Source organism: Lepidochelys olivacea, assembly GCF_965140295.1.
Source record: "Lepidochelys olivacea isolate rLepOli2 genome assembly, chromosome: 2".
Taxonomy (NCBI): Eukaryota; Metazoa; Chordata; order Testudines; family Cheloniidae; genus Lepidochelys; species Lepidochelys olivacea.
The window spans coordinates 238836354-239124711 of NC_140412.1; the positions used below are offsets into that span (position 1 = coordinate 238836354).

Here is a 288358-nt window from a genome sequence, read left to right on the forward strand (position 1 = left end):
CTTCCCAGCCGTAAGCATCTCATTAAGTATTTAAGGATTGCTAACTTGCAAGTGCTGGATGTTAGCCTCTGGTGGGGTTATTATTCCCTTAAGCTTTTTTGTGGGTGTTGAGCTATAAAAACAGATAACTTTCCCATGAGAGAGGCCTTGAAAGTAACCATATAAAAAGTAATTCAGTCCTATATGAAATGTTTTTTATTCAAAAGTCACAGAGCATGACATTGTTTAATTGCCCATTTTTGTTTTGGGAATAGTGTGTTGTAGTTTCTTCTTCAAACACACATGTATATTCTCTTATTTTGCATTCTTGATTTTTCTAGGCCAGTTTTCAATAATTAAGGAAAACCTCTATGCATGAGTCAAAGAGTTATGCATACTGAAGTAGATGCTCCATTGCATCCATCTATAAGAACTAGGCATTTCAGGGTCCAAGAGCTCAGGATCCAGCCCAAGCCCAGAAGTCTAAACACCACTGAAACACCCCTGCAGCCTGAGCCCAAGTTGGCTGGCACAGGCCAGCCATGGGTGTCTAGTTGCTGTGTAGATACACCCATAAAAGCACTTAAATAAAAACTTGATATTCAAGGTATTGTTGAGCATCCACAGCTCCACGTTGGGATGCACAGAGTGTAAATCGGTACAGAATGTGGCCCAAGGTGGCTTTTTCTCCAATGTCTCCCTTGTATTTCACATTCAAACTCTGTCATGTTTTTCTGCAGGGCCAGCTCTAGACAGATAAAGTATGTGCTTCCCAAAAGTAAAGGGCCCTTTGTCAGCACCCTTCCCATCACATACCTTTTCCATATGTTGTAATCTCTCATATACCTAAACTTTAAAAGGTGAATTTGGGGCCTAACTCTCCAGAGGTTGAAAATGATCTTGGTCTACATTCCTTACTCACTGCCCAAACCCTCCAGGGAGGCCACAGCTGGTGAGCTAAGAGAATGAACCTGTGAAAATATGACTGGCTCCCTGTAGGGTGTTTAAATTTTACTATGCAGCAATATAAACTACCTCACATCTTATCTTCCAGAATGCATCTTACTCATTAAATTCCTCTAATATAGGCAAACCCTTCTGACCATTTCTCCCAAACTCCCTTTCTGCCTGTTCAATGCCAACCTGTCCCTGTCCCAGTCCTGTCTCTTCCTCACCCTTGAGTCCTTGTTTCAGTCCCAACCTTATCACTTAACCAGTCCCCAGTCTCCACTACTTAAGCATCTCATACCAGTCCTCCCTCTGGACTCCCAGTTTCCCCACCACCATTCCCAGTCTGAGTCTTCCCTCCCAGTCTCCTTGGCCAGCCATTCCCACTCCCCCTAACCCCTGGCTCCTTGCTCCTACATTCCTTGTGCAGCAAGTCCCAGTTCCCCTAACACAGTTTCCACTCTCTCACCCTGCCAGCCTCCAGTCACTCCTATAACCACATTCCTCATCCCTATTGACTCCCAGTCTCACTCCCTGGGCTCCTCATCTGTCTGTGTCTTGTTGTCTCAGTCTCCTTGTCCAGCCATTCCCATTCTCCCCATGCCTCCTAGGCCCTGCCAGTCTTCCGCTCCCAGCCCACCCGGTTCCTCTACCTGATCCACTTCCTCCCCTGGTCCAGCTCTTGTCCCTTCTACATTTGATTCAAGTGGCTTCCTCCAACACTCTGCCTGGGCCCAGCAAGTCATTGAGAGCCCAGCAGAAACAGTCTCCTTGCTTTTATTTCCAGTGCCCGGATATGGACCTTGCATAGCCCACAGCAGCCAGGAACTGCAATTGGAAGGGAAGTCCTGCTCAGCCCTGGACTGGATTCCTCCTGCAGACAGTATCTTTGAGAAATAAAGCTGTGAAACTCTAGTGAGTTTCTACTCAGCGTGGGCAACCTGCAACTTTTCAAAGGATTATAACTTAGTCAACATTGAGCAGATTTTCACAGGGACAGCAAAACAATCCCTGACACGCAGGCCGTCCACCTGGCAAATGTCAAGTCCTTGCTTCAAAGCATGGAGGTTCTAAAGCTTTTCAAAAAAAGGTCATCAGAACAGTGTGTTTTTCCCTAACTTCATTCCCAGAAAGATCTGAGCCATTTTGTCTGAAAATTTCCAGAAATATTTAGTCTGAAGAAGACACACAGCATGTAACATTTCAGCCTAAAGGTTAGAGTTTAACAAAGTTATAAGCAACTGAAACAGGGTCTTGTAATGGAAAGGGTCGGGCAACCTTAATAGGCAGGCTACTAGCCCTGCCTATAGTACTACATGAATTAAGAGGCTTTTATTTTCAAAGATTTAACAAATATATTTGCTCTTTGTCTCAATTTTCCATTCAAAAATCTTTTGCCAAATAAATATATAGTAAAAAAAAAATCATTTGCTTTTCCAGAAACAGAGGAAGTCAAATTCCCACCCATCCTTTACTGGTTTATTTATTTTCCGTATGAGATTTAATGAGCTTCCTGCAATGTCCACCTGCAAGTTGTTCAGATAAGTTAATATTAATTTCCTTTTCAGAGGGCAAAGAGACACCTTCATGGTCCATGTTATTTCAAAGCAGCTAAAAGTGTACCATATAACTTCAGAATCTAAGCATTCCAAATTGCATAATTTTGTGAATTCCATTGCATTGTCTAGTGCTTTTGAGCAAACTAAGTTCTACCATATAGCTGATTGAATGCTGATTTCATGATTGAATGCCATTTCATTTCAGTTAAGTGATTTCTTTCAACTGTAAAATTCTGTGTAGTATATGTGTAACCCCTTGGGGTTTAGAGAGCATGGCCCCTTTAAATCTTTTTCCTAGTGGGGAGGGGGAGCAGTGAGAGAAAGGAGGGAAACTTGGGGGTGAGGCTGTGGAGCCCCAGGAGAGAAGGGCTGCAGCAGGGAGGCCCTGGACAAAGTGAAGGAGAGAGAACCTGCCTGAAGCCTGGGAAGGACAGGGCGGCCGATCTGGGACACCCCAGGACAGGAGCCAGGAGGAGCACTGTGCCGGGGGGAATCGCCCGAGAAGGACAGGCCGGAGCTGGACCCAGTATCACTGCTGCCCAGAGCTGCATGGGGCTGTGAGTACTGGGGCTTGTGACTCTGGGAATAAGGAGGGAGGCTGCTAGTTAGTTAAGTGGGGAGGTTATCACTCTATGTGGCTTTGCAGAGAGCAGCAGAAAAGGGCACTGGAGGGGTTTGTTGGGGAAAGTTCACTGGCGCCAAAGACGACCACGAGCACCCAAGACTCACCATTGAACTGGAACTTTGCTCAGGACTCCTGAACTCTGTGTGCAGACACATTGCTCAGCGTCTGCCCTTTCAGACTGTGCTACCACTGGGCCTGTCGGGCCTTGGTTTGGATGCAACCCTGTTCTACGGCTCCCCCTACATTTCTCCTTGTTGTTTTTCTCCTCTCATCCCTCTAAATAAATATCTCCCTTTGTTATACCCATTGTACTTTTCCTGTGGGTGTGTGTGTTCACTCTGGGGGTGTTGGAACAGGTGCCCTGGGGTGGAAGGAAATTTTACCTGCTGCATTCCTGCGCGCGCCGTCTCTTGGCCAGAGCTGCCTGCAGAGCAGACTCCATCTTGGCCATGAGGGTGCTAAAGTTACATATGTAAATACCACCCTAAGAGATTTGCTTTGATTTACAGTTTGTCTCATGAGACGGGCTCAATCTCCAGGTCTGTGACTGAACTGTTAATGAGGAAACTTTATAATACAAAAAGACGCTAATCCTAGGACACTATGCAGAATAATTTTATTTGGGAACTTTTGCTTGTGACTTGTTTCAGAGGCCAAAATAGATGGGGATTTACACTGTCATTCAGGCAGTAGCAACCAATCAATCATTCTCCCAAATTCACTTTCAGCACATCAGTTACAGCCTCTGTCCTTTCTATCCTTCTCCAGGCAAGTTTTTTAGCATCGTGTAGGAGAAAACAGAACTCTTTTCCTCCCCTACATTTATTTTAGTTTTTCTCTTTTAAAGAAAAGTTGCAAATATTTTTAAAATATAATTTTTAATAGTTTAAAATCTTAAATTTGTGCTTAGGGTCCATGGACGGTGGGTGAACCAGCCATTGGGGAAGGCTAACCTCCAGCCCCTCCCCTTCTGCCTGAGGCCCCGCTTCCTCCTCCCTCCCCCGCTGGAGCCCAGCGCACCCTCACCTCAGCTGCTGCCCCACCGCTTGCCTGAGCCCCACCAGTCCTTGAGTCCTGGTGAAGCCGCAGCGCCCCAAACCCCAGCCCTGGAGCACTGGACGAGTGGCGTGGCCAAAGCGCCCCTAGCCCCGGGCTTTGCGAGCACTGGCCCCAGCCACCCCAAGTCCTAGTGGCAGGCCAGCCCATCCCAGCCTGGGCCAAGGAAAACAGTGAACTGGAAGCAGGCAGGAGGGGACCTAGGGGATGGAGCGTGGGCAGGGCCACACCATGCTGCTTCGGGAGGCTCAGCCTCCCCCAGCCTGTGATACCTGCCACCCATGTTAGGGTTCCAATTCATCACTCACACTCATGTGAATGAGGAGTTAACTCCCAGTTAAGTCAATGGAGTTATGCCACTGTAAACGAGAGGAGAATCAGCTCCACTATGTGTGCAGATTCAATTAGAAGGTCACATTTTAAAACCTAGTATTTGGAAATTATTTCCCCATTCACTTACTTACCAAGACCCAAGTTCACAATTCCTCACTTTTCATGAAATAATGACAAACATATAAAAAAAGGAGGGAAAACTCTGGTTAGGTGTTTGATGTCAGCTCTTGCAGAATAAGCATTGAATCCAGCACTTAGTAGCTGCTAACTAAGTGCAACATGAACCAGTTGTCAAATGTCTTAATTAAAATGCAGATATAGTTTTAACTTTTTTAATTCAGAAAAAATACACTGGCACCTGCCTATTATTTATGGAGCTGACATAGTAGGAGCATATACAAAGCAACCTATCACAGAGAAAGAACAAGTGAGACACTGACTTTCAGCTGTAAAGTGATCCATCAACTATTCAGCTACAAAATGTTTTCATGAGATACTTGCTAGCTGCAATTGCGAATGTCAGAACTAATTAATACATTATGTAAATGTTACTAATTATTGTATCTGTATGCTGTGATTTACCCAGATACTCCCATGGGAATTCTGCACTACTGCACATGTGCATAATTAATGAATCACTCATGTTTTTAATTTTTTGCACAGAAAAACCTTCTGCCAAAATGTTGCTGCACTTCTGCCTTTTGTCCACCAGAGGGTGCTGTGGTGGTAGAAAACAGCAGTAGCTCCTGGCCAGCAAGGGAAGAGAAAGAGCCTGCCTTCTTCGCAAGTGCCTGTCAGGCCAGGTCAGGAGACAAGGGCTATGGGGAAACAGACAACATGGGGTACTGGGGAGACAGGGGCTCATAAAGGCTAGTGGGGGAGGACAGATTGGGGCAGGGCCTAAATAGGAGTGGAGGCACAGGACCACGGGGAGGTGATGGGGGAGGGTGTGCAGAGCTACGTAGGGACAGGGGAGTGGCTGGGTGGGGGCACAGAGACACATGGCTGCAGGGGGAGGGGGTACAGGAACACATGGGGACAGGGGAGTGGCTGGGCGGGGGCACAGAGCCACATGGGGCAAGGGGTACAGAGCCATGGGGAGGGGTGCAGGGCCATCTGAGTGGGGGCGGAGGGACACCTGGACAGGAGTGCAAGGACACATGGAGGTGCAGGAACACATGGGACAGGGGCAGATGTGCCTGAGTGAATGAGAGAGGCTAGGAGTCAGCCAGGGTCTACATGGGTGAAGCTCCCCAAGAATCCCTCCCCACCCCCTCAAAAACACCTGTTCCATACTTTCCCCAACCATACCCAACAATCCTCCACGTTCACACCCAGGCTCCTTCCCAGCAATTTACTTCCCTCTCCCTCAGCTCCTCCGTTACCTCTGACTCTTCCAAGTCTTTGCACTGCTTCTGAGGGGTATAGGAAATAGGGTTCTGTATTGTGGTTTAAATGAATTATTACTCAGAGTTCTGTATTAATATGACCAGTAAGAATCTATTTGTCAAAAACATTTCCTGAATCTTTTTTGTTGTCTGTATTATTACAGCCATACCTTCCGACAGGTATTTTGAAATAAATGACCAAAAATAATTGAAACTAGTGTGATTATATTGTGTTATTTTAACAAATAAACTAGGCAGAATTTTAAAATATTGTGCGCAGAATTCTTATTTTTGGTGCAGAATTCTTCCAGGAATAACCAGGAGCCTTGTGTTTTGAAGGTAGGCTCCTTGTTTTTAATTGTATGGCCAGTGAATGGTGTATTATGTAGCATACATTTTTTAGGACTCTGACAGGGCTGTGTCAATGGCCATCTTCACCTACAGATACAAGGAGTTGCCTGGGCTTGCTTCCTTCATTCCCCTCCCATTAAAATTGGTGGGAATCATGGAGCCAACTCTCTGCAAGCTATGTGAAAACATACCTCCTTGTCTCTCAGAAACACAAAGCAGAAGAAAGTTACAAGAGAGGGCAGCTAATTCCTCACTTGCTATTTTTAAGGAAAATAAAGTATAGATGAATTGAAGAGTTCAAAGGGAGGAGTGTAAAGTCTTTCAGAAGTGCCCTCCGGCTCCCAGGAGGGGTCAGATTTGAGAGTTGATAGCCTTATGAAGTCTGAAAGTAAGTGAAGGATGAAAGCCCATTGTGCTTTCCTTTCCCTTCTACCTATGCCATCAATAGTGCTCTCAAGAATTAATAAAGGAACTCAAGAATGCTGTTTATAACAAATGTACAGGTTGTGAAGGACTTTCGAGTAGAGACAAAATAGGTTTGCAGAAGGGAGTAAATGGTCCAAATTGGGGGCACAATAGTAACGCATATATAAGGTTTTAGCTATCTTCCCATTACAATCCTCAGTTTGACTCCCCCGCTACATGCATTATAGTGGCTTTTCTGAAATAAATTTTCATGCATGTTACTGAAAAGATTTTATTTTCATTATTGGAGCATCTAATTTCCAAACCAGTTTGGTCTAGAAACTTCCTATTTGTTTTATGTGCTTGTCCTCAGCCAGAGCTAATGCCTTTGAGTAATTCTGAAGTTTTTAATTAGTTTTGAGATGGTGAGAGTTTTGTGAGCTCTGTGGATTTTACAGGCTATTAAACACTCCAGTGATGGACTTTAAGAACCTGTTTGAAATGGGTACATGTCCCATAGACTGATTAAAAAAACAAAAAGAAAACAACTGCTTGAATCAGGAGTTTATGAACTCCACAGGAGAGAGCCCATAGCATTTATAAGCTCTGTGCACTGCTTTCTGAAGAGCTCACAACCACCTCATGCAATGCCAGGCACAGCAGCACTTTGAGCAGAGATATGATCCTGTTTCAGGGAATGGAGGTTAATTAAGGTTATACTGCACTGAGCATTAGAATCTGTGACAGGGTGTACCTGGCCTTTGCAGCTCCCTACAGGAGGCCCTGCACTCCTACTACACCCTGCCTCAGAAAGCAGCAAAGTGAAAGGAAAGGAGCAGAGAAGTTGTCCTCCAGGCCTACTGAGAGAGGCCTTCTGGAAACCACCAAACAGAGTCCAGCAGCCTCAGATAAAAGGAGCTGCAGGGCCTAACAGGTCAATTCCTGCCTGGGACCAGAGATGTGAGGAAGGGTGCTCTGCTCTGGCCAGGAACTGGTCTGGCTGTGTTTTGCATAGCTGGATTTGAAGAAAGAGGACCTCAGAACCTTAACCCTGAGGTAAGGGTGAAGCTAAAAGGGGCCCAGGTAAGAAGCAGCAATGAATTGAAATCAAGCAGTTCATAGCTGCTGTTTATAGGGTTCCTGGGTTGGAACCTGAAGTAGTGGGCTGACCTGGGTTCCCCTACCAGCCACAATGGCATAAACCCCAAGAAGGGGACAGGGCTTATTGGATAGCCTGAAAAAAGGGCTGAATTTAAAGGTCCCAGAGCTGGGGCTGAAGACCCTTGTGAGGGGAATGGGACTGTTCATTTACTGGACTCTAATACCCCAAAAGGGGTTCATTTGGACTTTGTGACATGGCTGGAGGGCCAAGCCACTGAAGACCTACCAAGATCAGGTGCCAGGAGCAAGAAAATGACTGTGGTACTGCACCCAGCCATTAGGAGGTACTCAAGAGATGAGTGCCCCCATTACAATCTCATACTCCCCTCTGCTTCACAGACAGAGTTGCGAAGCCTAGTTGTCCTGGCCTAGGGGAGAGTGGAACACACATGTTCTGGCTCTGCAACATGCTGCCCCATTCCCCGCAAACATACAGAAGCCTCTGTTTGGGTATCCACAGGGTGTGGCCTCCTCTGTTTGCAAATGGTGTGTAAAGGCTGGAGCCAGTGGGACAGCAGGCCTCCAACATTTTCTGCCACCAAACTTATGGGGCCAATCCTGTGCAAATTAATGCTGAACAAGTCAATATTAATTTGACTAGGTTCAGTCTTTGATCCTACACGAAGTTCTGAGGGCACTGGCCAGGAGCGGTCTCCCTGGAAGGGTGATGTCAGAACTGTGCTGTCGAGGGAGCCTGACAGTAGGTGCAAAGACAAAGGTCTTACACTTTTCCTTGCCTCCAATAGCGCCTATGAGCTCCCTGGGTTTTGAAGGCAAGATTCTTTACCTCATTCTTCTCACATGAGAGCAAAGAGGAATTGCCAGATGAGAACTTGTGAAGTTTTCCCTCCCCCCATATACCTGTGTTAGGGGATTATCAGGTCCAGTGAAGAGAAGAAGTGGAAGTCACACATTTATTTAAATATGGGCATCTGCAGACAAAGGTGTTAATGACAATAGAATCAATTATTAAGATACCACAATTAGAGTGCTATAGTTACAGAACACTTGGAATGGAGAATTTGGGACTAAAGAAACACCTTCAATGGGAAATCTAGTCACACGGTTTCAGTCACTACTCATGCCCATGAGTTTCCCTGCCAATTGCTGTGGATTTTCAATCACATTTAAAGGGTATTGAAGAAGAGTTTGGGAGAATCAAGGGTCATTTTGGTCCAATAAACAGTGTTGCTTTCCATCCTGGCGGAAAGAGTTACAGCAGTGGCAGTGAAGATGGTTACGTTTGCATCCATTACTTCGACCCACAGTACTTCAAGTTCGAATTTGAAGTTTGAAGCAGCACCTGTTTCTTCCCCCAGGCTCTTTATTTTACTGTGTGAAAGAGCCCCAGAAACAGGGGAAACTGATTGTACAGAAGAAATGGTGACTAGACAAGATGCTGTTAAATGCACAAAAGAAGGAAATGGAAAAAGGGGGTAGGAGAGAGAAAAAACATATCCTCTGTCTTTCTCTTGTAGTTATTTTACGGTTGAAGCCTATAACAATAGCAGGTTAACCGTTTTCAGACAGATGTGGGATTTTTAAGTTGTCAGTATCCCTTTAATGTTGTTTCACTTGACAGTTAAGAAATTAGAATGTTCATGTTGAAGAAACCCAAGCATCTGTTTGGAAGAACTCCAAAACAGTTCTAGCACAGACACAGAGCTATCATGAAGTTTCAGGCCTGGGTCAAAGAAATAGAAATTGACAACTGGATCCTTAAAGTAAATGCATGGAAAGATTTCCAGACTGTACGTTACTGAAGTATGTAGACTGTCTTACACTGCCACCTGCCGTGGGTTTTTTTAAAACAATATTGCTGGAACAAAACAAGAGTTGATGATTCTGATCCCAATCCTACCTTCCCCTCTTCATTTCCCAAAAGAGAAAATAGTTACCTTCATTATTAAACTGTTCTCCTCAGAAAGCAGTCCTGTTCTCAGAACCCCACCCCAAATCGATAACCTGATATAAAGATGATTTAATGGACAAAGCCAGTAACTGGTGTAGTTGAAACAGCAGTAATTCAGTGAGACTCACACGTATGTGGGGAACCTGCACGAGGCCTATCCAACCTTAAACCCTCAAAACAGGACTTAAATGGGACTTAACAGATGCACAGGTCTCAAGGGGTCTCTCTGTAAAGGAGTGAATTTTATCCTTTGTGCATAGTACTACAACAGGCCCAAATACACCACTGGCACAACTCCTTTGACTACAATGGCATCAACCTGCTTATGCCAGTGGTGAATTTGGCCAACACTATTTAGAGAACAGAAAAACGTCTGCTATCTCAGGCAGTTGTATTTTAGTTTCTTGGTGCAGGTGACTAGGTGGAAGATGAGCTATGAATGGTCTGAGGTGAACGGATATTGACCACTTCATCCTTGTACTGAACACTCTTGCTTTCATTTTATCAGAAAGATGTCTTTTCTTATGGTCTGTTTCTAGCTCTGCATGTCTCTGTGTTACCTCAATATGATCAGAAAGACAAAGGAGTTTACATTGTTAACAACTCTTTCCATTTTATCTCCCACAAGATTTAAATATACCAGGAAAGGCACAAGAATGTATTATTAATTGCTATCTACACTGTGAAGAAAATAGGTGAATTCATCTTTTGCAATTGAGGGTGAAAAAGATCGAGGGGATGTTCTGTGAAAAGTGGATATCCAAAATTGGCCTGATTGTTCACTGCGTTGCATCTTGTGTTGTCACTTGCAAATGACAAGTCAGTGCAGAATGCTACCATACCAGAGCAGCATTTACACCCAGTTTGCACAAGTGTAAGTGACTACAAGGGGCAAGACATTGAAGAATCAAGCACCATGAATAGGGTTGCCAACCCTCCCGGTTTCACTGGGAGTCTCCCGGAATCAGGCTCTGTCTCCTGGAGGCTACTGAAGCCAAATTACAAGATTTTAGGTTATTAAAAGTCCAGTAGGGCTAAGGCAGGCTCCCTGCCTGCCCTGGCCCTGCGCCACTCCTGGAAGCAGCCGGCATGTCCCTGTGGCCCCTGTGGGCAGGGGGGCATAGGCTAGGGGGTCTCTGTGTGCGGCCCGAGCACTAACTCTGCAGCTCCCATTGGCCGGGAACTGCGACCAATGGGAGCTACGTGGGCGGTGCCTGCAGGCAGGGGCAGTGTGCAGAGCCCCGTAGCCGCCCCCAAGGACCGCCAGGATGTGCCAGCCGGTTCTGGGAATGACTTGGGGGCCAGGGCAGGCAGGGAGCTTGCCTTAGCCCTGCTGCGCCACTGCCTCTGAGCCGCCCAAGGTAAGTGCTTCCAAGCCGGAACTTGCACCCCAAACCCACTCCCACATCCCTGCCTCCTGCCCCAGCCCTGAGCCTCCTCCCACACCCAAACCCTCTCCCAGAGCCTGCACCCCTCACCCCCTCCCGCACCCCAACCCCATTCCCCAGCTCTGAGCCCAGGGTTGTCCCTACCCTTATGCAAAGTACACACCTGCATATGGCACCAGGCTATTTGGGGCACCACATTTCCTGGTGCCCTCCACAGCTGCATGCTGCTCCAGCCCCTGCCCCGCCTCTTCCCCATGGCCCCCTCCCCTGCTCTGCCCCAGCCCTGCCCCCACTCCACCCCTTCCCCAAATCCCCCACCCCTGCTCTGCCCCTTTCCGCTCCTGCTCCACCCCATCCCCAACCCCACTCTCCTGAGGACTGCAGCAGGGGTCGGGCCTTCACTCACCGTCTGCAGCCGCGCCACCAATGAGTGCTCGGGAGCAGCTCCCCCCTGCCCCGGGGCAGTTCCCCCCTGCCTCCCAAGCCTGCTCCTGCCCCCCCACTGAGGCCTGGGGCCAGCCCACGGAGGCCTGGGGCCTGCCCCCCCCCGTGGAGGCCTGACCCCCCACCCCACCGTGGGGAAGCTGTGTAGGGCCCCAGAATGGCTAGGGACAGCCCTGCCTGACCCCGTCCTGCACCCAAACTCCCTCTCAGAGCTTGCACCCCACCCCCCACACACACACACCATCCCCTCTGCCTCAGGCTCAGCCCAGAGCCCCTCCCACATTCTGAACCCCTCCTTCCCAGCCTAGAGCCCACACCCCAACCCCCTGCCCCAGCCCGGTCAAAGTGAGTGACGGTAGGGGAGAGCTAGTGACAGAGGGAGGGTGGATAGAGTGAGCAGGGTGGGGCTTCAGCGTAGGGGCAGGGGCAGGGCCAGGGTATTTGGGTTTGTGTGATTAGACAGTTGGCAACCCTAACCATGAATTCTCAGAAATGTATCCCCACAGCAGAGTTTCATGGCAAATGCACCTTAATCCAGCATCGAGAGAAAGGCCAGTGTTGAAAGGACTCAATAGATCTTGATGGAGAATGTTTAGAAGAGTCAGAAATCCTTCCAGACCCTATTACTGATTCTTAACTGTACAAAAATATAAGTTCTTGATCTATTCTTCTCTGGGAGCTGCTCGTGCTCTATGGTGCCAGGTGCCAAGCCTTTATGGCCAGATAGATTGTGACAGAGCTTTGGGGAGCAGTGAAGGCTCCAGTTCAGCATGCCCTTGAGAGGTGTGAGACTGAAAAGATACCTGGCTCCAGGCATGTGGGCGACTGGTCAAACTACGATTTCATGGGAAACGAAGGTGAGATAATATCTTTTATTGGACCAACTTCTGTTGGTGAGAGACAAGCTTTTGAGCTTACACAGAGCCCTTCTTCAGGTCACTGTGACATGAAGAGCTCTGTATAAGCTCAAAAGCTTGTCACTCTCACCAACAGAAGTTGGTCCAATAAAATATTACCTCACCCCCATAATGTCTCATAGTTCCCCTAGTTTGTTTATGAGAATGTCATGTGAGACTTTGTCAAAGAGTTTATTAAACATCAAGATATCATGTCTACTGCTTCCCCCTTATTCACTAGGCCAGTGATGCTCATTCAGAGGCAATTTCCCATGTATATCCTGCTTCATACACTTCCTCAGCCCAGTGGTGGATGATTTCCTAATAAAATCATAGACCTATAGAGTCAGGAGGGACCACAAGTGTCATCTAGTCTAACCCCCTTCCAAGGTGTAGGACTTGAATCAAAACCATCCAAGACAGATGGCTATCCAGCCTCATTTTGAAAGCCTTTGAAAAAAATGAAGGACCTTTCATGACCTCACTAGCAGTCTCTTCCATTGTCCTACTGTTGTTAGTTAAGAAGTTTTTCCTGAGATATAATCTGAATCTGTTATGGTGTAGTTTGAACCCATTGCTTCTTATCCTCGCCTCTGTGGCAAGAGAGAACAACTTTTCTCCATCTTTATGGCAGCCTTTCAAGTATTTGAAGACTGCTATCACATCCCCTTTAATCTCCTCTTTTCCAAACTAAACATACTCAGTTCCTTCAGCCTTTGCTCATATGTCTTGCATTCCATCCTTTTGATCATTGTTGTCATAGGCCTATGGATTCTTTCAAGTTTCTCCACATCCTTTCTATACATTGGTGACCAAAACTGGACACGGTACTCCAGCTGAGGCCTAACCAGCAGCAAATAGGGCAGTACTGTCACCTCCCATGACTTGAATGCTCAGCATTTGTTAAAGCAACCTAAAACTGCATTTGCTTTTTTTTTTTTGCTACAGCATCACATTCTTGACTCATATTGAGGTTGTGATCCATCACAACTCCCAGATCCTTCTCAACAGTGCTGCTGGCAAGCTAGTTATTTCCCATTCTGTATTTGTGCATTTGGTTTTTTTCCCCCCTAAGTGTAGCATCTTACATTTGTCTTTATTGAATTTCATTTTGTTGTCTGTAGTCCAGTTCTCCAGTTTATCAAGATTCCTTGAATTTTAGCTCTATCCTCCAAAGTGTCTGCAAGCCCACCTCCTTAGCTTTGTGTCATCTGCAAATTTGATCAGTATGCTCTGTATTCTTACATCCAGGTCATTCATAAAGACGTTAAATAACACCAGATCCAGAACAGATCCCTGTGGAACCCCACTCAAGACCTCCTTTCAATGAGACATCATTCCATTAATAGTTTAACCAATTTATACCCACTTAATGGTAGTTCTGCCAAGCCCAAAATTCTCCAGCTTACTTATCAGAATGTCATGTGGGACTGTGTCAAAAGCCTTGCTAAAATCTAGGTATATTATGTCTAGTGCATTGCCCCTATCCACCAAATCAGTTACCCTGTCAAAGAAGGAAATCAAGCTGGTTTGGCATGATTTGTTCTTAGTAAATCCACACTGGCTGCTAGTGATTACCCCTGTATCCTCTAGGTATTCGCAAATTTCATATTTTATACATTGCTCTAGTAGCTTCCCAGGTATCAAAGTCAGGCTGATGGGTCTGTAGTTCCCTGGCTCCTCCTTTTTCCCCTTTTAAAGATGGGCACTACATTAGCCCTTCTCCAGTCTTCCAGGACCTCTCCTGTCATTCATGAGTTTGCAAATATTATTGCCAGTGGTTCCAAGATTTCTTCAGCTAATTCCTTCAGCATCCTGGGATGAATAGCATCAGGCTCCACCAGCATTCCATCTAATTTTTCCCACCCATATGCAGAATGAATTTTGTTATGTGCACCAATATGGAGGTGATATGTGACACATCACATTCATATTGGTGCACATAACAAAATTCATGTGGGTAGGGATGGGCCTGAGGGGTTCAGAGTGTGGGAGAGGGCTCAGGGCTCGGGCAGAGGGTTGGGATGCAGGGGTGTGAGGTCTCCGGCTGGGGTTGCAAGCTCTGGGGTGTGGCCATGGATGAGGGGCTCAGGGCTGAGGCAGAGGGTTGGGTGCAGAAGGTGAGGGCTCCGCAAGGGGTGTGGGCTCTGAGTTGGGGCCAGAGATGAGGGGTGCAGGAGGATGCTCTGGAGCTATGGCAGGGAGAGAGGACTGCCCCCAGTTCTCTCTCTCTCCCCACAGCAGCACCTGGGCTCGGGGGGAGAGGCCCTTCTCCCCGCCACGGCAGCTCCAGGGCTGGGGCTGCAGGATAGGCGCCCTTCCCCCAGCAGATCCGGGGTTCGGGCTGCGGGAGAAGCTTTCCTAATTGTCCCTACATACTATCACTATTCCCATGTATTATAACAACATGGTCATTTTCCAAAGGCACCTGCATTAGCTGGTCTTACACGGTGTACTGAATTCTTCAAGAGCTTCTGTTAAAGCTTGAATGTCCCTGCCAACAGATGAAGCAGGAGGTGGTGATATAGGGGAATTCCACACTCAATTTGTTGGACCAGTTCTACAGGTAGAGTGCTCCTGTTCCTGGGTTCTGCCAGCACAACTCCTCTCAGACCAAGAAAGACAGCAGATTGCATTCGCACCTGTCCAGCCATCCAGGTTATCCTCTGTTAAGGACTCTGACATCCTCAGGTGCTCTGAGGATGCCACAGGCTAGTCTGTGGGAATGATGCTGGAATTAGAAAGGTTATTCCATTTAAGTAGCACAAGCATAGTTTGCCCAGCATTTTTAATGGGTACCTACCCTTTCAGCAATACATGCACAAGGGTGTTCTATGAATGTGGACCCCAGACTTTACACCATGGGGTCCTACCTCTTGACTGAACCAGACATAGTCATCAGCAACTGGAAACAAAGAACAGTTCGCATAATGACCAAAGGCCAGATTTTTAAAGGTGTTCAAGTGCTTAATTCCCTTGGAGATAGGCATGTAAGTGCTTTTGAAAATCCCATTAGGCATTTGTCTGCAGGAGCAGCCCTAGTTGTTTTGTCAGTCAGGACAGAAAGTATTTTGCCCCATCCCGCTCCCAAGCGGCCAGTACAACCCCCCTCCAAAATGGATGGCTGATCAGAACAGAGCAAAAACAAGCAGTCAAGCAGCACAGCAATATGGCACCTCCCTGCAAGCTGGTACCCAGGGCAACTGCTCTGCTTGCCTCCTCTAGAACCAGCCCTGCCTATTTACATCTTTAGGTGCCTAAATACCTTTTAAAAATCCAACTCCAAGTGCATATGGCAGGGCTTTTATTCAAATGCCATGCAGCATCACAAAAAACCCTCAGATCTGTAAAGGATTTGACAGATATTGACAGTATCTGTGAGATCTAAACTCAGAAAAAGCGAGAAAGATATTAGATACAAAAACAAAGACTATTCACAGATGGAGCTAGAGGATCAGGGGAATATTAGAAGAGGGCTGTGCATATCTTGATTCTGTTCTCATCTATTCTGTCTACATATAGCAGCTTATTTAGGGTTGAGTTCTGCCCTCACATTTATACACAAAGCTACCAGGTACTAAAGTGGATGTTGTTAAATACAACATATGGTACATGAGACCAGACTCTGGCCCATTGTAATTAAGACTTTCACACTCTAGTTTCACCTGGTGAAGTGAACAAACAGATTGACAGAGCCAGAAGGGTACCCAGAAGTCACTTACTACAGGACTGGCCCAACAAAAAAAGTAACAGTATGCCACTAGCCATCACCTACAGCCCCCAACTAAAACCTCTTCAGTGCATCAAGGATCTAACCTATCCTGAAGGACGATCCCTCACTCACAGACCTTGGGAGACAGGCCACTCCTCGCTTACACACAGCCCCCCAACCTGAAGCAAATACTCACCAGCAACTACACACCACACAACAAAAACACTAACCCAGGAACCAATCCCTGCAACAAACCCCGTTGCCAACTCTGCCTGCATATCTATTCAAGGGACACCATCATAGGACCCAGGGGTGAAAGTAAGTCTTGGGACTTTCCGGTATGGGGCTGGGGGAGGTTAGAGCCAGCCCCGGCCCACCCTGTACCGGCAAGTGCCTCCTTCCCCCTCCCCGGGGTAACAGCAGCAGCCAGGGCGTCTGGCAGCAGTTTAAAGGGCCCTGGGCAGTAGCGGCAGCTGGAGCCCTGGGCCCTTTAAATCATCCCTGGAGCACCATCGCTGCTTCCCCAGGGCTTCGGCAGCAGGGCTCCAGGGACGGGGCTCCGGTTGCCACTACCACCTCGGGCCCTTTAAATTGTCCCTGGAGCCTGCCGGAGCCCTGGGGAAGTGGCGGCGGGGCTCCGGGGATGATTTAAAGGGCCCAGGACTTGGCTGCTGCTACCACCCCAGGCCTTTAAATCGCCGCCCCACCCCTGCCGCTGCTACCCCAGGGCCTCTGGCAATGGGGCTCTGGCAACAATTTAAAGGGCCAGAGGGGCTCCAGCTGCTGCTGGGAGCCGCAGGCCCTTTAAATTGCGCCTGGGGAAGCCGATCCACCCTGGTACGGCGCACCTGCTCTTGCCAGTATGCCGTACCGGGGCGTACCAGCTTACTTTCACCTCTGGTAGTACCTAACTACATCAGCCACACTATCAGAGGCTCGTTCACCTGCACATCTACCAATGTGATATATGCCATCATGTGCCAGCAGTGCCCCTCTGCCATGTATATTGGCCAAACTGGACAGTCTCTACGTAAAAGAATAAATAGACACAAATCAGACATCAAGAATTATAACATTCAGAAACCAGTAGGAGACCACTTCAGTCTCCCTGGACACTCAATAACACACTTAAAAGTGGCAATTCTTCAACAAAAAAACTTCAGAAACAGACTTCAGCTAGAAACTGCAGAACTAGAATTAATTTGCAAACTGGACACCATCAAATTAGACCTGAATAAAGACTGGGAGTGGATGGGTCACTACAAAAAGTAATTTTCCCTCTTGATATTCACCCCTTCTTGTCAACTGTTGAGAATAGGCCACTTCCACCTTAATTGAATTGGCCTCGTTAGCACTGACCCCCCACTTGGTAAGGCAACTCCCATCTTTTAATGTTCTGTAATATATATACTGCTTACTGTATTTTTCACTCCATGCATCTGATGAAGTGGGTTTTAGCCCATGAAAGCTTATGCCCAAATAAATTAGTTAGTCTTTAAGATGTCACAAGGACTCCTTGTTGTTTACAGTCTAGTTTGAAGCCTTTCTGGAAATAGACTATTTTTAATTCTAGATTCTTTGGTTGTATGAGTTTACTCCGATCCTTAACATTCTTTTTGTATTAATCTATGATTTGCAGGAGCCGGTTCCAGAAGAAGAATGTTTGTCTTGCTGCTTAAAATGTGGCTTCTGCCACATTCTTGCTAGACATCTATTTTTGTATGTTTACATTACACTCATGTAATAATAGATCAGTGATTTTTACCATACAGACTCCAGTTGGCAGCAGTGATGCATCAGTTTCAAATACACAAAAAAGTTACAAATTGTATCATCATTAATCCTGGTGGCAAATTCAATTGACAAGTTCTTGATCACATCCTGAAAATCAAAATTTATAACGGAATAGTCCATTAAGTATGGTGAACTTTGTGTGGTATAAATTTCGATTTGCAGTTTAATTATTCTACCATGCCACTATGGAAGTTCTTAGATGTGATATTGTCTAGTAATCATAGCATGGGCCTGGAAGAAGGAGCTCCTCAGATCTTAACCTGCCTCTACCACTGACTTACTGTGTAGCCTTGGACAAGTCACTTTATAATCTCTCTGCTTCCGTTTCCTCACCTGTACTGGGAAGAAAATAATATTCCTGGACAGTGGGAGAGAGTCCCTCAAACCCACTCCAGATTCCAACAACCAATCACTTATACTGCCCTTCCCCCAGTTCAGAGCACATAAGAGGTTCTCTGAGTAAAACAAACACAAAAGAGAAAAGTGTTCTCTCCCCTCTCTTATGAGAGAGGAAACTGTGAGCTAGAACAAATAAAGGCAAATGTAGCCTGTGTCTTAGACAGTCTTTCTAGATTCAACTATTTGAGGTTGGTCTAGCAGGGTCTATTATCCCTTAGTGGGGTCTATCTCTAGCCCCTCCTCTTGGGGTATACTGATTTGCAGCTGGTCCCTGTCCTTTCAGGAGCAGTGATGCCCATGACTCTCCTTCTCAGCTGACCAGCCTCTGAAGTGGTGGAACAGCCCCACTGTGGCAGGTTGTCCCTTGTTAAGTTCCTCCCCCCTCCAGGCAGAACAAGCCTTGCAGGTGTTCCTCATTATTACTGAGCAGGCCCAGAGAAGCTCATTCGTTTCTTCCATACCAGAGTTAGGGCATGTTCCTTCACAACTCCCTTCACTAGAGTGTTGTGAAAATCTCATGTTTCTGCAGCACTATGAGGATAAAGGATGAAATTTTGAAAAGCAACTAAGGTACTTAGGAGTGCAAGTCCCATTGAAAGTTACTATGTAAGTGTTAAGTGCAGTTACTCACCAACATTACATTGGACAAAATTTTTTGTTCAATTTCTCTTCTTACATCTACGTGACAAACACAGAACTTGTAACCTGCCATCATTTCCAGTGTTGCTCTAACTACTTTGGAAACAAATTCAGTCTCCTTTCTTCTAGTCTGTTCCTCACCACTGTAGGAATTTTTCTGAAACCACTAAAACTGAATGTAGAGATATAGGATGTTATAAACAACAGCCCCAATAATGCACATTTGGAAGTATAGGTGCACACAGTGCTCCAGTACTTTCAGACTAACTAGTCATTTTAAATGTTTCAATTTTTGAGTGCCCAAATTAAAGATACCTTAGAGAGGTGCGATTTTCAGAGGATGGGTTCTCATCACTTTCTGAAAATCAGACCTCTCTATGGTGGTTGATGTTGGGCACCCAAAATCGTTAGTTACTTCTGGAATTCTTGGGCTAAGTGCCTGATTTTCAGCAGGCAGGAAGGCACGTATTCATACTCATGAAAATGAGCCTGCATGATATGCGCACTACTGGAGTATATATGGGTGCAAATTCTTGATTTGTATCTACACACAACTTGGTAGGTACCTATTTAGTTATGCGTAAACAAACAGAGGATTTGCATCAGTGCATCCAATAGTGCATGCACAAAGTACATGTGCATTTGCGCACCTATCTGCCTGCTGACAGGCCCTAAATCTGCTCAATTTGGGGTTAGAGTTAGCTCCCAAACCTTGCACCTCTTTATAGAAAGTGAATTCTTATTGTTAGTGTTCCACAACATGCCTTAAGAAGCTCCTCAATAAAACTGGCTTCCCATAATGATGTCTATTGGGCCCAAATATACAGTCATTATTTTTTCCACTTGCTACAGCAGCATGTAGTATTCACGCTTGCTGTTTTAGTGGATAATTTAATGTTAACTGTATAGCATAAGAGGCAGTAGCATGCAAAGCAGAAGTAGCAGCATGCCACCTACAGGATACAAAGTGCCATCTGTACCAAGACAAGGTACAGTGGAAGACCATTCCACAGCAACATCCATTTAACTTGCATTACATTTTAGTCTTTTATTGCTCTTCCAAACTGTGATGGGTCTGGCACCGCAGCACCCCTTTGTGGCAAGGGTGGATGGGGTGTCGGGGCCTTGCCACTCTTATGTTCCCACACCCATCCTTTAAGGGCGTTCCGATGTGGCCCAGCGGCCGGAGCCCACGCAACTCGCCCCTTGGTCGGGGCAGCGTGGCCCAGCGGCCGGAGCCCACGCAACTCGCCCTCTCAGGCAGGGAAGTGTATCCCAATGGTTAGAATGGTAGGGGGACCTGGGCGCACCCTCTCCACCAGGTCCGGACCCAGGGCTCTCCTGTTGGCGGGGTTTCCCCTCGCGCTTAGCTCAGCAGGGATCCTCCTGTAACACGCCAAGCATCAGTGCAGCTTTAACGCTGCTTGTCTCTAAAGTTCCCCCAGGTCACTTCCTACCTTCACCGTCGTGTTCTCCACTCCGGGGCTGGGGGGTCCCACCAGTTCATCCCCTCCTGTCAGGACCTCCATCTGGGGCACCAGGTGCATCCTGGCTTGGCTGGCCCCTGGATCCTGGAGTGTTAGCTGTCCATCCTCAGGAGCTGGTGGTGTTCCTCCTTCTCCAGTGGTCAGCCCAGACTGAGTACCTTTCCAGGCTCTTATACCTATTCTTCAGTCGGAGCATGCCCCGCAGGGCTTCTGGGGCAGGGCTTCCTCTGCCAGGAAGGAAAGGTTAACCCCTGCGGTACCAGTGTGGGGCCACTCTGCCCCGTCACACAAATGTATCCTAAGATTTACTTCTGGTGACATTTAACTCACAAAGTTTAAAATAAAAGGAGTACTTGTGGCACCTTAGAGACTAACCAATTTATTTGAGCATAAGCTTTCGTGAGCTACAGCTCACTTCATCGGATGCATACTGTGGAAAGTGTAGAAGATCTTTTTATATACACACAAAGCATGAAAAGATACCTCCTCCCACCCCACTCTCCTGCTGCTAATAGCTTATCTAAAGTGATCACTCTCCTTACAATGTGTATGATAATCAAGGTGGGCCATTTCCAGCACAAATCCAGGGTTTAACAAGAACGTCGGGGGGGGGAGGGAGGGTAGGAAAAAACAAGGAGAAATAGGTTACCTTGCATAATGACTTAGCCACTCCATTGTAAGGAGAGTGATCACTTTAGATAAACTATTAGCAGCAGGAGAGTGGGGTGGAAGGAGGTATTTTTTCATGCTTTGTGTGTATATAAAAAGATCTTTTACACTTTCCACAGTATGCATCTGATGAAGTGAGCTGTAGCTCACGAAAGCTTATGCTCAAATAAATTGGTTAGTCTCTAAGGTGCCACAAGTACTCCTTTTCTTTTTGCGAATACAGACTAACATGGCTGTTACTCTGAAAGTTTAAAATAAAGGAAGAAGGTTGCTATTAGATACATGACCACAAGACTGGAATCTGCTATTTCCAAAAGGCAAAATAATAGGGTTTGAATCTGCTCTCCTTTAACCTTAATTTTGGGAGTAGGTTTGCATGAGAAAAGAGGTCAGGATAGAAGATTAGGGCCAAATCCTAGCTTCCTTAACATCAGTGGAGTTGGCCATTGTGTCTTATCACAAATCCTTTCTTGTTCTTACTACTTTTATTTACTGAACGTTAAGGCTTGCTTTTCAGAATGCACAATGCCCATGACTTTTGTTGAAAAGGTAATTTTTTTAAATTAAATGTTGGAGGCAGCAGAAATGTATTGCAAGTGACAAAATAATGTGTTTAGTCTCTTTGCTTGATTGCAGATGAACTGTAAAGCTGATTGTATCTTTTCTTAGTGAATTAGAAAAGGCAGGAATGAGGAGCTCCTACAAATAACATGGCAGCCAAAATCTCTGATCTCATTACAGAAAATGTAGCCTTTTGGAAAAACACAAACAATCGCATGTGTGTTTCTAAAACTCAGAATTTAATTTATTGCAGACATCCCTGTATTTACTGTAAGTAGACATATTTTGCTGCAGCAAAACAGCTTATTACCGTGATGAGAAATAATATCAAATTAACTCTGAGATTTGCTGCCTGCAAATGATCTGTTTGAAAAATGAGTTATCTTTAGTGTCATACATCAAATATGATTATCTGTTTTTTTAGAATTAGCTCTATTATATATATTGACAGCCTTCTACACCAGTGGCTCTCAACCTTTCCAGACTACTGTACCCCTTTCAGGAATCTGATTAATCTTGCATACCCCAAGTTCCACCTCACTTAAAAGCTACTTGCTTACAAAATCAGACATAAAAATACAAAAGTGGTTCATCAACTCATCTAGATATTTAACAGGTTTACAACCTATAATGAAGGACAATCCCACACTCTCACAGACCTTGGGAGACAGGCCAGTCCTCGCTTATAGACAGCCCCCCAACCTGAAACAAATACTCACCAGCAACCACACACCACACAACAAAAACACTAACCCAGGAACCAATCCCTGCAACAAACCCCGTTGCCAACTCTGTCCACATATCTATTCAAGGGACACCATCATAGGACATAACTACATCAGCCACACCATCAGGGACTCTTTCACGTGCACATTTACCAATGTGATATATGCCATCATGTGCCAGCAGTGCCCCTCTGCCATGTACATTGGCCAAACCGGACAAACTCTATGCAAAGAATAAATGGACACAAATCAGACATCAAGAATTGTAACATTCAAAAACCAGTAGGAGAGCACTTCAACCTCCCTGGACACTCAATAACAGACTTAAAAGTGGCAATTCTTCAACAAAAAAACTTCAGAAACAGACTTCAGCTAGAAACTGCAGAACTGGAATTAATTTGCAAACTGGACACCATCAAATTAGACCTGAATAAAGACTGGGAGTGGATGGGTCACTACAAAAAAGTAATTTTCCCTCTCTTGATATTCACCCCTTCTTGTCAACTGTTGGGAATGAGTGATGTCCACCTTGATTGCATTGGCCTCGTTAGCACTGACTCCCCACTTAGTAAGGCAACTCCCATCTTTTCCTGTGTTATAATATATATACTGCTTACTGTATTTTTCACTCCATGCATCTGATGAAGTGGGTTTTAGCCCATGAAAGGTTATGCCCAAATAAATATTAGTCTCTAAGATGCCACAAGGACTCCTCGTTGTTTTTGCTAGATATTTGACTAGTTTTACAACGGGCTACATAAAAAGCACTAGTGAAGCCATTACAAACTAAAATTTTATACAGACAATGACTCTCTCATTTTTACTATATAATTGTACAATAATTCATTTGGAATATAAATATTATACTTACATTTCAGTGTATAGCATATAAAGAAATATAAACAAGTCATTGTCTGAATGAAATTTTAGTTTGTTCTGACTTCTCTAGTGCTTTTTATGTAGCCTGTTGTAAAACTGGGCAAATATCTAGATGAGTTGATGTTCCCCTAGAAGACCCCTGCATACTCCTAGGGGTATATGTACGTCTGATTGAGAACCATTGCTCTACACCGTATGGTGAAAGGGGAAGGCAATGAAGCAGTTTGACTTTTATACCTACAACATATTTATCTGATTCTCAGGGCACAAGCTGCAAATCCTACGAATAGCTCCAATATCAATGAAAGGTTTTTCTGTTATGAATGATTGTGTATCAGTACTTTATGTAGATTTTTTTGTTGGACATATGCTGTGAGAAAATATTTCAACCAGTGTGATACATTAAGATTTATGTTGAGCATAAAGCAGAAAACTGAAAAACAAATATTTAAATCCAAGTGTTTAACTGGAATTAAGGAAAGTTTTTGGAATGAGATTCTGAGATAAGAATCAGTGTTTGATTTAGCATAGGATATTAGATAGGGAGCTGGGGTATTCAATACTTTAGCTCAGGAGACTATAGTTTATGGCAGTTTAAGCAACTCTAATAATAATTAGTGCTGAAATTGAGCTATAAAATTTGGATATGGATTTCCTCAAAGTTCAGGTTGGATTCATATTCCAATTTGGGCCCCTTACAAAGATACATTTCAGTCTAGATTTGAATCTAAACCAAAGTTCAGATGGTTTCAGAACAAGATTTCAGGATCAGGCCTAGTTTCCTCTTATAGAGACACTTTATAAAATTAAAAAAGGGAGGTAGCACATGCAGGATTGATACCCTGTAGTACCATTGTTTTACATTTGATTGCAAAGATGCAATATGCTTCTTTTCTCTTGTAATACTCGACCTTTTAATTTAATGACAGAGTGCTTACAGTTACATGGATATCAGATGTTATTGTGAGAGCAAAAATCCGCTCAGACTCCTCTTGCTTCCAAATCCAGGCTGCACTTGGCTCATGAGAATGCAAAAATGTGGAGTCATTTAGCCAAATAAAGATTCAAAAACAAAGAACTGAGCCATATAAGACAGAGCTGCCCTTGGTTTGTAGAATGCGGAATTGAAAGGCAGAACACAGCACAGCTCTGTTACTGTTGAAAGAGTCCAGTACAGAAAAATGTTTCTGGCATGCATATGTGATTAATCATTGTGTCCATTGTTCAGTAGCTTAGATCAATAATGCTGCAAAGATTCCTAATGAACTGAAACAAAACAAAACATGCATTCACAGGAGCATTACAATTCAAGAGCACATATTTTCCAGGCAAGAGTGAAGGCCAATCTTAAATTACAGCTCTGTGTTCCTTCCTTGCTCGCTCGCTCGCTCTCTCTCATACTTTTGCACTTAGGGACCTTTTGATATTTGAGCATGGCCTTTCCCGTAGCACATCTGATCCTGATCAAGGTTTATGACAAAGGTGACTTTTCTCCTCCCTGAGGCGGCAACTTTGACTCTCTGTGTATGTGTGTGTATCCTCATTTATCACACTAGCACAGAGCAGCTACACTCTCCTGGTGAGCTTTCCCTACAGCTAGTAATGCCAGGTGTCCTTCAAGACTAAATCAGTTATAGCTGTCAAGAGTGCTGGAGTATAGTGCAGGCTTTGTTAACCTTTTTTCTGTGACTGAAAATAATTCTTCTGTGATGCTGCCAGCCTGTGCTGGCTTGAGTCAGTCCCAAATTAACTCCCAAACAAGGTTCCCCTCATTTAAACAACCTGTTGCAGTACCCACCAGGTAACATCTGTCAGTAACTAATCTGACAAGTATTCTGTCCTCAATCTACTCTGGTCTTTTACAGACTTTATTCCCTAGGGGGTGGGAATAGCAGATGTTCTTATTAGAGATATTATTATTTTTGCAGAACAAGACTAAAAGCACACCCATGATTATTAGGAATTACATTTCCTCAATTTGTTGTTTTTTTTTAACCAAATTGTGCATACCTTCCTTGTGCGACACATTGGGGCAGATTTCCCTTTGCCTCGCACCTGGTGCCCTCATTAACACCTCTGCAGAATGAGTTTAAAAAAACCTTCTCCTGGTGTACAGAATTCTGATTTGACAGCATTTTATGTTGGCTTTGCACAGGTATAAGTAAATGATTACACAAAGTATGAAGCAGCAGAGAATCAGGCTAATTGAGCATGGGAGTACCAAGAAATAAATGCTGTTCGCTATTTTTTGGATAATGTTATGGCAATTAATATTATTTGTAAGGTAAAAATAAAGTAATGGTGGAGGTAATCAAATCACAGAATTCCTAGAGGGCCAGGAAGAAATTTTCTGCCTGACTGTATTTTCCACTATGCATCTGATGAAGTGGGCTGTAGCTCACGAAAGCTTATGCTCAAATAAATGTGTTAGTCTCTAAAGTACCACAAGTACTCCTTTTCTTTCAGCACTGTTGACTATGGCCAATATTTTCAAACTTGGCTGCCTGAAGAGAGGAACTAAAGTGCACTTTTAGGTGCCAAAATAAGTGATCTGATTTTCGGGGGAGCTTGGATTGATGTGATGAACACCTCTGGGGGGAAAAAATCAAATAATTTATTTATCATCAAATCATTTGTCCTGCCATGCCTGTCCAGTCCTATGATTTAGATGACTAAACGTGTGATTTTAAGCCAAGCAAGTTTGGTAATTTGGCCTGCGTGGATTGTAGATGAATTTACCTTTTTTGTGATGGAAAAGGCAATGAGAACTGCTAACGTTTTCTTTTTAGCCAAGATTAGGTGTATCTCATGAGTCACCAAGGATTGTGATTATGTATTGGGGGGGCAGAGGGGTATGACCACGCTGCCTTTCTCATATTCCTAATAGCAGGAAGTTGTTTGTTGAGTTTGCTGTGATCCAGCCATGTTAGAGCAAAAGAACTTTCCAAAATAATGGACTACGTGACAATCCGATGTGCCAGTCTGTTAATACAAGAAAATTAGGTTACCAGTAAAGTTTTGTGTGAGGATGTGAGATGAAGTTGGGGTACGTATTGCTTTTCCATATGCTTTAGTGGCAGAAGTGAATGCCTTATGGAGAGTGACAGAGCATATAATGACAGGTTTCAGAGTGATAGCCGTGTTAGTCTGTATCAGCAAAAAGAATGAGGAGTACCTGTGGCACCTTAGAGACTAACAAATTTATTTGAGCATAAGCTTTCGTGGGCTAAAACCCACTTCATAAGATGCATGCAGTGGAAAATACACTAGGAAGATATAGATATAGATATATATATATACACACACACACAGAGAACATGAAAAAATGGGTGTTGCCATACCTACTATGTGCCGGTGAACGAGCCTCTGATAGTGTGGCTGATGTGATTAGGTTCACATATCCACATATCTATTTAGGGGACACCATCATAGGACCTAATCACATCAGCCACACTATCAGAGGCTCGTTCACCTGCACATCTACCAGTGTGATATATGCCATCATGTGCCAGCAATGCCCCTCTGCCATGTACATTGGCCAAACCGGACAGTCTCTACGTAAAAGAATAAATGGACACAAATCAGATGTGAAGAATTATAACATTCAAAAACCAGTCGGAGAACACTCCAATCTCCCTGGTCACTCGATTACAGACCTAAAAGTCACAATATTACAACAAAAAAAACTTCAAAAACAGACTCCAATGAGAAAGTGCTGAATTGGAATTAATTTGCAAACTGGACACCATTAAATTAGGCTTGAATAAAGACTGGGAGTGGATGGGTCATTACACAAAGTAAAACTATTTTCCCATGTTTATTCCTCCCCCTACTGTTACTCATACCTTCTTGTCAACTGTTGGAAATGGGCCATCCTGATTATCACTACAAAAGGTTTTTTTTCTCCTGCTGATAATAGCTCACCTTTAACTGATCACTCTCGTTATAGTGGGTATGGCAACACCCATTTTTTCACATTCTCTGTGTATCTATATATCTATCTTCCTATTGTATTTTCCACTGTGTGCATCCGATGAAGTGGGTTTTAGCCCATGAAAGCTTATGCTCAAATAAATTTGTTAGTCTCTAAGGTGCCACAAGTACTCATTCTTAGAGCATATAATGGATAGCATGCCTAACATGGATAGGCCATGTGAAGGTGGTAAGTAACATTGGAGACTTTTTTCCTTAACTTCAGATGCCATGCTTTTAAGGTTTATGTGGGGCAGCGTGTGTCCTGATGCAACCTTAACTATCAGTGAATACAATGTATATTAATATACAAACTACATATTTTTTAAACTGCACACCCATCCCCCACCCTTCATGTGTTGTTTGTCTTTTTAGATTATAATTTTTTTGGGTTGGGACCCTGCCATTCAATGCATGTGCAGTGCCTACTGCAAAATGGGGACTACCAAAATACAAGTAACAACTCAAACCCTGTAATTGTCACTCCCTGAGTTCACAGACTGCTCTGCATACATTTGGGGCCAAATTTACAGAGCAGCTCAGCTCCCATTTAAGCACCAAAAGAGATGTCAAATGTTTCAAAAGCATGTTGGGTGCTGATTCTTTTGAAAATCGGCCCATAAGCATTGTCACAGTTTCAGGGCAATTGCATCAGTATTGCCCCCTCTGTGGGTCACCAAGGCCACCACCTTCAGGGTTTTTGGCTCCCAGCTGTATCCGCTCTTGGGCAGAGACCCTCCTGACCAGGGTTTTAAGGAGGCAGGGCTCCCTGACAAACACTGTGATATCCCCAGCAAGCCACACTGCCTAAAAGGCCAAGACTTGCACTTTGTTTTCTCTCTGATATCTATGACTAGTGTATTGACCACAATTATAAATGACCACACAACTCATTATACATAAGTGTGACCAAATGCACCCCTGCATTCACACCCTATGCACTAGTATAATAATCTTTGTACAAAATATGTCTTGTAAGGTGTCATTTGAAAACTAATAACTCACTGGTCAATAATATTATGGTGAAATGTATGTTGCAACATTATATGTAAAGTTTTGAATTCCTCCTATATTATGTTCGTAGCATATATTCAAACCCACACAGCCCTGACTAGGCAGGAGTGGTTAAACAGGTCTATCCTAAACAAAGGGCTTGGCTACACTTTCAAGTTGGAGAGCATTAAATCAGCCCCGGGCATCCTAACTCCTGAGGTGTCCACACTGGCAAGGCACTTAGAGTGCCTGGACTCTGCAGGTGGAGCGCTCCTGGTAATCCACCTCCATGAGAAGCATAGAGCTTGCTGCGCCCCGGCTGAAATGCCTGGGTGTCAATGTGGACGACGGGTTGCATTACTGTGCTGTGATTGGCCTCCGGAAACGTCCCATAATCCCCTGCAATCAAGTGGCCACTCTGGTCATTGTTTTGAACTTGGCTGCAGGCATGTGGATATCCCCTTTCAAAGTTCCGTTTCTGACAGCCAGCATGCTTATCTGCTCTGGGACAAAGCAAACCATTACTGTGGAATGCTGTGGCTCTGAGTGTGTGTGTGAGAGAGAGGTGTGTGTGTGGGGGGGGTCTGCTGCTGTCTGAACTTACAAGACACCATGCTGACACACTCTCTGTCCCCCAAAACACACTGTCTCTCCCCCCACATACACACAACACACTCCCTGTCACACTCCACTTCCCCCATTTGAAAAGCACGTTGCAGCAACTTGCACACTGGGATAGCTACCACAATGCACCGCTCTTTGTGACACTGCAAGAGCTGCTAATGTGGCCACAGCAGTGCGCTTGCAGCTGACACTGTAAACACACTGCAGCGTTTTCCCTGCTGCGGTCTCCGAAGGCTGGTTTAACTCCTAGTGCTCTACATCTGCAAGTGTAGCCAAGCCCAAAGGAATGTGTTTACCACAATTTACATATAAGTAGTAAACAGGATCCTTGAGAAGGCAAGAAGGAGACAAGGAAAATCTGCATCTCAGCATACATGGCAGAAGAAAGAGCATGTGGCCATCTTGATCCCCAGTGTCCATGTCACTTTCTGTATGGTTTGAATAAACTTAGCCTTGAAGGGTAATCTTCAGAAGAATCCACTACAAAGGGGAACTGGACTATAAAAATGAGGAGCAAAAAACACCCCATGGAACCTCTCTACCTCTCTCTCTTTCATCTAAGAAGACAAAGGAACCAGCCTTTTGACTTTGTGATGGATCCTGACATGAAAATTTGGTTAGCAACAATGGTGGGCACCTATGGTAAGGATTTTACTTTGAACCAAGCCTCATTGGCTAAATTTGCTACGAGAAAGCATTTTATCTTTATTTCTTTCATAACCATTTCTGACTTTAATAGATTATACTTAGATTAAGTGAGTACATCTCTTTGTGGTTAAATAAACTTGTTTTATTCTTGAATCAGAACTAATGCAGTGATGTGGTTAAACTGAACTGTTTGGGTAACTTCAGTTAAAGTAGCAAACTCTTGGATATTGACTTCTTACAGGGGCAACAGATCTATAAGATCTGAATTGTCCGGGAGAGGGCTGGACAGTGCAGAGCTCACATTTTGGGGAAAATTCAGGATTCCGAGTGTGTTGGGGTCACCTTGCAAGTAGTAACACAGGGTGCTGGAAACCAGAGTGTGACTGGTGTGTTGCTGATAGGCTGCTGGGATCAGAGTTGTTGGACCGGCACTGCAGCTATACACAGATACTCGGGATGTGACCTGCATGCTCTTTGGCTGTTTGTGAGTAGCCCAGATTGGGAGCTACAACAGCAAAGCATTGTGAGTTGGGCTGTCAAGCGATTAAAAAAATTAATCGCGATTAATCGTGCGATTGAACAATAATAGAATACCATTTATTTAAATACTTTTGGATAATACTTTTCTACATTTTCAAATATATTGATTTCAATTACAACACAGAACACAAAGTGTACAGTGCTCACTATATTTATTTTTTATTACAAATATTTGTGCTACAAAAACAAAAGACAATATTTTTCAATTAACCTCATACAAGTACTGTAATACAATCTCTTTATCATGAAAGGTGAACTTACAAATGTAGAATTATGTACAAAAATAATTGCATTCAAAAATCAAACACTGTAAAACTTTAGAGCCTACAAGTCCACCCAATCCTACTTCTTGTTCAGTCAGTCACTCAGACAAACATGTTTGTTTACATTTGCAGGAGATAATGCTTCTTGTTTACAATGTCACCTGAAAGTGAGAACAGTGATTGGCTGAACAAGGAGAAGGACTCAGTGGACTTGTAGGCTGTAAAGATTAACATTGTTTTGTTTTTGAGTGTAGTTATGTAACATTTGTAAGTTGCACTTTCACGATGAAGAGATTGCATTATGATATTGTATGAGGTGAATTGAAAAATACTGTTTATTTTGTTTATCATTTTTACAGTGCAAATATTAAAAATAATAAAATAAATTGAGCACCGTACACTTTGTATTCTATGTTATAAGTGAAATCAATATATTTGAAAATGTAGAAAAACATCCAAAAATATTTAATAAATTTCAATGAGTATTCTATTGTTTAACAGTGCAATTAAAACTGTGATTAATTTTTTTTAGTTAATCACGTGAGTTAACTGCGATTAATTGACAGCCCTATTTGTGAGGCAACCCAGGTTTCAGGGCAGATAGTGACACAACCCCTCACTGGTCTGGATTGCACCCCAGAATGTAACAGCAAGCATGTTTATTCTTAATGTAAAAGCATTACAGAAAGAACCTATGAAGACAATAAGAGAATCTACATGCATGCTAAAAAGCTTAACAGAGGTCACCTGCAACTCCAGCCTAGGGCTCTGGTAGGTTTCAGTCCTTCAAAACCCACAACTGGGTTTTCCCCATGGTTACAAGTTCATCCATCTTAAATCCAGAACCCAGCCTGGACAGATCAGCCATTTCTTTGTACAATTTGGGGCTTTGATCTTGGCGTTCTGTACCAGGAAATCAGCAGACAGAGATTCTTTCCTTAGGATGTAGTTTTCAAAAGGCTGGGTTTTTGCATAACCAGAGTTGGGGAATTTGCAGGGATTCCCCAGGAAATCCACTTAACATTTAGGTTCCCAGAAGTCCATACTTATTTGACATAATTTCAGTGAAGTCTTTTGAGCTCCCAGGCCTCACATCTGTCTCATCTCTCCCCTGGAGAGGTTACATACAGTTCCAGCCCACAATAATATGTAAGCTTAATATGATAAGGTATATCAAGGATATTGCAGGAAATTGCTATCTCTGTCACAAGCATCACTGTGAGAAGTGTTGGGTGCTGAGCACCTTTGAAAATCTGGTTCTTGATGCTTATGTATTGCAGAAGCCCATGAGACAGAATTGCTAATATTCCCTTATTTAAAAGGCTGATTGTATATAAACTACATTTTAAAATGTAATTTCCAATATTCATTGTATCTTATCTGGAACACATTGTATTTTGCCATAAAGATATGAAGGACAAGCATGATAAAGGATATCTGATAATATTTTTATTTAACTATGAAATTTTCAGTAATCTCTTATTTAAACCTTTCCTAAAAGTAATAAAAAAAACCCAATACAACAGGAAAGGAACTAAGCAAAAGAAGCTGTTAAACGGGTACCAACAGCAGCTTTTACACCTCGAAAAAAATTAGTTTCAGGCAGACCGACCAAACCATTCAGTACCACAGTGCACCTGCTAAAGGGACATTTTATAAATCTATAAATTTATAAAATTATGAGGCATTTATTTGGTTTTTACTTGTTCAAAACTCCTCTTAAACTTTTGAGTAAAAGTTGAGTAAGGACCCCAGGGTTTTGTTCCATAGGACTTTATTAATGCTACTTTAAAGTCTAGAACTTAAATGTTAACTACCTGGAAATTACTACAATCTGTGGGAAATGCCATCTGAATTCAGAATATACATTCGTACTTTTATCGAGAATTAATAAACAATATTCAGTGTTTACAGAATGTAGCACACAGAATATCCAGCCTGTTATATTCTGCTGCTGCAGAACCAGTAGAGGGAGCACGTGTGAATTAAGAAGCCCCATTCCCAGCTCTATGCTGACGTTTATGGTGTCGATGCATGGGCTCCAATGGTAAACATTTCCAAAGTGGAACCCTATTTCATATTTGTATTTTTATTATTTTAATGAGGAAAACTGTTCCTCTCATTGCTGCTTCAGTTCAAGTCCTGCTGGCTCACAAAGAAGTGAATAAAATAGAACAATGTTGGCTTCTACTCTGCAAGAGACAGGAGGTAAGAAGCAGGTGACTGCTCTGCACTCAGTTACACCAGCAGGAGTGACTCATCTGAAGTCAGTGAAATTATTCCAAAATTTAACTGTCAGAACAGAGATCAGAATCTGATCCTGTCAGTGTTTTCAGAATTTTAAAGGAACATGAAATATAGGTAAGGGCATTTCATTTTAAAGCTTCTAAGAAGACATTACAAACAATTGGGGATGGAGTGGGAAGGACTTGGTGATGTTCCTTTAAATTAGATAAAAATTTTAGAAGAAGTGTTTTAAATACAGCCTACTGACCTAAGCCAGGACAACTGTCTCTAGTTCTTGTTTTGTGGGGTGGGAAGTATAAATATTTTGGAGTCAAACACCGAACTCTCAAACAAATACCCAAAATGAGAGGGACACACACAGAGAAAGATTGAAATGATGTAAGATTAATTTCCTTAAGTTACAAAAACATTCCTCATTTCTGGCTCCACCCTAGAGCCCGCACCCCCAACCAGAGCTCTCACCCCCTCCTGCACCCCAACCCCACTTTTGTGAGCATTCATGGCCCACTATGCAATTTTTATTTCCAAATGTGGCCTTCAGGCCAAAAAATTTGCCCACCCCTGTGCTAGAGGCTGTGTGTGAACAGGCCAGGATGATTGTTCTCACAGTAAAGCAGTGTGACAGGCACCCCAGGTCGGAGGGTTGAGAGGACAGAGCTATTCAACTGTTCAGGTTGCACCCTGAGAAACGTCACAATGGTATGATCATTTTTTGGTGTTGCTGATTCTAAAGAAAGCTCCCCAAATATTAGATAATGTTCTCACTCAACTACCTTCCCATTTAGTAGTAGTCTTGAGCTTTCATATTTGCATTTCAGTTGGTTAAATAAGTCATGAAGTTTGGCAAAAATTATGTGCTAACCTCTCTTATAGCAGGGAAACTCCTGGTTTCTCACTTTTTATGGGTCCTTTCCCACCCTCCCTTCTTACAAGGGTCATGTCACAGTGACAGTTATTCTAGGAGGAGGGCTGGGTACAACTCCCTCAGGAGCTCATGAACACCACAAAGGCAGTGGTAGACTTATGTGAGGGCCCTCCCTCTTTCTGAGTTCTTTATTGCCATGATGCTTCAAATGCGTGCCAGCTGAAGACCCCAATCTTATACCCACATGTTGCTCTGTGAGAATGCCAAATCAATCTAATGCTTTATAGTGAAGAAATTCCATATCCCTGCCCTACAGCCACATGTCTTGAACCAATTTGTAATTCAGTAACTAGGAATCTCTACAGGGGCCAGGGTGGAGGTTTTACACCTGGAGAAAAGGAGATTCAGGTCATTCATATAAAATGTCTAAACCATAACATTTCTAGCTCTAACATTCAAGTGCACTTTGGTAAAGAGATACTTAGACATACAGGGCTAGAGTGTACCCTTGGGTGGGATTTTTGCATGAACTCTGAATTGCCAACCTCAAGTATCCAAAAATCATGAGATTGGCTCAAAAAACCTTTTTAAATAATGCATTTGGGGTTCTTTTTATTTGCCTTCTGTTTTCTGAGCATTTAGGGTTCACTTGCTTCATGTCTGCAATCTTTTCTCTGCAACCATGATGTCTAGAAACTTACCTTAAAGAATAATAATAAAAAAGAATGAAAGCTGTGATTCTTTTGATTCCAGGAGTTGGGGCTATCAGAAATACACCAAAAACTACAAGACTTGTGCTAAAATCATGCAAGTAGACAACAGGAGCACAAGGTCCATTTGCAGTCAGACTTGTCCTCTATAACCACTTTAGGCACTTTTGAAAAGCCCACTCCTCGGACACAGCTCTGTGTTAGGGTGGGATGTTAGCGGCACTGCCCTCTGAGTAGGAATTCTTATTCAGTGGCACAATTCCCCCCTTGCTCCTCAGGGAGTGAGATTAAGGGAAGTGGTTTACTGCAACTCTTGAAGAGGTGCAGTGTAGTTCCTCCTGCATGCCCAGTCAGCTTCAGCCACAACCCTCTGTGTTCCTTGTTCTTGTCCTTAGGGCAAGCAGAAGCCTCTGTGCTATATGCGGGTTGAAGACTCAAGGGATAGGTAGCCCTAACACAGCCACAAAGTAGGGGGTCAGAGAGGGGCTTACTCCCCTGTACAATTATATAGGGCTAGTGACAATAGACCCCAGAGATAGCAGTTACAACCATCTTTGCCCCCTGATTAGCTATCCATTTCTCCTTCTCTTGCCAACAATACAATTGCCTTCTTCAAGGGAATAGCATTCCAAACCAGTAGTCTTCCTACACTTTAAATTCCCAACAAAACTGCCAAAGTAAGGATGGTGACATGAAAAGATACACGTTTGAGAAGGAAGAGCTTAGCTAGAACATACAAGTGTCATCAGGTTTCTTTATAGTGGTGTTAAAGCAGCTGTTGATCATTTAGGTTTCCATTATAATCACAATACTCAACAACTGCTATATTCACATGTATTGAATCTAACGATCTCATTTAACTTGATAGTTAATTTATCTCAAAATATTTTAATGACTTGTTTTTTTCCAAGGGAGCAAAAGGATACATGTGGACTGTGTAAGCCAGAAGTTCTCAAACTGGGGGTCGGGACCCCTCAAGGGGTCATGAGGCGATTATATGGGGGGGGGGTTTGCAAGCTGTCAGCCTCAACCCCAAATCCAGCTTTGCCTCCAGCATTTATAATGCTGTTAAATATATCAAAATGTTTTTAATTTATAAGGGGGGGGCTGCACTCAGGCTTGCTATGTGAAAGGGGACACCAATACAAAAGTTTGAGAACCACTGGTGTAAGCAAAGTTTATTTAGTATATATACACACAATATATGCTGTATATCCAGAAGGTACTCATAGTATTAATGAGTTTGGGGCACAGTTAGAAGGTCGTTGTCTTTTATTTTAAATAATCACTTGGATTATCACATTATTATTAAAAGGTGACAATATTATTTAAATCAGTACATACAAAATACAGTAGAATAGCAGTTACAAACTGACTGGTCAACCACACGCCTCATTTGGAACTGGAAGTATGCAACCAGGCAGCAGCAGAGACAGAAAAAAAACCCCAAAAACAACCCTAATACAGTACCAATAAATGTAAACTACTAAAAATATAAAGGAAAAGTTTAAAAAAAAACTGACAAGGTAAAGAAACTATTTCTGTGCGTATTTCATTTAATTAAGATGGTTAAAAGCAGTATTTTTCTTCTGCATAGTAAAGTTTCAAATCTGTATTAAGTCAATGTTCAGTTGTAAACTTTTGAAATAACAACCATAATGTTTTACCACCACCATACTTCATATAAAGTTAGAAGCAAATGACATTTAAATTGCAATCCAACACTTTTCTTACCACTTTGACTTGATTTATGCAGTTTATAAAAAAATGCTTTAAGCCACTTTTAAGATACAATTTATGAAGTTAAACTCTGCTTTAGCTTTCTTCTCTACAAGGAAAATGATCACTTTCAACTTTGTGCTCTAGAACAGTGGTTCTCAAAGCCGGTCCACCGCTTGTTCAGGGAAAGCCCCTGGCCGGTTTGTTTACTTGCTGCGTCTGCAGGTTCGGTTGATCGCGGCTCCCACTGGCCACGGTTCACCGCTCCAGGCCAGTGGGGCTGTCATCAGCCGAATCTGCGGACATGGCAGGTAAACAAACCAGCCCGGTGCGCCAGGGGCTTTTCCTGAACAAGCGGAGGACCGGCTTTGAGAACCACCGCTCTAGAATAGCTTTGACAGTGTATTGATAATCTGTTTCCTTCTATTTACATTTCCACAGAACATAAACAGAGAGATTTTCAGGGTTACCAACATTAGGCCACTATTGTGTTGTATTTGTTGTCTTGGTTTATTTAGTCATCTGCTCTCTACCAGCATCTGCAAGATGACACCTCCCTGATGAACTCTGGGGAAGACAGTGTTTGGGAAAGTGGCTGAAGCATCGATTGAATGTTAATAACTGATCCTGTACAATACTTAGAGTCTCTCCTGGCTGGTAAAGGCAGGAAATAGTCTTACCCAGAAAAGGAAAGATGCCTTTTATGCCTACATATGTGGCAGTCCATTGACTAAGAACTTCTTAGTTAGCTCAACCTACCTTCTGGGGGAAAGAGGGGAACAACATTATTGAGTGGGTAGTTACTGGTTTATTGGCTTTTCTTATACCTTTCATTCAGACTTTAACCCAATTCCTGGGATGCCTACAGCCCTTGTTAAGTCTGGAGGAGTATGGAGTGTGTGATGTTTCACTTCATATTATTTATAGAAATATGCTTATGATATGAATATGACATAACAGATATAAGTTATGCAAGATGGCTCATATGAGATATCATTGGAAAGGTTATGATTTACTGAATGTGATTATCCAATTTGTATGCCTGTATCATTTCTGTATCTGAAGGTAGGACTATTAACTATGTATCTGTATTTCAAATGTGTTACTTTGGGTATCACCCCCAACCAGCGCTTCAGGTACAACAGTGCAAAAGCCAGACAGGCCTAATGGGTCATTAGTAGAGACAATGGACTGTGAAAAAGCTTGGTCTTCCTTTGGACTCTGGAGACAGCCTGTGAGACTTGGGTCCAAGTCACCTAGTACTGGATACCCCTCTTACCCTTTTGGAATACCAATGGTTTTCCGCTAGAAGACAAAGGGTTCCCGCCTTACACAAGAGCTATATAAGAGGGGAGTGACATCATCATGGTTCTCCTCTGCCTCCCCACCCTAAGAGACACTGAAAAAAGACCTGGAAGCAAGAGAACTGTGGGGAGAAGGGTTGAGCCCGAGCTGGAAAGGCGTCTAGCTTGTGATTACTGTAATAATACCTGAGGTCTCAAGAGGGAGACCAGTGCAACTGACTTTCAAGACTTTCTTTCTCTTTCCGGCTCCATCCTGTATGGTGGCAGTGTTTCCTGCGTAGCTGGAACCATGCAGCTGTTCATCTGTACTCAGAACCTGCACACCCTTGAGGTGTCTGGACAGGAAACAGTCACTCACATTAAGGCTCGCATTGAGTCCCTGGAGGGCATTGCACCTGAGGATCAGATGGTTCTCTTGGGTGGAACTCCCTTGGAGGATGGATCTCTCATTAGGCAATGTGGCATCAGCGAGCTTACCACCTTGGAGGTGGCTGCTCGCGTGCTGGGTGGTAAGGTCCATGGCTCGCTGGCTTGTGCTGGGAAGGTGGGAGACCAGACTCCCAAGGTTGCCAAGCAAGAGAAGAAGAAGAAGAAAACTGGCCATGCCAAGAGACGCATGCAGTACAACAGGCACTTTGTCAATATTGTGCTGGGCTTTGGCAAGAAGAAGGGCCCCTATGCTAACTCCTAAATGGCACACCTCACCCAATAAAGCAGATGTCACCTGGGGGAAAAAAAATTCTGTAACCTGCCTGCAACAACAGCAAGGGTGAGAAATACTATTTATAACCAATTTCTTTAATGAAACTAGCTTAGTTTGCATGTTCGCTTTCATTTGCTTAGTAATCTGCTTTGTTCTGTCTGTTATCTCTTATATTCACTTAAAATCCACCTTTGGTAGTTAATAAACTTATTTCTTGTTTATAAGAAGAATGCATTCCAGTTTATGCAATTTCTAACTGGGAGGGGGCAAGAAGCGTGCCCATCTCTCTTCACATTGAGGAAGAGGGTGGATTTTTTATGAGCTTACGCTACACAGATTTTTCTGTACAGTGCAAGACAGTATTATTTTGGGTTTATCTCCCAAAAAGAGGAGTGCTGGGGGAGTCCTCTCACACAAAGCTGACTTCAGTCTGTCTGCAGTGGGCTGTGGCCCTGTGTGTGCACTGCAAGAGGCCAGAGAGCCTAATTCAGCAAAGCAGGCAGAGGCAACCCAGGCTGATTGAGCAGGGGTGGCTCAGTGAAACCCAGTACATCAGGTGACATCCCAGAAGGGGGGTCCAACCTGTCACAGAGCGAATGAAGTTTTTGGGAAGTGTTGGAAAGAGTGTTTTACCCAGGAAACGTGCCCTATATCGCTAACCCAGGTAGAAAATTTGAGGGACCCATTGTTAAAATGCTTGGCAGCACATCCCTGCCAAACAGCCAGATGCAAAGGTTATTTAAAACAAATCTACATATCAAAGTAACAATGAAGGATCTAATTTAAACCTCATGGAAGCAAGTTAATGCCTTAACTCCATCCTTATTACACCTCATTGTGTCTGGACATTACTGACTTCACTAACATCTGAAACTATAAACCATACATGCTGCAATAAATAGATAAAAAAGGCCACATTAAAGTCAAGCTTCATTCCATATTTACTAGTGTAGTAAATTGCTGTTCTACTAATCGAGTGAAAACTAGTTTTTGTTGACAAATGTATACAGCTGAGTCTCACGGGTATAAAAGCACCATTAAATGCACTTTCTTTTCACGCCCATCCAAAATAAAAACAGAGCTTTAAATGAAACATTTCTGAGAACAGAATTCAGGTTTCAAATTTACAATATGTTTTACCTTGTGCCCTGAAATAATTCCACACAACAGTGCTTGTGTACAATGATAGGAGAATAATTGCATTGTAATCAGCAGCAAACAGCACATTTATCTCTCCCTTCCCTTTAGTGGCTACTTTATTTCAGAATTTGCATGATGGAGTTGGCCGCGTAAAGACAAAAAGCAATGCTCACATGGAGCAGCTTTTGTTTCTTCCTGTCTGGAACGGACACTTCTTAAGAGGTTTGATCCCATTTCCTCTGACACGCACCTTTCAGGAGGATGAGTACAGTCTCCCCTACCCAACAATGTAAAGGTTGAGGGGAGGGCATTCACATGTTGCCCTATTTGAATCAGGTCAAAGCATGTAATTAATATTTTTACTCCTGTTAAACTGAGCCCAGGAGCCAACCCACCGCCTCAGACACAGCTTGACATTATATTATCAGAAGCCTGTCTCTCCTTTACAATGTCTCACTGAGGCACGCCTGTAAAGGTGGACAGAACTTTCACCAGCCTGTGAGATGCAATTTGTTGCCAGGACCTTGATCTCAGTTCAGGAGACAGAAGCCCATACGAAAAGCAGCAGGCTTTTAGCATGTTTGAGAATGACTAAGATGTAGCCCTCCTTCAAAAAGACAAGTAGCCTTGCATTCATCACCCCAGACAGGGAAAAACCAATTGTTCTTTAAAATGTTATAAAGTTCTATGCAGAAACTGTTGGTGCCTAGAGATTTCACAGCATGCAAACTTTTAATTGCTTCCCCTTCCTCTTTGCAGATGAGGGCACGTGGAATGTTTTATGTCTTGTGCACTTCATTTGGGAATATCTGAGCATGTAAAACAGAGTGGGATTGCAAAGAAAAACACTGAATATATACGATGCTCTAATGTAACTTTTAGAAACAGGTTTATTGTGAACATACTCTGAGCATCTCTTAGTATGCTTTAGGGACACTGTGCTGCATAGGCAATGTACAACAAGACTAAAAGGATGGGTAGATGATCTATTTTTCAGTGACACTTCAGTCTACCTGTGCTCCAGTGGCATGACTGGGATTTTTTATTTGGGTTATGTTATTTTCCTATACAAGATGTGAATTAAAATATGGAATAAATATGAATGTTCCTGAATACAGTGATGATATTTGAAAATTTTAGTACAGTGTCACATAGAGGCCACACTCAAGGGATGTTACCCCCATTGTGTTAGGCACTGTACAAGTGAGGAGACACTCCTTGCCCCAACAAACTCATCCATACTTTTATATTGACAAACACACAATACATTTCTTCTCTTTAATCTTAGCCAAGTACGGGGCAGAGAAAGTTACTTTCCTACAATTTTTTTTTGTAAGTGGATGATCTGTATCTATCATTCATATTTGCTGGTCTGCTTTACTACCCTCTATAGCCTATCTTCTTGCTATAACCTAGAAATGATTCTCTACAGCAGTGGTTCTCAACCAGGGGTATGTGTACCTCTGGGGGTACTCAGAGGTCTTTCATGGGGTACATCAACTCATCTAGATATTTGCCTCATTTTACAACAGGCTACATAAAAAGCACTAGCAAAGTCCGTACAAACTAAAATTTCATACAATGACTTGTTTATACTGCTCTATCTACTATACACTGAAATGTAAGAACAATATTTATATTCCCATTGATTTATTTTATAGTTATATGGCAAATATGAGAACAGAAGCAATTTTTTAGTGATAGTGACCTGTGACACTTTTGTATTTTTATGTCTGATGTTGTAAGCAAGTAGTTTTTAAGTAAAGTGAAACTTGGGGTACGCAAGACAGATCAGACTCCTGAAAGGGGTACAGTCGTCTGGAAAGGTTGAAAGTCCTGCTCTGTAGCATGTTTTTCTGTAAGATGCAACTCTGGTTAGAGCTGATACCTATTCTTTTTCCCAAGATAGATTAAAAAAAAAAATCCAGTGTAAAAATCCAATTTTTTTTTATTTAAAGTAGATACATAGTTTTGAAAAGAATAATCCTGTTTAAATTTGAATTTATGACCAGCTATGTGAAGGCCTAAACTCACTAAAATTGATCATTCATTTAAATAAATTTTAAAAGGTTACATCAATGAGCCCATCTCAGAGTTTAATGCAGTGGTCCCCAAACATTTTAGGGTCAAACCCCCACTTAGCCCTGTCCGCACCTCATCCTGCCATGAGCCAGGGCCAGGAGTGGGGCTGCGGCTGGGGCTAGAGCACAGCTTGGAACAGAACAAGGCTGCGTGATGCTCCCTCCCTCTTGCCCATGGGGGCCGTCCCAGGCCCTGCTATGCTACGTCCCCCCAAACATTCCTGCACAACCGCATAGGGTGGCGTGCCCCACAGTTTGGGGACCTCTGGTTTAATGAGTTAAAGTGTGCTGCTTTTTTTTTTTAATTTTTAAATATGTACAAAACCAGTGGGTAACATCTAACTTTTGAGGTCAATTCAAGCTTAATACAGTAGTTACATTACAATGTCTTGTACTGCATTTGAGTCTTGATATTATTTTCAGTCTTTACAATGGAGCAAATGGCGGTAATTACATTTTTTCCAAATGTAAGTTATTTCAGTTTGTTTTGCAGAGAAGTTTTTGCCTTTAATGCCTTTCTTACTTTTCATTTTAGTTTAGCTAGCAGATGCAGAGAGAATATTTTCCTCATTTGAACTAGTTCATGCAAAGTTGAGAAACGGACTGGAGGGCTGAAAAAGTAGGAAAGCTTGTTTTCCTCTTCTAATCACTAAAAAAACGGGTAGGAGAACATTAAAAACTGATGAAAACCTGGAGATAATGGACCTAATTTTCAAGGGTATTTTGGTGACTAAAGATCCAAATGGGTGCCTCATCCGATTTTCAGAAGTACCTATCCCCTATGGGTATTTCTGAAAATCTCATCAGACACCCTTGAAAATCTGATCCATAATGACCAGAAACAATTTGTCAATTCACCAACGGCAGTTAATATTTCCATTGTTTAATAAATCAGTTTTAAATTAAAAAAAATGTTTTGAGAGGAAAAAGTGGGAGTTTGTTTCCAGCACCTTTGAGGTAGTTTTATTTAACTAATATAAAAAAAAATGTAAACTGGTATTAAATTAAAAATGCATTAAAACGGTAATTTCCAACCAAATGCAGCGTGACAAATCCCTAATAAAAAAAATCACCATTCAGTAAATAAGGAATGAGTCATTCACCATATTCCCACGTAAAAATGGAAAAAATTAAGAATCTGAATAAGTATGTTAAGCTTAAATAAATGCATATAGATAAAAGTGTTTCCTTCTTGTTGGCAAAGAGAAGTATTGAATTTTGTGTAAAGGTGATATTTGATTGCAAATCAACATGTTTTAGAAGTTATACCAATCAATAAGAACAAACCTCTCTTTAGGAAAATAGCTAAAAAGTACAAATGCAAATCAAGATTAAAAAGACTTTAATTGAGATTTCCTGCTTGCTTATTTAAATTGTGATTTAAAGTTAATCCACCCAGTTGTTTTCTATGATTTCTATAACATTCTTCCACTTTACCACCATTGAACTGAGTGAAACTGATTTACCTTTGCAAATGGAGTTTTGTTTTTTATTTATACAGTGCCCACAATGTGCTAGACACTACACAGACATAACAGGTCTGTGCCTAGAACAGTTTAGAATCTGAATGTATTTTGATTAAAAATATATATGATGAGTACCTCTATCAAATGCCTCATGTCGTGGATATCAAATTTATTTTAATGCAATTGTTTAAAGTCAGTATCTTCTCCTTGTTCCAAACCTACCTTCTGTCTACTCCAGCCCTCTTGATCCACCCTGATCTTTCATTCCCATTAGCTCAATTATCAGATGTGGGGGGACGCAGATTGTCTTGAAGTTTCTGGCCATAAAGTAATTGGTCAGGTGGAGACCAGGTGCCTGCTGCTGATGAGCTGGGTGGTTAGTGAGGAGTCCTGTGACATGTGGTCTTGATCTCTCCAGAATTCACAGTAAAAGGAAAAAAACTGCTTAGAGTGTTTTTTAAAAAGAGGCCTGATAGAAACCAGATACAACCAGCTTGATCTGTGAAAGGTGGTATCTGACTTAGGTCATTAAGCTGTTGAAAGTCAACTGGATATTATCATCATTAAAAGATCTTTCTGTCCTCAGTGGTCCACCCCATAGAGAATGTAGCCAGACCCCCAAACCCCTTTTGTGCAGATGGTACTGGAGAAAGCAGGTTTCGAAAGAGGGGAGCTGCTCAGGTTCAGGGTGGCTTTATGATGAAGCAAGGATGTGGTGCTGAGAGGCTCACTTGAGGGGATTGCTTTCAAGAAGTAGATAGCTATTCACTTTTATTCCCCCCAGCTCCCATGCTGAGATTGTTTTAGCTAGGTTCAATTATGGAAAGTGACGAATTACGTATGTAATCTAGGGGAGGAAGTGTGGAGACAGCACTAGCCTGTAACACAGGAAACTTGGATTCTATTCCTGGGTCTGCCACTGGCCTTCTGGGTGACCTTGGCCAAGTCACTTCATCTCCTTCTCCCTGTTTATGCATATGTAAAATGGAGATAATAATGCTGATCTTTGTAAAGAATTTAGAGATCTGCTGCCGAAAAGTGCTAGAAGAGTTAGAAATTATTATTAGACACAAACAGGTTCCTTTGTTTTAATGCCATTCTCTGTTTTAAATCACAGTACTGACATGGGAGTAACTTCCCTTTGACGTCAGCAAACAGAAGAGACCACCATAACCTCCATGAGGTGCTGAAATGGAGAGAGTTTCTGGAACCTTTCCCCTCTCAGCGTCAAGGCAGAGTATGGGAAAAGTGGTTGGCTGCCAGCATGTTTGTTCTGGCTGCAGCAGGTGAATGCAAGCAGAGAAGCTGAGAGGCCAAGGCAGAGATGACAGCTGGAGGAGGTGGGGGGTCACAGATGCCCTTTGGGTTTTGTGTTGGTAGGTCTCTGCTGACTGCTAGAAGTCGCTGCCATCAGGTATGTGGTGAGAGGTAGAAAGTGAGGTTTCCCCAAGCCACTAATAGCTGGTCAGAAAGGAGCAGGAGCATGTGGCCTACCTGGTCAGTCCTCCCCCATACACTACTTTTAATGAAGCTGGTGGAAACACAGCAGGGGGCTTCTCTTGTAGTAGCTGCCTTGACTGGTAATGCAAGCACCTATACAGGACAGCAGCTGTCTGGGTGAGCAACATTATGCCCAGATCCAGCCACAAGGGGGTTGAAAGGACTTTCTACCAAGGAAGAGCCAGACTTCACTCCTTATACTGAATCCCACTTCAAGTTCTCTCTGTAGCTTTGTACTTGCTGAAAAGGATTGCGGGTTAGTCCACCTCAGCTTGATGCTAGGGGACTGGAGCCATTGCAGTCTACTGTGCAATTACAGTTCAGACTGGTTCAGTTCCTGTGTATTGCCATGGTTTTAGTTACACTGTCAGGGACCACTGCAAAAAATGTTTAATGTTTATCTGAGTTGGTGACATTACAATCTATTACATGCAAGTCAAAAAGGAGAGAGATAGAGGGTATGTCTACACTACGGAATAAGGTCGAATTTATAGAAGTCGTTTTTTTAGAAATCGGTTTTATATATTTGAGTGTGTGTGTTCCCACAGAAAATGCTCTAAGTGCATTAAGTGCATTAACTCGGCGGAGTGCTTCCACAGTAGCGAGACTAGAGTCGACTTCCGGAGCGTTGCACTGTGGGTAGCTATCCCACAGCTCCCGCAGTCTCCGCTGCCCATTGGAATTCTGGGTTGAGATCCCAATGTCTGATGGGGCTAAAACATTGTCGTGGGTGGTTCTGGGTACATATCGTCAGGCCCCCGTTCCCTCCCTCCCTCCCTCCCTGAAAGCAAGGGCAGACAATCGTTTCGCGCCTTTTTTCCTGAGTTACCTGTGCAGACGTCATACCACGGCAAGCATGGAGCCCGCTCAGGTAACCATCACCGTATGTCTCCTGGGTGCTGGCAGACGCGGTACGGCATTGCTACACAGTAGCAGCAACCCATTGCCTTCTGGCAGCAGACGGTACAATACGATTGGTAGCCGTCATCGTCATGTCCGAGGTGCGCCTGGCCACGTTGGCTGGGAGCGCCTGGGCAGACATGGGCGCAGGGACTAAATTTGGAGTGACTTGACCAGGTCATTCTCTTTAGTCCTGCAGTCAGTCCTATTGAACCGTCTTATGGTGAGCAGGCAGGCAATACGGATTGCTAGCAGTCGTACTGTACCATCTTCTGCCGGGCAGGCAAGAGATGACGATGGCTAGCAGTCGTATTGTACCATCTTCTGCCGAGCAGCCATGAGATGTGGATGGCATGCAGTCCTTAAGCACCGTCTGCTGCCAGCCAAAGATGTAAAAGATAGATGGAGTGGATCAAAACAAGAAATAAACCAGATTTGTTTTGTACTCATTTGCCTCCTCCCCCGTCTAGGGGACTCATTCCTCTAGGTCACACTGTAGTCACTCACAGAGAAGGTGCAGTGAGGTAAATCTAGCCATGTATCAATCAGAGGCCAGGCTAACCTCCTTGTTCCAATAAGAACAATAACTTAGGTGCACCATTTCTTATTGGAACCCTCCATGAAGTCCTGCCTGAAATACTCCTTGATGTAAATCCACCCCCTTTGTTGATTGTAACTCCCTGAAGCCAACCCTGTAAGTCGTGTCGTCAGTCGCCCCTCCCTCCGTCAGAGCAACGGCAGACAATAGTTCCGCGCCTTTTTTCTGTGCGGACGCCATACCAAGGCAAGCATGGAGGCCACTCAGCTCACTTTGGCAATTAGGAGCACATTAAACACTACACGCATTATCCAGCAGTATATGCAGCACCAGAATCTGGCAAAGCGATACCGGGCGAGGAGGCGACGTCAGCGCGGTCACGTGAGTGATCAGGACATGGACACAGATTTCTCTGAGAGCATGGGCCCTGCCAATGCACGCGTCATGGTGCTAATGGGGCAGGTTCATGCTGTGGAACGCCGATTCTGGGCTCGGGAAACAAGCACAGACTGCTGGGACCGCATAGTGTTGCAGGTCTGGGACGATTCCCAGTGGCTGCAAAACTTTTGCATGCGTAAGGGCACTTTCATGGAACTTTGTGACTTGCTTTCCCCTGCCCAGAAGCACATGAATACCAAGATGAAAGCAGCCCTCACAGTTGAGAAGCGAGTGGCGATAGCCCTGTGGAAGCTTGTAACGCCAGACAGCTACCGGTCAGTTGGAAATCAATTTGGAGTGGGCAAATCTACTGTTGGGGCTGCTGTGATGCAAGTAGCCCACGCAATCAAAGATCTGCTGATATCAAGGGTAGTGACCCTGGGAAATGTGCAGGTCATAGTGGATGGCTTTGCTGCAATGGGATTCCCTAACTGTGGTGGGGCCATAGACAGAACCCATATCCCTATCTTGGCACCGGAGCACCAAGCCGCCGAGTACATAAACCGCAAGCGGTACTTTTCAATAGTGCTGCAAGCTCTGGTGGATCACAAGGGACGTTTCACCAACATCAACGTGGGATGGCCGGGAAAGGTACATGATGCTCGCATATTCAGGAACTCTGGTCTGTTTCAAAAGCTGCAGGAAGGGACTTTATTCCCAGACCAGAAAGTAACTGTTGGGGATGTTGAAATGCCTATATGTATCCTTGGGGACCCAGCCTACCCCTTAATGCCATGGCTCATGAAGCCGTACACAGGCAGCCTGGACTGTAGTCAGGAGCTGTTCAACTACAGGCTGAGCAAGTGCAGAATGGTGGTAGAATGTGCATTTGGACGTTTAAAGGCGCGCTGGCGCAGTTTACTGACTCGCTTAGACCTCAGCGAAACCAATATTCCCACTGTTATTACTGCTTGCTGTGTGCTCCACAATATCTGTGAGAGTAAGGGGGAGACGTTTATGGCGGGGTGGGAGGTTGAGGCAAATCGCCTGGCTGCTGGTTACGCGCAGCCAGACACTAGGGCGGTTAGAAGAGCACAGGAGGGCGCGGTACGCATCAGAGAAGCTTTGAAAACCAGTTTCATGACTGGCCAGGCTACGGTGTGAAAGTTCTGTTTGTTTCTTCTTGATGAAACCCCCCACCCCTTGGTTCACTCTACTTCCCTGTAAGCTAACCACCCTCCCCTCCTCCCTTCGATCACCGCTTGCAGAGGCAATAAAGTCATTGTTGCTTCACATTCATGCATTCCTTATTCATTCGTCACACAAATAGGGGGATGACTACCAAGGTAGCCCAGGAGGGGTGGTGGAGGAGGGAAGGAAAATGCCACACAGCACTTTAAGCACAGCACTTTAAAAGTTGACAACTTTAAAATTTATTGAATGCCAGCCTTCTTTTTTTTGGGCAATCCTCTGTGGCGGAGTGGCTGGTTGGCCGGTGGCCCCCCCACCGCGTTCTTGGGCGACTGGGTGTGGAGGCTACGGAACTTGGGGAGGAGGGCGGTTGGTTACACAGGGGCTGTAGTGGCAGTCTGTGCTCCAGCTGCATTTGCTGCAGCTCAACCATACACTGGAGCATACTGGTTTGATCCTCCAGCAGCCTCCGCATTGAATCCTGCCTCCTCTCATCACACTGCCGCCACATTTGAGCTTCAGCCCTGTCTTCAGCCCGCCACCTCTCCTCCCGGTCATTTTGTGCTTTCCTGCACTCTGACATTATTTGCCTCCACGCATTCGTCTGTGCTCTGTCAGTGTGGGAGGACAGCATGAGCTCAGAGAACATTTCATCGCAAGTGCGTTTTTTTTTTCTAATCTTCACTAGCCTCTGGGAAGGAGAAGATCCTGTGATCATTGAAACACATGCAGCTGGTGGAGAAAAAAAAAGGGACAGCGCTATTTAAAAAGACACATTTTATAAAACAGTGGCTACACTCTTTCAGGGTAAACCTTGCTGTTAACATTACATACATAGCACATGTGCTTTCGTTACAAGGTCGCATTTTGCCTCCCCCCACCGCGTGGCTACCCCTTCAACCCTCCCCGTGGCTAACAGCAGGGAATATTTCTGTTTAGCCACAGGCAAAGAGCACAGCAGGAATGGGCTCCTCTGAGTGTCCCCTGAAGAAAAGCACTCTATTTCAACCAGGTGACCATGAATTATATCTCACTCTCCTGAGGATTACACAGAGAGAGAAAGAACGGATGTTGTTTGAACGCCAGCAAACATACACTGCAATGCTTTGTTGTACAATGATTCTCGAGTACATGTTACTGGCCTGGAGTGGCCCTCCCCAGAAACCTTTTGCAAAGGCTTTGGGAGTATATCCAGGAGAGCCGCGAATGCCAGGGTAAAGTAATCCTTTCACATGCTTGCTTTTAAACCATGTATAGTATTTTAAAAGGTACACTCACCGGAGGTCCCTTCTCCGCCTGCTGGGTCCAGGAGGCAGCCTTGGGTGGGTTCGGGGGGTACTGGCTCCAGGTCCAGGGTAAGAAACAGTTCCTGGCTGTCAGGAAAACCGGTTTCTCCGCTTGCTTGCTGTGAGCTGTCTACAACCTCATCATCAATCTTCATCATCATCATCTTCGTCCCCAAAACCTGCTTCCGTATTGCCTCCATCTCCATTGAAGGAGTCAAACAACACGGCTGGGGTAGTGGTGGCTGAACCCCCTAAAATGGCATGCAGCTCATCATAGAAGTGGCATGTTTGGGGCTCTGACCCGGAGCGGCCGTTCGCCTCTCTGGTTTTCCGGTAGGCTTGCCTCAGCTCCTTCAGTTTCACGCGGCACTGCTTCGGGTCCCTGTTATGGCCTCTGTCCTTCATGCCCTGGGAGATTTTGACAAAGGTTTTGGCATTTCGAAAACTGGAACGGAGTTCTGATAGCACGGATTCCTCTCCCCATACAGCGATCAGATCTTGTACCTCCCGTTCGGTCCATGCTGGAGCTCTTTTGAGATTCTGGGACTCCATCATGGTCACCTCTGCTGATGAGCTCTGCATGTTCACCTGCAGCTTGCCACGCTGGCCAAAGAGGAAATGAGATTCAAAAGTTCGCGGTTCTTTTCCTATCTACCTGGCCAATGCATCTGAGTTGAGAGTGCTGTCCAGAGCAGTCAAAATGGAGCACTCTGGGATAGCTCCCGGAGGCCAATACCGTCGAATTGTGTCCACAGTACCCCAAATTCGAGCCGGCAAGGCCGATTTAAGCGCTAATCCACTTGTCAGGGGTGGAGTAAGGAAATCAATTTTAAGAGCCCTTTAAGTCGAAATAAAGGGCTTCATCGTGTGGACGGGTGCAGGTTTACATCGATTTAATGCTGCTAAATTCGACCTAAAGTCCTAGTGTAGACCAGGGCAGAGGAAAAGCAGAACTAAAGCATAAGGGAAAAGGACCTGAGCCCAGAACATTTTTTCTCACTTAAAAGATTATATGACTCATTAAAGGTTAATTCAAATATAAGACAACATCTTTGTAAATTTTGATATATTTAGGGAAGACAGGAAATTCCATTGTCCATCATTTTTTTATTTATCATGTGTCGTATCATATCATGAATTTGTGGCTTTGCTACAAGCCCTGAGCAAGGGGGCAGCACATAAATCCGATTTTGACTCGATTATAATTAGCTTCCCAGTCCCTCTGCTGTACAGGGAGGGTGAGGGGGTGAATGTAAGGCTTATACATATCATAGAAAGAAAAGGAGTACTTGTGGCACCCCAGAGACTAACCAATTTATTTGAGCATAAGCTTTCGTGAGCTACAGCTCACTTAATCGGATGCATACATATTTTTGCGAATACAGACTAACACGGCTGTTACTCTGAAACCTGATATACCATAGACTAATTCCTCCACAGTACCAGCCAGTGTGCCCTGGCTCTGAAAAGATTGCTTTTCTCCATGTTGCTACCTACTCTGTACCCATCACTGCCCTTGAACATTTGGCCCCAAACTGTCCCTATTCTTCTACAGCTAATATTAGTGTCATTCCAACAATTTAGGCAACACAGAACAATTCTATCCCATTAGCAAAGATATTTTCAACAGCTTTCTAGAAAAAGCTACATTTGCACCAGAATGAGACAATTACTAGGAAATAATCCCATGTCGTTGGATTCACAGGCTAAGACAGAACCCAGCATCTCTTCCTCCTCTTTGATGAGTCACCTCATGGGCGCTGACTCCATGGTGCTCCAGGGCTGAGAGCGCCGCGTCCCCGCTCCTCCGCCTACCTCCCAGCGTTTCTCTCCCGGCTTCTGCCAAACAGCTGTTTGTATGCTTGGGTGGGTGGGTGAGTAGCGGGAATGTGGCGCACTCAGGGGAGGAGGCGGGGCCGGGATTTGGTGAAGGAGTTAGAATAGGGGCAGGGAGGGGGTGGTGTTGGTGCGGGGACTTTGGGGAAGGGGTTGGAATGAGGGCAGGGCCTCATGGAAGGGGTGGAGTGGGGGCAGGGTGAGCACCCATGGAAAAGAGGGGAAGTCAGCGCCTATGTCTCACCTCTCTAGCTTGTGCATTGCTGAAATAAAATATTTATTTCCACAGCCTCAGAAGAGATGAACCATAGTCCTCACTCAGTAGTGACTTGTAGTGTTATCTTCTAGCGAGGAAACTTTTTGCACTTTAGAAAGCTTAGAGGGGGGAAAAGTACACTCTTAGGAGCCTTTGCTGTGACCAATGGACTCTTATTAGGCTTGTCCTTTAACTGAAGCGGTGGGCTACCAAATAACCTACAATCCTTAAAGACTTTTCTTGGTTAACAAATGGGTCTCAAAACATTTACTAAATAAGGTTCAGCCCTTACAATACCCCTCATCTCCTCCCCTCCTGAACCAAGGGAACAGATTATCTTAACAGGCAGTATAGCAATTTTTAAATCACTCCTTAGTTTTAAATAGGAGCACAAGAACTGCCATGTCACATCAGACAATAGTCCATTTTAGTCCACTGTCTTCTCTAACAGCGGCTAGTACCAAATGCTCGAGGAAAAGGTGGGGGGAAATTCCATAACAGACTCTTCTATAACAAACTACCATCAGGGAAGTCTCCTCCTTACCAATAGGCTGTAGGAGGTTGGATTATATCCTGATAAAACAAATATTTTGAAGCACACGGTCACACTTATGAGGCTTGCTGCACCCATTTCCCCCTTCTCGTCTCTGAGGGTACATCTGCCCTGCAAAATTAAGTAATTGTGGTGTGGTTAAGCATGTCTGCTCTAGCTTTAATCTAGCCAACATGGGTAACAATAGCAATGAAGATGCAATGGTACAGACCCTGCTAGCAAACTGAGTGCATAGACAGCATCCCTGGGGGGCTTGTACAGCAGACGAATTGGGTGGCTAGACCGCACTGAAGCCTATGCTGCCATATCTTCACCATTATTGTTACCAGTGCTAGCTATGATGACCCACAGATCCCTTCCTGCCAACTGGCAGAGGGCACAGGGCATATGTAGGGTTTTACAGGGATCCCCAGGGATGGCTATATGCAAAATATCAGAGGGGTAGCCGTGTTAGTCTGTATCCACAAAAACAACAAGCAGTCTGGTGGCACCTAAAGAATAACAGATTTATTTGGGCATAACTTTTCATGGGTAAAAAAAACCACTTCTTCAGATGCATGGAGTGAAAATTACAGATACAGGCATAAATTTATATATTTATGTCTGTATCTATAATTTTCACTCCATGCATCTGAAGAAGTGGGTTTTTTACCCACGAAAGCTTATGCTCAAATAAATGTTAGTCTTTAAGGTGCCACCAGACTCCTCGTTATTTATATGCAAAATCATTCACCAAAGTGTGGCATCTGAGGGGTCTACCGAGAGCCAGTAGCCCATTAGTCATTATAATCAGTGCAAAATGTATGCACAGATAATATTTAAGGAGTCATGCAGCTGTCATGGGGGTGCCCCCTGGAGAGTCCTTTTAGACCCTAACCACAGGCCACAACCATTCCATGTCTCCTTCAGCACCACTGTGCTTTATTATGTAACCCTTCTGCCAGGCCGAGTTGATAGCAGCGAGGGCTGGGTTCAGTACACAGGGGTTTCCTCTCATCAAAGCAAATGCAAAATTGTCTCGAGCCCCCACCCAGTGACCTGGAAAAATCTTACACACACCCCTGGGCGCCTCAAAGAAGCAATACTTCCCCTCTCGCAAGCACAGAGTCTTGGTGTAGCAGAGAATCTTTAAATAACATGAGGTAAATGACATCAGCATTAAATTGGGAGACCACCACAACCAGGGTTCATCAACCAAACCATGAGCAAAGACCCACCCCAGCAAATTGGGCCATGTCCTTTCCCTCGGGTTCTTGAGTCCAACAAACCCAAACATCTCGAGTCCAGCAACCCCAAAATCACCCAAAGTCCAACAACCCAGAAGTCCAGCCCCAGAGTTCAAGAGTTCATCTGCAGAGTGTTACTCCCCAGTCTGGGTGAAAATGTGTGTGTGGGGGGGGGGAAGAGAGAAGAGGTAAGGGGCACCTTACATGATCTGAAGCTGACTGCCCCGCAGCTCCATAGGGCTTCACTCCACTCCACCAGCCGTCCCACAAACTGCTCCGCAAGCAGCTTCCGCCATCCCACAAACTGTTCCACCAGGCGGTCCGTGAGCCTCTCCAGCATCCCATGAACTGCTTTGCTCTGCAATAGATCTTCAGGCTCCCCACTACTTAACACAGTGCTCAGTGATTTCAGCTCTTAGTAATTTTAGCCCTTTAGTAATTTCAGCTTGTAGTCGTGGAAGCCTCAGTGCTGGTGCATCATAAGGCCAAAGTGAATTCAGCTCAGGACCTGTAGCTAAACTCCTAATAGACCCCAAATTAGCTCTGATATCCCACAGTGGAGAGAGATGGAGGTACAACTGATGTTTCAGGCCCTCACAAAGGGGCCCACACCACCAGGTACTAATACCTGTCTCCAGCCTCTCGCAATTCACAGTTTTGGAACCCATGTCCCTTGCCTAGCGAGTGCTACTTAGTAGATGGCAAGTCCCTCCATCATAACAAAAGGCCAAGTATAGTTTCACTGTCCTTGATTCCCATAATCAGGATAATAACAATTTATTCTTCCTCCCCAATAACAGAGACACTGGGGATCCCACAGCAGCCAAAGTGACCATTTGGGCAGCTATGGGCTCATTCTAGGCTGGGTGGGTGTGTCTATGCAAATGAGATCAGCCCCTGAAGTTCTTTTCTACAACTTGCCACACCGCACCACCAGATGTCGGGGTGGAGCTCATCCTGACTCTGCTTACAATTATATTCTTTCAGCAGGCCACAGCTTGTAGTATTATTCACAGTCCATAGCCAGCTTCCCCACTTGCTTCTAGGAAAGGGAACAGAACAGCAGTTAGCCCTCTGCCTTCCTTTGGACTTCCCCTGTCCAGAGCTTATTTCCTATCATTCATATCATCCCACCTGTTGGGGTTGCTTCTCCTTCAATTAGCCCTTCAGGTAAACTTCTGCTCAGTTAACTGACACATTCTGTCAACTACCTGTCTTCCAGTTAGGTCTCAATTTATTACAGTATCTATGTTAAAAATTATGTTCTTAAGGTCTTGGAGTTAAGGCACGTCACCAGGACGTGACACACCTCACAAATGTTCCTTTCAGGATGGAGGTAACAGACACCTGTGTCCCTGTCCAGTCATTTGCATATTGTATGCCTCACAGTGTATGCCTATTTGCGCAATGAGTCACAGGCAAAGTAAGAGACTGCAAAATCTGCAAGCTGAAACAAACAGCAGGGGAGTGGGATCCTGTTTATGAATAAAGATGACGGATTATTCTGGTGTATCTTGGGGAGCAAAGATCCATACTGGGTCTTTCACCAAGGAGGCAAGCTGACAGTGGACTTGTCTCATGACCTTGCTGTGGAGCATTGCAATGATTTTGGGAGAGAATACAAGACATGAAAGCATCTGGTTAATTAATCCTGAACTCTAGAACGTGTTATGATTTTCTAGATAACCTTTTATTTACAATACTTTGTGCTATTACTTGAATCTCTATGTTTTGTTAACTAAGCATTAGGGCTGTCGATTAATTGCAGTTAACTCACGTGATTAACCCCAAAAAATTAATCACGATTAATTGCACTGTTAAACAATAGAATACCAATTGAAATATATTAAATATTTTTGGATGTCAAATATATTGATTTCTATTACAACACAGAATACAAAGTGTACACTGCTCATGTTATATTATTTTTTGACCATCATTTTTACAGTGACAATATTTGTAAACAAAAGAAATAGTATTTTTCAATTCACCTCATACAAGTACTGTAGTGCAATCTCTTTGTCATGAAAGTGTAACTAACAAATGTGGATTTTTTTTGACATAACTGCACTCAAAAACAAAACAATGTAAAACTTTAGCGCCTACAAGTCCACTCAGTCCTACTTCTTGTTCAGCCAATTGCTCAGACAAACAAATTTGTTTACATTTACGGGAGATACTGCCTCCTGCTTCTTACTTAAGTCACCTGAAAGTGAGAACAGGCGTTCACATGGCACTTTTGTAGCCGGAGTTGCAAGGTATTTATGAGCCAGATTTGCTAAACATTCGTATGCCCCTTCATGCTTCAGCCACCATTCCAGAGCACATGCTCCCATGCTGACAATGCCCGTTAAAAAAATAATGTGTTAATTAAATTTGTGACTGAACTCCTTGGGGGAGAATTGTAAGTCTCCTGTTTTTCCCACATTCTGCCATATATTTCATGTTCTAATAGTCTCGGATGATGACCCAGCACATGTTGTTCGTTTTAAGAACACTTTCACAGCAGTTTTCACAAAACGCAAAGAAGGTACCACTGTGAGATTTCTAAAAATAGCTACAGCACTTGACCCAAGGGTTAAGAATCTGAAGTGCCGTCCAAAATCTGAGAGGGACGAGATGTAGAGCATGCTTTCAGAAGTCTTAAAAGAGCAACACTCCAAAGCAGAAACCACAGAACCCAAACCATTAAAATAGAAAATCAACCTTCTGCTGGTAGCATCTGACACAGATGATGAAAATGAACGTGCATTGGTCCACAGTGCTTTGGATCATTATCAAGCAGAACCCATTGTGATGGGTTGGGTCACAGAGACCCCTTAGGATTGTCACCTGAAGTGCTGAGACTATCTTTGAGCCTGTCTTCCCTGCCAGCTTGGGACTTCAGAACCCTGCCTTGTTGAGCCAGATATACTAATCTGCTGCAACACAGACCCAGAGTCTGACCCATGCCCCCAAAGCTGCAGACTTAACTGAGAACAGCTTAGCAAGTGCTTCTGTCTCTAGCACCCAGACATCAAAACCCCATATGAACCTGTTTTACTCTGTATAAAGCTTATACAGGGTAAACTCATAAATTGTTTGCCCTCTACAACAAGAGATATGCACAGCTATTTGCTCCCCTAGGTATTAATTACTTAAGCTGGGTTAATTAATAGGCAAAAAGTGATTTTATTAAGTATAAAAAGTAGGATTTAAGTGGTTCCAAGTAATAACAGACAGAAAAAAGTAAATTACCAAGCAAAATAAAATATGCAAGTTTAAGCCTAATACATTAAGAAACTGATTACAGATGAAATCTTACCCCCAGAGATGTTCCAATAAGCTTTTTTCACAGAGTGGACTCCTTCCTAGTCTGGGTCCAGCAATCACTCACACCCCAGTAGTTACTGTCCTTTGTTCCAGTTTCTTTCAGGCATCTCTTTGGGGTGGAGAGGCCATCTCTTAAGCCTGCTGACAACGAAATGAATATAAAAGGCCCTGCAAGCCTCTCCAATCTCTTGTGGGCGGAAACCCCTCTGTTCTTCTGTGCAAAGTCACAGCAACAAGATGGAGTTTGTAGCCACCTGGGCAAGTCACATGTCCTTGAATGATTCAGCTTTTTGCAGGCCAACACCATTGTTTACATGTTAGTTTTAACATTTCCAGGAAAGCTCAGATGTGGATTGGTGTCTCTCAAAGTCCATTGTTAGTTAACTATTTCTTGATTGGACACTTACTCAGATGAGTCCTTTCTCAAGAAACTGACCAAATGCTTCACTAAGGCTACTTAGTATCAAACACATTGAGATACAAGTACATAGCCAATATTCATAACTTCAAATACAAAAATGATACACATATACAGACAGCATAATCATAATCAGAAAATTACAACCTTTCCGTAGACACCTTACGTGACCTCCTTTGTACAAGAGTTGGTGAAACTCTAGGACCTTGGTTGCAACAACGATCTATACAGTCACAGTTCATGTCAATAACATCACACCTGTCATCAGCATGGACGCATGTCCTATGCAATGGTGGTTGAAGCATGAAGGGACATACGATATAGCGCATCTGGCATGTAAATATCTTGCGACGCTGGCTACAACAATGCCATGGGAATGCCTGTTTTCACTTTCAGGTGACATTGTAAACAGGTGGGCAGCATTATCTCCTGCAAATGTGAACAAACTTGTATGGCTGAAATAGTACTGAGTGGACTTGTAGGCTCTAAAGATTTACCTTGTTTTATTTTTGAATGCAGTTTTTTTGTGAGTTTGTAAATTACACTTTCATGATAAAGAGATTGCACTACACTATTTGTATTAGGTGAATTGAAAAATACTGTTTCTTTTGTTTTTTACAGTGCAAATATTTGTAATAAAAATAAATATAAAGTGAGCACTGTACACTTTATATTCTGTGTTGTAATTTAAATCAATATATTTGAAAATGTAGAAAACATCCAAAAATATTTAAATAAATGGTATTCTATTATTAACAGTGCGATTAACCAAGATTTTTTTAATATCTTGACAGCCCCACACGTTATATTAATAGCCAAGGTGTTAGTAGGTTGTGTTCCCTGTGCCCATTTACCTCTCATCAAAACTACTCAATGGAGAAAAATGGATGATTTTTCAATTTAAATAAAGACAGGTCAGAGGTGATTCAAATCTGTGATACACCCACATTTCAGCAAGGGTTACATGCTTTTATCTTATTCCTAGTGTAAGAAAGGAAAAGTTGCTCGTCAGATGTCAATGACAGCACATAATGACAGGACTCATTCCTAGTTACAGTCAGGGAAAAAGGGCTTAAGCCTCAGCGGGAGCCTGAACAGTGAATCGGAGGGAAGAATCTGCCATAAATATTGACAAGACCGTGCTGAGCTTTCTGACCTTTGGGACATCTGAATAGTGAACATTTATTAATAATGTAAGAATAGCCATACTGGGTCAGACCAAGGATCATCTAGCCCAGTATTCTGTCCTCCAACAGTGGTCAATGCCAGGTGCCTCAGAGGGAATGAGCAGAATAGGTAATCATCAAGTGATCCATCCCCTGTCGCCCATTCCCAGCTTCTGGCAAACAGAAGCTAGGGAGACCATCCCTGCCCATCCTGGCTAATAGCCATTGATGGACCTATCTTCTATGAACTTCTCTAGTTCTTTTTTGAACCCTGTTATAGTCTTGGCCTTCACAACATCCTCTGGCAAAGAGTTCCATAGGTTGATTGTGCGTTGTGTGAAAAAATACTTTTTTGTTTTTTAAAACCTGCTGCCTATTAATTTCATTTGGCGACCCCCTAGTTCTTGTGTTTATGAGTAAATAACTCTTCCTTATTTACTTTCTCCACACCAGTCATGATTTTGTAGACCCCTATCATATTCCCTCTTAGTCATCTCTTTTCCAAACTGAAAAGTCCCAGTCTTATTAACCTCTCCTCATATGGAAGCTGTTCCATATCCCTAATAATTTTTGGGGCCATTTTCTGAACATTTTTCCCATTCTAATATATCTTTTTTGAGATGGGGCGACCACATCTGCATGCAGTATTCAAGATGAACCTCATCTTTCTACATTCAGCACCTTTATAATTCCCCACTTCCTCTCTCCCACTTTGATCAGCCTGTTTTAACATCCCCAGTGTGCCTCTGATAGCAGGACTTTAAAAAGCCTGTCAATATATAGATGATATGCAGTGAACAGTTAAGACTACACACTGACTTTTTAAACACACACAGGGATAACAGATAAACCCATCTAAGGAATACTGGACACCTAAAATAGCAGAATCCACTGCGTAGAATGCAATTGTTTTAACATCTGAATTTGTTAGGATGTAGCCTGTTTCCTGAACGTTCCACACTCCTATTGTAATCAGACTGCAGCCACTTAAGAAGAGTCAAGCATGTTAGGATTCTAGTGTATCTCAAAGCCTTGAAAATTCACACAAAGTTATACAGAAAAGTTATACATAAAAAGGTTTTGACATCTCACCAAAAGGCACTGATATGCACTATTAAGAGGCAAAAACACTCCAACAGAGCAGACAGAAAGTCACACGCTGCCCTCCATTTGTGCATTGGAACTTTCCACTAATTTCAGTGGAGTTTCAGTTAACAGCATGTGACAACTTAAAGTTAAGTTGGAGTCCCATTGTGTTGAGATATTGGAGAACAGGGGTATTTGCACAACAATGTATCAGCACAAATACTTCATCTGTGTCTGTAGTAGCCAAAGTTGTACATAAGCTGTAAAGGTAGACTAAAGTTTTAATTGCTTAAACATAGTAATCGGAGACACTGCTTATGGCATATGATATAGTTATCTTATTGACAAATTGCCCCTCGACCACTCCGTCCAAATGACATGGAGAACACAAGAGGTATGAAACTGCCATTTGAGTTCGCTGTAACCAGAACTTTCATGATACAGGTTCTTTTTCACTATAAATTCTCTAAGTCCCACTCCAACTAAATAATGTCTACTAATATGAAGAAGAACAAATACATGCAACTCTGGGGCAGAAGTCTTTGCTGTACTGATCTGGAGTCTCAGAAAAATCTAACATTGTGATGTAAATAACAAGCATGACATGGCAATCAAGTAATGAGCAAGATCAGATATGGTAAGCAGACCAAACATCGAGATGGACAGACAGAAGCTCAAACTCCGTCAAAAATATTTGCAGTCATTTGTGAAGTAAATTAAAGTAAAAACAAGGAAGCAGGATTTTTACCTCATTAGTGTTATAGTACTACAACAATAGCTGTGCCCCTGATATTGACTAGTTTTGCCAACTCCTGTGTTATTCAAGTGAGGCTAGCGGAAACAGTATATGAACAAATTGTTGATTAGCTTAGTCATTCTTTCCCAACAAGATTTTTTTTTTAAATGCAGCATTGCACACAGGGGAATCAGGAGGATATAAACTTTGTTTTATAAACCGGAATATAGACTAATCTAACCAGAGACAGTTTGCACCAACACACCCTTTGCTCTTGCACCTGAGGGATTCATGATTCGTATTTTGCTGCCTGACACGTCAGAGTACAACTGCAGTCCTTTAAATGTATCGAATCAGTAGGAAACAAAAAACAAGTTGTTACTGAAAAAACAACAAGGAGTCCGGTGGCACCTTAAAGACTAAAGGATTTATTTGGGCATAAGCTTTTATGGTTAAAACCCCCTACTTCTGCATCGTTGTTTTTGTGGATACAGACTAACAGGGCTACCCCTCTGATACTTGGCACCATGCAAGATTTTACTGCCATGCACATCTAAGAGCAAAGCTAGTGCTACAGTATGTTAGTTTGCAGGCAATATTAAAAAAAAAAAAAAAAAAGTTTAGCACATACTAGGAATATAAAACAGGATTAGAATGGAGATTTCTGCCATGTTCTCTTCCCTCCCCCTGCAAACTAGGTTGTTTTTAATCACTTGCAAAAGTAAGCCTCACAGCTAGAAAGCCATCTCTAATATTATTTTCTTCTTCTAGTGTGTATATAAAACTCCCCCACCATATTCTTCAATATTCTTCACAAGTCTTTTGAGTCTATAACACATGAGTAATAGAAGTTTTACATAAGGGAATACAAAATAAAGTCTTCAGGCAGTTCTGTCTTTTGCCCTCAGCTAAGATGACCCCAGTAGGCAAACAACTTTGACAAAGTTATGCAAAAAATGGTCAGTGAAACAATTTGTATAAAGATACTACAGCGATAAGGGCTGCAGAAATCCTTATACATAAAAATTGTGTAATCTATGGTCGTGAGTTAGAATACCACACATAGCCATCTAGTATAAAAACGAAGGGATCTATTTTTTCCCAGTATGCAAGTTTATAGTTGCCATGCACTTTAAAAGGACATGGTCAACTTGAATTTTGGACATTCAATTTTCGGAGAGAGCACTATTTAAATGGTATGTCTTTTTTTCATTTAATTCTTTTAACATATTTTGATGTAAGCCTTCCTGTTCCATTTATTATAAATGGGGTTTAGGTGGGCCTGAAAGCAACACGAAACTACTCAGTCTCTGGATGCCATCTTTATAAAAATAAATAATATTGAGATTGAGTTATGGGAACATTTCAGATAGAGAACAGGCCCCTCAAAGAGGAAACCATTAGCAGATTTCTATTTGGCCAGTAACAGCTAAAACAATTCATCATCATCATCTTGACTCAGCCAAAAGGAGTCAGAAGTATTTTGTCCATGTTCAGAATCTACCACCTGCCCACTCGTTTTACACCATTCCTTCTTCCAAGGCCGCAGTGGCAATGTTCCCTAAGTAAGAGGGAACTGGATTGGATTAACTGGATAGGATTTCTCACAGAAGTCATAAATGTGTATTCTTGTCATTGCTACAGGAATGACTTAAAAGTGCTCTTTCCTCTCAGATTTAAGGAGTACTAATAAAGCAGATTGAAACATTCAGTAAACATTCAGGGCTTGAGTGGTAAATCAAGAGAATCCTTTCCTTGCTGACCTTCCTTTACAGTTATTAAAAGAGGCATCATGTCAAAGTTGGTTGGTCCAAAATTTGACCTCTATTTTCCTCGAATCTATTTGCAAAGTCTATGTAATTCTTCACATGTGATGGTTTGTTTAGCTAATTATATAGACATTTTTAGCAAAACAGCACCTTTATTTATCTGTATTGTACATTATTTTCCATTATTTTAAATGTGCTAAAAACATATACAAAAGTTAAGGTAGAACTCTTTCTCAGATATATGCTCATCACAGGGTTCTGTGGCTAACCTCATTTCTGAACAAGAGGAATTGTAATTGTGTTAGAGTCCGAGCATTTGGCTGTTTCAGGTCACGTGGCTTTTCAGCTCCGCAGCTTTGTTTAAATTCCCCACTTCCTTCTTCAGGACATTTAGCAGCATTCTAGAACTATCCAAAATCTTCATATAAGCAGTTTCAGTTTCAGCAAGGATTTTATCAAGCTCGTTCCGTGAGGCTGTCTTCTGGGCCAAGTTTTCACAGACACTCTCCAGTTGCTTAGACAGGATTCGAATTTCATGCTGGAGTTTATTCTTTTCCACTTCCGCTTGCTGGATCTGCTTGTTCAGTTCTTCCCTTTGCATGCATAAGTCTTCAACGCATTTCACCAGCTCATTATTGTAACCCTGCAGAACAGCTCCCTGCTGAGTCATCATCCAGGCTCCACCCTCTTAATGGACTCTGCCACCACTTTCAGTGTCCTCTCTCAGCGACACCCTTCAGCACTTTCATTTAAAAAGGAAAAACAAAACAAAAAAGGCTGCAGCTGGGCTTTTGTGAACAACCCTCCACTAACAAACCAGCAGGGGTACAGCCATGGTAGAACAACATTCTGCTTTTAAAAAAACCCAAACCCAAACCTCCCCAGACTTAAATTTAACATACCCAAGGATACAACTTCTGTGGAGTTCCCACCCTCTTTCTGTCTAGGGATCAGGGCCAAAATTCAAGGTTCCAGAATTTCCATTTATTTACTGAGTGCTGATAGTTACTGAATTTTTACATATAATGAAGTCCAACCCTTCATTACAGCAAAATTGTCTCAAAACAATTTTCACTGTAGCTTCCTACTATTAGACGTTCATGACTTTCTTGGAAAAAACCCCAACTCCTTTTGGATTCAAAATATCAGTGCTTGGTCACAAATATAACACTGTAATATACAAATATGGTCTTTTCTATGGATGACAGAAATTTAGTGAAAAGAAAAGGAGTACTTGTGGCACCTTAGAGACTAACCAATTTATTTGAGCATAAGCTTTCGTGAGCTACAGCTCACTTCATTGTCACTAGGAATATTCACTCAAAATCAAGAATAAAAAAAAAAGATATTTTCTCTGATACTGTACTGAACCACAAGTACCACCTCCACTCAGTACTTCCCAGGTCTGCCTATAGTGACTCAATTCAAAGCTCTATTTTCAAACGCACGTGGACATGGGTGAGAAGGAGACTTAGCTTTTCAGATTCAATGAGTATATTTTGTAACGTGCAAGCTAGCTGCCTGCCTCTGCTCTCGAGAGCTACAGGGAGCAGTCTGGATGAGAGCACTCTCACAGTGCCTATTGTCTCTATAGAAGAGCCATATCATGAACATAACATGCTTGCTATGGGCACTGATTGCAGGTGCGAGGGGGCCAGGGATGTACCCCAGCCCTCGCTGCTCTCCATCTTTTTACTACTAAGTGTAGACAAAGAGAGTGTGCTCGGGGGCTTCAAGCAGTGGCTGCTGTGGCACGCTACAAACAGCACTGCCACCAAAAGCCTGCCACAGGGACGGCTCTTATTATTGCCACCTAACTCCCACAGCAACTATGGCGGTGACAACTCAGGCACTTTCCTAAGAGAGACAGGAACAAAGCCCCAGCCTTCGAGTCTTAAGACTTAAACATCCCCTGGGGCCGCTGTGAGACAAAAAAGCGCCGCCAAGGGCGGCCCATGGGACACACTCACACATCCACGGAGCCAGCAGCAAGCCTCCCACAGGGCAGTTTTAACCTTCTCCTTCCCGAGTTTCCTCCCAGGAGACAGGACGTACACAAGATGGTTCCCTTTCTACCTCCCTCTCCGCCGCGCCTCCCTTTCACAGTCGGGCTTGGGGTGGACCCTCTCCCTTGCTATTGCCCCTGTTGTACCCAACCTGGCCGAAGAGCCTCCCCCACCAGCCGGAAAGCGGGCTGCGCTAACTAGTACCCAGCGCTCTCACCCCAGGCTGTCTGCAGCAGAGCGAAGCACGCCTCTCAGGAGCTCGCCGTCCCACCCAAGAGGCGAGGGGCTCTTGGCCAATCAGCCAGCCTAGCTCTCCGAACAGCTGCTTTCTCCGAGCGTTCCAACCGGCAGCGGCAGCAGGGCGAGGGGTGAAGGGTCACGGAAATAGCCGGGAACTTCCGAATGCGGAGCAGCTTCCTGCGGCGATAGCCGATGTTTTCCGAAGGCTGGTGGGGCTCGTTACGGGGAAGCGGAAGGCTGGTGGCGGAAATAGCCGATGTTGTCCGAAGGGGAAGATTGAGGGCGTTGGGCTCGGCGGAAACAGCCGATGCTTCCCGAAGGCACAGCCGCCCCAGAGCAGAGGGGGCCGAGTGGGAGGAGCGTGCCGAAAACAGCCGAAAACACCCGACGTTAACCGAACAAGGCGTCGCCCGAGTTTCCCGGATGTAGCTGGAGGAGCGGCGGCGGCGGTGGGAGCAGCGGGGGGAGGAGGCAGCGGAGTCTGTGCTTCTCAGTGTCTCAGAGTGTGCGGGGCCGAGCTGCGGCGTCTCCCCTTTCGCTGTGCGGAGAGGAGATGGGCCCGTGAGCGCTGCTCCCAGCCGAGCTGCCTGAGCTGCCCCCTCCCTCCCCCTCCCTTCCCTGTCCCGGTCGGTGGTGAGGCGGAGCGCTGCCTCCGCCTCCTCCCCCCTCGGCGCCTGTGGCCCGGCCGTGGCCGTCCCCTCCTGGTCCCCTCACACTCACACACACAGGCCGGGCATTGATGGTAATGTATGCGAGGAAACAGCAGAGACTCAGTGATGGGTAAATCCCCTCCTCCCTTCCCCCACCCCGCGGGGGGCTCCCCCAGCCCCTCCGCCATGTTTGTGGTACCCCCTCCCCCCTTGGCGGCCGGTAACGGTTGTTCGCTAACGTCGCTTTCTCTCTCTCTCTTCTAGCTGTCACGACCGCAGGGGGGACTCACAGCCCTACCAGGTACCTGCAGCGCTGGCCGCTAGGCCCAGGAGGAGGAGCGGGGGAGAGAGCGGACGGGGGGGCGGGAGCTACTCCAGCACAGGCTTCGGCCGCCGACGCAGGCCGCGGTGCTGCCACTTCCCCGCCCCCTGCCCTCCCAAGCCCCTTAGTGCCGGGGAGGGGGGCGGCAATGTGTGAGGCGTGCGGGGTCCCGGTTCCCTCTGGGGCCCGGCGGGGCAGAGGTGCGGCGGCTAGGCGCGGCCTAGCGAAGTCCTGTGTAGGGTTCGGCCCTCAGTGCCGGGAGAACGCAGGGGGCGGAAGAATGAGTCAGTATCGCATTTGGTGAAAAACAGATAGTAAAACGTGTTCTCCAAAGGCTAGAGAAAGCCCCTCTCCCGCTCCCCAAATCCCTGCCGGGAGCTGTGACCTGAGCAAGGCGGGCTGTAGCCACCGGATGAATCACTGGGGCTGCAGCTTGCACTCAGAAACCTGCATCAAATCTTTGTCACTGAGAAACTACTTGTATTTCTGAGCGGCATAACATACTCCCTCCCTAGCCTTGTGCACCTGAAAACCCGGTTTTTGGGGAGTGCTAGCTGTGGTTTTTTGAGGACACCTATTCCCATGGGTTAGGGGACTGGGGTATTGTGCTTTTCCTGACACATTTGAGGGGCTGTTTTATGGAATTTCTGGGCATTTGGCTGACTAGTCATGAAACAAAATGTGACAATTGAAAGCAGCTGTTAGTGACAGTTCATCTAAATGTAAACATTCCCCCTACAGAGGTTTGCATTTGAAAGCAAGCAGGTGAAAGATGCTGATCAATGCTGCTTCCAATGTGTAAATATTTCAGAATGAACACAAATTAAGCCCCCCCCACACCACCTCACACTACTTCTTCCCCCCCACCCCCATTCCACATCCTTTTTAATACTATCTTAGTTGTTCTTGTGCCCAAATAAAGTTTGTTTTGGAAATTCAAGGTGGTGGGTGAGCTTAAGTGACTTTGAATTAAACTTGCAGTGCATACACTGGTTCATGCAAAATTTGTAAATGATAACTTCTGTTTTTATTACATTACTTATTGAGTAACTGAACACTGCTCCTCCTAAAAAAGAAGAAAGTCAGCAGTCTATGTAGTGCTGAATGTGTATATAACACAAGATGAATAAGAATTCAAGGAATTGCAGTTTAATTTTAATACCCTATTATAGCAGATAGTCACCTCTGAGACCACAGTGGGGAAGGTGGTATAAGAGCTAAATAAGAACAGAATTTCTTACTGTAGATGGATAATTAAAATTGGGAAGCCTTATGCTACTTGTCTTCCTAAATTGCTGCTCTGTCACTGATATACCTTAGAAATAATTTTATCACTAAAATTTACACTAGAAAGTGGAAAAGTTTTAAATATCTTGTAAATTTAGAATTTGTATTAGTTGGAAGTAATATTAACTGTTACAAAAATGAAATCCAATTAAAAACATATTCTCATCTCTTCCAGACTCTTAAATACTCATCAAAGAGTCACCCCAGTGGTGGTGATCACCGTCATGACAAGATGCGAGACACCACAGATCCTTCACCACCAAATAAAATGTTGCGGCGGTCTGATAGTCCTGAAAACAAATATGGTGACAGCACAGGGCACAGTAAAGCAAAAAGTGTGCATGCTCACAGAGTTAGAGAGAGGGATGGAGGTGAGTTGTTTTTAATTGACTTTTATTTAAGCAGTAGTAATCTAAGTTACATTTTATTGAAGTAACAAGTGAAACAGTTACAAGTGTCATGACCACAACTTTACATTAAATGACATGCCTTACACCATGGTGAGAAGACTGCACTAAGACCAAAATATAGTGATCAGTTCCACTGGAGGTAGTTGCCCTGGGTCTTTTAAACTGAACTAATTCTTTCATGCTTCCAAAAAGTAGTTGATTTCAATAAAGCCACCAAGAGATTAAATAAATTTAATTTTTTTTGTATTGTTGCATTTTCGAGCTCACTTCTAAAGGCCTTGGAAAGAGCAGTATATGGTAATATCTTAATTAGATTACATTTTAGACTTTTTTCATAAAATATGTTTTTACTTATTCTTCTAAAGACTTTGAAGCATCAGAGTTCCAGTTACTATTAGTCTGTCTTCTGTTGTTCAGTTGTTTAAATTACTCATAATGTGTTTGGAGCATAAGAAAATGCTCACAGGTTAACTTGGATTAATCTTTTTCTTTTTTGATGTGCTGTTTTTTTAAAAGTTGCACTTCCATACATGGTATATGGAGTTCTTTGCCAGCCTGATAAGCTTCTGTTCTACACTGCCATTCAAGAGACTGGATTTAGTTTCTGGTTCTACTTAATTGCTCCCTAAGGCACTGATCCTTCAAATACTTTTTTCTTAACTTTTTACTACCCTGAGTAGTTCCGTTGATTTCCATGGGACTTACCACAGTGAAGGTAAGCACATGTGTAAATGTTTGGAGGATCAGGGTCCAATATAGGAGCACTTCAGGGGGTGGGGATGGTATTTGAGTATTGAACACATTCTCTCTGTGTGTAAAAGTAGGAGAAATAAGTTCAAGTCCCCCTGGACTGAATGGTGGTTGATGCAGGGCCTCATGGATGTATACAGTGGTGTTGAGGGATAATGTAGTATACATACTGGAATATCTAAAGGGAACAGATGGCTACTTCTCCGTCTCTTCTCTCCTTCCCCCCTTCCTTCATGGAGTGAAAAATTCAGTGTATTATGATTAATAAAGGTTTTTTTATATATATATATATATATAGTGTATTTTTAGTATGTGTAATAAGTAGTCCTAAATGTTTGCGTAAGTGAATGTGAGCCCTTCAGAATAAACAGTGTTTATTAAATGACACAAAATGTAATAGACTGAAGTGATTTTGTTATAAAAAAAACCTAACAATTATTTATGTATTCAGAAATCATGTCTAGCTTACAGTCCATAAAAATAGCGTAATTGAGTGACACAATGTTAAATTGTGACCAGTAAAGCAAAGTACATAGAATGAACTGGCAGAGCCTACTTATGCAGATAAATCTGTGCTCTGAAATAGTTTATACAAAGATTTAAACTGCATTTATTTTACTTTGACACCATTAAGATGTATGGGATACTCGTATAATTTTTATTAATTGGAATTAGGTGTTGGAACACAACTGGAACTTCTTGACTGGGTGTTGCTGTTACATCCATGTCCATAATGCCCAATAAATGTAACGGGCTACCTGATTTTAAATACAGGTTAGTGTGTACTATAATTGCATTAAAATATAGTGCTGATTGTTCCAGTATGTCACTAATTATACCAGTACAGAAGTAAAGTTATCTCAGTACTTCCTATATATCTCCCAATTTCAGGGTTACAGAAAACTTACTGAGAACATACTGTATTTTATTTAAATGGGTAGTTATTGTCAAGTTAGACAGCATGTTTTTAAAAAAAGAACAAAAAAAAACTTTACTAAATGCTAATAGGACCTAGGACTATTAACTGAAGAAAAATTAATAATGTCATTTTCCTCTCCATTATTTTGAATGTGTTTATTCTTTGCATTTCTTAGTTTAGACAGTGAAAATAGACTGGTTTCACTTTTGTATTTATTCATTTTCTAGTCAGTTTCATTATTGTGGTGTTGGAGTGTTTTGATTGGAACTACTGCAAGGGAATGACTACATCTTAATGATTTAGTTGTATGGAAATACTCCCATGATTTTTTCTCATTAACTTTTAAGTTTTGTTTAAAAAACAAACAAAAAACCCAGCAACATGCACCACGCAACACTGGAGTTTTAAACGTTAAACTAGAAGCCTAAACTCACCCATTCCTCTGCTTTTAAAGTTAGTTTTAAAAATCACTTCAATTTTCACTCTCCTAGTTTCCAGTTCTTCTTTGAGCAAAACAGATGACTAAGTGGTACAGTGTGCTGATGTTTTTGAATTTATTCAGTCCTGAATCTGGTCCAGTATTTTGTGGTAAAGCAAAAATTGACCCAACTTTATTAAGGGCTTATCTATACACAGGGTTTTTTTGTTTTTTGTTTTTTTTTTTGTGCCGGTATTATTGTATTGGTTTAGAGACCAATATAGACAAAATGGTACAACCATCTAGTAGGGATACAGTTATACACATATCAATAAAGCTTATTCCTGAAATAAGATGTACGGATATAAGCACCTTTGTACTGGTATATAACCGCATCTGCGGTAGAAGGTAACTATATTGTTACTGTAACTATATTGGTTTCTAATTTATGTGATTATAGTGATACCAAAAAAACCCCAAACGTATAATATGATATAATACGACTAAAGCATGTTTTTATATTAGGTTGAGTATTCAGGCTTTCTGGCAATAGAATAAACTTTAGGAGGGTTATTGCAGGCTTTTGACGTACTCTCTCCTCTTATCGCCCAAGGAAAGTCACACACAGGCTACACTAAAATATATCCACCTTTAAACATGCAGCATAAAAATTTGGCTACATTACCAATGGTAGTGGAAGTGATGTGACTGTGCATCCATTAGTTAAAAAAAATAAAATAAAATTGTTGGAGGGTGACAGAATAAAAGCAGATATTCACCGTGAAGTGGCTAAATTATTATCTTGTGTTTGTATTCAGGTCCCCACGCGTGGAGACATAGTCCCTGTCCTGAAGAACTTAAAATCTATGGTGACAAGCAGTGCACAAAATAACTATAGCATACAGCCCATAATCTATTATTTGTTGAACAGTTTCTTTAGAAGTAACAGATGTGGGGTTATCTATCAGTTCCAGGAGGGGATTCCATGCTTAGGAACAGCCAGCCTGAGGGAGGTGAGCAGTTAAAGCTAGCATTGTTGGCAGGGAAGAGATAGCCATGAAGAGTCTTGAAGGCAAGGGGAAGAAACTTGAATTTGACCTAGTGGAAAAGGGGGGAAATCAACGGAAGGATTCAAAATGTGTGTGTCGGGGCAAGCCAGGCTAACGGGCCAGGAAAATGATCCTAGCAGTTGTATTTTCAGAGTCCTGGAGGGGGAGATAATGAAGCCTGGTGGGTACTTTAGAAGCGGGAATGGGAAGAAAAGATTGCAAGATTTTAAAACTCCTCCCTTGATCTAGGGGTGTTGTGAAAAATCACTTCCAGGTCATACCTGAGTGATCAGGAGCATGGTGGTATTGTCATCAATGATGGAAAATGTAAGGAGGCAGAATTTGAGTTTAGATAAGGAGTTCAGTTTTGCCCATGTGTACTCCAAATCTATCTCAATGCAGGTATTAGTTGATAGGAAATGATCTCCGGCATTCTGCTATGCCTAGCTTTATGAGGATCTGTGAAAATCTGTTTGCTTTTTGTCATGTTCTTAGTGTACAGGTGAATAGATGACAGTTCAAATATTGTATATACAATATTAGTATATACAACATGAAACCTTTTAGATCATGTAGTACATTTTTTCCCTTCACAGTACTACATTTTTTCCCTTCACAGACTGATTCAATAGATATTGTCTAGATACTAAAACTTCACTGAAGTTGGATGGGAATAGTTAATGTTGATTATGTTTAGTGACTTGTGAACTTAAACAGACTGGAAGAATTTTAGATATAAGAAATTATTGTTCTAAACAGCAGAATGAGATATATTCAATAATATAAAATGCCAAACAAACTAAATCATGACTGAACAGAGGGGACCGACAATAACCATCAAAGCTAAAATGGAATATTTTACAAGAGTTTCTAGATGGGTTTGTGGAGCTTTTGTCAAGAGCTGATATGACGCAGGCTGCTGGCTTCCCTTGTCTACCAAGAGTCTAGGAGATGCATTGCAAAAAGACACTATATATCTATTGAAACAGCTGGAAACTAGGAGCCAGCTTACCTTCTTGGGGTCCATTGCTATGGAGGAAAGGAAGTGAGCAGCTGGTGACGTGGGCATTCACCATCTTGGGAGAGAAGAGTAGGTGCTGGGCTGTAAATGCAGATGAGAAGAAAACCAAGGTGTAGGCAGACTGATAGAAACCTGATAGCAGCAATGCATGTGTGCAAGGGAATAAGGAAATGGGGGAAAAAGTAGACAGCGTTCAATAAACTCAACACATTAAAAGCAGAAAATGTTAGAGAAGTATTTTTTTAATCTACAGTGGAAGCAGTGTCTTTAGGATGCTGCCCAGTCACAGATGGGAAGGGAAGAGAAGTCTATGTGATTATCAGCGAGAGGGTGGGTGGTCTAGGAAACGCTTCAAAGGCTGTAAATTCTCTCAGCCTTCAAATAGTATAAAGATTTAATTTCTGACTCCAGCAATTCTTGAGATATCAGTTGTTAAGAGTATGTGGAAGTTGGTTGCAAAAATGATTATTTGGTAGATTGAATACAAAAGGCTTCCAAGACCAGTCAACTTTTACAAACATCTGTTCTGGGCCAATCAAATTCAGTTCCCTGAATTTTTAGTCCTGTGGGAAAACTTTCTATTGTATATCATAACATTTATTTTCTGATACTACTAAGGGACATTTTCAGCTTGAAAAAACACATTTTTTTTAACCTATTCTTATTATAATTAACACTCATGGTACTGTGTGTGTGTGGGGGGGAAACCCATCCTTATTTTTTTCACTTTTACTCTGTTTTTGATTGCACTTCATAGAATCATAGAAATATAGGTCTGGAAGGGACCTCAAGAGATCATCTAGTCCAGCCCCTCATGCAGAGGCAGGACGAAGTATACCTACACCATTCCTGACAGTTTGTCTAACCTGTTCTTAAAAATCTCCAGTGACTGGGATTCCACAATCTCACTTGAAAGCCTGTTCTAGAACTTAACTTTCTAACTATAAGGATAGTTTTTTCTGTCTAACCTCAGTCTCCCTTTTTGCAAATTAAGCGGATTGCTTCTTGTCCTACCTTCGGTCAACATGGAGAACAATCGATAACTGTCCTCTTTTATAACTGCCCTTAACATATTTGACAATTGCTACCAGGTTCTCTCCGGAGTCGTCTTTTCTGAAGACTAAACATACTTATTTTCTACGCCTTTTATCACTTTTGTTGCTCTCTGGACCATCTCTAATTTGTCCATATCTTTATTTTTTTTAAAGCTATGGAGCCCGAAACTGGACACCATACTGCAGCTGAGTACTCACTAGCACTGAGTAGATTGGGACAACAGTTGCTTCCTGTGTCTTACATACCATATCACTGTTAATACAACCCAGAATATTAGCCTTTTTTTGCAGTTGCATCACATTTTTGTCTCATTCAATTTGAAATCCACTATTAACTCCCATGTTTTCTGTTTGTACGTGCCTTTACTGAATTTTATCATGTTGATTTCAGACCAGTTCTCTGACTTGAATTCCATTTTGAATTCCAGTCCTGTTCTCCGAAGTTATTGCAGCTCCTCTGAACTTGGTGTCATATGCAAATTGTATAAACTCTCCTCACCACTTTCCTAGTAATTAATGAAAACGAATAGTAGCAGACCCAGGACTGGCTCTTGTGGAACCCCATTAGACATTACCTCCCAGATGGACAGTGAACCATTGGTAACTACTCTGAGTATGGCCTTTCAGCCAGTTTTTCACCCACCTGCTTGTACTTTACCTCCCTAGTTTGCTTATGAGAATGTCATATATGACTGGTTTCAGAGTAGCAGCCGTGTTAGTCTGTATTCGTAAAAAGAAAAGGAGTACTTGTGGCACCTTACAGACTAACAAATTTATTTGAGCATAAGCTTTCGTGAGCTACAGCTCACTTCATCGGATGAAGTGAGCTGTAGCTCACGAAAGCTTATGCTCAGATAAATTTGTTAGTCTGTAAGGTTCCACAAATACTCCTTTTCATATATGACTGTTTTAAAAGCTTTACTAAAATCAAGGTTTCCCCCTTATCCACTTCCCCAGTAACCCTGTCAGAAAAAGAAATTAGTTAGTTTGGCATGATTTGTTCTTGGCAAACATGTTGGCTATTAGTTACTATCATTTTATCCTCTGGTGCTTACAAATTGATATTTTGTACCAGTATCTTTTCAGGTATTGAAGTTAGGCTGACTGGTCCTCTTTGGTCCCCTTTTTAAAGATAAGTAGTGTTTGTGCCTTTCTCCAGCCCTCTGGACCTCTACTGTCCTCCATGAGTTCTCAAAAATAATCATTAATGTTTCCAAGATTGCTTCAGCTAGTTCCTTATGTACCCTAGGGTGAATTTCATCAGGGCCTGCCAACTTGACTAAATCTAACTTCTCTAAATATTTTTAACCTCTTCTTTCCCTATTTTGGCTTGTTTCCTCCCTACCATCCCCAAATAAGTTTAAATGGATATCTTGTATGGTCAATTAGTTTTCCCTTTTGTGTGGGTCTTTCACATAACAAGGGAGAGACCTTTTTTAAAACTAGAAAAATGTGATTGTAAAACCATAGTCAGGTGACAGTCCTGAAACTACATTTAAAAAAAAAAAAAATTACTGGTTTTGAAGTTCACTGTCTTTGAAAAGCAGTTGTTAAGCTATGATGTAACAAATGGTTAGATGAAGATGAAAATGTGTCTAGAACTGTTCACTTTTGAAATTCATGCAGGTTATCCAAAGTAGTCAGTATTTTTAATACTTTTAATAAATTGATTATAGTTTTTTTTTCTTGAAATTCAGTAAAATTTGAATTTCTCTGAGTTTTATTGTAATGCATTATTTAGGTAATTCTAGCAGTTAGCTATAATATGCTGAGTGTGTAAGTCCCTTTTACCCTTTGAAAAAGGGAAGTAATCTCTTAATATTGGTTATAAACAGGTCTTGCTAAATTTTCTTGCCAGAGGTATTTAAAAAGCATTCCCTGGTGATTGGTGGCTCCTTCATTTCTGCAGAATTCAAGCTTTCTCAGTTTGTTTCTAGCCTGTGTGCTTGCAAAGGAGAGAAGCATGGACATATGGGCTACTGCTTGAGACTGCAGCCCTGTACCTGTGAGCTGTTCTTGTAGCAGTCTGAAATAGAGCCCTGCAAATCCGTGGGTATCTGCTTTATAGCCATGGGCCATTTCTGTGCATGTCTCTTATGGTAAGAGCTGAGCAGGCAACTGTGAGGAACTGCAGGCACAGATCCTCCACCTGCTCTGGGCGGGAGGCCTGCGGGGCAAGGACACTGGTGGGGGGGCTGCTTGGGCCCCATGCCCAGGGCAAGGGGAGGATTCACCACAGCTCCTCACAGCTGCCCACCCTGCTCCTTACCATGGCTGCGCTGTGGCTCCAAGCCCTCTCCCCTCTGGATCTCCGACCAGAGCTGAGTCAGGGAGATCCACGGTGGCAACTTCGGGGAGCCTGGGTCCCTCCACCTGCCCTGGGTGGAGGAGCTGGGGGGTAGGGACACTGGGTGGGTGCTGTTCAGACTCCCTGCCCGGGGCAGGTGAGAGTCCGCCGCGGCTCTGCACAGTTGCCCGCCCGATTCTTACCATGGCCGGGCTGTGGCTCCAAGCAGCCCCCCCCCCCCCAACACCCCTTGGTCAGAGATGGGTCTGGGAGAGCCATGCTGACAGCTGTGGGGAGCCTGGGTCTTTCTACCTGCCCGGGGCAGGGACACTGGGTGGGGGGCTGCTTGGGTTCCCCACCCAGGGCAAGTGGAGGGTCTGCCGTGGCTCCCCACAGCTGCCAGTGCAGCTCTCCCCAACCCAGCTCTGGCCATGAAGGGGGTGGCTTAAAGCCACAGCCTTTCCAGATTAAGAGCCCGGTGGGGAGCTGCGGCAGAATCTCCAGCTGCTCATGGGGAGGGGAGGGAGAGCGTGTTTGACATCAGCCCCAGGCCATGTCTCTGCACCCCAGGCTCACCGTCCGGCTGAGGGCAGGTGGAGGGTCCGCGATTCTGTGTGGGCTCCCCACAGCTGCACACGCAGCTCTCCCTGGACCAGATATCTGCAAATAATCTTTGCAGATTGCGGATTGGATGCAGATACACATTTGGCTCTAGTCTGAAGAAACAGGGAGAGAAGCAGGTGGTTTCCAGGGAGTTGCCCACTGCTAGATCTATAGCTGCAGGAGCAAATATGCAACATTCTCTACTACCAGTGTTCTCCTTTTCCTCATGCCTCTGGTACTAAACTGTCTCCCCTGACCTCAGACTTGAAAACTGCCTCATAGTATTCTCAGTTTTTTTTTCCCTAAGAAGAAAAACTCGTTAACTGTTTGGTGCCAGTTTACATTTGGGTTCTCTCCTTTTATTGTTTTGTTTCCTATTTCCTCTCCTGTTCTCTCTGCTCTCATCATTTAGCTGTCTTAACTTTAAATTGCTGAATAAATCTTCAGGTATGATTCCTGTGGTTAAAACTATGCAAAGCCAGCAGGGAGTATATTGTGTGTTTCTGTCTCTTTACTGGTGGCTGTTTTGGACAAGAGAAGCTAATTTTACTGAAGTGTGATGTTAACCTCTGCGAGGCATCTTGTGGCTCCACGTGCTGTAGGTTCACTCTTGATGGAAGTAGTAATCCAACGAAATACACTGTTGTGTATTTTTTTTTAATAGAGTCAAACTTTTATACAAGTTTCACAAGCATCTCTTGGGGAAAAGTTCCAGTATCAGAGTACAGAGGATTGCTCTGTGTGTGTGCGCGCGTGCACATGCGTGGTGTTTTCTTATTCTGCTAAAATAGCATTTTGGTGGGGAAGGCTGAACTGGTACTGAATGTCAGGACTCAGCACTCTGATACTTTGGAACTTACATTTTGGCAGTAGTAGTAGTAGTAAATTTTTAAAAAATGTTGGTGTACACAAATATCGCTCTTTAAAAGAGCACATACTCAAGGGACAGCTGCATTTTATTTTTACGTTGAGTAGGATTGATTATCTTCATTTTCTTTTTTATGGTGTCATTGGGAGAGATGATACGCTACAGTTTCAGTATTTTTGCTCATGTTGCACATGAAGTGGATATTATACTGGGAGAATATCATAGAAGTATGTTCTTGTTCTGGTGAAATGTCTTCAGTCTGTTTTAAAAACCAAAGTATATATATTAAAAAATTAGTATTTTTATAAAATAGGAAAGTTTTCAGCTCTTAGAACTTCAGCTTCCAAATCACATAACTTATTTTTGTAAGGTAAACTCCCCCCCATTTGTTGTTGGGAAAAACAAGTGTTTTGATGATTTACTTTGGAAGTTGTATAATGTAGTAGTTTTGGTTACGGTTAGTTGAGCTCTTGTGTAATGACACATTTTGCAAACCTTCTGTAGTTTAAAAACAGTAGTTCAAATTCCTGAAATCTACAAAAAGAAATCCACTTGTCTATGGGAAGAGGTCCAGGAATGATCAAACAGCAGAAAAAATGTGGCATTTTTTGCTCTAAAATACATATCTGTTCATTCTTGCTACAAAAACCCACCATGACTGGTTCCCAGCTGAATAGGGCTATTTCTCACTGAGGAGAGAACTGTCTCCAGGGCTTTCCGTGTACCAACTCTGACCTGCTATTCTGCCTTTTTGCTCTGCAGAACCTCTGTGTTCCTCACCTAGTTAATGGCCAGATATGTGAAGAGAACTTCAGTAAGCATGTCGTCAGTCCCTTCATGTTAGTAGTATTGGAATAGTTCTCATGTTTGAAATGCTGATTTGTCAAAAGCTTTTTAAAAATCTGAACTTAAAAACAGTTCAAAAAAATCTAAGGTATATTGATCTTGAACAAAGGGATCTTGACTCAAGTTTTTACAAGTGTATTTTTATTTTTGCTGCATATATAAATTTGCTGTAGAAAGTTGTACATAGTGCCAGCATACCAAAATAGTCATGGAAATATTGATTAAATACCTTCGTTGCCGTACAGTTTTACAGGCATTTTGTGGTGAAGCTTTGAACTACATTGTCTTATTTCATTAATGTAAAGTTTTAGAAAATAGGCAAGATCTAATTGAGTTGGCAAAAGCCAGCAAATTGCGTTGATTTTGCTTTTTTCCTATGGGTCACAAAATGCTTCTGAAACAGAAGAACTTAATTTGCATGTTTTTGCCTGTTTTGAAATGGGAACCATAGTCAGTAGACTAAATGAATTGAAAGGTGGTGAAATTTCACTATACCTAACTACTTTGAGGTGTCCTGTACTATAACACTAACTTTAAGACTTGCTGTGTCTTTTGCTCGGTGAATTGTAACAGATTCCTTAACTTTTCACAATAAAATTACAGTGGGAAGAGAAATGTTTCCTTTCTCTAGTGTAAGAAGCACAGTGTAGAAGCCTCTTTATTCATACTCTTGGTCTACACTACAGGGAGGTTGACGTAAGGCAGCTTATGTCAACCTAGTTATGTCATTGTGCACACTACAGCCTTGCTCCCGCCGATGTAAGTACCCTACTACACTGACATAATATCTCCACCTCCACGAGAGGCATAGGGCTTATGTCGGTGTAGTTAGAGCGATGCAGTGTCCATGTGGACACTTATTTACTTCTGCTGTTGACTGTCATACTTGCCAATTTCATGGCTCCTAGCAGAGCTGCACCTGCCCCCTTCGGAGGCCACCTGCCTCTTGGCTCCCAGTCCAGCTGCTGCCTGGGCTCCCCCTCTGCCAGCTGGATTGCTGTCTGAAGGCTTCCTGCTTCCAGCAGGGAGCCCTGGTACTGCATTGAGGCTTATGGCTGCTCCTTCTCTCTCTCCCCCTGGATCACTGTCTCTGGAAGCCCAGTTGCCTCTCTGGGCTCTCTGCTCCCCACCACAGCAGGGCTCCAGGAGTGGAGTTCTGTGCCTGAAGTCAGGGTGGCTCCTGCTCATCACAGGGGCTGGGAGACTCCAGACAGTACCTGGGCTCCCAGCGGGGAGCCGGATGGGTGCAGCTGGGCTCCTGGGAGGGAGCTGCCTGTGGTGCTGAATGCCCAGGCTCTCGGCCCCTCACATTGCTTCACTTAAGTTGGTGGAAGCACTCCCGGCGAGGATGTGCTCCACTGACAGAAAGAGGGGTAGTGTGGACATAAACCGCCACAGTAATTACTGTGGTGGTTGTAAATCGAGCTCCCATAGGTTGACTTAACATTTCTAGTGTAGATATGCTGATAGTACCAACCTAAAAATGCCATTAGTCTAGTGCTTAGGTCACTTTACACACTTTATTTGGTGTTAATGAAAGTTTTCATCAACACCAAAGAGAGTACCTTTTTTTTAAAAAAGCATCTGTTTTTATGGTGCATTAAAGTGTTGTTGTGTGTTTTCCCATGGTCCTGTATTCATCGTAATACACATTTTAATATTTTTTTAAAATAGGAAAACAGAGCAATTGTCTCTAGCCACTTCTGTTAAATATTATCAAGTCCCCAATGAAATTGGAACTCTCCTGTCCGTAGTTGTTGGTACTAGTACAGAAAATAATGGTAGAACTAAAATTATACTAACTTTCTGTTTATCTGACAAGAAATCATTTTAGTCTGATGTGCATGCACCCTGGTTGAAATATTGTTTGTTCACAGAATGACTTGGCTTGAAATTCACCCCAGGCAAGTGAGAGGCTTTTTTCCTGATGAGTGTGTTGGAGGGTGAGATCCAATCAGTATTGGCAGAACTTAAGCCTTCATTGAAAACCAAAAATTTAGGATTGCAAAGAATCTCCCAAATGTGGAATGATTCCACATTGTCGTTCTGAAGCTAAAGTTGGTTCCAGTTTGTCTGTTACTGCTCATAGATTTTCTCAAAACATCTGCACAGTGAAATTCACAAGACAGGTCATTTTAACTTCTGCTATTCTGAAAACTATGCATAACTGGAGGGTGTCAAGAATTATGTTTTAAAGCTGTGAACAGCATCAGAGGTTCACATTAATATTATTAATGAGGGAGGACCACCTAAAACAGGCTGACTGAGGGAAAGTTGCAGAAACTCTCCTCCTTGCTGTAGTCTAGTGGCTTTGGGAGAGGACAGAGTGAAGGAAAAGTGTTTAGTCCTGTTCACACAGACCTCTACCCCTTGCTTGGTAGCTGGGAACATCTGGACGGAGAAGGTAACAGAAATCTTTTTCCTTTCTAGCAGCTTGAAGAGGTTAAGGGTTCAAATTTATCAGGCACCTGTTAACCAGAGGCTGATACAAAAAATAGGACCCTACAGCAGGGTGTACTCCAGTAGAAACTCCAGTATTCCAGTAGAAACTTTCAGCTTTACTGGTAATAGTAGAGAGGTCTGGGCTTCTCACCAGGTCACTGACATTAGACTTCTCTTCCAGCCTTGTCTGTATCTACCTCTGGCTAATAGATGTTTGGTAAACTTTTCAAGGGTGGTTTTTTGATTGAGTGCATATAGGAACTATAATTTGGGTCTAACTAAATAGCATTTTACATGAAATCTAGGTTACTTTGGAGTTACCTGTTCTTTGCTGTACCTCTGTGAGAGGGGGAAAAAAGACCCAAAGAGATGCTGACAACACTGTTGCAGATTTACCAGTAGCAGAATTCAGTATCTATAACTGCTGATAATTGTGCTGTCTGTGTTGGCCCACGTTTTCTCTATTTATGTTCAGTCTTTAAGAGCAACCACCCTAAAAGCTATCCTAAAAGTTGGAAGTCTAGTCCGTTGTTCTTTAGTGCTTCTTACCTGAAAAGTCATTCTGAATTAAACTACAGATTGATAGCTCTGTAATTCTAATGTATCTTACTTCCAGGCATAGTACAGGCATTTTTCTTCAAAGAAAGGTATTTGTTTTTGGCAGTTAATTGGCTTCAGTGAATGGTGCTGTCACTAGGCGTATTTTTTGTTCCTGTTGGGCATTATTGCTGTGCAGATTTTTCTGTTGTCCAGTCGCTGGGTGACACACACTTGTCACCTTACCAAAATGACTGTACAGCTTTTGCTTTGTTGTGTCATCTGTAGGGATTAAATAATTTAAAAATATCCACTATTACTTCTGTCATCCAAGATGTTGGTTGTTAATTTTGCCTTTGCCATAGTGCTTCCTACCCAAGGATTTTTTTCCTGTTGAATAGGTCCTCTTCAAAACCCTTTGGGTGAAGAGCTTGTGTAATCCAATTCTTCTGCATTTTTTCCTCCCAACTGTTGGAGTTACTGACTTCAGAGTTGTGGTTTTGATACGGTTTTCATTGTAAATGTGAGTTTTATGTGAACAGTGTGTTCCCTGTGCACGAACTCATCCCTTCCCAGAAAGATTTTTTTAATACAAAAAACTGCTCACATGTGTAGATTGAGGCACACTCCTGCTACAGTGGGCTCTGTGTGGATTCAAAATTGTCTGACATGGGTTGATTGTTTGATCAGAGCATAAACTTTTTGTTTGGAAAGTGAGGTTAATTGAGCAGTTTTAGTTTTTCAGAGTCTGATCATTTTTTCCCCACAGTTCCAGATTTGTTTGACTGTCTCGTTCATTAAAAGAAACTGGATACAAAAAATCTAACTTGTGTCTGCTAATTCTCAAGAGTTATTGCAGCAAATTATTTTCACTGAGTTGGAGTATAAAAGTTTTGTCAATTGAGATAATCTTTGTCTACTAAATAACGTATTTTAGAGGTGTGATCGGATGAACATTACAAGTTCTTCTGTTCCTAAACAAAGCTTTCATTTAAGGGTTTAGACCTCTCTTAGCTAGATAGCTTTGAAAACGTATAAACTGATAACAAGTCATTAGTTTCCCATCAATCTCTTTGGTAAGACCATTGTCTGGCTCTCTTTCTGTTCCAAGTTGAGGTCTGCTAGATTACCTACTTAGAGTTCTTGCTGTTAGCAGTAGTCATCTTCCCCCCCTCCAAGCAAAATGCTAAAGGTGCACTCCCCTCTGCTCCCTGTTGTCTGCTTTAGCAGTAAATCTGTGAGAAACAGGTAGCATCCACCCCAGTCCCTGAGCCCAGATCCTTGGGAAAATGGGATACCTGTAGGTGAGATGAGGAGCAAGATGTTTCCTGCAGATATCCTTGGGAGCTTCTTGGAGGTACTCTTGCAGCTTGTCTACATGAGAAAGCTGCACTGGTTCACCATAAGGTGTGATTTTTAAGTTGATTTTGTGATACTGATGCAGAAGACAGATGCTCTTATTTTTGTTTTAACCAGGTTTTACTTTGGTTTAAACCAGGTTTGTTTGTCTGTTTAGTTTAAAATTTAACTCAAATCAGTTTAATCTAAATTGAAACTAAATTCTGGTTGAAATGGAAATAAGTGTCCATAAAGCCTTTTACCCTAGCTTATCTATAAATCTGTTTTTAAAACTAATTTAAATTAAACTGGTGCAACTGATGCATTTAGATAAGGCATTAAAGGAGTTCTTAGAGGGGAATAGTTCTTGACATTTTTTGATACTTTTCCGCACAGTTTTACAAGTATCTGTGTAAAATGTTGGATATAGTGTGTGCATAAACAGGGGAGTCTCAAGTAGTAGTGGAGAGGTTATTTGGTGCAATATTTGGTGCAACCGCTGCTGGAATACTGTGTCGAGTTCTGGGCCCACAATTCGAGGTGGATGTTGATAAATTGGAATGATTAAAGGATTAGAAAACCTGCCTCATATACCTCTACCCCGATATAACATGGTCCTCGGGAACCAAAAAAATCTTAGTCTTACAGGTGAGACCACGTTATATCGGGGTAGGGAGAGGAACCGCTCCCCGCCCCAGCTCACCTCCTCTCTGCCTCCGCCTCCTCCCCTGAGTGTGCTGCCGCCGCTTTGCTTCTCCCCTCCCATCAGCTGTTTGGCGCGGGAAGCCTGGAAGGAAGCGGGGGGGGGGGCGCGGAGAAGCGGAGCTGTGGCAGCGTGCACAGGGGAGGAGGCGGAGCGGAGGTGAGCTGGGGTGGGGAGGCCGCGGCAAGTAAAGGGGGCGCTCAGAGGAACCACTTGCAGTAACGTGAATTTGGATATAATGAGGTAAAGCAGCCCCGCTCCCTGGAGCTCTGCTTTACCGCATTATATCTGAATTCGCGTTATATCGGACTGCATCATATCTGGGTAGAGGTGTAGTTATAGACTCAATGAGCTCAGTCTGTTTATCTTAACAAAGAGGAGGTTAAGGGATGACTTGATTAGTCTATACGTATCTGTGGGGAATAAATATTTAATAATGAGCTCTTCACCCTAGCAGAGAAAACTATAACAAGATACAATGGCTGGAAGTTGAAGCTAGAGAAATTCAGACTGGAAATAAGGCATACATTTTTAATTGTGAGAGTAATTAATGATTGGAACAATTTACCAAGGGTTGTGGTGGATTAGCCATCACTGACAATTTTAGACCAAGATTGAATGTTTTTCTAATAGGTATGCCACAGAACTTCCCCAAAATAATTCCTAGAGTCTGTGTTATACAGGAGGTCCGACTAGATGAACCCAGTGGTCCTTTCTGTCCTTTGAATCTATAGTGTTTCAAGATTCTACGATTTTGTAGTTAGAGATGAATTACAATCTGTATTTGATCAGCTCATCTCCCAAAGATCCACAGTTTTAGGACACAAAGTAGTATGGTAGAAGATTGAATAACTTAGTCAGTTTATTTTCCTCACAGTTTAATCTAATTACTACTTTAAAATCCTTCTTACGATGTCATTTGTTTTAGAGACTGAAAGCGAATATTTAAAGTGAAATTCCACTTTGAAAAGTGATCCTGTAGAAATGGGATCAGGTGTTACTCTCTATATGACTGTATCAAATTTGCCCAGTTTATAGGTAAAATTTGGCTGCTGGTAACACCTGTGTTTTTTTGTTGGCGATTAGTAGGCTTGCACAGAAGTCTTTTCAAGCACTTGTATTGCCCTCATCATAGTAATATGTGAGCACCTCACAATCATTCATAGACTTTAATGGACAACACACCTCTGAAAAAGGAATAATACCTTACCTCCCATTTTGTAGATAAGGAAGTAAGGCACACACTAGATAAATGACTTACCCACAGGGTCACATAAGAAGTCTATGGCAGAGTCCATGGCCATGTGACAGAATTTATCCCAAATCTACAGAGTCACAGTCCAGTGACTTAACAGCTAGACTCTCTTCACTCCCTCCCACTGGTGTAATTGAAGGTACATTTATACCTGCCAAATTGTCTTACCTGTGAAGTATGACATGGAAAAAATCTAGCTTAGTTGTGAGATCTCTGGGCGAGTGCTTTTTTCTAGTAATCCAATCTTTTACTTGTAAAAGGAACAAATCTTTTATGGAGTTACTGACACAATGGTATTGGAACACTGTTTGCTTTTTAAAATTACTGTGCTTTAAGAGTAGAAGTGCACTTTAAGACCAGAATCACCCTGGTATATCATCTGCCCATATCTCAGAAGCAGCATACCAAAAAGAGGTAGAAAAGAAGGTGTGAACATGATTATATGAAAATAATAGATATTGATAGATGTCTTTACATGAAACGGATTTAATTAGTACTTACAATCTGTTATTTTTAATTTGCTTCGGTAGCTTTAAACTGAAATTCTTCCTTGTCAAAATTTTGCTGGTCAGAAAGTGTTCATCCAAATTTTATTAAAATGATACTTTTTAAATTAGCTTCATGAAGAAAACCTCATATATTTTGATAATCTCTGGTCAAAATATTCTTGATGCTGCTCCTTCAATGGCACTACTACAGAAATTTTTTTTTTTTCATAAAAGTAATGGGAAATTTGTTAAAATGAGTATCTACAAGGGTATGGATTGTAAATTTTGATTTGAATCTGGCAAAATCTAGTTTCAGTACAGTTAATCTCTAACATCTGAGCTCTATGACTAGAGTTCAGTGTTGGTTCCCCCCCCAATAAAACAAGCTCTTTGGATTTGTCACTAGCCAAAATTGATGCTTTTGGTGACAGTTGTAATAACTCCTGATCTAGAACAGTGGTTCTCAACCTTTCAGGACTACTGTATCCCTTATAATGAGAGACTGCTGAATTGGAATTAATTTGTAAACTGGATACAATTAACTTAGGCTTGAATAAAGACTGGGAGTGGATGTGTCATTACACAAAGTAAAATTATTTCCCCATGTTTATTCCCCCCCCCTCCCCCACCCCCAACTGTTCCTCACATATTCTTGTCAACTGCTGGAAATGGCCCACCTTATCTCCCCCCCCTCCACCTGCTCTCCTGCTGGTAATAGCTCACCTTACCTGATCACTCTTGTTACAGTGTGTATGGTAAAACCCATTGTTTCATGTTCTCTGTGTGTATAAATCTCCCCACTGTATTTTCCACTGAATGCATCCAATGAAGTGAGCTGTAGCTCACGAAAGCTTATGCTCAAATAAATGTGTTAGTCTCTAAGGTGCCACAAGTCCTCCTTTTCTTTTTGCAGATACAGACTAACACAACTGCTACTCTGTTTCCTCTAACAGTTGATGTATACAATACTCTGCAGCTAATCTAGGTTCTGGCACTCTTACATTTTACATTACAACATAATAGTCTGCTCCAGTCAACGGACAGCTGGCATGACCAGAAACTGTCAAACTGTTCATGTGATTTATAGCTTTTATAGGTTTTTTTTGTTGTTGTTGTTGAAGAATTGCCACTTTTAGGCATCCGATGAAGTGAGCTGTAGCTCACCAAAGCTTGTGCTCAAATAAATTTGTTAGTCTCTAAGGTGCCACAAGTCCTCCTTTTCTTTTTGCGGATACAGACTAACACGGCTGCCACTCTGAAACCTGATTTTTCTTGCGTACCGCAAGTTTCACCTCACTTAAAAGCTACTTGCTTACAAAATCAGACATGAAAATACAAGAGTCACAGCACACTAACTGAAAAATTGCTTACTTTCTCATTTTTACCATATAATTATAAAATAAATGGATTGGAATATAAATATTATACTTGAGCCTGTTTTTCATTTGTGAGCCTTGTCTGAAGTCTAAGCCCCACCACCAGGGTTGAAGCATGTAACTTAACTTCATGTGGCCCCCTGTGGCATGGGGCCCTGAGCCATTGCCCTACTTGCCACCACCTACTGCTGGCCCTGCACTTGCAGCCTCCCTAGATCTCAGCCAAAACCACCCTGGGGGTGCAACCTCCAGGTTGAGAAACGCTGATATAGATGAGTTGAGTACTCCCTTGAAGACCTTTGAGTACCCCTAGGCGTACATATACTCCTGGTCGAGAACCACTGTTCTAGAAGACTTTTAAGGAGCAATAGTTACAGTTCAGTCCTTTCTCTCCAGCTTGGTTTGTAACCTTACATCCTTAAATACCATATAATTTCACATCTTTCGAAGAATCAGCTTTTTTATGCATCAAGGTCTCATCCTTATAGAAAGATAGGTATGCCTCTGATGTCACTAATGTTACTGAATCATAGTAGTGATTAACATCTATAGAAAAAAGAGGAAAACTTGATGGGATTCTGCCCTGCTGATGCAAACATGAGCATTTACTCTTACATTCTGTACAGACCTATTCACTCTCAAACAAAGAAAAATCATTTGAAAAAGTGCTCACTTTTGAAGAAATACATAATCAAAATGTAGGACTTTTTCTTTTTCTTTTCTTTTTTTTTTAAAGCAAAACAGTAAGTTAGCTGTTTTGTGTTCATGAAGACTTGGACATAAGGTAAGAATTCACTTTGGAATCTGTTGTGCTGTTCAATTTTTTTGTTTCTTGTGACTGTATTCTTCTTGTAATCATATATCATGACTTGCTCCAGAAGCCACATATCACCTTTGAATTCCTATGGATGTTAATTCAAGTCTGTTTAGCCGAGTGGATGAAGTTTCCCTAGTTAAGTATAGCATTACACTAGCAATTATGTAGATAGTTTATAAGGGGTTTACATTAAAATCCTTTCACTCCTTTTAGAATTCAACCTCTCCTGCTTTACTTACTTTGGAAAAAAAATATATTTTTCAGGCATTTTTGAATTAGAACAATACAAACAAAGCAATGTTTTAATGGCCAACTAACATTTGTTTTAATGATCAACAGCTATTTTGCGTGGTCTTTAGAGGGCCATTTACTCTGTCTAGAAAGTAATTGACACTTAAAATGTCCAGTGAATGTTCCACCACAGCATCCATTTTGAAACTGAAACATTTCACAATATCTTTAATCACTAATTTAATTGAATAAGAAATGGTGATGAAACATGGTTTCTTCATTATTAAACATCATTATAGATTTCATCTTGTGAGAACTGTTTTCTGCTATTCATACAGAAATTCCAAGACCTCTGTCTAATATGGAGAGAAGGAAAATACTACTTGATGTATTTAGCATACTTCATATATTACGGAGCTTGGAAACTTTATTAGTGATCAATTCCCTCTTCAGTTTTCATATTTCTTTGAGACTGTAAAGCTACAGTAAATATACAAACCAGTACATATACAAATGAGTTTTTGGATCAATAAATTGCGAGCAAGGGATATTGTACTTGAGAATTGAGGAAGAATGTCTTATTATGCTGGAATCTTGAAAGAAGATGCCAGTGTTACTACTACCAACAGCCAGTGGCTCATCTTTAAGTGCAACAGGTTGATGTCTCCTGGCATGGGATTTCTTACAAATTGAGAAATTGGTTTGACTGTAGTGTTGAATTTGACTTGGTTCTTTCTAAATCATTAATTTTCCTTAAGTGTCTTTTCATCATTCCTTATTATATATGGGTACTTTAAAGTTTTCATAAAAGTGAAGAGCTATATAATTGTGTTATGGGTTTAAATTATAGAAATGATTGGGAAGCCCATCTAGTTCATAAAATCTGGCAAAATATTCCTCTTGTGGCTTTGTGTTTTTAGATTTGGACAGGCAATCCTCATAGCTCTCAATACCTTTCAGTTCAAAATGTAATCTGTTGCTACATGTGGCCCAGATTCAGGGCTTCATTGAATATTTACTGATAGACACTAACAAATCAGTTTGCAAATAATTATTTCTTTATTGCAGTCCTCTCTGGACTCCAATGTTTCAGTGAAATTCAGTTTGATTTCTCCGTTTTAAGACTGTTTGTTTGCTGTTGGACAAAACCTGATAAGCCTGTAGCTGTACCACTGCAAGCTGTGATATTGTCTGATCTCATAAGCTAAGCAGAGTTGGTTCTTGTCAGTACTTGAGTAAAAATTCCAAAGAAAAATATAACTGTTTTGCTGCTGTTAATGAAGCAATAACCAGCATAGTTTCGGGGTGCACTCAGTGGTGGCAGCTGACATCTTTTTAATGGATGTAGAATGGAGGGCCTGACCACTTGACGTGCTTGTGGCTCATTTTATAGGACTAAAGATGTAAAATGTCCTGATTTTATTCTGATTTTACTTATTGCATGTTACCATCCTAGACCTTCATCCTGCAAGCACTTATGCATGTGCTTAAGTTTATTAGCAGGGGTAGTCCCAGTGACGTCAATGGTAGTAAAGTTACAAATGTGTAAATATCTGGAAGATTGGGGCCCTAGCTTGTAATCTGAGTGCTAACTTTTTTTTAGTCTCTCTGTACAAATGTTGAACAACCACCTAAATTTCCCCGATTCAGTAAACTAGGGCCCGTGATCCTGAGTGAAGCATCTGTATACTATTTCACATGCAGTTAAGGTTACTTACCATGGAGTTAAGGCAGCAGGCCCTCAACAATCTGCTGTGCTCCCCATGCTGTTCCCAAATATGAGTTTAATTCCTCCAGCTCAGTTGAAAAACTAGGGTGTATGGAGCTAAGGTCCCCCTTGCACGTACATTAGAATCCTACTAAACACCAAAACAAATGCTAAAAAAAATCAGGAAATGCAGACTAAGGGCATGTCTACACTTGTGTCTAGATTGGCTGAGCTGCAATTGATGCAGTGGTGTCGATTTAGTGGATCTGGTGAAGAACTGCTAAGTTGGTGGTAGAGTGCTTTCCCATCAACTTCTGTACTTCAGCTCCCCGAGAAGGGTAAGATAAGTCGATGGGGAGCATCTCCTGTCAACACACTGCAGAGTAGTTGACCTAAGTTATGTCAACTTCAGTTACATACACTACTTCAGTTACGTAAATTAACTTAGGTTGACTTACAGCTGTAGTGTAGACCAGTCTTTAGGGTGTTGCTTTCCACACTGTGCTACATCATGTTACACTCTTAGGACATGTAGTTACTCATCCATCAGCCTGTCTGTCCAAGGTGACCTCTTCCAACAAGCAGCAAGTATCCTCCAATCAGTAGTGCTGCAGAGAGTACAGTGAAGGTCTGTTGGAGTGCATGAATAGGAGTGCTGATTGGTATGGAGAATATGGCTGGTTTTCTTGTGTAGGAATAGGGTACTCTCAGTGTGACAGCACTCCGCTGTTCCTCCCTGTGTAGCTTGCCACGCTGTAACAATGGGTTACTTTTGGGGCTGTATCTTGGGAACCTCTTGACCAGATAGACCCAAATTTGCATCACAAACTCTACTGTCTACCCCCAGCTGGCACACCAGTTTTCAGACTTGTCTTATGATGAAAGTGAATTTCAGAGCATTTTTAAAATTCAGCATCAAACAGTTTTTAACCTTAATTATGAGTAAAGCTACGATTTAGTCATGGGTATTTATAGTTCAAGTTATGGACAGGTCACAGGCAATAAACAAAAATTCACGACCTGTGACCTGTCCATGACTTGAACTATAAATACCCATGACTAAATTGCAGCTGGAGGGCCACTGCTCTGGGGGACCTGGGCCCAGATGCTGCTGGGGAGGGGGTGGGGTCAGCAGCACCAGCTGCTGGGGGCCACCCAAGTGGCTGGCTGTGAAGCCACTACAGCAGTGGCCGGTGTGGCTGTCCCCAGGGCCGCCTGAGCAGCTGCCCCTGGGATCAGCCACACTGGCTGCTGCAGAAGTCACAGAATCTGTGACTTCCATGATCTCCGTGACACAGACTGAGCCCTAATTATGAGGCATCACTCAAGTAAATAAGTGGGATAGTAGCATACAAGCTATTATATAACAACTATACTCTACTCCTAGTATAATCTCCCGTTATAGATCAGTTTGGGAACCTCTGAGATGTAAGGTAAAAATACTGGTTGAAATTTTCAAATGGACTAGTCAATTTTTTGGGTGGCCACCTTTAAGGGATCTGACTTTCAGAAAGTGGGCACCCACCCTCTGAAAAGCAGACTCCTTAATGGTGTCTCAAATTAGATACTGTAAATTGCTAGTCACTTTGAAAATTTAAGCCACTAACTACAGTTTTAAGCTTATTTTTCAGCATTTTCTTACATTTATTCCCTGATTCACTTGGGTTTATTGAAGAAGCCATTTTCTTTACAATATGGAAATTGAAGTACTAGTGCACTACCAGTTGAGGAAACAGAAATTTGTGTCAGATTTAACAAAAGCTGCTTTCATTGACTGTCTGCTGATTTTTTTTTTTTTTTAATTAATGTAGATACCCTTCTGTTTGTCTGAACTTCTCGGTTTATCTGTTCAAGCTTTCATTCATAAAATGCCTTCCTACTTAAAATGATATATGAAGTCTTGCTCTTGGGGCATGTTTTGATCACATTATTTTTAGAAAACTGGTTCTCATCTTTGATATAAGATTATAAAGCAAATTCATTTCATATACTCTTCGGCACTACTAGAACTTGAAGCCCTGCTTTCTAAATGCTTTTTTTTGGGTTAGGTCTGGTCTATATTAGGAAATTAGGAGTGTGGATTTTTCAGACCCCTAAGTGACATAAATACACCCAACTAAGTGATGAAGTTAAATTGACTCAACGTCTGGTGTAAACAGCTCTCGGTTGACGGGAGAATTCTCCTTTCGACCAGTTACTGCTTTGGAGAGGTGGAGTACTGCGCCAATGGAAGAAGCCTTCCCATCAGCATAGGTAGCATCTTCACTGAAGCACTACAGCGATGCAGCATCACGTTTTAAGTGTAGACAAGTTCTTATTCATGTTTTGTAATAGTAGTTTGGGTGCTGTGTTGGAGGCAGAATTAGAGTAGCTAAAAAAATTGGAAAGTTTGTAGAGAAAGATGTTTTAAACATGCAAAAACAAATATTAGCGAAGAAATACATGTGGAAGCCTCAGCTGTTCAACTTCTGTAGCTTGCTGTGCTGTAGTTAAGGTAAACTGTTGAATCAGTTTTTATTTTTTCTACCCATCCAGTTTGGTTCTCTTATCCCACCAAGAACTATGGAATCTGAGTCTCCTAAATGAGCAGCTTTATTAGACATTTTTCATTTTTTCTCTCATCTCAGAATGGTATGTTTCCATGAGGAGAGCTTTGTTTGTTGAATTATAGAGCACAGATTTCCATTGCATTTTTACCTGGTAGGAGTGAAGTTTAATTAAACTGGACTCTTACTAGGGTGTTGTGCCTTACCTAGCTCCTGTCCACACACACAACCTCTGACCCAAGTTTGCTGCTTTTAAACTGGGCTAGCTAGCCTATCCTGGGGTATAGGCTAAAGCCTGCATGCTCCTTACACTTGAACTGATGGATAAACTGCCCATTTTGCAGTAAGCAAAAAGGCTAAACCATTTGAGTGCTGATAGTCCTTCAGTGCCTTCTCCCAATTCCCCCTTGTGCCCAGAAGGACAAAGTTCTGCCACAGTTCACTAAGAGAAGACAGCCTGCTGCAAACATGGGGTCTGTGATGAGAACTTGGCAGGCATGTGTGTCTGTGTTTGTGAGAAGATAGGACTTAGATCACTTTGCTTTCTGTCCTACAAAATGGCACTTGCTAGAGGCTGGGTAAGATTTAGCTCTTTTATGTTAACTTCAGTCGTAAAATAAGCAAATATTTTGAATCTTGTCAATTAATTGCGTTTGTCCAAGCCCCTTTTGGGATGGGTTGACACATTGCCCCTTTTATTGACTCCAGGTTCCTTGTATTATATCCTTCCATTATAGCTGTAGCCGCTCAGATTTTTTGTCGGTTTTTCTTTTCTTTTTTTTTCTGTTGTCACTTTAAAAATATTTTTTCCTCTGTTCTTTCACATGACTTGCTTTCACTCCATTGTCTTGTAGCTCTGATCTCCCCCTGCCCTATTGTTCCATTCACCAGAATTCTTTTGGTATGGTGGGACTAAACTGAGGGCCACAAAAGTAGATAAAAGAAGCTCATGCTGGTGGGCTGCTGCCTGAACTTGCAGCCCTATATAACCTTGTTTACATTGGTAAACTATATCAGAGTGAAAATGTTAACATGAAGGGGACAAAGTACGACAGTGGTCATTGCAGAGGGAAAGCTCTGAACTTTGATTTCATACTATACAAAATAAGAACTTCTGCATGTACAAGCAGTCAATTTGAGAGAATTACTTTGCAGACCTTGCCATTGTAATTCATGTCTGTCACGTTATGCAATAATTTAGCTTTAAATTTACAAGTAGAAGGCGGTTTGGGGAGCTATGCTTGAAAACCACCTGTAAAGTTTGGCTGAAATAATGCACAACTAATGTCAAGTACAGTTTCCAGCTGTGAACACAAACATGAGTGCCTCATGCTCTGCATTAGCTACACATTTTGCTTTCAAGTGCTAGTCTGCATGTTAATTACAGCATATAAAGTTCTTAATTGCATTGGGCTGCAGCTAATAGACTGATTGCTGATGTCCCATCAGAATGCTGGTGATGATCTAAGGTTTTTCTGGCAAATAGACTTTTGTAATCTGGTCACTTTGGTTGTCTATCAGAACAGTAATTTGAAAAGTCAAATTAAACATAAGCTTTTAATACTTAAGCTTGTTTCATGTAGAATCTGAATTTATCATGGAGGGAATTGAATAGTTATATAAGATGCATTTATGTTGTCAACACTAACATTCGTGAAACACTGAAAATTGCGGGTAGGGCAGCATAGTGTTGACACATCAAAATAACACAGTTATACTTTACGTTACTCAGATATTAAATTTGGTATAATCTTCCTTATTAAGGAAGATTTGAAGCCTAATTTCCAGTCTGTCACTGAATTCAGTGGTGGACTGCTGTAGAAGCAAAAGAATTCTGATGTAGAATTTACCTTCAGCTTGTGGGCTGTTGCCTTAGTAACTAAAACTTGCTTTATAGAAATACGTTTATTAAAAAAACTATAAATAAACTGTCGTGTTGACTGTGGATATACTATATATCTAAACATATTTCCTCCTTTGGATACAGTTTTACAGTATTTTATTATCGGGGATGCAGATAGCACATAGAGTTTCTATTGTGACCTTCTGTTTCCAAATACTTATACCTGTCTTCAGCGTTACCTAGTGGTCTCCACCTTTTTCCATGCTTGGACTTTCCAAATTTTTTTTTTGAGAATTTGAGTAAAATTCCTCGATCAGTTTTCAGTTGAAAGGTAATGAGTAAGGGACTGCAAACTGTCATTAAAAAGTATATTGCCTCAGTGTTGACTGACTTTTTAAAGAAACCGCATAACAAAAATTTCTAATGTGCAGGGTAGGAGTAGCCAGAGAGTAGAAGGGGATTTTAAGTTCTGCAGTGCCTGTACAGGCACATAGACATTACCAACTTTGTTAACTAGCTAAACTGTTAATATTTTTGGAAAGCCATGTACTACTTTTATTATAGATTGTGTACATATCAAGTTTCAGAGTTCAGTCTTTTGAGTTTCCCTTCTGGAGAAAAAGATTACAGCAGTGTTTTACAGTGGTAGAAAACCATTTCGACCCTGTCAGCTCAAATGTGCTGTTGGTTGTTGCTTAAACTTTTTAAAAATTGATTTTGGACAGATCAGAGTATGGAAAATTCCTGTGGAAAAGGTGAAATGTTGGTAAGTCATGACCAAATGAAAACAGTGTCATAGAGTGACTGACTCCTCTAAATGAAGCAGGTCCAGGTCCCCTGGTGCCTGAATAGTTGCTGCCAGTTTGGCCCATTAAGAAGGTATAGCAGGACCTGGGGCCCATAAAGCATCAGGGGAAAATTGAGAGCGGGAAAGTCCCTGAAGGGAGTCAGGAAAGAAAGTTCTGGTGAAAGAGTCAGTGAGGAAACTGCTGGATGGGGTCTCTGGGGAAGGCTGCAGAGAGCAGAAAACTCTCTGCAATCCTTCCCTGGGAAGAGGGGAGGGATTATTTGAAAGCCAGTTGAGGGGCTAGCCAGCTGTCCTTTCTGAGCCAAGGATAGAGAGGGCTGAAGACTCAGAGCAGCAGATGGAGATACCTGCTATGTCTCAAAGCTAGAGAACTGGAGCCAGAGGGCTAGAGGAGGCTGTGTTGGAGAGCTGAGGCTGTATTTGATGTATTCCCTGGATTATGATGAAGGGATTTGTTATGTGCGTAGGGTTTTTTCAGTAATAAATAAACTCCATAAGGGTTATTTGCACTGCTTGGATTGTTTCAGGAAAATCTCAGAGGGGAAACTGAGGCAGGCACACCTGTCACCCTGAAGCCTGCAAGCAGAGGGCACTTCAGGCAGGGGGTGCCTTAGGACAAGTACATTTCTAATGGAAAACAAATGTTAGTAATGAGAAATGTAATAAATAACATGTTCATCGTTTATGAGTTGGACACTTTTTTCTTCTTATTGTGAGGTAAAGCATTATATACTCGTTGGGGTGAAGAATGGGGGGAGGAAAAGTAAAGATAATACTTTACTTCTCCCAAGCCCCAGTTGTCTTTCTACTTATTTTTCCTTCTCTCTTAAGATCACTACTGGAATAATATATTGTGCTGTAGTAAGCTGGTCTCAGAATGACATGGACAAGATCATATGGTTTTAATCTTCTTTCAGCACTCTCATCTGGTAGTCAAGGGCAGCAACTGTGATAGGATATTCTAGAGCAGGGGTTGTCAAACTTCAATGCACTGCAGCCCCCTTCTGATTTTAAAAAAATAAATAAATAAAATAAATTACTTCATGTCCCCATGATGGGGGGACCGAAGCCTGAGCCCACCTGAGCCCCACTGCCCTGGGTCTGGGGGCCAAAGCCTAAGCCTCACTGCTTGGGGGGGTGGGCGGGGCAAAGCTAAAGTTCAAGGTGCTTCAACCCCAGGCAAGGGGTCTGCAACCTGAGCCATGCTGCCCAGGGCCCCAGCAAGTCTAAGCCTGCCCTGGCAATCCCATTCAAAGGGGGGTCGCAACCCACTTTGGGTCCTGACCCACAGTTTGAGAACCGCTGTCCTAGACTGTACTCCTCATCTGAGCAAGTTAATGGTGGAATGGGTTGTCTGGCTGGTAATACTATTAGGGGTTCCATTAGAAAATGTGTGATGGAGATAAATCTTGCACTGTGTAATAGCATCAAGATATGATAGCATGTTATTGGAAAAAGAGAGAAGAGGTCCCATCCAGTCTTACTTCATGGTTTACTAAGATAGAATACTGTTAATGAAAAAAATTTACAAATTTTCTCTCCTCTGTTTATCCCCTCTTTTCCTCATTGTAATTAGGATTATATAGCTATAAGGACATTTGTTAGGCTATACAATGTGACTCAGAACTTTGGCCATCAAGCCATCACCCACTATTCTTATTTTGTAGTTTGACAAGAGATTAAACGCTTTTTCTCTATTTTTCTCTATATAAACTAAGGAAGAAAGAGCATCTCTCCTGTGACCATTGTCACATCTTGTCAGTGATCTGAATGTTTTTGTCTGTAATACTCTCAGGAATATATCCATAGCTTTGCTTTGTTGACATCAACCTTTTTGTTTCTCTTTGCAAAGTATTCATGATTTTTCAATGTATTTAATAAAAATAAGAGGTAATGTTAATATAGGAGGAAATGCAGAGCCTCAAACTGGCAGTCATCAGCAGTTCTGTGTTTTCCCACAGATATTTGTTGGTGCTAAAAGCCGTAGAGTTAGTAACATTGCTCTCCTCCATTGAAGTACTTAACCTGTGGTGCCTTTTGTGAGTAAAATTGATTGCACGTTTCAGATCAGCTTTTCTTATAGTAGATGCCACGGATGTGTTGAAACAGTATTGCAGAGAGTTGCTAGCACTGAACTCCATGTGCTGTTTTAATCTAAAAGAAGGAAGAAATAGTGAATGAAGATGTGGGGAAGATTTGGAGAGTGACAGAGGGAGTTGACCTCTGTACTCTTCTTTTTTTTTTTTTTTTTTTAAATCTTAAATTTCACTTTCGAAGTTGAGATACTAGAAGTCTCAATTTGTTTTAAAATTGTTATTTTGGGAAGCATTTTGTGAGTCTTGTAAACTTGCACATATGTTAACGATTTCTGTTCCATTTAAAAAAACAATTTTCTTAATTTCTAAAAAAATAAAAATTACAAATGGAAATACTTGATACCTGTATGAGTAACGCTAGGCTGTTTTTATTTTAACAGAAGGAGAGCTCCAGAAAGCTTTCAAATACTAGAATTCCTTTGCCATACAATGTTAACCCAAAAAAAAGGCTTCTTGGGCTTATTGTATTAAATGTGCATGTTCCGTTTTATGTAATGTCGCTTCAGATGGTTTGCGGAAGTGTAGCTTGACGCTGTTTTTGTCAGAAATGAATACTTAGAAGAATACCACAGTGAATGAGAAATTCGTTGAAATGTGACATGCATTTTATGTAGACGTTAGTAAGCATTTCTGAGACTCCCCTACTGTTGCTAGCTAATATTACGTAACTTGCATATTCTGCTTTGTATCTGGCAGTCAAGAATGATGTGTCAATGGCAGAAGACCCCAGAAGGGTAGATATGTAAAATCAGTGCCATTTCTGTGAAGTATTTTGGATTCCAAATAACAGATTGTATAAAAGTCTTGGGAAAAAATTTGAAAAATACCGTTTTTAGACTTTTCTTTGTTATAGTATTTTTTTCTTAGCGGGCTTGTTTTTAAACTTCTGTTCTGTAAAGGCAGTTAGTTTTATAATTGAACTACGCTTTTCTGTTCTGTATGTGAGTGGGTTCAGAATATTTCAGATCAAAAACAGGAATGTTAAATTTCCGCACCACTGATTAGTTGGGTTTCACCTATTCAGAAGGCACAATGGGCATAACTGTTTCAAGTTGCCTGTTCCTTCTCTCTAATTACTGGATGAATTACATGCTGCATTTTGTTTTATAGAATCATAGAATCATAGAATATCAGGGATGGAAGGGACCTCAGGAGGTCATCTAGTCCAACCCCCTGCTCAAAGCAGGACCAGTCCCCAATTTTTGCCCCAGATCCCTAAATGGGCCCCTCGGGGATTGAACTCACAACCCTGAGTTTAGCAGGCCAATGATCAAACCACTGAGCTATCCCTCCCCGCTTGGTCTTTTTCATTTTTAAACAAAATATACAACTGTCATATCAACTCCTGTGATAACTTAATTATTTCAGTTCTCCCTTTGAGGCCTCATGTTGGCATGACGGGATAACATGGTTTTGGTAATTAAATATTCATGGTAAATAGGCCCAATGGCCTGTGATGGGTTTTTAGATGGGGTAAGATCCAAGTTACCCGGGAAAGAATTTTCTGTAGTATCTGGCTGATGAATCTTGCCCATATGCTCAGGGTTTAGCTGATCGCCATATTTGGGGTCGGGAAGGAATTTTCCTCCAGGGCAGATTGGAAGGCCCTGGAGGTTTTTCGCCTTCCTCTGTAGCATGGGGCACGGGTCACTTGTTGGAGGATTCTCTGCTCCTTGAGGTCTTCAAACTACAATTTGAGGACTTCAATAGCACAGATATAGGTGTGAGGTCTTTTTTAGGAGTGGTGGGTGAAATTCTGTGGCCTGCATTGTGCAGGAGGTCAGACTAGATGATCATAATGGTCCCTTCTGACCTAAATATCTATGAATCTATGAATGTTTTTCTCGGCAATTGACTTTCTTTTTTCTTTTAGAAGGAAGTTTATAGATTTGAAATAATTCAGTACTCTAAAGCACTGCTGTATATGTATGCACCTTTTTTTTCTCCATGGGAAAATACAGAATTCTAAGCTCCTTGGGCAGGAGGGACTGTCTTTTTGTTCTCTATTTACAGCACCTAAAGAGTTGCGGACCTGGTCCTTGACTAGGACTCCTAGGTGCTATGGTAAAACCAATCATAAAAATGTTGTTTTGCCTCACTGAGAACCATGTGTATCTGGTGGTGAGATTAGCTTTAGGGCGGTAAGTTTTTTGACTACCACTTTAGACTATGCTTAGCATCCTGTAAAGCTTCTAGACCGGGGTGGGCAAACTACGGCCCGGGGACCGCATCCCGCCCTCCAGATATTTTAATCTGGCCCTCGAGCTCCCACCGGGGAGCAGGGTCTGGAGCTTGCCCTGCTCTAGCTAGAGAGTGGGGTTGGGGCCTGCCCCGCTCCACGCAGCTGCTGGAAGCAATGGCATGTTCCCCCTCTGGCTCCTATATGTAGGGGCAGCCAGGGGTGCTTCGCATGCTGCCCCTGCCTCAAGCATGCCAACCGAACTGCAGCCAGTGAGAGCTACAGGGGCGGCACCTAGCCACGCCTCTGCATAGGAGCTGGAGGGGGGACATACTGCTGCTTCTGGGAGCTGCTTGAGGTAAGTACCACCCGGAGGCCTCATCCCTGACCCCCTGCTGTGCGCCAACCCCAGTCCCAGCCCTGATCCCTCTCCCGCCCTCCATTCCAGCCTGGAGAAATCTCCTGCAACCCCATATCCCCAGCCCCACCCCAGAGCCTGCACCTCGAGCTGGAGCCCTACCCCCCCCCCGCACCCTTGCCCCAGTCCGGAGCCCCCTCGTGCACCCCTAACTCCTCATTTCTGGCCCCACCCTGGAGCCCACACCCCTAGCTGGAGCCCTCACCCCAACACCCATTTTTGTGAGCATTCATAGCCCGCCATACAATTTCCATACCCAGATATGGTCCTCGGACCAAATAGTTTGCCCATTCCAGTTCTAGACGGTACAGTTCAAACTGGTGCAAAAGATTTCCACAAAGGTTACATGCTGGAAAGCTAGATCCCACATATAGTGGTTCACTTAGGTGGGGATCCAACTGGATCAGCTCTGTAATGGCACTTCATTGTAGCCAGAGATGCAGGATGTGTAGAGTATGAGTCCCGATGTGTAACCTGGTATATAGCGAGACTCTTTATCACAGATAAAAAGCTGAACCTCTGTAAAATGCAGAATGAGGCTGGGATTGGTAGTAGATACCTTTTTGCCACATTGTATACATATGTCCTAATAAAATATTTATTTGTAGGTGTATTAAAATTCTCATTTGGTCAAAGGAACAAATTGGTGAAGTGTGTACCACTTGTTTGAGGAAATTTAGAAGTTCATAATCTTAGATGAGGTATTCTGAGCACAGCAACATTATATCAACCTACATTCAAGAGTTAATGTTATCTCTGGATAATAGGAATTCCAAGTACTGTAATTGTCTTTTCCAGCTGCTATTGTTCCATTGCTTGAGGTTGCATTATTCAGTTTACAACTTCTCAGTTGGTTTCTCTGGAAATGGTTTGTTATTGTAGATGACTTCAAATGAAGAAATAGAAACTGTAATGTTTCATTGGTCATCTCTCCTATTTTCACACCACCCCCCCTCAAAAATTCCTGTTTCTGTGGTGGATGACCTTAGTGAAACATCATTCTTAGTATTCTTTAAATGTTATTTAAGCGCAGTATTAAGTAGATATTATATTGAGAGAGAATCTGACTGAAGGTGTTTTTTGCGTGTTGCTGGCTGTTTTACCTGATAAGGGACAGCTAGCAGCATTGTTATACCTACTATTGTGGGACAACAAGAAGTGAATTTTTTTACCTCTAAGTCTCCCTCCAGGAATTCAGCTTGGGAAGATGAGGGACGTAAGAAAATATGTAGTAGCTCATGTGAAGGGAATCCATGAGTCCAAGTGGATTCAATGCTATAGGTGCACTGAACCTGATCTTTTTCTAGGGCGGGGAGTGGGAAGGTGCTTTCTATCTGTTACCTGTGGCAGAAGCATCACTCCATACCTAATCTTCTCACTGCAAATGGATCAAGAAGAGGAGCAGGTGAGAGTGGGTACAACTTAGTTATCCCTGGTGATATCTACACCTATTCTGTTAGTGATGACAGCTGAGTAAAAGGCAGGGTCTAGAAACAAAATGACACCTTGTATTAATCTCGTAAATGTAAGTAATGAGGGGGAGGAGGACCCTATTCAGTTTGTGTTTCAGTAATGGCCTCATATTATGAAATACTGAAATGTATGTGTATTTGTGTAATGGTGATAGGTGAGACATAGGACCACATTTTAAGATCTTTAAATACGAACAGCCTGTTATATTAGTGTCCACAATAAATTTTTAAAAAGAGTGGGGAAGAGTAAATTAACAGAGTTTGAGATATAAGCAGCATTGTTTAAAATAGTTTTGTTTTTCATATGTTAGTGAGTATTTAAAGTAGTTTAATAGTGCATATGTTTGAAATAAATAACTAAGTTCTTTTACGATTTCTTTCCTATGGATACTACTTCCAATTAATTTACTCCAATTAGGGGGGACTAATTTAAAATAAGGGCACACATCATTATTAAAATAAGCAATTTAATTCAATAGTGTAGTTTTTTTAAAAAAGCAATGATTTCAGTAATGTTTTAAACTGTTAAAAGTAAATTCATTTTGGCTAATACTAGAGTCAAAACAACTTATTCACTAAAAAGTGTAGGCAAGGCTGTATATTGTCATAGGTGTTGTTTTGACAGAACATTCTCTTTTATGCTGACAGAGTGTAACTTCGTGTGTCATATAAACCATAGATGTTTTCGGTTTCTGCTAAAACGATCATCAGTGAAATAACTAACTGACCTTAATTGCTGTCATTAGGCTTCGGAGTGTGAACATTTCCATTGAAATGAAAGGGAGCAGTTCACGGTTTTTGAGGTTTTTCAGACTTTCTACAGACTAAGCCATTCATCATTGTATTGGTTATATTAATTTCTTGTTTCAAAGTTTATCTTCAGAACAATAAGGGTTAGACTATAACCCTTGCGGGGAGGGATAGCTCAGAGGTTTGAGCATTGGCCTGCTAAACCCAGGGTTGTGAGTTCAATCCTTGAGGGGACCATTTAGGGATCTGGGGCAAAAATTGGGGATTGGTCCTGCTTTGAGCAGGGGGTTGGACTAGATGACCTCCTGAGGTCCCTTCCAACCCTGATATTCTATGAATCTGGAACTTTCATTTAAAATGAAAGTTTATATTCTGAAGTCCATTTCTTCAGCTATTTATCCATTTGTACAGCATTTGTGGTGGTGTATAATTTTATTTGGGGCTTCAGCCTAGGCTGCTTATTGTGCCAATATTTCTATTTGATAACATGTGCGGGCCTTGTTCAAGCAATGACTTACCTTAACAAATTACTTTTTCTTCAGATTTCATTTTTTGGAAGGGAAAGTGGATGTTACTGTACAGATTTATTATTAATTTATCAGAATACAATATGTAAGATATTTTATTAGAATTAAACTTAAAGTTCCTAAAGCAACAGTGTGCAATTGAACTTTTCTCTTACTATCTTTTTATATTCGGAACACTATCATTTGAAAAACGTACTACAACTACTTCCTTATCCCCAGGGAGAGCTATGTCTGCCATACCATCTGATGATCAACTTTGTGTTATGCATACAAGTGAAATGGGAGGAAATAAAATATCCAGACAGTGTGGTATTTCTTTGTCAACTTTGTTATCAGCAGCACTGTTTTCATAGCATTAATTCTTGCTATCAGGCTCTGTATCAGATACACTAATTATATTTGATTCCTGATCCTATTTGGCACTGCCAGTAGATACAGGAACATCTCCAAAATATTCCCAAATCCATCTTTCTAGAGAGCTAGGCACACAGAAAATTCCCCTATCCACATACACACAAAAAAACTTGTGCACTAGTTTATTGGTGATAAGAGTAGCATTAAAATTACCTGGAAGTTTCCTGCAAAACCGATATTAAAAATAACTCTGTTCCACCTTATAAATTTCACTGTCTACAAAGGAAAAAAAAAAATTGTTAAACTGTAAATTATAATCTTCATCACAACATATAATATCTTCAGCATGCATTAGTTAACTTATTATGTTTGGGGCTCTAAGACTTCTCAGTTTCTATTATGTGCCTTTTTTTCAGCCAGAGGTTAAAAAAAAAAAAGACAAAAAGTTTGTACTTTTTCACTAAATAGACAAGAAGGGGCAAATCCTTTATCAAGCTTGAATTAAACTTACTTGGGACAGGCTATGGCCTAGTAGGATAGAGTCCTCCTTCCACAGGCTGCTTTGCAGATGCTTCTACAGCTCTATCCGGTATGTGCTTCCTTCCTTCCTCTGAGGAGTCTTGACCCGTGGATCCATTTAGTTATCATTCAGATCAGCACTGCCAAAGAATCTTTTACACTGCAGAATTTGGAACATAGCATCCATACCCCATGTTACACAAAGTTATTTGGTGGCCTAGAATTTCAAAATACCACCCACACGCTGTATAGGGGAACCCTTTGCATCTGAAGAAAGGATGGTGCTGCCCTAAAATTGTCTCAGAGTTCACAAGTACAGGCTTAAAAATTGTCTTCTCTTTTGGGGTTTCCTCTACCACCCATCACAGTAATATCTAAGCACTATCCAGTTTTATTGGGTCATGTTTATAGTGATCTATGTGAGCTGTACAATTTGTTTCTTCAGTCTACTTGAATGAATATTACATAGTTAGGATGATCCATGCTAACATTAAATTGATTTTTGTTCTTTTAAATGTGTGTACATTTTAGAAAGCTTAACCATGGCAAAAGAAAAGGAATACTTGTGGCACCTTAGAGACTAACAAATTTATTTGAGCATAAGTTTTCATGAGCTACAGCTCACTTCATCAGATGCATTCATGGAAAACCATGGCAGTTGGTTAAAACTAGACTTTTATTGTAAAAAACAAAACTAAAAAACCCCCCAAAACTTGAGTTTATTTTTTTATAAATTTGTATATACACCATGCCGCCAATACAGTTGCCTTTCATGTGCCTGTCCCTCTAGTTACTTTCAGGACAATGATGGAATCTACTTTTTGTTTTAAGGGTTCAGATTTAGTGAACTACTGATATTCTCCCTTTATTTCCCATTACCCTGAAAAGCTTTCTGTCAGTTACGTATTGTCTAGAGGAAGATTCAGTGTTGCGTCATGCTTTGACCATAGGAGAACCTCCTTGAAAAAGATCCCAAGTGGACCTATACCCCATGTTGTCCTTGGGTACATAAAAGTATATTATAGTTTATTAGAGTAATAAGGCTACCCAGTACAAGTCATCTTTAACATTTTTATTGCCTTTTGGCTGTTTACAGTTTATTTAGGAACATAAAAGCGGCCATACTGGGTCAGACCAAAGTTTATCTTACCCAGTATCCTGTCTTCTGACAGTGGCCAATGCCAGATGCCCCAGAGGGAATGAACAGAACAGGTAATCATGAAGTGATCTGTTCTCTGTCGTCCAATCACAGCTTCTGGCAAACAGAGGCTACGGACACCATCCCTGCCCATCCTGGCTAATAGCCATTGTTGGACCTATCCTCCATGAACTTATCTAGTTATTTTTTGAACCCTGTTATAGTCTTGGCCTTCACAACATCCTCTGGCAAAGAGCTCCACAGACTGATTGTGTGTTGTGTGAAGAAATACTTCCTTTTGTTTGTTTTAAGCCTGCTGCTTATTTCATTTGGTGACCCCTAGTTCTTGTGTTATGAGAAGGAATAAATAACACTTTCGCCACACCAGTCATGATTTTATAGACCTCTGTCATATCACCCCATCGTCATCTTTTTTCCAAGCTGAAAAGTCCCAGGCTTATTAATTTCTGCTCATATGGAAGCCATTCCATACCCCTAATAGTTTTTGATGTCCTTTTCTGAACCTTTTCCAATTCTAGTATATTTTTTTTTTTAGATGGGGCAACCACATCTGCACATGCTATTCAAGATGTGGGTGTGCCATGGATTTATATAGGGGTAAGATATTTTTGGTCTGACTGACTATTCCTTTCTTAATGATTCCCAACATTGTTTGCTTTTTTGACTGCCGCTGCACATTTAGTGGATGTTTTCAGAGAACTATCCACAATGACTCCAACATCTCTTTCTTGAGTGGGAACAGCTCATTTAGACCCCATCATTTTATATGTATAGTTGGGATTGTTTTCCAATGTGCATTACTTTGCATTTATCAACATTGAATTTCATCTGCCATTTTGTTGCCCCGTCACCCAGTTTTGAGAGATCCTTTTGTAGCTCTTCACAGTCTGCCTGGGACTTAGCTATCTTGAGTAGTTTTGTATCATCTGTAAATGTTGCCATTTCACTGTTTACCCCTTTTTCCAGATAATTTATGAATAAGTTGAATAGGACTGGTCCCAGTACAGACCCCTGGAGGACACCACTATTTACCCCTCTCTTTTCCGAAAACTGACCATTTATTCCTACCCTTTGTTTCCTATCTTTTAACCAGTTACCAGTCCATGAGAGGACTGTCCTTCTTATCCTATGACTGCTTACTTTGCTTAGGAGGCTTTGGTGAGGGACCTTGTCAAAGGCTTTCTGAAAATCTAAGTACACTGTATTCATTGGATCCTCCTTGTCTACATGCTTTTTGACTCCTTCAAAGAATTTCAGTGGATTTTGACTTTTTGTTACTGGAAACGAATTTATTTGTTACTCTGTGGTTCTTGGGATAATGTATTTGGAAATCTCATTGGCCTGTTAGTTTCTGGGAGTGTACTAAATGGTAGTTGAATTTTCCTAAAGTATAGTCATGCATTCCTATGACAAAAGCTTCATGACATGCAAGTACTGCTTTAGAACACCAGTTAGCTGTAAGGGTTTGACGAAGTTGTAATGAACTGATAGATATCTGTGTTTGTTCTTATGAATATTTTGTGGCGTGGTTTCCCTGTTTAATTTTTGTATTGCTGCCTACTTGAATTCAAAGGTTTAAGTCGGACTCAAGCTTGGGGCCGGCCTAGTCAGGAAACAGCCAAGGACTCAGGCCTGGCCTACACCTAAAAATTAGATCAACATAGCTACATTACTCACGGTTGTGAAAAATTTCCCGCCCCGTACGACATAGTTATGGCACCCTAACCGCTGCTGTAAACACAGCTAGCTTGACAGAAGAATTGTTCCATTGACCTAGCTGCCATCTCTCAGAGAGGTGAGTTTAACTACATCCATGGAAAAACCTCTTCCATCGATGTAGGAAATGTCCACACTATAGCGGCAGAGTTGCAGTAGCTGTGAAAGTGTGGAAATACCCATTGTCTACACTATCCCTAACTCCCAACTGCTGGAGCCTTTCCCCTCCTCAGGAAAAGACTAGCAGAAGAGAGGCTCTGCCAGCTTCCCACTACCTCCCCCATCAGAGCCCTTCACAGACACATGTGGCTGCACACTACAGTGTGGGCACAGCTAGCTTTTCACTGTGGCATGTAGCTTTACATACCCTACACATCACCAAAAGTGGTGTGTGTGTACATATAGCCTTAAGTAAGACAGCTTCAGGCATCACCTTCAGAGCTGCTAAGAGAATAATGGAAGTACTACTTCCAGGCATCAGCAAAGTGAACAGGTTTTGTTTCATCAAGTTTGAGATACTAAAGATCAAAAGACTGCATAAAACATAACTGGATGTGTTCACTTGTCACCGGGGTGACCCCTGAACTAGCTAACATTTTAAAAGATGCTCAACTGTCTACAGTAGGTGCAGAATCATGTTTAAATGGTGGTTGTTTTTATTAAAACCACCTTTTCTGTAATCTAGACACAGATTGTAGGTGTAGAGGTAGAAATAGTTGGTTATTTTATCTGCAAAGACTCTCATAGATGGGATTGATCAGTAGGCAAATATGGTTTGAGATTTTGGATCAGAGAAAACAGTTCAATTTTGTTAAAATCAATACCTGTTACCTAGAAGTAATGTGGAGTTCAGGGGTGCAGGACTTTCCATGAGGATGCTGCCCCAGCAGCACCCTTCTTCTTGGCGTGCTCCATCATTACTTGTTGGTCTTAGCTTGTAGTTGTCTGAAATGGAGTTTCCACACTCGCGTTGCAGCAGAGGAACGGAAAGCTTCTCTTTCTCACCACCCTGTTATTCCTGGATAATAGTGGTAGAGGAAGGGTGTACCAATCTCCTCTGATCTTTTGGCAGAAAAAGGAAATAGAAGGAGCTTCCTAGTTTCCCTCCTTTGACTCAACAAAATTTGCTGCTTATAGCTTTACCAAATAGAGCTAAATTTACAAAAGTTTGGTCCATTTCAGTACCACTACCACAATGTTTTCTTAGCAATAGTAAAACTAAGTTTAATCTAAATTTGTATGCTGCTGGTTAGGAATGCTGTGGGCAGCTACAGTAGGCACTCAGACAGTCCTTTGCTTGTGGAGATAGATGGTAAAGGATGATGGGAAGATGAGGCTTTCTTCTTCTCCTTCTCCCTATTACCACATGATCCTGCTCTGTGGTACTCCCAAGCAGTATCATAGTAAATTTACAAGAATTTCTTTAGTTTTGCTATTGCTTATTTCAAGTGGAGCATTTGCAGGCTTTTCTGTTAATGGGAAGATTCAAACTATAACAGTGGTGATTCTTAAGTAAAGACAAGCCCTTTAACAGCGAGATGTCACTTTTTGAGAGTTGGCTCCTACGGTCTTTCTTTTTAATGTAGAGCTATAGACAGGTAACTTACTCTTTTGGACTTCTCTAAATTCTCAATGTTTTCTTTTTTGGGGGGGGCAGCTCCAATTACCCTGCAAAATGAGAACCTTAATTATTGTAAATTAATATAACAACAAATATAAATTAAAAGTTAAGCAGAATGCAATGTTCCTACACTAAGACTATGCAAACTCAGCAGGTAAGCTAAATCTTGCAGTTAAATCTTTTGCTTTTTATCAGGGGTAACTTCTTGATGTTTTTTAGTCTTTGCTTTAGTATTAAAACTGAGACGCTCCCTGTTAGCTTTCCTTGCGTATCTGGTTAAACGTGATACTTCGCTTATCTGTGACAGCACTTCAGTTGATTCGGTTTGTTTTCTGTTTTTGTTTTGCTTCTTTGGAGATGTGAAGGCCTTTACCATTTTAAACAGAATTTCATATTTTTGATCAGTGTAAAAACTATTTCACAGGAACATCTTCAAGTAAGCTTGTTAGCTATATGCCATTATTATTCAGATTTTCTGTCTTTTGGCAGAGCACAAAGCATTGACACTAGTATGTTACTAATTTAACAAGGATTTTGTTGCATTGTCAGTATGTTCAGTAAGGACATGTCTACTCTAAGGAAAAAGGTGTGTTTTTACAATGATTTACCTCACATGTTTTAAATTTATAACATATGCCATGTCTGCACTACAAACTTACATCGACTCATGGAGATGCCATAATTAGCACATTGTGCCTTTGCATACTTGGCTCCTTGCGTTGGCGGTGCGTGTACTCACCAGGAGTGCTTGTATCAATGCAGAATGTGGTGCACCGTGCATAGCTATCTTAGTGTGCAACTCACCACCATCCAGCATACTGTCTTTTGGGAAGTTTTGGCAGTGTATAATGGAGCTGAAATGAGTAGTGCAAAGTTGACTGGAAGCATGGAGTCAACTTGCCAGTTTGTAACTGTCTCCATCCCATAATGTCACCTGTATCCCATCATTTTCAAGCCTTTTTTTTCAAGACTCCACAAATCCATATGGCCCACCTCACTGTCTGCCATCTCCGACAGAAGCATGGAGTCTGCACTATCATCGTGAGCATTGAAAGCACAGGGAAACAAGCACTAACTGGTGGGATTGCATCATAATACAGGCTTTGGATGTCAAGCAGTGGCTGCAGAACTTTTGGAAGTGTGAGGCCATGTTCCTGAATCTGTGTGCCAACTTTGCCCCAGCTCTGCAGCGTAGGGACACCAAAATCAGAGCTGCACTGTGACAGTGGAGAATCAAGTGGCAAGTGCACTGTGGAAACTTGCAATGCCAGATGGCTACTGGGAAATCATTTTGGAGTTGTAAAATCCATTGTGGGGGACATTGTCATGCAAATGTGTCGGGCCATTAATTGCTTCTTGCTACGCAGGAGTGTGACAGTCATCAATGTGCGGGACATAATGGATGAGTTTGTGGCAGTGGGGATCCCAAAGTTGTTGTGAAGAAATAGAGATCAATATCATGTTGTCTGGTCAGGGAAGGTGCATAATGTTTGCATCTTTAAGAACACAGGACTGTTTGGAAAGCTACAAGCAGGGACTTATTTCCTGATTGGTGGATTACCATTGGGAATGTTGAAGTGCCAACCCAGGGTGGATAAAAATCAATGATTTAAAAATATTTTTTTTAAATCTATTTTATTTAAATTGGATTTTTGATAAAATGCTTTTTGAGGAAAAAAACCTATCTAAAGATAGTTTTAATTAAGATACATTATAGCTCAAAGATATCTCATCATGGATTAGGGATTATAAATTCTAATTCTATAGTATGAGACAATATGTTCATGTAATGTTTAAGAAAAGTTTTGTAAATGACTTCCAATAGTTCATGGATTAGGGACCCAATCTTATTGGGTTCCACAGGCTTCTGTATAGATTATTTAGGTTAATCTTTCTATCTACCAAATGGGACTCAGTGCTCAGTCTAGAAGATACCATCAGAGATGCTTAGTTTTGCAGTTCTCAAACTGTGGATTTGTGTCCCCAGAGATAACATGCTTGTTAACAGCAAAAATGTTTTTAAATAAATAAATAATATATAGAGGTGAGAAATAGTTAAATAAAAACAATGTAAATGTTTGTCTGTCTGATGTTCTCCTCCTTATACAGCATGGCAAGAAAATCCTCCAAATATTAATGATAGTTCACCTCCCAATGACTTCATAAATATCTGCTTCAGTTACCTTTGGTAAATGAAATAACTGAACAATCATTCATTTTCTGATATAGCTGTAAAACTAATCTGAAAAGCGTTTTTTAAAATAAATCAGTTTAAAAATGTATAGTGTCTACCTTATAAAAATGAAACCTACATCTGTCTCTGTGTTTTGAAGAAGGTTATAACAACCAACAAGAATGCACTTTTATGTAGAAATCCATGATTAAATCGAGTCTTCCTGACTAGTGATTTAAATCATGATTTAAATCAAATCCACGCTGTGCCAACCTACCCCATATTCCCTGGCTTATGAAGCTGTACACGGGTCCCCTCAACAGCACCAAGGAATGTTTGACTGCTGGCTCAGCAGGTGCAGAAAGACAGTTGAATGTGCCTTTTGGTTGTTTGAAGGAATGCTGATGGTGTTTACTCAGAAGTATGGACCTCAATGAGAAAGATATCCCAATGTTTATAGCTGTCTGCTGTGTTCTGCATAATATCTGTGAAGCAAAGAGGGAAAAGTTTCTGCTGAGGTGGAGGACGGAGGTGGAGCTTCAGTCTGGTGAATTTGAACAGCCAGATAAAAGGGCTATTAAAAGAGCTCTATGTGGAGCTATACTGCTCAGGGAGGCCTTGAAAGATCATTTTATTAGTGAGCCAGAGTAACCTGTGGTGTTGTAATATGCTCTACCTGGCCCTGAGCTTTTGCAGCCTGGTATAAATTGTGTAATGAATTGTTGTACATGTAGGGATATGACATTGTCAGTCACCTATTGATTCTATTTGTGAATGATCTTATGAGTGGTGTGACACTGTGCAGTAACAAGTAATTGGTCACTTTCTGAACTGATGAGCACCAGCAAGCATATATTATAACCTGATGAAGATGAGTTATGTTCCAAATAATATAATTTTTATCCTGTAACAAAATCAGTGCAAAAAAAACCCAGGCAATTTTTAAAAGCAAATACATCAAAATCTTGAAAAAACCTATATTCTGTTCTCTGATTTATTATGAAAGGGAAAGAACATTCATGTTCATTTCAGCTACACGTACACCAACCGTGGCTTTCACAGGTCAGTGTATGCGAAGTTGTGATTGTCTTTAATGTCCCGTGGGGTGCAGTGGTAGGGGTAGTGCAGCAACCCCTGATGCCACGTGGAATGTTGTGTGGGGGGTATAGGAAGGTCCCGATGTTGAGTTCAGTTGACTGCCGGGGGGTAGAGGAGAGGCATGTGATTGTTGAATCTGTAGGTCCAGAAGAATCTTGCATCATCTGTGTTTGCTGCCTGAGAAGCCCCATTATGTCCTGATACATCTCCTTCTCCTTTTCCTGCTGGGACTTTCTCCTCTCCACTCTGTCCTTCACCAGACTGTCTGCAGTGTTCATCCTCCTGGCCCTGTGCTTGCTGTCCAGCCCAGCACTGGCTTGCAGGATCTCATTGAACATGTCATCCTGAGTTTTCTGCTTTCTCCTCCTTATGTGGCTCAGATGTTCTGTGGGTGCAGAGGGGGAGATCCTGAAGGCCACAATGGCAGCTGGTGCAGATAAAACACACAGAGGTATCATTGTCCATGTGCTCACTCAGGAAAGCAAAATTTAAGAGGCTAAAATCATTCCCCTTGCTCCCCTGATGTTTTAAGTGCTACATTGTCACTTCTGGTTGGGATTGCTTGTGCTCAGCGCCAGTCACAGCACCAGTAATGGTGAGTATGGCCCACTGGGGGTTGGGGAAATGAGGAGGAAATTGCACGGTTGCATGATTCTAGTAGTATAGGGCAGTGGCAGTGAATACTGGCACAGTTTTCCGCAAGCAGTGGTGATTCTAGTTAATTTCTCTACTCCTGAGGGTAACAAAGGCAGAGAGAGAGCAGAACTGCTGCTAGATCCCTAATCCACCCATGTCTGTAAGCTGCTGGCCTGTGTACTGCAATGGTGCCTGCTGAAGCTATCGCAGAGTGGCATGGGAAAGTGTCTACCGTGGTGGAAGAAATAAGACAGCTGTTTCTAGAAACCTTCTGGAGAAGATTGGAAAGTACCTCTATCAAAATTTCATTGAGATCTCTGGAGGATTCACAGGATAGCCCTGTGTACATAAACTGCTCTGCATGGACCCCCCTTTCCTAACTCTAGAAGGAATGAAAAGCAGACAGTAATTCTTCCTCTGTTCATTGTACCAATACCTCTTCTTTGGACTTGTTGTTAATTCACATGTGCTAGATGTGTCCTGTACTTTGGGAATGCCATCCCAGTTATTTAAAATTAAACTGCACACCCGAGGTTCCTTCCCCTGCATCGGGCTCGCCCATGCTAGAGTCTAGACCAGGGCTGCATCTGGCCCTCCAGACATTTTAATCTGATCCTCAAACTCCCGCCGTGGAGCGGGGTCTGGGGCTTGCGCCGCTCTAGCCGTGGAGCGGGGTTGGCGGCTAGCCCTGCTCTGCACAGCACCCGGAAGCAGTGGCATATCCCCCGTCTGGTTCCTACACATAGGGACAGCCAGAGGGCTCTGCACACTGCCCCTGCCCCAAGCACTACTCCCGTAGCTCCCATGGGCCAGGAACCGCAGCCAATGGGAGCTCCATGGGCGGTGTCTGCGGACAGGGCAGCATGCACAGCTGCCTGGCTGCGCCGCCTCATAGGAGCTGGATGGGGGGACATGCTGCTGCTTCTGGGAGCTATTTGAGGTAAGAGCCACCCGGAGCCTGCCTGGCCCCCTTCCACGCTCCAACCCTGATCCCCCTCCTGCACTCCAAATCCCTCCGTCCCAACCCAGAGCAACCTTCTGCACCCCCAACCCCATATCCCCAGCCCCACCCCCGAGACTGCCCCCCCAGCTGGAGCCCCCTACTGCACCCTGAACTCCTCATTTCTGGCTTCACCCCAGAGTCCACACCCTCAGCCAGAGCCCTCACCCCTTCCTGCACCAACCCCCAATTTCATGAGCATTCATAGCCTGCCATACAATTTCCATACCCAGATACAGTCATCGGACCAAAAAGTTTGCCCACCCCGGTCTAGACTATGGTGGAGTCAAAAACAGGTCCTGGCTCAATGCGTAGGTGGATCCCACGGTCACCTGTTCCCAGTACTCCTCCTCTTCCTAGTCCGCCTCCACCACCACCCCCTCACTGTTCATGGCAGGGGCCTGGGACTTGGATTCCTCAGAGGTATCCATGGTGTTATTGGCAGTGGTGGTGGGATCTCTGCCGAGTATGGCAGGCAATTCTTTGTAAAAGCAGCAGGTCTGCAGCTTGGCACCAAATTGACCACTGGCTTCCATGGCCTTCAGATATGCCTGCCGAAGCTCCTTGGCTTTCATACGGCACTGCTGCTGGTCCCTGTCATACTCCTCCTGCTTCATTCTTTGGGCAATCTGCTTGTAGATGTCAACGTTTCTATGGCTGGTTCAGAGTAGTGCCCATACAGCCTCTTCTCTTCACAGGTCCCTTGTTTGCCCCAGGTAGGAGCACCTTTGGTGCTGGCAAGTTGCACTCAACAGTGGAGAGTTGGTAGGTGTGCTTGCTAAGCTGGGGAATCAGGAAGCGAATTTCAAAAATTCACAGGGCTTTAGGGGGAGGGGGGAGACTTCCAAGCTCCATGACTCCTGGGCACTAGAGGTCACTGGTGAACAGAGTGCTCAGTGTGGGACAGCTGCTGGAGGAAAGTTAGGTTTGACAGAATTAATGCAGCGGTTACATTTACAGTGCATCAACCGAAGTACATTGACTGTGGCTCTATGCCTCTCAGGGAGGTGGTGGTATTATTAAGGCGACAGAAGAGGGTATTTATGTCAGTGGGAGCCAAATTTAAGTGTAGACACATGCACAACGAGGTTGACCTATGCTGCCTTTTGTCGAGCTAACTGTAGAGTGCAGACCAGGCCTGCAGGACAGGTTGTTTTTTTCCCCTTGTCTAGATATGGCGCTAATAGATATTTCTTACATTAAAATACTGTGGAGATTTGGAGTATTCATTTGCCAGTTATATCTGTTTTTCCAGTGCGGCTCATCTATTCCCAAACTTGAACCAAAATAACTTACTGGCTTTCATTCATACTTTATTTTGAAATAGTATCCAAACAGCTGCTTGGATAGAAATAACAAAAGGTGTAGATAAATGCCAGTTTAGTTATTTTGATTGCAGCAAGATAATTATCCCCATGAAAGGTCATGAGCTATTAAACTTATCTCATTAATAAATACTGTGTGTCAGAGAGTTTGGAGTCATTATGCTTGAATAGAAACTGAGCTTTCTTCAGTTGTCTCAATCAATTAACAAATCAGTTCCATATTAGGTGAAAATACAAGCTATTAGCAAGACCTATTGCTTTAGTTCATAGCATATAAATTATCTTGAGGTGTTGACTTCCTTTATTTGAGCCTGGAGTAACTAATGGAAGCACTTAGTTGTCAGCTACGTTAACCTTAATTGAAGTATCATTGCTTCATCTTTTAAAAAGTTGTTTCATAGTATTTCCATAGAATTTTCACTAGTTTGGCTTCCCAAAAATCTTGAAGTGGGTGGAGACTTACACATTTATGGTGTGGTTGTATGGATAAAATGAGTTACTTCATTGAACACATGTTCAAAAGCGGGGAGGGGGAGTAGGACTTCACTACTAAACATTTGTAGTGCATAATGGTACATGTCAGTTTTGAAGATCATTTTAATTTACAATAAGCTTGTTGCCTAATGTTTCTGCTGTGGCATTTGAACTATCATTTTCATATCCTAGTGACAATCTATGAGGATGTAGGAAGTAAGACTGTCCACTTATTCATTTAAGATTAAGCTGGCTGGGATGTTGGAGAGAGGGAGAGTTTTGAAGGAACAAATGACTAGTCTCTGTTCAAGCCAGGTAGAGGGGGAAAAAACATTGTATCTGGATATGTTGCATATTTTCCTTTGTTGGTATTAGAGGTATAGCAAAGGAAAATAAATTAAAAACAAGAATAAAAATTGATCTTCTATTTGGAAGATGAAAGGGAAGGGCAAGAAGTTCAGCTTTGGTTATGGAATATACTTCCCTTTACTGGAAAGCAGCTAAGAACGTTCAGCCTTTGTTTATTTCATGGGCTAAAGTGTGACTGGCTAATATAAATCTTTGTTAAACATGAGTCCAGGTTGCTTATCATTGTGCCTTATACCCTTCTAGAACATGGAAGTTGGCACTTGAACATTACAACCTCCAAAAATCAGGGAACACTCAAAAAAAAATGCAAAGGTTAAGTAGGAAATGCAGAGTTAAGGTAATTCCTGCCACACCGCAACACTATATTTCCTTCCTCCTGTCCCTTTAGGGCAAAGAAGGCATAAACTAAAGCCAGACAATGCAGAGTGAAGGTCATGTGTCTCATCACTTCCCACAAAATTTTAGGTCTGCCCTGGGAAAGATGACATTGAGGCCCAGGAATATGACATAACCTTACCCTGCCGTAAAAAAACTTGCCATTTCTGTGTAGACCACAACTCCAAATTCTTGTTCCTATTTATACTCTTACATGGAGCAGTTTTAATCTGGGAAGAATTTGCAGCAGCTTGCTAGAGCTGATGCAGGCATTTCAGGAGGCTTGTGTCTGCAGCATTAGACATCCTTTATTTCCAAAAATATTACCTCTTTGCTTTTCACAACACTGTTCTTTTTCACTTTCCCCACCATCTTCCATGTGTTAAGGAGGCATGCTGTAATTTCCCCGAGGGCCTCCTTAGGGCAGTGATGCCATCTTGGGTAAGGGGATAAAGTTAAGGTTTAGGGATCAGTGTATAGGAATGGTTTGGAGCACTTCTAAAACAACATTAATGCACAACTAATGAAGCATTTTGTTAGTGAGGGCTTGTCTACAGAAGAAAATTTCAACAGAACCACTAACCCAGGAACCTATCCTTGCAACAAAGCCCGTTGCCAACTGTGTCCACATATCTATTCAGGGGACACCATCATAGGGCATAATCACATCAGCCACACTATCAGAGGCTCGTTCACCTGCACAGCTACCAATGTGATATATGCCATCATGTGCCAGCAATGCCCCTCTGCCATGTACGCTGGTCAAACTGGACAGTCTCTACGTAAAAGAATAAATGGACACAAATCAGACGTCAAGAATTATAACATTCAAAAACCAGTGGGAGAACACTTCAATCTCTCTGGTCACTTGATTACAGAACTAAAAGTGGCAATTCTTCAACAAAAAAACTTCAGAAACAGACTCCAACGAGAGACTGCTGAATTGGAATTAATTTACAAACGGGATACAATTAACTTAGGATTGAATAGAGACTGGGAGTGAATGTGTCATGACACAAAGTAAAACTATTTCCCCACCTCCCCACTGTTCCTCAGATGTTCCTGTCAACTGCTGGAAATGGCCCACCTTGATTATCACTACAAAAGGTTCCCTCTCCCGCTCTCCTGCTGGTAATATCTCATCTTAAGTGATCACTCTCGTTACAGTGTGTATGGTAACACCCATTGTTTCATGTTCTCTACGTATATAAATCTCCCCACTGTATTTTCCACTGAACGAATCCGATGAAGTGAGCTATAGCTCACGAAAGCTTATGCTCAAATAAATTTGTTAGTCTCTAAGGTGCCATAAGTACTCCTTTTCTTTTTGCGAATACAGACTAACACGGCTGCTACTCTGAAACCAGTAAATTATGCAGGCCATCTAAACAGAATGGTGATACAAATATTGAGCAGCTGCCTCATTTTCTAGGTAGTTTCTGTCCTGTGAACTGAATGAGGCAGGTATCCTGTGGAAGAAATAGACTCTCAGCGTTAATTATGATACAAGACTATTCTGTCATGGAGGTCACGGATTCCGTGACTTTCCGTGATCTCTGTTACTTCTGCAGTGGCTGGTGCTGGCTCAGGGGCTGCCTGAGCCGGGCAGCCCCTGGGCCAGCAGCAGCAGTTTGGGTGTGTGGGAGGGGGCACAGGGCTAGGGGCAGCTTGTTGGGGAGTGTGGATGCGGGGGCATTTACCTCATGGTGGGGGGCTTCCTCGCTCCCACTGGCATGGCCTCCCTGCAGCTTCTAGGTGGGAGGGGGAGGGTGTGTCTCCATGCAGCCCATGTCCACAGGCCCCACACCTGCAGCTCCCATTGGCTGTGGTTCCTGGCCAACGGGAGCTGCGGGAGCTGCAGCAGCTGGCGCTTGTGGCGGGAGCAGCAGAGCCCCTCCCTCACCCATGCCTCCACTGCCTAGGAGTTGCAGGGATGCGGAGCTGAGTAGGAAGCCCCTGCCAGCCTGCCAACCCTTCTTCTCCATGTGCCCGCCCCCCCCCCAATATCAACAGTGGGAGTCCGGGGCCATGTGCTGCAGCCTCCCCCCACCCAGTACTAGCAGGGACCCAGGCCACCTTCCCCAGCATCCATGGCACCCCCGGACCTCCTCTCCTCTCTGAGCACCCGAGGCTCCCCTGCCCAAGTTTTAGTCATGGCAGGTATTTTTAGTAAAAGTCATGGACAGGTCACAGGCTGTGAATTTTTGTTTACGTCCCGTGACCTGTCCATGACTTTTACTAAAAATACTAGGGCTGTCAAGTGATTAAAAAAATTAATCGCAATTAATCGCGCGATTAAACAATAACAGAATACCATTTATTTAAATATTTTTGGATGTTTTCTACATCTTCAAATATATTGATTTCTAATTAATGTGGATAAATGTAAAGTAATGCACATTGGAAAAAATAATCCCAACTGTGCATACAATATGATGGGGGCTAATTTAGCTACAACTAATCAGGAAAGAGATCTTGGAGTCGTCATGGATAGTTCTCTGAAGATGTCCAGTGTGCAGCGGCAGTCAAAAAAGCAAACAGGATGTTAGGAATCATTAAAAAATGGATAGAGAATAAGATGGAGAATATCTTATTGCCCTTATATAAATCCATGGTATGCCCACTTCTTGAATACTGTGTACAGATGTGGTCATCTCATCTCAAAAAAAAGATATACTGGCATTAGAAAAAGTTCAGAGAAGGACAACTAAAATGATTAGGGGTTTGGAATGGGTCCCATATTAGGAGAGAGTAAAGAGGCTAGGACTTTTCATCTTGAAAAAGAGGAGACTAAGGGGGAATATGATAGAGATATATAAAATCATGAGTGGTTTGGAGAAAGTGAATAAGGAAAAGTTATTTACTTGTTCCCATAATATAAGAACTAGGGGCCACCAAATGAAATTAATGGGCAGCAGGTTTAAAACAAATAAATGGAAGTTCTTCTTCACACAGCACACAGTCAACCTGTGGAACTCCTTGCATGAGGAAGTTGTGAAGGCTAGGACTATAACAAGGTTTAAAAGAGAAATAGATAAATTCATGGAGGTTAAGTCCATTAATGGCTATTAGCCAGGATGGTTAAGCAATGGTGTCCCTAGCCTCTGTTTGTCAGAGAGTGGAGATGGATGGCTGGAGAGAGATCACTTAATCATTACCTGTTCTGTTCACTCCCTCTGGGGCACCTGGCATTGGCCACTGTTGACAGACAGGATACTGGGCTGGATGGACCTTTGGTCTGGCCCAGTATGGACATTCTTATGTTTGTTACAACACAGAATGCAAAGCGTACAGTGTTCACTTTATATTTATTTTTTATTCCAATATTTGCACTATAAAAAACAGTAGTATTTTTCAGTTCACCTACTACAACTATTGTAGTGCAATCTCTTTATCATGAAAGTTGAACTTCACAGATGTAGAATTATGTACAATAAAAGCGTTCATTCAGTTTTTCCTTAATTGTGCGGAAAAAAGATAAAAGAACCTGAAAATTTTAAAAGCAGGTCATTTTGTGGGGGGCACTATCTTGGGACCCCTTGGATCAAATGACTAAATTGCTGTAGAAATTAGCAAACCGCAGGAGTCACTGCGCCCATATACGTCCTTGTGTGGAACAGCCGGATATTGCCACCAGGGACTTGTGTAGGGTGGTGGGTGCCTCAGGTGGAACAATCTATCCAAAGGATTCCACTGTGTCTTTATTGAACTCTCATTTCTTAGGCTTCAAGTAATAGTGGTTTCAGCGGAGTCTCTCTTGAATTTGCACCACAAACTCTACTATGTTTCTCTGTGGGCATAGCAATTTTCAGGTCATTATGCATGGGGATTTTTAGAGCACTTTGAAAATCTTTTCTTAACGAAGCTCCCTTCAACCTTAACCATGGTTCAGCAAGGTCAGCGTAGACAAAAATTTATTAAAATTTTTTTTATTTGATTTTTTTTTTCAAATTGAATTGGCTTGTTTTATTTAACTTAGAGGCTTTATTTAAACTAAACATATTTTTATTTTTTAAAAGAAACCTCATTTAAATTATGGAAATCTATGTTAAGGCCTAAATTGCCAGAAGCTGGTTTAAATCATGATTAAAATTGGTGATTTAAATTTTTGATTTAAACTAGTCTACCCTCATCAAGGGCCTCCTGCTCCGTAATATAGAGTGCTTGCAATATTCAGTTTGGTAAGTGTTCCATTTGCAAGGACCTTTACATAGTTTTCAGGTGTGGATCGCAATATATCATGTGCAGTAACTCTGTGGGAGAGATCGAGATTTAGTATTCATGAGTGATTTAAGATTTTCTTCAAATAGGTGGAGAAATGCAAAGAAAGGAGCATTCAGTCTTAGTGTGTTGATAGCTATGCCTGTGATAAAAGCTTTGCTACTATCACAGTATTGAGTCAAAATAAGTAACAGGAACTAACGGAATGCTTACTTGTTTTATGTGACTGTATCAAATATGAAAAGGGGGGAGAGGAAAAAAAATATAGTGGAACTAGATAAATAGAATTTTTCAGTCTTCAAGAAACATAAGGTCTTATTCTTAAAACATTTAAAGTGTTAATTCAAAATGGGAGCAATTTTTTTAGTGTTCAGGGTGGTGGGAAGCTTTACAGCATTCATGCTTGCAAAGAATGCTGTACAAAAGAATTGTGTATACTCACAAGTACATCTCATCTTTCTAACTTGTTAGTGCTTGGACACAAATAACAGCTTTTTCTTGGAAGATTGTTCTGGGTACTGATGTATAATAGTAGGCATATGTCCATGATTGCACTCTTAGCCTGGTAAACATAAAGCTGCCGTGCTTTAAGAGATTTTTCTCACTATAGCAGAACTGGACCTGCTGATTTTTAAGTGAAGCTGCAAGTGTGGCATTCCAGTCTTCAGAATGTTCTTCAGTGTTAACGCTGTTTTTATTGCAATGCTGGTCTGTGAGCAAACTTTAAAGCTAAAACTTTCTATTAGGTGCACAGAGTTCTTGTTGAAGTATAATTGATGGTCAATGGATGTTGGCCACTAAGTGACTAGTGTTAATGTCCTGGGCTGCAAGTATGACAGAAGAGAGTAGAAAAAACAGTGTTATGTGTGTAGATGGTTGCAGCTTGTGTCCCCGGTGGAGTCAGTGGGAAAGTCTTGGTGGATAACTAGATACGTACTGACTTCATATTACTGCAGGTCATTCAGAATGAAATGGGGGGAAGGGGAGAAAAAATATTTCTATTGAAAGAGCTGAACGTGCTAGAGAACTCAAATCTAGATAGTGAAGACCTTGGTGGCCCTAACCACATTCATATAGTGAAAAAGGGTAAAAATCTAGATGCATTTTACAGGACAGAAATTGACACCTATTTTTTTTCTTAGTCTATTTTTATGTTTAGTTGTAAGGACAGGTCTTCTCTGAAAAGTGACTGTCACCTTCTAACATCATCTGTTCTCTGTGTGTGGTGAGTTATATCTGCTTTCTTTAGTGTAGGTGTCTCAAAATTCAGTGTCTTGGACTACTCCTGTCTGAATGCACGATGAGTCAGGCACCCCTGTGAGAACTACCGCAATTGCTTATAGGGAAATAGGGTAGTAGGAAGATATATTTAATAGTCTAATTAATGCAATGCAATAAGTATTTTTTTAACCTTGTCTCTTTTTTGTTCATTTAATTTCCCCCTCAGTCTGGTCTGTTCTCCTACATTTGCTTCTCATTGCCTGGTCATCCCTTTTGCGCTTGCTGACTGGATGGCTAGTTTCTTTCTCCCTTGCAGAGCTGCCTAGCTGCCCGGTCAGTTTTTCCCTCTGCTCTCCTGTATTTTTTTACCCAATTCTCTTCTTCCCTGGAAACCTGGACATTAACTCCAAGGACTTCTAGTTTCTTTTCAGGTGGCTACTGTCCCCCAGAGTATCACTTGCAGGATCGGAGCCAGTTCCTGACGTCAGCCTGTTTCCAGTCCTACGATGAAGTAGAGACCCTAATGGGGACCATAACGGGGGTGTCGGGCTTCTCTTATGCCATTCCTGCTGCTTCCAACACATTCTCACTCCGTTTCCAGCTCTTGTCATTTGAACTGCACTGCATCAAACTATTCTCCCCCCTCATCTACCCTCTGCCCGGCTTCTCCCTGTCTTCCTTCCTCTGTGATTTCAACTGGCTCTCATTTCCTCTCGTTCTACACTTATCCTTGGTACTTCAACTATTGTGTTGGTGACCCATCCAGCTCTGTAGCTGCCTCTCTCCTCACCCTTGCATTTATTTTGACCTGGTTCAACACTCCAGAATGGCCATTCACTGAACTTGGTCTTCACTAAGCACTACTCTCCTCCTCATCTCTCCTTTGATATGTGATCTCTCTCTGACCACCACCTGGTCTCTTTCAACATCGCCCACTTGCACCCTCCCTCTGACTTCGCCACTTGGTGCTTCCATGACTCTTAGCCCATCAGTGTTCATGACTTCTCTTCTGCTCTCATCCTTTCTTCCTTTGATCTGGTCATCTCTATTCTACACTCTTTTCCACCCTTGACTTCTTTGTCCCTTTCTTCCATTGCAAAATCTGCTCTACCAGCTTCTATCCCTGGCTCACCCAACATCTGTTTCCTCTTCTGCCGTTCTCTAGCAGAAATCCCATGGCTATGTTGACTTCCTCCACTATAGACTTATTCTCTCTTCCTTCCGTTCTGTCATTTTCCTAGCTAATCACCTTTACTTTTCCAGTCTAACCAGATCCTGTACCTGCAATCCGAACTGCCTTTTCATCAAATTTGGCTCCCTCCTTAAACTTTCTCTCCTTCCTTTCTCCACTGCACTCAACATGTGATCTCCTTATTTTTCAAAAAGAGAACAGACAAAATAGGATGCGACTGTATTTCCCTACTCTCTGCCTGCCTTCCACACGGCTAAAATTTTTGTTCAAGCCCTCATCATCCTGCATCTTGACTATTGTTACATTCTTGTCTCTGGCCTTGACAAACGTAGTCTTGCCCCATTCAGAATGCTGCTTCAAAGATCCCAACATTCACTACCTTTTGGTGTGGGACACTGCACAAGAAGGAATTAACTCAGTTTCACTTTACAGGACTGGCATTTAAGAAGAAAACCTTTTTAAATTTAACTGACATTTGTGACAAATACAATTTTTTTTTAAAGCATTCCCAAATTAAAATTTTGTTGGAGGTAGGCTCTAGTTGCAGGGAGAAACATGAAAAATTTTGCAATTTAAAAAACCAACATTAGAAAGTCAGGTTTCAGAATAGCAGCTGTGTTAGTCTGTATCCGTGAAAAGAACAGGAGTACTTGTGGCACCTTAGAGACTAACAAATTTATTAGAGAATAAGCTTTCGTGAGCTACAGCTCACTTCATCGGATGCATAGAGATCAGGTTTATACTCCATAAAATGTATGTTACGACATGTCACCCAAAATATCTTAATTCTGCACCATCCACCTTGTCCATCTGCCTTAAAAATAGATAAATTTTATTGTAAGAAGACTGCAACAACACATTGTAACTGCAGCCTGTTTTAAATGTTCCGTGATGCAGATAACCAGCGTTTTCAGAAGTCTTGTGTATTTGTTGTGGTAACGCAGAAGATAAGGAATCAATTAACACAATGGTGTCATGAATTAAAGGTGAAAAATCTGTAGTGAAATTGTTGCACATTGGGTTTCCGGAGTTGAATGGCTTGGCAGTTCAGATAGGACCTAAGGAGGGAGGCCAGAAGTCTAAGCCTACATCTTAGAGCCTGTGACATGGTAATCAGGGCCAATCTGAAATTCAGCCTCAGTCTGTACAGAACTTGGATGCTTTGCTAGGCTCGAACCAGTGATAATTCTGTAGGGTCACATGCAGACATGGTCAAGCTTGCATTCATTTCTGAACTCTATCCATCAACTTCATGGAAATAGTGCAAATGCCCTAGTCTACCTCAAGACCAAGTGAAGGAAACTGAATTTGAATCTTCCAGACCAAGCTCTTAGGGTATCTGTAGCTGTGGGTGTGACTTTGTTTGTGTAGACCTAAGTATGCTATCCTTAATTTAACTAGCTCGCTAAAAATAGTGGTTAGGATGTGGCAGTGTCTACATGAGCTGCAAATCACACCATCAGCTGCAGGGTAGATGTGTTCTTAGAGAAACAATGAGACAAAGTTAGGAAGATCATTTTTTTCAGGAAGTATGCTGCTTATCTCCAAAAAGCCTTCTTTGATTTGCCTCAAACTTATTAGTCTACCTTGGCACAAGATCATATATGTAAAACTTCAGACATATATAGTTTTGGCAAATGAGGAGGGTGGTTAAAACCATTCTTCTGAGGGAAAGGTGGTTTTGAACATAATTATGGAGAGACTTGATGTCACTGTAATACTATAGGTCAGGAAACATTCCTGCTTTGACAAGGGGATGGAATTAAATAATTTATTAGATAATTTCACTCTCTCTTACAATTCTGTGAAGAAACTAAAATTTAGTGTCTAAAACTAATAAGTCTTCGACTTATCACTTGTATGTAAAATGAGCCTTTTTAATGAACAAATCTGTTACATGTATGTGTTCATTTAATATCCAAATACACTTTTAGGCATTGTAGAAATAATGTGTTTGTGATGATTTTTTACTACTTTTTTTGGCTCACATTGGTCCTGCAGAAAAAACAGTCTGATCTGGAGTCTGTTGTGGTTTGTATATCATAAAAAAATTATTAACTAGGGCAAAAGAATTGAACCATTTTCTACCCTCTCTTATCCTTGTACAGCCATAATCATTTACTTAGGAGGTACAGTCAGGAAATAATACTACTTTATTTTCAGATTTCAGGCTGAGTTTGTAGGGATGGAAATTAGGAAACCTGTTTTTTTTTAAACTTGTAAACTAAGCAAATTTTTTAAAATTTAAACATGGAATCTCACAATGCTGCTGTTAGTCCTTTTAGGGTAGAACTTCATTATGTCTAACAGGATTGAACACCGGTTTTATAGTCAAATACTTTAGAATCTTATTAAATACTATAAAGTATACTTGTATTGTGAGTATTGCAGCGTGACTTAGATTCTCCACTGTATTTATGACTTTGTTGAAACATATCAGTCCACTAAATTGTAGTTTTCCTCTTCCTTATATTTGACAAATGTCTAAAATAACCTTATTGTTATATCAAAATGGATGGGAAAATGTTATTCAGTCCAAATTTAATCTGTTGATAACTCTTGCTTTTGTGGCCTCTCTTAGCTGGAGCTTCAGTAATTCTGCTTTCAAATCTCTAAATTCTAGTGGTTTGATAGTTGAATCTCTTCTGGAGAAACCTGGATTGAACTACTCAGATACATGAATTGAATCTTACAAATAGATTTAAAAAATATATATATCTATATAGTTATATTATTGGTAGAACGTGGAGGATATTTTCCCATAGCTGCATCATATATGCTATATGTAAATCAAAGACTGATTGATACAAAATTCCATGAACAACTTCAAACTTTCCCTTAATAGAGATCCATAGTGAAGTGTATTTAGTATATGGATGTGAGGAAGGATAAAAATAAGATACACAGCACTTTTAATTAAAACATTGACATACTTCCATGCTCTGAAATACAGGTATGTTTAATTTGTATAGAAACATTCATGGTGACCTATATTTGTGTATTTTAGGGACCAGTTACTCTCCACAAGAAAATTCACATAACCACAGTGCTCTTCATAGCTCAAATTCACATTCTTCTAATCCAAGCAATAATCCAAGTAAAACTTCAGATGCAGTAAGTATTAATGGTCATCAATGTCCAAATATGTCTTAGGCAGTTTTATATATACTATTTTTGATTAAATTATGGAGGGTGAAGTTCTGCATATTTTATTGAATTATTAAACCTAAGTGGTGATTATATACTGAAAATGGCGGGAACAAATTGCAGTTGGCAGAGGTTATATGTTAGATGGTTTCAGTATAGCTAATTGTCATTTGGGTTTCCAGATGTACCTGTCTTGCCTTTGACGGTTTTAATCGAAAAGACACATAGCAATTGAGAAAAGTACTTTCCCTAAATATATCATTGGCAAGGATCTTACTCTAGTATCTTGGTTCCACAGCAGTAGACTGACCTAACTCCGCAGGCTTTTTATTTTTTTGGAACCTTATGGGAAGCAGTAATAGGGGTTTTAAGTTTTATTGCTTACTGGCTAGCACATACCACTTCCTATGCTTCAAGCACTCAGTTACCAAAAATTGCTGTGATTACACTGGTTGGTGTTAAAAATTGTTCTGGGGCATGGGGAAAAACAGAGATAATCCTCCAAATATTATTTTCTAAAATGTAACACATCAAAAAACATTAGTTTTTTTTTATTTACATCATCTGGACATTTTGAGGAGGTTCTTCAGTTGCAGAAGTATAAGATCCAAAATCATTAGCATACTGAAGACTTTCATGTAGACAGTAGTGATGTTACAACGATCCAATGAATGTAGCACCAGATCTCAATTTATGCTATAATTTAGTCAGGGTTGGTAAGATGAGATAGGAGAAGCTGTGTATTGTTTGAAGCAGCTGGAAAGCAGTATTGTTGTGGGAGGTGATAGGGGAGGGACATTACATTGTCCCTTATGTACAGTGGTTTCAAAGTGGATGTGAAGGAAAAAGTCTACACATCTTGCAACTTTGAATATAGTAGAATCTATATAACTTATTTGAAAACTGTCAAGTAGTCATTTCTCCAACATTGTTGTTCATATTTTCAAAGTCCTATGATTCTGCGGATGACTGGTCTGAGCACATCAGCTCTTCTGGCAAAAAATACTACTATAACTGCCGAACAGAAGTTTCACAATGGGAAAAACCAAAAGAGTGGCTTGAAAGGTATAGATATACTTTGATTAAAAAATAAAAGCATATAATCTAGAAAACATTGTACTTGAGTTTTTACTTTATTTGTATTTTTTGCAGAGAGCAGAGACAAAAAGAAGCAAGCAAAATATCAGTTAACAGTTTCCCAAAAGATAGGGACTACAGAAGAGAGGTGATGCAGGCGACTGCTGCCAGTGGATTCACAAGTGGAAGTACGTTGGGGGTTTTTATTTATTTTATATAATTAAATGCTCTTGGTTTGTGTGCATTGCATACTTCCTCTCAGTACTTGTCTTTGCCAAACTAAAAAAGGAAATCCCTCTTCCCTAGCGTGTGCTTTTTGTGGCAGTGAGTCAAGGTGGCCCAGCTTATTTTTTTCCTAAGATTTCTCCAAAGAAAGAACTTCTCCAAATGTTCTGGCCCACCGATGATGATGTCTCAGAGTAGCTTTGAGCCTATCCAACTAAAACATTCACTTATATCTTTGTTCCATGTTAGTATTCCTTTTTTGTAATTATCACTCATTGTGGGCTACTATTTGTGCAGCATTTGTCCTTCAGCTTGAAGACACAATCTTTTTCTATAGCTGCTGTGATAGTCTTCTCACAGCATTTTTTCTTCAATACGTAAGATACTAGAGGCTTTAAAGGGCCTAACTATTATCACTATTTCTTCATAAGTCGCAGGTGAGCAGCATACTAATATCTGGAGAAAATATATTCTGTTTTAACTGGTGCTGCACTATATAAAGAAAATACACGTTTCAGGAAGAATAGATACAGAAATTGCATATTGCAGTTAGGGCTGTCAATCACAGTTAATTCACTTGATTAACTCGAAACAAATTAACTCAATTCAAAAATTAATCGTGATTCATCACTATTTTAATCACACTGTTAATAGAATACCAATTTAAATTTGTTACATATTTTTGGATTTTTTTCTACATTTTCCAATATATTGATTTCAGTTACAACACAGAATACAAAGTGTATAGTGCTCACTTTATATTATTTTTTATTACAAATATTTGCATTGTAAAAAAGAAACAAAAGAAATTGTATTTTTCAGTTCACCTCATACGAGTACTGTAGTGCAAGCTATTGTGAAAGTGCAACTTACAAATATGGATTTTTTTTGTTAAATAACTGCACTCAGAAACAAAACAATGTAAAACTTCATAGCCTACAAGTCCACTCAGTCCTACTTCTTGTTCAGCAAATCGCTAAGTCAGACAAGTCTGTTTATCTTTACAGGAGATAATGTTGCCTGCTTCTTATTTACAGTGTCACCTGAAAGTGTTCCTATGGCACTTTTGTAACTGGCATTGCAAGGTATTTATGTGCCAGATATGCTAAACATTCGCATGCCCTTTCATGCTTGGACCACCATTCCAGAGGGCATGCTTCCATGCTGATGACGCTTTTTAAAAAAATAATGCATTAATTAAATTTGTGACTGAACTCTTTGGCGGGGGGGAGGAACTGGTCCATGGTTTTACCTGCATTCTGCCACGTATTTCGTGATATGGCAGTCTTGGATGACGACTGTTCAACTGAACAATATGTTGTTCAGTTTAAGCACATTTTCATTATGGATTTGATAAAACTCAAAGAAGGTACCCATGTGAGTTTTCTAAAGATAGCTACAGTACTCGACCCAAGATTAAGAATCTGAAGTGCCTTCCGAAATCTGAGAGGGACAAGGTGTGGAACATGCTGCCAAAAGTCTTTAAAAGAGAAATGCTCCAATTTGGAAACTACAGAACCCAAACCACCATAAAAGAAAATCAACCTTCTGTTGATGGCTTCTTACTCATGATGATGAAAATGAATGTGCTTTGGATCATTATGGAGCAGAACCTATCATTAGTATGGAAGCATGTCCTCTGGAATGGTGGTCAAAGCATGAAGGGGCATACAAATGTTTAGTATATCTGGCATGTAAACACCTTGCAGTGCTAGCTACAACAGTGCCATGTGAATGCGTGGTCTCAGTTTCTAGTGACGCTGTAAATAGGAGGTGGTAGGCAGCATTATCTCCTGTAAATGTAAACGAACTTGTTTGTCTTAGCGACTGGCTGAACAAGAAGTAGGACTGAGTGCACTTGTAGGCTCTAAAGTTTTACATTGTTTTATTTTTGAATGCAGTTATGTAAAATATAATAATTCTGCATTTGTAAATTGCACTTTCACATTGAGATGGCACTACAGTATTTATGAGGTGAATTGAAAAATACAATCTTGTAGCTTTTTTACAGTGCAGATATTTGTAATAAAAATAATATAAAGTGAGCACTGTACACTTTGTATTCTGTGCTGTAATTGAAATCAATATATTTGAAAATGTAGAATAACATCCAAAAATATTTAAATAAATGCTATTCTGTTGTTAACAGTACGACTGAAACGGCGATTAATTGTGATAATTTTTGAATATCATTCACAGTCCTAATTGCAATAAATATTTGCTTTTGTGAATTTCATGTCAGTTTGCATCATTGCCAGTGGTAAGGTTGCATGACAGATGAGAAACTAGCAATCATAAAGGATGAACCATACTCTGCATGCTTGTCAATCCCCAATGTAACATACTAAAGTCACTATTATGTGACAGCATGCAAATCAAGAGGTTCATATATGTTTTAAGTTTTATATGCTGCTAATCAAAATGGCTTGAAGCTGAATTTGTCCATTTTTTTATCCTTTAAAAACGAGAATTCAAAATTCGGTTGTATTAAAAAAAACCGAAGAGGAGACAAACATGGCGTATAGAAGAGAAATTCAGAAAACGTGAAAATTTTGCACAGAGAGGTCTGCCATAATGTAGTCTCTCAGATTAAATATAGCATATGCAAATATTTCATTTTGGTCAGTGTGTTAATGGAATCTTTAAAAATGACCTTGGAAATTAGAAAACTCACTACAAAATAGTTTGTCCTTAACAAGATTACTTTACTGGAATTCTAAATTCGGCAAAGATCCAATCGTGTTTGAGAAGGGGCATGTTGTCAGTGACTAAAATCAGATTGTTTGCCAATACTGAGCTGCAAATAGCTATTGTGCTGGCAGTTGACATTTTTAAAAAAAATAATGAAAGCCTAATCAAATTTAAACATTAGTATGCTACTGAATTAGTCATAGCAATGTTAGTGAAGTTTCTAACTTAATCTTTTTTTTTCTTATTGCAACCTTCTTTGTGAACCCTACAACAGTGGAAGACAAACATTCCAGTGATGCCAGTAGTATACTTCCTCAGAATATTTTGTCTCAGACAAGCAGACACAATGACAGAGACTACAGACTGCCAAGAGCAGAGACTCACAGTAGTTCTACTCCAGTACAACATCCCATCAAACCAGTGGTTCATCCAACTGCTACCCCAAGCACTGTTCCTCCTACTCCATTTTCTCTACAATCTGATCACCAGCCAAAGAAATCTTTTGATGCTAATGGAGCATCTACTTTATCAAAACTGCCTACACCCACATCGTCCATCCCTTCTCAGAAAACAGATAGAAAAGGTATGTCAGATAAAACTATTTTTAATATTGCTCAGTGTTGTAAGTTGAATTGTGGTGTTGGTTAGAAAGTCTGACTTCTAGAATTTAAACATGTGTTTCCTGTTTCCTATGCTTGAAACAGTTAATTTAGTCATGATTTTTGTGGTTCAGATTCAGTTTCACATTAAACTATGGTTTTCGTAATCCGCTTATCTGACAGAACTTTGAATTTTGAAGTTTGAATTAGATGATAAAGCAGAAGAGACCATTGTGATCATGTAGTCTGACCTCCTTTATAACACAGGCATAGGACTTCCCTGAATTAATTCTCACCTGAACTAGTAGGTTTGCCATTTACATGCATATACTGCAAACTGTATTTCAATTGATCTCTACTAAAAGGGTGCCTAAAATTCTTTTTATGTTATTTTGGAACTTTGCAGTTGCTGCAGTTGTCAATTTGTCTGTCGGATTAATGTTTCAAAGCTGTCTTGGACCCATGCATTTTCTATCAAATGTATCTTGTTGGGATTCCAGTGACAAACTACTTACGTTTCCCTATAATGATACCCGGGAATATGTCTGGTACCAGGGTGGATTTGATTTAAATCAAATTGATTTAAATCACTAGTCAGGAAGACTTGGTTTAATCATGGATTTCTACATAAAAGTGCATTCTTGTTGGTTGTTATAACCTTAATACATATTTTTCACAACTCAGAGATGGATGTAGGTTTCATTTTTAAAAGGTACACACTATGTTTTTAAACAGTGATTTATTTTGAAAACTTTTCAGATTAGTTTTACAGCTATATCAGAAAATGAATGATTGTTTATTTCATTTACCAAAGGTAATTGAAGCAGATATTTATGAAGTCACTGGGAGGTGAACTATCTCCAATTCAACAGGCTAATCTTTAACATTTGGAGGAGTTTCTTACTATGCTGTGTTAGGAGGAGAACATCACCAGACAGATATTTAAATTGTTTTATTTAACTAAAACAACAACGTTAAGTATTCTGGATTTTTTTTCTTCAACAGCAAGCATATAATATTTTAACAAAACAAGCATATGTCCCTTGCTTCTCACATTTATCTACAGACTTCTTCTCCTGATCCAGATCTATTCGGCCCCAACAATGAATCTTCTATACATTTAACTTTTTGAAACTTTGCACTTTTAAAGAGAGGTAAGGGATTGACTCTGTGTACACAAATTTGCAGAGGGACTCTGGAGTTGAGGTCTATTATTTTTCGCCTCTGTACATTTATTTATTTATTTATTTATTTATTTACTTAAAGACATTTTTGCTGTTAACAAGCATGTTACCTCTGGAGACACAAATCCACAGTTTGAGAACTGCAAAAACGAAGCATCTCTGATGGTATCTTCTAGACTGAGCACTGAGTCTCATTGGGTAGATAGAAAGATTAACCTAAATAAACTATACGGAAGCCTGTGGAACCCCATTAGATTGGGTCCCTAATCCATGAACTATTGGAACTCATTTACAAAATTTTTCTTAAACATGACATGAATATATTGTCTCATTTTATAGAATTAGAATTTATAATCCCTATTCCATAATGAGATATCTTTGAGCTATAATGTATCTTAATTAAAACTATCTTTAGATAGGTTTTTTCCTCCAAAAAGCATTTTTCTCAAAAAATCTGATTTAAATAAAAAAACATTTTTTTAATTTTTTTTTTTAATCATTGATTTTTATCTATCCTGACTGGTACATTTGTGGATATAAGAAGTTTGATCTTGAAGAAATGAGTGGTATTCTTTAATTTTGTTGTAATGCTAACTTCTCCAAAATCTTCCTCCCCACCTCCTTTCGGACCACTCTCATGACACTATTCTCGTCCAAGGAGTGAACTCCTTATTACAGTGAAGAACAATAGAACGCGTCCTACTAGAATATCAAGGAATAGGATTCTACTCGACTTAACTTCCTGATTCCCAAAAAGAAGGGCAGTTGGATACCAATCCTTGACCTCTGCCACTTCAGTCATTTCATTTACAAACTCAAGTGTTGCATGGTTACGTTGGCAGCGATAATTCCATCTCTAGAAAAAGATGTGTGTTCATGGCTCTTGTTATGAAGGATGCTTGTTTCCACATAGACAGTTACCCTGCCCAGACGTTTTCTCAGGAGGTTTATGGAGGGCGCCAACTATTTCCGACACCAAGTACTTAGCTTTGGAATAGCTACCATTACCAGAGTCTTCACCAAAATATTTTCCATAGTAGCAGCTTACGCCAGGTGTTATGGTCTCCTTGTTTTTCTGTACCTCAACGACTGGCTCCTGGCTGCCAAATTGCACTAAGAAGCCCATATGCCAACATGTCACTCAACCTCCTTGCTTCGCTGGGAGTCAGCGTCAACACTGAGAAATCAATCCTCAACTCCATGCAATCATTGGACTTCATTGGGACTACCATAAACTCTACCACAGCACAAGCATACCTGACAAATTTCAGGAGATGAATGTCATATCTCATCAGGAACAACCCTCAAGTACTAGGCACGACTTGTCTGTCTCTTGTCCACATGGCTTCGTGCACCTGCGTGACCTTTGCTGCCTTCAGACTTGGCTCCAGTCATGTACTCACTGAACCATTACTCTCTGAACCTCAGGCTAACGGTTCCAGCCAGGGTGCTGTCGTCTCTCCTATGATAGACTGACCCACGTGTAGTGTGGGAGTTCTCTTTTTTCCCTCCTCCCCAAACAAAATTATCATCACCAGTGCGTCTTTAGTGGGCTGGGGAGCCCATATGGATGACCTTATGATACAAGGTACATGGACACTTTGAGTATCCAGGATGTATCTCAGTCTTATGGAACTCTGAACAGTACAAAAAGGTTTGCAAATCCTTTGTCCAACTCACATGCTCTCACCAGGTTCTGATCATGTCAGACAATACCAGCACTGTTTTCTATATCAACAAACAAGGGGAGACATGGGAGAGTGAGATCCTCCACTCTGTGCACAGCAATGTTGAACTTCTGGACCTGATACGTCAAACAACATATCACCCTATCCAGGGATGTAAAATGTACCTGTGGACTCACTCAGCAGACACTTCGGGATTGATGATGAGTGGGAACTTCACGATACAGTGCTACATGACATCTCTGAACAATGGCGGACCCCAGCCAGAGACCTATTTGCTTCTCAGACCAACAGCAAGTGCACCATGTACTGCTCCTGGGGAGCCATTGATTATCACTCCCGGGGTGATGCTCTCCTACCCTCTTGGTCAGATCAGCTCAACTATGCTTTTCCTCCACTGCTGCTCCTTCCTTGAGTATGCCACAAAATCTGAAAAGAGGGAGGTGGTCATTCTTATCACACACACACACCCTCTGGGCCAGACAATTTTGATTCCCCAATTTCTTTCACATGTGGTCCTGTCCACCAGTTCCCATCCTGAACTTCCCTGATCATCTTCTGACCCAGTACACTGGCACCCCACTCCACATCCACTCTACCTCAGGGCATAGTATTTGGATGGACATCTATTCTAGAATGGACATGCTCCTCAGCTATACAAGACATCTCTCTAACAGAGGGAAGAACTGCACTAGACAATGTTACCAGGCTAAATGGAGACTTTTTCGTCTTGGACTAACATAAAGGGGTTCTACCAGAAGTGGCAGAAATTCCCCTAATCCTGGATTACATTCTATCTCTAAAGTCATTGGGTCTTACCCATAGCACTTTGACAGTCCACCTGATGGCACTCAGCACATTCCATCCACCTGTGAGGGGTTGCTCTGATTTTACACATCCACTAACTGCTAGATTTTGGAAGGGCCTCCTCAGAATCTTCCCTCCCCTCCAAACGGTCATACCTCAATGCGACTTGAATTTGGTACTCTCTGCTTCAATTAAACCCCCCTTTGAGCCACTGGCATCGTCTTCCACATCTCTCCTTTCCATTAAAGTCAACCTTCCCGGTTGCTGTCACTTTGGTAAGAAGAGTCTGTGAACTTGGAGCTATGATAGCAGATCTGTCGTTCATAATATTCCACAAGGATAAGGTCTCCTTATGTCTACACCTTAAATTTCTACCAAAGGTGGTATCCCACTTTCGCATGAAGTAATCCATTCACTTACCTGTTTTCTTCCCGAAACCACATACCTCTGCAGAAGAACACCAACTCCATTCCCTTGACGTCAGGAAAGGTCCCCTAGACCGTTTATTGCAGTAGCCAAGAGACTAAGGACAGGCCATCTCCAAGAGGATTTCTGGTTTCATCAATCTCTGCCTTCCTCCTCACCAGAGAGATATGGGCTCAGGCTACCAACACGGCCTCCCTTCAGAAAGTGCTTCTCAGGCCAGGTCTACAATGAGGGGGGTGTGGAATCTGTCTAAGTTATGCAACTTCAGCTATGTGAACAACGTAGCTGAAGTCGACGTACTTAGATATGCTCACCACGGTGTTTTCACTGCGGTCAGTCGACAGCTGACGCTTCCCCATCAACTCTGCCTGCACTTCTTGCCTCAGTGGAGTACCGGAGTCGACGGGAGAGTGCTCAGTGATCGATTTATCGCGTCGTGATAGACGTGATAAGTCAACCCCCACTGGATCGATCGCTGCCCGTCAATCCTTTGGGTAATGTAGACATGCCCTCATAGACCTATGTAGAGCACACACATGGAGTTCTGTGCATACCTTAGTAACACTGTATGCCTTGGAGCAGGACTTAGCATCAGATGCCTCCTTTGGCACGGCGGTTCTCTCCACAACCCTTCCATCCTCCTCATCGCACCCTTCTCCAACCTAGGCACTATTTGTCAGTTACCCTCAGTGGAATACAATAGAGACAGTCTCTTAAAAAAAGAAGAGAAAGTTGCTTACCTGTAGCCAGAGGTTCTTTGAGATGTGTGGTCCCTACCTGTATTCCACTTCCCATCCTCCTTCCCGTCTGCTTCGAGTCTGTCAGATTCATGGTAGAGGAAAAACTGGAGATGTCCTTCTGCCCTGTCCTTTATCACCTTGGTTGGAAACATGGGCTGAGTGAGGGGCCATCCGCAGACCAGTGGACACTACTTTCAGAATTCTCCAACTCTGAGTGTGTGGTGTGCATGCATAACTCCCAGTGGATTACAGATAGAGACCACATATCTTGAGGAACCTGCAGTGGGAGATAAATAACCTCCTCTTACACATGTGGCTCCTTCCTCTGCATTGGGCTCCTCCAGGCTTGACTGTTGGGACTGACTGGACTGGAATGGAGTCTCAAACAGGTCCTGGTTCATGGCATAGCTGGACCCCTCCTCCCATTAGCATGTCCTGTATCTTTCTCCTCCTCCTCATTTCTGTTCATGGCAGGGGCCTGTGACTCAGGCCCCACGGAGTTTATCCACGGTGATGTGTGGAGTGGTATTGAGGTCACTGCCAAGTACGACATGTAGCTCTTTGTAAAAGCGGCAGGTCTGCAGCTTGGCATTGGATCGACTGTTGGCCTCCCTGGCCTTCTGATATGTCTGATGTGGTTCCTTCACTTTCATGAGGCACTGGTGCTGGTCCATGTCAGATCCTTGCTCCCACATCCCCTGTGCAATCTGTTTATAGATGTCCACCTTTCTACAGCTGTGCTCACACAGGCTCTTCTCCCCATATCCAGTATCTCCCATCTACTCCAGGCTGCAGCTTATCTGAAGCATGTAGCTAGCATAGTCAGCTGGGCAGTTGTGCATAAGAATGGAGAACTGCTAGGTGCGCTTGCCAACCTGGACAGTCAGGAAAAAAACATTTGAAAAATTTGTGGGGCTTTAAAGGGGAGGGAGGCTTTCTGGTCTCTCTGACCCCTGGGCTATGTAGTTCACAATTGACAGCAGAGCAGTCATTGTCAGACATTGTGAGACCTCTTCTGGAGGACTGTTAGGGATGACATAAGTAACAGTGTCTTCACTTGTGCCATATCAACCTCAGTACATCAACCCTGGCTCAACACGAAGGAGATGGTGGTAGTGTGTTTGTAAAGGGGCACTTACATCCATGGGAAATATATTTAAGGGTAGACACATGCATAACTAGGTCGACGCAAGGCAGCTTATGTGAACCTAACTTTGTAGTGTAGACGAGGCCTTAGTAAGGAATTATTCTCAGAATATAGCACTGTGAAACAGAATTACACTTCAGGAGAGTAATTTTGGAAGAATTAAAAAAGATGCTGTCAATGTATATTAATTGAAATAACTAATTTCAGTATGTATCCTTTAAACAGTATGCCCTGAAATATTTTTTTTTAAATGGCTTTTATTTGTAAGGTGTAGTGGGTTGTCTTTTTTTTTTTTTTTTTTTTAAATGAAGGGCTCAAGTCTTGCATTCCTTCCCTTGCCTTCACAGATATTTTCCAGCATTTTTAAATAAAGGATTGCAATTTCTAGTGCATAAGATAGGAAATGCAACTGACAGTCAAGAAAGCTGTTTGGCTGTACACACAAATGTTATCAAATGTGCAGAATAAAGAAACTGAAAATAGAGAATTTTTTACTAAATTTCTTTTTTAGTAATTTTAAGTGTTACAACAATTTTATGTAAAAACTGAAACATTCACTGTAAAAAAGCAAACTTCTAGTGGAAAAATAGAGAGGCAACCAAATGTATATGTTAATGAAAGCTTGCAGGGGGAAAAGGTACTAAAGAGGAAATCAGCACCTCCACGAAACAAGATGCATTAGTGTGTATACAGTGTTCTCTGTGAGCAAAAACTGTATAAGGTTACTCCCACCCACTTCGTTTTTAGCATCTAAATGTTTCTTAAAGACCTGCTTGTACCTTTTTTGCAAACTCAAACTGTGCAAAACATTCTCACTGATCATTCTGCCTATATTCTGTATTTCCAATTCTATCTTAAATTTCTGTGCTTTGTCTCTAGAACTAAGATTTTAAAAGATAGTTCATCTCATTACTTAAATTTGACGTGTTTTTGACCTCTATGTGGTGTTAGATCTATCCTGATATAAGAAGTTGAGGATGTTCCTTTCTTCGCACACTTCTGCTAGCTCTGAATAGCATCGTATTCAGTTCCCCGATCAAAGGGCATTCTACTCATGAAATTTAGACTGAATGCTAGCAAGTAAATCCAGTACTACTTGTCATAATTCTAGCTAATTTGGTTGTTAATCTAACCTTATTTTTCCTATGAGACTATATTGTGAGCAAAAATTATTCTTCCTGGGTTTCAGACAGAAAACAGATCAAAATTGCTCTGAAGAAAGTATTCAAGTTCATAACTAGCTATTTGTATAATAGGGGAAAAGACGAGATAGCTTATTGATTGAAACATCAGGCTTGAAACACATGCACACAAACCACAAGATTCAATTATAGCTAAATTAACTCAACCATTAATATTTCTCAGGTATATAAACAAAATTCCATGCAGTTTATGGTGTGTAGAGGCTCATTAAGAATACCCACGCAATACTGCTGTCTGTTTTCTATGGACATTAGTTCCATGGAACTTTTTGTCCAAATATACATACAAGGTCAAAGAAGAATACAATTACCTACTGTTTATTATTTAAAAAAATAAATGAATAAATTAAAAAAAATAAAAGGCCGGGGGAGGGGAGCCTTCTGCAATCCTGTACAATGTCTGGTGATTTGTCTGCCTTTACTCACGTCCCAGAGGTGGTGCTTAATATTAGTGATTTATATATCAATAGATAATTGTAAAATTAAATACAGTATTTTACATTTATATGACGCCTTTAATCCTAAAGCACTTTACAAATATATATACACACGCAGTTTGTAAAATGCTTTGGAATTAAAAGCATAATATAAATGCAAAATACTGGATTTAATTTTGTCATCAAACTTCCAAATCAGTCAGTCATTCTTTTATTTACTCTTCTAGAATCTGAAAATAATTTGAGATTGCTTTGCTTTGTATTTTATTCACTGATCCTTTGTACGTCTCCTGCCATGCCAAACCTTTCCTTAAAAAGTTGCAGGAGTGGAGAGTTCTTGAAGAACTATTTGACCTCTATTCTTTGGTTTGAGTGTTAGTCAGAATCTGCAGCTTCTGTTTGTGGTCTCTGTGATGGTTATTTATTCAGAGAAAGTGTGGGGTTGCTTTTCCTATTTTTTTGCTGTTTTATATGTAGATTGCATTACCCATTTTCCCATTTCTAATTGTTATGTGAATGAATGCTGCCATATTTCTTTTTTATCCTAACAGTCTGTCTGTATGGGATACTTCTCTTTCAGCGCTTCTATCTATAGGCAGCAATTTGTTTTCAAGCTTTCTGTACCACTTAGTATGTTGGTCAGAGGAATATTGTCATGTTGGTTTTGGTGTTGATACAGACAGTTTAAAGCAGTTGATCAGCGGCAGATGGGCTTCTCTCCAACTCTCAACTTTCTTATTTGATATACCATCTACCTTCTGGAGGAGTTAGCTGTTGCATTCCTACTGACAGTTCCATTGCATCTTCTTCTTTGGTTGATATTTGCAGTTTGTCTCTCTTTGAAGGGCTGTTCTTATGATCACTTCATTCTCAACTAGAGAGGGTGTTGCAGGGTTCTTCAAATATTTTCAGGCTCAACTGCCTATTACTGATGGTTTACTTTTTGTGTCTTGTCTTCTTATTGTCAAAATAAGAGTTTGTCAGTGCTTGGAATCATTGATTCAGTAATTGTACACAAGAAAAACAAAATAAACTGCTTCAGAGAATCAGCTCAATTGGTATATCCCAGTAATAATCAGGGTCACAGTTGGAGTTGACCAGCTCTATTTATGAAATGTAGAGCTGGTATCTTGCATGGAGTATCTCCAGCTGTTGCTGCTGTTGAATGTTTTATGTTTTAATAGCACTTGGAGACCTTGTCAGGTCAGAGCCCCATTGTGTTAGGCCCTATAAAAACTTGTTAAATCACTGCCCCAAAGAGCTTATTCTATTCCAAGACCAGACATAATAGGTAGATGAGATGAACAAGGTGTTTGGGGAAATGTGAGGACAGTATTACTCCTGGGAGAATTCTGCACCAAAAAATTAAAAATTCTGCGCACAATATTTTAAAATTCTGCAAAATTCTGCAGATTTTGTCAAAATAACCCTCTCTAATCATACCAGTTACAATTATTTTGGTAATTTATTTCAAAATACCTGTCAGCAAGTATGTCTGTAACAACACACATACATATTCCCCTTGGAGTAGAGATAAAGAAACCCCTACAACAACCTAGTTCCTGTTACTCTGCCCTCTCCCCACCCCAGATCCCAGGTGGGGGGCCAGACACTCTCCTCTCCTGCAGAGCTCAACCATGGGCCCCTACTCCCGGAGGCCACCTGTTGCCCCCCCCCCCAGCCCAGACACAGCCTCTATCCTCCAGAGCCCAGCAGAGTGCAAACCCCCCCCCCCCACACACACACATTCTCTCACACACACTCTCTCACGCTCTACCTCCCAGAACCCAGGGATCCACAAGGAGAAACAGCCTGATTCTGGATTCCAGGTTTTTGTGGAGTTTTCTGCATGCAGCTTTCTCCTCCCTTCAGGGTGTGCAAGAACTGCAGTTGCTGGGAACCCTCCACTCCTCTTTCTCCTCGCCACCTCCCCCCCCCCCCATCTTCTCTTTGTGAGCTGGATTCTGCCAGGTCAAGCAGCCCCTAGTGGTGGCCAACATCTCTGCAGCCCATTTGTGTGGTGGGGGAGATTCTGCATGCACAACATTAATTTCTGCAAATTTTTTTATTGCGCAGTGGCACAGAATTCCCCCAGGAATACAGGATACTGAAAATCAGTAGGATGTTCTAGCCCAATCTAGTGTTGTGTGCAGTCCATAATCAGTAATCGTAATTACAACTGGTCACTTGCCTAGCCATTATTACATGGCAGCTTTCTGTAAGCAGTACAGCAGGTGTGTTTTGTTTGGAGGATAAGGTGTTGATTCTGTGGCTTTTTAGAGTTTTTTGCCCATGAAAAGGGGTGCGATGGGAGAAAGTGTAAATGTGATTGTGGGAGAAATTAATGAGCAGGCAATAGAGGCTGGCATTATCAAAGGTGCAACTCAACCTCAAAAGAAGATAACAGGGTGGGTAGGTAGCACAAGGCTGAATTGTGGAGATCTTTGAAGGTTAGGACAAGAGGTTTGTGGTGGATGCCAATGGAGGGACTTAAAGTGACATAGGGAACACAGTCTTTCTGGCTTATAACTCAGTTATTAACAGCAGTTCGAAATTACAGTCTCCATGCTATTCATGTTGATCAGTGAAATCCTTTGTTCATGCACTTCACAAATAATAGACACAAAGCTTTTCTAGAATGCCCTGCTTAATGTTTCACAACTGACCTTGAAAGGAATCGCTGGGGCAAATGTTAGTATGCATGTCATTTCAGTTCTTAGACTATTCTTGGGATTTTCAACAAGGGGCCCATTCTGATGGTACATTCTGTGATATATAACTTGTCACTAGGAAGATTACCTAACTTAATGTTAGACGTCTTTACTATTGTCAAACAGATATTATCACTGGTCAGTCAGATTCCAACTATTGTATCTTCTCAGAGGAGGGTGATTTGTAAATCATGTTGTTCTGCATTCCAACTGCCCATGTAGACCCTGCTGGTGCTCTCTAAAAAAGCACCCACGAGACTACGTTAATGCAAATAAGGTACCTTTTTGAGCACACCAGCAGGGTCTACGTGGAGCAATTAATGTGCTATATAGATCACATCCCTCCAGTACGCTGTGCCGGTGCTGTGTAGACAAGCCCTAAATCCTTTAAAAAAAAAAAAAAAAATCAGCTGCAGTCTGGTCATGGTACTGTTTAAAGAAATTCTTCACAACACTTCATAAATAATTTTTAATTCCCTATATTAAAATTTTTTTCCCTAATTTTGCTGGTTTTATTTACTCTGCTTGCTTCTTTCCTTCCTTATATTACAGCTTGTATATAAATAAATTCCTGTAACTTTCCCATTGTTTGCTAACTACACCTCTACCCCAATATAAAGAGACCCCATATGACATGAATTCGGATATAATGCAGTAAAGCAGTGCTCTGGGAGGGGGTGGGGCTGAGCGCTCCAGTGGATCAAAGCAAGTTCGATATAATGCGATAAGATTTTTCGGCTCCCGAGGACCGTGTTATATCGGGGTAGAGGTGCATATGTTAAACTGGAACAGATATCTTGTTTTTAGTTGCTTGATAACTTTCTAGGCTATTGACACTGGAGATACATTACCTTTTTGTTTTTCCACATTGTTCTAAGGGAAACAATTTCATGCTATATCACAACTAAAAGTAATTTGTCTTTAGGTAGTCTTTAAACAAAAAAAAAAAAATCTGAAATCTCTCTGGCCCCAAAAGGTGATCTCTACTGTGCTTAGTTTGACTAATTCAGGAAATATTTAAGTGGTTACTGAAAGCCAGTGTCTCAATGGAAGCATGATCAGAGAGGAAAGTTCTGGTGAGTACATTAGCAATACATCTCTCTCAGATCTGGGGGATTACTAATGTTAAAAACTCATTTACATATATGCAATAGAGTTGATATAATGGAAAAGCAATTCTGCTCTTCGTTCCAGTTTACATTTTCACAATAAGTGATAGCTCTTCCATGGGACAAGGTATTTTCATGAGGATTGTGCCTAAAGGACTACTTACTTTATTTTAATCTTGCTTAAGAAGGTTAAAAAGTCTTGTGTGTTTCTCTTGGACACACATTTGTATCCTCCGTAAAGAGATCTGCAAAGCTCCTCAGTCGTTTTACCATCTTAATCAACACTTCTCCCAGGCTTCTGAGACAATCCTTATACTTCTAATATGTCAACGTTTTTAAAGAGAAAATTTGTTCTTTCACAGGATCAAATTTGCATTCTTTTCCATTTGTTTTTCTAGTCTTGGGTTTGGACATAGATGGTTGCTTAATGAAGAGACTGTATCTCAGAGTTAAAGCTTGATGTACATGTGGGTAGTTCACTTTACAAAAAAACATGTTTTTGCATCAGTCCTCTAGATAGCATTGTTTCTGAAGATAACATTAAGTTAACGGTGATTAAGAGGGATTGGTTGATCAAAATTCTCAGCAGACCTGAGGGCTTATCTCTTCCAGACATGTTCAGTTCAACCCAAATTTGGATAATTTCAACTCTGTGTTCTCACGCTACTCTAGCAGATTTAAAGGATTTTATATACTTCTAAACACCCAATTGAACCCTAGCAAATGGCTGGGGAACTGGTAATTAATCACAAAGAAATTTTATTAGGGAATCCCAGTTTCTGCTGTTGGATGAATACTGAAAATAATTACGAGCATTAGTATATGGGCTGCTAAATGCAGTGCATTTTTTTGACTACCTTACGCAATCAGACTGTTAGGCTTACTGCAAAAGTATTTTCAACTTCTCCTGATAACTGCGTCATATGGAATCCATGTCACTTGAGTACCCCAAGTTTTTCTTCAAATATGTTCTTGCTGAGAGATGGAGAACTCAACGTTCTTTTGCAAGAGACATTTGTGATATAATCTTAGGGCAATATTTTAAGTATTTCGTATTCTAGGAAATTTTACCAAAAGCCGTCTAGTTAAATTCAAGTCTTTACATTCATAAACAAGTTGTGTGTCTTAACTGTGATATTACTAGTGCTAAACATAAGCATAAGCTAGTTCTGAAGAATAAGGGGGAATTATGGTTCTTTGTGCTCTGTGTGTGCATATAATTTTATTTAAATATTGTAAAGCATACTCCCCTCTACTGGCAAGATCACAGTAGTCCAGTCACTTCACAATACAGCAGTAGTTCAAAAAGGAGGTCTTAAAAAGTGAATATTTTTTTAAAATTATACATAAAAACAGGAAATACATGATGATACATGATAGTGTGGAATAAGTGTTTATCATGAAGAGTTTGGTGTAGTTGTGTAACTCCATAAGTGGTGAATCTGCAAATGAGTTATACATATAATCTGAAAAGAATGCATGCTAAACTTTTATACCGTATTATACCATCACGTATCTTATAAATGTAATATATCATAAAAACTATTTTTGAAATATTTCAGAGGGTTTGTTTTATTGGAAGTATTTGTTGGCTTTATCTACCTTTGAAATCATGTGCTTTAGTTATAAATCCAGTCTGGACCCAGAGGGAGAAAAGTTTTAAAGTAATAAATGTAAAAGCCCTCAAATAACAGGGTAGACTAATTTAAATGCAATGAAAGTCACATTTAAAGCAGGCTGAAGTTTTGTAAAACTAATTTGTGAATTTGTGCTACTGGAACTTTAGATTAGTGCACCAAATTTTAATTTATAAATGATGTTTTTAAAATGTTACTGCAATAGGGTATCTCTTTTTAATAAAAGAAAGAAAACCTGCTGTGAGCAGAAGACTAAATATTACAAAGTAAGTCTGGGAGTCAAAATAGTCTAGCAGGTACATAACTTTATTCATACAGCTATTCACATTGCCATGAAACTTCTCATGTACTTGTAGTTAGGCATGGCTGCAGCATCAGGGACTAAAATTGTTCACTTCAAAGTAGAGCTGTTCTAGTATTAACAGTGGAAAATTATTTAGACTTTCAACACATTAGCAAAGTTAATATGAATTTTTATACAAAGGCTGGCATTAAAAAAAGAATCTAAAGTTAAGCTCTCAAGCCCATATTTAGGGGTCTAAAGGTGGAAGTTTCAAAAGTACCATAGTGACTTAGGAGCACAAGTTCCATTGACTTCAGACTGCAAACTCTGATGGAGGAGCATAGCCTGGTCAAAGCATTTAAACTTTTTTGTAGGGCTGTCGATTAAGCGCAGTTAACTCACGTAATTAACTCAAAATTAATCGCGATTAAAAAAAAATCACCACTAATGATAGTTTTAATTACACTGTTAAACAATATAATACCAGTTGAAATGTATTAAATATTTTGGATGTTCTACATTTTCATATATATTGTATTCTGTGTTGTAATTGAAATCGGTGTATGTTATTTTTTATTACAAATATTTGCACTGTAAAAATGATAAACAAAAGAAATAGTGTTTTTCAATTCACCTCATACAAATACAGTAATGCAATCTCTTTGATGTGGAAGTGCAACTTACAAATGTAGATTTTTTGTTTTGTTACATAACTGCACTCAAAAACAACACAATGTAAAACTTCAGCGCCTACAAGTCCATTCAGTCCTACTTCTTGTTCAGCCAATCGCTAAGGCAAACAAGTTTGTTTGCATTTACAAGAGATAATGCTGCCTTCTTCTTATTTACAGTGTCACCAGAAAATAAGAACAGGAATTTGCATGGCACTTTCGTAGCTGGCATTGCAAGGTGTTTATGTGCCACATATGCTAAACGTTCGTATGCCCTTTCATGATTTGGCCGCCATTCCAGAGGACATGCTTCCATGCTGATGGCGCTCATTAAAAATTAATGCATTAATTAAATTTGTGACTGAACTCCTTGGGGGAAAATTGTGTGTCTCCTGTTCTGTTTTACCTGCATTCTGCCATATATTTCATGTTATAGCCATCTCAGATGAAGGTCCAGCACACGTTCATTTTAAGAATGCTTTCACTGCAGATTTGACAAAATGCAAAGAAAGTACCAATGTGAGATTTCTAAAGATAGCTGCAGCACTCAACCCAAAGTTTAAGAATCTGAAGTGCCTTCCAAAATCTGAGGGGGATGAGGTGTAGAACATGCTTTCAGAAATCTTAAAAGAGCAACACTCAGATGCGGAAACTACAGAACCCGAACCACCAAAAAAGAAAATCAACCTTCTGCTGGTGGCATCTGACTCAGATAATGAAAATGAACATGCGTCGGTCCATGCTACGCTGGATCATTACCGAGCAGAACCCGTCGTCAGGGTGGATGTATGTCCCCTGGAATGGTGGTTGAAGCATGAAGGGACATATGAATCTTTAGCGCATCTGGCACGTAATTATCTTGCTATGCCAGCTACAACAGTGCCTGCAGACTTCTATTCTCACTTTCAGGTGACATTGTAAAGAAGAAGTGGGCAGCATTATCTCCTGCAAATGTAAACAAACTTGTTTGTCGGAGCAATTGGCTGAACAAGAATTAGGACTGAGTGGACTTGCAGGCTCTAAAATTTGACATTGTTTTATTTTCGAATGCAGACTTTGGTTTTTTTTGACATAATTCTACATTGGTAAGTTCAATTTTCATGATAAAGAGATCACACTACAGTACACCAGACCCTCACTAGAACGTGGAATTTGGGATCCATGCCAAGTACCGTGTTATAGTGGGGACCGCGTTAAAATGAAATTACTGTAGACAGTAAATGTCACATCTATAAAATAAATAGAAAATAAAACTCCTATGTGAAGGAAACAATAAACGAGAAAAAAAATGTTACTTTATTAGACATTTAAAGTAGACATTAGAATAAACTAGTCTAGTTTTTCTTTAAAATGTCGGTGAGTTGCTTTTGCTTCTTGTTGCTGTGCTACTTCCGCTTAGCAAACTGCAAAAGACTATGTAGCTGCATAATTTTTATAGGCTCAACGTCTTGCATATCAAACCATCTCAAAGCAGTCTCTAAGATGGTTACGGTCACAGTTGATGGAACGACATCCACTTCATCTTCCTCCTCTTCTTCCATGGCGAAGTCCAATTCTTCAGCTTCTGGAATGTTGTTTGGTTGTACTGCCTGAAGAATTTGGTCTTCTGTTAGTCTTTCAGCAACGGGAGAAAATTCTTCTGCTTCATCATCGCCTCTTATCCAGAACTCAATATTTTGTGGAAGAACAGTTACCCCGAGCCCGGACAGTTGCTGGCACAGCTCCTGCATCCACTCCATGTCTGTTCTTCCAACTTCCTCCTCTGTAAATCCCTCAGCTGAATTCCTCGTCAGACTGTGATCTGCTTTCTTCATTTTCTTCCAGGAGCGGGTGGCCAAATGACACACTCAGTCCCACCATCCAACAGCGGTTTATCGTTCCAGCGTGTAATAAATTCCAGGACTCGCTGCCAATGTAAAAAATTTTTTATAGTCAGCTTCTTCAGAAAATCAGTGACAGACAACTCGCTTTCTATCATTTGTCGTACCAAGTTCCGTCGATAGTGCTGCTTAAAAATGGCGATGACATCTTGATCAAGTGTGAATAGCTGACGTACTCCCGTCAACTGTGCTTGCGCTCCTCGTTCTGGTGGAGTAGTAGAGTCGACAGGAGAACGTTCAGCGGTTAATTTATCACGTCTATACTCAAAAAAATTTTTTTTACGGTACTTAAATTTGGGATCCATGGCCGCGTTATATCCGAATTCACATTATATAGATGCACGTTCTAGCAAGGGTCCAGTGTACTTGTATTGGCTGAATTGAAAAAGACTGTTTTTTTTACCATTTTTACAGTGCAAATATTTGTAATAAATAAAGTGAGCACTGTACACTTTGTATTTTGTGTATAATTGAAATCAATATATTTGGAAAATGTAGAATGCATCCAAAATATTTAAATAAATTGTTAAAACAGTAATAGAATACAATGTGATTAATTGCAATTTTTTTAATTGCTTGACAACCCTACTTGTTTGCCTTGCGAATATCAGAACAGCTTTTCAGCCTTGCGAATATTGGAAGGTGGTGCCAGTTGACAATATAGCTATAGTGCTCATCAGTCTTATATTTTGAATTTCTGTTTTCTGAGTAAGGATGTTAATGAAGTCATGGACTTGCCTTTTCAAGTATGCATGAGCATTTTAAGTATGATCCTTTTCAGTAGGAAACAATCTATATGTAAAATCTGAAACTACTTAAAATTATAAAGGAAAGTATTAAACGTTCAGTATAGCAATTTAAGATTATAAAATAGGAAAAAAAAGAACTAGCAACGTGTGTATAAAAATGGATTTCTAATTAAAATCAGTTTAAAGTCATGATTTTCATCATAAATCAATGATCCATGAATTTTATCCACTCTGTCAGAAATGAGCTACAGCAGCTCTGGTACTAGTGAATGGTGCCAAATGTTTACTACTGGAAAAGTTCAGAAAGGGGAACTATGCAAAAATGAGAGAGCTAGTTAAATGGAAATTTAAAAGGTACAGTCGCAAAAGTGAAATGTCTGTAAGCTGCATGGAAACTTTTAAAAAACACCATAATAGAAGTTCAAATTAAATGTATACCCTGGATAAAAAAAGGAGGACCAAAAAAATGCTACCGTGGCTGAACAACAAAGTAAAAAGAGGTTAGAGGCCAAAAGGCATTCTTTAAAAATTGGAAGTTAAATCCTACTAAGGAAAGTTGAAAGTAAGGTAAACTCTGGCAAGTCAAGTGTAAAAGTATAATTAGGTAGTCCAAAAAAAGAATTTGAAGAGCAACTAGCAAAAGACACACACACACGAACAGCAAAAATTTTAAGTACACTAGAAGCAGGAAGCCTGCCAAACAATGAATAAGGCCACTGGACAAACAGAGATGCTAAAAGAACTCTCAAGAAAGATATGGCCATTGTGGGAGAAGCTAAATTAATATTTTGCATCAGTCTTCTCTGCAGAGGATGTATGGGAGATTCCCTTGCCTGAGCCATTCTTTCTGGGTGATTTGAGGAACTGTCCCAAATTGAGGTGTCAGTAGAGGTGGTTTTGGAACAAATTGATAAATTAAACAGTTACATGTCACCAGGACACGATGGTATTCACCCAACAGTTCTGAAGGAACTGAAATATGAAGTTGAACAGTTACTAAATGATATTTAAGTCAGATTCTGTTTCAGATGACTGGAGGATAACTAATGTGACACCAATTATTAAAAAGACTCTTGAGGCAATCCTGGCAATTGAAGGTCAGTGAGCCTAACTTCAATACCCGGCAACTTGGTTGAAACTATAGTAAAGAACAGAATTATCGGACACACAAATTAATACTATGGTTGCTGATTAGTCAGCATGGTTTTTGTAAAGGGAAATCATGCCTCATCAATCTATTAGAATTCTCTGAGGGGGTCAACAACCATGTGGACAAGGGTGATTCCATGAATATAGTGTACTTGGACTTTCAGAAAGCCTTTGATTAGACCACTCACCAAAGGCTCTTAAGCAAAGTAGGCAGTGATGGGGTAAGAAGGAAGGGTCTTTTCATGGATTAGTACCTATTTAAAAGATAGGAAACAAAGGGTAGGAATAAATGTTCAGTTTTCTTGGTGGAGAGAGGTAAATGGCAGGGATCATAGAATCACAGAATATCAGGGTTGGAAGGGACCCCAGAAGGTCATCTAGTCCAACCCCCTGCTCGAAGCAGGACCAATTCCCAGTTAAATCATCCCAGCCAGGGCTTTGTCAAGCCTGACCTTAAAAACCTCTAAGGAAGGAGATTCTACCACCTCCCTAGGTAACGCATTCCAGTGTTTCACCACCCTCTTAGTGAAAAAGTTTTTCCTAATATCCAATCTAAACCTCCCCCACTGCAACTTGAGACCATTACTCCTCGTTCTGTCATCTGCTACCATTGAGAACAGTCTAGAGCCATCCTCTTTGGAACCCCCTTTCAGGTAGTTGAAAGCAGCTATCAAATCCCCCCTCATTCTTCTCTTCTGCAGGCTAAACAATCCCAGCTCCCTCAGCCTCTCCTCATAAGTCATGTGTTTCAGACCCCTAATCATTTTTGTTGCCCTTCACTGGACTCTCTCCAATTTATCCACATCCTTCTTGTAGTGTGGGGCCCAAAACTGGACACAGTACTCCAGATGAGGCCTCACCAATGTCGAATAGAGGGGAACGATCACGTCCCTCGATCTGCTCGCTATGCCCCTACTTATACATCCCAAAATGCCATTGGCCTTCTTGGCAACAAGGGCACACTGCTGACTCATATCCAGCTTCTCGTCCACTGTCACCCCTAGGTCCTTTTCCACAGAACTGCTGCCTAGCCATTCGGTCCCTAGTCTGTAGCTGTGCATTGGGTTCTTCCGTCCTAAGTGCAGGACCCTGCACTTATCCTTATTGAACCTCATCAGATTTCTTTTGGCCCAATCCTCCAATTTGTCTAGGTCCTTCTGATCCTCACGAATCTGTACTGGGACCAGTGCAGTTCAACATACTCATAAATCAGCTGGTAAAACAGGTAAACAGTGAGGTGGAAAAATTTGCAAACAATACAAAATTACTCAGAATAGTTAAGTCCAAAGCTGACTGTGAAGAGTTACAAAGGATTACTCCTGAGGGAATTCTGTGCCAAAAAAAAAAGAAATTTCTGTGTATATTTTAAAATTTTGCAAAGTTTAATTGTCTTAAATGTGGAGGTTCCAAATGGGCAGTGGGGAACACAGGCCACTGACTGCATGAAGATTGGAGATAACCCTGCAGGTCCCCTCCCCACCGCAGGCTGCAGCCGACTCTCATACAGCGCCAGGGCTGGGCCTGCCCCTGAAGCATGCCGGGGCCCTCTGTGCCAGGCACACCAGGTGTAGGCAAGCAGGCTCAGCCGATCAGGATCCAAGTGTAGAGGGTTTAAGTGTGTGGGGATACTGGTGTGGGTTAAGAGGGTTCTGTGTGGGGCAATCTGGGTGCATGCGGTTCAGTGGGAGATCTGGATGCACAGGGGCTTGTTGGAGGGTTCCAGGTTCAGGGGCAATAGTCCTCTGCAGGGGGGTCCAGGTGAAGGTGGTTGAGGCTCGGGGGGTCTGGGTGTGGGGGCTCAGTGAGGGGGTCTGGGTGCAGTTGAAGTTCAGTGGGGGGTGTCTTAAGGGGCTCATCAGGGTGGTCCAGGTGCAGGAAAGGTAGGGCTCATCAGGATGGGGGTTTGATGGGCTTGCTTAATGGTGGAGCTGCAGCTACTGCTGAGGGGATGCCGCATGCCGGGCTCCTGCCCCACCAAAGGCACTCACTGTTGTACAGAAAACAGGATGGCTTCCAGCACACAGAAGGGTAGCTGAACTTGCACTAGGACGTGGGAGGCGGCGTCCAGCTGCAAAGTCTGCGGAGCCAAGCGGCACTGTCTTTCAGCTAGGCAGCTCTGCGCTCGCAGAGACGGAGGGGCAGTGGCTGGTGACCCTGTGTGCCCCCACACCCAACATCTTGCCTCTGGGGGGGGCAGTGCCTATCAGACTACAACCATACACCCCCCCCCCCCCATCACCCTACAGCTTCCCTGTCACTTTCTGCAGGGAAGCAAAAGAAATCTGCAGAGGAACATGTTTTCTGCACGCGTGCAGCTGGTGCAGAATTCCACCAGCAGTAAAAGGGATCTCACAAAACTGAGTTACTGGAAACAAAATGGCAGATGAAATTCAGTCTTGAAAAGTGCGAAGTAATGCATATCGGAAAACCTGATCCCAACTATCCATACAAAATGATGGGATCTAAATTTGCTATTACCACTCAAGGAAGAGAGCGTTCTCTGAAAACCATATGCTCAATGAGCAGTCCCAGTCAAAAAAGCTAACAGTGTTTGGGACCATTAGCAAAGGGATAGATAATAAGACAGACTGTCATAATACCACTACATAAATCCAAAGCATGTCCACACCTTGAATACTGCATGTAGTTCTGGTCGCCCCATCTCAAAAAAGATCCATTAGAATTAGAAATGTTACATAGAAAGGTAACAGAAAATTATTAAAAGTATGGAACAGCTTCCGCATAAGGAGAGTTTGAAAAAAACGGATTGTTCAGCTTGGAAAAGAGATGACTAAGGAGGGGATATAATAGAGGTCTATTAAATCATGAGTGGCGGAGAGAAAGTGAATAAGGATGTGAAGGAATAAATAACACAAGAACCAGGAGTCACCCAATGATATTAATAGGCAGCAGGTTTAAAACAAACAAAAGGAAGTACTTCACACAGTGTACAGTTAGCCCGTTGAACTTGTTGTCAGGGGATGTTGTGAAGGACAAAAGTATAACCGGGTTCAAAAAAGAATTAAGTTCGTGGAGGATATGTCCATCAGTGGCTGTTAGCCAAGATGGTCAAGGATGCATCCCAGTGCTCTGGGTGTCTCTACCCTCTGGCTGCCAGAAGCTGGGAGTGGACAATTGAATGGATTGCTCTATGGATTTCTGTTTGTTCTGTCCAAAGCATCTGGCTTTGGCTCCTGTTGCAAGACAAGATACTGGGCTAGATGAACCATTCATCTGACCCATGATGGCTGTTCTTATGTTTGGAGCAGATATGATGATGCAGCAGCAATAATGCGCATTAACTAAAGCAGTGTTTAATTCTGAAAGTGTAATTTTGAGTACTTATTTTTCTTTATCTGTTTGATATTTAAAATGGGTTGTTTAGCTTTTAAGTATAGCTTATACATATATAAAGTTTTTATAATCTGTACTATTTTTAGAACAGTGTCTGAGATGTTTAGCCAAGTTACTGGCTCCACTGACATCCATTTTTGACTGAAGGACCAAATAAGATTGTATGAATTATTGTAGTTCTATTGACATGTTTATCCAAATGAGTTCAAATAAACCAAAATATCTTTACAGGTTTCCTGGAGTTCAGTATCTTTGTATGTTTGCATTGAATAGTGTTGAACTGTGGTTTGTTTTAAGAGCAAACAACTAAAACAACACTTAAAAATCTAAACATTACTTGAATCTGGTCCTGGCAGTTGAATTTGTTTTTTTTCCCCTTTAACTGTCATTATCTATTTTTTGTAAAGCTCTCAGAACAGTAGGTAGTTTATGTACATAACCATACACACTTCCTTGCTTTGTCTGTTGCAAGTAACTTCAGATGGCTTCTTTGTATGGTATTTTTGAGGTTGTAGTCAAACTTTACATTTTTGTAAAGGTACATGTACTATAGCTGGGTTCTTATTTTGCACATGATGTGCCTCTCCTGCAAATTATTTTAATGTACTGTTTACTTTGAACACTAACGTTTTGTGCCTAGTATTTATATGAGCAAAACCTGTAGTAAGAACTTGCTGTTTAAATGGGGAAGGGATAATAAATGATCAGCTATGCTGTGCACCTGTCGTTATGTGGTTGTATAATAATCCTGTGACCATTCTTTTCTCCTCCATCTATGTTCTGCTTTTAAAGTCCATTTGTTGCATGTGAAAATACTTTGCAAACTCTTTTGGGCAATGACATTGTGAAAAGTACCTCTCATGCTATATAGATCACACAATTTTAGGAACTGTAACATAGTTTTCATTGGTGGCAAAGGTAAAGGGCAGTGGATGACAAGATTCATTTCCCTGTTCTCCATGTATCATATTACAACCACTGTTCCGAGATGAGCTAGATGGGACTTCCTTATTCTGAAGCCTGTTAACATTGCTCATAGTCAATTGAGTAACTAAAGTCAGTTCTTGCTACTCAGGGCTTGAGGCATACTGTTTTCAAACTATTTCCAGACTCCATGGGTGCTAGAGACCAAGGCTGGAAATCAAACCTGGTTCTTCCTGCACTGTAGCGTAGAATTCTTCTATGCGGCTAAAAGAGCACATTGAGTTCTTCAGTGACTTGTAAACATGAACTCTTTCCCCTCAACCACATGAAGACAGAAATCCACTCTACTTAATGTAGTTTCAATGATCATATTCTGGAGTACTGAACTCCTGTAACATGTAACTCTTTCTCTTAACTCTCTAGTTTTATTAGAGTTAGATTAAAAGATTTAGAAGCATCAGATGATTAAATTTTGCTATGCAAAATAAAATTTTCTTTACAAAAATGTAGTAGTTTTCCCCAGTCAGATTTTATTTACTGGCAAACTTGAATTTAAAAAGAAACTGAGCTAAGATTTACTGGATGGACTGCTCTTTTCCTAAACAAAAAAATGTTATAGAGGTCTAGAAAATAATGCATGGTATATCAATAATAAATGGGAGTGCTCTTCATTTTTTCTCAAAATATAAGAATTAGGGGGTATTACTGTAAAATGAAAGCAAGATTGGTTAAAGAAAGTACTTTTTAACCTGCATATTCTGTGCAACTCGTTGCTACAAAATATAATTTGATTTCAAGAGTTTAGTAGGATTCCAAAAGGAGTAGACATCTATATGGATAATAAGCATTGACACTTGAATTAAATGAAAAATATAAAGGATGCAAGTCCTGATGATGCTTCAGGACATAAACCAAACTCTAAACAGAGAAGAAACGTTCTCTGTGGGACATCATTCTATAGCTACCTATTATGAGGATTCTAACAGCTTTTTCTGACACATCTGGTACTGCTCACTGTCAGACAGGATACCACACTATATGAACTCTTGTTTGTATCCCATTTGGCAGTTCCTATCTTTGTTTTTTTAGCTGCTTGTATTCTGGTCTGTAGTGAAGGTCTTGATTTGTAACCTAAAATTGGACACGTCATCCCATCTTTTTGTCAAGTCCATGGAGTTCTATACTTTCTAAAAAGAAAATGTCCAGCAAAGTCAAGGGCAGACCTACAATAAACTGGATTAAGTGCGTGATGAAATTAAAATTTAGCAAGAAAATGAAGTTTCATAGCAATAAAGGTAAAAAATCTTGCTTCGTGAAAAGTATGCTCAGTGTGCCTTGGTCGTATCACTGGCAACTTTCACTATGATTCCTTCCAGTAAGAAGTTGGAAATCATTATAATAATGGAATTCATGGTAAGATATTTTTCTGTGTTGTACCTAAACCATTGCAGGTTCTGAAAATAAGATTTGTTCCTTTTTTATACCAAGCTGCAGTACAATAAGTCCCAATAACAGTATGTCATAAGATCTTTCAGTTTCTTGGACATATGCTTTTGTGTTTAGTATCTGTTATGTGAGACTATAAAAGAGAAGGTAATTAATACTTCTTATTTAATGTGAGTAGTGTACTAGTGAGGATCTGTAATAATGCACTTTATTGGGAAGGAAAAACTAACCTAATATTTGTCTTCTGTTCAGAGTCTGCATCTGTGGACAAGTCTGTCTCCCATTCTTGCACAACTCCTTCCACATCTTCTGCTTCTGGACTGAATCCAACTTCTGCACCTGCTACTTCTACAGTCCCTGTCTCACCAGTCCCACAATCACCAATTCCTCCATTACTTCAGGATCCAAATCTCCTTCGACAGCTGCTGCCTGCTCTTCAAGCCACCTTGCAGCTTAATAATTCTAGTGTAGATATATCCAAAATAAATGAAGGTAAGACTTCTACAAAAATTTAATGTAATCTTTATAACTTTTATTTATGCAAATCCAATGTATAACAGAATATAAAACCATAATAGCTGGAGTCCTACTTAAAATAAGGGGAATAAAATTGTGCAACATAGACAAATGAATACGTAGGTAAACTTAGCTGTGCTGTTAAGGTTTCTAATTTAACTTTTTAAACTTGCCATATAAGTTACTATCTGAAATGTAATATAAATACGTAATTATCAAGATAATGTATGTGCACAAGTAGTCTCATTGGAATTGGGGGCTTTGCTGGGTTTTGTTCGTTTGTCTGGGATGTGTATCTGGCTGTCAATACGGAAAGAGTAGGCTGCATGACCTTGCTAAATTAAAGAAGACTTCTAATAGTGTACCTACGGGCACGCCACTTTAGGTGCACATATGCCCAAGGTTCCTTTGATTGGAGATTTGTGGTAGCAGTGCTCATTTGGCTTGTCTGTTTGCTCCAGACATCTTTGTGCCTCATGCTGAGCATATATTGAGCTACGCGGGATAACCCCCCTCAGTTCCTTCTCAACGGCCTAAGATGGAGCCTTTAGTGTGCTCACTTGCCATTTTTCTTGGCGTTCACCTTTACTGTAGCTTAGTGTAATTAGTTTAGTTTAGTCCAATTAGTTAGTTGTCACTATTAGTTGCATAGCTCCCTTTTCCACTGTTAAGAGTTTTTCCATTGAACACCCTGTCTCTCTCAGCCCCCCCACAACACCTTTTTTTTTAAATTGAGAGGCCTTCCTTAAGGATTGTCATTTTTTATGCCATGTTTCCGGCCTTCAAGTGCTGCCTTTCCTGGTGGAAGTTCATCCTGATTAGCAACAGTCATTCTTGGTGCCTCTAGTGTTTAGGGGACACACTCCGATGCCATCCAGGTGTAAGGTCTGTACTACTTTTATGAGCAAATCCAAAAAGAGAAATTAAATTTCCCCAAAATTCGGCTCTGAGCTAGCTCTGAGACCAGCTTTGGACTCTGGCTCAGAGGATCCCCCTGTATACTTGTTTTCAACTATATTTAGTGTACCTGTGTACCTTGATCACTGAGATCTTTGTGGGTTAAGGCCAAATATACTGATGGGTGCTTCAAGAAGAAGTTGTCTCCCACCAGAAAGCTGCCTATGAAGAAATCTGTCATCCCAGGACACTGCAGGTCCCAAAGTAGGTACATTTGAAGCACCAAGCAGTTCTGGTACTGGGAGTGCATCAAAGCCTTCAAGTTCTGCTAAGAGCCATGGTACTAAGTGTGTCCTCAAAAGAGAACCTGAGACACTCTGCTTCTCAGAAACAGGTACCATCTGCTGATGCCAAGTACTTTGACTCCAGAAGGCTGGTAACATCGACCTCTGTACCCAAACCAATATCCCAGTCTTCTGCTCCGGTGTGCCAGAAATAGCGTCTTCAGTATTGGCACCTTCTGTTAGAAACGCGCTTCCAAGCAATGAGTGCCCTGAGTACCAACCCCATCTTAGAGACAGATACTGGTGAAGCCGTCAGTATTGGTACCAACCCTGACTGTTGTGGAGCCTTCCTTGACTTCGACTCAGGTGCATTCGGTACTGCAAGAATTGGGATACTTCAGGGATCTTTTTGTTTCTGAAGAACTGGAGTCCCCACTGCTAATGGGGGGCTGATCAGTGCCAAGATCTACTGAGTCACCAAAACCATATCTTTCCCCAGTGCATGCTACCTCTCCAATACCTCTCCTGCTACAGAGGGTAGACAACGACCTGAATCTTGGCTATCTGCACAACGACTGGAGTATGTTAAGGATTCCTATTGGTTCCCAGATCTCTGTCCAGGAATCTCCCATGGAGAGTACATCCCCCCGATCACCTACCTTGAAAGCTGTCAGGAACTCCATTATCCCTTTCCTTCCCTTAATCAGCGGCACATCTCTCAAGGTCATTAGATAGTGTGGCCTGCGTGTTCTGTGTCAGTTGTGAAGGGCCAAAACAGTGAAGTTATGGAACTGGTGTATAGCCAGTCACATCCTCATTTCAGCCTCTTACACCCCAGGTGTACAAAGCACCACATCTGATCTCAGCAGGCATTTCTCCCAAAATTGAGTGGGAGATGGACACGTGGGTTTTCAAACTGATTTTTTCTGACCTGGGGGTTCTCATAAGTGGACTTCTTTGCCACCACCATTAACAAGAAGTGCATAAAATTCTGATCCAGATGAGGACTTGGGTCCTCAGTCCTTGCGGGATGCCTTCCTCATTCGTTGGATGATGGGCTTTCTCTGTGCATATCCTCCAGCACAGCTGATCTTGGGTGTGTTGAACAAAATCAAATATGACAAAGCTTTTTTTTTAATAGTTCCAATTTAGCAGAGAAGTCTGGTAGCCTTACTTGATTTGTCTAGCTTCTAGTACGGTGTTGTCTTCTGTTCATACCTCACCTACTGTCTCAGAATTCCGGATGGACTCTCAATCCCAACCTGGGAATTCTTTGTCTCAGAGCTTGGTTACTCAGTGGTTCTCAGGGATAGAGACGACTTGTTCTGCAGAAGTACAACAGGTACTGTTAAACAGCAGGAAGGTATCTTCATGAAACACTTTCAGAAATGGAAGAGATTTCATCACTGGTATACCCAGTGACCATTTTCACTGGTTCACTCATTCCTCTCCATTGTCCTTGACTACTTATGGGAATTGAAAGTCTGGTATCTCCAGGAGTTCCATCCAGGTTCATGTGGTGGCTATAACAGCCTTTCATTCCTCTGTTGAGGGATTCTTAGGTGTTTTCTCATTTCATGACAGCAAGATCCATCAAGGGTTTGATTAACCTTTTTCCACAGATTAGAGAGCCCATCCCTGCATGCTATTTAAACTTGGTCCTTGATTGTCTCATTAAACCTCCCTCTGAGTCATTGGCTACATGTTCCCTTCACCTGTGTCCACTAAAACCGCTTTCTTGGTAGTCATCACTTATGCCTGAAGAATTGGGGAAATGGTGGATTTAATGGCAGATTCTCTCTTTACAGTATTCAAGGAGAAAGTTTCATTACCTTTGGATATGCTGGTATCTTCTGAAGTGCATATTAACCAACTTATTTATCTTCCGTTTTTTTTCTGAAAACCATAGCAGACCAGGGAGAATGTTTCTCTTTGGATGTCACTTTGAATGTCATTGGACTTCTGTCTGGATAGAACCAAATCTTTTAGAAAGGCTCCCAAACTGTTTCATTTGCAGACAGATCCAGAGTTTCCACAGTCTCCTCTCAGAGCCTCTCAAGATGGATCTCTGGATGTATCATCTCTTGTTATGAAGCTGCCAATTTAAACCTTCTTTTAGGGTGCTTGCCCATTCTACAAGATCCAAATCTGTTTCTGTGACACTATTGGAAGGTGTCCCAGTGGCTGGAAGTTGTAGAGGAACAACCAGGTCTTCCCTGCATGCTTTCTTCAAACAGTACGCCTTGATTCACACTGCCAGATCAGATGATGCAGTTGAGAATGCAGTTCTGCCTTCAGTGTTGGACTCAACTGTGAAGCTCCTTCCTCCTTCTGGGGTACTGCTCAGGTGTCACCAGAAGTGGAGCACCTATCGCGACACTACTCGAAGGAGAGATTACTAACCTTGTGCAGTAACTGGAGTTCTTCAGGGTGTCCCTATGGATGCTCCACTACCCACTGTCCTTCCCTTCTGCTTCAGAGTTTCATCTCATGGGATTCTGTGGTAGAGAAGGAACTGAGGGCAGTTTGCCTATACAGCTCTATATATCCTGGGTATGGGGCACAAGGATGTCTGGATTGCGTGCATGGGCGAAATGGGTGCTGCTACCAAAAATCTCTGGTCAAAGGCACATGAGGTGCATGCATACCTAAAGTGGAGCACCTATAAGGGGATGCATCTTATAGAACTCCAGTTACTGCACAAGGTGAGTAACCTCTTCCTCTTGCCTTTTCTGTTGCTAGCTAGTTCAACTGATTCTCCATCAATCTTCTGCAGTTCACCCTCACATTCTAATATGTTGTTACATCACTGTTCATGTGTGCTGAAGTTTCCAATGGTTCTTTAAAACTAATTGAACTACTAGGTTTTTTATTAATGGAACAGAATCTTCCCTGGCTTTGTAGAACAAAGACAGGAAGTGAGCTGTAGAGCATTTGCAGGTTTCCAGAGACCAGTGACCTTTTTTTGCATTTTGACACATGAGATGGGGACAGATTCTTTTCAGTTTAAAAACAGGAAAAATAACTTGAAAAACTCCAAACAGGCCCTCATCAGTATTGTCTCTAGAGGAAGGCACAATAAATGGCCTTTGGATTCTAATGTTGTTTAACTTTTTAAGTTAAACATTCATCATTCATAGGCAGTTAACATTTTGTGTAAAGAATCCATATCTGTCAGTGAAAATCAGTCCACTTATTCAAATGCCTAAATATGGATTTCAGAGTTTAACTTTAAGCAATCATATTAGACAGTGTTTTTTGTGCTTTGCTTTACAATTTTGAACATATTTTATGTTTGAACAGAAACGTAGAAAACACCGCTAAAACTTATTTGTTTTTAGTTCTTACAGCAGCTGTGACACAAGCCTCTCTGCAGTCTATACTCCATAAGATTCTCACTGCTGGACCATCTGCTTTCAATATTACTTCCCTGATTTCTCAAGCTGCACAACTATCTGCACAAGGTATTTAAAGTCTCACTTTCCCTTATGTAAAATTGTCAGATTACATTCTATATGGGTCAGTATAACTAAAACTCTCTGTCACTGAATGTCAACAATGGTAATTAAACTTTCATCTGAAGTTGTATGTTACCCTTCCTTTGAGGGTAGGATGTCTGATACACTAGAAGTTGAGGGCTTTCCTAACCTTAAGATGTGAGACAGAGCCTATGGTCAAAGAATAGTTGGCTGATGGACTAGATTAGATGAACTCTAATAGGTCTCTTCTGTCTTGACTTTTCTGATTCTCTAACTTGATAAATAATGTGTGGGTAAATGCCAAACTGCTTTTGGGGAACTCAGCATTCAGGCACTGCATGTTTCTGATAGGTTTAGATTAATCTGTTGCATGGAGGAAGAACAGAATATTAAGCATTGGATTCCTGAGGCTGGTTACGTAAGAATACCTTTTTCTCATGATACTTCTGTGTTTGTGATCAGTAGAGGCTCTTAACCTGGGGTCCATCAATGTAACCTTTAACCTCATTTTAAGTGAGATTGTGAAACATTTTTCTGAGAGGGATCTTTCACTCTGGAATGTCCTTCCTTCCTCCTACCTCTATGGTCTGCCAGAGTTCTGATGTTAACCTACCAGGTACATTATAAACTCTGTTTTTGGAGGCATCTTGGGAAGGTGTTAGTTTATATACAGTAGAGCTAGAGATTAAGAGGAGCTTGATGGAAAGAGTCTTGCAGTTGATTAGGGGAGGGTGTGTTTCTGTGGTGTGTGTGGTGGGATTTTTTTTTTTTTTTAAGTAACTATAGAATTGAAAAACCTACTGGCGCAGCGTTGGCTTGGGTTGTTTTGTTTTTTGTTTTTAAATGAGATGCTGAGAGCCTTAGGTAGCTGCTACATACATATTTCATTCTTCTAGGTGAAGTATATTGGAAAATTGTTGAGTTTAATTGGATTGAACACTTTACATTAATTATTTTGAATGAGACTCAGGTTCCCCTCTCCACATTTAAAGGCCCAGACTTTCAAAGATCTTTAGCGCACTGAGTTGAAACCAGATTGTCAAGAGCCCTGCTTCTGTGTAGATACCTAAATAAACTGATCAGATTTTTCAAAAATGCTCAGGACCCAATAGCTCTTGTTCTCAGGAGCTGAGCATTTTTGTAACTTCTCTTCTGATCACTACGTTGGATCTGTTTTTTCTTTGCATTTTAAGAGTGTTATTTTATTATGCTTTTTATTTTTAGTTTCCTTTCTCGTTAAGCAGCTTTTACGCTTAGGTGGGAAAAGGTGCTATAAAATACTGTCATGATTTCTTTTTATAGCTCAGCCATCAAATCAGTCTCCAATGTCTTTAACTTCGGATGCCTCATCGCCAAGGTCATATGTTTCTCCAAGAATAAGCACGCCTCAGACTAACACAGTTCCTCTGAAACCTTTGATGAATACACCCCCGGTATCGTCACAGCCAAAGGTAAAATGCTTAATGATTTATGTGCAAGTGGTGAGCATAGGACTGAATGGTGGTAACCTATAATTTGAAGAGGGGATAAAGAAACCATTTATGAAAGTTTTGTGTATTACTGATGCGTAATCCTGTATAGAAGTGTAAGCATATCGATATAAGCCACAGAAGTACTTTGTTGATATAAAATGATGAAGAGCTATTCTTGTTCCCAAAAACCTTTCATGGTAGAACTGTACTTCCATTAAGAGACTCTGCAAAACTGGTATTATCGAGTTCTCTGTTGTCTCGATTTCCATATGAAATTTGTTATTCTTACAAAAGGAAAGACTGTTCTTCAGTGCCATGGTTTTTAACAGAACGAATATTTGAATGTTTCAGGCATTATCCAGGATTTTTCTGCTCTTTTGCACCTCCCTCTTTTCCTCTTCCAATTTGATTTTTACTTAGAGCTGTCAAGCTGTCTGGAGTAGCTCATTAGCATGAGTGCCAACTGTTACAAACCAGGTCACAAACCCCAACCTGGTTGTGAGTTTTATACTTGGATTTCTCCAATCAAGTGTCAAATGTGAACTTGCAAGCACCGTAACAGCCTTCACATGGCATCACAGACAGTCCTCTTGGGCACTCTGGACTGTGATAGACTTTTCCTTTACACCAATATTACAATATTCAGTCCCAGGTTGAAGGACCAGTCACTTATCCGAGGTCAATTGCATCCTAGGTTTCTCACCAAAGAGACGGCTTGTAGCTAGTCCTATAATGAACTAAGATTTATTAATTAAGAAAAAGAAATGTTATTTACAAGGTTAAAGCAGGCAAATATACACACATAAATGAGTTAGTCTTAGGTACCAAAAGGTAATAGAAATGGCTGCGTATACAAGCTTTTTATGTTCTCTAAAGGTAATCCAAGCTAAGCAGCTTAGGGATCCTTTGCTTATACTTTAAAATTTGGAGAGGACAATATTCCTAACAGGATAGTGATACAGTTCCTTCTGGTCAGGGATTTTTATTCCCTTCCCCCAGAGTTCAAACTGATGGGACAAGTATTTTCGCCCGTCTCCTCTTCATGGGTGCATGTGTTGGAGGTGGAGGGGGGGAGTCAATAAAGTCTTTGTCCTTTGATGTTTCACAATGGCTCATTTGGTTTCAGTGGGCCTTCTTCAAACACCCCCCCCCCCCTTCAGTGGTGCCTGTTGCAGTAGAACTTACTCATAAGAACACACACGCACACAGACACACACAGAGGAATTGGCATTATCATAGTGAACGAGGCAGTGTCTAAAGTGATTTCTGGAGCTGTGATAGACAAAACCAGCCATTAATTTTCTTAAATAGGTAGAGAAACTTTCTCATGGGAGCACACTTGCTCCTTGAGCTAGCATTTTGATGGGCTTTCTGGGTTACGATCAATAAAACAAGCTTGTATGAAGGAGAGAGAAGGTTGCACATGATGAAAGAGGCTCTTCCTGATACAGACAAAGAGCCTCAGACTTTGTGAAAAGAATACTCCCAGACTACCACAAGGTTAGGGATCTCATCATTCCTTTTTTTTTCTGGGCTGAGAATTGCTTGAGTGGATCAATGACCAAGAAAACCACACTTTGGACAATCAGCTCCCTCCAACGGTCACATACTGGTCCTTTCAGTCTTTCTCAGAAGTGTTTTCCTGAGCCCAACGTATCTGCGGAGATTCATCACAGTAGGTCACAAGTATTGTTCGCTCAGTTCTATAGCACTTTTCCTGACAAGGCCTAAGATCAATTGAGACAAGTCTGTTCTGACCCCTTCTGAATACATAGAGTTTATAGGGGCAGAACGGGACTCCAGGTCAGCAAAAGCATACCTTCCTCAAGAAAGATTTTCCATGATGAATCACCTCTTTTCACACCTTTAGTCTTGTCAGAGTGAGACTCTGTGAAAGTCTGCATCGTTATACAGTATCATATGGCAGCTTGTCTGACTCAGTAGCTTCAACTTGGGCATGTCATTCTGATGCTCCAGCCTGATGCATCTATCATTTAGTCCACCTCTTCCACTTCTGAAGCTCCCAGAAATAATTTTACAAAACCAAGGCCAGGTGCTGCACTTGGATCCAGCATCTCTGCATCTAACAGCATGGAGGCTAGGTGACAAACTTTTGTGGATAGACATTGTTATGCAGCTGTGCAAGAGGTTTCAATCCAAAGCAGAGTTGCCTCTACTAGAAAGACCTGTCAAGCTAATAGGAAGCATTTCTCGTTGTGGTCCATTCAGCGCTTAGGCTCTTCTATTCTAACTATTTTGGACTATTTGTTGACTTTGAAACACTCAGGACTCTCGGTTACACTTACTGCTAGTCATCTGGCTGCTATATTAGTGTGTCATCCGTCTGAGTAATTTGATTTTTTTCTCAACCCATGGTATCAAAATTTTAAAAGGGATTGATTCATGATGAACCCTCCCTTAGAACCCATATTGTTCTATTCATTATATTACCTCTATATTAAAACAGCATTTTGGGTAGCCATCATCTTGGCTCACAGGGTGATCAAAATTCAGGCTTTTGTCAAGCCTTCCATTAACTGTATGTCATAAAGACATTTACTCTCAGGCCTCATCCAAAATCTTTACCAAAAGTGGTTTTAGATTTTCATAAAAAAGCAATTTATATATTTTACCAGTATTTTTTCCTAAACATCATAGCTTTCTAGCATAAGCTAAATTCCACACACTAGATGTTCTTAGGGGTTTTGTCTCCTTAATCTTACCAGAACAAAACCATTTTGTAAATCGTCCGGACCTATTGTGGCTTTTGGTGACAAGTCTAAAAGGCGAGCCTTTTCTCTGAGTTGGAGTGTGTTACAGACTACATTAAGATTTCTTGTACATTAAATAAATTACTTCTTTGCTCTCAAGTTAGGACTCTCTGTACTAGGGCTCAGTAAATGTGTTATTTTAGGAGGGAGTCCCTATTTCCAAGATTTATAGGGCACCTACTTGGAGTTCTGTTCATACAGTTTACTATTCACTATTCCATTGTGGAAGATTCTAGATCACAAGTCCAGTTTGGCAGGATTGTCCTGCAGTCATTATTTAGGTTAGAACTCTTATTGTTCATTTCCTTGTGAGGTTATTGCTAGTCAGTCACCCACAGTGGGATTTACCTGGACAAATGCTTGAAGAGAGCTTGCTTAGCTTCAGTAACTGGAGTTCAAGATACTGTTTTCCATTTGAATCCCCTGATCCACCTGCTTTGCCCCTTGATACAGAGTCCTCACCTGGATATTCTGTATTAGTGAAGAAACTGAGTGACGATTGGGGCTGCTTCACCCTCTGTATGCTCATTGTACAGGGTGCGAAGGTGAACAATGGCACATGTGCAACACCAGCAGATGTTGCTGGCTAAAAGATTTCAGGCTTGTGCGACTGGAGTGCTCATATGCTTACAGAGGGATCAGTGCAGACAAAAACATCTAAAAAAACCTCCAGTTACTGTAAAGTAAGTACCCTCTTTCTTCGAGATGAACCTCTGCCTATTCACAGTCGCTACCTACTTGTCTCCTGTATTTAGTGTCTTAGTTTAGGAATTTCCATGTTAGTGGAAAGAACTGAAAGGAACCCTGTGGAAAGGAGAGGGAGGGAGAGGCAAGTGTCTCTAACAGACACTGTTCTCCAGAAGATTCCGGTGGCTTGCAATTGGGCACCTTGATTTCATAAGCGTGATTATTCAGAGGCTCATCTCAAAGAACTCTAGTTACTGGTTTGGGGATAGTCATTAGAACAGTTACAATCAGGGGGCCAAACTGATGTGCATTTTTTATTTTGAAAATGTGAATTTTTCCATTTCTAATAGAGATGTCATACTTGTTGTTACCTAGTTTGTGTAAGAATTCTCAAAGCTGTTGAAGGTCCCTATTCGAAAATATAGAAATACAGTATTAGAGGCAAAGGCTTGACATACTTTAAAAAAATTGAATCGTGGCATTCATAGTAAATAATGCCTCTTCAATGTGAAGTATAGTGTAGTACGACAGAGTTCATGTTAGAAGCAGTATTGGTGCTTTGGAGGAAATGGATAGTTGATCTTTGATTGTAACTCTTTTAATTATTAAAAATTGGAAGTTTGAGTGATGTCAAATTTATCTAAAGAAATTGGTGCCTATAGTGGTGGGGTATTGAGGAAAATAGCAGATGGCTTTTATCCAAGTTAAATTTTAAAGAAATGCACATTGCATGAAGTGAAAGGGCTGTAAATCTAGAGCCAGAAAAGAAATGGGATTTATTTGACATTTGACATATATTTATTTCTCTGAAATTTAAAGTACTGGACTGGAAAGCTGCCAAGCTAGAGAGATCCTTGATCTGATTGTACCTGGTAATTCCCATGTTTCTTTCTTTAGTTCGTATGTTTGAGATTTATGATGCAAAGGAAATCTGACCCAAGTTTTGAACATTGCAGGTAACTACTCCAGGTGTAAAGCAAGGACCAGCTTCACAGTCAGCACCTCAGCAGCCGGTAATAGCTGACAAGCAGACAGGCCATGAGCCTGCCTCTCCTCGAAGTCTTCAGCGCTCAAGGCAAGTTGAAATATTTTTGTGTTGCTTTGTTGCTGTTACTCTGGATAAAACATACATTGTATTCAGTGCCACTAATGAGCTTGGTTTTTGGTATACTTAAGACCAATGTAAGCATATTAATTAGCTCTACTATTGCAGAAAAGACACAGCTACATAACTTGTTTGATTTTTTACCCCTTTCTGTTTGGCTCCACAGATCTCCACTTTACGAGTTACGTGCCCTGCCAGGTGAACCACAGAACCATTCACAGCAGCAAAATTGAGGAGTGTACATTAATGATTCTGGTTCATCATTCTGGAATTGAGGGTACAAAGGATCCCACCCTCTAAACATGCTTCATTTCCTCCTCATCTGTCAGTGCAGTTACAGAACCAAATGTTGTTCTCTGCACATGACTGGTTATTAGCTTTAGAAGTTTGTGGTTTCTTGTTTTGGTATTCATTTTTAAGTGAGTTTTTAGTGAGTTGACAGCTTCTGTTCACTGACTTTGTTGCTTTAAAGGTATGCATTAAGAACAAAACAAGCTTCACAAAATGCTCTTCTTTGCCCATAATGTTTTTCACCAATGTCCAGACCCTGTCTGACATGTTTGCTTGGTGTGTATATACACATTTAGCCTGTGATGGTAAGGCATATGGGGTGTTTGCCTCTTGCATCAAGCTTTCCTTTTGGAGGAAGACTTGGAGTCAGAGGATCTATGAGAGATCTCCATGTAAGGAATTCTCTGCTTTTGAGCATGTCTGATCGAAAGTTTGACTTCTGAAACCATTAACTTGTCTTAGGAGCCATCTGGAGTGGAGTCAAGGTCTTCAGAGTCTTAAGATCCAATGGCTTCAGATCCAGCTCCAGGAAGGAGAGCAGCTGAATTCTTTAAGGCTAGGATCTGCCAGCTTCTGAAAAGGCATAGTCACTCTTCTAGGTCAACAAAAAACCTATTTATTTATTTATTTTAGAAGTTGGATTAGGTGTCTGATCTGAAAGTTGATTCTGATTGTATCTTTGTGTAGGTGACATCCTTAAACCCTTGGAATGCCGAATGAGAATAGGGATCTTCTTGGATCTGAAATGGTCAGATCCTTAGTCTGCACTGGTGGGAGCTTTCTCACCAAATGCCCTCTTTGAAGTCTTTGTGTTATTAATGGACTTGTATCCTTCCTCTGTTCCACTCTCCTATCACTTTCAAATCTCTGGCTTCTTTATCTCTCAGAGCTGCCACCAGAGATAAACTTTTCTGGAGACTATATCCATCAAGGTCAATTTTGTGAGGAAAGAGAAGTGAGTCAGGAGTTCCTGGTCCTTCAGCACCAGCTGATTTACTGAAGCTTTTCAGTCCGTTCCTTTTGCTGGTTACTGGCTTTCAGCTCCACTCGGGATGTCTTTTTTATTTCAAAACAATAGAAGTATATCTTATGGGTAATGTACGTGTTCGGGCAGCGGTTCCCAAATTATTTATGGGTATGACCTCATTTTAATGTAGTAGTTCCTCCTCAGTCAACATGGAGGACACCAATTTGAAGAGCAAAATGGCGTCCTCCATTCATCATGAACTGGCATGCACTGTACATGTGAGGTCATGCTGTGCAGCGCAAAATGGCATCCTCCACACACTACATATCGCTGTGACCCCATCTGCTGATTGTGTGACCCACTTGGGGTGTCAACACGATGTTTGCGAACAGCTGCCTTAGTTTCTGTGGACTCCAGCTCTTTTTCAGCTTCTAGTTCTTTTGGAAGCACTTCAGCTAAAAATATAGGAGTGCAAGTAGTCCTGTGGTCTGGAGAAGTCTCTGTAATTAAATGCATTTTATTCCACCCAGTGGAGGATTCAGAGTAACTGGACTAGTTTGTAAGTATCTTTACCCAGCACCACCATCAGATGACTTCTCATGGCTGTGCAGCGTTTCAGTGTGGCAATGTATTTGAACAGATATGAGGATTTGTCACTCAGTCATACAAAAAAAAGTCAGTGGAAATGGTGCTTTCAGAAATGGGACTCTTACGGTTTACATCATGCAGGGGTGAAGACGACCTGAATTTCAAGGGGGTCAGGCCAACAAGAGCAGCCCCTTAAATTCAGTGACCTAAGTTGATTCTTGCCAGGTGGGGGTCATCTAGACATGGACTTGTTTATCACAAATCTGTATCAGACTGCTCTCTAGAGCAGACAGGGTCCTCAACTGTGTGATGTTTCTTTTACTCTGTAGAGGAAAGGACTCTTGTATGCCTTTCCCCATCACTTCCTCTGTTACCAAAGGTTCTGCTGCAGGTCAGAGCTCAAGTGATTTTGATCTTTGCCCTGGGCTTTGTCTTGTCTTTGGAATTTACTGTCAGAGAGAGAAAAGCTGACCGGATGGCTATGTGTATATAGACTGTCCCAGAGAGCAGCATCCAATGATTGTGTGTACACCCCTGAATAGATTTACTACTTTGAATGGTTCTGTGGCTCATGTTCCAGGGCACGAGACTCCAAAGTGTGGATCTTCATAGGCAGTATATTCTGGGAACTATAGTAACTGGAAACTTTTCTTTCTTTCCCCACTGAATTTCTAATGGAACTTGAAATTTAATATGACTATATTGTATGCATGTATGTTTGCTCAGTTTATATTTACATAGCTTCTTATACCAAAAATACCTTTTTTTTTGTATTTTCAATTATGCAAATACAGCTGTGAATATTAATGAATTGCTGGGTGCCCTTGCAAAACAATGAGTTAACTACCATTGTTGCCAGTAAATTAAAACAAAATGGTTAGTTGTAAGCCAGAGAACTTTCTCAAATCCAACCGTTCTAAAAGTGCAATAATGTGATTTTGACATAAAGATCTTGAGCATCCTTTTGTTTCTGTAATGCCTTGGTAATCCATGATGCCTGACAGGTAAAGTGAAAACCTAAGTAGCTACTGGAACCTAGGAACTTTATAATCTAAACTGAGAATAATTGATTGATCAGTTATAACCACATGTTAATTTTTCAGGGTTTATAATGATGCATAATTATATTTTCCTGTAACAGTCTGTATCTAAACCAGTTTGTTTCTTTTAGAATTAAAACTTTTAAATTCTCTTAAAATACTGTAAATATCATGTGATACATTTAGGCTATTCTTTGACTAATTTTGATTTTTAAAACTTTAAAAAAAATTGTTTTAGAGGTTTATGCCATTTTTTTTTTATGGGTCATGATGCTGTGAGAAATAATTCACATTGATGTAGTAGAACAGGAACAGTGGGCTGTTCTTAAAAGAAAAATATGGGAAGAATCCTATTTAACCTACAATAATGACCTGCACTTATTAGGAAAAACTGAGGCAAAACAGGCTTTTGTCTATTCTTGATTTTTGTTTACTACGCAGAAAGCATTTTCCAGAATTAAGCACTTCACTTATACTGTATCTACATATTACTTTTTATGGCAGGAATACAGAAGAAAAAAGATTAGTCCAAAAATGACCTTCCTCAAGTGTGTTTGATTAATTTAAAAAATAAAATCAATATTTAAACCCACTGCCCTCATAATACCTTACTAAATAATTTCAAGACTAAAATATGGTAAAGAATAGTAGCTCAAATGTTGGTAACATTTTAAATTTTAACTCGGTATTTATATATTCAGGGAAACAATAATGAATTCCATGAAAAAACAAGTGAACATAAAACATACTTTCTGAATGTCAAGTAGTCTTCCCATTTATACAAGCATATTTGGCCTAATGCAAGTCTCTCTGTAAACTGAACAGGAGTAATTGTGGCACCTTAGAGACTAACACATTTATTAGAGCATAAGCTTTCGTGGGCTACAGCCCACTTCATCGGATGCATAGAATGGAACATATAGTAAGAAGATATATATACACACACATACATACAGATAAGCTGGAAGTTGCCATACAAACTGTGAGAGGCTAATTAGTTAAGATGAGCTATTATCAGTAAACTGTGATTCTAGAGAATAAAGAATAGGCTTTGAGAATAATTGATACTTCTAATTATGGAGGCATTGATTTTGGTTCCCTAGTTAAGGTTGCATTAGGATTTTCCCTTTAATGGTATCTTTGCAATTTGGGGGTGGGGGGACGCACAAGTTTGGTTTACCATGGTGGACAAAACCCTTATTTTTTATAAATATAAAAATTAGGAAACCAATGGCTATATAAAAAGTAGAGATCCTGTTTTGTTTTTATATGTTTTTATTCAAGGAGGTGATATAAGGTAAGGGGCTCTGGAGCCTCAAGTTCAGGATCCTGTTGGGGATTTCCCCAAGTGAACAGGAGTCTCACTAGCCAAGATGGAAGTTAAGAGGGAAAAGGAATAGAGGAGTATTAGCTACACTAGGACACTGAAAGCTAATATCACAGTCCTTCCAAGATAATAGATACAGCCTCTTTTCTACAGTACCATAAGTATTCATGGTGCACTACAAAAAAGAAGAGAATTTATTGTCCAGAAGAGCTTATCTGGGTTCTATGGTTTGTGGAACTTGGTATTCACCCCCGAGTGCTCTTTTTTGTTGGAATTTCTGGCCTCAAGGAGTGATTTAGCTTCACTCAAGGTGTCTTGATAGGTCACCAGGCAGCCATGTATTGAATCTTGGTCTCAGAGCAATAAGCAAAGGTGACTGAGTACTCAGTGGTGACCATGTTCATCAGGACTCAAACACTTTTTGCTGAATGATCATGACTTCTTACATTACATCTCGGATTGTTTTGAAGCTCTTTATAAACTTTTATATATAGGTAAAAAGTGTGCATATACACACTCCATTCACCCCTGAAATGCAGCCACATCTAGGGTCGCACACAGATGTCTAAAACAACTAACAGTGAAATAGTTTAGGACAAGAAGAAAAGAATAATATGCCCAGTAGAAATGTTAAGAAAAATGTAATTATCAGAACATAACAAGGACACAAAGACCATACTCTTGTGAACAGTGCCATAGGACTTAAAAGTGGTTAGAGTATCAGTTTTGATTATCTTATAATGCTGCTTGTGGCTGGATGCTGTAAAGTTTGTAGAGGTTTAACTCATTCGCAACAGATGTATAAACATTTTGAAAGCCTGTGCTTTTTAATCTTTGTTTCCTTCTTCCAGTAGTCAGAGAAGTCCATCACCAGCTCCAAATCATACCTCCAGCACAAGTGCATCAAATTCAGCAGCTACACCACAGAATGCATCTGTTCGGCCTACGTGTTCATTGACACCTACACTAGCGGCACACTTCAATGAAAATCTCATAAAACATGTTCAAGGCTGGCCTGCAGATCATGCAGAAAAGCAGGTGGGTACACATTCAGATTCTGTTAAAAATGTAGATTTTCCTTTGAAGGTACTAAGTCTGTCTTAACACCGTAACATTTTATTACTTGGAATGTCTCTGTTAGCCAGAAATATCTGTGAATGCAAAATTACTATCATGCAGTTATTTAGCTGTTCAAATAAAAACGTCCTGTGGAACAGGTGCAGTTGTGGTTGTTATGAAAGCTAGTGATTTTTTAAGCCCTGGGTAACATCAAAACTCATTTATTTGGTAGAACTATTAAGTTTGTATTTGAGCTTTGAAAAATTTTCAGAACTGTTTCTGCACATGGCTGCATTGATAATGCAGTTGTAATAGGGAAAAACCAGGCTTTCGGACAGGGGTCGGCAACCTTTCAGAAGTGGTGTGCCGAGTCTTCATTTATTAACTCTAATTTAAGGTTTCACGTGCCAGTAATACATTTTAACATTTTTAGAAGGCCTCCTTCTATAAGTCTGTAATATATAATTAAACTATTGTTGTATGTAAACTAAATAAGGTTTTTAAAATGTTTAAGAAGTTTCATTTAAAATTAAATTAAAATGCAGAGCCCCCCCGGGGGCTGGTGGCCAGGACCCGGGCAGTGTGAGTGCCATGAAAATCAGCTCGTGTGCTGCCTTTGGCACACATGCCATAGGTTGCCTACCCCTGCTATAGGAGAAACCTTCATAATCTTGCACATTTAGACCATTGGGATGCCATACATGGATACACAATTTTCAAACATAAAAATCTACATCTGAATTTCTGCTCTCCTCATGTTTTTCCCTTTCTACCATTTTAGTGCTCTCATAACAGTTCAGGTATAGCTGTGAGACAATAGAGTCCTTGTGCTGTTTCAGACTACTATCAATCTATTTATTTGCATTACTTATATATAAAATATGCCTATCCACGTTGTTAAATTGGAGTTATGGATGAGCATATCAGTATCTTAAGGGTTAAAAAATATTATCCCAAAACTAAGCATTACGAATCCAGCAAAAATTCTGAATTAGTTACCCTTAAAAGAAATCAGACCTACTAAGAAATGGAAATGCACAGTTAGGCTTAAAGTTATTTGGGTGTCCTGCCTTGTAGTGGCACCATGAGGGGAAAAAAGTTTTTTTTTAAAAAATCAGTTTAATCTAATCTGGGGCTACAAACACTAATATGCCTTAATCCTAAATTATTTTATGTTGTCACCACAGGACAGAGTTATGGGTGCTGGGGTGTCTCAAGCTGTGTGCATTTCCATACCATTTAAAAACAAACAGACCTTTCCCTCCGTGATGTTTACGTCCTTGTAATATTTACTGGGCATTGTCTCCATTCTTGTTTGGCCAACTGATACATAGTTTATTTTAACCTTCCACGGTTGATGTTCCTTCCAACTCCCTTCTCTTTTCTATAAGTCAGTCAGTCCCCATTTTTCTGGTGTCAAGGTATCCAGAAACTATAGTAATGTATCTTCAGTTTGAAAAGTTCTTGTCGCCTTCATCTGTGATATTGTGTTGTCTACAATTGTACTTTTTCTGTGTCACCATAATGCGTATGGAAATCCATATATACACTTGTCCATGTTTCACCCGACAGCACACTGAGTGCTGCTACTTTTAAAATAATTCTCTTGTATCACATCTTTGTTTCAGGTAATTTTTTCAGTTTGGACATTCCTTTTTTCTGCCCATATTTCTAGTGTATCTAGAGCAATTTGTACTTCACTGACGTTCCCTTTGCCCATTACATTTGTAATTTAATTCAACAGTGATCAAGTTTGTCTGGCACAAAAATGATCCATATTAGGTTTTTATATTAAGATTGCAGAATAGAATTTAATGTTTTCTTGTGATTTAGCTTTCATGTTAAAATTTTAATGTGCCTTGCTGTTTCAAAGCCCTATAATTCCTTTTTAATCAAGAGTCCAATTTCCTTGGATTATGTCCATTTGCTTCTAGTGAGTGACCCAAAATCCAGAAGCTAACTTTCAATTAATTTTTTATTTAACTTCTACAGGCATCAAGATTACGTGAGGAAGCCCATAATATGGGAAGTGTTCATATGTCAGAAATTTGTACTGAATTAAAAAATTTAAGATCTTTAGTTCGAGTTTGTGAAATTCAAGCAACATTGCGTGAGCAAAGGTAAGAATTTGTTGGGGCAGTTACCTTCAAATTATTTCTAAATTGTTCATTCTGGTGTTCTGTTTTGCATGAGATTGATTTACTGACAACTTAAGTTTTAGCATATTTGTCTTTTTCAAGTATAAAAGCTACCTTCTTTGAGTGTTTGCTCATATTGATTCCGTTCTAGGTGCGCGTGCGCCCACAGGCGCGGTCGCTGGAGATTTTTGCCTTAGCAGTATCCATAGGGCCAGCTGTGGTGCCCCCTTGAGTGCCGCGCTCATGCGTCCATATAGCAGGCTCTGCCAGCCCTACACCTGCTCAGTTATTTCTTGCTGCCCATGTTGGTTAGTCGGAGTACCTTTCCTTGCATAGCAAGGGCTAGCAGTTTCGTCTCTTCTGATTTCGAGCCTTAGGGCCTTGTAGATAGATTTTTGTAGTAGTTAGTGTTAAGTAGTGGTTTGGAGTAGTTAGGAGTTAGAGTCCCAGCAGGGCCGCCTCAGGGGGGGCATGCCCTGGTCTCTGGGGTTAAAGACCTGCGCGGACTGTAACAGGCCTGTGCTTGTAAGTGAACCCCACAGCAGCTGCCTCAAGTACTTGGGGGAATCACATGTGAAGGACAAGTATCATATTTGTAAAAAATTTTGACCCAGGACTCAAAGAGCGGAATATTCATTTGTGGGCTCTCCTCATGGAGATTGCCCTTTGTCCGACTTCTGAGCCGTCCCGCCAAGACTTGCCTAGTACCTTGGCCTTGCACCCCCAGAATCAGTGCCCAGAAATAAAACAGCTCCCGGACATCGGGCAAGAAAGTCCACGGGGCATCAGGCGAAGGACCAAGTTCGGGCCATCCTGCCACTGTGGAGCCAGGTGGATGTGCCTTCCCAGTCGGGGCCTTTAGCCCCTTAAAGGATCCACCACCGACTCCCAGCGGTAGGGAACCCAAACTTCTGGCGGTATTGACGCTTTCTCAAGCTCCCCTGCACTCAGAGAGCAGAGGCTGCTGCCAGCACCGCATGTGCCGCAGGAAGTGGCAAAGGCTCTCTACAAGGGCAAGCCAGCCGCTAAGACCCTTAGGGCAGCAGAGCGCCACCGATCTCCCAAGACAAGGCAGCACTCTCGATCTCCGTGCCGCATATCTCTGGCATTGCAGCCCAGATCCTCTGGGGCTCATCCTCAGTCACCGGCATCACGATTGTGGTCTCCAGCATCTCAACGTGGATTGTCTAGGGGAAGGCGCCAGTCTCCGTAGTACCGGCACAGTTTGCCCTCCCGCCAGTCATCCTGTCAGTGCAGTTCTTGGTTGCCTGCTTTGTGGGAGCACTCCTCGTCACAATTCCGGTCCCCCTAGCCCTGGCACCAATCCTCCCACTCCAAACACTGGTCTCCGACGGCGATGGTCAGCAGGCAGACACAAGCGTTGACAGCTGCACCATGGTCACTGGAAGGGGATTCCTTCAGCATGGAAGGGCAGTTCAGCCCCTAGCCAAGACCCCACCGGCGCAGTTAGGCACCTGAGGCCACGTTGACGCACAGCCATTGGCCAGCACAGTGGCCTTATTGGAGTGTGTGGGTCATGTCGGTGATGAGCGGTGCAAAGGGAGTGTCCTCATCCGCCGCCACTTCAGAGCAACAGCTGGCGGCACTGGGCTCAGTGCATGAGAACCACTTGGAGGTTGGGGTAGAGGAAACCGTGCCCACCCCAAAAACCCCCTCCCCCATGGGGGATGATGCCCCAGAGCCTCCCCCAGCAGTACAGTCGTCCTCGTCCCCGGACGAGGCGGTTGTGCGACCCTTGAGGGCCAGCCCACCGGACAGTTTTAAAGAACACCACTACCTCTAGGCCCTGCTTTGATGGGTGGCCGAGAACTTGGGCCGAGAGGTGGAGGAGATGGCTGAGCAGGTGGACACCTTGTTCAGTGTCCTCTCAGCCTATATCCTGGCATGTGTTGCACTACCAGTGCATGACGGGGTCCTGAAAATTGCCAAGGTTCTTTGGCAAATCCTGTCATCCATCTTTCCAACCTCCAAAAGGGCTGAAAAGGAGTACTTCATCCTGGCCAAAGGGTAGGAGTACCTTTATACCAATCCATCTCCAGGCTCACTGGTTGCCAACTAAAAGGACAAGCAGAGGCACACCTGTTCAACTCCCAGAAATAAAGAGGCCAAAAGACTGGACCGTTTGGGGAGAAAAATTTGTTCAACAGCCAGCCTGCAATCCCGGGTAGCAAACCATCAGGCCCTCTTGGGCAGGTACAATTTTAACTTATGGGACTCCCTCCTTAACTTATGGGAGTCTGTCCCTCAGGGTTTGGCCCAGGAGTTTGGCACCCTGGTAGAGGAGGGTACTGCGGCGGCTAGGTGCTTTCTCCAGATGGCGTGGGTCATGACAGACTCGGCAACTAGGGTGGTTGCGTTGGGAGTGATCATGAGGCGCAGCTCTTGGCTTCAGTCTGCCGGCCAGTCCCAAGTAATGCAGACCTCTGTCCAGGACCTCCCATTCGATGGGAACTGTCTCTTTTTGGAGCAGACTGATGCGAGGTTGAATGGGTTAAAGGACACTCGGGCCACCTTTTGCTCGCTGGGCATGCATATGCCACAGTCTGCACAGAAGCAGTTCCGGCCACCCCCTCCGCCAAAGCCTTGGGCAGGGGTCTGCAAGGAGAAGGGATAGAGCACAAGCTTTAGTCGTTGCCTCCCTTCCTCTTCCTGCTCACCCGTGCAGCCCAGCCTGGCAAAGCATCCTGGGGGTCAGAAGCGCTCGTTTTGAAGGTGTGCTTGAGAGTGACACCCAAGTCAATTCTGGGGAATTCTGAGCGGGTCTCATGCAGCAAGCCCAGTACTACCAGCTGTTGTGCAGAGATGGCATCAGATGAGCAGTGTGAAGGGAGCATTGTCATCACTGGCATGACCCATGCACTCCAATAAGGCCAGTGCGTTGGCAACTGGATCCACCTTGTTCTTTCCTCAACCGTCTTTGTCCCTACAGTTTTGCCTGGTCGCAGGTTGCCTTGGACCACTGGGTGCTGTACATAGTATCTTGGGCTGTACCCTGCAATTATTGGCTGCCCCTCCCTCTCACCTTCCCTTCTTTCCCATCCCTCTTCAGGGACCCTTCTGATGAGCAACTCCTTGTCCTGCACCCGGGGGCGGTGGAAGAGGTCCTTTGGGACATGAAGGGAAAAGGGTTTTCTTTCTGCTACTTCCTAAACCTGAAAGCAAAAGGGGACCCATTCTGTACCTGCGTCGCCTCAACAAGCCTCTCAGAAAGTTGAAGTTTCGCATGGTCTCCCTGACCTAGATCATTCCCTCTCTGGATCCATGAGATTGGTACACCGCCCTCAACTTGGATACTTATTTTCATATTCCAAGGTCACAGTTGTTTCCTCCATTTCATAGTGGGAAGATACCATTTTCAGTTCACGGTGCTGTCCTTTGGTGTCTCATCAGCTCTGAGGGTGTTCACAAAATGTATGGCTCCAGTGGTTGCTTACCTGAGACATCAAGCGTTCCAGAACTTCCATATCTTGACAACTGGCTCATGAAGGGCAGGTTTCGGGAGCAAGTGCAAAGAAGCCTCAATCTGGTTTGTTCCATCTGCCGCTACCTGGGCCTGTTAATAAACGAGAAAAAAGTCTAACTTAGCGCTGGTCCAACGAATAGAGTTCATTGGTGCGGTTGTCAACTCCACATGAGCCAGAGCCTTCCTTCCAGAACTGCATTTTCAGGCCATATCAGACCTGGTCTCCCATGTAAAGAGTCACCTGCTCACCATGGCTCACACCTGCCTGTGGTTTTTGGGCCCCATGGCTGCGTGTACATACATGGTCAGCCAAACTCAGCTCCATCTCCAGCCTCTACAAGCGTGGCTCGCGTTGGTCTACAACCCCAACAGGCACGACCTAGACCGGGTGGTCAGGGTGCCTGATCACATCAAGTCATCCCTGGATTGGTGGTTGGACCCTGGGTCAGTGTTGGAGGGAGTTCCCTCCATGTCACCATCACTGACTCTGGTCTCCGATGATTTGGACCTTGGCTGGGGAGCCCGCCTGGGTGAGCTGAGCACCCAGGGTCATTGCTTGTGGAACGATTGGGCCCTTCACATCAACATCAGGGAGCTCAGAGCGATTCGCCTGGCCTTTCTTGCCCCACCTGAAGGGAAAGGTGGTACAGATCCTGCTGGACAATACTGCTGCGATGTATTAAAACAACAGGCAGGGTGGTGCCAGGTCTTCGACTCTTTGTCAAGAAGCTCTCCGCCTTCAGGGTTTTTGTGTGCGGCATGCCATTTATCTGGTAGCTGCGCACCAGGAACTTCTTGGTAGATCACTTCAGCAGGCCTTTCTCGTCTTGCCACGAGTGGTTGCCTCCATCTGGAGGCAGTCAGCATAATCTTCCAGAGGTGGGGGAACTCCCCATGTGGACCTGTTCGCATCCAGGCAGAACAGAAAATGCCACATGTTCTGTTTGATCTGGGGGATGGACAGTGGCTCCCTATCAGACGCCTTTCTCTTTCCGTAGTTGGGGGTGCTGATGTATGCCTTCCCGCAAGTCCTGTTGATTCACCCGGTCCTTGTGAAGATCAAGTAAAACAGGGCAAGAATTATCCTAGTAGCCCTGACGTGGCCTCGCCAGCACTGGTTCGGCACATTGCTGAGCCTTTCAGTAGCTGACCCACTGCAGCTGCCCCTCTGACCAGATCTGCTCTCCCAGAACCAAGTGGAGCCTTTTGCACCCGAACCTGGCAGCGCTGCACTTGACGGCTTGGCTACTGTATGGCTAAGTGCGGACAAATGGGCATGCTCAGCCCGTGTTCAGGCTGTACCCAGGTTTTGCTGGGTAGCAGGAAACCCTCCACCAGAGCAGCTTACCTGGCCAAACAGAAAAGGTTCATGTGCTGGGCCTCAGAAGAGCATGTCCGGGCTGAGCAGACTCCGCTGCAGGAGATCCTGGATTATCTGCTGCACCTCAAACTCTAAGGTTTGTCCCTGTCATCAGTCAAGGTCAACCTGGCCGCTGTCTTGGCTTTCCATCCCTCCCTGGGACCTGAATCTTGTGCTGTCAAGGCTCATCGGGCCTCCCTTTGAGTCTCTTGCTTCCTGCTCTCTCCTGGAAGGTTTCATTCCTGGTCGTGATAACGTCGGCCGCAGGGTATCTGAGATCAGGGCGCTTACTTCAGAACCGCCCTATATGGTCTTCTACAAGGATAAGGTCCAGTTGCGACCGCACCCAGCATTTCTGCCACGGTCGTTTCCCAGTTTCATACTGGCCTGAACATATACTTACCCGTCTTCTTTCCAAAGCCTCATACGTCAGATAAGAAGCACAGGTTACACACCCTGGACGTCAGGATGGCGCTGGCCTGCTACATAGATAGAACAAAGCCATTTCGTAAGTCAACGCAGCTGTTTGTTGTAGTGGCATATAGAACAAAAGGTTGCCCAATGTCTGCTCAGAGGATTTTGTCCTGGATCATGGCCTGCATTTGCCACTGCTGTGAGCTGGCGAAGGTGCCTTTGCCAGCAATCGTGAGGGCACACTTGACTAGGGCATAAGCGTTGTCAGTGGGCTTCCTAGCACAGGTTCCAATCCAAGAGATCTGTAGGGCCGCTACCTGGTCATCTGTCCACACGTTTTGTGTCTCATTATGCGCTTACCCAGCAAGCTGAGACGACGCTGGCTTTGGCAGAGCAGAGCTGCAAGACTGAACTCCGAGCCCAAATCTATGGACACTGCCTGAGAGTCACCTAGAATGGAATCGACATGGGCAACCACTCGAAGAAGGAAAAATGATTACCTACCATTACATAACTGTTGTTCTTAGAGATTTGTTGCTCATGTCCCTTTCATTACGCGTCCTCCTGCCCTCTGTCAGAGTTGTCGGCAAGAAGGAACTGAGAGGACGTAGGGCCAGCTGCGACTTGATATACCAACACATGAGCGCAGCACTCTAGGGAGCCCCATAGCTGGCCCTACGGATGCCACTAAGGCAAAAATCTCAGACAACCATGCACACACCTAGAATGAAATGGACATGAGCAACACATCTCGAAGAAAAACAGTTATGAAAAGGTAGGTAACCATTTTTTCCCTGATATACATTTTACGTATTTCCCACACAGATGCCTTTTGACAATCTCCAGTAAACAGATCAGCAATGCAATGTCTGTACATCTTTTTATTACATGGATAGAAAAGAAAAGCACTGGAATGGGTTACCTAGGGAGGTGGTGGAATCTCCTTCCTTAGATATTTTTAAGGTCAGGCTTGACAAAGCCCTGGCTGGGATGATTTAGTTGGGGATTGGTCCTGCTTTGAGCAGGGGGTTGGACTAGATGACCTCCTGTGGTCCCTTCCAACTCTGATATTCTATAATTTATGTATTGATTAGGTCTTGAGGCACAGCAAGTTGAGTTGCTCTTATTTGATCTCATAAGCTAAGTGAAGTTGGTTCTTGTCAATATTTGGATGAGACTTCCAAGAAGATTTCAAGATTCTTCAGTAAATACTGGTGATTTAGTATGTGACATTCTCACCTTTTGAGTAATTACTGGCTCATTGCCCTTGCACAATGCTGAGGACACTGAGCTATTAAAAATACCATCAGGATAAGATACAAAACTGAGGTCAATATTAGACCAGATGACGCTTTTTGTGATCAAGGAGGTTAGTCCTAGTTTCCTGTTTAACTTCCATTTGAATTCGGACTACTAAAATTCTCACTGCAGTTTCACTTGAATATATTGTTTTTCATTTTCTGTCCTAAACAGCTGTAGTGATGCTGTGCATTTGTTAAACAGATGCTGTGCTCTACATCAGAAATGGCTGCATTTCAGTGGTGCATGAAGTGATACCTGCATACAAAATGGGTAGTTTGTAAAATACTTTAAGATTTTCATGATGGACAGTTTTTTCTAAATTATTTTGCATTTGATTTTAAGTTAACTGGAGTAGTTTCTTTAAATCTTCTTATTGTGAATGGTTGTTTTGACAAACAATTTGGCTTCTCATGGCTGAAATAAAGCTTACAGGGATAATTTCTAGCCCATCTCTGGAGGAGTGTTTAAGCCCTTCATAAGGTAACAGTAAGAAGATTTAAAGAAATTACTCTAGTTAAATTAAAATCAAATGCAAAATTTAGAATAAACCCTGGACACTTAGGATTCAAGGTACATCTATAGCTGTAAGTGACACCTTGCTGTATTTACATGTTCCTAGGGAACTTTACATTGTTTTTTTATGCCAGCTTGCCTTTGCTGTCATCACAAAGGAATGGAAGAGATGGCACCGATGGCAAGTCCAGAAAAGGAAGCTTTGTGAAAGTCTGGGATTTTAAAAACTGATATATCTAATATATATGCATTCCACAATCTCTGGGTATTTGGATCTTTAGCCTGAGATACCGAAGAAAAACAAAATACGTAAATTCCTGTTTTTAAAAAACAAATCTGTGCTTCATCGCTAGGCAGAACAAGAGTTTGCCTCATGTATGTCTTTTGGAGCTTCAGGACACCTTTCCATTTTGGGAGTGTGTAAAGCAGCGCACTGTCAGACCAAACATTTCACAAGCACGTCCGTTATGTTTTAAACTGCATCTCTGGTTATTTGTCGTCTGCATTATAAGATATTAAGGTTCAAAGGGCAGTTATCTGAATTGCCCTTAATTGGATAAATTTAAAAAAAAAATTTACCAAAATTCTGCTGAAATAGCACGATTTCTCAGTATCTGTTAAAATGACTGCTGATTATGGAACATTTGTGTATAACAAGAGTTCATGATGATCTTTGTACCTGCATAATTCATTCAATCCCATTGCACTTCAGCACCAAGTTACAAAATATGCATTAGTTCTGAAAAAGCAGTGTCTAAACCGAAGGCACATGTAACTTGAGTTACTATTGATGTAAGTTCAGTAGAAGAAAATGCATTCTGTAATGGGGATGCCAACAAAATGGTTAGCCCTAAAAATTAAACAGTCATGAGAGCTTTTTTGTATTGCTGCCCGTAAGGATTCCATTGTTTTTCTTCTGGTATTTTGCCATACAGTAGAACACAAAAAACCTTTAAAAATGTTTCTGTTCTACCATGCCATGACTGTAAGAAAGTGTATAAGTTTAGAACTGATAGAATCGGTTGCATGATACATAAAGCCAGAAATATACTATAAAATTAAAATACACTTGGCCAAATATGTCTGGCCATTACAGCTGTGCTAAAAAAAATGAGAGCACATGAATAGCTCCTCCACTCCCAGCTTGTGGGTGAAGAGTAGGGTATGAAGAGTCTGGCCAGTGCTTCTGGCAGTACTCTGTCCAAGAGAGGGCATGTTTAGATGAGTGTGTTGCCATGCCCCTCCCCCACTGCACTGGCAGGGGGGCTGCTTGAGAGGGAGGTATCAGGATATTCCTTCATTAAAGGGCATAGTAAAGTTGTAGTCCAGCACCCATGATAGTACTCTGCCATATACAGGCATAATGCTTTTCTCTGTAGCATTCAAGTACTGAATATTGTCTTCTCTTGTGTTCCCTTGGACGTTAATTTAACTTACGTATATTAAGGTTAGGTGTCAACGTATGTTAATCGTATTTAGACCCAGTAATTTTATCCTTTTTAAAAAACAAAAATTAATCGAAGTACTTGAGATTTATGCAGTGACATTCTGTGGTAGCTATACTTCACCAAGGAGGATCTATCAGTCTAGCAGAGTTAAAGTCATGTGAAATGAATGTCTAGTTTGACTAAGGTGTCATTTAGGCATGGTTTTAACTGAAATGTTTGTGATTTATATTGAATATGAATATTAATCTAAGAAGATAATGAAAGTTCTTCTACTAATCTGATTCTATTTTGTCTTGCAGGATACTATTTTTGAGGCAACAAATTAAAGAACTTGAAAAGCTAAAGAATCAGAATTCCTTCATGGTGTGAAAAGTTGTGAATAATTGCACATAGTTTTGAGTACAGGAACTGTAAAACTGATTGCCCAGTCTTAACATTTTTGAGCTGCATTTGAGTAGACTTCGGACCATTGAGCTGGGCAAAAGAGATGAAAGGGGAAGGGGACAGGAGGGAGTCAATTCAAGGGGAAAGATACAAGGATGATTTGTAAAACCCTTGAAATGTAGATTTCTTGTAGATGTATTCTTCACGTTGTAAATATGTTTTGTAGAGTGAAGCCATGGGAAGCCATGTGTATCAGAGCTTAGACATCCAAAACTAATCAATGCTGAGTTGGCTAAATACCTAGCCTTTTACATGTAAACCTGTCTGCAAAATTAGCTTTCTTTTTTAGTTAATTTATCATTCAGAAATCTTGCATTTCCTAAAATTCAATGCGAGCGCCAGGCGATCTGTATGTAAGGCTGCAACAATTTGGAACAGTTTGGGTAATGTACAAAATATCATGAAACAACTGTTTCCACACTTGCACCGAATCAAGAGCAGTGCTTCTCCATTTCTGTTTTACAGAGAAACATTTTTCATTTTCTGTGTTCCATTTCCCCAAGAAATCCTAAATCTGATTTATCAGTTTTTTAATGCTTCTAATTTTCTCCTTTCTTAAGGCACTGTTGCTATGGCACTTTTTCTATAATCTTTTCATTCCTGTGTACAGTAGCTTAAAATTGCAGTGATTGAGCATAACCCACTGTTTGTATAAATTATTGAAACGTATTTCCATTTGCACCCTGTAAGAATGGTCTTATAGTACTGCTGGGCATGTGTGTTGAAAGTACATTACTTGCTCAAATATAAGGAAATAGCCCAATGAACATGTTAACATGGTTGTGGGAGGGGAAAGAGGAAAAAGCTAGTCAGATGTGAATTGTATCTGTTGTAATAAACATGTTAAAACAATGGAACACTGGTTTTCATTTCCTTTGGTCAGCGCATATTAGAATTTGGTCTATTTGGGGATTCTTTATCAGAACTATTCTTGTTGAACATTTTTGTACTTAATTGAAATAGTTTCTCAAGGGAGGTTTTGTTTAATACTTGTAAACAAGAAATTGTGTATAAAATATTTAATTAAATATAAAATTCAACAAGGATGATTAAGACACCGCCCCAACAGTTGTCATATGTTAACTCCTGGTTTACCTGTCTTGCTATTATGACATTTCATTTCGAAGGATGTTTGTGTTGTAGCTAACTGTTCAAGTCTGGTGCTGACTGCTGTTCTTAGCCATCACAAAACGCTGAACTTGTGTAATTGGAGCAACCCACTGTTTGAAAATGGTGGAAGAGCTCAGCTTTGTATATTGTTTCCTAAAGTATATTAAAAATAAAAAAAAGAAACTATTGCTACTATAAAATAAATTTGGCTTTTTCTTTGCAAAAATCTTCTAAAGTCATGACTTGGTGCTACTGTGATGCTGCCAGAAATGTGTAAATCTCAAAAGTTTGTGTATTAGTTAAAAAAATCTTTTGAAGGAGCTAAAAGTAGACTAAAGTCCTCCTCTTAAAATACTAATGCTGTTGACACACCTTCACATATATTCAAAACTGCCAGCACTCAAAGGTTATTTTCTGCAGAATCATGTCTTTCAGTACCAAAGAGATGCTAAATTCTTTGTATAGCCTGTTAAGTATTACAAGCGGTCTCAAAAAGCCATTTTTTTAACCAGTGTAAATTTTAAGTCCCACTGGCAGTGCTCCCAGAAATCAAAATTATTGTAATACTCCAAAACAAAATAAGAATACAAATAACGTCACTGAAGACTGCAAAGTAGTTCTTACACTTGGTTGGGACTTGAAATTGCTTTTTGTGGTTCTATCTTTTGAGAATTTATAACATTAAAAGTTAGCATCAGGAATATTTAATGAAATTTTATTTGTGGAAGTGGTACTGAATGCGGTCAAGACCGGTGCCTAAAATACGTACATTTTCCTTCAGAGCTGGACCTGAGGACACAGCTGACAAAAATCTCTGATCAAGAGTACATGGGTGCACGCACAGCCTGACAGTGAGCACCCACACAGATGCTATTTGAAGAACAAATATGGGCAGGGGCAGACCCACCACCATTCCAGTTGCTTCTCAACTGCCTGTGGCTTGAGATGGCACATCCTGCCCTCTTTTTCTTTGCCCACTTCGGGCCGCCTTGTTCTTCAAGTGCTTGCATGTATCCATTCCAATGTAGATGTGTGTGCACCCTCAGCACAGTCACCGTAAATTTTTTGCTCAGTGGTATCCATTGGGGTGACTAAGGTGCCTTCTGGTGCCACACGCTCATAGCTGCGGTATAAAGAGCCCAGTGACCCTGCGCCCGCTCAGTTCCTTCTTACTATCCATGATGTTCACTGAAACTGCTCTCCTTACTATGACAAGCTTTCCTGAAGTGGTCTTTTTCATCATAGTTGTATATAGTTAGTGTTTGTTTAGTCTGTCAGAATAGTTGGTCTTCTCTGTTAGCGGAGTTTTGTCCATTCCCAGTGCTGAGGTGTGCCTTGGTCTCCTTGCTTCAAGCCTTGTGCCTCCTGCAACAAGGCTATGCCTCTGAGTGACCCACACTCTAGTTGCCTAAAGTGCATGGGTGAGGCTCATGTTGGGGATCGCTGTCAGGTCTGCTGTGACTAAACCCTGTTCAAAGAAAGATGAGGAGGCCAAGTTAAAGTTCATACTAATGGAGGCAACGCTGAGACCTTCTGTCGAGCTGGTTGGACTCAGCACCAAGCGCCTCAGTGCCCATGAGCCACGCTTCTCCCACAGTGCAGCAATCCTGGCACTGTTCACTATCCCTGGTGCAGAAGAAGAACAGAAAGTAGCTGGCCGAGAGGGGACGTTCCTCAATACCGAAGAAGGCCAGGCACAGGGAACAGAGTGGAGTGCGACCTACATCAAGCCCCTCCTCTGCCTGAGCATTGCAATTGCACTGTTGACCTTTACGTAGGTATCATTGAGTCCAGTACTAGAAGAACGGTCGGCACCTGAGGGACAGTGCTGGTAGTACAGGAGTTGATGGCCTCTGTGGGCAGGAGAGAGCATGTAGCCCCTTGTTGCTGTTTGGTTCTGGGCCCTGCAGTACCATCCAGAGGGAAACCAATCATGCTGGCTCCCAGGAAAGCTTTCCTGTCTTGGCACTGATCTCTGGCACCAGTGGGGACCTCACCTCCATGGTCATCAGAGGGAGGTTCGTTGGAATCGGAGTTTGGGTCATATTCCTTTTGTCCAAGGAGTCGCCCCAGCTGTTACTCGAGTTATCCCTACACTTCCACGGACCCCGTGTCATTGAGTGTTTGGTCTAGTGATCACTGGCCTTTGCCAATTCAGTGGCCCTTTTGGAACTTGTGGGGGTTTACCCCAATCCCAGGGCCCAATTTGATATGTTCCTACTCGGTGGCCTCCAAGAGATCTCCTCCCCAGATGAGGCTGTGTCAGGGACAGGCATGTTGCCTCCCCAGGATGATTATAAGGCCTACTAGCAGCTGCTGAAGAGGGTGTCCTTAAACTTGGGCTTAAAAGGCAGAGGTAGTAGAAGAATCCTCCCATAGCGTGGTTTTCATTCTGGCCATGGCAGGCCTGTGAAAAGTAGCCCTGTCTCTCAATGAGGCCATTATAAACCGGGTGAGAGTCCTGTGGCAAACCTACACTTCTTCTTTGAGTAGTGTCCCTATGGGTGCTCCATTGTAGGTGTATCTGCGCCCCTACGCCTCTAATTGGAAATTTTTGGTAGCATGTCTGTTGAGGCTGCACATGCCCTCTCCCTCCATCATGGTCTGTTTTCGAGGCTATCTAGCGCTGTGTGGGCAAACCCCCCTCAGTTCCTTCTCAACCGCTTTGGCCTCAAAGGCACAAGCAGTTGTTCCTTCCTTATCTGCGTCATTAGCAGTAGTTTTTCTTTTTATCTCTTTAAGTGTTTCCTTTTTACCCCCTTGTGATTAAAAAAGAAAAACTAGTTTTGTTTCCTGCCCTTTAAGTTTTTTTCCCCAGTTAAAGCGCAAAAAAAAAAAAAAAAAAAAGAGAGGAAAAGAAGGGGAGGAAAGAACAGATTTCTTCTGCATTCCTCACTATTAGAGGGTGATAACCCCCCCAGGGTCAAGCTCAGCTCTCCTGGCTTCAAGAGATGCCTCTTCTGCAAGGAGTCAATTCCTGTAATGGCCAGACACACTCACTGTGTCTTGAGCTTGGAAGAGTCCCATATCCCCCAGAAGCTAAAGCTGCGGTCTCACAGGAACTGAGAATTGAAGTTAAAACTTCTCCTTTATGAAGAAGCCACTTCAGTTTCCAGGAGACTCTAGTGCTGACCCCGGATCATCCCCAGAGCCCTTAACTTCAGAGGGGTAGAGTTGTGAGAAAAAACCATGAAAAGGTTTGGGGGGGAAAAAAGGGGGGCTCTGAATCATTGGTCAGCCAGAGGGGGTCCCCAGTGCTGCCATCTTGGCACTGGCAGCACTGAAGTATGGTACCCAGAAGGGGGCCTCTGCTGTGAGCTCTGCTGCACTGCTACATAGCCGACTGTTGAGCACTTGACATACTTACAAAATGGAAATTATTCTAAGTTTTTTGTCGTTCTAAGCACATAGACCCAACCTCATCTTCTCTCCCTTGATTTTACACTACATTTTAGATCTCAAGGTCAAAATTCTCACTGAGCTACCTTAAGGTACATCCCGCAGTGAAACCAGCTTTCCACGGCTGGGTGGACAGATACTCGCTGTTCGGTCACCTGCTGACTTGTAGATTCCTTAAGGGCATTGGGAATCTCTTCCCTCATCTGAGACCACCCGCACCTGGGATCTTAATCTAGTTCTCAGGGCTTTGACTAGACCTCCCTTTGAGCGCATGACAACTTGCTCTTTTACACCTGTCCATGACGACAGCATTTCTAACTGCCATCACCACAGCTAGGTGCATAGAAGAAATAGCGGCCCTGATGGCACACCCACCATGTATGGTCTTTTTTAAAGACAAAGAAATTCTGAGGCTGCATCCCGAGTTTCTCCCTAAAGTTGGCTCCGCTTTCCATCAATCTTCCTGTTTTCTCCCCCCAAAACCACATTGGGACATCAGGGAGGCGATTCTGCATATGCTAGATGTTAGAAGAGCACTAGCATTCTACTGAGACAAGACTAAGGGCATCAGGAAGTTCTCCCAAACTCTTCCTTTTGCTTGCGGAAAGATCCAAATGCTCCACAATATCAAAGACGATGCAAATGGGTCTCTGATTGCATTAATCACTGTTATTAATGGCAAAACCTGCTGCTTCCATCCAGAGTCCATACACACTCCATGAGGTCAATTTCTACCTCAGGGACATCTTTAAGGAACGTGACTATCTTGGAAATCTGAAGAGCAGCAACTTGGGCTTCTGCCCATGTTTTCACAGAAAATTGAGATCACTGGAAATCCAGCCTCCGATGCCATCTTCGGCTCTACAGTATTCTCTGTAGTAACAGACTCCAATTCAAAGTCCCAGTCTCCAATGGTGAGTACTGTCTGGGAGTCGCCTACAGTGGAACACCCATAGGGAAACTATTTGAAGAAAAGGAAGTTACTCACGTTGTGCAGTAACGTTGGTTCTTTGAGATGTGTGTCCCTATGGTGCTCCACAACCTGCCCTCCTCCCCTCAACTTTGGAGGCTTCCATAAGGGGTCTGCGGTAGAGAAGAAACTGAGGAAGGTTCACCTATGCAATGCTAGATAGCCTCAAGGCAGACCATTAGGGAGGGAGAGTGCATGTGGGCTCAATGGACACTGCTACCAAAAATCTCTAATTAGGGGCACAGAGACACTTACAGTGGAGCCCCCACAGAGCTGCACATCTCAAAGAACCATTGTTACTGCCAGGGCTGTCCTTAGGCATACACAGCTGCGTAGGGCACCTGAAAATTTGGGGCACCCCTGGCTCTTAGTGTCCACCCTCCCACCTCTTCCTATCCCTGTTCTGACCCTTCCTGCTGGCTTCCACCACAGCTGGCTGCTGCAGCCTGGTGAGTCTTCCTCCAGAGGGGATCTAGTAACTTAAAAGTGAAAAAACCTGCCAGACCTATTAGTACAACATTGAAACTGTTAGAGGCATTCAAGTGGTAATGAAGCCATTTAACAGTTACTTGCCAACCCCCAGGTATATACTGTCAGTTTCTGAATTTACTGACAGAGTTGTGCATTATTGTAATATTTACACAGAACATATTTGTCAAGGTTCCTTCCCCACTCTGAACTCTGGGGTACAGATGTGGGGACCTGCATGAAAACCCCCCTAAGCTTCTTTTTACCAGTTTAGGTTTAAACTTCCCAAGGTACAAACTATTTTACCTTTTGCCCCTGGACTTTATAGCTGCCACCACCACGCATCTAACAAATATATAACAGGGAAAGAGCCCGCTTGGAAACGTTTTCCCCCCCACACACAAAATCCTTCCCAGGAAAGGGAAGGCTTGATAAAAATCCTCACCAATTTGCATAGGTGAACACACACTCAAACCCTTGGATCTTAAGAACAATGAAAAAGCAATCAGGTTCTTAAAAGAAGAATTTTAATGGAAGAAAAAGTAAAAGAATCACCTCTGTAAAATCAAGATGGTAAATACCTTACAGGGTAATCAGATTCAAAACATAGAGAATCCCTCTAGGAACAACCTTAAATTACAAAAAGACCCAAAAACAGGAATATACATTCCCTCCAGCACAACTTATTTTATCAGCCATTTAAACAAAACAGAATCTAACGCATATCTAGCTAGATTGCTTGTTAGCCCTTTACAGGAGTTCTGACCTGCATTCTTGCTCTGGTCCCGGCAAAAGCAAAACACATACAGAGAGAACCCTTTGTTTCCCCTCCCCCCCACTCCAGCTTTGAAAGTATCTTGTCTCCTCATTGGTCATTTTGGTCAGGTGCCAGCGAGGTTATCTTTAGCTTCTTAACCCTTTACAGGTGAAAGGGTTTTTTCCTCTGGCCAGGAGGGATTTAAAGGTGGTTAGCCTTCTCTTTATATTTATGACAGTGTTAGTTTACAGTACCTTAGTTTAAAATTTGCTTTCAAAATATTTCATTAGTATGTTGCTGAAGATTATAAAATCACATCTCTAAAAAATCCTTGCATAGACTTTTAGATGCACAGTCTGAGTATTCATCTTTAGCCTTAAATGCTTGGATCTTTACACATATAGTTTTTTAAATAAATCCTTCAAAGGCCACCCTTGTCTAAAATACACATGCAAGCCCAGGCTGCCATCAGGCATGGTGTACCAGTTTAATAATACTGCATAGGACCCCATAAATCCTAATGGCCCTGGTTACTGCACAAGGCGAGTAACTTCTTCTTTCCTTCCCCCTGCCTCAAAAAGAGCCGAGAGGAGATACTTTGTCCCTGCCCAGGGGTATGAGCTCCTATATACCCATTTCTTGTCCACCAGGATTCCTGGTGGTGTTTACAGCCAACAAAAGGGAAAGCCAGGGTCTGCAGGGGGTGACTCCTAAGGCAAAAGATTCCAAGAAATTAGATCTTTTTGATTGAAAGGTTTACTGGGGCGGGGGCTGCAGCTTCAGATCACTAACCAGCAGGCACTGTTGGGCAGATACAACTTCAATTTGTGGAACTCCATGTTGAAGTTCAAGGACTTGCTTCCCTAAGAGGTCAGGCAGGAGTTCTCACTGGTGGATGAGGGAAGTCAATAGCCAGGGCTTCCTTGCAGATTCAGTGGCCAGGTCCATGGCCTCTGCAGTGCCCATGTGTAGGAGTTCATGGCTACGGTCCTCCTTTTCTCCAGGTGGGGTTGGCCCGATGTAGACCTGTTTGTAACCATGTTCAACAAAAGTGTCACCTCTTCTGTACAAGTGCAGCAAGCAACAGTCAGTCCATCTCGGGTGCTTTCCTGCTGCATGGTTGTCGGGGTGTTCGGGGTGCAATTGAGACTAGTGAGGGGTTGTCACTCTTTACCCTGTATCCCTGAATGCCTCACAATGTTTTAGAGTAGCAGCCGTGTTAGTCTGTATTTGCAAAAAGAAAAGGAGTACTAGCATGCATGCATACGATGAAGTGAGCTGTAGCTCACAAAAGCTTATGCTCAAATAAATTGGTTAGTCTCTAAGGTGCCACTAGTACTCCTTTCACAATGTTTTACTACCATAGTTCCCAGTCTGGGACACTTAGTCAGCAAGAAGCATGCAGGTCACAACCTGACTGTGTGCTATGCAGCCAGCCCTGATTCAGCAGCTCTGACCCCAGCAGCCTGTCTACAGCCCCAATCTAGCTTCCACCAACCTTGTTTACAACCAGCAAGGTGACCCCAACACACACCCACTCCCAAATTTTCCCCAAACTGTGCGTTTTGCAATGTCCAGCCCTTTCTGGACAGTTCAGAGAACTCATAAGCTTGCTTTGTTCCTTTAAAGAGACAAAAGCATTGTGAAGGAATACACACATATATTCACATCCAACACATTACTGTAATGGTATTTGTACAAAGTATACCTTGTAAGGTATTGGAAAACTCATAATTTGCTGGTCAGCATTGTCCAGTTAAAATGTGTGGCAACATTGTACATGAAGTTAAAAGATTTCCCTGTATGATATTAGCACATTCCAAACTGCACAATCCTGCTGAGGCAGAAGTCGGGTTTGTCCTAAACAAAGGAAGGAATGTGTGTTTGCCTTAATTTGCATTTGCATTTAATCTGCAGTAAACAGAGTCATCAAGCAGAGAGGGAAAACAAAGGAAGTTCAAACAGGTGAAAAAAACCAGCAGGGAATATCCTTCCACATGGACTCTGTCTCCTGGATCTCAGCTGGAAATGTTTTTCAAGAGGGGGACTGAAACTATAAAAAAGCTTGACAAACTTAAACAAGCACCCTTCTCTGTCTCTCACTGCCCACCTCATTCTCCGCACCCGAGAATACAAAGGGAAACAATCATTGGACTCTGGGGGAGGGTTCCTGACCTGAAGAGATCCGTCAATAACCTTGCTGGAAGCATGTGGTAAGAAAGTTTGCTTTGCAACTAAGTTAGTTCCTTAAGTAGATACTAATAAGCGTTTTAGCTTTATTTTTCTTGCAACCATTTCTGACTTTTATGTCTTATAGAATCATAGAACCATAGGGTTAGAAAGGACCACAAGGGTCATCTAGTCTAACCCCCTGCCAACATGCAGGATTTGTGTTTAAACTATCCAAGACAGATGGCTATCCAGCCTCTTTTTGAAAATCTCCAGTGAAGGAGCTGCCATGACTTCTCTAGGCAGTTTGTTCCATTGTCCTACTGTTCTTACAGTTAAGAAGTTATTTCTGAGATTTAATCTAAAACTGCTGTGCTGTAGTTCGAACTTACTGCCTCTTGTCCTGCCCTGTCTATGGCAAAAGAGAACAATTTTTCTCAATCTTTTTTATGGCAGCTTTCAAGCTATCATGTCCACCTTAATCTCCTCTTTTCCAAACCAAACATACCCAGTTCCTTCAGCCTTTGCTCATATGGCTTGCATTCCATCCCTTTGATCATCTTTGTCACTCATCTCTGGATCCTTTCCGGTTTCTCTACATCCTTTCTGTACATTGGTGACCAAAATTGGACACAGTGCTCTAGCTGAGGTCTAACCAGCACCGAGTAGAGTAGTACTGTCACCTCCTGTGACTTGTATGCTATGCCTCTATTAATGCAGCCCAAAATTGCATTTGCTTCCCCCCCCCCTTTTCTAACATCACATTCTTGGCTCATACTGAGGTTGTGATCCACCCAACTCCAAGATCCTTCTCAGCAGTGCTCATGTCAAATCAGTTACCCCCCATTCTGTATTTGTGAATTTGGTTTTTCTTCCCCTAAGTATAGTACCTTACATTTGTCTTTATTGAATTTCATTTTACTGTGTATAGTCCAGTTCTCCAATTTATCAATATCCTTTTGAATGTTAGCTCTATCCTCAAAAGAGTTTGCAACCCCCCCCCCCAGCTTTGTGTCATCTGCCAATTTTATCAGTATGCTCTCTCTTCCTACTTTTACTCACTTGATATCAAACACTTAGGGCATGGCTACACTGGAAACTTCAAAGCGCTGTCGCGGGAGTGCTCTGAAATGTGAGTGTTGTCATGTGCGAGCACTGGGAGAGAGCTCTCCCAGCACCCCTGGTAATCCACCTCCAAGCGCTGGGAGCCTGTTTGCACTAGCACTTTAAAGCGTTCTGACTAGCTGTGCTCGGGGGGGGGTGATTTTTCACCCCCCTGAGCCAGCAAGTTAGAGCGCTATAAAATGAAAGTGTAGCCAAGCCCTTAGTAGTTAATAAACTTGAGTTACTGTTTTACCTAATCCAGTGTGTTTAAATTGAAGTGTCTGGACAACTCTATTTAAAGCAATAAGGTGGCATATTATTCCCTTAAAAGAATAATGGACTTAATATATTTGTACTGTCCAGGAGAGGGCTGGGCAGTACATGACATAAATTTATGGGGGAAAATCCGGGACTGGGGGTGTGTTGGGGTTACTATGCAGTAGAACCAAGACTGGTGAGAGCCAGGGTGTAGTTGGCAGGCTTCAGATACACACAGACATTCAGGGCGTGACTTGCATGCTGGAAGGCTGTGAGTGGCCAAAGTGGGAGCTACTAAGATAAGGCATTGTGAGCCTCCCCAGGTTGCAGGGTGGGGGTGACACAGCGCCCCCCCCACCACACTAGTCTGGATTGTGCCCTTATATGTCACAAGCACATCAGAGTTTATTAACTTAACTGGAATAAATACACCTTTCCATGCAAACACAGCATGAAGTTGGTTTATAGTAAAAATGAAACAAATTTATTAACAGGACCTAGGTTAAGTGATGCCAAGTAAAGGGAATAAAGTTAGAAAGGGTTACAAGCAAATAAAAGTGAAAACATGGATTTAAAAATCTAAAACTTCATCTAACAAAGTTCAGGCTTTGTTCAAGATGGTTTCTCTCACCAGCAATGTTCCCTCTAATTTTTCCCATGCATGTGCGGAATGAATTGTGTTATGTGCACCAATATGGTGGTGAGATGTGACACATCACCTCCATATTTGGTACACATAACAAAATTCATGTGGCGGGGGTGGCGCCGAGGGTTTTAGAGTGTGGGACGGGGCTCAGGACTGGAGCAGAGGGTTAGGCTGTGTGTGCGGGGTGCAGGCTCTGGGGTGGGGCCAGGATGAGGGGTTTGGGGTGCAGGCTGCCCCAGGTACAGCAGGGAGAGGACTCCCCAGAGCACCTGCCATGGCAGTTCCAGGTCTGGGGCCGGAGAAGGGGCACTTCTCCCCTGGCTGCAGTAGGCCCAGGCCGGACTGGGTTGGGGTCAGGGGTAGGGGTGCCTCCCCCCCACCTCCGGCTGTGGCAAGTCCAGGGGTAGGCTGGGGCCAGCGGGAAGAGACATCTCTCCCTGCCGCAGCCCTGTGCACCTGCGCAGCACTTAATAGGCTGCTGCACAGCCATGCAGCTTAGAGGCAACTTATCTCACCAGTCATTTTTCTTCACAGTCATAGCTGACTTTCCCTCAGTCAGGACTTTCCACAGAAGTACAACACGTTGGCTTCTCTTTTCTTCCTAGGTGAAAGGTCTTTGAGTAAGCAGGTTTCTCACCTCTATTCAGTTCCCAGAGATTTCTACCCCTTCTTGGTTGAAGGACCCATCTTTCTAAGCTTGCAAGAGTTCTGGCTTCTCATCTGTCTAGTGATGGATGCCAAAGATGGCTTCTGTCTTTGTTATATTTTCCAGAGTTCAGTGACCTTGTTTCAAGAGGCAGGATGATCTCATGCTGTTCTTCCCTTCTTGTGGGCGTTTCAGTCCCCTTATGTAAGTAGTCCATTGTTTTGATTCTACCAGGCTTAATTTACACAGGAGACAGGTAAATAGCTGCCTTCTCTCCTGTCTAGGAAGGAACCAGTTTGATCACAGACTTTAAAGCACAATATTATGAACTATCTATATTTCCTCTTATAGTGTTAATATATGTATTTCACAATTTTATTTATCACCAGTGTGTCATTAGCTTTTAGAAAAGACCTCTCTACATTTTAATAACACAATAATATTGTATATAATCAATCGATTAAATTGCTTATCACTTGAGATTCAGCCCTCCGTCTTTAAAGACCAGTAAAACTTTTGAATGGATTCTTTTGAAGGTTAACTCTTCAAAATAAAATTGATTCTAACTGTGAGGAAGGTGACATGGAGTCTGATGGTGAAGGAAGTTCCATGCTTTTTCTCTCCCCACTGGTGTTTGCTAAAATGAAAATTGTTCTGTTTCCGGCAACCTCCCCCTTGTTAGTTTGATGGTCCTCTTTACTGCTTATATTTAAATTGAGGTAAACCCACGTTCCTTTGGCTAAGGCAGACAGTGCTCAGGCACCATTTGAAAAACTTAGTTAAAAACACAACTTTAGCACATATACATGTCCTGTACATATATTGTACAAGAATATTAATAATCAGTGAGTTATTAGTTTTCCCAAGAATTTTTACATGCCACCTTTTAGATACAAATTATGACAAGAGTATGTTAGGTGTAGTCAACATGTCTGGCCTGACCCAGCTGCCGACACACAGTAGTGAACTACAAATGGGCCTCTCTGTCACAACGGGGAAAGAGCTCTTGGTATGCTTTCCATTTTCACACCTTTCAATTAATTTAGAAGGTGGTGAAGAAGACCCATCAGGACAGAACAAGGATGATCTTGATTGCCCCTGCTTACCCAAGACAGCAATGGTACACAGACCTGCTTCTGCTGTTGGGTGGAGTTGGCAAGGATCTCCCTTGGTTTCCAGACCTATTGTCTCAGCAGCAGCATAGGATCCTTCATCTAGATCCTCAGTCTCTGCATCTGACAGCCTGGGCAATTGGACCTTGACTGATATTGAACAATGCTGTTCCTTGTTGGTTCAAAATGTATTGCTCCAGTCAAGAAATCAGTCCAGAAGGAAGTATTGTTGTTTGAACTGAACTAGATTTGTTTCTTGGATGGGGGAAAATCTCATTTCCCCCATGCAAGAAACAAATATCCCGTGTATTTTAGTTTTTAATGCACTTAAAATCTGAAAGGTTATCTAATTCCTCTTTAAAAATTCATTCTGTGGCACTTTTCAGCTGAGCGTGCATTTATTAATGGTAGATCATTGTTTGTACATTATATGGTTGGAAGATTTATGAAGACATGTATCTTCCTTTGATGGATCCAGTTCCACCATGGGATCTTACTCTGGTCTTATCTATGCTTATGAAGCCATATTTTGAACTGTTGGAAGAGTGTTCTTTATTTTATTTGTCTGTAAAAATTGTGTTCATTATTGTTATAACATCAGGGTGAGCAGATTGACGACATAGTTTTTAGACCTGGTTTCTAACATGATAATAAAGGGGAAATCTGCGTTACATACTTTAGATGCTGGAAGAACTTCAGCATATTATTTAAAAAGAACTAAGAGTTTTTGAAAGTAATCTAGATTATTTGTTTCTTACACTGTGACTCCTGTGAGTCTTAGTATATCTGCTCAGACTATTTCCAGATGGGTTAAACAATGTACCATTGATAAGGCTAAGATTTAGTCATGGGTATTTTTAGTAAAAGTCATGGACAGGTCACGGGCAATAAACAAAAAATCACGTCCCCGTGACCTATCCATGACTTTTACTATGTAAATACACCTGATTAAGACTTAGCAGTTCCTGGGCACTGCTGGTCTGGGGCATGCCAGGACACTGCTGCTGTGGGGGCTGACGGCTAGCCTCTGAACTGGCCATGGGGGCTGACTGGCCCCAGCCATCCCAGCTCCAAGGCCCCAGGGACCGCTGCTTGGGCGCACCCTGGGGCCACCCCTGGGACCACTGCTCAGGCACTCCCCGGGGCCAGCTGCCTGAGCAGCGACTGGTGCAACTGGTCCTGGGGCCGGTCCTGGGGTCCACTCCAGCAGCGCCCGATTCAGCTGGCCGCAGGTTGCCCTAGTAGCTGGCCCCGGGATTAGCCGCAGTGGCCATTGCAGCTGCGAAAGTCATGGTCTTGGAAAGTCACGGAATCTGTGACTTCCATGACCTCCATGACAGAATTGCAGCCTTAACCATCGAATGTTAGAAGTTAGCAGCAGTCCCTGTGCCTGTTGTTTTAAGGTCTTATTTTAATGGAGCAGTGGGCAGCGTCTTTCACTTGCCTGCAACATGTAGTTATTGGGGAAATATGTAAGGTGGTAGTTGGAAGTCTAGTCCAGACCTTTACTAAGCATTGTCCATTGGATTTGGCTTCAAGAGCAGATGCCATGTTTGGCAGAGCAGTGCTTCAGTCATTATTTAATTAGGACTCTGTTCTGTCCTCCTGAATTTTGAGCACTGCTTGCCAAACTACCTGTAAGTGAGAGTTTGTAGAGCCACTCAAAGAAGAAATGTAGGTTGGTTACTTGTAATTAGAATTCTTCAAGAACACTCTGCATATTCACCCATCCTGCCCATCTTCCCCTCTTTTTAAGAGTCCTAATTTGGTTTCTCTGGGTTAACGGTGGAAGGAACTGAAGTGGTAGAGGGAGTGGTACGCCTTTATATAGTCATCCTCAGAACATTCAGAGTTGCTGAGGGGGGAGGGGAAGGAAGGGGTGCACATGTGCACTAATGGGCCCTGTTTGGAGACGATCCTGGCATTGGGCTGCACCAGGCAGTGCAATCCCCATAAATGTGAGTATGCAGAGTCATCTCAAAGAACTCTGGTTACAAGTAAGTAACTTGCATTTACTTACATTATAGTATGTGTGGTTCTTCAAGATCTTATCATTTGTGTAGGTCCCATGACTCATCCTCTATCCCTACTCTTTCCTTATCTGGCATTCTAAATTAGCAAGGGAATTGAGGGACAGTTGTGGCTGTTCTGCCCATTATGCCCACGGGTGGTGAACCTGAGGACATGCAGGGTGCAGCCACAACGTAAGAGATGCTGCCATTCAAAAGATTCTGAGCTCTGACGCACACGCACCGAGAGTGGGGTCAACACAGATGACATCGTTTTGAAGAATCACAATTAATAAAAGGCAAGTAACTGTTCTTTCCCTGTTCTATCCTTATTAATTAAGCATAATTCTAATTTGAAGGAATTATTTTTAATGTTGAAAATTCACTGTATATAATAGACCAATTATAGGTAAGGGGTTAAACTTCAATGTGTGTGGTTTGAATGTGCTTGTTTTCCTAATTAACTTACATTCTTGTATTTGAAGTGTTATGTACAAAAATGACATTAAATATTGTGTAGCTAATTCAGATCACTTCAAATTTATTTTTAATCAGTACCTGAATTCATAACTTTTTAATCATCAATAACATATAGAATAGGCAGAGAGTGACTATCAAGGTGAATGCCAACATTTTTTGACTCAGGTTCAATATTCACTGGGGCAGGCCCAAGATCAATATCGCCATTATAAACAAAACTCGATAATGGAAAATTGAAGTCAATATGTATTGGTGAATACATTTTGAAAATATTCATTTGAAAATCTCTAATTTACGGCCATGACTTCCTTAGATGATGATGTTTCTTCTTAAACTCCCAATCTAAATGATCAGGAAACAGATACAAATATTTTTTTTAGGTGGGGGGTAGATGACACACCCTAAAGTTACTTTAGGTACTTAACCCATCACTGTATTAACTGTTATGTGAATTTTCAGCCAGGCATGTGCAGGGTCTTGACTGCTGATAGGTCTGTTGGTAATTTCTTAACATAACTCATTCAAAATCAAAAAAATTACCTCAACAGGTTTGGAATTTGAGGGGATAAGGGGCTCAAAGTAGGTAAAATTAATGACCCAGGTAGGTGGGGAAGGGAATGCAAGGAACAAGAACTCCAACTGAAAGACACAACAACTTTGGAAATGGCTAACTCAGAAGGGCGTGGCAGGAGGAACCTCTAAAGGGGAGAGGGCTGGCTGTTAAGAGATGAGGACTTGTTAATATTTGGTAAATTTAGGATACAAAATGCCTCATTTACAGTTATGTAAGCAAGCTTTACTGGGTACCCTGTACACCAGGTTTCTGCTGTATGTTCCAGAAGATGGATTTTGCTGTGTCCACCAGCAACTCACAATTAGATATAGGAACTGTTTTGCCAGATTCTGAAATCACATACGCTTTGCATGTTTGAAATAGGACCACAAATTTTAGCCTTCCTTGAGTTCTTCTCTCTAGTTATGGCTAAACCGCAAGTTTACTTCCCTAGTGGTAACTCTCACTTTCTGATTCAAAAGCATATTATCTCCATGGGCCAAAAATAATGAGAGCTTTTCTCATGCTTGTGGAGGGTAGTCATTGTAGTCATTGACTGGAAAAGCGCAGCAAAGTACAGTAATATTTGGAAAATAGGATTAAAAAGAGTAAGAGGTGGGTGGAAAGGAGATCTTATATTAATCTCTGGGATCTATTTCTGTAAGGATCACAGGAAAGAAGTCCAGTCTTGCAAGTCTTGGTGTTGCTGTATTTGCAATTGCTGTGAAATTAGCATAGATTTTTCTAATGAAACTGTTTCTATAACTTTGGAAGTCCTTGAAATAGGTCATACAGCTTCAGTTTGTTTGAGAGCCCACGTGTTAATATTTTCTGCCAGTAGCAGCTACGCTGTTTGCTACTATCAAGTTAAGCATATAATTGATGTGTGCTGCATATAACAAAAATGCTTCCTGTTGAAATTTTAGGCTCTGATATAGTCTTTGAAGGGAAGGGTGAAAGCACCACCACTTGGGGCTTTAGAGAGTAGATGAGAAACAAAAAGTAGATATGTATTGTAGGGCACAGTTCTTCATGGGCAGAAAAATGGACTGGAAAATCCAACAGGTTATTTTCCTTTGTGAGACTTTCTAAGACAAACACATATGCCGTGCCCCACTCTAGTGAGGTTGCCTTTTCCCTAGTTGCTAATGCTTTTCTGTGAACAGAAATGCTTTGCCTATAGATTGATGCCCTACATTTGAAAAGAAAGTCGGGTAATTTTCAAAATACCTTCATTAATTTGGAAAGTATTTTGTTCTTAAATTTGTAGTCTATTGATACTGTCAAATAATTGTAGGCCCCCAAATTGTTTTTTGGGGGAACTGGGGAATAGTGAAATGATTTCCCACACTTTCTAACAGAAAATGTTCATGAAAACATTGCAAATATTTCCCTCCAGCATTGTGAATCTGCACATGTTCTAAGGCAAGTGAACTGGAAAGTGAAACTGACCAATTTACGTTCACTTTCCAAGCTGAGTGAAAGGTAAACATCTGTAAACAGGGTCTGAATGAGCTCTCCCTTGACATCTAGTGATGAGCTAGGGGGATAAATTCATGGTCCATTTTAGTCAATTTCACAGTCATAGGATTTTAAAAATCATTAATTTCATGATTTCAGATATTTAAATCTGAAATTTCCTGGTGTAGTAACTATAGGGGGTCCTGACCCAAAAGAGGGTGTGGGGGGGATTTGCGGTATTGCCACCCTGACTTCTGCGCTGCTGCTGGCAGTGGTGCTGCCTTCAGAGCTGGGTGGCAGATGTAAGGATGGCATGGTGTGGTATGGCCACCCTGACTTCTGCGCCACTGCCTTCAGAGTTGGGCCCTTGGCCAGCAGACACCACTCTCCAGCTGCCTGAAGGCAGGGTGGCGTGGTCTGATATTGCTACCCTGACTTCTGCGCTGCTGCTGGTGGTAGTGCTGCCTTCAGGGCTGGGCGCCCAGTCAGCAGCCGTCACTCTCCCACCACCCAGCTCTGAAGGCAGCACAGGAGCAAGGGTGGCCATACCGTGACCCTCCCCTGCCCACAGTAACCTCACCACACCTCTCCCCTGCCGTGCCCCTCTTTGGGAAATGCTGGTCTCCCCCATGAAATCTGTACAGTACAGGGCAAAAGCACAGAAAAGACCAGATTTCATGGTCGGTGATGCATTTTATTATTATACATACCCACCTGGATAGAAATGTGGAAACCTCACTTGTAATCAAAATTCACATTGGCCTTATGCCTAAGATGATCGATATTCAAGTTCTGCAACAGTGAATTGATTGAGCTCTAATATGTTATGTCTTTGGAGAATTAGAAACAGGAGCTCTACACAGTTGGAAAGAGAACACATGACACCCACCATTAGCCCAGGAAGGTCCCAAGACATTAACATTTATAAGTGCCATTTTGGTCGTTTAAAAATACATACATTTCCTCTCTAGCCCCACGATCTGTACGGGTGGATTCTTGATACTAATGCACCTGGCTTTATTGCTGAAAAAATACAACAACGGTTCAGTAATTTTTTTCAGAACTCAAGTATTTCTGCAATAGTTTTGCTGACATATATAAAATACATGATAGGATGGTAAAGGTTTTGTCTGCAATCATTTGAAAAGATCTGCATAACTCACTGTTTTGGAATAGGCTGCCAATAAAACCTTCCTGCATTCTCTATGTACATTTAACCATTAAAGAACAACAACAAAGAATAAAATATATATATTTAAAATATCCAGTTTCTAATAAGAAGAAATAGAAGTACCAAAAAAACACAGGACAAAAGTAATGGTAGGCCCAGTTCAATCAATCACACATCCTCCCTGTTTTTTGCATCAGGACAGCTTGGCTAAACTGCTTCAGTAGCTTTCCTATTTGTCTAGTGTTTGACTGGCATTAAGATTTCCATCATGCATACTCAGTCTGGTTGCTGCTGCAGATGGCCACTGGTCCAGTCCAACTGCAGCTAGTCTCCTTTCCTCTGAGCTGCAGAACCTTTTGTGTATGTATCATAGAATCATAGAATATCAGGGTTGGAAGGGACCCCAGAAGGTCATCTAGTCCAACCCCCTGCTCAAAGCAGGACCAATTCCCAGTTAAATCATCCCAGCCAGGGCTTTGTCAAGCCTGACCTTAAAAACCTCTAAGGAAGGAGATTCTACCACCTCCCTAGGTAACGCATTCCAGTGTTTCACCACCCTCTTAGTGAAAAAGTTTTTCCTAATATCCAATCTAAACCTCCCCCACTGCAACTTGAGACCATTACTCCTCGTTCTGTCATCTGCTACCATTGAGAACAGTCTAGAGCCATCCTCTTTGGAACCCCCTTTCAGGTAGTTGAAAGCAGCTATCAAATCCCCCCTCATTCTTCTCTTCTGCAGGCTAAACAATCCCAGCTCCCTCAGCCTCTCCTCATAACTCACGTGTTCCAGTCCCCTAATCATTTCTGTTGCCCTTCGCTGGACTCTCTCCAATTTATCTACATCCTTCTTGAAGTGTGGGGCCCAAAACTGGACACAGTACTCCAGATGAGGCCTCACCAATGTCGAATAGAGGGGAACGATCACGTCCCTCGATCTGCTCGCTATGCCCCTACTTATACATCCCAAAATGCCATTGGCCTTCTTGGCAACAAGGGCACACTGCTGACTCATATCCAGCTTCTCGTCCACTGTCACCCCTAGGTCCTTTTCCGCAGAACTGCTGCCTAGCCATTCGGTCCCTAGTCTGTAGCTGTGCATTGGGTTCTTCTGTCCTAAGTGCAGGACCCTGCACTTATCCTTATTGAACCTCATCAGATTTCTTTTGGCCCAATCCTCCAATTTGTCTAGGTCCTTCTGTATCCTATCCCTCCCCTCCAGCGTATCTACCACTCCTCCCAGTTTAGTATCATCCGCAAATTTGCTGAGAGTGCAATCCACACCATCCTCCAGATCATTTATGAAGATATTGAACAAAACCGGCCCCAGGACCGACCCTTGGGGCACTCCACTTGATACTGGCTGCCAACTAGACATGGAGCCATTGATCACTACCCGTTGAGCCTGACAATCTAGCCAGCTTTCTACCCACCTTATCGTGCATTCATCCAGCCCATACTTCCTTAACTTGCTGACAAGAATACTGTGGGAGACCGTGTCAAAAGCTTTGCTAAAGTCAAGAAACAATACATCCACTGCTTTCCCTTCATCCACAGAACCAGTAATCTCATCATAAAAGGCGATTAGATTAGTCAGGCATGACCTTCCCTTGGTGAATCCATGCTGGCTGTTCCTGATCACTTTCCTCTCATGCAAGTGCTTCAGGATTGATTCTTTGAGGACCTGCTCCATGATTTTTCCAGGGACTGAGGTGAGGCTGACTGGCCTGTAGTTCCCAGGATCCTCCTCCTTCCCTTTTTTAAAGATTGGCACTACATTAGCCTTTTTCCAGTCATCCGGGACTTCCCCGGTTCGCCACGAGTTTTCAAAGATAATGGCCAATGGCTCTGCAATCACAGCCGCCAATTCCTTCAGCACTCTCGGATGCAACTCGTCCGGCCCCATGGACTTGTGCACGTCCAGCTTTTCTAAATAGTCCCTAACCACCTCTATCTCCACAGAGGGCTGGCCATCTCTTCCCCATTTTGTGATGCCCAGCGTAGCAGTCTGGGAGCTGACCTTGTTAGTGAAAACAGAGGCAAAAAAAGCATTGAGTACATTAGCTTTTTCCACATCCTCTGTCACTAGGTTGCCTCCCTCATTCAGTAAGGGGCCCACACTTTCCTTGGCTTTCTTCTTGTTGCCAACATACCTGAAGAAACCCTTCTTGTTACTCTTGACATCTCTGGCTAGCTGCAGCTCCAGGTGCGATTTGCCCCTCCTGATATCATTCCTACATGCCCGAGCAATATTTTTATACTCTTCCCTGGTCATATGTCCAACCTTCCACTTCTTGTAAGCTTCTTTTTTATGTTTAAGATCCGCTAGGATTTCACCATTAAGCCAAGCTGGTTGCCTGCCATATTTACTATTCTTTCGACTCATCGGGATGGTTTGTCCCTGTAACCTCAACAGGGATTCCTTGAAATACAGCCAGCTCTCCTGGACTCCTTTCCCCTTCAAGTTAGTCCCCCAGGGGGACTGAGAGGCTGAGCAAGCAATCTCATCCCCTCAGGAATTACAGTAACATGGTGGGAATATAAAATATCTTTCCATATGACCATCCACACAGGTTTAAAGTCAGGCATAGACATGTACTGTGTACCAAGACTTTCAGGCAGAATTGTACTGACTATTTTCTAGCTAATACATACAGATAAGAACAATACTGAATTCTTCTATCTTTTGTAAAAATAAATATTAAAGAAATATGCAAAATAAATTATCTATTGACAAAACAACTTTCTGCAGCTATAATAAAAGCTACTTGTACCATTTATGCCATTTAATATGTAACCCTTCTGCCAGGTGCAGTCAGCAGCAAAAAGGGCTGAGTTCACTATGCCGGAGTCCCTCATAAGAATACAACACAGAACTGGCTCGAGCCCCACCCAGTAATCTGGGAAAATTAAACACCATCCCTGGGTGCCCTTAAGAGGCAATGCTTTCCCTCTCTGTGCACTACATCTGTGTATAGAAAAGAAAACTTTTAATAAAAAGGGAATGGGAGCCAGCTTTGGGAAAACATCACAACCTTAATTCAAAAGCATGTGACTATGAGCAAAACAACTACCCCAGAGCATGTCGGGCAGCGTCCTTTGCCTCAGTCTCTCACCTTGTGGCATGAAAGTCCAACAAACAAATGTTCCTTGAACAGGCCACTCCCTTCACTGCACCCCACTCACAGTTGCTGTCTTTGCTCAGCGAACACCCAGAGTTCAAAGGTGCGTTGATGTGAGTTCACCTCCCACCCTGGGGCGGAGGAGGGAGCATCAAGAAATGCCTCCTCTCCCTGCTGCTACCGCTTCCCACTCTGTGTCACTGTCTGGTGTTCACTCTGCTGCTGCCGTTTGCTGTGCTGTGCCCAGGGCCGTCCCTAGGCATACGTGGCTGCGTAGGGCACTGGAAAATTTGGGGCACCATTTCCCTTGCTGGCTGTGGCTGGAATCCTCTCTCCTCCGGACCCTCCCCCATGCTGGGCTGGCAGGCTTCTCCCTGCCCCCTCCCTCTTTTCCTCCCTGAGGGCTCCAGCCTCCGGCTCCACCGCCCCAGCCCCGAGGAGCCCAGAGCGGAGTCCCTCCCTGGTAGGGTGACCAGACAGCAAGTGTGACAAATCGGGACAGGGGCCTGGGGGGGGGTTAATAGGAGCCTATATAAGAAAAAGACCCTAAAATTGGGACTGTCCTTATCAAATCAGGACATCTGGTCACCCTACTCCCTGGACCCTGCCTTCCTGCCTGTGCCACTCAGTCTCCAGTGCGGGCTGGGCAAGGACAGGAGGAGCAAAACTTCCACATGAGTTGGGGGGGTACTTAAATTGACAGTGTGCTCACTGTCTCACACTTCCCTAACATATACACTGTCTCTCTCACACACCGACTGGCTCTCACACCCACATACACTCTGCCTCTCATGAGTCAGTCACCCAATACAGATTGTCTGTCTGTCTGTCTCTCTCTCACACACACACACAGTCTCACATTCCCCAACACACAGTCACACACACAGGCTCTCTGTCTTGCTCACACGCACTGGCGCTCTCTCTCTCTCACACACACATGTACGTACGTACGTACGTACTATTGTTCTTATTACAACTGCTTGGTACTTCCTGTCAAAATGCTCGTGGTGAGCCAGGAGTGGCGAGGGGCTGCAGGAGGGCCGTGGGCTCTGGCAAGATGCAGCCCCCATGGGACAACGTGAAGCCTGCCTTGAGCCACGGCCGCAGCATCTGCTGCGTACGAAGCTCGGTGTGTGTCAGCAATGGGGGGAATTCTGGGGTCAGCGGTGCCGGCTGGGGACTGCCTTCAGTGGAGCATAGGGACACAAGTTTAATAATACTGCGTAGGGCCCCATAAATCCTAAGGATGGCCCTGCCTGTGCCGTTGTTCATTCTGCCACTGTGCTATCACTTCCTCTGCTGCCACCTGCCTCTACTGCAACTTCTGTGAGGCCCCGTCTTGAGGTCCCATCCAGCTGGGGCGGGGGGGGGGGGGAGGACTTTGTTAAGGATGCTGCTGAGAGGATGATTAAAGTTATGAAGGAGCAAACTGAGATGCTGAAGTCCCTCATAATGCTCCAGTCTGAGCAGATATGTGCCTGCCCTCCCCTTCAGCACATTCAGACCTCTTTCCCACGCCCTCCCCAAACTCCATTCCTTTCCACTTTCTGCGACTTCTCGCCTTCCCATTCACTCCACCCCCACGGACACCTTTTAAAATGGTAGCCGGACTTATACACAGCTCTGAAGGTCAGTCCTCCCCTGGTACCTCCTCTCCCACCAAGCACTTGTGTATGTGTGTGTGGTGGGGTTGTTTTCTGTGCAATAAAAGCAAAGTTTTTGAATGATTCGTAATCTTTATTTGTTTCCTGAGAATTGTGCTAGTAGGTAGTGGCAGCAGCACATACACAAGCAGCTTAATTGTTTGCTTACATTGAATCCTAGGCCACAAAAATCACATGCACTTCCTAGCAAAACTCCATTTTATTGAGCATTGCATTGTAATATACAATACTGGTTCTCATTTTCAAGCTGCTGCCTCAAAGCCTCCCTGATTCTAATTGCCCCCCATTGGGTCCCTCTATTGGCTGCTCAAAATCAGCAGGCATAGAGTCTGCCTCCGCAGTCCACCCCAGAGCAAACTTTTCACCCTTACCTTCACAAATATTGTGCAATGTACAACACGTGGCTATAACCATGGGATTATTATCCTTATTGAGGTCTAATCTGCCATAAAGACATCGCCAGCTTGCCTGGATGACCGTACATTCCATGGTCATCTGGCACCTACTCAGCCTATTGTTGAACTGCTCCTTACTGCTATCTAGGTTTCCTGTGTAAGGCTTCATGAGCCATGGCATTAAGGGGTATGCTGGGTCTCCCAGGATCACTATGGACATTTCCACATCTCTCACTGTAATCGTCTTGTCTGGAAAGAATGTCCCCGCGTGCAGCTTTCTGTACAGGCTGGTGGTCCTGAAGATACATGTGTCATGCACCTTCCCGGACCATTCCGTGCGGATGTCCGTGAAATGCCCAAAGTGATTCACAAGTGCCTGCAACACTATGAAGAAGTAGCTCTTCCTATTAATGTACTTTGTCACAAGGTGGTCCAATGCCAAAATTGGAATATGTGTGTCATCTATTACCTCTACGGAGTTAGGGAAACCCATTTCTGCAAAGCCATCCACTGTTTCACCCACATTGCCAAGAGTCATGGTTCTTCATAGCAGGATGTGATTAATGGCCCTGCACACTTGTGTTAACACAGCCCCAGTGGTCGACTTCCTGACTCCAAACTGATTTGCGACCAATAGCGGTCTGGAGTTGCCAGCTTCCACACTGTGATTGCCACGTGCTTCTCCACCAAGAGGGGAGCTCTCATTTGGGAGCCCTTGAGCTGCAGGGCTCAGACAAGCTCCACACACAGTTCCAGGAAGGTGGCTTTCCTCATCCGAAAATTCTGTAGCCACTGCTTGTCATCCCAGACCTGCATGTTGATATGATCCCACCACTCAGTGCTAGTTTTCTGAGCCCAAAAGTGACGGTCTCCAGTGTGCAACTGTTCCATGAATGCCAAAAATAATCTAATGTTGTTCCTGTCCATGTCAGACAGCATGTCAGGCAACTGTAAATCCTGTTGAGTTAGGAACTTCGCCATTAACTGCACTGCCATTCGCGATGTCTTACTGACAGCTAGCAGAGCATTGGAGAGCAGCGCGGAACCTATCCTTTCACACATTGATGGTGGGGCAAACAGCAAATAAGAGCTGATGAAAAATGCCGCGAACCAAAGAGGGAAGCACATGGAATGCTAGGACGGAAAGCAATGCATCATGGGACATTGAGCCCAGATCCATGATGCACTGCGATTCACTTGGCCTTCCCACAAGACCCAGCAGCAGAAGATGGTGAGCTGAACTGTGGGATAGCTACCCACAGTGCATTGCTCTCACTGTTGATGCTAGTGCCCCGGGTGTAGATGTGCTCTGCTGACCGAGGGAGCGCAGTGTGAACATGCAATACCAATTTTCTTTTAGTGCTTTTTGATGGTCGACAAAACTTTTGCTGACAAAACTCTGCAGTGCAGAGAAGGCCTAAGACTTGTTCTTTTTCTTTCCATCCCCACATTGAAATCTCTTCTTCAGATCTTCATTGCATCCTGCCTTAATGACTCCTCTCTGGCCTTCCTGTAACAGTCACATTGTCCCACTTTCAATCCATAAAAAATGCTGTGGAAAAGACATTTTTATCTAATGTTTTGATCATGTGATTCTGTTCTTTAATTAAAAAGGAAAATATTTTAATCTACTTTGCTAAATGTGATCATCTCTCCTGATTAGAGAAATTCTGTGGTCATTCATGGAAAGCCATCCTGCAGTCCATTTGAGACAGGCATTCATTTCCGTGATTCATGTAGCAACTTGGTCTTTATTGGGCCAGAAAAATGGAAAAAGGAGTCATCGTAAATCCAGATTTTGCAATTTTTTTCTCTTGTAAAGGGAACGAAAGTAATTTAAAAACGTTACCTGGGCTTACTGAACAAAAGTCCACATCACACAAACTACTATCCTGATTGGCACTAATTAGCCCTCTTGTTAGTAGTCTCAGTAGAGAATGAGCATGAAGACTGAAACTCTAAACTATTCAGATTGTTTTAACTGTGTTGCCTGTCACTGCAGGTCAGGGCAAAGGCTCATTAGTGAGAAAGCGTGCAGCTACTTATGCTGTCCTCGTTTTGTGGGTAAACAGGGTTTGATTCTTTAATGCTGTCAATCCGGCACATTCACTAGCATGACATTCACTTATTTTTTTAATGGAGAAATATAGGCTCTTGGGAATACTGTTGACTTTTTAGACCAACCACTTTCTTTCCCCCAAACTACTTACAACTCACTTTTCCTTGCCAGTGTAAAGATACGGATCCCAGTGGTTGTTTGTGGTTTTTATCACATGAACACTTGCACACTAGAAAGTAGATTAAAATCTCCAGTGGAAAACAAATTGAACAGTCATCAGTTTCAGACATTATTGATCTGTGCCAGTGACCTAGAGAGGAAACATTCCAACTCCTGTTCTGAGCCTCCTGAGCTGTTCAATTTCCTTCACCCTTACTTTTATAATTGTATTGATACTTTGGAAATCTCTAGAGATCTTTTCTACTTCTGCAAATACTGGAGCCCTGCTGCTCTCATTACTCTGAGTCGGCTCCTTGACAAGAGAAACTATACCGAGTTGCTATGTTACCTGGAGATGCTCACCAACAACAGCTGTCGGGAGAGAGAAGATCAAGGGAGGTTTTTAAAAACTAATCTACCATATGGAAAAAAATGAGGAAACCAGTGATGGCTGAGGGAATGTGACAGGTCATTCCTGTGGTGACTGATACACAGGCCATGTGACTGGATGTCATTTAAATTTGCTGGGCTAATTTGACACTCATGAAATGAGTGACTAATAAAGCTGGAAAGAGTCAAGCATTGTGCATGTAACCACACTAACTTTCCACCTAAATCAGTTCATACAGGCCATGTCTACACAGGGACACTCAGGAAGTTATGGGGAATCAGCTGGAGATGTAGAGTCAATGTGCATTAATTAAATCGGAGGAGGATTATGTTAGAGAACTAAAACCACTTTACTCCTGAATGAAAGCAGCCACAGTGGGCTTTAACACACAGTAACTTACACTCATTGACTTCACACCTTTAGTTGATTCACCTTCATTTTCCTGAGTTTCCATGTGTAGACATGGCCTGTCAGTTCTACAGGTGTAGAAAAATAGATACTCCTCTGCTACAAAATACATGGTAGTCTTTGGATAGACAGACAGATACCAGGCCTGGGAATCGTTCTATGAACTAGTGACTGCCAAACTCTCAGTTGCTAAAACTGTGGCCATGTTCCTTTTTTGGAAGGGACAGGGGATGAAAAAATGCTACAAAAAAGCAGCTGGATCTGGAAAACAAGCAAACAAATCAAGCCTTGCTTGGCTGACCCAGAGTCAGCATTCCTAAATGCTACAATACAGTAGTAGATCACTGTTATTGAATGAAGGGCCAAACTCTCCTTTTAGTTATACTGCTGCAACCTTATTTAAATCAGTGGGGTGGGATTGCAGTGATAGAGAAGAATTTGACTCTGACATATAGTTTAAGTGCTGGTATTTTTGGTACCAGACACAAAGACAGTCTCTACCCTAAGTTACTACATACAGTGACATTTGTGTGTGTATTTTGTCAGTCTTGCTGTTACCTGTCAAGCAAACCAAATGTATTCTTTCTAAGCCCAGTGACTAATATCACAAAGTCCACTAGATGTCACTAGTTGTTCAAAGATTAGGTAAAACAACATAAGCAGAGATGCCAAGTTGCAGCCACAGTCTAGAAGGAAATTTAGAACACATCACAGGACGTCAGCAATATCAGGAGGGATGAGCTGGAGTGCGGATGAGAAGTGCAGGCAGGAAAGGAACAAATACTTTCCTCATGGATTGTATTTTCTAAATGGACAACCAAACTAATTCTCAATTACTGAGGGACAATCTCCACTCATTGATATATTTTTGCTTTCCACAACCAAATCTCTGTACAACTTTTCATGCGTGACGTACCTGAGTATTCAGATTCTAATATCTAAACTGTATTGTTAAATCTATTCACCTAAATTTGGGTTATTCCTGATTATGTACTCTATGTATCATATGATTTTTAAAAACTAACTTTATACTTGTGGATAATCTAAGCACTATACCCAGATGTACAGACACACTTTTCCCAACATATGTATTATATAATTTTTTTAACATTAGCTTTAATAAAAATTTTATGTCTGTCTCCCTTTGGTTGCTCCCTATTTTTGTCTTTTGCGTTGTGTCTTCTGCTGTTACCTTCTCATCCTGCCTATCTTCTACCTTCCTCACTTGCTCCTTCTGCCAGTGATGGTGCTTCCCTCCATTTATTCTTTTTGCTCAGACACTGAGGCCTGGTCTACACTGGGAAATTAAGTCCGTATAGCTACGTTGCTTAGGGGTATGAAAAATCCACACCCCAAGTGACACGGTTAAACTGACCTAATGCCTGCTGTGAACAGCACTAGGTTGATGGGATAATTCTATCATCGACCTAGCGACCACCTCTCGGGGAGGTGGAGTACCTACGCCTCCCATTGGCATAGGAAGTGTCTTCACTGAAGTGCTGCAGTGTTTTTAGAGTAAAAAAACTCTCAGCTCGTCACCACCCTTCATACTGCCACAAAAGACAGCCAAGTATGAACAGGCTGCTCCTCCCTCCGCCCACCCTCGACTCACATGTTGATTATTTTGAGATGGTCTGAAGAGTTTCAGACACCTTGGATCTTCAACCTGACTCCAGGAGGAAGAATCTGATCAGATCAAAGTGTCTGAACTACAAGGTCGTAACTACCCCAGCACCTTCTCACCAAAAGAATGGCAAAAGAGTTGTGTTTGTGCCAAATCTATTAATTCTTTAGGTGGTGGTAACACCCAGCAAAACTGAAGGGTCCACTTAAGCAAGTGTCCCTCAGGTTTTCATTTAAGACTCAATACGATTTTAAACTCTGTGCAGAAGGGTTTCTGTTTTCTGAGCTATTGCACTGTTTCCAATCCCCATTACCTTCAGCTCCTGAATGCGTCGTCCATCACGCTCCCATGGGATTTTGGCAGAAGAGAAAGCACAAATGTGCCTAAATTCATTCCTGATACAGTTAATTAGAACCATTGTGTCTCTCCAGCAGTTGAAGATACATTCATTCCCACTGGCAAAACCCAACATTCTTTCCATTGTTACAGTTGGCCTATTGTAATCCTATAGCACTTACTCGGAGGAAAAAAACCAATGAACTCAGGGAGAGTGTTGCCTGAGTAAAGATTAAGCAATTATCACAGGATTGGGTCCTAATTTTTTCTCTCTATAAAAAACTGTTTTAAGTAAGTTTAAAGATTTAGTGCTATATGGCTGTTTGTGTTTCTGCATGGAAATATAAAAATGTTACAATCATGAACTGCTGTATCTGTCTATGTGAGAACTTTCTGGGGATTCTAGATTTTAGATTTTTTTTTAATTTTGCACTAGCTCTGTGTGTGTGTGTGTGTGTAAGTGTAACACAGTGATATTTGTTGCTTGCTCTGGGTTTTTCTTGGTATAAATGCATATTTGACATTCCTGAAAGGAAAGGAGAATGCTTTGTATTCCTTCAGACTAATAATATCCTGGACAAACTGTATGGAATTAAGACTAACTTTACTGAATTTAGTTAAACCATATTGAATTAGGTTTAATACATTAGGGGTCTATTGTATTTAAATACAGTTGTGTATGTATTATTGTGGAACTGCATGTAACTTCTCTAACTTCACTCTGCCCCCCTTAAATATTTGGGCTTAAAAAAAGAGGCTTTTGACTCAGATATGACAGAGAAATATACACAAGGTTTGTCACCTTTTGCCAGATGCCATACTAAAGAATGAATGCTTTGTGGTAGTGGGACGCTGACTAATCTTTTTCTCCTGATCGACCTCCTTTTCCCTCTTTTACCTCCCCTTTTTCTCTGGGCCCATCTCCTCCCCTAATTTTCTTATGTATCTGAGCACTGTGTTACCTCCATCTGTGGTCCCATGTTTCACACGCAAAAAGACATGCAGATTGTGTCTGGTGAGTACCAGTGCAAGAGCAAGACACAACCTGGCAACTCTTCTTTTTAATTACAGTAGTCTAAACAAGAGATTCTTTTTGTTTACTGTAGTACAGTTCTTTACTTCATTCTACCTTAAAAGCCAGAGGTGCCGACTTTCTAATGTGCTGGGGAGTGCTCTGCCCCAGGCCCTGTCCCCACTCCACCCTTTCCCCCTCAAACCCCACCCCCCCGCCTCTTCCAGCCCTGCTGCGCCCCCTCCCCTGAGTGCAGCCCACCTTCACTTCTCCCCCGCCCCCCCAGCACGTCCTGCATGCCGTGGAACAGCTGATCAGGGTGGGCAGAATGTGCTGGAAGGGAGTGGGAGGTGTTGATTGGCGGGGCCACTGGTTTTGGGGGAGGTGCTGGGGGGGAAGGGAAGGAGCCAATGGGAGGCTGCCAGTGGATGCTCAGCACCCACAATTTTTTTCCATGGATACTCCAGCCCTGGAGCATCCACAGAATCATCAGCTATGCTTAAAGCAGTATTTTTGTTTATGCTTACATAGCCCTTTTCATTGAAAGGTCTCAAAGCACTTTGTAAAAGTAAATTGGTACATTTATCTCTATTTTACCAATGGGAAAACAGAGGCACAGTTAAATTAAGTGACTTGCCCAGTCACTAAGAAGTGATCTGAGACCACCAACTCATTTCATTCAGACAACCAAGTAGCCCTCTAGTAGTAGTTGCTTAGGATCACTGCTGATATAGTCCAAACTTGAGAAATGGAAAGATCTGTCCCCACCAATCTCCCTATAATAATACCTGCTGCTTTTTCTGCTCACAAGTGTTGCCTGCATTGTTGCTATAGTAACAGTGAGCATGAGAAAAATAACACCTTAAGGCGTGACACCTGCCCTCCAATAATCCAGAAGGATCAGGGAAAAGGACAGGAAATGACTAACGTGGGCCTGGCCCTCTCTGCTGCAAAGAAATTCAGCTTGACTTTCAGCTAACCTTAAAGCTGTTACAAGCTTAAAGAGAAAGATTACAGAAATTGTTAACAGCTATTTTATTACTGCCCTAGATTGTGTGAGTTGCACTTTATAGGCACACAGCACTCGACAGCTTTTGCGTTGGGCTGAAGTGTGTTGTTTAATTGTTGTGGTTATCCTGACATGTTAACCTCACAATGCCAGGACTTCCTACTGTGATAATACAAAGACATTAGTTGCTGATTGGTCAGAAGGTTTGTGGCATGGTGGCTTATTACACTAACCTTTCATCTCTGAAGCCCTGATTTGGTGACAACTACAACCTAATTTGATATATTGCGTGGCCACATTGCAAAACCTCTGTCTGATGTAAAATGATTGATGGTCTCTGATGAGGAGAGCCTGTGATATCTAGGTGGTGACTGTCAAGATTAGTATGCATCAGCAAATTGGTGCCTTATATAAATTCCAGTGAAGCTGATCCCTTATGGAATAAGTGTCTGATTCTGTACTCCAATGAGTTATGAGGCTGCTCAGAACCTTGCAAGGTGAGAAAGTAGTATTGTTAATACGTGGTTCCTTCTTTCAGTTTGCTCCACAGTGACGCCTATCAAATAAAAGCTAATTTATTCCAAATGATTCTCTAACTAAACACCTTCTGTTCCTTGGGAAGTGGTGCTCTTTCTAGAACTGTTGCATTTGCAATCTTTTTCTTTTGTTATTATTCACCATGCAAGCTGGTATGAATGCACTTTTTAAAATAACTATAAAATGCTTGTGCCAAAGGTGTTCAGTAAAATAATAATGTAAAGTTTTAGTAGAAGTGTGTTGAGATGTTGGTGATTAATAGCTAGTGCCATAGGTACCACATACTTATATTTTAGTTATTTTCTTATTAAAGTTTTAGCTTCACCCTGAGAAATAAAACTACAGACTGACTGACTCCCACTGATGCTGCGTTCACAAGGTGCCTAGATGACTTCATGGAACAGAGCAGCTGTGTGGTGATCCCAGGAGCTGTGAAGAAAAGAGAAGTTAATTGGCACTTTTCAGAACTACTTGCATTAATTTTTACATGGGATATAACATAGGGATGTCCCCTTACACACTGCCAGAGTGGCTGTACTATTGCTTGTTGCCTTCAACACTTTTTTCTCATTTTCTGACATAAATTGTTCCTTGTATTTCTTGTCCAAATGTCTTTATATACTCCTGGGGGAATTCTGCGCCCCTGCATATGTGCAGAATTCATGTCCCCTGCAGATTTTTTTTGTCTCTGCATAAAATACATTCTGTTGGAGAGGCACTGCAGTTATACCTTCTGCCCACCGGGCTCCAGAACAGAGGGCAGCTGCTCCTGGTTGGAAGAGAAGAGGCTGAGTTCCTTACAGTGCCTTGCCTATGGGGCCAGATGAGGAAGCACAGGATATGGAGCAGATAGACACTGTGGGGCACATGGGGATGGGGGAGTGGGGTGCAGGGACACATGGGGATGTGGGGAGAGAGGTGCAGGGCCACGTGGAGATGCAGGGAGGGAGGTGCAGGGACACATGGGGATGGGGGCACAGGAGTGGCTGAATGGGGGTGCAGGGACAACATAAGGATGGGGCAGATGTGCCTGACTGAATGAGAGATGCTAGGGGTCAGCCAGGGTCTGCCTGGGGGAGGCTCCCCAACTCCCTAACAATCCCTCCCCACCAAAAAGATCTGTTCCATATTTCTCTCACCCACAACCAACAACCTTCCAGGTTCACTCCCAGGCTTATTTCCGGCAGTTACTTCCCTCTCCCTCAGCTACACCATTACCCCTGACTCCCCCAAGCCTTTGTATTGCTTCTGAGGGTTCAGGAAATACCTTACCGTATTGTAGTTTAAATGAATTATTACTCAAAGTTCTGTCTTAATATGACTAGTAAGGAATCTATTTGTCAATACCATTTCCTGAATCTTTTTTGTTGTCTGTATTGTTACAGACATAGTTGTTTACAGGTATTTTGAAATAAATTACCAAAACAATTGAAACTGACATTATTATATTGTGTTATTTTGGCAAATAAAATATGCAGAATTTTAAAATATTGTGCACAGAATTTAATTTTTTGGTCCAGAATTCTCCCATGAGCACTTTATACTAGAACCCCAATGTTTCTAAAGAGTTTGCTGTCTTCTTGCATGTGCTTATCAGTCAATGGGGGAATGTGTGTAATAAGGTGCTAGTGTCTCTGCAGCAGCAAGCAGAATACTCTGTAATCGCCTTTCCTCTTTGCACTAACCTGGCCTGATTTGCATGAATTTGTTCCACACAATACATTTAACTAGAACATATTTTAAATAAGGAGATAATATACTGTTAAGACACCATCTACTGTTCCCAGGGCAGATGAAACATCAGTCTAGCTTCCTAGTTGCACTAGCATGTATATCTAAGGGAAAACTAATATATTGACCAGTTCTGCTTGGCAGCACAACTAGTATTATTTGCAATGAGACAGCTGTAAAAAGGCAAAGATTGATTGTTTTATATCACTAGAGCCAAAGCTTGGCTCCTGTATGTCTGACTTTCCAAATCCCCTTGGATTCCCATCCATGGATACAAATGGTTATATTTTGCAAAACATCTTCTCTGTTCTATTCATCTGGGAAAGCAGTTTTCCATGGATTACTCTGGGAGAATCCTGTCCCTTACCTTTCCAAATCTTAGGTTGTGTCTGCACTGGAAACTCTGCAGCATTTCAGTGTCGACATCACTACAGAGAACCCACTCCCTCTGCCATTGTGGAGCTGGGAGGGTGACCCCAAGTTGCAGCAGAAAACAGAATCTGAGGCTGGTAAGTTTTACAATAACCCCTCATTCTCCCTGCCAATATCCCCTCTTGCTCTGGTGCTACATGCCTGAAGGCCAGACCCCACTCTACTCCACTCTGAAATTGTGCCCAGGCAAGACATGGCTATAAATTAATGATTTTCTTGAAATCCCAGAAACCACTGTTAAGCATTTAGTGGAAGCTAGCATAAATATTATTCCCAAACTGTCATTGTGCCCCTGTGTCCATGCATTTCTTGGCCATGTCTTCATGCAGAAGGGACACATGAGTGGGAGCTGCTTTTGACAAGTGTGTGAAGGTGGCAGACGGTTCCAGAAACATGCAGCAAGGTGGTTCCTAGAGCACCGAACCCCGAGAAACCACCCCAGAAATGGTAGCACTAACGTCATGTACCAACACAGGACAATGTGGATGTGCTTCTACGTGTGTACCCGTGCCCAGCACAGCATATGCGAACACTTGGTGCGGATACAGGGTACATGCACTTGCAGTACATGGACAACTACCCGTATATGCATGCAAATGTAGAAATACCCATAGTTATGCAATAGCAGCTCCAGAATGGGTGACCAGCATCTTTTTTGTCTTAATTTTTCAAAGGACAGTTCATCATGGCTCAAGCCACCTGTTATTCATCTGGCTTTGGAAAGACATGATGGAAACTCTCCGTATAATTTTTCACTCAGAATGACAAGGAATTACTTATTCTGGGTGCCAAAAAAAGGTGCTAGGCATTTCACAAACAAATAAGAAAGACACAGCCCCTGCACTAAAGAGCTTAGTCTATTATAAAACAAGACACAGGGAGACAACAAACAAGATTGGGGAGGGAAAGGAAGAAGGAAAATTACAGTAATAAGGCCAAGGGATACTTATATTGTTTAACAATATAGGTAGACATGGGGAATTCTAAATTTCCTCAGTTGCATCTTCAAGGGGATAATGCAAGCCTGGGTCCTTGAGCCTTTTTCTCTTCTGTTTATTTTTACCCATTCACTCATTGCCTAATCCAGATCCCCAGGCCCTGAAACCCCCACTTAGCTATATTTAATTATTCCCCATTAGCACCCCACTAGAGAGTTACTCTGCTGTCCTTTCCCAGTCCTGTTCTCCCAGCAGTCTGTTTCCCAACCCCACAAAATGGTGCACAGACTCCAGAACTGATGAGATCAGAGGTGTCCAAGCCTGTACAGTCGCTGCTTGCTGCCCCCTGCTTTTGAGGTACAAAACTGAGATCTCATTCCCATTCCTGTGGAAATAATTTTATAGCCCACAAAAACGTCAGTTGATAAATACAGTATTGAAAATGGCTTTGTTCTGGTATGCTTTGTACTTAGGTCATTAAGCCTTGTGCCACAGTCATGCTAGGGAGATATATTCTCAAATCTTAATCAATCCTTTCTAGCCTGAAAAACTGAGTGAGCCCAAGCAGATGAAAATGCAACCTGTCTGAAGAATGGCCTATAAAAATTCACAGGAGATGAAAGACCTCATTAGTACAGTATTTCATTCATAGCTTTCAGTATAGAAAGACCTTGTATTGAAGCACAGCTCTTTAAAATGTGTGCAGTGTATGTCCAACAAAAATAACAGAAGTAGTTGAAATAAGGTGGGATTATTTTTCTGAATGTACATGAAGTCTCTTACCATCTTGCTTTTGTGATTTAGTCTTTCTGATGTCAATAGTTTTTAGCAACAAGCAATGAGCAAACCCATGGGATGGAGGTAAATGTGAGTCTAAAATGAAATATATTTTGTATGTAGGTAAGAGATGTGGATGTGCTTGTCTAAAAGAAAGGAAATAGCTCCAAAGGGCAAACTGAAGATGTCTTTCTGCTTAACTGATCAGCCGGATACAGCAGAAAGTTCTGCCATTTCCCAAAGAATCACTGTAGAAGTGTGCAATTTTGCCTTTGGCTAGAGCAAGCACATCCTCAGCACTGACTCCAAAACCTTAGTGTGCATGCATCCCAAGGCTTCCACATTCTGGCATGGATCTGAGGGGGACACAGAGTTGGACACTACCAACTGGTGTTTGGAGAAGCGAGGCTGTCTGGCACCTCTGCCTAGAGGAATGTATTGAAAAACTGTTGAGTGCTATTCTGTAGAAGAGTCCCTTCTCACTGATACCTTGGCACACGGATGCAGATCTGCTTTGGGTTTGAGGTTAGCTGCAATATGAAGTTGGTTGGTGGTTTAAGCCCATAAAGATACATTGTCTCTTCCTCTTCTGTGATGGAGCTAAACAGAGCTTCTGGGGTCAGCATCACTGCCATCCAGAATGTTGTTTAAAACCCTTTCTGGGGATTTTCACATCTATGTGGCACCTATGGCCAAAATCCCATTCCAAAATCAGGATTGTCTGGCTATGTAGACTCCCTCCTCCGGCCCTACACTACCAGCACTCCCAGCTATCTTCGAGACACCACTGACTTTCTGAGGAAACTACAGTCCATCGGTGATCTTCCTGAAAACGCCATCCTAGCCACTATGGATGTAGAAGCCTTCTACACCAACATTCCACACAAAGATGGACCACAAGCCATCAGGAACAGTATCCCCAATAATGTCACGGCAAATCTGGTGGCTGAACTTTGTGACTTTGTCCTCACCAATAACTATTTCACATTTGGGGACAATATATACCTTCAAATCAGTGGCACCGCTATGGGTACCCGCATGGCCCCACATTATGCCAACATTTTTATGGCTGACTTAGAACAACGCTTCCTCAACTCTCGTCCCCTAATGCCCCTACTCTACTTGAGCTACATTGATGACATCTTCATCATCTGGACCCGTGGAAAAGAAGCCCTTGAGGAATTCCACCATGATTTCAACAATTTCCATCCCACTATCAACCTCAGCCTGGACCAGTGCACACAAGAGATCCACTTCCTGGACACTACGGTGCTAATAAGCGATGGTCACATAAACACCACCCTATACCAGAAATCTACCGACTGCTATGCCTACCTACATGCCTCCAGCTTTCACGATCCATTGTCTACAGCCAAGCTCTTTGATACAAGCACATTTGCTCCAACCCTCAGACAGAGACAAACACCTACAAGATCTCTATCAAGCATTCTCACAACTACAATACCCACCTGCTGAAGTGAAGAAACAGATTGACAGAGCCAGAAGAGTACCCAGAAGTTACCTACTACAGGACAGGCCCAACAAAGAAAATAACAGAATGCCACTAGCCATCACCTTCAGCCCCCAACTAAAACCTCTCCAACGCATCATCAAGGATCTACAACCTATCCTGAAGGACAACCCATCACTCTCACAAATCTTGGGAGACAGGCCAGTCCTTGATTACAGACAGCCCCCCAACCTGGAACAAATACTCACCAGCAACCACACACCACACAACAGAACCAGTAACCCAGGAACCTATCCTTGCAACAAAGCCCGTTGCCAACTGTGTCCCCATATCTATTCAGGGGACACCATCATAGGGCCTAATCACATCAGCCACAGTACCAGAGGCTCGTTCACCTGCACATCTACCAATGTGATATGTGCCAGCAATGCCCCTCTGCCATGTATATTGGGCAAACTGGACAGTCTCTACATAAAAGAATAAATGGACACAAATCAGACGTCAAGAATTATTACATTCAAAAACCAGTCGGAGAACACTTCAATCTCTTTGGTCACTCGATTACAGACCTAAAAGTTGCAATTCTTCAACAAAAATCTTCAAAACAGACTCCAACGAGAGACTGCTGAATTGCAATTAATTTGCAAACTGGATACAATTAACTTAGGCTTGAATAAAGACTGGGAGTGGATGGGTCATCACACAAAGTAAAGCTATTTCCCCATGTTTATTTTCCCCCCTCCCCCTGACTGTTCCTCAGATATTCTTGTCAACTGCTGGAAATGGCCCACCTTGATTATCACTACAAAAGCCCCCCCCCCACTCTCCTGCTGGTAATAGCTCACCTTACCTGATCACTCTCGTTACAGTGTGTATGGTAACACCCATTGTTTCATGTTCTCTATGTATATAAATCTCCCCACTGTATTTTCCACTGAACGCATCCGATGAACTGAGCTTTAGCTCACAAAAACTTATGCTCAAATAAATTTATTAGTCTCTAAGGTGCCACAAGTACTCCTTTTCTTTTTGCGGATACAGACTAACATGGCTGCTACTCTGAAATGTGCAGGAGGTCAGACTCGATTATCATGATGGCCCCTTCTGGCCTTAAAGTCTATCAGTCTAGGGATACTGAAGAATTACCATTTTCTTGTCGTCTTTGCAATTCAGGGAAACATGATCTATTTCAGGGTTGGCCAACCTGAGCCTGAGAAGGAGCCAGAGTTTACCAGTGTACATTGCCAAAGAGCCACAGTAATACGTCAGCAGCCCCCCATCAGCTCCCCCCCTCCAGCCCCCAGTGCCTCCCGCTTACCAGCAGCCCCACCAATTGGCACCTCCCCATCACTCCCCACACCTCCTGCCTGCTGCAGTCAGCTGTTTCACGTGCGCAGGTTCGGAGGAAGGGGCAGGGGCCTTAGGGGAAGAGGTGGAGTGGGGGCAGAGCAGGGGGTTGAGCAGTGACCACTCCCTGGAACATTGGAAAGTTAGTGTCTGTAGCTTGAGCCCCGGAGTCAGTACCTATGCAAGGAGCCACATATTAACCTCTGTAGAGCCGCATGTGGCTCCAGAGCCATAGGTTGGCTACCCCTGGACTATTTGGATTTAGCCTTCAGGGGTTCCCCATATAGCTGTAAAATCTATGGGACCAGAAGCTGTTTCTTCTCTTAGCTAGTTGGATAGCCATGCCAACTTCGCAAGAGTATCACCCCTGTGTGGTTCTCTTCTGAGGACTTCCATCAAGGGTCTTCTGATTCTGCAGATGATGATGGCTGTGGTGGAGACTTTGAAACATCTCTGGCTCTCTCTTTGTCATGTGCAGATGATATCTACATCTCCACCAGAAGTTTATAAACATTTCCCACATCTGTTGAGCTGGATGGCTTCAACTTTGGATATTGAACTGTCAACAAGCCTCACACATTGTTTCATATTCTGTAACTGAAGCCTGAGTCAGAGCAGCACTCTATATTAACAAAGGCCTTCTCAAGCCTGCTTTTGTGACATCTGGTTCACTACTGCTTCCATCCCTCTTAGACTGAAGAGTGCAAACAAGTTGTATCAAATTGCTTCCAAACAAGTACAGCTCCTTTCCCCCAAAACTTTTCTATTGGGTTACTTGTGGTATGTTTACACTGTGATAAACTGGCGGCATCAAGTCTCAGAGCTTGGATCAGCTGACTCAGCCTCGTGGGGCTCAGCCTGCAAGTCTATAAAATTGCAGTGTAGACATTTGGGCTTGGGCTGGAGCACAGGCTTTCAGACCTTCCCCACCATGGGATCTCAGAGCCTTGGCTCCAGCCCGAGCCCAAATGTCTACACTGCAATTTTATAGTCCCACAGCCCGAGCCTTGCAAGCTCAAGTCAGCTGACCCAGGCCAGCTGCTGCCATGCTGCCAGTCTTTTATCACAGTCTAGACGTACTCATGGTGTCGGCTGCTTGAGAGAGCCAGGCAGAAAGCAGTTCTGATTAGTTAAGATCTGCTGGACTCCTAAAGCTTCCAAATGTGTGAAAGTTTTGCCTACAATGTCCTGCTTATTACCAAGGGAAACAATGTGTTGGGATAACTATGGTTTAAACTGGAATTTTCTTGGAGCCTAAGGAGTTAGGTGTGTAAACTCCATTGAATTACTTATATTGTAAGCTCTTTGGGAAGGGACCATTCTGGCTCTGTATAGTAACTAGCACAGTGGGGTTCTGGTCCATGGCTAGGCCTCCTAGGTTCTATGGTGATATAAATAATAAACCATAATGGAATTTCCTTGGGAAATAGGTGCTTAACTCCACTGGGATTCTTTGTAGGGTTACTAGATAGCAACTGTGAAAAAACGGGATGGGGTGGGGGGTAATAGGCGCCTATATAAGAAAAAGTCCCCAAAAATGGGACATCTGGTCACTCTAATTCTTTGAAACCCCAATTCTAAGTATTAGAATTTGAAGAAATGAGAAAGTTGTGGCAAAGTTCCTGTGTTGGCTGAGTCAGCTGTATATCTGCTTTTGGTTAAGATGCAACAAAGATTTTTACAGTGAGGGTTGGAATTCACTAGGGGAGTAGGCATGTTACTATATATATATGTATATATGTGTGTGTGTGTGTGTGAAAAAATCAATGGCTGTATTTCCATGTTCTGTATTCACTTGATTCAGTTCTGGCACAGATAGCTCCACACAGTATTGTCACACACACCAGAACTGTGAGTGGGCACAGCAATGGTAGGGCATGTCTACATTAGAAACGCTCCAGGGGCACAGCTGCAGTGCTTCAGCTGCGCCACGGTTATGTTGGTACTTACTACCGTGATGAAAGGGTTCTTCTGTTGCTGTAGTAACTCCACCTCTCCGAGAGGCAGTAGGCAGGTCAACAGAAGAATTCTTCCATTGACCTGGTGCTGTCTACACTGGGGCTGAGGTCAGCTTAACTATGTATCTCAGGGATGTGAATTTTTCAAACCATGAGCAACATAACTAGGTCAACCTAACTTTCAAGTGTAGACCAGCCCTTAGTAAAGTAACTTATTAAGAATTAACGATAATTTTAGCTCATGTTTGTACTGACCTTAAGGGGTCTTTTTGAAGACGTGCTATATTAATAAAAGATATCTATTAAGAGATGATCTGCCGATCCCTACTGGTTGTTGATAGGAAATCATTTACATACTAAGGCATTTTTAAGAGATCTGCACGATGGGACTATAAAGCAGCGGTGTGACTTTAAGGATTAAGATGGGACTTTGGCAAAGCTTATGTTTCCAGGTTCCTGACAACCCCTTTCTTTCAACACAAATGAAATCAATCTCTGACACAGGCCCAATGTTTAGGGCCATTCCCAGCTGGCTGGGTCAGCAGGAGGAAAAGGAACATGCTTTTTGAAAAGGCCAAGACGTTTGTGTGTGTATTTTTTTAAATTATGTCATTTTAATTGGAAAAGAAAACAAGTCAGTTTCAATAAGCAAGGGTAAATTTTTCTCCATCCATATGTTCCTGCAACTCGGTAAGCCATGAATGAGACTTGTTTCCTGTACACAGTGAAAAATCCCAAAGTTGGGATAATAGGAGAAAAGACCCATTTCTGCAGCAGAAAAATGGGGTTTTATAAATGCACAAATAGTCATAAAACAGTTGAGAGGGGTCAGTTTTATAAAAATAGAAATTAAATGATCAACACTAAACTATGTTTATATTAAAATGTGAATATAGATCGGGGGAGGATGAAGGCTCCAGATCTGCAAGGGGTGTTTAGGCAGCCCCCTGACTGTAATAGTGTGCCGTGAGGCACAGGGGCTCTGCATGCACATATCTCATTGCAGGATCAATGCCTACACATGCTATTTATTCATTCAGACAAAACTCTGTTCATTATTCTTTACATGCATCTAGCTTTAAGAGCCACTATTGGTTCAATGGTGCTGGAGAATGAGAGATAAGCTGCCCCTACCAGCAGTGTCCAATAAAGCAAACAGAAACCTGTTAGGTGACTGAGAACTTGGTGGGCATGAGGGATGAACAAAGTTCCTACCCTTGTAAAAGTGTATTACTGTTGAATACCATGCATGATATGATGATATACTAAGGGCTTGTCTACCTGGTGCCTTAGTCTGCAACAGAGGGGTGCAAATTTCAGTCCACACTAGCATGTTGCACTCTAACTGGCCTATGTGGACCTTGCTGATGTGTGTGAAGGGGTACACTCACTGCAAGTGACACCTTCTTGTGGCTACATCTGGGGATCAGCTCTCGCCCAGTCTGGCGCCCTTTTCTGTTGGTTACTCATGCTGTGACCCCTCCTCTTTTTCTCCAGGACTTGGGGTGCTCCTTCTTTGTAGCTCAGCCCTCTGGCCAACCAGGTCACTATATAGTCCTCCTGTCTAGATGGCATCTCCAACAGTCCTGTGCCACTTCTCAGTGGCTGGTAGGGGAACCCAGCCCCATCAGCTACACTGGGTTCCAGCACAGGGACTCTATAACAAGCAGCCAAGGTCTGCTCAGTCCTACTCCTTGCTGCTGTTTCCCTGAGCTTCTTTCTACCCAGCCCTCTCAGACTCTCTTTTCCCACAATTCTTCTGGGATTGACCCTTCTTCCAGGGCCAGGATCCCAAAGCTTATTCTCCCTTTGGGTTTTCTCCTCCCACTTCTCTGGCCCCAGAGAGTGACTGCAGACTCTCTCCCCACAGCCCCCTCTGCTTTCAACTTTTGGGCTTTATACTAACCAGCCTACTCCTGCCCAGCTGGGCTTTGTTCAGTTAAGCCTGGTTCCTCCTTCAAGTGCCGCCAGAAACCATAATGGCCTCTCAGGCCCACATTAACCTCTTCAGGGCCTGTGTAAGGTGCACACCCATCACAGTGAGTACTAAAAGTTCCCTAGTGTGCATTAATGTAGTTCCATTTCAAACAACACTACTTTAATGCACCCTAGGGATCTTTTAGTGCATGCCAGCAGGGTCCACGAGGGGCTAATTAGTACTCATCACACAAGTGCAGACTAAAATTTACACCCTTCTGGTGTGGGCTAAATTACCAGGTAGGCCAGCCCATTGATAGATGAAAGTAGCATCATATGGCAATAAACATAAGATAACAAATAAACATGAGTTGCCTACTGGGTTATTTATGTAAGGCCTGACCCTCAACTGGTGTAAATTGGCATAGCTGCATTGCCTTCACTGGAGCTATGCCCATTTAAACCTGCTAAGGACCTAGTCTGTGGTCTTAAGTTTGCATGTTAGGGTTCTGTAAGTTGCGGTGTCTCAAGTAAATGTGTGAAGAGAAGGTACTAAAGCAGAAGTCATTAGTCTTGCCTAAGTAGGGCACTTCATCTACAATTTCTAGACCACTGTAAGTCCCATGCAAGGTAGGTAAGTTAATGTCGCATTTACATAAATGATTCCCCTCCCTCAGCACCTCTTGTAACACCATCTTTAACATGGCTCCTTTTGGCTTCTTATCTTCCCTCTCCGTCAATGGCTTTTAGTGTTTAGTATGTAGACTTGTTCACTCACAAATGAAGACATACTTACTGAGGAGGGAAATGGGATATGGAGCTTGTAGTTACATCTGATTGTGTTGGGAGGAGAGGCTCCTCTAAGCCCATACATTCTTTATCTTTCACTCACTTTCTTGTTTAAATATTACCCAGTAGAAGTCAGCAGAAACATCTGGTTTCCAATTAGGTTCTACATTTTATCCCGGGTTTTTTTAGAGGAAAGGAAGATCAAGCATAGTGAGACTCAGAAGTTTCAGAGGAATGGATGAACCCTTATACATTTGGATGCTTATCTGAATTCTTTGAGGTCTTCTCCTTCCCTCGCTCAACCTTTCTCTGAATCTAAATTTTGTCCCACCTTCCTCCCAACACAACCCATATCCTCCTGCTGACCCCATCATATCTTCCAGGCACCACAAGTTGAGACTGTGGCAAGGATAGCTAGGAAAGGATTTTTCAAAGGTATTTGGATATGTCAATGTTTTTCAGGATATCCTTTGCCTTTATTATTGCATCCTTTTTCCTGGCACATAGCATCATGTTCTCTTTAACTAGATTCTTGGGCCAGCTTCCTCACTATGGAGTCACCATTCAGGTTCACTTGCTGGTTTACTTCTGGTGGCTCCTTTTTAATACTCTCTCCTTGGTCAGGCTACTATCCATCTGGGCCTGTTCTCACAGCTCTTCCTCCTCCTTGTCAAGCCTTGATTAGCTTGTTATACATTTTCCTTCTCCTTCTTCCTAGTTTAACATATTCTTCGATCCTTTAGAACAGCAATACTGGCTCAGACCAATTGTCCATCTAGCCCCATATTCTGTCTTATGACAGTGTCCACTGCCAGATAATTCAGAGGGAATGAACAGAACAGGGCCATTATTCAAGTGATCCATTCCTTGTCATTCAGTCCCAGCTTCTGGCAGGGACAGCCAGGGCATGTGATTGCATACCGGACCATCTTGTTTAATAGCCATTCATAGAATTAGATAAGTTCATGGAGGATGGGTCCATTTTCAACCCAGTTATACTTTTGGCCTTCACAACATCCCCTGGCAATGAGTTCCAAAGGTTGACTGTGCATTGTGTGAAAAAGTACTTCCTTTTGTTTGTTTTAAACATGTTGTCTATTAATGTCATTTGGTGACCCTAATTCTTGTGTTATGAGAAGGAGTAAATAACACCTCCTTATTTACTTTCTCTACACCAGTCATGATTTTGTAGACCTTTACTTTTCAGTTTTCTAAGCAGTCCCAGTCATTTTAATCTCTCCCCATATGGAAGCTATTCCATACCCCTAATTATTTTTGTTGCCCTTCTCTGTATCTTTTTTTTTTTGTGATGGGGCAACCAGAACTGCAAGCACTATTCAAGGTGTGGGGATTTATATAGTGGTATTATGATGTTTTCTGTCTTATTAGCTGTCTTTCCTAATGGTTCCTAAAGTTTAGTTTTTTTGACTGCCGCTGCACATTGAATGGATGTTTTCAGAGAACTATCCACAATGACTCCAAGATCTCTTTCTTGAGTGGGAACAGCTAAATTAGGATCCATCATTTTATAGGTATAGCTGGGATTTTGTTTCCCAATGTGCACTACTTTGCACTTATCAACATTGAATTTCATCTGCCATTTTGTTGCTGTCACCCAGTTTTGTGAGATCCCTGTGTAACTCTTTGCCGCCTCACTGTTTTACCCTTTTTTTCAGATAATTTATAAATATGTTGAACAGCACTGATTCCAATACAGATCCCGGGGGGGGAGAGGGGGGTGGACCCTGCCATTTCCCTCTCTCCACCATGAAAAATGAGCATTTATTCCTATCTTTTAAATAGTTACTGATCCATGAGAGGACCCTTTCCTCTTATCCCATGACTGTCTACTTTGCTTAGGAGCCTTTGGAATGGGACCTTGTCAAGGCTTTCTGAAAGTCGAAGTACACTATATTCACTGGATCACCCTTGTCTACATGTTTGTTGACCCACTCAAAGAATTCTAATAGATTGGTGAAGCATGACTTCCCTTTACAAAAGCAAAGTTGATCTTCCCCATAATATTGTGTTCATCTGTGTGTCTGATAGGTCTGCTCTTTATTGTAGTTTCAAACAATTTGCCTTGTACTGAAGTTAAGCTTAGCAGCCTGCAATTGCCAGAATTGCCTCTGGAGTCTTTTTTAAAAAATTGCATTACATTAGCTATCTCCCAGTCATTTGGTACAGAGGCTGATTTAAGCAGTAGGTTATATACCACAGTTAGTAGTTGCACAATTTCACATCTGAGTTCCTTTAGAACTCTTGGGTGAATACCATCAGGTCCTGGTGACTTATTACTGTTTAATTTATCAGTTTGTTCCAAAACCACCTCTACTGACACCTCAATCTGGGACAGTTCCTCAGATTTGTCACCTAAAAAGAATGGCTCAGGTGCGGAACTCTCCCTCACGTTCTCTGCAATGAAGACTGATCCAAAGAATTCATTTAACTTCTCTGCAATGGCCTAGCACTTCAGTTGTTCAGTGATCTCCATTGCTGGTTTGGCAGGCTTCAGCCTTCTGATGTATTTCAAAAAATATTTTTTTTGCTATTAGTTTTTGTGTCTTTTGCTAGTTGCTCTTCACATTCTTTTTTGGCCTGCCTCATTATATTTTTACACTTCACTTGCCAGAGTTTATGTTCCTTTCTATTTTCCTCCATAGGATTTTACTTCCAATTTTCAAAAGATTGTCTTTTTGTCTCTAACTGCCTTTTTACTTTGTTTAGCCATGGTGCTATTTTTTGGCCCTCTTACTGTTTTTTTTTTTATTTGGGTAATACATATAGTTTGAGTCTCTATTATGGTGTACTTAAAAAGTTTCAAAGCAGCTTTCAGATTTTGCTCTTGTGACTCTTCCTTTTAATTTCTGTTTTTCCTCATTTTTGTGCAGTTCCCATTTTGGAAGATAAATGCTACGGTGGTGGGTTTCTTTGGTATCTCCCCCCCTTCAATGATGTTAAATGTAATTACATTAGGGTTGTTATTACTGAGAGATTGAGCTATATTCACCTCCTGGACCAGATCCTGTGCACTACTTAGGACCAAATCAAGAATTGCCTCTCCACCTGTAGGTTTTAGGACTAGCTGATCTAAGAAATAATCATTAATAGTGTCTAGAAATTTTATCTCTGTGTCCCATCCTGAGGTGACCTGTTCCAAGTCAATATAGGGATAGTTGAAATATTATTGTTTTTTTTTTGTTATTGGGTTTTCTGTTTTTGTAGTCTCTCTAATCTCCTTATTGTATGAGTCCACTTGCCTGACATCTTCACAGGGAGGAGAGCAGAACAACAAAAGTCTGTTGTCCTATTTTTGACAGCAGATCGGAAAATTCCAGTTGCAAGATCCCACAGTAGTCTATCTGGTATCGCTGGAACCTTTCCTTTTGGAAGATCAGCCCTTCATCCTAATTAATATCTCTCTCCTGTCTGGCGATTTACACCATCGCAGAGACTCACAATACAACTGCTCAAATATTACCTTACAATATGGGATATAGATGTCATAAGTGAGATTAAGGTATGCTTGCAGCAACTCGCAAGCATTCACTAAAGTCCTAACACAGTCTTATATTTCTAATACCTATTTTAACAATACTAACACAGGTAAGCCAGACTGATTCTAGCCATGTATTTGTCAGCGTCCAGGGGACCTTGGCATGAGCTGGCACCTGATCGACCAATGTCACAATCTTATCGTGGAAATGGTTTCTCTCTGTGACCGTTCCAGTGCGGAGCATGAATGCTTTATATCGGGACCAAGCTGTACACAGGAGGGGTTTGGATTGGCACATCACTGGGATGCCTTCTGTGAAAGCAAACTATTCGATCATCTCCAATGAGACAGACAGGAGCCTGGATTTCAGTATCAAGTTGCAGTGGGGGAGGTTTAGATTGGATATTGGGAAAAATTTTTTCACTAAGAGGGTGGTGAAACACTGGAATGCGTTACCTAGGGAGGTGGTAGAATCTCCTTCCTTAGAGGTTTTTAAGGTCAGGCTTGACAAAGCCCTGGCTGGGATGATTTAACTGGGAATTGGTCCTGCTTCGAGCAGGGGGTTGGACTAGATGACCTTCTGGGGTCCCTTCCAACCCTGATATTCTATGATTCTATGATCTTGTGTTCAGAACTGGCCAGGCTTGCGGCGTGGGCTTTAAACTGGGCTGGACAAAAAACTAGTTCCATTTCGCAAAACATTTTGAGGTTTGCTGCCGGCGACCAAAGAAGAGTCGCGTCCCCGCCGCCGAATTCCTGATGTCCTGCTGCCCTTTTACATTTGCCGCCCCGGGCACCTGCTTGGTTTGCTGGTGCCTGGAGCCGGCCCTGAACAAGACAGTGCTTTTGTGAAAAGTGAGACATACTCCTATCCCAGAATAGAGTATAACTTAGTGGTTTGAGATCTCAGCTAGACTGTGGCAGATGCAGGTTCAAGTCTCAACTCTGCCTCATTCCCAGAAGCAGGGACTTGAACTTGGGTCTCCCCTGTCCCCAGGGAATACCCAAAGCACCAGATCAAAGGGTCAGCCTTTCTTGCTACTCAGAAATTCCATCCTGGATCTGAGAAACCTTTCCAAAAAAAGTTTAATGAAAATGGATACTTCTGCAAAAAGTTTTGCTATTGACTAATTGATATTTGCCAACAAAATCTGTTAACTGGAAAATTCCCAAGCAGCTCTACTTTAAACTAGATAAGGGGTCCCAGTTGCATCAAAGACAATATTTTGATCTTTGAGCCACTGCAAGAGCTGGTGCACCTCTGGGATAATGCAATTGCAAAGCTCAACATGAAGTGTATGAGATTTGGGGACAAAACATTCTCTGTTGAGGGGCTATGAAACAGTTTTCTAGGGGACTTCAGGTAGAGCTAGAGTCTAACTGTTTTTAGGAAATGTTGCAAAATCTTCCTCTTTGGGAAAGTCTTTCCACCATAACGGATGCTTGCAATATGAACATCCCCTTCTGTTTTCAAACCCCTAGGAACTTGCCGTAAAACAAGAGTAAAAAGAACCTCCCAAAACCCAAGCAGAATTTTGACACTGAAAAAAGAGAGAAATGCTTGGGAATCCAGGAAGTCTGCTAGGGACCTTGCTATTGCTATTCATAGGCCCCGACTCTGTGGGTGCTCCAAGACTGGAGCATCCACAGGGAAAAAATGGTGGGTGCTGAGCACCCACCAGCAGCCCCCAATCAGCTCCTCCCCCTCCCTCCCAGCACCTCCTGCCTGCCGTGATCAGCTGTTCTGTGGCATGCTGGGGGACAGGGGGAGGAGCCAGAGCGGGGTGTGCCCGAGGGAGGGGGCAGAATCGGGGGGTAGAGCAGGGGCGGAGTGGGGGTGGGGCCTTGAGGGAAGAGCCAGGAGTTGAGCACCCCCGAGCACGTTAGAAAGTCAGCACCTCTGTGACTGTTGATTTTATGTGGAAGGCACTCAGATACAATGTTGATGGGTGTCAATATACAGCCCCAAGATAGAGCTTTCACTTAACACAAATTGAGCATATACTTGCAACATACAAAATAAAACAAAATGTGGAGCCGTTTTGCAAAGGAAGACTAATATGAAAGAGTATTACGAGACTAAGGTGTACTTTGTTTAGTGTGTATTCACAAAAATGTGAAGGGTATAGGAAAACACTACATAGAATATCAGAGTTGGAAGGGACCTCTGGAGGTCATCTAGTCCAACCCCCTGCCCAGAGCAGGACCAATCCCCAACTAAATCATCCCAGCCAGGGCTTTGTCAAGCCTGACCTTAAAAACTTCTAAGGAAGGGGCTTCCACCACCACCTCCGTAGGTAACGCATTCCAGTGTTTCACCACCCTCCTAGTGAAAAAGTTCCTCCTAATATCCAACCTAAATCTCCCCCACTGCAACTTGAGACCATTACTCCTTGTCCTGTCATCTGCTATCACTGAGAATAGTCTAGATCCATCCTCTTTGGATCCACCTTTCAGGTAGTTAAAAGCAGCTCTCAAATCCCCCCTCATTCTTCTCTTCCGTAGACTAAACATCCCCAGTTCCCTCAGCTTCTCCTCATAAGTCATGTGTTCCAGATCCATAATCATCTTTGTTGCCCTTCGCTGGACTCTCTCCAATTTCTCCACATCCTTCTTGTAGTGTGGGGCCCAAAACTGGACACAATACTCCAGATGAGGCCTCACCAATGTTGAATAGAGGGGGACGATCACGTCCCTCGATCTGCTGGCAATGCCCCTACTTATATAGCCCAAAATGTCATTAGCCTTCTTGGCAACAAGGGCACACTGTTGACTCATATCCAGCTTCTCGTCCACTGTCACCCCTAGGTCCTTTTCCGCAGAACTGCTGCCTAGCCATTCGGTTTCCAGTCTGTAGTGGTGCATGGGATTCTTCCTTCCTAAGTGCTGGACTCTTCACTTGTCCTTGTTGAGCCTCAGATTTCTTTTGGCCCAATCCTCTAATTTGTCTAGGTCCCTCTGTATCCTATCCCTACCCTCCAGCCTACCTGTCCTCCCAGTTTAGTGTCATCTGCAAACTTGCTGAGAGAGTGCAATCCACACCATCCTCCAGATCATTAATGAAGATATTGAACAACACCGGCCCCAGGACCGACCCTTGGGGCACTCTGCTTGATACTGGCAGACAACTAGACATGGAGCCATTGATCACTACCCGTTGAGCCCGACAATCTAGCCAACTTTCTATTCACCTTATAGTCCATTCATCCAGCTCATACTTCTTTAACTTGCTGGCAAGAATACTGTGGGAGACAGTGTCAAAAGCTTTGCTAAAGTCAAGGAACAACACGTCCACTGCTTTCCCCCTCATCCACAGAGCCAGTTCTCTCATCATAGAAGGCAATTAGATTAGTCAGGCATGACTTTCCCTTGGTGAATCCATGCTGACTGTTCCTGATCACTTTCCTCTCCTCTAAGTGCTTCAGAATTGATTCCTTGAGGACATGCTCCATGATTTTTCTGGGGACTGAGGTGAGACTGACTGGCACTACATTAGCCTTTTTCCAGTCTTCCAGGACTTCCCCCGATCGCCATGAGTTTTCAAAGATAATGGCCAATGGCTCTGCAATCACATCCGCCAATTCCTTTAGCACTCTCGGATGCAACGCATCCGGCCCCATGGACTTGTGCATGTCCAGCTTTTCTAAATAGTCCCGATCCACTTCTTTCTCTACAGAGGGTTGGCCACCTCTTTCCCATGCTGTGCTCTCCAGCGCAGTAGTCTGGGAGCTGACCTTGTTCGTGAAGACAGAGGCAAAAAAAGCATTGAGTACATTAGCTTTTTCCACATCCTCTGTCACTAGGTTGCCTCCCTCATTCAGTAAGGAGCCCACACTTTCCTTGGCTTTCTTCTTGTTGCCAACATACCTGAAGAAACCCTTCTTGCTACTCTTAACATCTCTCGCTAGCTGCAACTCCAGGTGTGATTTAGCCTTCCTGATTTCATTCCTACATGCCCAAGCAATATTTGTATACTCATCCCTGGTCATTTGTCCAATCTTCCACTTCTTGTAAGCCTCTTTTTTGTGTTTAAGATCAGCAAGGATTTCACTGTTAAGCCAAGCTGGTCGCCTGCCATATTTACTATTCTTTCTACACATCGGGATGGTTTGTCCCTGTAACCTCAATAAGGATTCTTTAAAATACAGCCAGCTCTCCTGGACTCCTTTCCCCCTCATGTTATTCTCCCAGGGGATCCTGCCCATCAGTTCCCAGAGGGAGTCAAAGTCTGCTTTTCTGAAGTTCAGGGTCCATATTCTGCTGCTTTCCTTTCTTCCTTGTGTCAGGATCCTGAATTCGACCATCTCATGGTCACTGCCTCCCAGGTTCCCATCCACGTTTGCTTCCCCTACTAATTCTTCCTGGTTTGTGAGCAGCAGGTCAAGAAGAGCTCCGCCCCTAGTTGGTTCCTCCAGCACTTGCACCAGGAAATTGTCTCCTACAGTTTCCAAAAACTTCCTGGATTGTCTGTGTACCACTGTATTGCTCTCCCAGCACATATCAGGATGATTGAAGTTGCTCATGAGAACCAGGGCGTGAGATCTAGTAGCTTCTGTGAGTTGCTGGAAGAAAGCCTCATCCACCTCATCCCCCTGGTCGTGGTGGGAGTCTGCTATAGGCCACCGGACATCACACTTGTTGCTCACACTTCTAAACTTAATCCAGAGACTCTCAGGTTTTTCTGCAGTTTCATACTTAAGCTCTGAGCAGTCATTACTGCTCCCTTACATACAGTGCAACTCCCCCACCTTTTCTGGCCTCCCTGTCCTGAACAGTTTATACCCATCCATGACAGTACTCCAGTCATGTGAGTTATCCCACCAAGTCTCTGTTATTCCAATCACATCATAATTCCCTGACTTTGCCAGGACTTCCAGTTCTCCCTGCTTGTTTCCCAGGCTTTGTGCATTTGTATATAGGCACTTGAGATAACCCGCTGATTGCCCCTCATTCTCAGTATGAGGCAGGAGCCCTCCCCTCTCACACGCTCCTGCTTGTGCTTCATCCCGGTATCCCGCTTCCCCACCTACCTCAGGGCTTTGGTCTCCTTCCTCCTGTGAACCTAGTTTAAAGCCCTCCTCACTAGATTAGCCAGCCTGGTCATGAAGATGCTCTTCCCTCTCTTCGTTAGGTGGAGCCCGTCTCTGCCTAGTACCTTCCTTCTTGGAACACCATCCCATGGTCAAAGAATCCAAAGCCTTCTCTCCGACACCACCTGCGTAGCCATTCATTGACTTCCACGATTCGACGATCCCTACCCCGGCCTTCTCCTTCCACGGGGAGGATGGACGAGAACACCACTTGTGCCTCATACTCCTTTATCCTCCTTCCCAGAGCCATGTAGTCTGCACTGATCCGCTCAAGGTCATTCTTGGCAGTATCATTGGTGCCCACGTGGAAAAGCAGGAAGGAGTAGCAGTCCGAGGGCTTGATGAGCCTTGGCAGACTCTCCGTCACATCGCGAATCTTAGCCCCTAGCAAGCAGCAGACTTCTCTGTTTTCCCGGTCAGGGCGGCAGATAGATGACTCAGTCCCCCTGCGGAGAGAGTCCCCGACCACCACCACCCGCCTCCTTCTCTTGGGAGTGGTGGTCGTGGAACCCTCAACCTTAAGACAGTGCATCTCATACCTTTCAAATGGTGGAGTCTCCTTCTGCTCCCTTCCCCCAGACGTATCATCTGGGCCACTCCCCGCAATGGTACCTGTGGAGAGAACATGAAAACGGTTACTTACCTGTATCTGCGTTGCTGGTACATGGACCTTCCCCCTTCTTCTTCTGGAGGTCACATGTTGCCAAATTTCTTCACCATCCTCCTGTCCCCGCTGCGCAGCCTGCTCTGAATCTTCAGAACCTTGTGCCCGTAGAAGCATATCCTGACATCTGTCCAGGAAATCTTCAGATTCTCTTATGCAACGCAGGGTTGATACCTGTTGCTCCAGACCTTGAACCTTCTCTTCCAATATGGAGACCAGCTTGCACTTTGTACACACAAAGCATTTGTACACAAGCCATTTCATCCAAGGATCTCAGAATTCTTTCCAAAAGTAGATAAGCATTATTTATCCTCCCTTCACAAATGAGAGGACTGAAGTGCAGAGAGTTGACTTACCCAAGATATCCCAGTCTGATAGTGGCAAAACCCAGATTTCCCGACTCTCTCTAACTATAGCCACTAGTTGATAAGAGAGGACTAGAAGTTATTAAATGCTAGAGATCATGACCTATTGGGTTTATATGAATATGTAGAATGTTAATGATTGGTACAATCTATGTAGGAATCACAGAAAAAAAGAAGCGATACCTGGGTGGTAATAGAGTGTATTTCTAAAATACATACTGGGCCAGTGGGATAAAGGTCAACAATGAAGTGTTTGGTGGCACAGTACGTTCTATAAAAATGTAAGGAATTAAAATCTAAAAACAGTGAACCTCTGCTATGGCCTAGCAGGACTGGAGGAGAGAGGAAATGAACAATTCCTTCACTGCGGGGAAACTTTAACTAGACGCCTGACATGTAACAACTGCAGCAAACATGCATCATCATCAATCAGGCTCCTACGATATACAGAGGTATAAACGTTGTGACCCATCTTTTCTCCCTCTCCTGTTCTACCCCCAGAGTCTCTCCTTGGTACACAAGTTTTCCTTTTACTTGACTGCATCTCCTGTAAGAAAAGAACCTAATTAAAACAGGGCCAATTCCATCAATCTGCTTATAGTATCATACAGAGACACAAGGGATACAGGCAAAACTGCAGACCATCCAGGCAACTAAGACTATGCAAGGGTTCTTTGCACTGAATCAATGGCTTTTCATGCTACTGGAAGTTGGAAAAAAAAGTTTTCAGTTGGCTTTTGTTTCATTATAGCATGTTGTTTTAACCTCAGGGTTTCAGGAAGGGCACAGTAAATGCTTATGTTCAGTCAAATAAAAACTATATTATGTTGGCTGTGACACGCAATCCAAAGTTGAGGCTGGCATTGCAGTCTGAGCTCCAAGTGCTCTGAAAATTAAAGCCCAGAGATGTGAGTTAAGGAACGGAGCATGGGCTTGAACTGTGAATATTCTAATTTTCCCTGCCTTCTGTCTTGAGTTTAGTATTGTTGCCCCTTTTTTTTGATCCTAGTGGTTAGTCAGATTTACTGGCCCTGGGCATATTCCAGCTGGGAGCAGAAATTGATGATGGAGGCTGGTATTTTGCGTGATGCAGTTTTGTTTATTTACAAGGCATGTACAATATCCTACTTCTCTGAACACAGGAGGAATCAGACATAAAATAATAGTTTCTTTGCTTACAGCCTCAAGCATCTTGAGCCAACATCAGACCCCAAAGCTCTCTCACTAGCTCCCCCCCCCCCCCCCCGAAGGTCCTACATCATGGTCACAGGCTGCTGCTTGGCTCTCTTGCTTTTTGCCTCTGTCTCTGGTCTGCCTCCACAGCTAAACCTTTTCCACACCCACCGACACACCCTCCGTCTGGTCAGAACGTTGCTAGGTCCAAATGCCACCCACCCGCATGAATGGGTGGGGAAACTTGATAGGGCTGGCAGTGAAAGGGAGACAGACAGTCCTGCTAGCAAAGGAGGGAGATACTTGCCAATCTCTGGCACCATTGACCAGTTGGTGAAGAGGGATCCTGATTGGCCAGCATTTGCCAGCCCCCAGGATTTAGCCCAGTGCAGGGGCCAGGTGGCACCTCTTTCAGCTCCAGTCTAGCAGAGAAAGGGTTACTCACCAGCTTTGAGCAGCAGTCCTCAAGAGGCGAGGGAGGCTAGTAAGGATCCTGGGCCCCTTCTCCAGGGGCGGGGGGGGGTGTCTCTGCCCCCCTGTGGGGGTTGTACCTCTGCCCCTCCCCTCCTTGGCATGGGGGCTCTGGCTGCTATTAGAGAGATACGGAGAGATTCCAGGCTGACTCCCACCCCCCCACTCAAGGGGGGAAGCCAGAAGCCACAAGGGGTGCTGCTGGGGCTGCAAGCGGTGTAGCCCCTGTCAGGTCTTCAACTCTGCCCCCTGTCACATGGTGCCCCTGCAGTGACTGGGAGTGACCCTGCTGGAACTGAGTTTGTTGCCATAGACCCCTGCACCGTCCCTACTCGAAGGCACTGCTAGGGTGGTTGGGAAAGGCCCCGGCTCTGTGTGCCTAGGCTGCGCTGCCGGAGCCAGCTCTAGGGAAACTTCTTTCCCCTTTCCCCCCGCTCATGGGGGTGGGGTGGAGATGCCGGGGGTCCCATTGTGCCTCTACAGTGGCTGGGAAGGACCATGTCCCTGGGTGGCCCTGCCAGGGCTGGGTCTTTTGCATTGGGTCCCACCCCTCCCACTACTTGCCGTGGAGAGGAGCGGGGGTCACGCGGTGTCATTACAGTCAAAGCGACCAGTGACAAATCTAGCGACTTTCACTGCCAATTACAACGATATTCAGAGAAAGAAGTTGCCAATTTGTATAGTCACAAAATCATTCACAAGCAGCTCAATAGTGTTAATAAAATCCATATCACTCTCTTCTTACTACAGGTTGAACTTCTTTAATCTGGCACTCCCCGGTCCAGCAACATCCGTGATCCGGCATAGGTGCCGACTTCGTGGGTGCTCCGGGGATGGAGCACCCATGGGGAAAAATTGGTAGGTGCGGAGCATAAGCTCCCCCCGCGCCTCTTGCATGCCAGCAGCCCTGCGTTTACCAACTCCTCATCCCAGCGCTTCCGGAGCACCGTGAACAGCTGATTCATGGCATTTAAGCTCTGGGAGGGAGGGGGAGGACCTGGGTCTGTTGGCTGGGACTGGGGGCCAAGATCAGAGCCCCGGGTGTGGGGGCCAGCAGCCAGGACCCGGGTGGCAGCGGGGCCCCTGGGTGTGGGGGGGCACACTGGGTGCAAAACCTGGGGGTGCTGCAGCACCCCCAAAGCCCTATTTCCTGCACCTATGGAGACCTGCTGGCACTCTGCATTGACCTCCCATGGTTTGGGAAACTCTCTGGCTTGGCACCGGTCAGGTCCCAAGGATGCCAGACTAGAGAGGCTCAACCTGTACATTCTGTTGCACACCAAGTCAACGTCATTACGTCTCAAATGGGCATGTCCACCAAAGGAAGTGCTTCTTGGGCTGAGAGGCTTGGATTTGACAAGAGCTGCTGCTGGCAGAATAAATACTTAGCACGTAAGGGGCTCAGCTTTGATTCCTTGGTGGTGGGGAGGGGGTGAAAAGCCAGATCTAATGGAGAGGGGAGGATACGACTACTCCTGGGGCAATAGTTATGATTTTCTGCTCAGTAAAAACCATTCATGACGAGGGCAGGCACCACTACTGGCCGAGGGTGATGCAAGAAAAACCATTTGTCAGCAGATCTTTGATCTTTGAAGTTTAATAAAAGTTGTGGCCTGAGACTTAATTCCATGCATGTGTCTGTCCGCATTTTGCTGCTGTGTCCGCAAAGCCATTATGCTTTGTTTTAGCTGTGGCCCCATAACTGGCTCTTACAACTATCTTACATGAAGGGTGGGTTCACATGTCTTTTTCAGTGGGGTTTTAACTCAGCCTATAGCAAGGTTTAACTCAGCTCATAAGAGTAGAATTTAAAGGAACGTGTTCAAGATAAAAAACACTCTTTAAAAAACCAGTGTGAGTCTCTGGGGTGACTGACAAGGGTGCTAATTAATGCCAGTTGTTTTGCTGGGATTTGTCACATTACTCTGTCTCCACTAAGAGCAGAGTGCTTTGCTCAGTCTTACTTCTGAAATCAACTCTTATGTTACTTTCCATTGGCAGAACAAAATGAGTAGAAAGATCTGTATTTAAGAGAATGACATTCTACTATATTTTGAGACGTGCTGTCAAACTTCTCAAAGCACAACCAAAGAGGTACAGATCAGCTTTCAAACACAGATGAAGTTGAATGTTGCTAGTAACAGTTTCAACCATGTAGTTTAAACTACCTTTGAATTGCCTTCCCGTGGCGAAGGCAACAGAGACAGAAACAGAATATACGATGACCCTGATTCAATAAAAGGGCAATTCACTTCAATGGGACTTAGCCACATGCTTGAATCATAGCCCTGGTCTACACTAGGAGTTGAGGTAGAATTTAGCAGCGTTAAATCCATTTAACCCTGCACCTGTCCACATGATGAAGCCCTTTTTTTTGACTTAAAGGGCTCTTAAAATTTATTTCCTTATTCCACCCCCGACAAGGGGATTAGTGCTGAAATCGGCCTTGCTCGGTCGAATTTGGGGTACTGTGGATGCAATTAGACGGTATTGGCCTCCAGGAGCTATCCCAGAGTGCTCCATTGTGACCGCTCTGGACAGCACTCTCAACTCAGATGCACTGGCAAGGTATACAGGAAAAGGCCTGCGAACTTTTGAATTTCATTTCCTGTTTGGCCAGTGTGGCAAGCTGCAGGTGGCCATGATGGAGTCCCAGAATCGCAAAAGAGCTCCAGCATGGGCTGAACGGGAGGTACAGGATCTGATCGCTGTATGGAGAGAGGAATCCGTGTTATCAGAACTCCATTCCAGTTTTCAAAATGCCAAAACATTTGTCAAAATCTCCCAGGGCATGAAGGACAGAGGCCATAACAGGGACCCGAAGCAGTGCCGCGTGAAACTGAAGGAGCTGAGGCAAGCCTACCAGAAAACCAGAGAGGCGAACGGCCGCTCCGGGTCAGAGCCCCAAACATGCCACTTCTGTGATGAGCTGCATGCCATTTTAGGGGGTTCAGCCACCACTAACCCAACCGTGTTGTTTGACTCCTTCAATGGAGATGGAGGCAACACAGAAGCAGGTTTTGGGGACGAGGAAGATGATGATGAGGTTTAGATAGCTCACAGCAAGCAAGCGGAGAAACCGGTTTCCTGACAGCCAGGAACTGTTTCTCACCCTGGACCTGGAGCCAGTACCCCCCGAACCCACCCAAGGCTGCCTCCCGGACCTGCCAGGCAGAGAAAGGACCTCTGGTGAGTGTACCTTTTTAAATAGTATACATGGTTTAAAAGCAAGCATGTTTAATGATTAATTTGCCCTGGCATTCGCGGCCAGTACAGAGACTGGAAAAGTCTGTTAATGAGTCTGCGGATGGAGCGGAAACCCTCCAGGGACACCTCCATAAAGCTCTCCTGGATGTACTCCCAAAGCCTTTGCAAAAGTTTCTGGGGAGGGTAGCCTTATTCCGTCCACCATGGTAGGACACTTTACCATGCCAGGCCAGTAGCATGTAGTTGGGGAAAAAAGGCGTGAAACAATTGTCTGCTGTTGCTTTTACGGAGGGAGGGAGGGCCTGCGGACATGTACCCAGAACTACCCGTGACAATGTTTTTGCCCCATTAGGCATTGGGATCTCAACCCAGAATTCCAATGAGCGGCGGAGACTGCGGGAACTGTGGAGATAGCTACCCACAGTGCAACACTCCGGAAGTCGATGCTAGCCTCGGTACTGTGGAAGCACTCCGCCGAGTTAATGCACTTAGAGCATTTTGAGTGGGGACACACACAATCAACTATATAAAAACGATTTCTAAAAAACCGACTTCTACAAATTCGACCTAATTTCATAGTGTAGACATACCCTATAGAATAGTAGGGTTGGAAGAGACCTCAGGATGAGGTCATCTAGTCCAACCCCCTGCTCAAAACAGGACCAACACCAACTAAATCATCCCAGTCAGGGCTTTGTCAAGCCAGGCCTTAAAAACCTCTGAGGATGGAGATTCCACCACCTCCCCAGGTAACCCATTCCAGTGCTTCACCACCCTCCTAGTGAAATAGTGTTTCCTAATATCCAACCTAGACCTCCCTCACTGCAACTTGAGACCATTGCTTCTTGTTCTGTCATCTGCCATCACTGAGATGAGCCTAGCTCCATCCTCTTTTGAACCCCCCCCACTTCAGGTAGTTGAAGGATGCTATCAAATCCCCCCCTCATTCTTCTCTTCTGCAGACTAATTAACGCCAGTTCCCTCAGCGACTCCTCATAAGTCATGTGCTCCAGCCCCCTAATCATTTTTGTTGCCCTCCGCTGGACTCTTTCCAATTTGTCCACATCCTTTCTGTGGTGGGGGGACCAAAACTGGACACAGTACTCCAATCCAAATGCTCAATCTGCTGGCAATGCTCCTACTAATACAGCCCAATATGCCGTTAGCCTTCTTGGCAACAAGGGCACACTGCTGACTCATATCCAGGTTCTCATCCGCTGTAATCCCCAGGTCCTTTTCTGCAGAACTGCTGCTTAGCCAGTCAGTCCCCAGCCCATAGTGGTGCATGGGATTCTTCCTTCCTAAGTGCTGGACTCTGCACTTGTCCTTGTTGAACCTCAGATTTCTTTTGGCCCAATCCTCTAATTTGTCTAGGTCACTCTGGACCCTATCCCTACCCTCCAGCATATCTACTTCTCCTTGCAGCTTAGTGTCATCTGTGCACTTGCTGAGGGTGCAATTCATCCCATCATCCAGATTATTAATAAAGATGTTGAACAAAACTGGCCCGAGGACAGATCCCTGGGGCACTCTGCTTGATGCCAGCAGCCAACTCAACATTAAGCCATTGATCACTACCTGTTGGGCCCGACAATCTAGCCAGCTTTCTATCCACCTTATAGTCCATTCATCCAGCCCATACTTCTTTAACTTGCTGGCAAGAATACTGTGAAAGACCATATCAAAAGTTTTGCTAAACTCAAGGAACAACGCATCTACTGCTTTCCCCTCATCCACAGAGCCAGTTATCTCGTCATAGAAGGCAATTAGATTAGTCAGGAATGACTTGCTCTTGGTGAATCCATGTTGACTGTTCCTGATCACGTTCTTCTCCTCCAAGTGCTTCAGAATGGATTCCTTGAGGACCTGCTCCATGATTTTGCCGGGGACTTGAAGTTAAACATGTTTCTGCTGCATAAAGTTAAGCATGTTCATGTGCTGCTCCTGAGTAGGAATGCTTTTCTGAACCAAGGCCTATATAAGAGAGTACATTTCAGTGAGGCCCTTGAATACGAGATCCAAGTACAGTGTTTTGCTGATATTTATCACAACTAATTTAAAGATAGATTTAGGGTAAATGTGAAAAAATGCATTTGTGCAAATTTTTATTTTCTCAGTAACTTTTCTTTGTACTTTTATAGTGCCTTCCATCCAAAGGTCCCAAAAGGCTTTACACAAATACTGACGAATGTAGCCTGGCAATACATTTGTATGTATTGTATTTGAATGTAGCCTGGCAATACACCCCAGATTCAGGAAAATGAAGCACAGAGGTTATTTGGCCAAAGTTGTGGGGGAAATGTCTGCCAAAGACAGCCATGTCTGTTAGAGCTTCTAAAGCACCCTCCTTTCCTTGCTTGTCTCGATTTCTGCATTTTAAGATTGTTGTACAGTAACTCCTCACTTAACATTGTAGTTATGTTCCTGAAAAATGCAACTTTAAGTGAAAGGATGTTAAGCGAATCCAATTTCCCCATAAGAATGAATGTAAATGGGGGGGAGGGGCTAGGTTCCAGGGAAATTTTTTTCACCAGACAAAAGTCTATGGTATATATAGATATAGATATAGATATATACTGTATATATACAGTATAAGTTTTAAACAAACAATTTAATACTGGTACACAGTGATGATGATTGTGAAGCTTGGTTGAGATGGTGAAGTCAGAGGGTGGGATATTTCCCAGGGAATGCCTTACTGCTAAATGATGAACTAGCAATTGGCTGAGCCCTCAAGGGTTAACACATTGTTGTTAATGTGGTCGCACACTCTACAAGGCAGCACGAATGGAGGGAGGGGAGACAGCATGGCAGACAGAGACATACATCTTGTGTGTGAGAGAAAGAGAGATGCGCAATGCTCCTTTAAGAATGCTGACCCCGCTCTAAGTACACTGCCTTTTAAAGTTAATCAGCAAGCTGAGATGGCAGCTGCTGCCAGGAAGCTCCCTCTGAACTGAGCCCTGTCATGTGTCCCCCCTGCTCTATGGAAGATGGGGTAAGTGGGGTGCAGAAGCTGGGGGGAGGGGGACACCCTGACATTAGCCCCCCTCATTCCTCCCCACCCCAGCAAGCAGGAGGCTCCGGGGAGCTGCTCCAAGGCCTAGGGCAGGAGCAGCACATGGCAGTGCGGGGAGGGGCAGCTGAACTGCTGGCAATTGATAGCCTGCTGAGCAGCTATTACACAGGGAACTTAAGGGAGCGGGAAGCTGCTATGGGGGCTGCCGGTCCACCCTGATTCCAACCACACACCAGCTAGTTGCAATGGGCTGCTCTTCCTGCAAGCAGTGGACAAAGCAGGCATCTGCCAAACGATCTTAAAAGGGAGCATTGTGCAACTTTAAACGAGCATGTTCCCTAATTGATCAGCAACATATCAAAACAACTTTAACTGGGACGACTTTAAGTGAGGAGTTTCTGTATCTGGATGAAAGCTTCCTTACAGCCCAGCTAATTTTTCATCTTGAGTCTGCAATCAATTCTGTGTTTACAGCACCCCAGTGATTGACATGTCACAAATTTAGCATTATGATTTCACTGTAGAAATGAACTGAAGGAAGAAACAAGATGTGGAGGAGACGCTGTCTCAATGCACACATTTCTGATGAACAGCCCTCTCCTTCCCCCAAAAGCAGAAGCAAGAAAAACCTAAATGAATGCATGATATTCATATAATACAATAAATAGAAAAGTAACATGCTAAGGGTGCACAGCCTCTTACAGAAAGTAAGGCAAGGTAAGAGTTAAATAGGTCAACAGCAAAGTTAACTCATCTTGGGTTAATGGTAGTGTAAATCCAGGGGTAAATTGAAGTGCAAGTGGTAACTTGTTGGTTTGAAAAATGAGTAACTTACATGCTGAGAGGGCAGAAGGGGGTTTGTTGTAAGAAAAGCAGCTGTACAATAGAGTAGAGGTGCCTCATCATTGACACTCTATTGCGGGGCCTGTATACCCTGTCATCCTTTTGGGGTAGTGGGAAGGGTGTTCAGGCCCTGTGATTGCATCACTAGGACTACCTTTAGCCTCTGGACTGCGTGGCCTAGTGACCAGAGTAATTAGGGCTTTGGTGGGCTGCCACCCCAAACAGCCTAGGTGTTATACCAATAAAATAAAAACCAGCAGGATCTTATTAAAGAAGTTCTGTATTAAAATCACAAATGAGTTTGATTCCCCAGAGTTTCAATTCCAGGGTATTACTAATTAAGAGGTCTCTTGGGTTTTGGTACTGTTTCTCTCCCTCTGTGTGTGAAACTTGCAAGCTGCTAATTGTGTTAGTACATCCTAAGACAGAGTCTGTTCTCAAAGCAATTCTTTGTAACAACAACAACTCACACAGAGAGAGACATAAAGCAATACTCTGTAACGACAGAAACAGCACCCAGAGACTCCCGGCCCTTTTGTTGTATTCATCTCGCTTTGTTAACAATTGTGATTAAAATAGAGATAGAGGATGTATGTGGATGGATGCTTGGTGTGGATAATAACTGAATGATCAGGGAGGCACCAGCCTAAGAATCCAGTGTCCATCAGCTGAAGAAGGCATCAAGTGGAAATAACCAGAGGACCCCTGGAGGGCAGACTGGAATCCACCCAACAGCCTCAAGGACGGGAGAACCAAAGAACAAGATAACATCTGGCAGCACGGAGCTGTCAGGAATGTGCCATCTGCTGATTGATTCAGCAACAGCATGATGAAGCAATTCCCATAGACTGGCATAGGAAGGAATTCCTATAAAAATAGACTCTAGAAAGTGAGAACTTTGGGGTCTGATTCTGCAAACCAACTTCCAGGAGCATCAGATGAGCATCTGACAAGGCCCTGCTCCCTCCTCCTGTCCAGGCCACCTGGCCAGTGGCTTGGCATGAGCAACTCTAAGGCTGGTAACTATGATAACAGCCTTGCAGAACCTCTGTGTGTGTGTATGAATGAAAGTATGAATAAATATGGAATTGAATGGAATGTTATAGCTATAACTAACTGCTTACTATGATTCTTTCTGTATTCACAATAAATGTGGCATTTTGCCTTTTCCCCTTGAATACGATCTTGTTGTTTTTTATTTTATTGGTATAACAACATAGGGTGGGTGCCCCGGCCTGTGGTCTGGGCAGAACAATCATCAGTCTAGGGAGACCAGTTCTCTGGCAGGGCAAACAGCAGACAGTCTGCTGTCCTATCTCTGGGGGGATGGCAGACCAACACAGGCAGCTCAGCCTCAGATAGGGGAACTGCTACCCCCAGGGTGGGGTGGCAGGGTATAGGGGGATGCAGGCCAGCCTGACTCTACCATGTCCAGTCCAGGGCCCTGAAGTGGTGAGTGGATTCACCACTGAGTCGGCAGGGGGTGAGGAGTGTCCATTTGAAACGGACTGACTCCTGCAGGGACAATGGCTAGCCCCCCAGGCTATTTCCTACTGTGATTTCTGTTGCTGTGGTCTGAGTGGTGGTGTCTCCAGGCTCGGCAGGCTGCGCTGCTCCTGACAACTACAATCTTGCTGGGGTGTCTGCCAACCCTTGGGCGTCAGTCTGGGGCTCAACACCTCTGGCTCTCGCAGTCTGGGCTTCCCACTGCTCCCCATCTGGAGCTGGCAAAGTGCATCCTTCCTCCTCAGCAGTCAGCAACTGACTGAGCGAGGCTGCTCCCTTTTATACTGCTGCAGTAGTTGGAGCACGCCCAGCAGGAGAGAGGTGGCATGGCTGCCACTATCAAGAGTTCTGCCTTAACCCCTTCATCTCCAGTGTGGGGTCCATACCCCATCACACACTCCTGTTCTGATAATTTTACATTCAATTGCAACTCACACCACAGCTTACAGCACCCATTGCTGCTGAATTTGGTCCCATCGGCTTTCACTAGAGGGTCATTGACTTTATCTAAGTTAAATTTGACCCCATACTTATATTAGGGTGGATGGTTTAATCACACTTTGCCCTGACAAGGCACCTAACCTCCCAGGGTCTGAAAGCACTTTGAAAACAGTCTTGCAGCACCCAAGGTAAGTAATGTTATCTCCGTTTTACAGGTCAGTAAACTGTAATAATAATATTTTGTCTGTATTTCTTAAAGCGCTTTACCATGAGAGTAAATATTATCCCCATTTTACAGGTGTGGCAATCAAAGCACAGAGAGAGGTCACCTTTAATGGATCTAGTTCTGTGCAGTTTTTCTTGCATTACCACTAGCTGGCACTCCATATTGAAAAACTTGGATAACTGATGTTTTCATTCCCCAAATTGGATGCAAGTGCCATCAGATCTGTTCTGCAAACCTTTGGGGAAAGGTCTATGCATTAGACCAATTCTGCTGTTACGATGACTGTTATGCAAATACTGTAAAATATGTGATTTTAATAAGACAGTAAAAAAAATGCACTGAGAATAATCATTACTAGCTTCTTTCAGCTTGATCTGTTAGTCTAATGGCCTTTGTCTCACTGTAATCTTTTCCTTTTTGGTAACTGAGTAAAGGAGCTGCACCTACTTACCCCAGGCTGAATTCAGCCCTGTTTCAGCGTATTGCATAATTTCACCAGTGTGCAAACCTTGTTCCCCCTGTAATACCTTGCTTCCACCTATCTCCTTCTCAAACTCCAATTGTGAGGAATTTGCTGAGTTTTTCATTTAATTTTACATCACTTTTGCCAACACTTAGCCCTTCATCGTCCCATATTTTCCCCATCTGATTGCTCCAGAGCAAGTCCTAGGTTTGGACTAATGTGCAATTCCTTGGAGGAAATTTTCTTTTGAGATCAGTACTGTCTGATGAGAATGTTGACACCCTATCATGCGCTATTTGAGGGTGAAAAATGTGAGCATAAGGGTTCTGAGAAATTTCTTCATATACAAATGTAATCTGTTTGATCTTGCTGCATGACTGATTTTCACTAGTGATTCCCTGTTTTAAAACCAAAAATTTGCTTGAGTAAAATGATACTTGAGCTCCAAGAGTTATACCCTGTTTTTAATGATGGCCAAAGTGCGTAGTTTTTATCCATATAATTTCCACAGATTTTACATCGTCATTACTTGACATTTTACACCATACTCAACTAGACACATGCCTGAAGTATGGCTTATGATTTCTCACAGCTAAAGTTTAATGCTTGGGTTATGCAACACGCTATCTGATGTGAGTCTCCTACTATCTGTTATTGCCTGTCTCTTAACACCTGATAACTTGTCTTACCACTGATATGTGGTGCATAAGTTTATATATGCACTTTATGAACTCTGACACATAACACCTTATTTGGATATCTCATGAGCTGAGGTCTGATTCTTCAAAGCTAATTTCTGTCCGCACATGGGAAGTGAAGTATTTCTTGAAATTTCTCTGCAGGGGAAAAGATAATCTGGCTACACACAGCATTTGCACCACTAAACTATTTTGGTTAGGGGTGTGATTTTTACCAAAAGAGTTGTACTGATACAACCGCTAGTCTGGGTGCAGTCATACTGGTATAAAAGTGCCTTATACCAGGACAAGTTATTCTTCCTCCCATACAGGAATAGCTGTAGCCGTATAAAGCACCTTTATGGTGCTATAATTGCATCCACACCACTTTATACCAGCATACCAGTGGTACCCCTTTTACTTGTAGATAGGCACTAAGGATAGCTTTGGTATCATCCACAAGGTTGCTGGATACCTAAGCCTGCTCTAACATGGCATAGGTCCTGCTACAACCAGCAGCTTCCAACCCTCTGCTAAAATCAGGGCTGAGTGAGAGCACTCATCTCACCACAAGAGGGCAGGAAACACACATGGTGTGACACCTGAGGAATAGCTCTGTGTGAGTGCAAAAGCTTATCTCTCTCACCACCAGAAGTTGGTCCAAGAAAAGATATTGGCTCACACACCGTGTCTCTCTAATATCCTGGGACCAGCACGGCTACAACAACTCTGCAAACATGGCATGACACAGGCAGATCTGGCTGTCCATGAGACTGCACAGATAATAAACACGGCTACTTTGAAATGTTCCTTTAGGAGCACTACCCCCACTCCCAAGGAAACCAAATGAGAATGGCTCTGCAGTTTGCACAGAGAATAAATACGCTAACGTTTTTCCCCACAGTTCAAGAATTGGTTCCTGTGAAACCTGCACTAATGCCACCTCCACCCTATAGCCTGTCTTAAGTGTCCACTTCTCCCCCAGGCTTCCTGTACGGTTTTGTTCAATTTTTAGCTAGAAGGTCGCACTGCTGACAGGAAACTGATTTTTCTGGTTTCTTAAAACAGGCTCCACTGTTTGAACCAGACATTTATCAGAGACCTAGTTTTATCGAACACCTTGCAAAGGGAACTGCAGCAATTGAAAATTCCTTTATAAAAGAATTGGCTGCGTTGCTAGATGATGCGATGAAACACCGAGAGCAGCTCAGGGTACCTCAGACACATGAGGAGACCTAGCTTTGATTCAAGCTCCTTGTTTCTCTCTCCTAACAAGAGCACATTCTCAGCATTAGCACTGCGGAGGAGTTGGGAAGCTCCTCCTTGGGCTGTGGCCCCCTCTGGCTGATTCAAGAGAGTAGCCTTTCCTGCCTGGTAAAGGTGGTACTAGAAGTCCTTCCCAGTCAAAAGGTCTTGAACCATAGAGACCCCCCTTGAGCTGTGCCCTGGCAGTATCTCTGCCAATAGCCTGCAGCTATCTAGAGCAGGAGACTGATGCTCCCAGGAAGGACCAACACAAAAAGAAGCCCCAAACTGAAATGTCACAGTCGAAATGAGGGACTTAACAGATCTGTCTAACAGACTGCTACCTTGCTTTGTCTCTGTATAGGAAGTGTCAGTGAGTTCCCCGCAATGCGTAATCCTCATCTATAATCAGACCCTGCAGCCCATGTATTGTCTAACCAGGCTGTAGCTAGTTTTTTTTTTAAATTTAAAATGTTAATTTTGACCCCTGCATCTTCGCTGAAGCTCCGTCACTGTGCCTGAGCTTTCTAAATTCCACATCTGGTCACGGGGTCATTGTAATCTCTGCCTTCCTCCCCCAACCCTCTGTCTTTCTTGATTGTAAGAGCTTTGGGGCTGGGACTCTCCATAAATTGGCACAGCTCCTGGCACAATGAGACTGGCTGGGGCCTCAAAGTGCTACTGTAAGATTAATAATAAGCTGCCAATACATTTAAGACCATTATCTGTCCCCCTTACAAATACAGTCAGGTAGTATTAAAGATTTGACTTAAACCCACAAAAAGCCAGGAAATTCAATATGAATACCTCTTTTGTTAAGTTGCTTTTCAGCGCTTCACACTGTCTAACACAATACGCTTAGACGACAATAAAGTGGCAAAAAAATTCATATTTTTAATCAAAACTAGTTCTCAGTTAGAGGAGACCCCAGAACAGCTAATATGTTTCGCATTTTTATAACTTAAAAAATAATTACATATTGTCTCAGCCAAAACCCTGGATCCAACCATGCCCAAACTTTTGGTGGGTTGGAAATCTAGGGATCTAAATTTGACAGCACAGGCCCATCTCCCAGCCATAGCTACAGTATTTAAATCAGATTCAGTGTTACACCAATAAACTAAAACCTTGTGAACTAAGACCTGTTATGTTCATGGACTACAAACAGAAAAGCCAGGTAAAAACATAAAATACTCTTTCTGAAAGTTTGCAATGTAATACTACTTTATTTCTTTGAATCCAGAACCGTAGTATACAATAACAAAAAAAAAAAAAAAAAAGAGTGAGACAAAGCAGGCCGCTACTTAGGGCAGAGAGATTCAACTCAAGTCACTTTGTGCTAGGCTTGCTTTTTGCAGACTGACCGCTGAAGACCCAGCTTGCATACTTCCCTACAGAGCCCCTCAGCCTGCAAGCAGAACCACGAAACACCAGAGAATTTAAAATGATAGCTTGTAATTTTAATACCGTTTTCAATACACAAGAGCTTATGCGGCAAAGTTTATTAGTTGTGGTTATAAATTAGGAACTTCTAATGGAAACACAAACAGAGTCTTAACGGTCAACTACGAAGGAGTTTTTCTTTGGGTCTTTTATTGATCCTTCGACAGGAGAACCTCATAATGTTACAAAATCTGCTTATTCTTTACTTTAGATATATCAGTAATGTCAAGTCTTAAATTCCCTGTACTTGCTGGAGGAATCTTTGGAGAGCTAGAAGAAGAATGTGTCATCACAACAGGCTGATATCTGAGCTGTAGCTTTTTCTGCTGAAGTAGAGATTAAGGCTAAGGCTATGTCCACACTTAAAATGATACAGTGCCATAGCTGCAGATGCATTGCTGTAACACTTCTGCATAGACATTACTTTCTTCCATTGCTGTATTTAATCCACCATCCCAAGAAGCAGTAGCTGGGTTGATGGAAGAATTCTTCTGTTGATCTAGTGCTTTCTATGTGGGGGGCTAGATGAGCATAACTACATCTCTCGGGGTGTAGATTTTTCACACCCTGAGAGATATAGCTATGACCATACGAGTTTTCAGTGTAGACCAGCCCTATGGCTACAAGTATTGCTATGGGGCTGCAGCTATGCCACCATAGTGCTATAGTGTAGACACTTGCTCCAGTGACGTAAGGGTTTTTCTGTCGCTATAGTAAATCCACTTCCTCGAAAGGCGAAAGCTAGAATTCTTCTATCAGCTTAGTAGTGCCTACACTGGGGCTTAGGTTGGCTTAACTATGTCTCTCAGGGGTGTGAATTTTCATGTGTAGACCAGGACAGTGATAAACTTTCATAGACAGCTGTTCTCCCAGCTGTTTGTCAGGAGTTTGAGTTAAGTGGGATTTAACAAAACAAAGTTATAGTCTGATTAATTACCCTTCTCCTCTCAAATGAGAATTAAATGACAGCAGCCTTTCAGGTGATTCCATTTCCCCCTAGTTCTACACTCCTACTAAGGGTCCTGCACAAAAGAAAACTCGAGACCTAGAAACGTCTCCTGTTGGAATCAATGAGGAGTAACTGCACTGATATCAAAGAAGGTGAGTTGACATAAAATTGGTGGGAGGGCAGAACCACACCCCTCCCCCCTGATATTTAATGTAAAAAAACAAGCAGAAAAATTCCTCTTTTAAATCAAAACTTTGAGGGCTTCTCTGTGCATGATAAAGAATCATTGAGAGTGGAAAAACAAACACCTCTTCTCTTGAGATTGGAGTAAGATCAGCTGTGATCTCAGCACTATTACCTGAACGGCAGTTTCATTGATAAGGTAATATGCAGATACTGATGCATTTGGTGTCACAAAATAAATTCCCAGGCCAGCAAAATCCATTTTCCTAGGCCTCTGCTCCTGACATATATCAACTGACAGCCTTCCCCAAGCCCCAGATAAATAGTTGGGGAACAAGGTTGGGGGAGGCAGGCAGAAGGGGTAGGTTCTGTGACCCCAAAGGTGCAGAGAGGAAGCATGGTGCACTGGTCAGGGGATTAGCCTGGGCCCTTGGAGACTGGGGTTCCATTCTCTTCTCTGCCAGAGGCTTGCAGTGTGACCTTGGGCTAGACACTCTGTGCCTCGGTTCTCCATCTTTAAAATGGAGCTGATCATAATACCTACCTCATGGGAGGGGGGCTGGGAGGATTCATACAGTACAGACTGGGAGGTGCTCCCATACTATAGTGACGGGAGACATATAACTACCTAAAGAGAGCTAGAAAGGATTCTGCAGCCCTATAAAGAACGGGGTCTAAATTGGCTCCCCATTCCCTTTCAGTTTGGATTCTTTGGTGATCACAACCCAGAGCAAAATCAATGCCAATGAATTAACACAGGGCCGGGAACCCTGCCCTGTGCGTGGCCATGCTGCAGCTGAATGGGGAGCTGCAGCCCGGAAGCCTGTAATCAGGATCTGGGGCTCAGCTGCGGGCACTGTAATGGGAAGAGTTGGATGTACGCTGCAGGCAGGGAACACGGTGAGTAGGGCTGGGTTGCAGTAGGGAGAATTGGGGCTGGGCTAGGAGTCTCCTGTGTGTGTGTCTCTCGCTCTGTATTGCGTGATGCTAAGTAGACCAGGAGCTGGCGCCTCAGCCTCATTACCTCCAATTGCAATAATTGTTGCCGCTCTCCAGTGTTTTACATTTCCCCCTGGGGGAATCTCTCAGGCTGCTGCTCTTTTTCCAGCCTCAGTCAGGCTTCCCTCTAGCCAGCTTCCTGGCCCAGCTCCCAGCAGTGATTCCTCCAGGAGGACACAAGCAGAGCTGTTGACAGGAAGGAGGCATGAGTGGTGCGAGTTGCGTTTTTAGTTTGAAATGGAAAACGTACATCGATGAGCACGTCAGGCAAATTATTCATTTTCTGGAAGCTTTAAAGAGTCTCTGCAACCTCCTATTAGGATAACTCATGACGTCAGTTTAAGTGGAATGGAAATGAGGAGAGGTGATTGATGCCATCTGGATGGCAAATATAGAGGACATGAAGGGCCTGATCCTGTGAGGTACGGAGCAGGACAGGGGGTGAGCTGGAAAGTGAGTCCTCAGCATCTTGCAGGATCAGACACAAATTCTCTAGCGTGTACCACATGAAACTCAGTCACCCTTAAAAAAATAGCTAGGGCACAATTATCATTGGCCACTATGCACTGCTTGAGTCGTAGGGTTGGCCTGGAGCCAGAACTGCCCTACACTGCCACTCCTTGCACCTCGTTGGAATAATAAGAGGATAATAACCATATCCTTGCTCATGTGATTAGCCCCACTGACATCATATGAGTAGGGCTTTGCAGGGTCAGGCCTTAGACCATATGCAGGAGAAAAGAAAGGGAAAACATGACATCAAGCCATGTGAGCTGGATTGTTTATTTTGTGCAGCCTTCTTGTTGGTTCCAGGGTTTGAAGGTGTTTTGATTCTTTTATTTAACTATAAATGCATTGTTACAATTGTCTATGGTAATTTTACTTATATTTATAAGTGGACGAAAGTGAGATTTTTAGCCTAGGCCTGGAGTAGAGTGCACAGAAATGTTCCAAGCATTGTGATAGCATAGAATTGCCATTAGGGGGAGACAAAGGATTTGGTGAGGTGGGAGAAGTTAAGAGCAGATGGCATTTGTGGGAGGGCGGTGTGCTAGGAAACAAGGGCTGAGATATAGGAGTGGGCAACTGTAAGGAGTTAGCAGGGATGGGAAGGGGAGTGGTGGTAACAGGATCAGAAAAGAAGGGAAGTGACTTTGGTTGCAGTGTTGTATGGACTGACTGGAGGTGGCAGAAAGTAGAAAGTTGCAATAGTTTAGGTGAGACATGACAAGGGCATGGACTAGAGATTCTTCAATGGGAAAGGAGGATTTTGGAGAATAAGTGAGCATCTCTGCTTTGGCAGCTGGGCCAGGCTGTCTTTTCCTGTTGTGACAGAAGTTGCATGTAGTGGCCTCCTGGTTCTGTGTAATATGTTACAACAGCAAAAAATTGCCCAAAGCAGTTATCAGAGGTAGTAATCCAATAAATGCTGCACCGGTGATTCTTTAAGCATTTCTCAAGCGGTTTTCTTTACTTTCAGTATCCAGCATAGATGAGATTTCCAGCCCAAAAAATCATTTCACGCCAGAGAAAGGAAAGGGTACAGTTTGTTTACTGTTTGCTTTCTGCTGCTAATTTTAATCAGCCAAATACAATAGTAATCATTCTCTGTTGATGAAATGAATGTCTTATGTTGCAATACGGGCAAATGCAGCTGTGGCTCATGCAGATAAATAAGGAAATATTGTATTTGGATAGGTAGGAATGCAACTTACTCTGAGGCAGTGCTGCAATAATAATGAAAAGACAGATGATGAATGTTAGCAGGTTTATAGTAAACTGCAACTATCAATTTATTTTGTCACTTTGAATATGCTTTATTTTTCATCTCAAACAAATACACAATACTGTGTAGACACAATCTCTATTTCATAAAGTTAGACCGAAAGGTTAAGCCCAATTATTTGGGCTAACAGTGGAAAATTGCCAATACTCAGTAAGTTTAAAAAATGACCAGGAGGGTATTGTAATGTCAAATGCTGCTGGATGAGGGAGTAATTTCCAACTGGAAAGCACTTTTCAGGAGATGCTCATTTAAACCCAAAATAAACAAGGGGCACGTGCAGACTGAAATTTCATTGTAGCTTTATTTAGTCAGGTTTCAAGGCTGCTTATAGGTTCTAGTGGCAAATACTTGCTAGGGAGCAGCAGAAATAGGTAATAGCACTGCAACTGTTTTATAATGAAAGGCAGAAGGGAGGATATTGAAGAAGCTGAACTTTCTTGAGGTCTTTCAGTTCCAAATGTAGAAAAGGAAGGAAGGGCAGTTTCTCCTGGAATCAGAGATGTAATCTGGAAACACTGTCAAGTAAAAAAAAAATACAATGTCCGTTCTTTGTCTTTATTCATTTGCTTTGCTTTTCTCTTTGGTCAGGTGGTTCCAGCTTTCCTTATCACCTCTGTCATCTTCCAATAGTCAGGTCTTGCAGGAAGCAAAGCTACCAAAAAGGATTGGAATAATACCTGTACAAATTGTGGGACGGAATTTCATAACAGGGCAGTGCTCTCTGGGATGTAAATGCCAGATGGCACTAGATTTGAAAGCTATGAGATTGCTAAAATTAAAGAGAGAGGGCAGGCTGTTTGCACAACACAAGAGTATGGGATATGGTCACTTGGGAGCCCCTCCCAAGATGAAAGTGAGATCCCACCTTAGACTGAGCTGTCCAGATGCTCCTGATGGAAGATACTGGGCCTTCTTCTGAATCTGAGGACAAGGGTAAGGGAAAGCAGGGCCTGGGCTGGGCTACTGTGTGTACAAGGAGGATCTTTGGGTCTGTCAAGGGACTTCAAAATTTTAAGTTATTCAAAACTTCTAGGGGCTTATTTTGAACTAATCATTGCTTTATATGATGGCTGTTTTTAAACACCCCTGGCTGAAACTTGGGGCTGAAGTTATCAGCCTACAAAACAATATAAAAAACCCAAACACAGTTCATAAGATTTGTGACGCTTTTCTGAACGGGCCTGTTCCTTTGATTGGTATCCCTGTATTTACAATTGCAATGTCTCTGCATATCCTCCTGAGTTGGTCCAGATGGAATGTATTCCTTTGACAGGCAGAGACGCTTATCAGGTCAGATTTCTAGTATATTTTACCTTGAGGTGCACTGGAGGTTTATTTTGAAACCATGTTATTCTTTTAGTCAGTATTCATTTCAAAGGGCTTCATTGTGTTTGTAGTTGTGTGTGTTGGTGGGAGAGCCTTTTGATATGTGGGCTACATAGTCATTACAAGTTAAGGCTCCAGGCTGCTCTCTCATGATTGTTACAGACACCTCCTCATGCTGCCTCAGGCCTTGGGTGCATTGCTTGCTGGTTCCTTGTAGTTATTATCTCACATTCCTTCTTGTTGCAGAACATATCATTATTGTTGGTTTGCGCTGGGCCTGTCTCCTGTCCCTTTTATGGGCCAAGTCTGTCCCTGTTTGCTTTTGCCTCTAAAACAGAAGCAAACTAGTGTTGCAAAAGCTGAATTATTTTGTTTGAGTATGGTCCGTCATGGGACCCCACGCAAACCCTGCACAGCTTCCTATGCAGAATGCTTGTGCAAGTAATCAGAGTGGAGGAGGAAACGTGGTAGTCATGAGTAAGTCAAACGCCATGCCTCTTGTCACCTGCCCACATCTCTCCACGGCTCAAGCCAGAGGGGATCCCCTGGAGAATGAACTCCACAGGTTTCTAGGGAGCCAAGATTGGGGAGTAGTACTTGCACCCTGCAAGTCCCTCCCAGCTGTGGCACTTCAAACATCTGTATGGCTTGAAAACAGAAGGTGACGTGTTTTAGATCACAACTCAAACATGACAGCTCTTGAGGAAATTTTGCCTCTTAAAATTGATTTCAAACACATTGCCCTCTAGACAAGATATTAGAGTCTATGCCTGTTCAGTATGACAGAACATTTGTAATATTCAGAAATAGTCTCTCATATTACTTTAGTGCAACAATGCGACTTAATAAACACAAACCAACTCCAGAGCATACGTGCCACACACGACAGTGACGCCTGCTAAATACACTTGTCATCAGCTCTGCGAACACAGAGGAAATGCTGAGCTAGAAGATTATAAATTACTTTGGCAAATTGAGATTTTCCTAAGTGTGCAAATAAAAGGCACCAGCAGCACATTGCTTCAGTTGTAAATCCATCAGTGGGTGATGTGGCATCGTGGACCTTGGCGAGTTGTAATTTCTAAACAGAAACAAACATTAGAAAATAACTTTGTGGTACATCTCAAATATGTGCCGCAAAACTGTAAAGGTTGTGGTACAACACATTACACCTATGTAAATCACAAGAGAGTTTCAATAAAACCATTATAATTAGTTTTAGATTCAGTTTGTCCCCTATTGCTAAAGAAAATTTGAGTGAGCTCAGTCTGATATTTCATATTTCCTCCTTCTCTTTCAGGGGAGGACTGACTCTCTTGCACATGGTATTATATCCTGAATTTAAAACATTTTTAAGGTCTTACAGATCATTTCAAATTTAGAGGTCAGAAGTAAATTTTGCCATTAGCTTATTATACATGTATCATCCGGCATACTTGCATGAGCTGTAAAACCAAATATTTAGAGCCAATAAACGGGGAACAAAACAGTCAGTGTGCAAATCCTGTAGAAATCAGGGGTTATAAAATGTAATGATAATAGAAAATAAAGTTAGTAAATATATTTCAACAGCGAGGCAGCCTTCAGAACAATATGTGAAGGAAAACTATCCAAACTCAATGTGTGCTATAGTATTTCTTTACAGAAAAAATATGACCTCATGGTTGAAGGTAATTTCTTATTATAACCTCCTTTTCCAGCATCTGTGTAAAAATGTAGCTGGCAAAAAGGGAAAGCGAGTTAATTGCAGCTATATTTGTTGAATGCACTAGCCAGGGCCTGCTGCTGCTCCCACTGAAATCACATGAAACGTGGCAACTGTCATACCAGATCAGAGAGACAAGGTGGGTGAGGTAATATTTTATTGGACCGACTTCTGTTGGTGAGAGAGACCAGCTTTTGAGCTTTCAAAGAGCTTTTCTTCAGGACCTGAGCTCTCTGTAAGCTTGGAAGCTTGTCTCTATCACCAACAGAAGCTGGTCCAAGAAGGTGTTACTTCACCTCCTTGTCTCTCTAATATCCTGGGACCAACATGGCTACAGCAATGCTGCCCATCAGATCAGAATAGTAGTCCACCTAGACCAGCATCCTGTCTGACAATGGCCGGCACTAGACACTTCAGAGAAAGGTGCAAGAAATCTCAGTGGACAATTATGAAATAACCAGTCTCTGGGGAATGTTTCTTCCTAATACCTGGCAGTAGCAAAATTCTGATTTAATAGAAATAAGATTTGTTTCTTAGCTGTGAGGGACATGAAGGACAAACATAGGTTTCTCACTAGCCTTTTAAAAAGCTTGATGCAATGACATTTCTGGTATCCACGTTGGTTGTCACAGAATGTCTGCATTCTAGAGAAAGTGCCAAAGGAGGAAAGGAATTTGTTAAAAGGTGAGTTAAAATTATTTCAGTGCTGAATTCTCCTCTGCAGCCTGGTTAGCGTGGGCCTTCAACACAGAAACTGGAGATTAAGCCATTTGGTTTTAATTTTGCATTAAATTTTGTTTGCCATCAAGCAAACAGATTTGTTAATTATTCATTGAATATGGCTTTCTGTTTATAAAGCAAAGAGGGTAGTCCATGGTAGTGTCTGAACAGCAAGTGTGACTGGCACAACCTTTTACAAACACTGCTGGCCAGACTTGGCGGTTTTGATTTGAAACTGGAGTTTTCCTTCTCCTTCTGTCACTGCAGAGGAGCCCCACCTGCCTTAAGAGGTACAGGGAGGTGAAGTGACTTGCTCAACTCAAGCAGCAGGTCAGTGGCAAAGCCATGAATGGAAAGGTTTCATGAGTCCCAGCTCTGTACCCGCTCCACCCTGCCAGACCTGACTACCCGTATCCTCTTTACATGAAACGTGCTAAGCATCCCTCCCCTTATCTGTCCTTGATTTTGCCTGAAAACGCCCCTCCTTCATCTTTAGACCATCTTGTTGGAAACACTGGAATTTAAAATGAACAAATGTTTGAGTTCTAAAAGGAACATCCTAGAGAGATGCAACTAATGGTAGTGAATCATAAATATACTGTAATACTTATAATCATCTGCATTACCTATGGTACAGTCCCGGGAGCTCCCTCTTCTTGGAACTAGTGGAATGAAATGTAGGGCAATGTCTATTAATTCACTTTTTCAATTTTCACAATTTTTCTGTTCAAGGTTCTCTTTTCTGTGCTCCTGAACCATCCCCCTCTGTGTTAGCTCCTGCATACCCCTTAATCACGCGTGCAGATGAGCTGGGTGATCTCTCCCGAGTGTACTGTGTTCTACTCAAAAGATCCATAGTCCCACGTTGGCACACGGCGCCTAAACATGAAATGTGGCGCCTAAATCACTGTGACGGAAGTATTGTAAGTGCATAAAGTCGTTACAGTATGAAGTGTGTAAATCAATACATACAGTTAAAGTCTCCCAGTAGATGTATCTACAGTATAGGGTTTGATTCTATAACATTTCAGAGTTTTCCAGGGGTGGGTGGGAATCCCGGAGAGCAAAGCTGCTTTGGTGGGCGCGGCTTTGCGGAGTTCAGGCAATGTACTAATAAATGAATTAGCATCTCACTAAGGAGATCACTTCGGGGCTGATATTGATCAGGCCGAGCCTGTGTGTTTGCCTGGGATTGTTTGGAGGATAATTGAGTGTCAGTCTCTGTCTGTGTCGTCTCACTGGCGCCTGGTGCTTTTGGATTTGCTAATTTTCGCTAAGTGTCTTTTGCCGGCTACTCCCACTCCATCTAGCCCAACAAGCAGCCCGGCTCCTTGCAGCCAACCGTCTGTCTGCCGGGGCTGTATTGATCACGAAAAAATAAATACAGAACAGATGAAAACGATACGCTCCCGTCCAACCCCGGGGGGCTGGTTTGCCGTGTCTGTTCTGCGCAGCCCTGGCTCTGCCGATCGCTTGTGGCTCTCCGGGCCAGCCCGTACTGGCGCTCCCCCGCACCCCGTGAACGGCTCGGTCCTCACGGCCCATTCCCCCTCGGGCGAGGCAGGGCTGGGTTTGGGCAAGTGTCCCCCGACAGTGTGGGTCTTACGCGCTGGCGGATCGGGGCCCTGAGCACCACGGCGGGGCGGGCGGGGGGGAAGTGTTGGATTAGAAACACTCCGGGGTGTGTGTGTGTGGGGGGGGAGCCCCAGGCGGGCTGCGAGGCGGCTGCGAACGCGGGCGAGGGGGGCGCGCTGCGTTCCGCGGAGACGGCTCTGTCCTGCGGGGACACCCGGGCGCTCTGCCTCCGCCCCGCCCCTCGCTGCCCTGGGCATGAATCGCGGATCCCCCCCCCGGGCCATTCGCAAGCCGGAGGGGGGGGGGCGGGGCGGCCGCAGGCTGCCAGCCAATCCCAGGCGCAGCCCGGCCCGGCTGCTGTGAGTGGCAGGGGAGCGGAACCTACGAGAGCGGCGCTGGGGGCGGGGCTGGGCGGGGCGAGGGGCGGGCGGCGGGGCAGGCTCGGCCGGCGCCGCGCTATTTACAGCGTTGGGCTCGCTCGCTGCTTGCCTGGGTCAGAGCCCGAGTCGGTGGCTGCAGGAGCGGCGAGCTCGGCCCGCGGCGCGGCGCGTGTCTCGCTTGCCGGAGGCGGGGGCGCCCTGGCCGGGCAGAGCTGCGGGCTCGCCCTGCTCCCGCATGCGGCGGCAGCTGTGGCTGGAGAGCGGCGGCCGCGGCGTGTGATCAGCTGGGCTGCGCTGGCGGGGCGCGGGGCGCAGACAGCCGCGGGCAGCTGGAGTCCCTCGAGTGCGGCGCTGCGAGCTTAAGCGAGCCCTGGAGGGCACCTCGAGCGGCCGGGCGGGGCGGGTCCGGGCGGGGCGGTTAAATGGATCGCCATTCTAGCTACAGCTTCATCTGGCTGCAACTGGAGCTGTGCGCCATGGCCATCCTGCTGACCAGAGGTGAGGGGGCCGGGGGCGGCGCTGGGGCGAGCGGGGGCAGCTCCGTGGCGGTGCCGGGAGCGAGCGACAGGGGGACCTGGGGGTGCGGGGAGTCGTTAGAGCTGTGCGCGGCGTCACGGGGGTGCGGTGGCGGCTGTTGGGGTGGCAATAGCCCCGGGCTGCAGGAAGGAGTGAGACTAGAAGGGGCTGGTTGAGTTGCGGGGGCTGGAAGGTGCGGGCGTGCCCGGGGGGGGGGCAGCGTGTGGTGCTGCGGGGGTAGCTCTGAGCCCCCAGTGCCAGAGGGCGCAGCCTCCCCCCAGCCCCGCACTCCCTCCTTGGAGGCTCCCTTGAACGTGGGTTTCCTCTCCCAGGCTGCGCTGGGAGCTCCATGCAGAGGGCTCCGAGCTGGCTTTGAAGCCCACTGCCAAGCCTTTGTTGGCGTGTAATATTCCTCCCTGCTGAGCCTCGCAGGCTAGGACAAGCTCGCCTCTTGGAAGGAGCGGTACTTGGTTCCCCCCGCCCGCTGCTAGAGGCTTTCCCCCGTTCATTGATGTAAGTCAGACCTTAAGGGCAAGCGGTTGTCAAAATGTTTTTGTTAGTCTGCCTTCAATGAACTTCTGAACGCTTCCAGCCATGGAGCCGGGCCATCTTAGAGACACACTGCCCCTTTTGGAGCCCTGGCGTGGTTTTACTGTAGGGCGGATAGTCTTGCCTCCCCCAAGTGTTTATTAAAAAAAAAACACAAACCCAAGGAAAGTACATCAGAGGGAATTGATTCCGGCCCCCCACCCTCTTTTTCTAATCCTTTTAAAACTAGTAGTGGATTAGAGATGTGTTTAACGTCTTGTTGCAAATGCTACATTCCGGTAAATAGGTATGTAGTTTAAACACACTTAAATTAAATTAACACTGTCTCCATAGAGTTCAGTGACTGCTTAGTGGGTCCTTTTTTTTTAAGGAGGAAAGGTCACCTTTTTGGCTCCCTATAATTGCCAAGATTCACAGAGGAGGTTAAAGGATAAACTAGCACAGTGATGATGTGCTACCATATTTATTTATTTTGGAAGTAAAGGTGTAATTAACCCTAAATAACAGCCCTTGCAGCATGCAGAGGGAAGCTGCCTGGCCCCATCAAAGGCAGGCAGAACAGGGAGTGACTGAGTGATGTGAAGTCACAGATACTGAAACTATGTGCCTGATAATGATATAATTAGGGGATCATAGACTTCTGGCTGCTGCTGACTTCAAAAGCTTTAAGAGAAGCCTGCAGTCTCTCCTGTAGCCATCTTGACTAAAAGCAGACATTTTTCTTTAATAGCTATATACAGTAACAAGAAAGAGGAGAGAACAGAAGGGCATTGTTCTGTTTCAAAATACCAAATACCCTTTCTGGCCTTTTTGCATAGCACAGGAAGAAACTTTATGAATTGACAGAAATACAGTTTTAATACAGTAATACAAAGTCCATTCTGTTCTAACAAAAATGTGGCTTTAATTAAAATGGAGTTGTAATAACCCGATGACTAGCTTGTCAGATTTTGTTTATAAGACTGTCTTAGGTCAGTAAAATGTAGAATTTTAAACAGGGTCATATAAACAGTTAAAATAGAAGTATGCTTATTGTTTCATTTTCCTCCCCATGCTGAGCTTAGAGCAGTGAAGGAGAGTCAACTTTGTTCTTTGTTTGCATTTTTTTATTAATGTGCTCTAACGGAATAGTAGCTGTCATAGACCCTTTTTGCAGGGGAAAAAAGTAGCAAGCTCAGTGATTGTACATAAGAAAGCAGAGAAAAGCTGTTCACGAACTTATTGGAAGGGAGACTTTTATGAAACTAAGGAAAGTTGGGCTCCTTAGCCTAAAGGACCAAGGGAGCTAATGCAGACTGGGGAGAGAGGTGCTCTGTCATTTGGCTTCTATTAAGCAGAGTTATTAAAGGGCAGCAGGGACTTCAGGGTCCAGAGCCTCTGCAGCAGCATTACCAGGAGAGCTGAGCCTAGATGGGCTGAAGCCTGGAAGTTAATTTGACTGAGTCCTCTCCTGGCCATACGAAGGGGGAGGGGATATTTAAAAGGCAGTTCTTGCATTAGAAAACATACTCTGAAAATAAACCTGTGCAGAAGTCTGATAATTCAACTGACTTTTAAAGGCTCACTCACTGCCTCTGTGGTAGGAAGTACTCCAACTAACTGAATTGAAAGTCTAAGTAAATCCCCACTTGTAATGATGGCTCCAGAGTCAGTCTGCTGTCCTCTAATTCTCTGAACTGCTGGCATATTGAAATAGGTTGAGTTATGACTTGCCTAGAAAGAATACATTTTCCTGACAGTACAAGATGTATATAATCATGACCGTGGTTTGGAGAGCACAAAATGAAGCATTTTATTACGAACTTTTATCGCTTCCCTTCAGAAATTTTTGAGGTTTCATGAGAGATTGTTTTTATATAACCAGTAGAAGAAGATTTTCAGTCTAAACGTTTCCCCTTTTTTGACCACATGTTGGATTGCCTGCAAAAACTAGGGGATTTGGGGGAGGCGATTTCAGCCTTGCAGAAGCACACCCCTTCTTATGATTTTCCATTTGGGTTGAAAAATTGACTTTGGCAAACAAACCACTAATTGTAAACTGCACAGTTCCTGTTTTATAAAACTGACTTTAAAAAGCCCTGTTGCATGAAAAGCTCCTCATAGAAAAAGTTCCTTTTCTGAAGAGAGCACAATAGATGCCCAATTTCATATAGTAAAAATCTTCCTGACTTGCCATTTCTAGATTCTAATGGTTCTAGCTGATAGCTTTATAAGGTGTTAGCTAAAGCTCTTAAACCTTGGCATAGCCCTGAGAGATAGCAAACAGTTCTGCAGTTCCAATTAAATGTGCCAAAATCAAAAAACCTTAGAATGATCAACCATCAACAGTAATGATTTAAATTTTAAAACACTGTAGCAATGCTATTTCAAACTAGCTTTGGGGGGTGGGGTGGGGGTGAGGAGATCGTGCCTCTTAAATAAGGATGGATTTGATCACCTGTCGAATGCTCATGTTTAGTAAGTAGTAAAAATACCTAGCTATTATGCGGATGTGGTTATGTATGTCTTATCTAGCAGTATGACCCAAAAAACCCTAGTCTTAATGAGAAGTTTGAAGTGTGACATTTCAGTTATTCCTGCTTTAATATATACTCAGCTTTAATAAAGTATATCGTAGTAGTAAATATTGGTATTGGGCTAGTGCCCAAAGGCGCCACTGGGATTAGGGTCCCAGGGTGGTAGATACCATACAAAAACCAAAAACAGACAAGCCCTGCTCTGCAGGGTTTACAATCTACAGTGACCAGAAGTTTGTACCCTTGAGTTTGTGCATTTTGTAATCGCCCACTGTTAATTTGTGAGGTAGCAAGTGAGTTTCTGTACTAACTAGGAATAAAATACTTGACTTTTTTTTAGGTGAAATTAGATGCTACTGTGATGCTGCGCATTGTGTTGCAACTGGCTATATGTGCAAATCTGAGCTTAATGCCTGCTTCTCCAGACTGCTTGACCCTCAGAACACGAATTCCCCACTTACTCATGGCTGCTTGGACTCTATTGCAAACACAGCTGACATCTGCCAAGCTAAACAGGCACAAAACCACTCTGGCACCACCATGCCCACATTGGAATGCTGTCATGAAGATATGTGCAATTATAGAGGACTGCATGATGTTCTCTCTCCTCCCAAGGGTGAGACCTCAGGTAGAGAAAGCAGTTTCAACTAAATGTCTTCTCTGATCTATAGGCTTGTGACAGCCAAGACCTTGTATGTCTGCTATTGACTTTGTTGTTAATGTAATTAGAGATACCAGAGGGAGAAGCATGTGGCGGGATGCAGAGATGTATCTCTAAAAGCTGAGTAGCTTTTATGTCTGCATTAGCATTAGATGTCTGCCTGTCATGCCTGCTTCTCAACATTTCTAAGAGGCAATTGTACAGTGGTACTCATTCATATTAGATCAACTGCCAATGTAATAAAAATACATTATCTTAACTTGTTTTAGAAATGGTTCAGATCAATTTGTAGAAGTACTATTTGTAGATACTTTCCAGTGTGATGTTAAATGATTACCAGCAGCAGCTTTTAATGTGTGGTTTAAGGAATTGTTAAATTTGAAACAATTGTTTAGTTGAGACTGAAATAAAGTTGACATCTTTGTTTAACTTTTTGCAGGACAGGGGAGCAGATATCAGCATGACAACAGCAGAAATCTCATCACAAAGGTTCAGGAGTTGACCTCTTCAAAAGAATTGTGGTTCAGAGCAGCTGTAATTGCTGTTCCCATAGCTGGTGGGCTGATCTTAGTGCTGCTTATCATGCTAGCTTTGCGGATGCTCAGGAGTGAAAACAAAAGACTGCAAGATCAACGACAGCAGATGCTCTCCCGTTTGCACTACAGTTTTCATGGACATCATTCGAAGAAAGGACAGGTGGCAAAGTTAGACTTGGAATGCATGGTGCCAGTAACTGGTCACGAGAACTGCTGCATGAGCTGTGATAAAATGAGACAGACAGACCTCAGCAATGATAAAATTCTTTCATTAGTCCACTGGGGAATGTACAGCGGGCATGGAAAGCTGGAATTTGTATGACCAACTTTTTTTTTAAATCTGAGCTAAACTTACTAGGAAAACTCTCAAAGGCCTTTGGGTTCTGCTGGACAGGAGCACTTTATCTTAAGCAAACTTTCATTAATCATCTTTTGAGAAAGGATCTCTGCAAACAGAATCTTGGATATTTCCTCTGAAGGATTCCAAAAGTTGTCGTATTTGCACAGAGTAAAATACACTCAATGTATTGTTTGCTTTAAAGTTATGAAAGCAAAAATTAGAAGTTGTACACACTGTCACCAGGGATTTCTGAGCTGTAGGGAGCTGAGAATTGATCTAAATAATAAACTGTATAAAAGCTTCTATGTTTCCTGACTTATTGTAAAGAATCTTTAAATATATATATTTTGTCTGAAACTTCCTTGTGACTTTTTTGTAGAAGACAATAGTTTTCTTTTTAAAAAAGCTATTATGAGATGACATTAACATTCAGAATAAAATTGCAGGAAGTCTTGAAATCTGTTCTCCTGTAAAGTCCATCCTCCTGCAGAGTGGCAGAAGTGACTGTTAGTGCTGACATCCTCTTTCAGGAATATCTCTGAATGTCATGTAGTGGTGAGTCCACATTTTTCCCTTGTCAGGTTATTCCATTGCTGAACTGTTTGAAAAGATTAATTTTTTTCTTTGGGGGGTTTTCCCCCTCCTAACCTTAATTTTCCCTGTTGCAGCTAAGGCTGATTACTTTGTTCTGTTCTTGACTAACTGTCCCTCCTCCTCTTTATTTATTGTATTTAATTTACATAAATATATTTTGTATTCATCTACCTACACAGGGGGCAAGTAAATCTTTTGAGTCTTGGCTCAGTATGGCCCGTCCTCTCAAACTTTCCTTACAGTTCTTAACTTTCATAAAATCACTTTAAAAAAACAAAAAACCACTTTCTCCTCACAACTCCTCACAAACTTAAATTTAATTTAGTGTTACCCTGTGTCATACAGGACTTCCATTCATTGGCAAGAAGAATGGAGTAGAAAAGCCACATTGACCTTTCTAAATGTGATGCTCCTATTAAAACATCTGAATATAACATCTGCCTCATCTTTTGTGTGTTGAACACATTTTTTTCATTATCCAGTTTATTATGAGCCCCAGCTCCTTCTGTGGTATTTCTGCCTAGACTGCTTTCTTCCCATTCTAATTTGTGCACTTGGTTATCGTTCCTCCTTCAAAACCATTAGTTGGCCTTATTTAATAGATTCAGGGTTAGTTAAAGACCCTGGAGCAATTGAGAGGCCATATTTATTGTTCTGTTTTTCACTGTAATTAAAGTGGACTTTCTGGAAAAGCAGGTGCCATGATCTTGGGGAAAACAAAACCCAGAATAGTGTTCTCATAAATGGGATCTCTGAGTAATGAGCAATATGAACTGAACTACCTGAAAAAGCTGGCTACAGTGTAGTGCTTACCTAGCACTTTATATGATCAAATCACTATTAAAGATTGACTAATCCTCATAACCCCCTTTTGAAGTAGGTAAGTATTATCCCCTTTGTACAGATTGGGAAACTGAAGTACACATGAAATGACTTGCCCAAGGTCAAAACAGTGAGTCAGTGGCATAGCTGAATGTAGAGTCAGAATGCCCAGAGTTCTTACCTGTGTGTGCAGTCCTCCAGTCTATGCTACCTTTACAGCAGAGTCCTTAGGAGATCTGTTTTACGGGGAGTATAGCTGTTGGGGCAAGCTGTGGGACCCTCTCACCTGGTACAGTTCTCCAGCTCCAGCCCAAGTCTGCTCGCATGGGCCAGCCATGGGTTTTTAACTGTAGTGTAGTCATACCCAGTCTGTCTTGCCCTTTAGTTACACCGGTTTTTGCCACTAGAGTCCATATGACTGTACAGGTGTAGCTCAGGTAAGGATCTGACTTTATCTTCCCTTCCAGCTGATATTTAAAAATGTTCTTGGGTCTTCTATTGCTTGCCCCTCGGTTCTGTGCTTTAATTTGTATAAAATGCTTGTCTAGGGTTGGTCACTGTTCACGCAAATACACCAGTCATTCCTAGCAATAGTATACTTTTATGTATAGGGGAACCACTATTGAATTGAAATAAGGCATGGAAGTGGTGCCTAGTTCAGTCTAAGCATAAATCTAATCACAGTGACAGATGTGGGATTAAATCGGGTTCAGGGACTAGTATTTAAATCTTGCCAGGGTTTCCTCCCAGCCCCCTGGGGAAGCATTCCCTTTCTTTCTCAGCAAGTTGCATAGTCATTTTAAGCATCTTGTGATCTGAATCATTTGCTGCTGCTTTGAATACCTAAGGACCTACTTACCTCAGGCAAATGAGGCTGGGATGCTCTACTGTTCCCCCTTGCAGTGGAGATGCTGCTTTTGAAGCTGTGAGGGGAACAGGAGTGCTTGCTTTGCCCTGCCGTCACAGTTTGCAACCACAGGCTCACTGTGGGTAGCTGTACAAGCTACGAGCATGCTTCCTGGCTCAGGCAGACAGACACAGGCTAGCTCTGATTGCTCTGAAAATAGCAGTGCAGGAGGGTGTAGCACAAGTGGGAGCTTAGACTAGCAGTCTGAGTATGTAGTTAGCTTGGGCTTCATGCCTAAGTACAGCTGCCCCACAGCTATGCTGCTGTTTGAACTCATGCTTGTCTGTCTAGCCCAGCTGGGAAGCATACTCTCAGCTGCATTGTAGATCTATCTTCTGACTCCTGCCCACTACAGTGTGCAAGCAGTTCTCTGGTTAGCAGCTGAGAGACAGTGCAGTGCACCTGCATTCCCAAGCTGTTCTAAGATGCTGTCCTGTTCATGTAACTGAACTTGGGTTTGGTCACTGTCACAGTTCATAAGTGTCAAGGCTACACCATACACCCAGCCCTCCCCCTTATCTCCAAATCCATTCACAGTGAAACACAGGTCTCTTTACTCTTTCCTTTGTTTCTTTTCTGCCACATACCTTAGCTCTGGTTAGGCAAACCCATACTGTGAAGTCAAATTAGCTCTGCTCTCTTATGCAAATTAGCAGTGCTACACTAGTGACTGGCCTGGTCTGATATTTTCACAAGGTGTTTTCACTGAAAACTTTGCAGTCAAAGATCTGAAGAAACCAGGAACAAGCAGAGCCTATCTTCATGTGTTAGATGATATATAGGACTTGATTCCTTCTTTTTCCTTGTCTCCTTTACTCCATGTGTAAACTGCTTGGGATAAACATGTGAGATCTGGAATAAAAGATATCAGAATGTTGAGTGAGATTTTTAAGTGTCACCAGTGAAACAGCACAATCATAAAGCCTTCTCTCTCCTGCAGGGGAAGCTGTGCCAGGGATAATAATGCTAGGCCTCCTAGGACAGATGGCTTCCAGAATTGTGCCCACATCATGCTTCTAATTCTGGGTGGCTTAGTTCAGTGGTTCTCAACCAGGGGTATATGTACCCCTGGGGGGTACTCAGATGTTTTCCAGGGGCTACATCAATTCATCTAGATATTTGCCTACTTTTACAACAGGCCACATAAAAAGCACTGGCAAAGTCAGTACAAACTAAAATTTCATATAGACAATGACTTGTTTATACTGCTCTATCTACTATACATTGAAATGTAAGTACAATATTTATATTCCAATTGATTTATAATGATATGGTAAAAATGAGAGAGTCAGCAATTGTTCAGTAATAGTGTGCTGTGACACTTGGATTTTTATGGCTGATTTTGTAAGTTTTTAAGTGAGGGGAAACTTGGGGGTTCACAAGGCAAATCAGACTTTTGAAAGGGATACAGTAGTCTGGAAAGGTTGAGAGGCACTGGGCTAGTCCATACTAGTACTCCCACCTTTGCTACCCTGCTGGAGCTGTGCTGGTGGTAATGAATTTACAAAAACTGCCTCTGCAGAGAGAGTCTGAGACTTAAAATGGGTGAAGAGAATTGAGCCTCCCGTCATCATCACCTGACAACACAATAGGCCTGTATTCAGTGTTTGCTAACTGAGGCAGGTGTTATTTATAACTAATAGGCATTTCTGCTGTGCTGCTTCTTGTAGTACCTGCACACCTCCAAAATATGAATGAAATAAGTTTTCTAACAGCCTTATTTGTAGTACCAAAATGCCTAGGAGTCCAGTCATGCTCGGTCCTATGCAAACACAGAACATAGCTTATCATCTAAGCAGGGAGGGAAATGTTTCCGGGCCAAAAAATGGAGCCCTCTGACTGAGGATGGGTGCTGATAAGGAGATATCTTTAAGCAGCTTGGGCTTTTAACATTTTGCTATGAAGGTTAAATTTTCATTGCAGTGCAGTGATAAACCCTACCTTTTTCTCTGAGACCACTTTAAGCTCTGGAGTGCATTAACTGCACCCCCCCCCCCTTTATTCTAACTGCAACATCCCTCAAAGTGGAATAAATGAAATCAAATGTCCGAGATGTAAATGAGCTTCCCCTGTACTTCCCTCTCTCCCTGATTTCTTCCTCAAAGGAATAATGGTTGTAGCTTTTCGCACGCCTCTGCCAGTCTCTGCCTCCTGAGCAGTCGGGTTTGTATATCTTCTTAGCTCCTGCTGAACTGATTCTATTAAAAACCCTTCACTCCAGAGGGGGTTTGACCTTTTTCAGAAATACCAAATGTGTCTGGTTTGGAAATCACAGACCTCTCTTCCAAAGAGCCTGTAAATCTGGTTTCAATATTGGGTGATTACAGGCTGAGCAGAGAGCTTGAAAGGAACCAGCCACTTCTAGTAGCAAAGTGCTGAGGCTGGGTAGCCAGCTCTGGGTGTGTCTCTGGGGGTCTGATTCTGCTCCTACTTACTCCAGTGTACAGTTGGAGTAAAGCCACCAAAGTCAATAGATTTACCCCAGATTAAAGCGAGTGTAACTGAGGTCAGACTCTGGGCCCTGGTGCCATTCCAGGAGGGCCTCTCTTTCTTTGTCATGACCCAGGTCTTTGGAAATCAAGTTTTTGTTATTGCATGATATGCTCCTGTACAAATCCAGAGAAACTTTACAGAAATAGATGGTGTACCATACTGCATGTGCACAAACACAGACAAGGGGAAGGTGTGTGCAATTCTTTGTTTACTTGGTTACAGATGCATCTTCATCTTCCTTTGCAGTTGCTGTAGCTGTTAAGATAATAGGGAACATGTAAGTTAAATGTATTGCCAAGTTATATATGTAAGATAGGAAGATCAAAGTCCAATTCAGTGTTCCACAACATTTAAATAAAGGCAAAATTTGGCCCTGTAGCCTAAGGGAGGAAAAAAAGATAATCTCCTGAGTAACAAAGATCTGTTGTTAAAAAACAATCAAAAACCCAACAACAAAACCTTAGTAATAAAAGACGGGGAAAGAGAAGCACAAAATGTGTCTAAGTAAGCAGGCCTATCATTATTACATTTTTAAAGATGATTTCCCAATTCCCATGGATGTATATGGTTTTTGTTCGTGTCTGCTCCCACTGTAGAAGTGATGCTATTCTCACCTTGGGTTTAGGATTTAGCTAGTGAACTGGTATTTTGGATCAATTGCTTTATTATATTTCCATAAAAAACCAAAGTTGACAAAATGGGGGACCAGAGTAAGGTTATTTTCAGTGTGATGTCTCCAGTAATATGAATTCAGGCTCTCTCAAAATAAACAATGTTCTTTTCTTTGTTTCACCTCTGACCTTTGTCTGCAGCCTTTATAATCCCTGTGGGCGAATCCTAAAGTAAAACAAACCTCAAATAAAGGAAGCAAGAGTGGGAGCCACACTGCCTACAAATTAATGAAGCATTGCAATGGTTGCATTGTCCAGCCAACCTTGAGAAGATGATTTGTTCTTCAACTACACCTTGGCTGAATTTTCAAAAGCTATTATTTTCGGTGCCCAATTTGTGATATCATAAAGGGGCATGATTTTCAGAAAATGCTGAACGCCCATCCTTAGAAATCTACGCCCCTTAATGGCATTCCAGATTGGGCACTCAAAATCACTAGTTGCTTTTGCAAATTTAGGCCCTTATCAACACTGGTTCCAAATTGCCATCTAAAAAACAAAACAAAAAACCCCTTCAACCCTTTTTCTTTTTTCCGTATGACACTTACACCACAGTTTACAATGTCCAACTCAGATTACACTGGGTCATATCATGCCATCAATTTTTAGGCAGCCCTCTCCACTAAGTTCAAAGGGAAAGAGAAACAATTAATAGTTTATAGCTCACTCTTTCCTGCCTACAGGTAAGAAAGGAGTAAACAATCTTGATAGTGCCTTTTATTTGAATAAAATGAGGTCTGAATTTAAGGTTGGGATTTATAAAACCACACAACCCAGCAAAGTTAAAATAATTTTGTCTTTCATTGGGTTACTATTTTCTGCTGTAAAGACAACAGGAGTTCATGCAATCTGATATAAGGTAGTAAGATTGAATAATTCTTTCCAGTTGTCCGTCAATTACATTTCAAAAATAATGACTCCAAACAGTATTTTAAATGATATGGTCTTTAATAATAGCCTGAATCACATTAGATCAAACAGTTTTCTGTTATGGTTTTCAAATAAACAGAATGGGGAATGGATGCCTGTCTTTTTCAAAACTACGCTTCCATGTTTAAAACTAAAGCAAAAGAATTTTAAAAGCTGCTTCATTAAGGCACATCCAGCTTGTATCATTGACAAAGAGTAGGGATTCCCCCAGCCACCATTAGTAGCGGTGTAATCACAGTTTGGATAACTAATGTGTTCATAGTGTTTGTTAGTCTCTTGTCTTAGTGTTAGTTTTGCGGATTGTTTCACCTTAACAGCCTGCAGATTGCAGAAGTAAATTCCCTTCCTGTCACTTGGAAGGAAAATATTTGTGCAGTAAATCTCTTCATGGAACTTGGTTGTGACAGCAGCAAGGGATAAACAATAAAGGGAAGTAGGCTCAGCCATCTTGTTTAACAATGGGTGGTGGGGTGGTTTGTATGCAAATAGGGACTTGTATTGAAAAGGTTGCTTTGAAATGCTCAATTTGTTTAGTGCTGGCTGTGAAGTCCTCCTCTTTCATCAGTGGCAGAAGATTTATTAACTCATTTTTCATGGCTATCAACAATGAATTAGCTTCAGCAGGGTCCCTAGGATTTTTATTAACTGAAGTCGATTTCACAAGCAGAGTGTTATATGCTGTTTCTGTGGCTTAACCCACCCTGACCCTGACCCCACAGCTGTTTAGGCATGTGCGTAACTTTACTCTCACACATGGTCCCAAGAGTAAAGTTCTGTAATTGAAGTCAGTGGAACTATTCTTGCACTTAATATTAAGCACCAGCTTACTGGCTTTACTGGATCAGGGCCTGAGGGACTATTTGTGTGTTGCGTCAAGTTAAAAACATGCTAGAGTGTTTGCAGTATTGGGGCAAGAGCATTAGACAATGTTTGTGTGTCAATTCTGTGAAACCGACAGCCACTGATGTTTGCTAGGAGTGAAAACTTCCGCAGGTAAAAGGAAGGTTGACTATATTCACAGGACCAGTTTTAGGGTTTTCCCTGGCCAAATCTATTTAACATCCAAAAATTAAAACAATTTGTCCAGGAAAAGTACACCTAGACCTCTCCCTATAGCCTCCCCTGTCACTGAGCCCAAATCCAAGGCTATAGCTTTAAAAGTGACTGATTCACAGTCCTGATATAGTGCATTACCACCTGCCTTTCCCCCAGACGAAATGAGCATGCTTTCTGCAGAAGGAGGGTCCTGAAGGAATGAGTGTGAATAGGTTAAAGTGGAAATGATTGAAGGGAAGAAAATATTATAGCAATCTCTCGGCTGAGCAGGATTCCTCTGCACTGTTCCCCTTTGAAGAAAGCTTTAATTACCTACAGCCTTTTATTATATCACACACAGAAAACTATGTTAAAAATTAGTAAAATTGCACAGTTAAGTGCTCAAATGTTAGGAAATGCCAGAATTAAGGCGACCCAGGTGGAGATTGATTTCAATTTTGTGATTCTTTTTTCTGTGTCTTGTTTCTCTTCATCCATCTTTTTCCTTTTGGCGATTTAGGGCATGGCTATACTATAGAGTTACCACACGGATGCAGCTGCATCGCTGTAAGCTCTCTAATGTAGCTGGTCTAAGCTAACGGGAGAGAGCTCTCCTGTCGGCTTAACTACTCCAGCCTCCGCAAGCGGCAGAATGGTGGCGGGAGAAGCTCTCGTGTCGGTGCTTGTATCTCTGTAAGTTATGTTGCTCAGGGGGGTGATTTATTCACCCTCCTAAGTGACAAGTTATGCCGACATAAGCTGTAGTGTAGACATAGCCTTAGGTTCTCACTTTTTTCAATGTTAATTTTTGTTAAATTAGTATTTATTGCAATAGGAGGAAAGGGTGTTTTAAGTTTAAAAAAAACTTTCTTCTTGTAACTGACATGCTTTCTAGGTTGCTATGTCTTGGGGAAGGCAGAGTTAAGGGTGGTGTGGTAATAACTTTTGGTTGGAGGATGTATGAATTGCAGGATTTTAGGAATTGTTATCTCTCTTACTTTATCAACTCCATACTAATGCTTATGTTTTATTAATAGTTACGTTCTTGAAACATTGCCAGGGCACCAGCTTACTTTGAGGAAAGCCTGCTGCCATTTACTTATTCAAAAGCTGAATTTAAGTTTATAATCTATTCCTTTCCATCAAACCACACTACATCTTATACCAAGTGATGCACCTTTCCTCCTGCTGGAGCAATGAAGACCCGGTCTTCTTAGCTGCTTCAGGTGAGGCTCAGTTGCTGGGAGGAGAACTCTTCCAATCTCTTCCTCACTGCACCTGACAATGAAGAGTGAAACACAAATGCTGCTAGTGATATTTGGTAGTTTCAGGGACTCTTGTACTTGGGAGGCATTTTGTAGCAGGCACCAAACAGTAGTTTATAACTGGAACATAATGATGCACTTCCAGCAACCAATGTAATCCAGTCTTTGCTGGTATAATGTAGGTGTCTATTTTCTATTTACATAGGGAGGTTTAGGTGGAGTTTTATGTGAATAGTTATCAGAAAAAAATTCAGCTCAGCCTTCAGTCTGAATCCCTGTATAGACCTAAAATTCTTAGGAACTAGCACATCCCCAGAAAACCTCCTCCTCACACATGGTCTGCATTAGAAATCAGTGAGTCCCCCAATCAGTGTCTTCACAGGCACGCTCTAACGACCCAGTGATTTTTCAATGCGTGTTTTAAATATTCAACAGCATTTTCTATTTTTAAATGACGGTGAACATGACATAACTGAAATTAGCCCATGCTTACTGAACAATTGTAATGTGTTTTCAAGATAATGGATCAGTTCAGATACAGAAGACTCCTCATCTACCAATTAATATTTGATCGGCATGACTAATATGAGAATTTTAAATAGAATTGGATGGGTAATGAAATACTGAGGGAACTATTCATCAGCAAATGAGATAGCTGAGCCACCTGATATTTGGGCAAGTGTGGATCTAGGCTTCAAATACCTTAACTTGAGCCCTTCATAATTACACTCTGGGGTTTGTAGCAAACTTTATCCCAGTTTCATTTAACAGAACCTCTCGCCCAAAATAGAGAAATGGAACACAGTGAGCAGAAGCAAAGATGCATGATTCCTGTCCATTTGGGCAGGAAAGGTAAATGGGTCCAGCCACAGGTCCCAGTCTGTACACATATTATCCCATTGATTTCCCTTCTGAAGGAATCACTGATTTTAAGGGATGTGCTCTCAGGAGTAAGGTTTGCAGGGTTCGACCTGGAGACAGCATAGAATTTTCAACAATAACTGAATTAAGTTCTTTCTTTTTCATTAACTTCCTCAAAGCTGACACAACTGAATAGCAGTAATTGGACAATAAATTGGAGCATTATTCATCAGGACACGATAGTGCTGTTCTGCCACAGGAAGTCAGTGGGAGTTTTGCCTTAGTAGAGATGGCAGGATCAGACCCAAAAAGGAGCTCAGTGCCCATTAAATTTTATTTTTTAAAGAAAGCAACTGAAATAATTAAATAACTAACTAAATAATTGATTGATCTACATCTGATTATAAAGTGGTTACGCATAAAAATGATCATAGTAGTATCCCAAGTGTCAGGGTGCTGTACAAAATAAAGTACAGCAATACATATAACATCATAAGTGAAATAATTCTCAGATAATTCACCTTCCACATCTAAATGTACGGTAGCCACACAATGGATTAAGACACTGTTTTGATGTCAGACTATATAGGTGTGATGGGAAAGAGTTAGTAAGAGGAGGATTATGGTGAGAGCGTTAGGAAAAGTACAGCACTTGGTCCAAAAACACAACCAAATTGATATCTCTTCTATTATTATTAATTTATTATTACTTTCATTACAATAGTGTCTACTGACCCCAACTCAGATTTGGGCCCTATTTTGCTAGGAGCTGTACATATGCATTTGAAGAGACAGTCTCCACTTCAAAGAGCTTACAGTCTAAATGGACAATGCAGGGAAAGGGTACGAGAGGACATAGAGCCACAGAGAGGTGAAGTGACAGCTGATCATAGGCCAATCACCCCATAACCGAATTAGACAACTCACAGTCAACCTGTGGAACTCTTTGCTGGAGAATGTTATGAAGGCCAAGACTATAACAGGGTTCAAAAAAGAACTATCTAAATTCATGGAGGATAGGTCCATCAATGGCTATTAGCCAGGATGGGCAGGGATGGTGTCCTTGGCCTCTGTTTGCCAGAAGCTGGGAGTGGGTGACAGGATGGATCACCTGATGATTGCCTGTTCTGTTCATTCCCTGTGAAGCACCTGGCATTGGTCCCTGTCAGAAGACAGGATACTGGGCTAGATGGTCTGACCCAGTAGGGACATTCTTATGTTTTTATGTAACCCAGCCATGTTTGTTGTGAACATATGATTGGTGAGGTTTGAACAGCAAGTCAGAGTTCAAGGATCTCCATACTGAATGTTTACGGACACCAGCACTCAGTTACAATGTAGGGATTTGCTTGCTGTGCCTTCCATAAAAACCACTCTGCAGCTGGGCCAGGTGTTGTAGAGAATTCCTGTGCTCTGACTGCCTGAGACCATTCCAGGGCTGTACAGAAATGTTTATCTTATCTATAGGCACCACATACATTCCACTGCCATTCAGATAACAAGGTTACACACACACACTTTCTGTGTGATCTTGGGCCTCTCTGTACCTCAGTTCCCTGTTTGTAAAAGGAGGATAAAAGCACTTCCCTCTCTCACTGGAGTGTTCTGAGGTTAAACACAGGAAAGACTGAGGCACTTAGATATAACAGTACTGGGTGCCATATAAGTGCCTAAGACAGATAGATTCCTCCAGTTACTCGTCAGACCCAGGGATAGACTAGAATTTGGTAGGAAGACTCTGCTGAGTTTGGCTAACATGCTGCATGTATAATGTCCTTTCAGTGAATGGTGTGTTTCCATGTGACTCATGTCTATATTGCATATCTAAGACACCTGTCACCATGGCGTTTTTCCAAAAATATATTTAAAAAATAACACAAGGGGACTGCAAGTCTCAGTGGATTTGATAATTGAAGAGAGAACCTTTCACATCTAGGTCCAAAGCTATCCTTAGCTTGTAGAGTAGGTTATGTATGTGTGTATCTGGTGTATATCTTGGATCAGTTTCCAGTAGGCAAGTGTTCTGATCACAAAAATTACCACCACTGCAAATGACATCCTAGCTGTCAGTCTTAGCAGACAGGTCAAAGTATCAAATGAGGAAGAAGGCTGAACTGCACCCTCATTTCTAGTGAAGGCACAGTTGTGGAGCAATGTGAGGAAGTTTGCACTGCTTCTGCTAAGGTTGAACCTGCTCTTTAGTTAAAGAGAGGATTTTCTATCTCTAGGACTATGAGGCCAGCTCTAATCATGAGCAATAGATTCACACACAGCTGCGAGTGTATAAAAAGAAACACAGCTGTGAGTGTATTTTCCATAGGAAGAAGGATGAGAGGAGCCAGATGTATAGTAGCCTTCAGAATATTTCATGTATTTGCATGTAGGTCAGATTCTAAGGGTGTCAATTTCCCAAACCTCATTCTCAGAAGCACCACCCCTAATACTGTTCCTTCCATGACTGAGGCTGGAGGAGATGTTCCTTCTCTTTGAGGGGAGCAGGCTGAGTCAGGGCGATACTGTGCTTGTCATGGGGGATGGGCACGTCCATGTTTGGAAGCAGCCAAAGTTTCCCAAATCAGACTAGCCCATCTCTTGAGAGAAGTTGAATAAACATTTCCCAGAGGCCACGCTACAGCAGCAAGGGCCCCTCAGTCCTGCTTCCGTTTCTTCTCAGCTAAAGCAAAGAAAAGGTAATGGCTATTTTGGAGGGGACAATAAGAGTAAAAAATGCAAAGGCACAATTATGAAAATGAAAATGCTGTCCTGCAGCAATGTGGGAAAAGTAAGTAATTGGCAAAAGGAGGAAACAGGAGAGACATAGCAATAATTATTGCTGAGTGTGTCTATGCCCACTCTCCCCCAAACACAAAGATTTAAAAAAATCCTTGGGAATAAATACAATGAGTCATCAGCTGCTAGTGGCAGGAAATGGAACCAAATGACTCAGGGCCATGCACAACTTCATCCCTGAACCAGTCAAGTGGCTGGGCTTTGTGGAGAGGAGTTCAGCATGTTCTCCCCCACCCTGTGGCCATGAGAGAAGGCCAGAGACTGCAGTAGCCCCATGCAAAAACTGTATCCCCACTACACAGGGTGCAGTGATTGTTGGATTTGTATGTTTGTGGATCCACTGGTCCCACACTACTTCCTGCGCTAGGCCACCCCACTTCATTCCAAACCAAAGCGATGGAAGTCCTTGCAGAGTGAGGCTTCATAGTATATAGGGTAACTGTGGACCCTGCAGACTTCCTAAGTGGGCTTTCCAAATCCTGTCCCCTCTGATTCTGGTGCACCTGGGTCTCCCAGGGTATGTCTACACAGCCGGTGGCAGCAAGCCTCCTAGCCCAGCACTATAGACTTGGGCTTGCACTTGTGCTCTAACAGTAGCTGTGTAGACAGTGCTCTGAAGTTGCGGCTTGGGCTCTGATGCCCAATTCCCAACTTCAAAGCACTGTCCACACAGCTATTTTTAGAGTGCTAGCATGAGCCCTGCAAGGCCAAGTCTGTCACCTCTGGCTGGGAAGCTTGCTGCCAGGGGCTGTGTAGATAAATCCGCAGTGACCAAGGAGGAAGGGGCAGGATTTGTTTCTCAGTACTAAAAGTGAAATGTTTTCCTCATACTCCTGACACCTTGCACAAAAATGGAGATTGGATGCAACAGAAAATGGAAGGGGACGCCTTTAGTATGATTCCCACTAGAGAGTTGTCATAAATATAAAGGGAAGGGTAACCACCTTTCTGTATACAGTGCTATCAAATCCCTCCTGGCAGAGGCCAAATCCTTTCACCTGTAAAGGGTTAAGAAGCTAAGGTAACCTCGCTGGCACCTGACCCAAAATGACCAATGAGGGGACAAGAAACTTTCAAATCTGGAGTGGGCGGGGGGGAACAAAGGGTTTCTCTGTCTGTGTGATGCTTTTGCCGGGAGTAGATCAGAAATGCAAGCTTTACAACTCCTGTAAAGTTAGTAAGTAATCTAGCTACAAAATGCGTTAGATTTTCTTTTGTTTAATGGCTGGTAAAATAAGCTATGCTGGAGGGAATGTATATTCCTGTTTTTGAGTCTTTTTGTAACTTAAGGTTTTGCCTAGAGGGATTCTCTATGTTTTGAATCTGATTACCCTGTAAGGTATTTACCATCCTGATTTTACAGAGGTGATTCTTTTACCTTTTCTTTAATTAAAATTCTTCTTTTAAGAACCTGATTGATTTTTCACTGTTCTTAAAATCCAAGGGTTTGGGTTTGTGTTCAGCTGTACCAGTTGGTGAGGATTATTATCAAGCCTTCCCCAGGAAAGGGGGTGTAGGGCTTGGGGGGATATTTTTTGGGGAAGACGTCTCCAAGTGGGCTCTTTCCCTGTTCTTTGTTTAAAACGCTTGGTGGTGGCAGCATATTGTTCAAGGACAAGGAAAAGTTTGTACCTTGGGGAAGTTTTTAACCTAAGCTGGTAAGAATAAGCTTAGGGGGTCTTTCATGCAGGTCCCCACATCTGTACCCTAGAGTTCAGAGTGGGGAAGGAACCTTGACAAGTGTGTATTAACGATCAGTTGCATTTTTATAGCACCTTTAATCCCAAAGCACTAGACTGACTGTGTATAGAGATTCATAGATTGTAAGGGACCATTGTGATCATCTCGTTTGACCTCCTGTGTAACACAGGCCATAGGACTTCCCTGAATTAATTCTTGCTTCAAGTCCAATAGCTGTGTTTGAACAAAAGCATATATTTTAGGGAAAAAAAAATCTAATCTTGATTTTAAAATTTCCAGTGAAGAAGACCCCACTACAGTTCTTGGTAAATTGTTCCAATGGTTAATTACCCTCATTGTTAATAATTTGCACTTTATTTCTTGTCTGAATTTGTCTGGCTTCAACTTTCAGTCATTGGATCTTTGTTATACCATTGTTTGCTAGGTTGACAAGACCTCTATTATCAAATATCTGTTCCCTATGTAGGTACTTATATACTGTGATAAATCACAGCTTAATCTTCTCTTGGTAAGCTAAATAGACTGATCTCCTTAAGTCTTTCACTGTAAGATATGTTTCCAATCCTTTAATTGTGCTCATGACACTTCTTTGAAACCTCTCCAATATTTTAACAACCTTCTTCAGTTGTGGTCACCAGAAGTGGACACAGTATTCCAGCAATGATTGCACCAGTGCCAAATACAGAGGTAATATAACCTTTCTACTCCTACTGCTTCCCAGTTACTCTGAAAGTATCAAGTCACCTACCAGAGAAATGTGGCAACTGTTCCGCTCCTCTAACACTACATGACCATTTTAAAGAGAGAGAATTAAGAATAACTTCTCCATCCGAAATTGCAGGGAGAATGTAGGTAGACAGGATGTAATCCTGGGGATGGAAGGTGGCCAAGATTCTAAAGTTAATGTCTCATTTGGGGTGAAAAGTTCTATAGGATATTTTAATGGCCACACATGGTCAGGACGCTACATCTCATCTGCAAGACAGCACACTTCCAGCCTATGAATTGCACACTCTGGTGTTGCTTATTGTTGTTAGCGTAGCTCTTTTGTTTTAAATTTCACTTTGTTTAAAAAAAATCTTTTAAAAATTGGTTTTTGGGGCCTTAAACAATGTATCTTTTCATTATGAAAAATAGTTCCTAGTAGAATTTGAACTTGCCACATTGATTGTGTAAATAAGGCTGTATCTGGCCCATAGGCTAGGTGTTTGACTTGTCATAGAATCATAGAATATCAGGGTTGGAAGGGACCCCAGAAGGTCATCTAGTCCAACCCCCTGCTCAAAGCAGGACCAATTCCCAGTTAAATCATCCCAGCCAGGGCTTTGTCAAGCCTGACCTTAAAAACCTCTAAGGAAGGAGATTCTACCACCTCCCTAGGTAACGCATTCCAGTGTTTCACCACCCTCTTAGTGAAAAAGTTTTTCCTAATATCCAATCTAAACCTCCCCCACTGCAACTTGAGACCATTACTCCTCGTTCTGTCATCTGCTACCATTGAGAACAGTCTAGAGCCATCCTCTTTGGAACCCCCTTTCAGGTAGTTGAAAGCAGCTATCAAATCCCCCCTCATTCTTCTCTTCTGCAGGCTAAACAATCCCAGCTCCCTCAGCCTCTCCTCATAACTCACGTGTTCCAGTCCCCTAATCATTTCTGTTGCCCTTCGCTGGACTCTCTCCAATTTATCTACATCCTTCTTGAAGTGTGGGGCCCAAAACTGGACACAGTACTCCAGATGAGGCCTCACCAATGTCGAATAGAGGGGAACGATCACGTCCCTCAATCTGCTCGCTATGCCCCTACTTATACATCCCAAAATGCCATTGGCCTTCTTGGCAACAAGGGCACACTGCTGACTCATATCCAGCTTCTCGTCCACTGTCACCCCTAGGTCCTTTTCCGCAGAACTGCTGCCTAGCCATTCGGTCCCTAGTCTGTAGCTGTGCATTGGGTTCTTCTGTTCTAAGTGCAGGACCCTGCACTTATCCTTATTGAACCTCATCAGATTTCTTTTGGCCCAATCCTCCAATTTGTCTAGGTCCTTCTGTATCCTATCCCTCCCCTCCAGCGTATCTACCACTCCTCCCAGTTTAGTATCATCCGCAAATTTGCTGAGAGTGCAATCCACACCATCCTCCAGATCATTTATGAAGATATTGAACAAAACCGGCCCCAGGACCGACCCTTGGGGCACTCCACTTGATACCGGCTGCCAACTAGACATGGAGCCATTGATCACTACCCGTTGAGCCCGACAATCTAGCCAGCTTTCTATCCACCTTATAGTGCATTCATCCAGCCCATACTTCCTTAACTTGCTGACAAGAATACTGTGGGAGACCGTGTCAAAAGCTTTGCTAAAGTCAAGAAACAATACATCCACTGCTTTCCCTTCATCCACAGAACCAGTAATCTCATCATAAAAGGCGATTAGATTAGTCAGGCATGACCTTCCCTTGGTGAATCCATGCTGGCTGTTCCTGATCACTTTCCTCTCATGCAAGTGCTTCAGGATTGATTCTTTGAGGACCTGCTCCATGATTTTTCCAGGGACTGAGGTGAGGCTGACTGGCCTGTAGTTCCCAGGATCCTCCTTCTTCCCTTTTTTAAAGATTGGCACTACATTAGCCTTTTTCCAGTCATCCGGGACTTCCCCGGTTCGCCACGAGTTTTCAAAGATAATGGCCAATGGCTCTGCAATCACAGCCGCCAATTCCTTCAGCACTCTCGGATGCAACTCGTCCGGCCCCATGGACTTGTGCACGTCCAGCTTTTCTAAATAGTCCCTAACCACCTCTATCTCCACAGAGGGCTGGCCATCTCTTCCCCATGTTGTGATGCCCAGCGCAGCAGTCTGGGAGCTGACCTTGTTAGTGAAAACAGAGGCAAAAAAAGCATTGAGTACATTAGCTTTTTCCACATTCTCTGTCACTAGGTTGCCTCCCTCATTCAGTAAGGGGCCCACACATTCCTTGGCTTTCTTCTTGTTGCCAACATACCTGAAGAAACCCTTCTTGTTATTCTTGACATCTCTGGCTAGCTGCAGCTCCAGGTGCGATTTGCCCCTCCTGATAACATTCCTACATGCCCGAGCAATATTTTTATACTCTTCCCTGGTCATATGTCCAACCTTCCACTTCTTGTAAGCTTCTTTTTTATGTTTAAGATCCGCTAGGATTTCACCATTAAGCCAAGCTGGTCGCCTGCCATATTTACTATTCTTTCGACTCATTGGGATGGTTTGTCCCTGTAACCTCAACAGGGATTCCTTGAAATACAGCCAGCTCTCCTGGACTCCTTTCCCCTTCAAGTTAGTCCCCCAGGGGATCCTGGCCATCCGTTCCCTGAGGGAGTCGAAGTCTGCTTTCCTGAAGTCCAGGGTCCGTATCCTGCTGCTTACCTTTCTTCCCTGCGTCAGGATCCTGAACTCAACCAATTTCATGGTCACTGCCTCCCAGATTCCCATCCACTTTTGCTTCCCCCACTAATTCTACCCGGTTTGTGAGCAGCAGGTCAAGAAAAGCGCCCCCCCTAGTTGGCTCCTCTAGCACTTGCGCCAGGAAATTGTCCCCTACGCTTTCCAAAAACTTCCTGGATTGTCTATGTACCGCTGTATTGCTCTCCCAGCAGATATCAGGAAAATTAAAGTCACCCATGAGAATCAGGGCATGCGATCTAGTAGCTTCCGTGAGCTGCCGGAAGAAAGCCTCATCCACCTCATCCCCCTGGTCCGGTGGTCTATAGCAGACTCCCACCACTACATCACTCTTGTTGCACACACTTCTAAACTTAATCCAGAGACACTCAGGTTTTTCTGCAGTTTCGTACCGGAGCTCTGAGCAGTCATACTGCTCCCTTACATACAGTGCTACTCCCCCACCTTTTCTGCCCTGCCTGTCATTCCTGAACAGTTTATAACCATCCATGACAGTACTCCAGTCATGTGAGTTATCCCACCAAGTCTCTGTTATTCCGATCACGTCATAGTTCCTTGACATCACCAGGACCTCCAGTTCTCCCTGCTTGTTTCCAAGGCTTTGTGCATTTGTATATAAGCACTTGAGATAACCTGTTGATCGCCCCTCATTCCCAGTATGAGGCAGGAGCCCTCCCCTCACAGACATTCCTGCCTGTGCTTCCTCCCGGTATCCCGCTTTCCCACTTACCTCAGGGCTTTGGTCTCCTTCCCCCGGTGAACCTAGTTTAAAGCTCTCCTCACTAGGTTAGCCAGCCTGCTGGCAAAGATGCTCTTCCCTCTCTTCGTAAGATGGAGCCCGTCTCTGCCCAGCCCTCCTCCTTCATGGAACACCATCCCATGGTCAAAGAAACCAAAGCCTTCTCTCCGACACCACCTGCGTAGCCATTCGTTGACTTCCACGATTCGACGCTCCCTACCTAGGCCTTTTCCTTCCACGGGGAGGATGGACGAGAACACCACTTGCGCCTCCAACTCCTTTATCCTTCTTCCTAGAGCCACATAGTCCGCAGTGATCCGCTCAAGGTCATTCTTGGCAGTATCATTGGTGCCCACGTGGAGAAGCAGGAAGGGGTAGCGATCCGAGGGCTTGTCTTCAAGATATGTCTTTGAATGGCCTTAAAATGACACATAATTTGAAAACTGAATCCATTGGACTGTTACCTGGAGCACAAGCACATCACAAACAAAACATCTTGGTGGTATTGATGGATGTGATTGTATAACCAAAAATAATAACAAAGAATAAAACAATAGGGCCAAACTGCCCCCTTTGTGGGTTATAATGGGGTTGGCCTCTAACTTGAATGGCTATTGAGACATCCTTGTTGAGACTTATGCTTCCACACTGGTACCAGACAGCCCATCTCTCCCAGCCTGGAAGGGCCGTGATTGCATGGCATTCACACCAGCTGCCAGTCCTCAAATCCCCCTTGGAGAGAATGAGTTCCCATCATACTGGGGGAACCTGAGTAAGTGAATGCCGATAGGTTCAGCGTTAGCTTATAGGGATATTCCTCATAGGATCACAGGGGGACAATACCATGAACAGTGGCTGGTTCCACCCGCCGGAGAGCCCGAATGCTATGGCACATGTGTGCGGCGGCTTCCATGGGGCAGGAAGAGGGAGGGAGCACTCCTTCTTCAGCATTCCTCTCTAGATCAGCTGGTTTTTGCTCCACACAGCTCACAGAAGCAGAAGGAACCCTTGGGCCCACAGGAAATAAAGCCATTATTCCTTAATATAATTTAACTGCTCTTGGCATTATATGAAACCCTGATATTGTGGTTTGCGTTTCATTTTCAATGAAAGAGCAGGGCATTTTCCCACCAGTTTTTATAAGGATTTTTTAGCTATAGATGGCATATGCCCTAAAGACATAATTAGTAATCGTGCAATCTAGTGGAATGGCTTTGAAGGAGTCTTTCCAGTCTGTTGTGTATAAAATGCTCTTTTTAAAAGCTATTTAAGTTGGTGACTGGAATGACTCCCAAGTAGATACTGTCTTATCTGAGACTTTACTGCCTAATGAACGTGCAATATTATCATGCAAGTATCTCTTGAAACCTCTCTCGGATTTCCCTGCTCTGCCCCCCAAGGCAAAACAGATGGAAGTTTAATCCTCTCCCCTAACTGTCTCTGGAGAGCAAAGCTTTTGTTGAAATGGAACCCGAAATCTTAAAGCCTAATGCTTTTTCCTTAACTTCTAGATAATTGTTATGGGCCGGTACACGGGGAAGTAAGGGCTTGTCTATATGGAGAAATTGACTGGAATAGCTTTTGTGGAATAAGCTATTCTGTGATGGCTGCTCTGTGATAGTTCAGTTCCAGACACACTATTTCAGAAAGAAGGTGATTTTATTTCAGAATAATTGCTCTGCTTTGGAAGTGCACAAAAATTATTCTGGAATGATGGGATTTATTCTGCAACAGAATGTCCACACAGGGAGCTATACCACAATAGGAGAGGCAGGACAATCCAGGGGATAGGGTGCTAGCAGGCCTATTGAGAGAAATATTGGTCCCCAGAACATCATGTTTGCTGGGACTCCACTCCCCTCCCATTTCACTTTATTTACATGGATGTTATAGAGGTTTTGGGCCCCACCCCTGAGCTCGGGGCCCCATACAATTGCCCTCCCTTCCTCTGCCTCTTGTCAGCCCTGGGTGCTAGCCTAGGACTTGCGAGACCTGGATTCCTATCCCTGCTCTGCCCCAGGCTTCCTGTGTGACCCTGGGCAAGTCATTTAGGCCCAAATCCTCAAAGGTATTAACTTCCACTGATGTCAAGGAGAGTTAAGCACCAAAATACCTTTGAGGGTCTGTGTCTTAGTCTTTCTGTGCCTCAATTCTCCATCTGTAAAATGAGGATTGTAGCACTTCCCTATGTCCAAGGGGTTTGTGAGGCACTCAGATGCTGTGATGATGGGGGCCAAAAAAGTACCTAAAATAGACAGGTAGAATAGCTATTCCAGTCAAGTCCCCCATGTAGACAAACTGTAAAGGAGGGAGACCAGGAAAATTGAGAATTCCAGAAAATGAGAACTGGATAATAGGAAAATAATACAAAATTCTCTCTCTGTGCTGCATATTCTGATTATTCACTCGGCCAAAAGCAAATAGAGTTGACCCTAGTGAATTCTTCCCTCCTGAGAAGTACCAGATTTAATTGAACTACCAAACTGGTGAGGAGTCCAGTCATCAAAGTTCTACACATAAAATGGGGGACTGGCTAGGCAGACGAGGTTCTGGAGGTTATAGTGGATCACAAATTGAATATAAGTCAGCAGTGTGATGCTGTGGCGAAAAAGGGAAATGTCATTTTGGGGTGTGTGTTAACATGAATGCCATATGTAAAACACAGAAGGTAATTGTTCCACTCTCCTCAGCATGGTGAGGCCAGTTTTGGGCACCATACTTTAAGAAAGATGTGGACAAATTGGAGAGAATCCAGAGGTGGCAACAAAAATGCTAAGAGATTTAGAAAACCTGACCTATCAGGAAAAGTTGAAAGAACTAGGCATCTTTACAGTAGTGAAGAGAAGGCTGGCTGACTGGAAACATAACAACATATGTAAAGGGGTGTTACAAAGAGCACAGTGATCAATTGTCCTTTATGTCTGCCGAGGGTCAGACAAGAAGTAATCGGCTTAGTTTGCAGCAGGATAGATATTAGAAATTTTTTTCCAACTAAACGGATAGTTAAGCATTGGAACTAAATACCAAGGGAAGCTGTGGAATCCTCATCCTCAGAAGCTTTTAAGAGAAGGTTAGACAACCACCTGTCAGGGGTGTTCTAGATGTACTTAGTCCTGCCTCAGTGTGGGGAGTGGACCGGATGACCTCTCGAGGTCCCTGAAGAAAACCTCAAGGAGAAGAGGGAGTACGATACACAAACCAACAGGATAAACACGAATCCAGGTGAGATCAGCAAAAGCCTAGGTGGATTTTTTCCAATGTTCTTTTCATTGAAAGACAGGCCAAACACAAGCCACATGTAGACTATAAGCAGTGCATTACCAAAGCACAGTCACTCTGGGCCAGCTTCTTCCCTGTGGTAAGGACGCTGGCATCAATGAATTTATACCAGGGATGAATTTGACCCTTTAAAGGCTAATTGTAAGGCAGAGCTAAAGCCTCTTTACAGCTGTTGACTACAGCGATGCCTGTGGATTTGTATAAAAATAATTGCATTTAGTAGTCTACTTGGCTGGGGCAGTCTGCAGCACAGACTAGAGATGATTTTTGAGTAGATCTTGCTGTCAGAAAGAATGGATGAACAGCATGCATGTAAAATGGTACTTTCTCTAGAAGAGGTTAGGGAGGAGATTTTGCCTTGTAGACATGCAAGCCCCCTAAAGAAAATGGGCCAGATTCTCATTTGGTGTAAACTGACATCACTCCATTCGTATCAATAGGATGACATTCATTTAGACCACTAAGGATGTGGGAGTTTGAGGTTTCCTTAGTTTCTGTACTCTGGAGATGATTCAGTCCTCACTGTACATGAGTAATAAGAGTTCTCCACACACAGGAAGGGGAGGACTGACCCTTGTGTTGTCTTTAAATTGGCAACAGGAGAATCTTTGTACACAGAAATACTACTTGCAGAAACACCCCTTGAGCTCAGCTACTATGTAGCAGGGAGAAAAAGGGGAAGTTCCTTTCACTCATCTACCTTGCACCTCAGAGCAGGCTCTGGGCATAGTCTGGCCCTCAGTTTTGTAGTGGGAGTTTGCCTGAGTAAGAAATTCAGGATTTGCCTCTCAGGCCGAGTCAACATCTAAACCTTAGGTTGGCCTAGCTAGATCATTCAAGGCTGTGAAAAATTTTGTGCCTTTGTGTGACAGTTAGATTGGCCTAACCCGCACTGTAGATGCAGCTAGGCTGATGGAAGAATTCTTCCATTGACCTCGCAACCATTTTTCAAAGAGGTGGATTAACTACCTTGACTGGAAAACCCCTTCCATCAATGTAGGAAGCAACTATGTATAGCACTATTGTGCTACAGCGGCACACCTCTGCTGCTGTAACTGCGGTAGTGTAGACATAACGTCAGTCATGTAGTGAAAAATCCTGGGAGCAATGAGAACTGCTGACTAAAGTGTTTGGTGATCATCAGTAGAGACCTAAGGTGAATCTTAGGTTGGGTTTTGTTTTCTTTGGTTGAAAAATATATAATATGTAACATACGGGATAAATTCTAGTAAATCCATTTTGTACAATCCACTATTTATATATTAAAAAGGTCTACAGCAGTCTATAGCTTAACCCTTGCTACAAGGTAGAACAGTCCACACAGCACAAGGACAGAGTTCAAACACAAATTTTACAGCAATTTCAATACGGCAGCACAAAAGATTACAAAGCAAACCACACAAACTACCACTGATGTTAATTACAGCTCCCAGTGAGGAGAACAATAGTGGCATAGGAAAATGTAAATGTTTATTAAATTTAGGGAACATCCCATTAAGGATTTGAGTGAAAAGTACACATATGTACCTAGCTTTCTCCCTAAATAGGATTGCCAGGTGTCTGGTTTTCAACTCGTAAGTCTGGTTGAAAGGGGACCTGTTCAGTGCCCAGACAGTATTGCTGGACCAAAAGTCTGGTTACCGCAGTAACCACAATTAGCCTCAACTGCCGGGAGGGTGGGAGGAGCAGCTGCTGCTGGAGGAGCTCAACTGATGGAGAGAAGCTTAATCTGAGGAACTGGCTCCTGGCTTCAGTGGAGAGGTAGGTACTGGCACCACCCAAGGGAGGGATGCTGGCAGCGTGTGGCATTTGAGGAGCAGGAGCGGTGGCCAGGCTCACTGTTCATGATGGCCTGGTCTGCCTTCTCAGCCTCCCAGGGCCCTGGCTCTCTCTGGCCCCAGGCTCTGGGGAAGGACCCCGCCTCTGCCCCGCCATGCTCTGATTGGGCAGGCAGGCAGGCTCCGCATCAGCTCCTCCCAGCCTGGCTCCACAGATGAGTCCTGGGGGAGGGGTAGTGAGCGACAAGGGACGGAGGGTCTTGTGACGTTGCACTCCATATGTTTTATGGAAATATGCTAATGAGAGTAAATCTAATGTAACTGGAATACGCTTTATGCAAAAAGTCTATTGTAAGTTATCATTACAAAGTTTATAATCTGCTGAGTGTGTTCATCCTGTTTGTACAAATGTATCATACTTGTATCTGAAGCTAGAAATATGAAGTATTACGATGAAGTCCTATTGTAACGATGCAAAGTGTGGGCCATTAATGATGGCTTGGAATCTTGATGACTCCCATTAACTGGGACAATTGGTTGTGAATGGCTCTGTTTATCACAAACCTTCCTGGGTATGTGTAGGCCAACCCTGAAAGAATGGAGAATGAGGTCTTACAGTGACATGTGATCATGTCACCTGATACTGGAATCCATCTTAAACCTGGTGCTTTTCCGTTTAGAAGGAGGGGTGGGGACCCAGAGAGACAAAAGATTCCTGCCTTGTGCCAAAGCTATAGAAGGTGGTGGAACAGAACAAAGGGGTCTGCCAGTCATGAGAAATCCCCTAGTTACCACCTGAGCTGGAACTAACAAGAACTGTACCAGGGGAAAGGACTGAGCCCAGACTAAGAAGGAGTCTAGTCTGTGAAAGAAGCTATTGGAACATCTCTGAGGGTGAGATTTACTTGTATTTAGTTTCTTAAATGTATTAGACTTAGACTTGTGTGTTTTGTTTTATTTTGCTTGGTAACATACTTTGTTCTGTCTGTTATTACTTGAAACCACTTAAATCCTACTTTTTGTACTTAATAAAATCACTTTTGTTTATTAATTAACCCAAAGTAAGTGATTAATACCCAGGGGAGCAAACAGCTGTGCATATCTTTCTATCAGTGTTATAGAGGGTGGACAATTTATGAATTTACCCTGTATAAGCTTTATACAGAGTAAAATAGATTTATTTGGGGTTTGGATCCCATTGGGAGCTGGGTGTCCAGGTGCTGGAGATAGGTAACCTGCTGTGTGGTTTTTGGTTAAAGACTGCAGCTTTGGAAGCATGGTTCAGACCTGGGTCTGTGTTGCGGCACATTAGTGTGTCTGGCTCAACAAGGCAGGGTTCTGGAGTCCCAAGCTGGCAGGGAAAATGGGCTGAGAGGTAGTTTCAGCACATCAGGTGACAGTCCCAAGGGAGTCTCTGTGACCGAACCCATCACAGGTCTGTAGCATTCAGTTTTGAAAAATGGGAAAGTTGGCAACCCTGTCTCTAAACATTTCAGATCTGAGAAGGACGATCTGTGATAGTTATTCCACATGACTTCTTAGACATGTAGCCTCCTCTCACTTACACTGGTAAAAACCGGGAGTCGCTGCAATGAAACCAATGGATTATGCCAGTGTAAATTTGGTGTAAGGACAGTGAAGCGTCTGACTTTCATTTAAGCCAATGCCAAAACAGAAGACTGTTCTGTGAAGGTATAGTCTATTGAGAAGACTCTCCTTGGGTGCCAATTCATGCTCCCTTTGAAGTTCGGCTAGTCTCAGTGCAGAGGTAATTGGCCCCCAGTGCAAAGCACCCTTTGCAGTATGATCAGATCTTGAGGATACCCAGAGATTTGATTGAAGTCACTTATCTGAGATGCACGTGGTGGAGCATTTCTGGTTTGCTTTTCAGACGTGCTGTGCCTCTGTGGCACCCAGTGATGTCAGTGGGAGCTGCAGGTGCTCAGCACCTTTGAACACCAGGCCATGGTAGCCCTTACTATGGACATCTACTTATCAATATCCGACTGAGTCTGGTTTCTCGTGTTATTAAATGATTCAGCTCTGTATCAGCAGTTTTTCATTAGTGGGATAATCTAATGAGACAATGTTAAGTCAAAGAATTCAGAGCTACTATGGAGTAAACATCAACATATGTTGGATGTAAACTACTTCCGCCAAAGTCGGCAAGTGTTGTAAACTTCAAACATGAAACAGATGCAAGTTAATTAGGAGAATGAAAGTGATGACAATAGAAGTGAACTGTGGCAGTGAAATGAAATGTTAGTTTAGGCCTGAATCTGAAGTTCTGCTTTGCACTGAACGTGCCTTCAGCCATTGTTCAAACTGTTATGTTTTTATCTGAGTGTACAGGAGCTGTCTTCTTTGCACCAGAGTGCCAGAGAAATACAAATTACTATTATGATTTAATAGCTTAAAAGAGACACAATCTGACAGATCTGGGAAGTTTAAAATTAACATGCCTTAGATGTTGTCCCAAAATGAAAATTTATCTCCAATTCATCATGACAGGTGTGCATATCCACATTTCACCTCTAGCTGATCGCTCCTACCATCCCCTCACCAGTACAAGTTCCTAGCAAGAGTTGTGGAGGGAGAGAGACCACAGCAGCCTCTGGCCAGTGGCAATGTTACCGGGTATGTTGTGGACACTGTTGCCACCAGTAGAGAGCAGGAAGGGGGGGGAGCCAGTGTTATGAAAGGGGGGAAAGGCTCCTTCCCTGGATGGCTTTGAGGCTTGACTGTGGGTTCCACTCCTCCTCCTCCTCGTGGTTCAAGGATCTCTACTGCCGACAGATTTTGAGAATCCCTTCCTACCAGCAACTGTTCTATTCTACCTAGGTTCTTATACCATGCTTATCACTGTAACATCTGGATAATCCTATGAACAACCTTCCCATGCAGATATTGGTGAGCTTTGGGACACAGCATAAGACCCATTGGTTTGTCAAGTTTTCAATCAGCCTCTATTGTAGTAATAACATGGAATGGGGACTTTGTCAGCGAGCTGGAGGCTCTGTTAGATTTTATGAGGGTCATGTACTGAGAGGTGACAAGCTCTTGCAAGGAGGTGGAGGGTGCCCCAGTTTGACAGAGGTGTCATGAGAGGAGGCCAGGGGGATGAAGGCCAGTGCATGTTTCTGAAATAAATGCCTAAATCAATGCTGGGTCCTTATAAGTGGAAGCAGAGGCCTTGAATGTTTCTGTTCCCATAGGGAGCGTCTCAATAGAGAAAGAGTGACTAACTCCTGGCTCCCCGGCTGCTGCTCTGATCTGCACTGGAATAATTACTCTACCAGCCTCTGCCTCAGACAGGGAGTGGGGACAGAGCTGGGAAAAAAGTGCCATCTACTTGGTTCATTAAAATAAAACCACCAAGTCCTTTCTCAGAGCTTACCCTGGCCCTGATCCTGTGGGATGCTGAGCGCTCGCTGCAAGGAGCTCTGCCCTCACAGTTCCCTGGGAGACCTGCAGTAGGCAGGAGTGAGGAGCTCCTTGAAGGATCTCTAAGGGCTGGGCACTTACATCCTGGTTGAGAGAAAACATCCACTGAAATCAGCAATGGGCCAAATCCTGAGGGTTGCTGAGCTCCTATAACTACCACTGCAGCCAAGAGCTCAAATCCTGAGTTCCTTACTCAGTTTCACTTGGTCCTCACTTGTATTCAGTTGGACTCAATGGGAATTTTGCCTGAGTAAAAACTGAACAGGAACCAAACTGCAGGGTTTTGGCTCTAAATTGCACAGTGCATTTGAAGATGAAAACTAACCTTGCTGGAGGTGGTAGCTGTGTCAGCTGGCATTAAAATGCAGCCTTGAATACATTATTAACTAGGGCTGTTGGCTTGATTCCGCCCTCCTTTAAAACCTTAATAACGAGTGCTGGGGAGTTTTTAAAGTAACCCTTCTGAGTTCACTTTTTGAACAAGCTCTGGGATGGTTAGCCAGACTTTGTTGTCTTTGTAAGCCTGTTTGAGAATATGCTCTTTGCTCTTCTATGGCGCACACCAGCTGAGCACGCAGAGGGCCTGATTCCCCTCCCACTTACACCATATGCGCACAGGGCCAGCGTTAAGCGGTAGCTGCACAGGTGGGCCCCTTGAGTACCAAATCTGTTGCAGGAGCTCTGGCCTTGCCATTCCCTACCCCACCAGCTGGGAGCCACATCAATGTAGCTGCAACTCTAGCTTTCATAAGGCTCCATCCCTACCCCCACTACACTAGCAGCAGTGGCCAGGAGCTGAAGCCAGGAACAGCTGCACCAGTTTGGCTCTGGCCCAGCCGCTCCTTCCCCAGTACAGATTTCAGGGATTCTGCTCCTTTGAGGGCACCTCCTGAATCATCGGGGCTGGGAGATGATGCATGACATGAGCATGGGTCCAGCTTGGCTGCTCTCAGGAGCAGATTGGGCATGCAACCATAGTGAAAAATGTCCGCTGCCAGCCCTCCACTGAAGTCACACACCAATGCGCACTGATGGAGTTTTACCTGAGCGAGGCCTGCAGTATTGAGCCTGAGCCCATAGCAGTCTGGAAAGTGTCCGGTGGATGTGTTATTGCGGCCTGGGGAATGAATTAATAGCTTTGTCTAATTACAATTCCACCAGCTGGCATCATGAGGCTGTGATATTAACTCCTCTCACATAAACAGTGATCATCAGAGGTTTCCCAGTTGAACACATGTGCCTCTGGGAGCCATACAGGTAATGGCATCATACTGCTGCCACCCAGACAGCCGTAGACAGCTATGCTGGAATAAAGGAGAAATTACAGGCACATCCACTAATTCTGAACAACATTACACGTCATTAGGAATATCATTACACAAAAACATTATTTTTTATTTCCCAGTAAACTTTTTGATTAGCAATGTACAGACCACAGCTGAGTGGGAGGGAAAAAAACTCCCAACATCTGTGGCATTTGGGAAACTGACATAAAAAAAAAAAAAAAGCCAACAGGCCAAGGAAGGTTGTCATTACTGGGCAATCAGCTATTCATGTAATGAAATCACCCAGCAGCTTAGTGTTAATCGGAGGGTCTGGAATGATCTAGGGGCACAAATTAGAATAGTAGTAAGGCTCACTTATTGTTGATATTTTCATTTTGAGAATGGTTTTGCCCCTTTAATTATCTTAGTCAAGATGAGTTTAAAAAAGCCAGATGAATGGAAATGGCTGCGTTTAGAATACCCCGGGGGCTGGTTTGATGTGGGCGAGTCATTTAGATAGATTTTTAAGGGCCTGAACATTTGAGATGCCCTGGGCCCTCAGCTCCCATTCACATCAATGAGAGTTGATGATGCTCAGCACCTCGCAGGACTGGGGCCCTGTGGAGGTTTCAAGGTAAAGTGGGCACAGGCTGCTTTGTGTGACACAGTTTTCCAAATACAAAAGTTTGTTCTTTACAGGCACCGGCTTGACAGGAAAGGAGTGGTGGGTAGAAAGAGTGGAGACTGTGTTTTGAATTAATGCTTTCAGCCTCATTCTTAGTACAAGTGGGAGTATATTTTAGAAAATCTCCTTTAGCTGTCACTGATGTGGCAACCTCAGTCTATGAGGAGACAGTCCAGAAATAGCAATGTCTCATTGGCACAAGCTAGGACCTTCCCTTCAAAGGAGCAAGCCACAGTCCCCCTCTGCCCCCAAGCATCCCTCACAACTTCCAGCACAATCATCCCCTTTATTCACAGCAGCCACAGTGAAACCCTTTGTTATTCCCCCAGCTTTGCTCTTCATAGTAACTTCCACTACTTAACTTAGTCAAGGTGCAGTGTTAGTTGTTGCATCAGAATAACCCAGAGGACAGCCAGGTCAGGCCTAGATTAAATGTAATGGACAGAAATGCAAGCTTTCAAGAAATCCTGCTGCAATAAATAGATGCTGCAAATTAATTATATCTCTAGCACTTAGGAAAGAAAACTCTGTCTTGTTAGATCTTCCAGCTCGGTGTATCTTAAGTGATAAAGTACAGTACAGAAATCTCATCCTGTGGTATTACTTCTCTACTGCAGACTCATTGAAACATTGGGCTCCAGTCCTGCAGTCCTTCTGTGAGTAATCTTTAACTCCAGAGGCCTACTCATGTGAGGAAGAGTTACTCACATATGTCAGGGTGGCAGGATTGGGCCCTTGCAGATTCCTCCATAACAGTGCAAGGTCACAGTCTTCATTTCCTCAGTATTTTCTCTCCCCAGGAGGCAGCAGGCAACCAGAGCAAAGAGCAGCTCTCTGAAGAATTCTAGTTATTAAAGATTGCTCAGCTCCCTCACGGCTCTAAGATG

General features: G+C 42.7%; 2 protein-coding genes and 2 pseudogenes across 6 annotated transcripts; 3 read left to right on the forward strand and 1 right to left on the reverse strand.

Moving 5' to 3' along the window:
- Positions 1–37476: 37476 nt before the first annotated feature.
- On the forward strand, positions 37477–37886 carry LOC311516946 (ubiquitin-like FUBI-ribosomal protein eS30 fusion protein pseudogene; annotated as a pseudogene). The gene has a single exon. The product of its transcript is annotated as a ubiquitin-like FUBI-ribosomal protein eS30 fusion protein pseudogene (transcript).
- A 23175-nt stretch (positions 37887–61061) lies between these two features.
- On the reverse strand, positions 61062–61406 carry LOC311516796 (microtubule nucleation factor SSNA1 pseudogene; annotated as a pseudogene). Its single transcript has one exon. The product of its transcript is annotated as a microtubule nucleation factor SSNA1 pseudogene (transcript).
- A 1992-nt stretch (positions 61407–63398) lies between these two features.
- On the forward strand, positions 63399–178172 carry WAC (WW domain containing adaptor with coiled-coil). Of its 2 annotated transcripts, none has more exons than XM_084618162.1 (14): positions 63399–63762; positions 63897–63933; positions 65417–65612; positions 121462–121568; positions 122551–122666; positions 122754–122866; positions 125869–126177; positions 149987–150226; positions 154773–154895; positions 156213–156361; positions 160797–160919; positions 166017–166196; positions 168210–168337; positions 177176–178172. In XM_084618162.1, exons 1-14 carry the CDS (start codon positions 63722–63724, stop codon positions 177243–177245), a joined length of 1932 nt encoding a protein of 643 aa, XP_084474288.1. In that variant the 5' UTR covers positions 63399–63721; the 3' UTR covers positions 177246–178172. The 2 variants fall into 2 exon arrangements, with proteins under 2 accessions (XP_084474288.1, XP_084474287.1); XM_084618161.1 differs by having other exon boundaries at positions 63400–63762; positions 160797–160915; positions 166010–166196.
- A 75583-nt stretch (positions 178173–253755) lies between these two features.
- Positions 253756–259077, forward strand: BAMBI (BMP and activin membrane bound inhibitor). Of its 2 annotated transcripts, none has more exons than XM_084621275.1 (3): positions 253756–254156; positions 257580–257855; positions 258340–259077. In XM_084621275.1, exons 1-3 carry the CDS (start codon positions 254081–254083, stop codon positions 258756–258758), a joined length of 771 nt encoding a protein of 256 aa, XP_084477401.1. In that variant the 5' UTR covers positions 253756–254080; the 3' UTR covers positions 258759–259077. The 2 variants fall into 2 exon arrangements, with proteins under 2 accessions (XP_084477401.1, XP_084477400.1); XM_084621274.1 differs by having other exon boundaries at positions 253757–254156; positions 257580–257867.
- The last annotated feature ends 29281 nt before the right edge of the window (positions 259078–288358 follow it).

Coding starts and splice junctions, on each gene's coding strand:
- WAC (XM_084618161.1), top strand. CDS start 63,722: ATGGTAATGTATGCGAGGAAACAGCAGAGACTCAGTGATGG. Junction 65,613..121,461: donor AGTTAGAGAGAGGGATGGAG/GTGAGTTGTTTT, acceptor TGTGTATTTTAG/GGACCAGTTACTCTCCACAA. Junction 122,667..122,753: donor CCAAAAGAGTGGCTTGAAAG/GTATAGATATAC, acceptor TATTTTTTGCAG/AGAGCAGAGACAAAAAGAAG.
- BAMBI (XM_084621274.1), top strand. CDS start 254,081: ATGGATCGCCATTCTAGCTACAGCTTCATCTGGCTGCAACTGGAGCTG. Junction 254,157..257,579: donor GGCCATCCTGCTGACCAGAG/GTGAGGGGGCCG, acceptor ACTTTTTTTTAG/GTGAAATTAGATGCTACTGT. Junction 257,868..258,339: donor TCCCAAGGGTGAGACCTCAG/GTAGAGAAAGCA, acceptor AACTTTTTGCAG/GACAGGGGAGCAGATATCAG.